The 288358-nt window shown below is 40.5% G+C and overlaps 3 protein-coding genes and 3 long non-coding RNA genes across 23 annotated transcripts; 2 read left to right on the forward strand and 4 right to left on the reverse strand.

The window, feature by feature from the left end:
* Positions 1–12619: 12619 nt before the first annotated feature.
* LOC131836480 (uncharacterized) lies at positions 12620–24661 on the forward strand. The gene is made up of 2 exons (XR_009355636.1): positions 12620–13155; positions 23155–24661. It is a non-coding gene; the product is annotated as an uncharacterized LOC131836480 (long non-coding RNA).
* On the reverse strand, positions 24130–44753 carry MBIP (MAP3K12 binding inhibitory protein 1). Of its 11 annotated transcripts, none has more exons than XM_059181929.1 (9): positions 44546–44748; positions 40698–40817; positions 38693–38917; positions 38515–38611; positions 35954–36019; positions 35572–35724; positions 31446–31543; positions 26460–26498; positions 24130–24737 (listed from the first exon to the last, which is right to left on the reverse strand). In XM_059181929.1, the coding sequence occupies exons 1-9, from the start codon at positions 44672–44674 to the stop codon at positions 24630–24632; spliced, it is 1035 nt and encodes a 344-aa protein (XP_059037912.1). In that variant the 5' UTR covers positions 44675–44748; the 3' UTR covers positions 24130–24629. The 11 variants fall into 11 exon arrangements, with proteins under 11 accessions (XP_059037912.1, XP_059037909.1, XP_059037908.1 ...); XM_059181926.1 differs by having other exon boundaries at positions 24428–24734; positions 38693–38938; positions 44522–44751; XM_059181925.1 differs by having other exon boundaries at positions 24428–24737; positions 38693–38938; positions 44522–44750.
* LOC131836478 (uncharacterized) lies at positions 44731–179431 on the forward strand. 5 transcript variants are annotated; one of them, XR_009355632.1, is made up of 8 exons: positions 44745–44870; positions 46209–46297; positions 59930–60088; positions 63317–63487; positions 64563–64611; positions 97247–97352; positions 116370–116496; positions 179296–179431. It is a non-coding gene; the product is annotated as an uncharacterized LOC131836478 (long non-coding RNA). The 5 variants fall into 5 exon arrangements; XR_009355630.1 differs by lacking the exon at positions 46209–46297 and having other exon boundaries at positions 44731–44870; XR_009355631.1 differs by lacking the exons at positions 46209–46297; positions 97247–97352 and having other exon boundaries at positions 44731–44870.
* LOC131836479 (uncharacterized) lies at positions 165176–203959 on the reverse strand. Its single transcript, XR_009355635.1, has 3 exons — positions 197828–203959; positions 179339–191427; positions 165176–165464 (listed from the first exon to the last, which is right to left on the reverse strand). It is a non-coding gene; the product is annotated as an uncharacterized LOC131836479 (long non-coding RNA).
* A 13073-nt stretch (positions 203960–217032) lies between these two features.
* Positions 217033–220906, reverse strand: NKX2-1 (NK2 homeobox 1). 4 transcript variants are annotated; one of them, XM_059181937.1, is made up of 5 exons: positions 220565–220900; positions 220050–220188; positions 219464–219608; positions 218981–219366; positions 217033–218031 (listed from the first exon to the last, which is right to left on the reverse strand). In XM_059181937.1, the coding sequence occupies exons 1-5, from the start codon at positions 220586–220588 to the stop codon at positions 217289–217291; spliced, it is 1437 nt and encodes a 478-aa protein (XP_059037920.1). In that variant the 5' UTR covers positions 220589–220900; the 3' UTR covers positions 217033–217288. The 4 variants fall into 4 exon arrangements, with proteins under 4 accessions (XP_059037920.1, XP_059037921.1, XP_059037922.1 ...); XM_059181938.1 differs by lacking the exon at positions 219464–219608 and having other exon boundaries at positions 220565–220906; XM_059181939.1 differs by lacking the exons at positions 219464–219608; positions 220050–220188 and having other exon boundaries at positions 220554–220900.
* Positions 220907–279599: 58693 nt separating this feature from the next.
* NKX2-8 (NK2 homeobox 8) lies at positions 279600–281706 on the reverse strand. The gene is made up of 2 exons (XM_059179686.1): positions 281125–281706; positions 279600–280452 (listed from the first exon to the last, which is right to left on the reverse strand). Exons 1-2 carry the CDS (start codon positions 281279–281281, stop codon positions 279893–279895), a joined length of 717 nt encoding a protein of 238 aa, XP_059035669.1. The 5' UTR covers positions 281282–281706; the 3' UTR covers positions 279600–279892.
* Between the last annotated feature and the right edge of the window lie 6652 nt (positions 281707–288358).

Consider the following 288358-nt stretch of genomic DNA (forward strand, 5'->3'; position numbering starts at 1 on the left):
GTTACTTGGCACTAGCAATTTTCTTCACAGAAATTGATGTTTGTGTCATTTTTTTCAGAAGCTGATAAAGAATTTGCAAATAAGTGACTTATAGAATATTTTGGTGCAGAGGGGGTTTCTAAGGTTCTGTCCTCAACCAATATCAATTGGTTAATATGATAGCCCAAAGAAATGGTAAATTGTAAAGAAACGACATAGAATTTTCTGGATGTAGAATATGAGCTTAAAACGCTTATTCCTTCTAAGTATTGCATGTATGCATGTGCTTACATAGTGTGTGTGTGTGTGTGTGTGTGTTCACATAAATCGAAGGTAAGAGTTTGCAAGAGAGTTTGCTCCCAAAAGTAGTTTTCTGCTATGGCAATTAAGAAAAAAAATAGTGAAAGGAGGAAAGTGAGTTTTGAAATACAAAAATGCTTTTGTTAAATGGCAGGTTTAATCAGTAAGAAAGTATAAGTCAGCTTTTAGATGGTGTGTCTCAGAGAACTTGATTGGATTCAGGCTGGTAAGTTCCAGCTGTGAATTCTGCATAAGTTGAAGGATGTGCAAAAACTGCAGCATCAACAGTTCATTTCAGAACTGTTCTAGGAAAAAAAAAAACAAACAAACAAAAAACAAAACAAACCTGCAGTAACATTTCAGCATTAATAGATGGGGTTGCCATGGGCACCAGAGAGAAGCTCAGGATCAGGACTGCTGTCTGAGGTTACTTGTGGGGGATGGGTACAAGCAGGAGGCACAGTATATGGGGTCTGGCTTCATCAGCTGAACAGAGGTTTGTTCATTCCATGGGGCCTCAACGAATCCTGTGTACTGTTGGTCAATGGAAGAGAATGGCTCGATATGCTTGTAATATGCTTCTGAAGTGAGAAAAAACTGGTGCCCTTGAAGTTATAAAGAGAGATACTGAGGTTCCTTGCCCAGGTAATGGGACAATCACTTGGTGATCTGATTCAGTTGCCTCGGTCTTGGTTCTGCGCCCAAATGTGGTAAGCTTAGGGAAGTGGCTGGCCAGATGTCCTTCCTGATTGCAGGTTAGCTCAGGGTAGAATTAGCCCCCAGCTATAAATATGGACAGAATTCCATAAGCTTCCTCACGCTGGGCCAAAACCAGCAAAAAAGGGAAAGATTTAGATTGTTCCAGAGTCAAATCTGGAATTTGACTTTATTCAAGAAGAGGTTTAGGGGGCCTGAATAAATCACCCCTCCTGATTGTTGGGTCTTCCTGCCGCAGCCTTGATTGACCCCAAATGGCCAGAAATAAATATATCCTCCGATTAGAACCACAACCCTTGGGTTGAAAAGAGCAGTTCAACTTACTGTATTCGATTACATAAACATACAGAAGGAGTTTTCTTGATTAATGGTAAATTCATAAGAGTCTTTTAGTATTAGCATCAGAAGGAGAGGGTCTTAAAGACAATAAAAATGGTGGTGGTTCTGTGTGCAGCAGAGAAAATGAGCAAATTTGGAAGTTGATGACTAAGACATTCCCATCTTTCCAAAACTTGGGTCAAAAGAAACTAATCAAGGATCTGATTTTTATTCCTTTCTTTTAGCCAATAAGGAGATTTTTTTTTTAAAGATGATGAAACCCATGGAATAAACCAGAAATGTGCCTTTAGACAGACAAAGGGAATGCAAAATTAAATTCTTGATGTGAAAGGGAAGGCACAATGAAGCCTTCTAGATGAGATACCTTTGGAGAAAATTTCAATTTCACTGTTTCTTTTCTTGCTTGCTTGCTTTATTTTTTTCACAGACATGCTCTGTGGAACACCTGAAAGCCTTTTTATTATTTCTTATTTTCTTTTTCTATTACTATGTGGTATACATTTTTTTTTTATCTCCTTTCCAGTGTTGAGGCAGTTCCCATTTTTCTAGTTTTGTTTCTGACACCTAGCTGTGACCAACAATACCTTCCATTGAATCTTTTCTTTCACCTGCTCAGTTTTTCTTATTTCCCTCATCTCTCCTTTCTCTTCACCTCCTCGTTACCTCTTATTAACTCTTGGAGTTCCAGGCATAGTGTGACTCTAGTAAAGATATACTTCTCTCCCCTCCTCCCCCCGGCCTCCACACCTAACCTGTTTTTCTCCATACACCCAAATTTCTATCCATGATTCTAATTAACTAGATTCATGGACTCAAGTCTTTTTAGCAAACAGGGAATTCTATTAATTTATTATATATTACATAGTTTTGTATTTTGTTTTGAGGGTGTTTGTAAAATACTGTTTTCCTTAGAAGAATAGAGCATATTGTAGCCTGGGCATAGAACAGCTCCACAAAATATTGTATAACCTTGCTAAGACACTGACTTCCAATAATATTGAATTCTTATAATACTGGATTATGGTATGATTTGAAATTGACATGACGGCCTCTGTCATTTTTTTCATATGGTTTTTCTTATGGGAAGGTGATGACTATACCATTGAATGTCACTTATATCAGGATAACAGATCTTTAGGAAGCTAAACTTACGAGAGATGAACTAAAATTTTAAATCTGCCAGATAATTTTCATATCTTAAGATTTTCTTCCAGACACATAAATGGCCATGCTATTTGGGTGCATTTATAATTTCTCACCATTAAAATCTCAAATTTATAAAGGAGAGTTATCTCATTTACAGTACCTTCCCTATTTGTGGATATTTGCTTTTTTATTGTATTCTTCCATGAGTTCATATTTTGATGTTTATTTTTCTGTACAACGCTCTGAAACATAAGGAAAAAAATAGTGTTCTTAAAAACTAGGGAGTATGTTTACTTGTGGATATAAAAGTCATAATTTTTAAAATAATAACAGTCAGAAAAAATTTTAAAATAAATAAAGTCAGAGAAGATGTAAAATCCCAGTGTGATTGTTTATCAAAAAAATGTTTTCCTTTAAGTCTACCCAGAGAGGATTTTTAAAAAAATCTATACTTAGACTAAATATTCAGAGTTTGTATAACACAAGAATCTCTGCAAGTTGAGGAGTTTATTGAAGCATTGATGAATGGAGCAATATATTTTGTATCAATCAACAACGAAATTTTTTACACACTTAGCTTGGATATTTCTTTTTGGTGGTCTTTTCCACTTAGAAGTAAGGCTTAAGGCGAGCACTTTTATTTTTTTTCTCTTCCAAGGCAAGACTTGCTTTTAGTACAACATAGGAGTGAATCTTTATTTTTTTTAAACATTTATAGAGGTAAAGCTTTCAGTGAATGGAAACTTTGAAAAACTTAGGGAAAAACTTTCTGGGTGTATCTCAGTGACAAAGGAATGTTATTTTTGTAACAATACAGTCATTAATTCCACCCAACTTACTTTAGGTCATTAAGTAGAGCAAATTTAACAGAAATGAAGTAATTGATCTTGAGGAAAAGATGATAATCAGAATTGAATTGAAATGTGAAATATTTATGAAATCGTAGAGATTTTATGTAGTATTTTAAAAAACATTTTGAAAGTTATGTTTTTCAAATTCAGGAAATGCATATACTCTGCAGGCTCATGTACCCCTAAAAATCATAGAACTCAAAACTGATCTCCACCACACAATTTTAAAGTACTTATAAAGCCAAAAATAGAGTCATGCATCCAGAATCTTTTTGCATCTCATATGATTTTTTTGATCCAAGTGGCATATTTAACGTCAACATATATATTTTTAAAAAGTTAGTAGAAAGTTATGGCAAATTATCTCTTTGTCTTAGAAACAGTTTCATTTTTCATTTTAGTATTCTCTTCCTGTATTTTCTTAGTTGTCAGTTACAGCGTCAACTTTCATTTTCATCAATTGACCCTAAACAATAATATTTTTATTTCCACCATGTTCCAGGAGGGATTTTTAGCATAAATGAATTGCAAAGCTTGAGTTTGGGACATGGCTTTTCTTTTATTCATGAATTCGGAGGTATTGTTCCAGGAAAATATGCTTTCAGGATTGCTGAAGATATCATATTCTCTTAATAGGCAACAGTAATTTTCTCCATCTACATTATGTCTCTCTGTGTCAGTCTAATAATTATATGCTATCAGTTTTGTGTCATTTCCTCCGGGATTCCCTGTCTACTGTGCACCACTTTTGACTGTTTCACTTCATTCAGCATACTCTCTAATTGCCATATCAAAGGTTTACTTGAACTCATTTTTAAGTATAATGCATTTGACCATAAAATCATGCTTTTGCAGTTGAGTATGCATTTATATCAAACTTATAGCTTAAATTTCACTTAGGAGAAAAGCCTCATATTTTAATGCGGGTTTTGAATGCAGATTTACTATAAAATAAGTGAATAATAATGCCAGGTTATTTTGGAAAGTGTTCTTTTATGCAATTGCTGCATTTAATACAGTCACAAAATGGCTGCCCAACAGGTGGTCTTTTCAGAATGTTAAGCCACAACAATCAGAACAAAAAGGACACCAGAATCTAATGTTCTTCAGAATTTAAAAAGCTGTTCACTTTCTTTTGTTAATTTTCAGATTTAGCCATGTTCATTATTGTTGAGCCCCAAATGCAGGACATTCTTTTTTGACATTTTGCCCTAAATAGACACTGACCGAGGCTGACTCTCCAACTAGCTGTTTTGTCACAAGCAAGCGGAAACTAGTCGTGAACAATGAGTGTGCATTCTTGGTACTTAAATGGCTAAGGAAAGGACCAGTTTTGACATGCTGCAAATCTGGCAAAGTCTGGGTTAACAAAAGTGTGTTTGACAAAAGATAAAGTTTCTTTTCCTATATTTTCCCCAGAAGTAAGTATTTAATTATGTCCTAACACATTTTCCTCTTCTTTGCCGGGAGGATTATATGCCTTAGTGACAAGCTCATTCACCCTCTGAGGTGATCGGCTGGCTTTATGGACCATACCATTCAAAAACCTTCTTAGGAAGAAACTATTCTTTAACTAATCATTATTCATGTAAGGGAAAAGGATTACAAATACATAATTTCATTGTGGAGTTAGCATTACGCTGTGGTTTTAGCATTTTATAAGGAACTTCACATTTTATTGGAACTTCACATAAAATTGATGAATACTGCGATCTATTTTTCTAAGCATAAGCAAAAGATGAAGCTGTATTAAATACGAGAAGAAAAACATTCTAAGGATTTTGCATTTATAAATACTCAAGTGAATAAAAGAAAATAATTTTTATACTTAAATGCTAGACTTAAAGTACACCTTAGAGGAAGTTGTTGAACATCTTATCTTTCCTGTAAAACCTGTAGCCTTTCAAAGTGAGGTTTTAAATATTAATATGTACAGAACATGGCATTGTTTATATTGCCATAAAGCTAAATAATCCTCCTTCACTTAGAGAAAGAGGCTAGTTACAGGTGTTCACAAGAAGGACATAAATATAGATCTTAGGATATGAATAAATTGAATTAATATATATTTAATTTCCATTCATCTGCAGTAACTAGTAGGAAAGTTAAAATAACCAAAGTGTTTTTGTCTGGGTACTGTCACGGAAAGGAAGAAGCAATAAAAAAAAAATCTTCTTGCTTTTCAGGGTTTTGTTTAAAAATACAACATAAATGTCATGGGCTGCTCTGGATTCAGCCAAGTCACCCTTACCTTCTGCATCAGTTGTACTATTTAAAGAACGTACTATTTAAAGAACACTGATGTGCAGAATGGTGAACAGCATTTAGAATTCTGACTTGTCTGCACAGTCATCAAAAAAAGATTGCATTACATCTGGTAGAGTTTTTATTTTATTTTTTTATTTTTATTTTTTAAAGATTTTATTTATTTGACAGAGAGAAATCACAAGTAGATGGAGAGGCAGGCAGAGAGAGAGAGAGGGAAGCAGGCTCCCTGCTGAGCAGAGAGCCCGATGCGGGACTCGATCCCAGGACCCTGAGATCATGACCTGAGCCAAAGGCAGCGGCTTAACCCACTGAGCCACCCAGGCACCCTCTGGTAGAGTTTTTAAAAACCTCTTTATTGTATTGTATCTTAATCCTTGACACTCTATAATGCATGATAAGTAGAACTTTCAGTTTTTACGATACACGGTCTTTAAAAAAATGGGAGTTTATTGTGATGCTCATAGCTTTTATTAGACTGACCTAAACAACTTTAATTCTTTAAGGATTCCAAAGCTTTCTGGTTTTGAGAATATCAGCCTAAGATTCTGTCTGGTTTTTAAAGTAGACTTATGTTTCCCCATGCTTATTTGGATTGACCTCAGAGAAAATCTGGTAAGAAGAGGGTTATGCCAGAACAGAAAATGGCTCACATCATGTCCATGCCTTATATGACTTCTATCCACCCCCATTTCCTTACCCAGAACTCATTTGCTTGATCCCTGTCTAACTGCGTGGAGTCTGAAAAATGTAGTCTTCCCTCATGCCCAGAGAAATAAAATGATATTGGCAAATCTCTGACAGATCTCAGCCACAGGGATCTTTAGCAAAAGATCAGGATCCTTTGCTTTTCCTCTTCATCACTTAGGGATACACATTTCACATTTCCAAACTTGGCCTTTTTGTGCACACATCTTAAGTGTCTTGACATCTCTGATCTGTCTCGTAGACTGAGTTGATTATTACCACTAGAGGAGAAAAAATTTAAAAACCCAGTTTTTCCAAAGCATCTTTAACTGCTCTGGATTTTAGGGAAACCCCTTTAATTAGCATGGAGTGGCATAAAGAAAAAAATGTCCTGCTATTTATGTAATAAACACTGACTCTTAAACTTATTTAGATTTATCCAAATACCAAGTCTAAACACGGGGGGGTGGGGAATACACACACGCGCGCGTGCGTGTGTGTGTGTGTTTAGGAAAAAACAGTGAAATGTTCCAAATATTGTAGTATTTCAGTGGTACTAATTGTAACTCAAAGCAAGACTTTAAAGGTGTGAGGTTCAACATTACTAAAGTAGGTAAAAATCTGTTCATTGAAAAAAATTAGAATCATTGCTATCTGTGAAGTATTCTAGTAGATTATGGCTTTCTGGATTATCAAGTGTATATCTCTTTACTTATTTTAAACAGATGATTATAATTTTTTATCCTCTGGTTCGAAAGTGTGAGAAGTGTAAGTCTTCAGTGTGAAATTTAATATCACGTAGCATTGGAGATGACCTTTTATTATGCTCTTGCAAAGTTTGCAGTCTATTGTAGAACTAGAACGCTGTGCCATAATTAATTTTGGTAGCTAGTCCAGGCGCACAGACAGAAGTAATTCACTTGCACTTATGAAACTGATTGGTAGAGGGAATCTATTTTACTGCTGAGACCAAATAGATTTTTCATGATATTGTTATGCTAAGTTGAACATCACACCTTTTATGTTCTCTCCATTTGGCCTTGAATAAACATCAGTACAAAATTAATCTAAATGGTTTGCAAGTGGTCATAAGCAGTTGCCCATCTGCTTTGGACAGAATTATACAAATCAATTACATGGACATAAAAGCCAAACAACTGTAGGGGAATCAACAACAAAAATAAAATGGATGAACTCTTAAGTTTTGTTCATCATATATAACCCCTTTAGTAACCAAAGATGGGTAAATTATACTCATTAACCTTGAAAAATTAGGTGATTTGTACATAATAGGTTTGAAACAATACCCTTCTATTCCCGATTATGATGAGTATTTTGTCTGTGACACAACATAGTTTAATAGGAGGTCTGCAAAGGGAATTGTTCTGATATGGTTTGTTCCTTCCCAGAGAGACTGTTCCATAAAACTAGCTTGTTACTTGTTTTTCCCTTTAGAACCCAAGCTTAAAACTTCAGTTGCCTAGATGAAAATGGACATTGGCTATCTAGAGTGAAGTTCATATTTAGTGTAAAGAAATCAGCTCTGGGGCGGCTGGGTGGCTCAGTTGGTTAAGCGTCTGACTTCCTGATTTTGGCTCAGGTCGTGATCTCAGTTTTGTGAGGTAAAGCCCTACATCCAGTGCCATGCTGGGTGTGGAGCCTGCTTAAATTCTCTTGCTCTCTTTTACTGTACCTCCACCCCTTTCTCTCTATAAAAAGAAATTAAAGAAGAAGGAAGGAGGGAGGGTGGGAGAGAAGAAAGAGAGAGAAAAGGAAGAGAGAGAGGGAAGGGAAAAAAGAAATCACTGAACGTGCAGGCAGGGGCTTACCTTGAAAGAAGTCAAAGGAAACACTGTTTAAGCTTTCAACTGGGTTTTGTCAAGAAAGTCTTAAAGTGTTTATCACTGCTATGAAAAACCTATCAATGAAGAAAACTTGCAAGATGGTATGAAGTTAGGCAAAATCTGAAACATTTAGTTTTTCTGAGACCGATCTTCTTCCATAAAAGTAAAATTTACTGAGATTACTTTTCTAGCCATGAGACTGTTGAAATCATTACTAGAGAGCCCTGAAGGACAGATTCTGAGTCCTGGTTCTCTCTTTTAAGATGAGACATTTCAGTATCACTGCATGTTGGTTGTCCCCTCCCCTGTCAGGGAAGTCTCCAGTTTACGGGATCTGGACTGAAAATTCCAGAGGCCATCTTCTCAGAATGCCTTTGGAGGAAGCAATTGGCTATAAGTTCTCCCAACTGAGAAAAGCCTGTGCATTTAAAAAAAAAAAAAAAAAAAAAAAACCCACAAAAAAACAGGGCTATATTACAGAAAGAGAGTATTATGTTGACATAGGAAGAATGATTTTATTGCTTGACTAATTAAACGGAAATAGGCTCTGTAAGTCGATAGTAATACTGTGATGGTTAGTTCTGTGTCAACTTGACTGGGCCAAGGCATACCCAGATAGCTGGTAAAATGTTTTTAGGTATATCTGTGAGGCTTTTTCTTAAAGAGATGAACATTTAAATTGGTAGACAGTAAAGATCATCTTTACTATTGTTCAGTGGCATCATCCATTCTATTGAAGAGTTAAAAGATAGGGGAAGGGCAAGTTTGTTTCCTGTTGAGTTGGTAAATCCATCTTCTCCTGCCTTTGGACATCAGTACTTCGGGTTCTCAGTCTTTTGGATTGGAAGAAGAACTACACCACACACTTTTCTAAGCCTCGAGCTTGCAGAGGTCAGATCATTGGACCTCAGAGATACTCATCAGATGTTACCGACTTGAACAAAAAAAATGCCTTTCTGCCCTGCACTTCTACTTAAAATGACGATGGAAAAATTATTCTGTTTCCATCTCCATCTTTTGTCACTATTTTTTATTTGTTTCATGCTAACTTGTTTTGAGTATTTATTCTAGAAACTTTGCATCTTTCATATGCTTCATACCCTCCTGCCTCCCACACTTTCTTCTAAAGTGAGATGTGATATAAATCTAGCATATTCGAAGACTTAAACTTTTAGTGTGTTCTGACATTATGTCTGGGCAATCTTTCTCATTTCCATTTGCCATCTTTCTGCATTTTTATTTTATCGGCATCTGCACACATCTTGATTTCTTAATCACCCTGGGTTATTGCTTACCATTGTTATGTTTTCAGAGCTCTTCATGCATCAGGAATAATCCAGAGGACTTAAACTTGGCACTGGGGGAGTTAAAACACTTGAGGAGTAGTGTACATTCTTAATTAATACAGAAAGAAGAATCACTTATAATTTATTAAAAAATATCCAGTGCTGATCCAAATACTATTTTGGAGTAAATGGGTATGTAGTGAACAGTCTTCCAAGGTTCCTCATTCACTGATTCTTCCTGCTGGTGTGAGGGCTGTTCAAAATAGCACTTCACTTTTTGGTTTATTTATTAAGATCCTGCACTCAACTCTAAGAAATTAGCCTCCTAGAGGTGAATCACTTCCTACACAGCCAAGGAGAAATCTGTTCCTATAGCAAAGAAGAAAATCCTGCATGCATTCCCGAAACAGACAATAAAGAAAAGATCAAATAGATTTATTGTATAGCCTGTTCCAAATGTGAAATACGGCAGCCTGATGTTTAAATAATGCGGACAGTAGCATCTGAAAGGGTGATCTCGTTACTACCCATTAGATAAGGGGTATGTCCGAAATAGGAACATGATGGGTTTTTTGGTGAACTTTTAAACTCAAAGCTCTGTAATAATTGAAAAATGGAATAGCTCAAGGAAAAGTGTTTTTCCCCACATAGGATATTCTGAAAGCTAATAGCATAACTGCACTGGAAGAGACATTGAGAGAGCTCTAGTCAAGCCCCGTGTCAGGTGTGTTCAAATCATCCTGCTGCGAGTCAGTCTTGGCTTTAATTATCTGCAAAATGCTCTGGCAGTGGGAACATTTCTCTTCCCTCCTGTTCTCATCCAGGTTACTGGCTGTTGGTTTATTGAATCAGAATTTTCAAAGACTTCCCACTTCCCTTTCCAGTAGCTAATCCCAGTTAGATTCTGAGTTTCTCAGAAAAAAAAATGTATTCCTCAGTAAAGTCCACCTCGGGGACAAAGGTGTACTGATTTGCCCTTGACTTGCCTGCTTAAGTGGTTCTGTCCCCAAGCCCAAAGAGGCCAGACAGGGGCTTAGAGAATTACTAAATTTTGTCTTGCCTCTCTTCCCCTCCTCCTCTACCATCTTATTTTCTTTGCTTCTTTGTCCATTATAATAGAAGGATACAAAAACATCTACCCATATTTAGAAGAGTATTAAAAAATTTAAATGAATAAATGTGAACATCTAATTGGGTTTATTGAATGATTCATGAATCGGGCAGCGTCTGATCTGGCAAGGAGAAAGGTGCTCTGAGGAGCTATACAAAATGGATAGCTTTTATAGGTAGAAGAGGGGGAAAGAATGGATTGTCTCAGGAAAGATCATTTTGTTTTAGGGGATGAAAAGGGCCTATCAAGCAGATACCTCTTCGTGCTGACCAAGAAATTCCAGACTGACCCGTTAAGGTTATGTTCTTGGGAGGGACTGATGTTGTAATTAGGTTAGGTATTACTAAGTCTTGTGGAGCTGATGTGGAGCTCAGCACAAGTGACTCCATTTTATTTTGGACCCGTTGTTTCTTTTTAACAACAACAAAAGAAAAAAGTGCTCAACATAGCTCACACCATGCCCCATGGAAAGGGGCATTTATATATACACATATATATAAAACTTACACTACATCCTCACTTTGTTTGACTAAGCAGTTTTCTGCCTGTTTAGATATAGGCAGTAGAAAAGGTATTAGTGTGAGGGCTCTCCCCTCATCCCTACTTCTCATAACACTTCAACAATTATTCAAGAAACACGGAGGGACACCTGTGTGGCTCAGTGGGTTAAAGCCTCTGCCTTTGGCTCAGGTCATGATCTCAAGGTCCTGGGATCAAGCCCCACATCGGGCTCTCTGCTCAGCAGGGAGCCTGCTTCCCCTCACCCCCCATTCTCCTAGTCGGCCTCTCTGCCTTCTTGTGATCTCTCTTTCTGTGTCAAATAAATAAATAAAATCTTTAAAAAAAAAAAAAAAAAAGGAAAGAAAAGAAACACTGAGCAGTGACTGTGGACAGAGTATTCCATGGTATGTTGAATGCACAGACCGTCTTCTTTACCTCAATAGATTCACCTGCCTCCTGGCTAGCTAACCTTCTCTTTGAGATATATTGCCCTGCACCAGCATTCTTCCCTTGCACCCTCCCTGTCAGAGTGCACCAAATCTCTGTTCCTTCCATTTCCCATTGTTTTTGGTAGGTGATTGGCCAGTTAATGAATTAAGTGGGTACCGACACAACCATGCATGTTAATCCAAGATCTATACCAAGTAGAGATTTCAGGAAGGAGTCATTGCCTGTGTTCCTCAAATCTTAGTATGTGAGTGACCATTGGCTGCCTAACTGGCCCCGGATTACACTGGGTCTTTGAAAGGACACGAAGTCATGCTACAGAGTGACTAGATCTCTCTCCGAAAACAGTTGCTGTCTTAGAATGTTTGACACAAACCTGGATGAAAGTTTCTTTTGGTGACAAGAGACTCCTCTGTTCCTTGTACCAAGGAGTGTTACTTTGCCAGGCAACCGGATCTATGACAAGTAGCTGGCTTTCAGGGGTCTGTGTGCTGATCAAGCTTTCTTGGCCAAAAGCAAATACCAGGCTAGATGAGAGGGGTTGTATTAAATAAGTTAATAAGTGGATTTCTTTTCTATAGCATTTCATCTTTAACATGAGCACCTCAGCAAGAAGGCCACCTCTTGAATTCTGTAGTTCAGAAGAAAGTATGTTTGTGGTTGTACTTGTGGTATTCCAAAAATTACAAAGTTGATATTTTCATAGCTTTCTATCTCTCCATTTGAGAAGCAAAATAGCCTTTTTTTGTTCTTATCAAAAGGACAATTACTCAATTTTATTTTTCCAGTTTATTTTTTGCCTTTGCTCTAGCTGGCCATTTTCACTCTTTATTCTATTTTTATTCAAGGTTACCTCAGCCTTTCCCCTACCCAGCTGCTGTCTAACTTGGCCCTACTGTTAATATGTTTGCAGCTTTTTGTAGAGGCAAGAACATGGGCCTGAGAGAGCAACCCTCTCTCAGGTTAACCAACCCTGCCTTATATGGAGGGCAGGACTCACTTTTCTGAGTCTCAAATCCCTTATCTGCAAAGAGGAATAATAATACAATAACCTCTCATCTTATTATAAAAATTAAATGAAATAATGCATGAGAAAGCCTTTATCCTTTGTGTGATTTGAGGAAGTACTCACAGTTGTTAGTTCATGCCAGCTTTTCCTTTTTCTTCTTTCATTAGTAGAAATTCACAGGATTGAATGAAAATGCAAGATGCAAGATGTTTGTTATACAGATAGTAACTTTAAAAAGTGCATTTAAATAGACCATGATAAGATAGACCATGATAAGATATTTTAAACAGATCTACTGTGGTTTCTTCAAAGGGGTCCTTTTCTGAAATTTTTACTTTGAGGCCCAGAGGTGAAGGTTATGACCCTGTTTATAACAATAACTTCTTAATCAAGTGTAATGTACCTAAGCATAGTAATCTCTTCTCCACACTGTAGCCAGAAGCTAGAGTAATTTTTTCTAACCTGCAGGTCTGATGGGGCCCGTCCCTCTACTCCTCCCACGGGCTCTTTAAACTGATTTACCAGGCCCTTTGGACGTGAGCTCTTCTTCCCTTTCAAGGATATCTCTCCTACCCTCCCCTCCCCAAGTGCCTGACAGTGCTCTGCACAAGGTGGTTACACAAGGACAGCGTGTTGACTGAATAAGTAAACGAATGAATCAACAAAAAACAAGGTGGGTGGTTACTTTTTCTAGAGCGCTTACTGAACTATAGAATCCAGCAGATGGCCTTTTTGCTGCTGCAGAAAAAAGTTTGTTAAAAAAAATTATATATATTTGGGGCATCTGGGTAGCTCAACTGGTTAAGCAACTGCCTTCTGCTCAGATCATGATCCTGGGGTCCTGGGATCGAGCCTCGTGTCAGGCTCTTTACTCAGCGGGGAGCCGGTTTCTCCCTCTCGCTCTGCCTGCCACTCTGCCTGCTTGTGCTCGCTCGCTCTCTCTGTCAAATAAATAAATAAAATTAAAAATAGATATATATGCATATATATGTTTGATTGCTTTCAAAGAAAGGATCTAATTGGGAAACACCACAGTGTTTGAATTTTTTTTAAGGTAGTTTTCCCTCCATGGGAATTTTCTATCTTGACAGTTATGTGTTTGGTGCATTTTCTGGAGGACAGACTTCTACAGTTTCTAGCGAAGGGTTAGCTTTAAATGGGAATCAGTCACATTAACATATGTATACATATGTATACATATATAACATATATACATTAGATACGGAAGAATAGTCAGAGCGAAGAGATAGACATGCCTAGTTTCCCCAAGAGTTTTCATGAAAAACTTCCAACTGTTTCAACTCTTCAAAACAGTGGAAAAGAAATATGCCAAAAAATAAAATTCTTTGACCACAAATTCAATCTTACTTTTGTCTTGGAACATGATTTTCCACAGACAGGAAATCTGATATTTAAGTAAATTATGTAGTTGGTTAGAAGAAACTGAGTGTTATGAGAAAAGAAAAATAGAGCAGGTGAGAGGAATCTGGAGTCTGGGGGGAGAGGGAAGACATGATATACTTGGATGGGGGTGGAACCCATTGTAGGGTTGCTAGATTCAGAAAAAAGCAAAACACAGGATTTCTAGTTAAATGTAAATTTCAGATAAACAATGAAAAATTTTTTAAATATACGGTTTTTTCCATGCAGTATTTGGGACACACTTAAGCTGAGATGCTATTCATTGCTTATCCGAAATTCTGAAATTCAAATGTTACCCGCGCCTTGTCGGTTTGCTGGCCCAACTGACCTCCTCCCCACATGAAGAGTGAGATTTGAGCACAGATATGAAGGGGCTCTGGGACACAGTCTAGCGGAAGAATGTTTCATGCTAATTGGCAGGAGTATGGCAGATGCATTCCGGGCAGCAAGGTGCTGAGGAATACTGAGGAGATGAGAAAGAATGGAGTGGGCAGATCAGGGGACCTTACAGGCCTTTGGAGAGATTTTGCTGTCTCTCTTGAATGAACTAAATAAAAATCCATGGTAGGGTTTTCAGCAAAGATGTGATGTGAACTGAATTTTTATTTTAAAGGATCACTCTGGCTGCTGTAAATATAGAACAGAGGGGCAAGGGCCAGAAGCAGGGGGACCCCTGGAGGACTTGGATGTAATCTAGGAGAGAATGGTGTGGGGTGTCTCATACTGAGGTGATAGTGATGTGGGAATGTTGGAGTTCAGAGCACATGGTCAAGAAAGAATTCCTGAAGTGACTTCCATGCAAAAGGTGGTTTCGTTAAAGCACAGGAACAGGACCTGTGGGCAGGAAGAGCTGCACAGGTAGGGGGGACAGGTGACTGATTATATACTTTCAAGTTGGGAGGAGGTTCAGGATAGCTAAGTCTCTATGGAATTTTGGAAGCAAGGTTTCCGGGACCTTGAGGAGGCTAGCTGTTGTTAGGAAAACATAATTTCCTATCACCTATCCATCACTTTTCAAAGATTTGAGGTAAGGGGTGATAGATTTAAAACATTTCTTCATTTTTTTAATCCTCCTGAAATCCAGGAAAGTAGGAAGAGTAGCTTTCCCTACACAAGGTCCTGTCTAGTGAGATTTTTCTCAAATTTGTCATTGAGGGTCTTATTATATATAATCCTTTTTTTCCCCCCTCTTTTCTTCTTTTTATTTCTTTTTCTTTCTATCTTTCTTTTTTGTAATCCTGTTCTTTTTTTAGATTTGACTTTGGCTCTTTCAGAATCGGGACATAAATAGAATTTAAAGTCACAAGTGTCTAGGCCAAGGCCTGCTGGATTCTGAGTTTATATGAAATATAAAGCAGTTTCTAATAGGAGAGGTAATAGGACCATTTTTTAAACTTTATTTTTTATTTATTTATTTTTTTGATAGGACCATTTGAAAAAAAGGAACACTTTGAACCTAATATATCTAAGGCCCTGAGATTTCAGGGACCTAACAACTACGTCTAAGTTGAAAAAGATAAGATCTAAAAGATGTTATATTTTTATTTATTCACAAGAGGGATTCCAACTTTTTTTTTTTTTTACAGTTTTTTTTTTTTTTTTTAAGATTTTATTTATTTATTTGACAGAGAGAGATCACAAGTAGGCATAGAGGCAGGCAGAGAGAGAGAGGGGGGGGGGAAGCAGGCTCCCTGCTGAGCAGAGAGCCCGATGCGGGACTCGATCCCAGGACCCTGAGATCATGACCCGAGCCGAAGGCAGCGGCTTAACCCACTGAGCCACCCAGGCGCCCTTTTTTACAGTTTTTAAACTAGGTTTTTAACAGTATCAAATAATTTTGAGTTACATGAAAGTTTGTTAAATAGCTCCAAAAGCATTGAATTAGGACTGAAGTAATTTGACTTTAATCCTGATTATTTAACTACTTAGCTGTAAAGTCTTTGGGCAGATCTTTTAACTTTTGACATGTCCCAGTTCTCACATTTAAAAAATGAGGAATTAATTTTGCAGCTGTTTACCCCTTCCTAGACTAAGAATGAGATATAATTCAGATTAACATATGAGAAAGCACTTTGAAAGCATAAAGTACTCTACAAATTCAAGGGATTATTTCCCTATTGTCAGCTGTATTATTTAATCCAAGAAGAATTCCTTCTAATCATCCACATAAAACGTAAAATTTGGCTATTTGCAAAATATAAAACAGTCAGGGATGTACTTGTATTTCTTGAAAGAAGAAAGTGTTCTTTTGGTAATGGTGTTTCATTGATGAAATGAGTAGGAGTTTAAATATTGAGTGATGGCTAATTTCTGTTACATTTCCCATTTGGAATTTTAGATTTGTAGTTATTTTGCTGAGAGCAAGAAATTATCAGTAAGACTTTATTGGGGAATAGACACCTCCCAACGTTGATCTTGTTTCCCAGTAGCAGATAGCTAGTGTAGTCTGCTGGGAACACTAAAAACAAATTAGTCGATCAGTTTATTAACACAGAGATTTAAATTTTGCATCTATATCACTGTATGCATATTCCTGAGCTTTACCTAATACTTGGCCTTTGGTTTGTTCGTATTTGTCTTTTCAGTTAAAAATAAGAGAACATTTGGCATGTGTGTGCTCAGTATTTTTTTTTTTAACGATTTTATTTATTTGACAGAGAGACACACGCAGAGAGAGGTAACAGAAGTGGGGGTAGTGGGAGAGGGAGAAGCAGGCTTCTGGCCAAGCGGGGAGCCCAACATGGGCACAATCCCAGGAGCCTGGGATCATGATTGGAGCTGAAGGCAGACGCTTAACGACTGAGCCACCCAGGCGCCCCTGTGCTCGATATTTTTAATTCCCCTTGCCAGTGATTGGTTTAGGAAGGCATGGGTGATACATTTCTGGCCAATGAAATGTAAGAGAGCATCTCATAAGAAAAGAGACACCTGAAAAGAATTGCTGCCATTGTCCCACAATGCTTCTTCTGCTGTCCTGCTGCAGATGTGACACCTGGAAGTGTGGCAGCCATGCTGCCACTATGAAGACTTGAGGTGACAGCAGGGAGATGGGAAGAATCTAGGTCTTCAGTAACAATTACTGAACTAGTGAATTAATTTTTTTCATTGTGTGTAATAATAAACCCTCATTGTTTAAGCCATTTGAGTAGACGTTTTCTGTAATTTTTATAAAAAGATTCTCTTGATTATGTTAGTTATTCTTCTTGAACATTTCCAGATACCCCTAGTTTTCTTGAAAAGGAGCAACTGGGGCTGTTGTCAGTGCTGTGGATAAGGGCATACATTGATTAAAGCTTGAGGGCAGAGATTCCATCAGTTTTATGTATCTGTGTATATGCAGCCCCATTGTAGTGCTTCTTTTTCAATAAATGTTCAGTGAATACATTTTCCATAATTCATTTTTTGTTATTTTTCCATCTTTGTACACTGGACTGACAGCTTCAGATGACAGGCTAAGGTTAACAGAATGCCCTTTCAATTCTCTTTTCCCAACTTTACCTTATAAAGGCAAATAAAGGTCAGAGGCCAGGACTTTTCAAGCATCAGTCATATTTTTTTTTCTCCATATTTGTTCATTGGCATGAGAGTTCATCTGTGCTTGTCTTTGTATTGAGATCAGGATTCCAACAGCAAGAAGAAGAAAAAAGGCAGTGAATAGCAGCTATTTAATAGGCTGCTACATGAAGGCTAAAGTTCTTTAGCAACAGTGAATTTCAAAGCACACTTCCCATGCTATTAAGCCCTAAAGGTTAAAATCAGCTGAGACAGTACAGGAAAGAAACAGAATTGTCACAGTTAAACATGAACATACATTTTATGTTTCGTTATACTTTCCTGTCACCTGCTAGGTTTGTCCAGTTCTATCTGTAATATTTTTATTTAGAAATAATTTGCATCCCTTTTTAAAAATAACATTCAAGTAAATCTCTAGGGTAGCTCGTTTTCCAAGGTAGGAAGCTATGTGAATGAAATGCTACCACTCCAGAAGCTGCATTGCAAAGTTCGGGGTACTGTCCAAGAACTAAAAAGAGAAGAAACAATTTTGGTGTCCCTCATGAGGTCTCCCAAATGAAGGACACAATCTAGTTTACATATCTATTTGCAGTGTTAAATAGTAGTTAAAATAGGCAAGCTATAGTTACAAAAATCAATGTGGTTAAAACTCAAAAACAGGGGGCACCTGGGTGGCTTAGTGGGTTAAAGCCTCTGCCTTCGGCTCAGGTCATGATCCCATGATCCCATGAGTCCCACATTGGGCTCCTTGCTAGACCGGGAGCCTGCTTCTCCCTCTGCCTGCCTCTCCCTCTGCTTGGTGTGCGCTGGCGCACTGTCTCTCTCTCTGACAAATAAATAAATAATCTTAAAAAATATATATATATATAAATATATATAAACTTGATATATATAATGCAAGTGTTACATCTGTTAAAACTGGGTGGTGGTTTGATATTTATTACTGCCTATACTCTTCTGTATGTTTGAAATAGTTCATACTTTTTTTAAAAAAGAGCTAATTCCACAATTCTAGAGTAGCAAAATCTATTAATAACCCTTCTGTTTGATAATCTAAACTTATATCAATATTCATGCTTTTAAGATAACTTGGGGGGGTGGCTCAGTGGATTAAAGCCTCTGCCTTCAGCTCAGGTCATGATTCCAAGGTCCTGGGATGGAGCCCCGCATCAGGCTCTCTGCTCAGGGGGGAGCCTGCTTCTCTTTCTCTCTCTCTCTCTTTCTCTCTCTTGCCTGCCTCTCTGCCTACTTGTGGTCTCTGTCAAATAAATAAAATCTTAAAAAAAAATGACTTGGAAAAAAATTATTTTCTAGTGATTTATAGCAGTGTAAAGGACATCCTAGAAAGGCCATTTAAAGACACGAAAATAGTACTCACAGTAATAAATTCCTCTGACAGTTCTGTGCTTACCAAGAGCTGCAAGTTATAAGAGGTAAGTAAGAACATTTGAAGCATTTTGTCCTATAAGGATGGGTTGTTTTTGGAATGATCCCAACTTTTTACACAGGGAAAGCAGTGTGCTAGCTACTTAAATTACTTTTTTAAAAAGCAGAAGCATGCGATCCTCTTGCAGTAAGGCTTCTCACAGTTTTATTCATTCCTTTTAACTAAAGTTTCCTAGAAGTGTGTGAGGAAGTGATCTCATAGGTCTTAAATTTCTTGGAACCATTTTTTAAAATTAAATCTTTGAAAGTAATTTTAGCTAGCCCCTTGCCTATGTATATGATTTTTTTTTTTTTTTTTTACTTTGGTATCATTATAAGAAATTGTTAGGCATATATGAATTTTACAAAGATCTTCAGATTTTAAAAATGCAGCTTAACTTTCAATATACCAGGAAAAATAGTCATTGGCATTTATCATCTGGGTCCAGTGAATCTTCAAATAAAAATAAATATATATATATTTAATTCATTTAATGAATAATTTACCAAGTATAAGGGGGTAGTTCAGTTAGAAACTTGAATAAGAATTTAAGCTGTAAACACAATTTTTATTTCATATATTTTGGCTTTGAAGATTATATACACACACACACACACACACACATATATTTTAGAGGTGTATGTATATGTGAAATATATATATATATATATATATATATATATATATATATATATATATGCAATGTCAGTTGAATGTGACCAACCACTCATCACTTGCCATGTGTGAACCTGAAACATATCCGGCTTATAAATAGTAACTCCAGATTTCAAATACATTTTTATTAGGTTCAAGCTTATTTATACTGCTGGTTCTTCTTATACCTGCATCATGAAAATGCAGAACTGATGACATGATTTTGTTGGAAGAAGGATGGCAATTATTGAAAAAACATTTTAATTTTTAGATTGATAAGCAATAACACTGACCAGTCCAGTAATATTTTCATTTCCACATCACTTGTTTCCTTTCAGTCACCTTTGTATACATAGCTGTCTTCAGCATTTTTCTTTCTTTTTTTTTTTTTAAGATTTTATTTATTTATTTGACAGAGAGAGATCACAAGTAGGCAGAGAGGCAGGCAGAGAGAGAGAGAGGAGGAAGCAGGCTCCCTGCTGAGCACAGAGCCCGACGCGGGACTCGATCCCAGGACCCTGAGATCATGACCTGAGCCGAAGGCAGCGGCTAAACCCACTGAGCCACCCAGGCACCCAGCATTTTTCAACTTAAGAATTGTATCAAGTAAATTTTGGTGCATAAACATCATAAAAAGTGAAAGAATATAGCCACACTGCCCATTTAGCAAAATTAGATGGTCCAGGTCCTTGTAAAATTTGCATGATGAAGCCCATCCTGTTGAGTAAGTGGATGAGAATACCAGATTTTCTAACTGTCCTTAGAAATATATGGTTCACTCATCCATTAGTAAGTTTGAGAAAACAGATTTAGAATATACAGTCTATGAATATACTAAAAATAGGATAAAAATAATTTAAAAAAAAATAGAGTATACAACCTAGACTTCATAGTCTGAGATTTTGCTTGCATGCCAATCTCATCAGCAATATTAGGGTGTCAAGTACTGCCCTCTCTCTGCATTTACTTTTTGATTCCTTTAATAACTGTAGAAATTCTGTTAATTTCCTTCTACTTGCCACTGTATCAAAACAAAGAATTCTAAAGTATTAACTATAATCAACCAGAAGCCTTAAAAAAAAAAAAACCCAAACAATAAATTCTAAAGATCGTGTCTCTCCAAATTTTTGTATCTTCTTGAAATATAATGCAATACTTTGGGCAATGCTATATGAAAACTGAAGGATGATCATTTATTTTACTATTACATACTATGACATTCTTCTTCTAGGGTATTCCATCATTTTTCCATTTCCTTACTATTTTAGTTTTTTAAAGTCTAGTTGGAAATAATTGATTAGTAATGATTGAATAATTCCTGGGATGATGAAATAAAATATTTGAAAATATGTAGGAAGAATTAAATCACTGAGATCCCATAATGTATCTTAGAGTTATAAAAGGGTCCAGTGGACCTATATGGGAATTAAAGGATATTTTATTCTGTTTTTAAAAGCACATTTTCTCTTTATTCATTGGAGAATATTAAGACTAAAAGTCATGAAATACCAATCTTTATAAAGTTAAAACTGCTCAAAAAAAGAAACCTAGAGCTAAAATTTTGTTCAGTGGACCCATGTAGTATCTCAGATAAAGTCATGGCGATAGGGGAGTATTTCTTAGAGAACTAAAAACTTTATAAAGCCCTAGATCACAGGACTTTTCATCAGCCTGGATCACAGGGGCAGAGTTTTGGCCCATGCTTTCTTTGCTGGAAGTTCCCCTCATTCCTCAAAGGACTGGGTGCATGTGCCTCTTTTTGTTCTTAGATATCCTAACACTCAGGCCACAGGTAATTGGTGCAGGGGTAGACAGTTTTGAATATAAATTCCTCTTTTTTTCAGATTTTGAATCATAATAAACAAATACGGGGCACCAGAGCCAAAGAGCTAGATCAGAGATAGCAGCACCACAGACCTCAAAGTCTTACGCAAAACTAGATTGCAAAACAGCAGAAAAGAAGACATTTTCAGAGAGGTCAAGCAAAATGAAAAGGATATTCAGAATCCAGACAACATGACCCAGTGAGGGGGAGATGGTGACAAAATCTGGCTGAACTTCCTACAACTTTAATTACTCATATTCTTTATAAAACCCCTTTACTTAAGTTAGAGTTGGGTTTCTGTTTCTTGAAAACAACAAATTCCTAAAACAGAAATTAGTGCTAGCAATGGGATTGCAAGTAACAGATTCTGAGTGAAAAGGAAGAACTAGCTGTGGAGTCAAGGCAGAGGGATGGGGCAAAGACAGGAGTGGCAGAAAGGATTCCCTACTCATGGAAAACTGGTAGAAAGGAGGTAACAGACAGCACAGTAGCTAAGCAATTGTCCCAAAACTCTTGGGACCCCAAACCACGTCAGTAAAGACAAAGCTTCAGATTTAAAAGTTGTCAAATGTCGAAATGTAGGAGTGGGTTAATTCCCTGTGGGTGTGATTAAAATGCAGTGGTGAAAAGTCTTCTATACCAGGTTGTGTGGCTAAAAGCAGATAGAGAAAGACAGGGCTTATGTATCTGTTTCATAAAGGGAAGTCTTTTCTACTAAGACTGTTGAAGGTGAGGTTCAGATACTCCTCATGAATTTGGAGCAGCTCAGGGCTCAGGAGCCTAGCAATTGAAGATATCTAGCAGTAACTACAAAAGCCTGTGAAACCTAGCCCTTTTCTGCAGGATAAACATGTTGATTACTATCACCTATGCTAACTCCTGACCCCTAGTAAATCACTTCCTTAGATTGGAATGTAATCTGTGGAGGGAAGGGATTTTTAGGGCTAGACTATGGAAGAAGTGCTTCCTGTTCTGCAGCCTTTTTCCACTTTGCCTCCTTTATTCTCTTGAGGACAAAGCCATTAAGAACGATGGGTCTAAGAAGAGCCAAAATAACAAAAATCCTGAGGGAATGGTCATTAAGGTAGCCTGGTAATCAAGGAAGCAGGCTTAACCCCAGAAATTCCTGGCATTGCCTTTTAGTCAAGGATGTACTACTCAAGAAAGTCAATGGCTGAAAGCTCACTAAAATTCTGGGGCAGTTATCAGAAGAACAAGGCACCTATACCAACTCAAAGCAGTATGGTGTTGGTCCTAGTCTCTTCTGGAGGTTCTGACTCAAGTAGAAAGGATGCTGGTCCAAGACAATACTTACTGAAGTGGAGACATGTCAACTCTAATGCCTTTCAGAAGGCCTGAAGGATGATGGGAAAAGGAAATCCTTCTAATGGACAGATCCTGGGACCATCAGGCATGATTTAGTAATTTATTCTACTGCCAAGAGGGTCAAGAAACAGACTCGGGACATTTATTTAAGGGCAGACTAGTGACCACTATTTGATCCTTTTTTCTAGATTTTTTTCCCACCTCTGTCAACCTTTTTCTCTAATTGATCGTTTTTATGACGTCTTTCCTATTGTATCTTTGGCGTGGTGGTAGTAAAATGTGCTGATACCCCCAAGAGGAGGCCATTCAGGCAGGATGGTGATTACGACAACCAGATGGAGACTTGAGGAGCAGCTGCTTGTAGCTCACCTCTAAAACTGGATCACATCAGGCGAGACTGTGTCTTGAAGGATGAGTTGTTCTGCAGAGAATAAAGATGTTCAGGGAATATACCTAGTCCACATCCACTTCTTGGGAATGATTCAAAAACCCCCATTTTCTACCAGGTGACTCCACTGTCAAGGCTTCTGCAAATGCTTACGTGAGGTTGCATGCATACTGCCTATTTTTGTGAGAAGGTCCTGCCCCGTCATCCTGGCCACAACTGCCTGAGACCCCTATCACGCTGAGTGAGCTTCAGTCTCAGGAGCTGAGCTAAGAGATACCAAGAGGTAAGTGGGTCAGTGGAGTTGTGAGGTTCTACAGAGCTGAGTTTGCACCATGGCAACTCAAAGGCATGAATGCCAAGGCTATGGAGATAAGGCTAGCATGTTGCCCTGTGTGGAGAAGCAATGATGTAGAGGCCTTCAGAGGAATGAGTCCACATAGAATAAACCAGATGCATAGATGCTTGGGTGTAAGAGAAAAAGAACAAAGGAGAGAGAGAGGGGGAAAGAGACACAGGAAGAGGGCGAGCAGAAAAGAAGGAAGGTAGGAGACAGAGACAGAACTAGACATAGAAACAGCCAGAGGCCACTGCAGACACAGAGAAAGAGATGAACTATTGATGACCTCCTAGACACCACAATGTCCGGCTATACTTCTTGCAGTTAAATTCTGGATTTCTGATTCTTTTTAACAACTTCCTATTTACAGGCTATTTTAGGTAGATTTCTGATCTCTTGCAGCCAAACAATTCTTGATCTAAATATCTGCTCCTTGACTGTAGCTGTATCTTATTAAATGTTTAATTTGCAACTATGGAAATACATACACTGACATAACTAAAAACACTAAAAAAAGTAAGGCTCTTGAGAGAGGGACGTTTATGACAGCTAAAGACTTTCCAAGACAGACTTGGTTTTATACAGTAGTAACAGCTAACATTTACTGAGCACTTCCCATGGGCCAGTTTCAAAAGCTGTGCATGCATGATCTCACCTGTTCATGACAACTCTTGGTTTTATTATTACTCCTGTTTTGTAGATATGGAAATTAAGGCAGAAAGAGATTAACTTGCTCAAGGACACACAGGAAGGAAATAAAGGTGGGATCTACTGTTTATTTACATTAAAACTGACATTTAAAAAAAGTGTATGCATTCATTTAATATTCAGTTGATAAATTTTTGTGAATGCCTCTTATGTACAAAATTGGATTTAAACTAATTAACTGGTTAATGCTGATGTTACAAATATAAAGTCCTTTTAAATATTATTATTCAAAATAAATCTTGCTTTCTGTGGTACACACACACACACACACACACACACACAGATGTGCTTTCACTTTAAGTTTCTCAATTTCCAGAATACCTCCTTTAAAACAGAAGGGAACACATACTGACAATGCTGTTTTTAATGCCTAACCATTTCAAAATCCACTGGAATATCTGAAGATAACGTGCTGCACGCTGGACTCACATGAAAAGAAACACTGCCTCCCGAGGGAAGCTACACTAATGACCACATAGCCATTGAATTAACTGCAGGGTAAGTTACACGTATATAAAAAGTCAAGTGACAAGAATGAGAAGAGTTTTTCAGGGAAGGTGGTGAGTAGCCAGGGATTCTGCTTCTCTTGATTTTCTGAGCAGGGCTTGTTTGAGGGCACTAATTTTTTCATCAAGTTCAGCCAGTGAGTAGTTCTGCTGTAAACAACAAGAATACAGATTGCTAAATATGACTCTGAAGTATCTTAATGCAGATAAAGTGCTAAATGAACTATATCTAAGATATGGTAAATGTCTTTTTTTTCCTTCATGAGACTAATTTTTAAACTGAACTATATATGTTGACTATATCATAAACTTAAAGGAATAAAAAACTAAGGTTATTAAGTTATTGATTTTAATAACTTAATATTTCTTTCTCTTTTCTAATGACAAAGATCTGGACCTCTCTACTCTCTGAAAGAACTGTAAAAACTTTTTCTTTAACCAACTATTCTCATAATCAGCAATAAAAAAATTAAACTTTAGGATTAGCTTAACTGCTAGAAATTCTCTTTTGATGGATCAACTGCAAATCAACTAACTCTCCTGGAAAAAATGGATGCTCTCAAAAATATACTCAAAATTCTACAATTAAAAAAATAAGTAGTATGCTACTCTTAAAAAATAAATCAAAGGCGGGGCACCTAGGTGGCTAAGTGGGTTAGGTCTCTGCCTTCGGCTTGGGTCATGATCTCAGGGTCCTGGGATGGAGCCCCACATCAGGCTCTCTGCTCAGGAGGGAGCTGTCTTCCCCGCTCCCTCTGTGTGCCTCTCTGCCTACTTGTGATCTCTGTCAAATAAATAAATAAAATCTTTAAAAAAAATAATCAAAGGGGCGTCTGGGTGGCTCAGTGGGTTAAACATCTGCCTTCGGCTCTGGTCCGAGGATGGAGTCCTGCATCGCATCGGGCTCCTTGCTCAGCGGGGAGCCCGCTTGTCCCTCTCCCCAGGCCTGCTGCTCCCCCTGCTTGTATTCTCACTCTCTGTCAAATACATAAGTAAAATCTTTCAAGGAAAAAATAAATAAATAAATAAAAATTTCAAAGTGTTCTCCAACTTTAATTTCACACTACTGCCGTTTATAGCTACCAGAACCTCACTATTTGAGATTCAACTAATTAATATAGTAGTTCTATGGACAGTGGTGGGCTGAAGTCAACATCGCCCAAACATCCTTTTTTTATTTAGATGCTAATTGCTAGTGTCAGCAAAGCAGGGAGGGGGACAGGATGCCTGGCTGGCTCAGTAGATAGAGAATGCAGCTCTTGATCCTGGGGTCCTGAGTCTGACTGCCAAACGGGGTGTAGAGATTACTTAAAAGGGTGGGGGGGTTGTGCAGCAGGGTGCTGGGGCATCTATCAATTAAATGTCAGACTCTTGGTTTTAGCTCATGTGATTTCAGGGTCATAAGATCAAACTTCACGGACACAGGGCTCTGGACTCTGCTCTCAGCAGTGGGGGTTGGGGGATGTCTGCTTGATATTCTCTCTCCCTCCTCTTCTGCCCCTCCTTCTTGTGCTCTCTTTCCTCCTTCTTGTGCTCTCTTTCTATCTTAAATAAATAAATAAATCTTTTTTTAAAAGGGGGGGAGTAAATCACCTGAGCATTTACTGTTTTTCAGCATTTTGTAACTGATAACCTTTTGTTCTGAGGTTATATCTGGACACTTTCATATCTGGCCCCTCTGAATCATTCCATGCCCCTCAAATAAAATTATTTCTTTAATTCAAGTTCATAAATTTATGCTGCCCCCCTTTTCCCCAGTCCTAAATGCCAGGTATGATCTAAAAGCAACCAGAGTAAGAACTTTTATTAATAAGGGAGGTATAAAACTAATCAAACTGCTTCAGAAGCCACAAAGAGAATTCAGTAACTTACCTGAGGTGGTTGAACTTTTCTTCTTTTTCCAGAAAAGCTCTAGATTAAGAGTGAAAAAAAGTAAGCAATCAATGCTTAAAAAATCTACACAATTTTCATTTACAGACTACTGAACAAAACACAGAGAACTCTGGCAGAAACAAAGCCCGTAAGTCTCAGCAAGCGCTAGCTGCCACTGACATCTGCCTTCTTGTATCTTGGAAGGTACCCTCCAAACAGTGATATTAAAAGTACATAGTATTAACACTGAAGCACTGTTTAAGTCACTTTGAATAAAAATGTCTGTAACTTAAGCGGACAACATTCTTGCTGACATGCTGCTGAACCTTTTAAACCCTGACCAAGTGAATCTTTTTAGATTTTGTCCTTTGTCTCACAGAACCACAAAATTCAGAATAGCAAATTAGCATATTGGTATATTTGACAAAGAAACTGCCAATGTAGGCGGCAAAATGTTCTCATGAACATTTCTGACCACTGGGATTTAGAAGGGAAGGTAAAAATTCACATTTCCTTTTGTGTCAAAAAGTGTTTCAAAGAATTTCAAGATATGCCTCTTATCAGTAGTTACAGTAAGTGGGAAATCATTAAGTGTTGGAATTATTAAATATGGGGGGAAAGGTGCTTATATAAACAGGTTCCTTCCTTTGCCAAACTGATCTGGCTACCTGTGATGGGGCCCACAGGCAGGTTAAGGGCTTAATGTTTAATTTTGGTCAGAAGGCTTCTCAGTCTTCTAGCTTTCCAAGAGGTGCCTTTTTACACACCTGATTAAAATATACTTCCCCTTGTTTGCCTAAGAGTTTATAAGATATTGATAGTTTCCATGTCACTGAGCAATCAGATTATTATCATATCACAAAACCAAACTGAGAAGTATCAGAATGAGGAGAATAAGGACATCAATGATTCAGTCCCTTGAAAACAGTAAAACGTGGTCTCTGGGGCTTATTTTAGGTGTAGTGTCTTAAATAGTTTCTCCCTGTGAGTCCCATCCCACCACCCTGATTCAGATCTTCATTTCTCCCCAGTGTGGAAAATGGTATTTCCTAAATTCTAATCTCCAACTCAGAGTTCGTAATGCCACCATACAGGAACCTAAATTACAGGTTTCTTTTTCTCAGAAACTTAATTGTGCACTAGTGACACTGGCTAGTGTGCCCTTCAAGGCCCTCCAAAATCTGTTTGCAATTTAATTTTCCACCCAGATCCAGCTCTCACCTCGTGTTTCAGGCCCACCATGTACTTGGACACGTGGGCCTGTGCACATGCAGCTGATTCTCCCCTCCCTCATTATAGACTAGAGCTAAGAGTCTACCTAGTCAGTGCTTTAGAAGAAAGTTAACTGATCTTCACAAGTCCAACAGTGAATTATCAGCCAAATGCTATTCATTTGTATATTTATTCAATGCCTACTATGGTCTATGTGTTCAAAGACGAACACATAGTTGCCCTTCGGAGGTTCAAAATATAGTGTGAAAAACAGATGTGTAAACATCTGTGATAAATGCTACAAAATGAACAAAGTACTATAAAAATGTACTTGTGAACATGTTATATTTACTGTTTCAAGGGTCATAATTTAAAATCAGTAAGTAATTCTTTGGAAATAACTCATAAGGATTGTATGTTTTAAATGGTTTATTAAGTCAGGCCCTTAAAAATGTTTAAACATTACCACATTCAAGTCTTTCCATGTTAAATGTGAAGAGTAAAGTTCCTTAAAATGATTACATTAAAAGGTGCAACAAAACACTAATCTTTGTTATAATTCCTGTTTATATACATTTTTTTGGTTTTATGTCTGTTTCATAACTGAAAAGAAATTCATATAGTCAGTCTGCTTTTTTCCTGTTAGCTTTTCCCTTTTCATATGCTGTGCTTTATTTAATGTTACCCATAACGAATCTCTATTCAACTATGAGTCTTCCCTGTGTTTAGAGTTCACCTACATTTCAATCTGAATTAAACACATTTCATTTAAAATCTTTTTAGAGTTCAGAATTCAGTTTCTACAAAAATTCAATCCTTAAGAAATTCAATGGGCTCAAATTTTCCTTACTAACTTTAGAAGCTAGAAGACTGTACAGCCTATATAGTCTTTTCTGCACACCTTTAAAAGATATGTAAAAATATGTAATTGCCACACATGTACTCCCAGCATGAGGATAGTAAGAGTGATAAATTACATGTTACATCCTCTGCAGGGTATGTGTATAACTCCTCTCATGCGCACGGACATTCCTAGCGCTGGATCTACTGCAAGCAAGGAGTGCAGCTTCTAAAGATAGCACATTTGTTCTATTATGGATGGGTGACTATGAGATCTTCCTTCCCTTTGGGCCTGTGCCATATTTATTCAGAGGCCTTGAGGACAGAGTTAATCTGAATGCTTAAAGCTTTTCAGTGTTTTGTGCTTACTTGCAGCTCACTATTGACTTGACATGTCATTTCCAATACTAATCCAAAAGTGATCCTTCTAATAAAATATATATTGTTTAATAGAATTAACTATTTTTTTAAAGTGCCAGTTTTATTACAGGTATGGTAACCCAACACATCCAGGACAATTCTGTTTTTTTTTGTAATGCTAATTTGTAATGCTGCCAGCTGCTGAAGTTACACTGTCACTGAGTTGCAGACTTCAGGCCTCTGATAGTTTTAGTGCTCTTACCTATTCTGTGTTTTAACCATCACCTCTACAGACTCTCCCAATTATACAAGTCCTACTCTTGAAAAGCTTACCTGATATTTCTATCTGCATATCCTGATAGAACTTTAAATTCACATTTCCTCCCCAAGTATCTCCTCCAGATTTTATTTCTGTCAATGATGGTATATAATTTTTCCAATCAGAAAGTGGATTCACCCTTGCTCTATGTCTATTTCCACAGCCAATCAATTATCAGTATTTGTCAACTTTATTTCCTACTATCTCCTGCATTAATCTTTTCTATTCTCACTCTCTTGTCCTTAGTTCGGGATCTCACTTCACATCTAAGCTAGTATAATACTGTCTCCTTAATCTTAGTCTCTTCCTTCTCATCTACCTTCCAGAACAGTATTAGATAAATCTTCCAAATAATGTGCTCAAGTTACCTTCCTGCTCAAATGCTTTCAACAGCATTTAAACTTTAAATATTTTAAACTTCTGGGTATAGCAGTTAAGGTCCTCTATAAGCTGACTATTTTACCTCCAACCAAATACTCTAAACATTTTATGCTGTGTATAAGAGATCCCCCAAAAACAAGATAATGATTTGAAGGGCTGTTTTTTCGCTAACCAAGTTCAATAACAGGTAGATGTTAAGCTTTGTAAGTCAAAATCAAAGACACTAATGAAGAAGCAAGATCTCTCTGGGGGCATCTAATACTGTGATACTTTCTTGTAAGATCAATTCTACGTTAACAAGGACTACATTAACAAAGTATGAAATTGAACTAGAAAAGTAACCTGCCTAGGGATTATTTAAGGCAGCTTGAATGGGAACAATGTTTAGTAGACTGTTATAAGAAAAAGCATACTTCACCAAGTTTTATAGGAAGATACATTCAAAGAATAATCCTAAAATTGGAAAGATCTTTGTAATTATTTAGTACAACCAAGAAATCTAAATTAGACAACTGAGAGCCAGAGGAACTATAAGATCTATCTACATTTATACAGCTACTTCATATGTGGTTTCTGAAACTAAATAAATATTAATGGTTACTGAGGTTTTACCATGTGCTAGGCAGTGTGCTAAGTGCTTGACTGGTATTATCTCATTTAATCCTTGCTTCAGCCCTTAGAACTCTAGTAAACCTCATTTGAGGGGAATAAATCACTGAAACTCTTTCTCTAAATTTTTCATCTTTGGGTTTCACTGCTCACATTTGCTATATTACCTGCCTTCTTCATCTGGAAATACTTCTTTTCTGTACCTTACTCTAATACCCAGTTTGCCACTTTGGAAAAACTGCTGGTACACCTAAAATAATTTTAATTTTATTTTTACCAGTGACTTATAATGATTCATGCTAATGAGTTACTTTACATAGTTTCTCAGATAGGAGTTTTAGTAAAATTTTCACTAAAAACTTAGTAAATTAAAACATTTTGTTCCCTTTTACATGATTTAGTTTTTTAACATAGTGCTGCTTAAAAAAAGAAAACCAAAAATAAAGAAATAAAATTTAAAAATAACCAAAAAAAAAAAAAAGAAGAAGAAAGAAAGAAAGAAAACTAATCCTCAGAAAAGGCAGGTGTTATGTATAATCACCCCAAAAGACTGAGGAAAATAACACAATCAGCTCAGGATCGCTTGTCTAAAACCTGCTGATGCGACAAAGAGAGACTTATCAGCACAACATTGTTTCTTAATGTCCCTGGAAAAGAGAATAAGAATGAATGAATAAATAAGTGCTATAATGAGGAATTAGACAAATATTGACTAGTCTTTCAAAAAGTTTGGTGGTTAAGGTAAAGAAAAAGATAGGGTGGCAGATTCAGGTGTTTGTCTAGTATGGAGAAGCAAACATGTGTGAGCTGAGGGAAGGAGTCTGTGGACAGGGAGGGATTAAAGAGAGAAGGGTAACTGACAGAGAAGGGTCCCAAAGGAAGCCTTTGTTCTACAAGACAGCATGTTCATAGTGACAGGATTGACAACTACCTAGGTTGATTTATTATGCTATGGAAATGGCTCCAGTTTGAGAATCTGGGTAACAGATAATAAATATGTTTATTTATATTAAATATGTTATATTTTAAAAAATACAATTAAAAAAAAAAGGTGAGTCTACAAATAATACAATGTTTAGAATCACATTTTTAAAAACTATTTTTTAAAAAACTAGGTAACTCCCCACATAGGACTATGTTCATTGTTGAATTATTAAAATGGCATTTCACCTGTAAGCAGATAAATGAACATGATGAAGCATCGTGAAATAAACTCTCTCTATATAAATAGATACAGATTTTTTTTAAAGGATACTTATACTTACTACAGATTGGAAATATTCAGGAGAGATTCCTTCCAGTTCCAGGATTTTATCCTCAAGTTTTTTAATTCTCTGATAAATGTCTCTTGGCACTGGACCACCTAAGTACATTTAAAAAAATTCTGAAATACTATTGAATAATTCTTCTTACAAATTCTGTTCTTAAAATTCCATGCAGGAGCACTGGATGCCTCAGTCAGTTAAGCAGCCAACTCCTGATTTTGGCTCAGGTCATGATCTCAGGGTCTTGGAATGGAGCCCTGTGTCGGGCTCCCTGCTCAGTGGGGAATCTGCTTCAGGATTCTCTCCCCCTCTGCTCCTCCCACTGCTCTCTCTCTCTCTCCAAAACAAAAAAACAAAAAACAAAACAAACAAACATGCAAAGAAGATACTTATGCAGAGGAATGGGAAATATTTAAGCTTGAGAAGATAATGAACAAGAGTAAAATAAAACGAAATCTTTAGTTCACACTTTCAATATTATACACCGTGGGGTATAGTATTCTTTTGCACCTCTCCTCCAGCCCCATTTATGCTTCCTATTTTGCCAGTTTTACTTGTAAATTCATTACAAGCTACTGAAGAGTTCCTGTATAGAACAGTGTGTACTTCTGATAGATTTGGATAGTTACTTGAGAGGAAAATGCATAGGGACACCTAATTCAGTCCAATTCAGTGACTGCTGTATGTATTTATCACTTTCTTTCATTTCTGTTTCTCCTTACATGCCCCATTTCCTCCTTTAACCTAAAATAATATTAAAGAGGAGCTTTATCATAATTCTTACCTAACAACCTTTCTGTGGAGGGGAAAGATGAATTAAGATTACTCAAATTTCAGTTTATGGTTATATTCCAAATCCTCTTATTTCTCACACCACAACATGACCATTCTGTCTAGACTTCCACCATCTCCAAATTGGTCTCCATGTTTCTACCTTGCTCTCATAGCCTATTCTCAATACAGCAGTGACCCTTTTTAAAACGTAGAAGTCAGAGAGTGTCATTTCTCTGCTCAAAACCTTCTAGTACTTTTGCATATCACTCAGATTAAAAACCAGGGCCTTTACAGTAGTATCCAAGGTCCTCCACAATTTGGACATTCTCTCCACACCCTTATCATTCTAGCCACTTGATTCCTTTTTTCTGTTATTCAAGTAGGCCAAGTACTCTCACACCTGTGATTCCTCTACCTCCATATTCACAAGGCTTGCTCTCACCAACTTCAGGTCTGGACTCAAAAGTTACCTTACCAGCAAGAACTTCTCTGACCACCCTTTAAAAAGTACTAATGATACCACCTATCCCACCCCACTGTAATCCCTATCCTTTCTCTTATTTTTTTTCAAACCATTACTATTACCTGACAGCCCTATATTTTTTTAATTTATTGCCCATTTCTCCACTTTAATATAAGTTCCAGGAGGGCATAATTTTGTTTTGTTCATTAGGTATGGCTGTGCAGCTTGTGCACTGCACAAATCTAGGAACCATCAGTTCACAAACTACACAGGTGCTCGATATTTACTGACAATACATAATTAGATAACCATTACGCAATTAAAACATATGGGCAAATTTCATATCAAAAGTATCAACTTGTTAAGTATGAAAACTCTAGAAATAGATTTCTTTTTTGAGAATGTTTATTTCAGAATCTGGGTCATTCTTACTCTTGAGTAAGGTAAAATGAGTAATGTATTTAATTGACTTTGCTCTTGCTGCCCCTTTACCTAGAATGCTCTATGGCTCATCTCTGTATCTTTCAAGAGCCAGTTCAAGCTTCATTGAGTCAGTGGAGCATTGCCTAAAATGCCTTCACATGGAGGCTCCTTGTGCCCCACCATATATGCTTCCTTCATAGCACCATAACATTCTACTTCAATATTATTCTTTCTTCCAGATAACAAGGTTCTTGAAGCTAGGAACTACAACTATATCATTTCAGTATCCCTTGTGTCTGAAACAGAATTGGCGCACAGCAGGCATTCAAAAGATTTTTCATAATTAACTACTTGATACTATTAGACTTTTAAAAATACATATATAGAGAATGAGAGAGCCCGTGCAAGCGGCAAGGGGGGTAGGGTGGGGGGGAGTGGCAGAAAGAAAGAGAGGTGGCTGGGGAGTTGGGGCGCAGAATCCCAAGCAGGCTCCACGCCCAGTGTGCAGAACCCAATGGTGCTCAATCTCATGACCCTGAGATCATGACCTGAGCCAAAACTTGAGTCGGACGCTTAACTGACTGAGTCACCGTGCCCTGATACTATTAGACTTAATAAGCTAGTCCATTCTTTTACACAGTTCTTTTGTTAAAAATGCGTTTTGTTATTGGAGAGAGGATTAATTTTTAATGCTAACCTCTTATTACCCTTGAAGTTTTACTCAGTCTTATCTTCTTCTACTTCCACTCGGGAAATACTCCAGCGAGACTGGACTCAGAAATTCCTTAATTTATGTGCCTCAGTGCTTTTTGCAGATGTTGTTCCCTCTTTTTGGAATAATTTGCTCCTGCCTGCTGACATATTCCCAACTAATCCTTTAAGAGTGCAAATGTCACTTTACCAGGGGTACCATCTCTTGACTTCCCCTGAGAGAGCTAAACACTAACTTTTTGTACCCACTGTACTTTGCGTATCATGTGAAAAGGTGAGATGAACAATTGTTCATTTAAAAACTCATGAGTACCTGTTTTGTACCAGAAACTGCACAAGCACAAAGTTAATGAACATGACTGTCTGCTCTCGCAGACCGTACTCTCTAGCAAAGGAAACAGATATTAAACACACGCAACTGTGATACCTGTTATAAAGGATGACAGGAAGTACCAAGTGCTATTGAGACTACATGAAAGGGGAGTCCGTATCATCTGGGATCAAGAGGGGAAAGTGTAGGCAGGAGAGAAAGCCTGGGTCAGGGCCCTAGGACAGCCAAATGAGTGGAAGTGAGGAAGCCCAGAGATGGGGCTGGAACTATAGATGTAGATCATGCTACTTAAAATTATAATCCCCTCATCCCAAGATCCCTTCTCTTCACTTTATCAAGCTGCTTTATCTGTAGCTCTTCTTGTGTAGCATATAATCTATATACTAGAATTTTTGTTCACATGTATTCCCGGTGCCTAGAATAGCACCTGGCTTATTTTTGTGGAATGAATGAATAAATACTAAGTTTGGTATGCATATAAGGGTAACAGGAAACTATGAAAGAATTTTTAGCTGGGGAGTGGCAAGATCAGTAAATCAGAACTTCAGGAAAAGCAATTTGGCTACTGGTATAGAATTTGTCTTGAGGAAGAAGTCTAGTGGCAGAGCAACCAACTGATAACCTTTTATCAGTCTGAGGTAGAGAACACAGTGACTTCAACTAGAGTAGTAGCCGTGGAAGTAGAGTTGGGTAGATCTGAGCGATATTTAGAAGATAGAATCAACAGGATCTGGTGACTAAATGGGGAGGGAGACTCAGGCTTTGCAGCCAGTTATGACTGAGGTTTGATTCCTACTTGTCATTACTACCTTGGGCATGGTGCTTGAGGTCTCTGAACTCATTTTTATTATCTGACAATAATGGCACCAACAACGCACAAGGGTACTGTTAAATATTAAGTGAGTTGACATGACTAATACTCTGAGAGTAACTGGCACTTAGTATTAATTCAATAAATGTTAGTTCACTTCCCCTAAGGCATTTACTGATCTATATGCTTATCCTGACTGAAAGATCCTTGAGGACTAGGATCACACTTAGTAATACTAGCACAGTGAGTGATAAGAATAAGACACAGTCATTAAGTTAAGAAATTGGTGGCAGGAAAAAGATTATATTAATTTTCAGCTGTGACTTAATAAACTGAGAATGTCAGGATCTACTTGGAATCTATTCCCATTCTACTAACAGTCTCAAGTTGGTTAGAAGTGTAAGAGTAAACATAAACACATGAACTGTAGATTCCTTGAGAGTATGGGCTATGCTTATTCATTTTTGTACCAACCAGAACAATGTTTTGTACATGGCAGATGCTCAGTGGAAACTCTGTAACTAAATAAACTGAGTTTAACTATTTGCAAAGGTACATTTATGGGGCACCACCCAGCACTCTGCTCTGGGGCACCACCCAGCACTCTGCTTACCTGTCTGCAATCGCAAGTGAGCCTCAATATTTTGTAGTCGTTCTTCAACAGCCTGATTGCCACAATCTCGGAGCAAGCTGTTAGGTTTATGACCTGACCCCTGAATTCCTTCAGGTCTGGTCTGTGGTCCATATGTATTCACAACTCTAGAAACTATATTAAGAAACTTTTGAAATATAATTTAATAGGCTTAAAAGTCAGAAATTCTAACAGTATTTCATATTCTTTTCATAAAATCCATCTGACCATCAACCCAAGTAAGAAGGCAAGACTTTGTTTTAAAATATACAAAATTTAGATAGGAAGTGATATCTATATTTCATTTTGCTTATAATTTAGAACAAGCTTCTGTCAATGATGAAGATACATAGTGGGTTCTTACCTTTTACATGACTTTTAAATCCCGGGTAAGGAGTAAAAACAGCATCAGTTCTTGCACAACTGTTTTCTAAGGAGAATTTAGATGAGTATAAGTATATTCTTAACTTCAAATGTATGAGATTTTGATAAACTTCTAATAATTCATATTAACATACTACTAGTAAGAGAATTATCATTTTAAATAATAGTAATTAAATCACCATCTCATACAGGATAAAATACAGTGAACTTCCGCCTCTAAAATTTATAATCTTTAATCTTACCTAATCTTCAGATTTGCATACAGAAAAGTCCTTCGCACTCAATGGCACAATTTAATTTTTAATAAACCAATATTCCCCCAAACCATCTGGGTCTTTAGAGAAAATATTTTATTTTATAGAGAGCACTTAATTCTCTATATGCCAAAGAGACATTATTCCATTTATTTCATCACAGAAATAAATTGAACTCATTACTTTTACTGAAAAACCTTAAAAAAAATTCAGCATTTTAATATTATTTACTGATCAAATTAAGGATCATCTAATAAAGATTAATTATACATTTAACACATTTTTATTTCAGAACTCCACACAAAAAAGATCTTAAAACCTCAAGAATAACACATACTTTTCCACTTTACTTGGGTTTCCAATGCTGATTTTAAAAAATCTCTACCAAAAGTTAGCTATCTCTTTCCAGACCACTCTTTTCAAAAAATGCAATTTTAGGAAAAATAAGTTGTAAAAATTTGTTCCAATTTTTTTTAAGTTGAAAAGTGTATTTTTTTTTTTCAAATTAGGTATCAACAGATAAATTACAAACCCAGGGGGAAAACTGGAAAAATGTTAACATAATATAAAAATGTTTCATAATATTTAAAATGACATTAAGTAAAACCATGCACTGCAGTAAATTTCCTGAAAAATTCCCTTGATTTTTAATAAAAAAATAGATGGCAAAAGAGATACTGAAAGAAAATTTTTTCCCTATGGAATTAAAAAAAAAATCTATTGTTTATACTTAGGTCAGATTGACAGGTATCAAAAGAATACACTAACACATGACAATACATTCATGTGTTTTTTTTTTTTTTTCAGTCTGAGTTTCCTAAATAGGTCTGCTGACAAATGAATTGTGTGAATATAATTCTAAATTCATCTTTTATATATAGGTACTAAAGAGAATCATTTTCTTCTTCTTTCCTTTTTCTTTTGAGACACCTCAATATACGTTTAAAGGGCCATCACTTCTCCATTCTTTCTCCCATTTCATGGGGCTAAGGGTTAAAAAAAGAAGCTATCATCCATTCCAGAGTTATATTCCAAGTATATAGATTAACTGACCCATCAGTGAGAAATTCAGCATGGTGTGAAGATAGTGAATGTGTGAGTGCTAGTCACTCTCCACAGCAATTCTTGCTAGCACTGTTTTGAGCCAGCAAGGGATTGAATGGGCCAAGGAATCCTGCTGAGCATTTCAATTCTTGTCAATTTCTATCCCCTGGTGGTTTATAATAATAGAGTTAGCAGGGAGAGCAGAGGAATAACATTAGTGACACATGTGCTTGCTCCCTCAACAAACCCTTTCTCATGGGTTGCCTGCAGTTGGATGGACTGTAGTACCTGAGATTGTGCCACTACTGTACCTATTCTGAAAAGCTAACAGGAAAATAATACTAAGTCTACGCATGTATAATGTTAATAGCAGAAAAGGCTGAATTTAGGACCCACTTGAGCCTGTATTATTTCATTATTAAGAGAATCAGTGTACCAATGTAAGAGTCAATTCTAGGTTCATTTGACAATTCTGTATTCATAATAATTAGCTAAGAGATGTCAGAGGCAACAAGAAAAATGTTCATTCCAATTAGGAACTCTTTTCCATAATTTTTTCTAAGAACTACTTGTTCTGATTATTACTATGATGCCTGAGAAAGATCTATGCCAGTGCTTTGCAGTATTTTGTATTCTACAGCATACCTACAGATCTGTAACTACACTATAGCATCAAGTAGAGAGGAAAAGGAGAATCTTATGAAAAATAGCAAATGTATACACTATGAGAGAAAGGAAAAAAGCATAGACACCATAGTCTTGACAGATTGCTTTTATCATGACAAAACATTTCAGAAAGCTCAGGAGTAGTGAGAAAACTGCTCCCTCTTGAGGAGTATTAACTTTACTAAGTTTACTTATATATTAACATAATTTCAAAAATATATTTACAGCTCAAAATTTATATAGCTTAGTTCCTTCTTATTAGTGAGACTGAAAAATGCTGCCACCCACACTTCATCTCCATTTCCCAAAGGAACTTTAAAAAAGAATCTTCACCTGTGGTAAACATTAGCCCTTTTATGTCCACATTTATTTGATTTTGGCATAACCAAAACGAAACTCATTTTTGCAATGTAGTCTTATTAAACAGAAAGAATTTCCACTGCCTTAGTTTCTAAATAAACCTGTGAAATAAATTGTAACTTAATGTTATTCATTTTTAAAAACAAATGAAAAATCAGAGCAACTCTAAAAACTGTGCTTAAAAGCCTATGAAAATTAACTTCTTCCAGGTAGTTACCTTGATTACAATCAATAACATTGCAAAATTCCCTGACGTTGTTTTCATTGATTTCGGCTTGCTTTCTTTCAATAAATGCAGATATTCGTCTGTCAATCTATAAACAATAAGTATGCATGTTTTAACAGTTTGAGCATAAGATTTAAAATAATACCCCCCCCAAATAAAACCTTCTTACTTCTGCTTTTCCAGCCTTTATTTGAACTACTTCTGGATCATAATGGATCTGTGTCTTTTTCACATCTCCTAAATCACAATCTTTGTGCTTTTCTTCCTCTTGTAGGTCACTAATGGGAAATTTGGCATTTACTTCATTCTTGTTCCCCGTTTCTGTTTTTTCTATCTCTCCAACAACAGTTGTATTCTCCTCTTTAATCAGAGGCTGCAGCTTTGCTAAAAAAGGCTGAGAAGAACAGAATTCCATCTGCAGAGGTTCAAACTAATCAAAATCAATTATACATTTAACATTTATATAAATTTCTGTTAAGTAAATGCAATATTTAATATCAATTACATATAAAAAGTTAGCATGTCAGTATACATAGATCTGATCACATGTAAGTGTTTGCTGTTCTCTGCTATTGTGACCATTATCATTTGGTATAAATTTGTTTAAAAAAGATAGAAAGAAAGAAAACCTGAGGAAATTTAAAATTTTCTTTGAGGGAATCATTCTGTCACTCATCTTTTATTTTGTGCCAAATCAAAGCCTCAGCCTCTGGCACCAATGCCACTTAATTAACATGTCATTCAAATGCCTCCTCAGAACACTAAGGCTTAGTATTTTTCCTCCTTAACATGAGAGCCAGTGCTCTCACTCAGCAAAGCCCTGCATTATCACTGTATCACTGGAGATTCTCCACTTGAAACTGCAGTTGGCCAAAGTGAAGGAGAGAGCATAGACATGAAATATATAGGTGTTATGCTGAGTGAATACTCAGGCTTTTCCTGACATGGCAAGATATCTTCTTGGGTCATGAAATTAAATTTTTAAAAAAGAAAATGAACAAGGAAAAAAAAAAAACTATCAAGATCCACAGCTGGGAAGAGATATATGCCTATCACTATAGTAGAGTGGGTTAAAAAAACAACAAAAAAACAACCCAATTGTATAATGTAAATTATACTACTCAAAACCACCCCCCTCTTAATCAGGCCTCAATTGAGTTCTATCGCTCATTACTTCTGTCCATTAATATCAGGGTTAACTATTTCAATATGAAACAGAGTTAAAATTTCCCATAAAGTCACTAAACAGAGGGCTTAAAATTAATGTTTATTCCATTAATCAAAACACATCCATAATTGTCAATGTTCCAGTTATTTTTTCATACCTATAATTTTGCTTCTGTTGTTTACTCTACCAAGGACTCTTCTGGAACCTTAGAACATCTTAATAGCAGTAAAATGACCAATCCAACAGTTCTTCCACTTACCTTTTGACACTTCATATTTTACACTTTGGTTACAGATAAACTGCAAACTTAACAACAATTATAATTGCAGAGATGTTCAACTGCAAACCAGCAAGGTCATAATACTGTTCAGTTATTGAACAGAAATATTAAAAAATATAACAGTACTATTATAAATAACTCAATGTTCATTTCTAATATAGAGGATGAATTATTTCAAACTGCTAAGAAAAAGAAAAGATAAAATAGTGACTGGCTACTTACTAAAATGAGACATTAATGTCACAGAAATTACTTTCTTTTTTAAAAACTATGCTGAAACTGTTTAATTGCAATAGACACTCCAGGATGTGTCATGCTGGGATAATGCCACTTCTTGAACCACTGAAAGCACTCCATGAGCCTCCAAACTCACCCAAGGCATGGAATCATTATCATAGCATGACACACACCTGCCGTGTCTTATTGCTTAATTATAACCCACCATAGATGCAACTGTATTGAATTTTCAGTGCAAGTCTAGAATTGAATAGAACTGCATTCATTCAGTCTTCACAGCCACATCGGCCTATTGGACTATATTCCTGAGGCTGTCCAGATCACTATATAAATTAACAGATTTGGATCTAATCTGGCTGAAGTAACCATTTATTGATAACACTGTTAATACAGTGGTAAGACAGAACTGACAAATACTCTAGTTTATAATTTAACTACAATTAATTTCTATTCTCAATACTGACTTAATGTTTTTAACAAGAAATTTACCTGTAAATATAAAACATGTTGCTCAAGTGCACTAAAGAGCAAAGCGGGCTGGAATGCCGAGAGGCTCTGGAGCTTGTTCCAATCGATTGTAATTTTCACCACATCATCTCTGAGGTTAAGCTTCAAAGGGGCAAACCAGCAACATCACAAAAATTACATGATTAAGCTGTGTATATGGGATGTCACAAAAATAATACTTTAGAGTAACATGTCTATTTAGCTCAAAGTTACCAGATTTTTAATGATACATTAAAATGCTCTCATTACCATTTTAAAAGGCCAAGAAAGGTGTAATCTTCATTAAAAAACCAATGACCTCTCATTCTAATTCTGTTCTTGGGTCTGTGTAATGGGACCATCTTGCAGGTGAAACCATCCACAAACGATGGAAAGATGAGGCTTTTTTGATACTTCATTTTCTAAAACCTTTGGATGAGAGCCAAGATAGGCTTGCCCTATTCAGTACTTCTAGCTCAGACCATTAAACAGAAGGGGAGGCACATTTATGGAACTTCTGATATAAACATTCCTTTTTGTTAAATATGTACACAAAGACATAACTGACATATATCACTACTCTGATATTTTCTGAATCACATTTTTATTTTCAACTTTAAACAATTTTAAAGTAATTTAAAAATCAACATTATTCATACATATTATAAAGTCTAGGGATAAATGGCAACATGTTTATCTACTTCAAATAAAAATCTACAATCTACCTGTGGAAATCTTAAAGTGAAAAACAAATACTCTTCCACAATAGTGAAATAAATGGTCAGAGACTGAATAGAATGGCCAGATCTTTCACTAAAAGTATTTTCTAATACTGTGTGAGAGCTTGTCATAGAAAACTTCTTATAAGTTGGCTATGTGTGACCTATTAGAATAAAATTATATATAGAAAACTACCAAGAACCTACATATAAAATTAATATCAAAATCATTGGATATTTTAGAGGAAAAGCCTCCATCTCCAGGCTTTCAAGCAAATAAAAGTGAACCTCCAGAAAAAAAAAAAGGTGAACTCCAAAAACTTTTCTAGGGATATGCATTTATAGCATACTATAAAGATACACTGCATGGTAGGATTAAGTTTATTGTTTTTTCAGAAATCTTTTATTAAAAGTCATGTTTTCTAAAACAAAATAAAGGCAAATTGTACATTAGTTCAAATATAGATGTTATGAGTTGTGATTATAAAACAAAAATATGAATCACTGTACAAAGAACGGGAGATCCAAAGTTACCAAAAAAGGTACTGTACTGAATAAATACTATATGACAAAAATTTACCACCCTTTGCATAAGACAAGACAAGAAACATTTAAAGTACATATCAGATAAGTATAAAGAAATAGGAAGTTTCGGATAGGCTGTACTGGCAAAGATTAGTTTATAATCACTACGGTTTTACATTAGATTACTGCATTAATCTTAATTTCTATTAATGCTCATAAAAATTTCATTAGACAACAACTTACATATGGAAGTAAACTATTACTGCATTTCTACAGTCCTCTAAGACTATTAAAATCAGTTGGTAACAAATTTATGAATAGAGTTTAGGGATAACACAAACAAATCCTTAACCAAAATAAAGCATCAAATTTTCTAGAGAAAATAATAACTTACAGAAAATAAATCGTAATGTTGGGATCCTACTTTCCTTTCAATTTAACATAATTATGTAAGCCTTTTAAACACAAAGATACTTGGTTTTTTAAGAAAACCACATAATAATGATACAGATTAACTTTAAAATTGTCCCAGTATATCCAACTATTTATTCAACAAATTCCCTATTAGTAATGAGTTCTCTGCACTTCTACCTTTTGTACTTGTAATTGTAAATCATTCACTCAAAAATGTATTAGTCTCACATTAATATGGACTACTTAAGTATGCATTTTCAGTAAAAACTTAAAATTAGTATGAAACTCCAAGCTAACAATAAAAAATGCTTCCAACTTGATAAAATGAGCCATGCAGAGGCAAGCAATAATGTTAAAATCCATAAATTTGAAATATGGAATACTTTTAAACATTCAGTTTTAGGCTTCCTATATAATGATAGTATATAGGAGAGCCAACAATATAATGATAGTATGCAGAATGAAATTTAGGCATATTGAAACTTTTTTTTTTTTTTTAAACATCCTGTAAACTTGTTGCAAAAGTAAATAGTGATTTCCTCCAGGGGCAATTTTACTAGTATTGTGGCTTTCATTCTTATTTTTAAACAATACATCTCAAAATACAGAGAATATAAAAATGGTTAGTATTAATGAGAATGATTTAATTTCTTGACATTTGTACAGATGGTTCCTTTACTGTGTCACGTAAACTTTCCAAATATTTACTCTAAACATTTTTGGCAGGTGACATAAGTGAACTTAAATCATGAAATATATATATATAAAGATTTGTAAATGAGATCTCAAAATTCAGTATTTAATTTTCAAAAGAAATGTTTAAATTGTTTCTTAATGTTACATGTTACTTTAAAAAAATATCTCACCACTGAAAATAAAACTTCCGTAAATTATAGGTGAGCATAAACTTTTTTCATCCTGATATTAAAACACAAATATACCTTAACATTCTAATGTCCAGCACATAAAACGTTCTTAAACTATGAAACTATTACAGGTCTTGGGTGATAAAACTAAAATATTAATGTCCCAGGTCTTTAAAAAATTTTAGTAAGTCCGTGGCAAACTGAGTTCAAAAGTTAGAACTTTTAGCAGATCTATTAATAATTGTTGTTACACCAAACAAAATTTTAACTTAGAGTAATGACAAACATATTAGGATTTTTAAAAATATTGAAGTAACGTTTTAAAAAATGTGTTCTCCATCCACCCACGGCTTTAAATTTTTTTTTTTTTTTTTTTTTTTTACAAATCAGACAAATGTTCTGCCTTCATAAAGGAAGTTAACACTGTGCCTCCTACGGGCACTAGTACCAACCCCGTAACAAACTTTTTGAACTGGAAAATATTCCAGGATACAAGAGAAAAGATTTCCTTTTTAAAAGCAAGCAAACTTATTTTCAAGTTGTTTTTCATTTATAGTATGCTTTCCATTTTACTTCATGAAACAAATAGTGACTTGATCGGAATAGAGTGTAAGGAGTACTTTTATTTAAATCCAATTTATTATGACATTTCTGCAGAAGCTATTTAATCAGCCAGTTAAATTAGTTAATACTTAAATGACGATTAAACAACAGTTCTGATACAAACTGTTATCAACCATGGATAACTCATCCAACTTTATGCAAGAAGTATATACATTAATTCCTTTTATTTTCTTCCCTCTATGAAAGGATAAAAGATGCACAAAACATCCAGAAGGAAAAAAAGAAATAAACCAAGGGACTCCTAAAAGCAAGTCATCAGAAAAAAAAAAAAAAAAAAAAAAAAAAAAAGGCGGAGAGACCTTTTCCAAAACTCTCAGATCGTACGAACCTATCAATTTCTATAATGAATTCACTGAAGGAAAGGGGATCGCGAGCGCCGGGCACCTTCCAAAACCCACAAAGCTTTTTACACATTCCTTCTCTCAAAGCCTGTTCTTCTCGGAGCCAGGTTTTTCACTTACACTATACTCTCTCACTTTTGGGGAGAAGAGTTGCAAGGAAATCTGATCTGCAACCCATCCTGAACTAAGCCCGTATGGCGATCCTCACTCCGATTGCAGACGGCTGGGCTCGGGCTCCTCCTCCGGCCTCAGACACTGTCCCGGTCCCCGGCAGCCCTCCGCAGCCCCCCGCCTCAGCTAGAGGAAAAAAGGGGGGAGGGGCCGGATAATTTCCATACCGCTACTCCCAGATCACCACTCACTTGTCCCACCAGGCTATGCAGAGAGCGAAAGATTTCGCAGAGCACCTCTTGGGAGAGATTGGGGCTGCAGCTCCGCTCCAGACTCCTGTCACCACTGCTCGAGAGACTAAGCTCAACGGCAGCAGCCATGACACCTTCGCAAGCTACCCCCGCCACCACCAACTTGTGCTCCCAAGCCCCCCTCCTGCTTTCGTCGCCGGCAGATGACGTAAAAACACAGCGTCTAATTTAGAACGGGCCTTTGAGGACCCACCTCTCGTTATGACTGACAAGCCGATGCACCAATCAGGTGCGACTATATCGTCATGCCAAAGACTTGGAGCAGGTAATTGCTGATCCGAGCGAAGCTGGCGTGTAGTATTTGGGCTGGTGGTTGTAGTGGTGGTCTAGTGAGGGTTAGCATCTGAAGCCTAAATCTTGATTTTTAGATCTTCCTTATGAGCGTTGGTAAGAGGAAACTTAAAGTTAAATGTTAGAATTTTAGGAGTTAAAATTTTGAATTATAAAAGTTAAAATTTTAACATGGCGCTGTGGAGTTGTCTGAGGAAAGACTGCTGCTGGGGGATGCAGCAGTACCCACACCTGCTTCTAAACTTGGAAAACTCTTTCACATAGAATGGTCATACTTAGAACATTTTCACCTCTACAGGGTTGTTTAAAACTTACGTAAATTAATGTCACTAATTTTTCATGTGAGAGAGCGGAGAACATGAAAAAACAATAAAACGCCCTACGTTTCCTCGTGTACTATCAAGAGAATGGCATTAATTACTTTAAAATACGTTAGGTTTTAAAACATCCATCAGTTGCTACTCTCTGGGTGATACTGTAGAGACACTTACCCTAAAGCTTTCAAAGAAGTGAGACACATCAGTAGGTTCTAACAGTTTAACCCAAGTAAGTCATTGCATGCAACACAATCTTTGAAACCAGAAGGAAGACAAATCTGAAGTGAAATTTGGCAACGTATTCATCAGATTTATTAAAAGGTATTTGAAGGACTTTTATGGTATATAGTCAGACTCTAACATTAAAAAGTTTTGTTGTCCAACTGAAAAAAAAATTTTTGGAAGAATTTTAAACGCTAAGCTCTATTCAGAAATAAAACCCATCAGCTTATAGATAAGGGAGGAGGTATTTAAAATTCTTAACTCTAATAGTCTGAGGCATTTACAGTAGAGGCAGCAAAGGTGGAAACTGAATAATATGTATTCTTCAATTTTAGAGAGGCTGAATGAAAGGAGCAGAATAGGCGTCAAGGAACTGGAATAGGGGCAGTAGGGATAAAAGAACTCCTTTGACCTGTCCCTAGGGAGCCTCTTAATTAGGCTTTCATTTCCAAAGATCACCAGGCTTGACAGGATCTTGAGAAATCTTGTCTGTTCCCTTGCTCACAGCAAGATATACAATTTATAATCCACCTATGTCTAGAAACATCCAGAAAAAGATTTCACAATATGTAATCCAAAATCGAGCAACCTTCTCATTCAAGGCGCTCATCTCCATATCTAACTAAAATTCATGATTCTTTGCAGTGCAAGCATATTTTCTTTCCTCTGGTTCTCTTTTTGGAGAATAATTATAACAGGGTAACTAGATTTTTTTTTTTTTTTTTTTTTGTAACAAGTTAGCAACTGGTTTCAGATCATTTGTTTTCATCTAGGTGTGAAGGTTTTTTTTGTACCAGTATTCAGGACACTGCTAGGAAACAGTTGGGGACATGCTTTGTATAAGAATACCATCTTGAATAAGGTACTGCTCATTCCTGTCTATGCCATCACTGATTTTGAAATTTCAAGTTTTACTTGTTTCCTTGAACTTCTATTATAGAAGCGATGGCCATTTGACTTTTATATGTTATCTCTGTAATTCTGTGTTTTGATACCCAGACTTCCACTTATATTTTAGTATTGCTTACTGAGATAATACTTGGAATTTAACTCTTTTATGCATTATTTCTACTTTCCAGGGATCTTTCTGACTCCTTCCTGATGCTTACTACCTTCATTTTGGAAAATTTCTCATTTTCTTCTATTTATTTTAAATAGAAGAGTTTGTAGGCTGAAAAAATGTGGATTTCTTTGGGCTAATTTTAAATAGAGATATGTAGATAGTAATGTACAACAAAAATATGAAAGCTATGACATTTAGAAAGGGAATAAAGGAAATAATTTTCCCCCTATAGAAGACTAAGTTTAGTTTATAAAGTGGGTTCCTGAAAAATCTGCTGCCTGGCAGAAATGATTCAAAGTGTTGGTCTTAGCATTACCAACAGAATTAGAAATACTGTCCTGCAAGTTTATGATAAGATCAATTGAAAGGATAGAAAATATAAATGAAATCTGGCCTGTCTTAACAACAGAAATGTCCTTTATGAAGTGCCTTTAAGGTACAACCCCATGAAATAATCCAGTGCACAGTAAAATGCATGCAGTATTAATAGTGCTCAAGAGATGTTTGTTCCATGTATATAGTACACATTTTAACCAATGCAGGAAAGGAAAAATCTCTGGCTCTGCATAACCTGATTGATAAGTTTAAGTTCCTTAGAATGGCATCTTAGGCTCTTCTCATGATTTGGCCTTTGCCTAAATTTCCAGCCTCATTTTCTGCCACAAAGCACCTGGTGCTTAATGCTCCTTGAAACTGTTCTTAGTTCTTCAAAATTTGACTATTTTTTGCCTCCATGTTTTTGTTTTTGTTTTTAATTTATGCCCTTGCCTCTGGTCAGCTTAAAGAACTCCTATTTCTCCTTCAAACTCCAGCTCAGAAATCTCTGGGATGTCTTCCTTAATTCTTCTCATAAAGAGTTTATCATTTCTGCTAAACAACTCCTACAACTTGTATATACTTTCCATTATTGTACTTATCATATTGATAGTAAAATTTCCCTGACTCTGAGTCTGTCTCCCCACTGAACTATGAGCATTTATACATATCATGTTTGTATATTTAAGGTTTGCTATAGTACCTGGCATACAGCAATTACTCAATATATTCTTAATGAGCTGAATTATTTGCCTGTCTAGGGTGAACAAAAATGTAAAATGGGACAAAAACAAGTTTCTACTCTTGAGGGGAAATTGTACCACATGGGAAGAATGTTATACAAATTCATTTCAAATAACAAACATGTCTGTTTATCCTCTTCTGGAATAATACCAAATTCAAAGTGCTCAAATTTTTCTTAATACATATAGCTAGCCTCTGTAACCATTCTCATGAATGATAGCCATACCAATTAATTGTACCTTGTATATGCCAGACACTCTGATCATCATGACATATATAAAGAGGAATCAGACAAGGACTCTCTCAAAGAGCCAAATTTAGTAGGAATCAGACAAGGACTCTCCCAAAGAGCCAAATTTAGTAGGCGAGGCATATATGTAAACAAACAACTATGATATAATGTGAGAATGATCATTTTAGAAGTATGTATAAGGCAATACAACCAGTTAATTCCTGTGGGGAGGTGTTTGGGTTCAGCGTCAGGAAAATCTCGAAACACTTGATGTATAACATAGATTGAGGATCAAATGAAGAGTACATTTCTTAATTTAGATAAAGCATGAGCATCAACTTGAACATGCTTAATGTGTTTAGGGAGGATTCACTGAATAGAGAAGTATGGCTAAGCCAGCATTTCTCAAAGTTTTTTCTGCTGAACACTAGTCCTGTGAGATGCTTCTTTTAACAAAAGTTTCCATGGCCAAGTAAGTGGGAGTAATACTGACTAATTGTGTTACCATGTCATGAAATGGATCACAACATTCCACTTTCTATTAGCAAGGAGCTTACACTATAATCAAGTCCAACAACACAACTCAACAAGTCCCAGAATCCCGTTTTCGAGGATTTGTTTACTGAGACTCTCCATACCAGTTTCTGAGTCAGTCAGGGTTTAGTTAGAAAACAGAAACCAGGGGCGCTTGGGTGGCTCAGTGGGTTAAGCCGCTGCCTTCGGCTCAGGTCATGATCTCAGGGTCCTAGGATCGAGTCTCGCATGGGGCTCTCTGCTCAGCAGGGAGCCTGCTTCTCTCTCTCTCTCTCTCTCTCTCTCTCTCTGCCTCTCCATCTACTTGTGATCTCTGTTAAAAAAATAAAATCTTAAAAAAAAAAAAAAAAAAAGAAAACAGAAACCATACCTGCTATTTGAACAGATAAAATGTTAATAAAAATTGTTATTAGGGTAAATTGTTAAGAGATAATAAGAAAACAATACTAGATCACAAAGATAGCAAATTCAGGAAGCAGCTAGCCCCTCTAGGGATGGGGGAACAAAGGGAAGAATTTGGAATTATTAAAATTTAGGAGCTAAGAGGCACATCCCTGTGGAGTCCCTCAGAGAAGGGAGTGGTGCTTACCTGGGATTGATGTCTTAAGAGGTGAGGGGACGTGATGAGGCTGATTTGGCAAGTGTTTAAAACTGCAAAGAAAGCATCCAAGCACTGCAGAACAACACCATGCAGACTAACATACATGCAACTGAGATCCCTGAAGGAGAATAGAGAGAGATGGGAGCAGAAGAAACATTTCAAAAAATGATGGCTGAGAAATTTCCAAAAATAATGAAAGCATCAAATGACAGATCCAAGAAACCCAGAGAACTCCAGTATTAGTTGTATACTGCTGTGTAACAAATTCTCCCAAATGTAGTGGCTTAAAACAACAAAAATTTCTTGCCTCCTAGTTTCCGTGGGTTAGATATTTAGGAGTGGCTTTGCTTGGTGGTTCTGTCACCCACTGTGGAGAAAGCCAGCAAGGCAGAAGCCATGGTGCCTTTTAACACCCAGTCTTTTAAGTCACACGTGGTCACTTCCATCTGATTCTGTTTGTCAGTAGCAAATTATAGTGGTTGGCCCATACTCAAGAGGAGGGAAATTATGCTCCACACCTCCATTTCAAATATCAAGGAGAAATGAATATTTTTAATGTAAACAAAACGAAGATACTTGATTATTAGCAGACTGCACTTTTAGAAATGTGAAAGGAAGTCTTTCAGGCAAAAGGACCATGATACTAGCAAGAAATTTGTATCTAGAGGCGCCTGGGTGGCTCAGTGGGTTAAGCCTCTGCCTTCAGCTCAGGTCATGATCTCAGGGTCCTGGGATCAAGCCCCACATTGGGCTCTCTGCTCGGCAGGGAGCCTGCTTCCCCCTTTCTCTCTGCCTGCCTCTCTGCCTATTTGTGATCTCTCTCTGTCAAATAAGTAAATAAAATTAAAAAACCAGAAATTTGTATCTATACAATGAAATAAAGATCTTAAGAAGAAATTAAACTAAAATGACATATAAAAGACATTTCTTTCCAGAGTGACTGGGTGGCTATGTCAGTTTCATGTCCCACTCTTGATTTCAGCTTAGGTCTTGATCTCAGGGTCATGAGTTTGGGCCCCAAGTTGGGCTCCACACTGGGTGTGGAGCCTACTTAAAAAAAAAAAAAAAAGGATAATTTTTTCCTCATTTTTACTTGTTCTAAGGATAGTTAACAGTCTAAGACAATAATAGTTGCAAATTTATTGTGGATTTATAGCATATATAAAAAGTGTGTGACAACAATAACAAAAATTGGGAAGGAGGAATTTTATGTGTACACTTGTAAGTTTTCTAGCTTGTACATGGAACAATCTAATATTTGAAATAGACTGTGCTAAAGATGTAAATTATAAGCCCTAAGATAACCACTAAAATATTTTCATAGAAATATAGTTAATAAGCTAATGAAATATGAAGGAATCATAAAAACAATTCAAAAAAGAGAAGAAGAAAGAAAAAAGACATGGGGCAAATAGAAAATAACTAATAAGGTAGTAGACTTTAATCCAACCATATTAATAATTACATTATATTTTTAATATCAGAAAATGTAGGTATCATAAGAACAGTATGTAAGGTTAAAAAGGTCAGTTCACCAAGAAGACTTGTTTGTGTACCAACAACAATTCTTCCAAAATACTTAATACTTCCAGAAAAACTGATAGAATTGAAAGGAGAAAGATACAAATCCACAATTATATTTAGAGACTTCAACACCCTTCTCTGAATAATTGGTAAAAAATATAGAAAAACAGTATATAGGCTGCTAATTTTAGTAGAAGATACACCAACTTAAACAAAATGGCTTATTCAAGGGAAGAAAGGTACATTTTGCATTTCTTCTTTTATTTTATTATAAAATAATATAATAATATAAATGTCATATACATCGTTATGAGAATATTATTGCTATGAAATAATAAGCCATATATGAATGTTGTATACAAATATTATTGCTATGAAATAGTAAGCCATATATGAATGTTGTATACAACATTCATAAAGTTGTATACAACATTCATATATGGCTTATTATTTCATAGCAATAATATTCTCATAACGATGTATATGACATTTATACGTACTGGTAGGATGTTTTTGACTCAAAAGTTTAAACAAAAATACTGGAGAGGTAGTTTTGCCAATGCAAGGTGATTAAAAAGAAGGCCTTACCTTGCTTTTTTTCCTTAAACATCTGTAACCATTTCCCTTTGTTCTGATTAATTTATTAATTAATCATCTTATTTATTTTTATAAATGCTTACCTTATATTAAAAATGTTTTTCCTTGAAAATCATGTAAATCAAGCTTTACAAATTCAGTTCCACTTTTCCCCTTTGACCTGTAATTTAACTTCAGAAACAGTCTTCATTTCTAATTCATTTTCACAAGTCAGTAGTTCTTAATATTTAAGATTTAAGTTTCTCGATAAATGTACAAAATCTATATGAAGAAAACTGCAAAATGCTTCTGAGAAACACAAAGTAGACAAGTAGACTTGAAAAAATTAAAAGATCTATATTCTTGGCTAAGAACTAAGTATCATGAGGCTGACAGTTCTTTTCATATGAATGTATAAAGTTCATACAATTCCAATAAAATATCAAAAATATTTTTTTTCTGGATCTGGAAAGTTCATTTTAAAGTTAATATGGAAAAATAAAAAGAGAAGAATAGTCAGAAAAATCTACATGTTATGCTACCACAAAAATTATTCTTAAACCTTGCACTGTCATTTATCCTTTAAAGAACACAAAAAATATATATTTTATATTAACCCCCATATCCATCTTCTGCTGCTCTTCATTCCTTTGTGTGGATCCAGATGTTCATCTCGTATCATTTCCACTTGCTTGAAAAGCTTCTTTTAACTTTTCCTGAGTGAAGATCTGTTGGTAATGACTTCTCTTCAGTTTTTCTTCTCTTCTATCCAACAAAATTATTTTGTTTTCAATTTTTCATATATTTGCTGGACAAAGAAATGAGTTTTTTTTTTCTTTCAGTACTTTAAAAATGTGTCTCCATTATTTTTTTGGTTTGCATCACTTATTGAGAAGTCTGATGTATATGTTCCTTTTTTCCTTTGGCTGCTTTTAACATTTTTCTTTTTGCAGCTGGTTTTCAGCAATTTTGTTAATATTGTGCCTTGATATAGTTTTCTTTATTTTTATTTCTACTGGATCTGTGGGTTTATAGTTTTTATCAATTTTAGAAATTTTAAACTTTTATTCCTCAAATATATATTTTTTTCAAATATTTTTTTCTATCACCTCCTGTCTCTATTTTCCTTTTGGAACTCCAGTTATATATCTGTTAGTCCACCTGTTATTATCCCAGAAGTCTATTCATTTCTTTTCTAGCCTTTTTCTCTTGGTGCTGTATTTTGGATAATTTCTGTTGCTGTCTTCAAGTTCACTGGTATTATCTTCTGAAGTGTTTCATTTGTTTTAAATCCCATTCAGTGTACTTTCGTTTTTTATATTGTATTTCTCTACAGGTTTCATTTGAATTGTTTTTATATCTTTGATATCTCTTCTCATCATGGTCATGTTTGCTCATATGTTCTTGAACATACAGAGTATATTTATATTAATTATTTTAAATATCTTTGTTATTTACATCATCTCTTATTTCTGTATCTGTTTCTACTGATTTATTTTCTTATGGTTGTTGGTCATATTTTCCTGATTTTTTTGATTGCCAGACATAGATTTTACATTGTTGCTTTATGGATTTTGAAGCATTTGTTTAAATAGGATTTCATTTTGATACACAGTTAAGTTACATGTAATCGGTTAGATCTTTTGAGGCTTGGTTTTAAGCTTTGTCTTGGCCCGTACAGTAGCCTTAGGGCAGGGCTAAATTAGCCCCACAATGAAGGTGATACCCATTCTGAGTGTTCTAGTTAATGTTCTTATATTGCGAGAGCGTTTCACTCTTGTTGGTGAAAACAAAATATACTTATCCCTTTCCCTCAGTGAACAGTGGGAACTGTTTTGCCTATTAATTTCCAGTCTTGATTACTTTCCTCTCACATATACCTGAATCAATACTCAACCAAAGACACAAGGAGACCCCTCTGCAGATCTCCAGAACTCTCTTTGCAGAACTTCCTTTTCTTTAGTACTCTGTTCCACCGACTCTCACTGCCATGACTCCTCAAACTCTGTTTGCTATCTCCTCAACCCAGTGAGACAACCAGACTTTATTTGCATTCTACCTCCCGGACCGGCAGCCTGGAAACTGTCTGTATACAGTAAATTGGTACAATTATTGGACTCAACTTGTTCGTTTCCTTTCTCTCCAGGATCACGGGCCTATACTTCCTATTATCCAATATCTAAAACCAGTTTTGTTTTTTTTGTTTGTTTGTTTGTTTTAGCTATTTTTTCCCCTAGATTTTTAAGTGGAAGAATAAATCTGCACCTAATTACTCCATTTTGGTCAGACGTAGAGGTCTGTCACTGCTTTTATTAGGCCTTTTGATTCCCTCATGGGTCATGCAGTGGTTGTGACACTCGGCACAGGTAATACCCTTCAGATGAGAAAGCCATATTTGTGCTAAGCCATTAGTACCAGCAAGGCTACGTTTACATGTAGGGAGTAGGTGTTGGACAAAGCACAGATGATGCCCAGATGTCCCTGACAATGGCACGGCCTCTCATTTTCTACTGTTCTTAAAAGTTCACTCTCTGACTGATTTCATACCCCTTAACGAGTGGTTCTGTTTGTTTCAAGAACTACAGTTACAAGTCTCCTTCTCCAAACCTTTTAAAGGGAAGATGTGTGGGTGTTAAACTTTCTGTATTCTCATGTGTCTGAAAAATCTTTATTTTGTCATTCTACTTGAGTGATAATTTGACTTGCCAAAGGTTTCTAGGTTCAAAGATGTTTTTTTTTCTCAGTATCTTGAAAGTATTTTTCTGGGTTTTGTTTTTTTCCTATTATTGATTTTACTGATGAGAAATATAATGACAACGTTTCCTCATTTTTTCCAGTGTTAAGTATTTTCTCTTTGGAAGCTTGACAATATATTTTACTTTCCACAAGTTTCACCATGAACTTAGATATAAGTTTTTTAAGCTTACTTTTGACCAGCATTTGATAACTATTTTATTTTATTTTTTATAAAGATTTTATTTCCTCAGAGAACGAGAGAGAGCACAAGCAAGGGGAGGGGCAGGCAGAGGGAGAAGCAGGTTCCCCGCAAGGGGCTCAATGCAGGACTTGATCCCAGAACCCTAAGATCACGACCTCAGGCAAAGGCATACACTTAAACTGAGCCACCCAGATGTCCCTTGATAAATATTTGAAATCTGTACACATGGGTCTCTTAAAAAGAATTATGCCAAATTGTTATTTTATTTTAAACATTGCCCACCTACCGTTCTTTCTACTTTCCCTCCTGAAAATATGTAATCTAGTGTCATTTCTCATATATATATATTACATTTTTCTTTTATCTTTGTGCTGGGAGCTTTCCTCATTTACATCTTACTACTCATTAATTTACTTTTCATCTGCATTTTCTCTGCCATTTAGCTCATTCTCTGAGTTTTTAAAATATAAAATACAGTTTTTATTTCTGAGCTGTTTGGTTATTTTTCTTAACTATTAGGTTTCTTAACTATTAGGTTATTTGTGTGTCTCATCACCTATTTTTATTTGTTGATTTCTTCTTTTATCTCTTTGAAAATATTAAGTGTATTCATTTAATATTTAATTCATTTAATATTTCTAACCCAGATTTCTATATTCTGTTAAGCATTTGCTGATCAATTTCTTGCTTGGATTGTGTGGGGATAATCCCACTGACTTCATACAGTTGGATGAAATTAGATAATATAGAAAATTCACAGTACAGTCGTAGCACAAACAATAAACCTACTTTTTTTTTATCACTTTTCTCATCATTTGACTATGTTCTGTTCTTTGATTCTCACTGATATTCGCATTTTTACCCCTTCTTTTTTCAGCCCTTAATTTCAGAAATTAAAAGTGCACATGTCATTCATTCCTTCTCCCAATTGTTTTCTTTTTCCATTTTTGATGTTCCCTAATTGGAGATTCTATAATATCCCTCAAGATCATAAAGTTTCTCTTGGTGTATCTCCTGGTTGACTAACAGCAGTCTTTCTTATATTCTACATTTATTTAAGGGAAGCCTATACCTACTTCCTGTGTTGATAAATTGGCTCACTAAACCTAGTTGTTGAAGTGAATACTCATTTCTTTTCTCAATTGAGTAATTATCTTTATTAAATTAATACATGTAAAATGCTAGCACACATGCACATAGTGAGTTCTCAGTAAAGTTAGTGATCATTATTTTAACTTCTTTATCTTTTTGGAAAGAGAATAATTTAAAATTGATATTTTAAAAATATGTTATTATACTAAGATAGCAACTAACTGTTTTCTTTATTCACTAGAGAACATAACGAGAAGAGAAAACAAAAACTGATTTGAGGGTTTCTGTCTTATTTAAGGGAGATGCAAGTAAAACTTTTTATAGGTTTTTAAGGATTATAAAAATAATATTGTCCTCAAAGGCAATAACATTGACTACATAAAATCAAATTCCTTCTGATCCTTTCCCTGCTTCTAGTATTTGGTAAATGTAATCTTGTCATTTATTCTAAGAAATTATTCTAAAACACAAAGTTTTTTGTTGTTGTTTTTTAAAGATTTTATTTATTTATTTATTTGACAGAAAAAGATTACAAAGAAGCAGACAGAGAGAGAGAGGAGGAAGCAGACTCCCTGCTGAGCAGAGGGCCCGATGTGGGGCTTGATCCCAGGACCCTGGGACCATGACCGGAGCCAAAGGCAGAGGCTTAACACACTGAGCCACCCAGGTGCCCCAAAACACAGAGTTTTGAGCATAAGAATATCCAAAATACCTTTCTTTCTTTCTTTCTTTCTTTCTTTTTTTTTAATACCTTTCTATTTATACGTGTTTAAAAACTAGAAGTATCCAGGCGCCTGGGTGGCTCAGTGGGTTAAGCCTCTGCCTTCAGCTCAGGTCATGATCTTAGGGTCCTGGAATCAAGCCCTGCATCGGGCTCTCTGCTCAGCAGGAACCCTGCTTCCCTCTCTCTCTTTCTCTGCCTGTCTCTCTTCCTATATGTGATCTCTCTCTCTGTCAAATAAATAAATAAAATCTTAAAAAAATAATAAAAATAAAAACTAGAAGTATCTTGTGAATTTATTCAGATGATACTTAAAAACTCAAACAAAACGGGAACATGCTTATAATGTCAGAAGAAAAACGTAGGATAATAAATTGTAAAGATTGTTAACTCAAATATTGGAATAATGCACAGAAAAAAGACTGAAAGGAAATTCACCAGAATATTAACCATGATTGGCTTAGAGTGATCTTTTTCTGTATACTTTCCTGACATTTTTTTCTATAATTTTCTACAATGAATGAATTGCTTTAAAAATCAAGGAAATAGGAAAAAAAAAATCAATGGTTTGGTATTAGCTGCATGACTTAACTTACAAGTTGTTCAAATCAATTGAGATAGAGTATGTGAAAGCATGTTGTAAACTATAAACTGAAGTAGTAAGCTAAATTATTGTTATTATCAATAACTGAAGAGTAATATAATTCATCTTTTGAACTCTTCATATGGAGAGCTCTCTTTTCGACCAATTTCGTCTAATTTATTTTTGTCAATACAAATGGGGTTCCAAAACACTTGGAAAATCTCCCTAAGGATAATAAACTGTTTTATCTTTTTTGTTATTGGTTTGAACTATTACTGTGATAATAATAAACAAAACCCTTTAAGCTTATTTTGCCTCCTGCTTTTTACCGAGGCAGCAGCAATATCTCCCTTTAAAAAAAAAAAAAGAAAGAAAGATAAAACTATTGACATTTAAAACCTACAACTTCCTCTAAAAGGTGATTTAGTTAAGTCATGGACAGAGAAAATACCAAATTTACAAGAACAAATGTATGCTTATTAAGCAACAATTAACTGCTAGTGATTTCATATGTAGATTATCTATAATTTGAATGCAATTTTCTAAATTTTTTTAACAAGAGTAGTTTCAAAAGTCCTTTGGTGTTTAATAACATGTGCTATTATTAAGAAGACAGTTGTTGGGGCGCCTGGGTGGCTCAGTGGGTTAAGCCGCTGCCTTCGGCTCAGGTCATGATCTCAGGGTCCTGGGATCGAGTCCCATATCGGGCTCTCTGCTCAGCGGGGAGCCTGCTTCCCTCTCTCTCTCTCTCTCTCTCTCTCTGCCTGCCTCTTTGTCTACTTGTAATCTCTCTCTGTCAAATAAATAAATAAAAATCTAAAAAAAAAAAAAAATTTAAAAAAAAAAAAAAAAAAAAAAAAAAAAAAAAAAGAAGACAGTTGTTAAAATGCAGATGTTTTGTTCAGTGCCTGACCCTTTCAAGATACTGCCTAGGAGAATGTTATTACTTGCGATTGAACTATTTTGGTGCCTCCCAGCTTCTTTCCTCCTTAATACCAGTTTTGTGACTGATGCTTTGGTAGACAATGGAGATTCTGCTGTGAACAGGCCAGATACAGATCCATCCTTGGGTTGTATGGAGTCTAGTCACACAAGTATTTGAGTGTCTAGTGTGCACCTAGCCCTATCCTGAGAATTTTAGGGTTCCCAAAGGAAAAGATACTCTGTATATGCTGAAGAGCTTTTGAGTTCTTATCCTGTAGCATGGTATTTTCCTGACTGCTACATACTAGCTTATTTTGACTTTACCTGAGTTCTGAAAGAGAAGAATTGAGAATAACAAGTCAGTCAGCTTCTTTTCATCTAAGACTAGGAACCCATCTAAACTGAGGAAAATCCAAGTGTCAGAAGATTCGTTTAAAATGAAAGATACTAAATCTGCCATAGAGTTTTAGAATTGTGATGTAGTCAATCATATCACTTTTGAATAAACTAATGCTGTTGTGCCATATTTTCTTATGGTCATTCCAGATATGCAGATATATGGGATATATAAATTCTGACTAGCTAATGAGCATCACAAATGAACATGGTAATAGCTAAATTGGTAGAGGCTATTCTTTAATTTGTATAAATTTAATGTCATCTGAAAAGATCTCCCATTTATTTTTTTAAAAATAATTTATAAGGCTTATAATATGGGACTTTCCACATACAAAATCTCACAATGGAAAAGCAAATGTTATTTATTTAATGTCAATTTTATAACATCTTGCATTTAATATTTGTATAGTTTTATGAAAATTAGGACAGGAGTTTATCATAAGAATACACTTCTGTGGACTTCTGTGGACTGCTTGATATAAATAAAACAATTCTAAAACAGGTTTACTAATCATACAACTATTTCAGAAGTCGTGTTAGAATGTGATGTTTAGAATATAATTCTAATTCATTTTTTATGGTTTAAGAATATGAGAGGAGTGTCATGTAACACCACATTATTTGGAGGAGAGAAGGTTTGCTTTTAGGGAAGTGAGAAACTCCATTTTGCAATTATTAAACCCCTTTCTTTTCGTCGTGCCAACCCTGACCTTTAGTCACCAGCCTACCCCTATATGTTTCACTCATCCTTATCCTGTTCTGTAGAGAATTTTGTTCAAATAGTATTCTTGGAGAAAGTCATATCTGTTCCTCTGGCCCAATGGAAAATCAATCTAGCCTACTCCAACTGGGTTCTCATTGCTTCTTCACAATCTTGATATTGATCTCCCATTTATTCCCCAGCACACTTCCCTCAGCAGGTGCTTCAGATCTTTCTGCACACACATCTAATTCACTGCTTACGCTTCCCATTCTCACCAGATAATATCCATCCTACTTTACTGAGAAATTTATAGATACCTAGTGCTCTTTCATTTTGCCTTTTCTCTACTTTAAAGCAGCAAACTTTGAGTATCAACCATGTGGCAGGCTCTTGTGTTTATTTCTGGCACATAGTAGGTGCTCAGTAAATGTTATGAATGTATGTGTTGATGAAACGATAGGTTTAGAGACTGAAAACAGGCTCCTTAAGAAGAGGAGAAGGAAAGAAAGGAAGTGTGCATTAGATATTATGACCTTGGATGTTCTTTCTTAGTAAAGTAGGATGGTTTCCCCTCTCAAAAGGAAGAGGTGTTTTTTATTTTCAGGGCTAGACTCTTCATACCATTCCTTTTTTTCTTCCTCTCTGAAAGTGATTCAACTCCCTCAAAGGAGGACAACTTCGCTACATTAAAACACCGCTCCCCCCACTGAAACCCATCACCATCATCAACAACTAAAATTCTGACCCTGCTGACTATAACTATCCCGTTTTCATACTTCCCTTTTGCTCAAGTGCTCTGCAGTTTCTACAGTATACTCATTTCCTTGTGACTTGTATTGTCCTCTTCATTCACTTTTATCTGTTTTATTCTCACCTATACCAACTAAAATCTCACCCCCTCCCTTTTTTAAATCTCACCTATTTTTTAAGACTCACCTCTCACACTAAGCTTCCCTGGCCCCTGTATCTAGAAGGTTTCTCAAGGGGCCAGCATTGTCTGTGCTGCTCCTATGACATATATCCTAACCTGCCTTCTATTTCTATGCAATGCCATGGGCTTCATTTCCCTAACATAGTCAGGGTTCAGTAGATATTGGTTGAAAGAGCAAAGGTAAGTTGAACACCTTAAGTGGGCATGGCAAAAGAAAAAAATGGTTAATCTTTTTACAAAATAAACTTTTTTCTTTGATCACTCTAATAATTCATTTTAAGTACTGTTTCCATCTGTGTCTTGCCACTCCAGTGAATGAAATTGTCAGGAATTTGGTTAGTTTCAGTTTTTAGTTAGCAGGCTGTTACTAGAAATGGTGATGGTGGTATAGCCTTGGTTCCCTGCCTTTATTGAGGGAGGAAACTAATACTGCCTTATATCGTAGGTATTACTAAAGTCTAGATTTCTCCAATGAAACTTAAAGGGAATTCTGAGACACCTCCGAAAGACTGGTTTCTGAACTGATTACAAGGAGGATTTTTAAGACTACAAATGGGAATTTCTGGTTTGCTTTCAAATGGTTCTGATATTCTTCATTTTGTCATGTTTTTCAGCTGGTATTGGTTAGCACTGCACTTTATCAAATAGCATCCCCATTTCAATTGAGAATGAAGAGGTTCTTGGATAAAGAACTTGTAAAAATCAGGTACAATAATAAAGTCATGGATGATTCTTGGAATTTGCTAAAATGAAATGCTGCATCTAAGTGCGATGTAAGTGCAACATCTTAGCCATATAAGATCATTATCATAAAGTAATCATCATGATTAAAAAAACTCTAATTGAATCATTATTCTTTCCAAAAGATCTGAATTCTAAGAATACTTCTCAGAAGCTCTCAAACTTAATATGGAGCAGGAATATTGCAATGAGTCCTCAAGAGTGAGAAATAAAAAAACAGTTGTGCTATTCTTTCATTGTGCTTTTTAAATTTCATTATTCATAACTATATAGTACTTATGTGTGGTGAAGAATGTAGTCATAGGGGAATGCATCTGTCAGCATATTAGTATATAAAAAAGAATAAAAGTAAAAACAAAACAAGCATACTCAGTAGGTTCTCATATTTCATATTTGATATATACAGCTTTAGCTGTATATTCCTTTTTAAAACAAATATAAGAAAACAATAAATAATTTTTTTAAAGTTTATTTATTTATTAGACACACACACACACACACACAGAGGACAAGCAGGGGGAAGGGCAGAGCGAGAGAGCGAGAGGGAAAAACAGTCTCCCTGCTGAGCTGGGAGCCCAATGTGGGGCTTGATCCTAGGCCCTGGAGATCACAGTCTGAGCCTAAGGCAGACGCTTGACCATCTGAGCCACCCGCCAACAATAAATAAAATTTTAAAAGTGTATATTTGTGACATAACTAGGTTAAAGAAACTTTTATGTAGTTGAATAAAGCTAGATCCGTGATTTCTTATTTTGACTGCATGGATGATACCAATAGCAAAATATTGCCCAAAATATGCATATCATCTTATAGCTATAGCTACAAGGACACAAATGATATTTTAACATTCAATCAGAAATATTACATATATAAAGTTTAAAGAAATCTAACACTAAATTTTGTGATGGTTAAGACTTTTAGTGGAGTCTATGGTCAGTATAAAATTTCAAAATTTCAAAATAATGTTCAGAGATTGAAAGTACAATGGATGTCAAAGAAGAGAAAGAAAAGAGATTATAAACAACTTAGTAAGATGTTCAAAGGATCTTTTGAGCTTGATTCTTCACCTACCACATTAAAAAATGAAACGCCTAATCCTATATATTTACAGATTCTATATTAAAGTCTTTTAATTTAGTCATTCTGTTTTTCAGTCTTCTTGTATCTTGGCATTCTGAATCCCATACTGACCTAAGAAAGTTCTTATATCAGGGAGCATAGGCTATACTACACTCTGCTGTACATTATCCTCATTTAGAGACCCAGGCTGAGGAAGGAGGTCCACTCTTTCACAATTACTGCAGGAAGGAAAAAGTAAAATGGAAAACAGCACAAAATATTAAAGCTTCTCCCTAAAAGTGGTATGTGTTACTTCTGATCACATTTATTGACTAACGCCACGGATACGGCCATGCTTACTTCAAATGGGGTCAAGAATGATAATCCCCTCATGTTCTCAGAAGGAGAAAAGCCAGAAATATTTTGTGCACTACTGAGTTCCGCATCTACCTAAAAAAGATTAAAAATGGCAATTGTTTTAACTCATTCTCTGTTCAAGTGAGATTTGAGTGTTGCTTCCTTTTCTAGCTGCAGAACTAGAAGAATATCAATGGATGATAACTTTCTTCAAGGATTAAATATAAGAGAATGTTATATGGAACATTAGAGTGAACTGTTTTATTCTTCTCTCATTTGTTTATGGACTCATGGTCTTCCTTTTCCCCCGGGGGGCCTATAATTTGGCGGGAAACATAAATCTTAGCTCCATGAAACAACTGGAGGATGAGACAGACTATCATATCATTCCAGTGAATGGTGATAAGCCACATAATAAAATCAAAAGGGCAGATGAAATTAAGTAAAAGACCAGTGTTGAGTGAGTTAAAATTTCCTTGAAGAAAGAATACCTACCATTAGATGGACATGAAATATTAGGTTTAGGTTGATAGAAAGAAGAGAAACATAGCAACTAGGAAGTCAGAAATGAGAATGAGCAGGGAAGAAGCAGAGATGAGATTTGCTCAGCTGGAGTAAAGCATAAAATTAAAAGTTGAAGTGGCACATTAGGGTTAGTTTTTTGTGAACTTGAACACCAAGCTAAAACATTTATATTTGACCTGATGGGAAATAGTAAGAAACTGTGGATTCAACCAAAGCCAGAATAAAAGAGTGTTTTAAGTTATAGGAATTTTTAGAGCACACCTAGAGAAGAAACTCCTAAGAGGTTATGTTTTGTTACAAAAAATTTTTTGAGAAAGCTGAAGACTTGGTTCCTTTTTGACCTTAAGGAGTTTCAGTTTGGTTGGTGAGATAGACCATGCCTTTGAGATAAAAGTAGTCTTTGGTTAAAATTTTCAGGTATAAGTTTGGTCACTGATGGAAATACTTTCTCTAGAAATAGTTAAGAAAAATAAACTCAAATTCAATTATTCAAAAAAGTTTTGGTTATCCTTCATTGAGGTAAGAGGTTGATTTAATTTATGTTACAGTAGTTAAGAAACCCACACTTATTACCATATTTTGTTTTCAAATCATGAAAAAATAAAAATTCATTTTGTCCTATTAAAACATGAACCATGGTTTCATAGGGAAAGCATGGTCTTTGGAAGGAGACATATCCAAAGTCTGCAATTTGATAGAGAAGTAGAGAAGGTTAAACTACTCTACCTTCTAGAACCTCAATTTCCTCAACAACAAAATGGCAATGATAGGGATACCTAGGTGGCTTAGTTGGTAGACCATGCTATTCTTGATTTTAGGCTGTGAGTTCAAGCCCCATGTGTAGGTAGAGTTTAATTTAAAAGAAATTTTTTAAAAAGATTTTATTTATTTATTTGTCAGAGAGAGAGAGCATAAGCAGGGGGAGAGGCAGGCAGAGAGAGAAGCAGGCTCCCTGCTGAGCCAGGACCCCGATGTGGGACTCAATCCTGGGACCCCAAGATCATGACCTGAGCCAAAGGCAGACGCTTAACTGACTGAACCACCCAGGAATCCATAAAAAAATTTTAATAAATAAAATAGCAACAATAATTGTATCTATCTCATAGTTGTCATTAATAATGAAACATATAAAGTGCCTAGCACGTAATAGGTATGATAGTAATGTCAGTGATTATATATAAGCAAACACTAAATATTATTGAATTGAAATTTAAGGAAAATTTTCTATCTTCATATATTTGTAAAAATTATAAAATTAATAAATTGTAACTTAATGATTTATTAACTAAACTCTACCTCATAATATTATTTTATTCTAGAAATAAGTAAAAAGAAGAAATAAGGAAAAAAAACATTTTAGATCAGAGAATGCAAGGTTATATTTCAAAAGTGTTTCTGATCCTTGATTGGTTTGTTCCAGTTAGCCGATGTTCTCTCTTCCTTCACCAAACTCAGCAACTTTCATGGGTGACTACTCACAAAACTTTGTGGTAAGCAGTGCACTCCTATTTGATGAGGAAGCTATATAAAATAAGTAGCACTCAAGAAGTTAGCTGAAAAAGTAGTAGTTTAATTCATGGCATTTGGTTTATATCACTACGTTGACTTTGTGGCTCCCCAGTAGCTTTACCGTACCTTGCCTTTCAGAGGAAAATATAGTTAAGAGTGTGTCTGATCTTCAAACTGTATCGCAAGGACCACATTTAGTCAATCTAAGGTCCCTGAGGATTTAATCACTTCCCAAAATTGTACTCCTGGTTCTTTCCCATATCTGTACCATACACTGAGTATAGGAGATCTGAGAGTATGATAATAAATAAAATGAAAATGAAGAAATAAAATAGAAATTCATATTTAACAGCCTTAAGGTGCTGATTATGAAATTTTAATCTGAAATTGTCTTATTAAATTTTAATTTGAAAATGCCCTATATGTAGACTGATGAGGCCTTTGGCTTAATGGAGTATTAAGATCTGATACTCTCTCTAACTGGGTAGATAAGAGCAGTGGGATACTAATGTTCTCAATCTAAGCAGTTATAAAGAAATGAACAATGGTAATCAATTTCCTGAATATTTATTTTGGTGGTTCATCAAGAGATAGTCCAGAGTTTGTGCTTTACTGGACGATCATCTACCCCATTACCACTTTGGCATCACTGGTCACAGATCTTAAAATGGAGAGAGTGTGTGTGTGTGTGTGTGTGTGTAGAAAAAAAAAAATCACTTAAGGTGACAAAGTAAATTCTCTGTTACTCAATTAGACCAGGTAAGTATTTCAGCTTGCATGTGAAGGGACGTTTGGACAAATGCATTTGACAAACCACTGAAGAAAACAGACCTTTGCTATTAGACATGAGTGCTCTATGCCATACAAACAAACAAACAAACAAACACATCCACTCCTCCTAAAAAAAAAAAAATAATAATAATAATAATAAAGAGAAAAGAAAGGGGGGAAAACAGCACAGCTTAAATGATGGGTTTTGTAAATGTTCTGCTATTTTACAGTTTTTCAATTGAAGGCACAGTTTCCTTTTTCTTCTTTCTACTTTTATACACACAGCCTGGAAGATGGACATTTGGCAAGCCATAATAGACTGCTCCTTTCCCAGGTATCTCCTGCTTGGTTCCTTTATCTGTGAATAGGAAATGGCTTAAAGGCACCTGTGTGATGAAGGTCCCAGGGGCAGCTGCCGGACTAGTGAATGCCTGATTATGTGTTAACATGCTTTGTCAGATATTGGCAGAATCTGTTCTCTTCTTTTGCCTTTTCAGCAAGGGTACCATTGACAGCCTGGCTACCCATTTATAGAAATGTTGTCCATCAAACTGTGAGGAAGGACAATAGTGTTTTTCTGTGGCCAGTGACTGTGGGAAACTTTTCTTTGGCTATTCACGCAATTTTTGTAGCTTGCTCTGAAGAGGAGAGACTGATGAGTGCAAAAAGTACAATTAAGCAAAGCCAGACTTCAATTGAAGGCTCTAGTGTAGTCTGCTGTTCTCATTTTTTTTTTTTTTTTTAGAGGGGGGGAAAACCCTATGGGTTTTCACGTTGCTGTGTGGCATTCAGCAGGGGGCTATTACAATCCTAAATTTTTTTTCTAGACCACCTAATTCTAAGTTAAAATTAAATGTAATGAGAGCCACTTGGAGTTCTGAATATTTTAAAGCATAATTCCCACAGAAGGGATTCGACCTAAACTGCAGTGAGCATCAGTTGGCTAATTATAGCTGCATTTTATATTACAGCAGGTGTCAGATGCAGTCATCTCAATAAAGTCCACATAATACTCTGGGAAATAACAAAGACTTTTCTTTGAATGTGGGTACTAATTTCTGCTAGGTGTCATATGAGCCTTGATACTTCTTATTGGCATTAACAAGAGCACTGCAGCACTCAGAAATGCTTTTTGCTTGGGATGAATTGATACTGTAAAGCACTTACCAGTCAGACTTGGCAGATGTCAGTAGTTAATACTAATGTTGCAGAGGTCGGAATATAATGCAAAGAGTCTTATGTAAATACTCTTAGATGATGGGCTGGTTTTGAGAAAGCGCCTGAGCACTGCACCAACTCACTTAATGAAAGTTAAATAGATAGCAGTGGGGTATCTGCTTTTACTTTGGCTCCTGCTTTATTGCAAGTCCTTCAGAAGTGAAGGGCAGATGGTAAGGCAGTAAACTAGGTGAACAAAATACACTGGACTTGGGTAAGGACTTGTTATGTTTGTGGTACTTTCCTTGAACTTGGGTGGGTGATTCAAATCACTAAAGTGATAGGGCAAAAGCATGCCAGAAGATAAGGGCTCCTGTGCATTTCCCGTGGATGAAAAATAAATTTTAGAAAATATGTCTGCAGCTGAAATACAATTAGACAATGGGCTAGGCAAGAGGGATGTCACTTAGACATCATGATAATTGTTCTGCATGCGCCTTTCTTTTAGGAGTTTTACAGTTTGTCCAACCTATTGTAGTCACATTGGATCACAGCAAATGAGATAAAAATGGAAGACCTATTAAAATCTTGTTATAAAATACCAAATAAGCTAATAGAAATATGAACTCTTTACACACATTCCATTCTGGGATCAACACTTTTTTTTTTTAAATTTTTTTATTTTTTATAAACATATATTTTTATCCCCAGGGGTACAGGTCTGTGAATCACCAGGTTTACACACTTCACAGCACTCACCAAATCACATGCCCTCCCCAATGTCCATAATCCCAACCCCTTCTCCCAAACCCCCTCCCCCCGGCAACCCTCAGTTTGTTTTGTGAGATTAAGAGTCACTTATGGTTTGTCTCCCTCCCAATCCCATCTTGTTTCATTTATTCTTCTTCTACCCACTTAAGCCTCCATGTTGCATCACCACTTCCTCATATCAGGGAGATCATATGATAGTTGTCTTTCTCTGCTTGACTTATTTCGCTAAGCATGATACGCTCTAGTTCCATCCATGTTGTTGCAAATGGCAAGATTTCATTTCTTTTGATGGCTGCATAGTATTCCATTGTGTATATATACCACATCTTCTTGATCCATTCATCTGTTGATGGACATCTAGGTTCTTTCCATAGTTTGGCTATTGTGGACATTGCTGCTATAAACATTCGGGTGCATGTGCCCCTTTGGATCACTACATTTGTATCTTTAGGGTAAATACCCAATAGTGCAATTGCTGGGTCATAGAGCAGTTCTATTTTCAACATTTTGAGGAACCTCCATGCTGTTTTCCAGAGTGGCTGCACCAGCTTGCATTCCCACCAACAGTGTAGGAGGGTTCCCCTTTCTCCGCATCCTCGCCAGCATCTGTCATTTCCTGACTTGTTGATTTTAGCCATTCTGACTGGTGTGAGGTGATATCGCATTGTGGTTTTGATTTGTATTTCCCTGATGCCGAGTGATATGGAGCACTTTTTCATGTGTCTGTTGGCCATCTGGATGTCTTCTTTGCAGAAATGTCTGTTCATGTCCTCTGCCCATTTCTTGATTGGATTATTTGTTCTTTGGGTGTTGAGTTTGCTAAGTTCTTTATAGATTCTGGACACTAGTCCTTTATCTGATATGTCGTTTGCAAATATCTTCTCCCATTCTGTCAGTTGTCTTTTGATTTTGTTAACTGTTTCCTTTGCTGTGCAAAAGCTTTTGATCTTGATGAAATCCCAGTAGTTCATTTTTTCCCTTGCTTCCCTTGCCTTTTGCGTTGTTCCTAGGAAGATGTTGCTGCGGCAGAGGTCGAAGAGGTTGCTGCCCGTGTTCTCCTCAAGGATTTTGATGGATTCCTTTCGTACATTGAGGTCCTTCATCCATTTTGAGTCTATTTTTGTGTGTGGTGTAAGGGAATGGTCCAATTTCATTTTTCTGCATGTGGCTGTCCAATTTTCCCAGCACCATTTATTGAAAAGGCTGTCTTTTTTCCATTGGACATTCTTTCCTGCTTTGTCGAAGATTAGTTGACCATAGATTTGAGGGTCTATTTCTGGGCTCTCTATTCTGTTCCATTGATCTATGTGTCTGTTTTTGTGCCAGTACCATGCTGTCTTGATGATGACAGCTTTGTAATAGAGCCTGAAGTCCGGAATTCTGATGCCACCAACGTTGGCTTTCTTTTTCAATATCCCTTTGGCTATTCGAGGTCTTTTCTGGTTCCATATAAATTTTAGCATTATTTGTTCCATTTCTTTGAAAAAGATGGATGGTACTTTGATAGGAATTGCATTAAATGTGTAGATTGCTTTAGGTAGCATAGACATTTTCACAATATTTATTTTTCCAATCCAGGAGCATGGAACATTTTTCCATTTCTTTGTGTCTTCCTCAATTTCTTTCATGAGTACTTTATAGTTTTCTGAGTATAGATTCTGTGTCTCTTTGGTTAGGTTTATTCCTAGGTATCTTATGGTTTTGGATGCAATTGTAAATGGGATTGACTCCTTAATATCTCTTTCTTCTGTCTTGCTGTTGGTGTAGAGAAATGCAACTGATTTCTGTGCATTGATTTTATATCCTGACACTTTACTGAATTCCTGTATAAGTTCTAGCAGTTTTGGAGTGGAGTCTTTTGGGTTTTCCACATATAGTATCATATCATCTGCGAAGAGTGATAATTTGACTTCTTCTTTGCCGATTTGGATGCCTTTAATTTCCTTTTGTTGTCTGATTGCTGAGGCTAGGACCTCTAGTACGATGTTGAATAGCAGTGGTGATAATGGACATCCCTGCCGTGTTCCTGACCTTAGCGGAAAAGCTTTCAGTTTTTCTCCATTGAGAATGATATTTGCGGTGGGTTTTTCATAGATGGCTTTGATGATATTGAGGTATGTGCCCTCTATCCCTACACTTTGAAGAGTTTTGATCAGGAAGGGATGTTGTACTTTGTCAAATGCTTTTTCAGCATCTATTGAGAGTATCATATGGTTCTTGTTCTTTCTTTTATTGATGTGTTGTATCACATTGACTGATTTGCGGATGTTGAACCAACCTTGCAGCCCTGGAATAAATCCCACTTGGTCGTGGTGAATAATCTTTTTAATGTACTGTTGAATCCTATTGGCTAGTATTTTGTTGAGTATTTTCGCATCTGTGTTCATCAAGGATATCGGTCTATAGCTCTCTTTTTTGGTGGGATCCTTGTCTGGTTTTGGGATCAAGGTGATGCTGGCTTCATAAAATGAGTTTGGAAGTTTTCCTTCCATTTCTATTTTTTGGAACAGTTTCAGGAGAATAGGAATTAGTTCTTCTTTAAATGTTTGGTAGAATTCCCCCGGGAAGCCGTCTGGCCCTGGGCTTTTGTTTGTTTGGAGATTTTTAATGACTGTTTCAATCTCCTTACTGGTTATGGGTCTGTTCAGGCTTTCTATTTCTTCCTGGTTCAGTTGTGGTAGTTTATATGTTTCTAGGAATGCATCCATTTCTTCCAGATTGTCAAATTTATTGCCATAGAGTTGCTCATAGTATGTTCTTATAATAGTTTGTATTTCTTTGGTGTTAGTTGTGATCTCTCCTCTTTCATTCATGATTTTATTTATTTGGGTCCTTTCTCTTTTCTTTTTGATAAGTCGGGCCAGGGTTTTATCAATTTTATTAATTCTTTCAAAGAACCAGCTCCTAGTTTCGTTGATTTGTTCTATTGTTTTTTTGGTTTCTATTTCATTGATTTCTGCTCTGATCTTTATGATTTCTCTTCTCCTGCTGGGCTTAGGGTTTCTTTCTTGTTCTTTCTCCAGCTCCTTTAGGTGTAGGGTTAGGTTGTGTACCTGAGACCTTTCTTGTTTCTTGAGAAAGGCTTGTACCGCTATATATTTTCCTCTCAGGACTGCCTTTGTTGTGTCCCACAGATTTTGAACCGTTGTATTTTCATTATCATTTGTTTCCATGATTTTTTTCAATTCTTCTTTAATTTCCCGGTTGACCCATTCATTCTTTAGAAGGATACTGTTTAGTCTCCATGTATTTGGGTTCTTTCCAAACTTCCTTTTGTGGTTGAGTTCTAGCTTTAGAGCATTGTGGTCTGAAAATATGCAGGGAATGATCCCAATCTTTTGATACCGGTTGAGTCCTGATTTAGGACCGAGGATGTGATCTATTCTGGAGAATGTTCCATGTGCACTAGAGAAGAATGTGTATTCTGTTGCTTTGGGATGAAATGCTCTGAATATATCTGTGATGTCCATCTGGTCCAGTGTGTCGTTTAAGGCCTTTATTTCCTTGCTGATCTTTTGCTTGGATGACCTGTCTATTTCAGTGAGGGGAGTGTTAAAGTCCCCTACTATTATTGTATTATTGTTGATGTGTTTCTTTGATTTTGTTATTAATTGGTTTATATAGTTGGCTGCTCCCACATTGGGGGCATAGATATTTAAAATTGTTAAATCTTCTTGTTGGACAGACCCTTTGAGTATGATATAGTGTCCTTCCTCATCTCTTATTATAGTCTTTGGCTTAAAATCTAATTGATCTGATATAAGGATTGCCACTCCTGCTTTCTTCTGATGTCCATTAGCATGGTAAATTCTTTTCCACCCCCTCACTTTAAATCTGGAGGTGTCTTCGGGCTTAAAATGTGTTTCTTGGAGGCAACATATAGATGGGTTTTGTTTTTTAATCCATTCTGATACCCTGTGTCTTTTGACAGGGGCATTTAGCCCATTCACATTCAGGGTAAGTATTGAGAGATATGAATTTAGTGCCATTGTATTGCCTGTAAGGTGACTGTTACTGTATATGGTCTCTGTTCCTTTCTGATCTACCACTTGTAGGCTCTCTCTTTGCTTAGAGGACCCCTTTCAATATTTCCTGTAGAGCTGGTTTGGTATTTGCAAATTCTTTCAGTTGTTGTTTGTCCTGGAAGCTTTTAATCTCTCCTTCTATTTTCAATGATAGCCTAGCTGGATATAGTATTCTTGGCTGCATGTTTTTCTCGTTTAGTGCTCTGAAAATATCATGCCAGCTCTTTCTGGCCTGCCAGGTCTCTGTGGATAAGTCAGCTGCCAATCTAATATTTTTACCATTGTATGTTACAGACTTCTTTTCCCGGGCTGCTTTCAGGATTTTCTCTTTGTCATTGAGACTTGTAAATTTTACTATTAGGTGACGGGGTGTGGGCCTATTCTTATTGATTTTGAGGGGCGTTCTCTGAACCTCCTGAATTTTGATGCTCGTTCCCTTTGCCACATTGGGGAAATTCTCCCCAATAATTCTCTCCAGTATACCTTCTGCTCCCCTCTCTCTTTCTTCTTCTTCTGGAATCCCAATTATTCTAATGTTGTTTCGTCTTATGGTGTCACTTATCTCTCGAATTCTCCCCTCGTGGTCCAGTAGCTGTTTGTCCCTCTTTTGCTCAGCTTCTTTATTCTCTGTCATTTGGTCTTCTATATCACTAATTCTTTCTTCTGCCTCATTTATCCTAGCAGTTAGAGCCTCCATTTTTGATTGCACCTCATTAATAGCTTTTTTGATTTCACCTTGGTTAGATTTTAGTTCTTTTATTTCTCCAGAAAGGGCTTTTATATCTCTCGAGAGGGTTTCTCTAATATCTTCCATGCCTTTTTCGAGCCCGGCTAGAACCTTGAGAATTGTCATTCTGAACTCTAGATCTGACATATTACCGATGTCTGTATTGATTAGGTCCCTAGCCTTCGGTACTGCCTCTTGTTCTTTTTTTTGTGTTGAATTTTTATGTCTTGTCATTTTGTCCAGATAAGAGTAAATGAAGGGGCAAGTAAAATACTAAAAGGGTGGCAACAACCCCAGGAAAATATGCTTTAACCAAATTAGAAGAGATCTAAAATCGTGAGTGGGGAGAAAGGGGATAAAAAGAGGTTCAAAAAGGAAGAAAGAAAAAAAAAAAACAAAAAGAAAAGAAAAAAAAAAAAGAAAAGAAAAGAAAAGAATTTTTAAAAAAAGAAAACACCTAAGAAAAATGTAAAAAAGAAAAAATATATATATTAGATTATATATATATTAGATAAAAAATCGTTAAAAAAGAAAAAGGTAACAATTAAGAAAAAAAATTTTACCCGAAGGCGAGAAAAAAAAAAAAATGAAAAAGAAAAAATTAAATTAACTGCAAGACTAAAAAAAATCACAGGAAAAAAGCCATGAGTTCCGTGTTTGGCTTTCTCCTCCTCTGGAATTCTGCTGCTCTCCTTGGTATTGAAACCGCACTCCTTGGTAGGTGAACTTGGTCTCGGCTGGATTTCTTGTTGATCTTCTGGGGGAGGGGCCTGGTGTAGTGATTCTCAAGTGTCTTTGCCCCAGGCGGAATTACACCGCCCTTACCCGGGGCCGGGGTGAGTAATCCGCTCGGGTTTGCTTTCAGGAGCTTTTGTTACCTGAGCGCTTTCCGTAGAGTTCCGGAGGACGGGAATACAAATGGCGGCCTCCTGGTCTCCGGCCCGGAGGAGCCGAGAGCCCAGGGCCCCACTCCTCAGTGCGCCCTCAGAGAACAGCGCCCAGTTACTCCCGTCTGCCTGACCTCCGGCCGCGCTCCGAGCTCACCGAGCCTGGGACCGGTTCAAGGTAACACGGAGCTGCGAGCTTACTGTCGGCTCTGTCTCTGTAGCCGGCTTTCCCGTTCCAATACCCGCAAGCTCTGCGACACTCAGACACCCCCGATCCTTCTGTGACCCTGCGGGACCTGAGGCCACGCTGACCCCGCGTGGGCTTCGCCCCGGTTTAGCCTCTGGAGCGATGTCCCTCAGCGGAACAGACTTTTAAAAGTCCTGATTTTGTGCACGGTTGCTCCGCTGCTTGCCGGGAGCCGGCCCCTCCCCCCGGGGTCTATCTTCCCGTCGCTTTGGATTCACTTCTCCGCCGGTCCTACCTTTCAGAAAGTGGTTGTTTTTCTGTTTCCAGAATTGCTGTTCTTCTTCTCTTCGATCTGCCGATGGATTTTCAGGTGTTTGCAATCTTTAGATAAGCTATCTAGCTGATCTCCGGCTAGCTGAAGCAGTCTCAGCCTGCTACTTCTCTGCCATCTTGACTCCTCCCCTCTGGGATCAACACTTTATTTTAAACCTAATTCAGAGCTAAACCTATATATTTTTTTAAACCTAATTCAGAGCTAAAAAGTGAAGGCAGTTGTCCTTAATTATATCTCCCAAATCAACTTTGGGGTCTCATTTTGGCAGGTTACAGTTTATATACATCTCACAGCAAATTCTGTAGGGTGCTGTCATCAATTAGAGAGGACTTCAGGAGTTTAAAATTCATTTAACATTGGTTCAGTCAATGAATGAACACTGGCAGGAGCACAGGATTGGTTCAGTCAATGAATGAACACTGGCAGGAGCACAGCACTGTTAAGCCCAGCAGTAAGATCTAAGATAAGAAAGAGGACACATTGGGGCACCTGTGTGACTCAGGTCATAATCTCAGGATCCTGGGATCAAGTTCTACATCAGTCTCCCTACTCAGCAGGGAGTCTGTTTCTCCCTCCTGCTCATACTCTTTCTTACTCAATTAAATAAATAAAATCTTTAAAAAAAGAAAGGAAGAAAGAAAGAAAGAAAGTGAACACTTTGTCCCCAGAGTGCTAATCATCAGTTCACAAAAGCAATATCCCTCATAGCTGTTTCGAAGATCGTATATCTTCATGGGTTTTGATAAAGTTCAGGACCAAATTGTGAAATAGTATGAAGCATGGCAGAGAAGTCACTACAGAAGAACAAGTAATCTACTAATGGCAATTGTTTCCTTACAATTCTCAATAATGTTCAAGTGTTTTTAATACTTAATACTTTAATACTTAAGCCTCTGTATTCACTTAAGTGAATAATAATTTTATTGATTTTTTTCTTACATAAATTATTTATTATAAAAATTTAGAAAACATATAAGATACAGACAAGAATTTACATATGTATAAAATACATATGTACATTTTAAATAATACAATTTTAAATAATGGGATTTAAATATTTTATAACTATCTTTTTAAACAAAGCATGTGATATACTAGAGTGCTTATATTATTGCATATTCTTTCATAACATAATTTTTTCTGATCATATAATATTCTAGTACATGGATATGCCATACTTTCTTTTTAAATTTGTGATTATTGTATATTTAGATTATTTCCCATCTTAGTTTTAAAGTCTGTTTTGTCAAATATAAGTATCATTACCCCAGCTTTCTTTTTACTTCTGTTTGCATGAAAAATGCTTCTCCATCTGGTCACTTCAATCTGCATGTGTATTTAGGTCTGAAATAAATCTCTTGTAGACAGTGTACAGATGGGTCTTGTTTTTTATCCAGTTCATCACCCTATGTCTTTTGATTGGAGCATTTAGTCTATTTATATTCAAGGTAATTATTATTGATAAGTATGCATTTATTGCCATGTTATTTCTTGTTTTATAGTTGTTTTTGTATTTCTTCTCCATTCCTTCCTTCTCTTGATATTTCATGATTAGTTGGCTTTCTTTAGCAATATACTTGGATTACTTTCTCTTTATTTTTTCGCATCTCTACTACTGATTTTTGATCTGTGGTTACCCTTCAGTTAGTATATAAGATCTTCTGTACAGCAGTCAGCATTAAGTTGATGATTGCTTAAGCTTGAACTCATTCTTTACTCCTCCCCGTGTTTTGGGTATATGGTGTCACACTTCATATCCTTTTATTTTTTTGAGTCCCCTGATTGATTTTTTACACATATACTTATTTTTTTAAGTTTTATTTATTTATTTTTTATTTGACAGAGAGAGTGATCACAAGGAGGCAGAGAGGCAGGCAGAGAGAGAGGGAGAAGCAGGCTCCCTGCTGAGCAGAGAGCCCGATGTGGGGCTCGATCCCAGGACCCTGAGATCATGACCTGAGCCGAAGGCAGTGGCTTAACCCACTGAGCCACCCAGGTGCCCCCACATATACTTATTTTTACTGCTTTTGTGCTTTCTACTTTTCTTACCCTTACTTATGGTCTTTCCTTTCCACTCAAAGAGCTCCCTTCAGCATTTCTTGTAGGGCTGATTTAGCGGTCATGAATTCCTCTAACTTTTGTTTGTCTGGGAAACTCTTCATTTCTCTCTATTCTGAATGATAGACTTGCTGGATAAAATGTTCTTGCCTGCAGATTTTTTTCCATTCAGCCCTTTGAATGTATCATGCCACTCTCTTCTGGCCTACAAAATTTCTGTTGAAAAATCAGCTGATCACCTTTTAGGGTTTCCCCTTCTCTGTAAATGCTTTCTTTTCTTTTGCTAATTTAAAGTTCTTTCTTTATCACTAATTCTTGCCATCTAAATTACATTGCTGTGGACATTCTTGGGCTGATTTTGGTGGTGGGGGGGAGTATCTCTATAGAGATAGAGATCTCTATAGATCTCTATTTCCTTCCCCAGATTAGGGAAAATTTCAGCTATTAATTCTTCAAATAAATTTTGTGCCCCTTTTCTTTCTCTCCTCCATCTGGGATCCCTAATATACCATGAATGTTATTATACTTGATGGTATTGCTGACTTCTCTATCTTCTCAGCATGTCCTCATTTTCCATAATTATTTTTTTCTCTCAGCTGCTCAACTTGATGACTTTCCATTACTGTCTTCCAGGTCACTGATTTGTTCTTCTGCTGCTTCTGGTCTACCATTTATTTTATCTAGTGAATTTTTAATTTCATTTTTATGTTCTTCATCTCTTGTTCTTTTTTTACCTCATTGTTAGGGGTCTCACTGATGTACTCCACTCTTTTCTCAAGCCCAGTGAGAACTTTATGATCATTACTTTAAATTCTCTGTCAAGTGTGTTACTTATCTCCATTTTGCTAAGGTCTCTTGCTATGATTTAGTCTTGTTCTTTCATTTGGGACATATGCCCCTGTCTCTTTAGGTCTGTTTCTGTGTGTTAGGAAAGACAGCTACATCTCCTGTATTTGAAAGTAATGGCCGTGTGAAGAAGAGGTCTTATAGGGTCCTGCCATGCAGTGTTCCCTGTTCATCAGAACCTGGCACTTCAGGGATATCTCCTACATGTGATGTGCATGCCCTGCTGTTGTAGCTGAGCTGCTTTTTCCTTCAGTCCAGTTGTCTACAATGGATCTTTTTGCCTGTTGTGGGCAGTGTTTGGTTATTGTGGTGTTAGTGAGCCAGTCTATGGATGCCTTGGGCTTGGGTTCACTGTGGCTTAGAAATCTTTTGGTACATCAGTTCTTATCGTGCTTCACATAATAATTATACTGAGCCTTCCTCACCCTCCTCCAGGCTAATCTGGTAAGATTCACAAAAATCAGAGAGAGATTTAAGGCACTAATTTCTATGTTTTGCATTTGTTTTGCATTGATAATAAAACAAAGTACATTTTGCTTTAATAGAAAATTAGAGATAGTAAGTGATCTTGGAAGTCTTTGGGCTTTACCTTTTTCTAGGTAGAGTACCATTACTGTAATCATTGAACCTAAAAGAAGTAGGAGAGGTTAGCTGATTACATTAATACTGCATGTAACCCTCATAGAGAGCTAAGATATTCATGTTCTGGGATATTTTCAGTTAAGTATTTAGGTCCTACCTTAGTAATGTATTCCATAATTTAATATTCTGGAATTTAATACAATCCCTTAAATTATTTGATATATTAGACACAAACTGAGGTAGTTCCCTGATATTTGGCATTCCTAAAGTCTGTCTGGGCAACATGGTTTTGGGGGAACCACTTTTTCACCTCTAGAAGCTAGTGGGTTTTAACAGCTGGGTGTGGTCATGGAAAGAGTAACTATAGGCATACCCTGAGATAAAAAATCAGACACTGGGAGAATAAAGAATTCACCAAAGTAATCCTAACATCTGAATAAACAAGCAAATAACAATAGCAAACCCTGAAATCAGGTGACCAGTGCCTGTTTTATATAATACTTTTCTCTAGGGATGGACACAATACCTAAAGAGGGCCTGAGAAAGCCTTCCATGGCATCTTTTATAATGGGAGATGTTGGGTAAGATTTCTCTCCTCTCTCAGAGGATCTGAGGATATGTGTTTAGGACTGCTGGCAGCCATGTCATCTTCCTACACAGAAACTGCCTGCAGTGGGAGAGAATAAAGTCAACATGGAAGAGAGAAACAGAACAAGAGGCAAAGTGAGGAGAGAAACCAAGAGAGAGAATACCTCCAGAAACAGCTGGGCAGACAGACTGACCCATCTGATTCTAGGCATCCCAAAGGCCAGTGTCTGGACTTCTCTCTGTATTATGGCTATATGAGCCACCTGCATCTCCTTTTCTTCTTTTACATGAACTACTTAGAATTGGAGTTCTCTTACTTTCATATAGAGTCCTGGCTAACATTCTAAATTTATTTGTGTATCCAGTAAAATCTCTAGAATTTACAGTTAAAACTTAGAAATGGGTTCCTCTTCTCAGAGTTTTTACTAAGGAACCAAAGAGAAATACTGAGAGTTCACACTAGAGAGTTGGTACATGATAGTCCATGAAACCTTCTAATTTTTATTTAAGTGACTATGTAGGAAGGATTTTAATTTCAGTTCTTAGATTAATTAAACCTGTCATTCATTCTAGAATAATTTATTGATTTCTTTTATATGCAAGGGATAGTAGTTCTACAGAGGAGTAAATAAAATAGCTCCCTTACCTTGAAGAGGCTGCCAACTTGGTAATGATCATAATAGCAAACACTTACATATCTGGGCATTGTCTAAGTGCTTGATATTTAATCCTTACCACGACCCTATAAAACAGGGAGTTAGTATTGCCTCCATTTTATGGATGAAGAGACTGAACCACAGAGGCTGTAAGTAGCTTGTTCACTGTCCCACAGCTACTAAGTGATGGAGCTGAGGTTTGCACCTGAGCCGTTTGGTCCCAGAGCCTAAGCTCTTAACCTCTACTCTACTGCCACTTCTGGTAATAAAGGCTAACACTTCATAACAAGAAGTCTTTACATAAAAAAATAAGATGAAATCGAAGAGGGAGACAAACCATAAGAGACTCTTAACTATGGGAAACAAACTGAGGGTTGCTGGAGCAGAGGTGGGTGGAGGGAAGGGGTAACTCGGTGATGGGCCTTAAGGAGGGCATACGATGTAGTTAGCACTGGGTGTTATATGCCCATGAATCACTAAATCACTGAACTCTACCTCTGAAACTAATAATACACTATATGTTAATTATGAATTTAAATAAAATTTTTTAACAAAGGTGAAGTAGAGACATCCATTTGTATTATTTATATAGTATGTTTCAGAAGTAGTAGATCTTTACTGTACCTGTGTAGAATGAATCTATAAATTATTAAAGTATTTACATATCTAAAAACATCTGTATTATCCCTTACACTTAGAAAAACACAACATGGAGATAAATAGGTTTAGTTACATGTTTAGCAATTAAAGCTTCTCCTTATGAACACAAACTTCTTTAGTGTTTTCCAACATTTAACCAACTTTTTTGCTGATTCCAAAAATGATACATTTATTTTGAATATATAGAAAATATAGAAGATTTTAAATAATCCATAATTGTACTACTTATATATACCCATTGATAATATTTATTATTTAATTTAGGGTATAATCATACAATTTTTATTTCTGTTAAGTTGGACTTTAGTATCACTAAGTCCTATTTTTCCATTTCACTAGGTATGGAAATGTTGATTTTAATACATCTTCTTAAGTTTCCATTCCAGTTTAGCTGTATGGGGATGCTTTTCATGGGGTTTTTGATTATTTATACTGAGATTGGTCAATAAAACACCCAACTGCATTAACATGATTCCTAGAAACTAAGAGTGTGTAACTAACTATACATTTCACAGCTGTTATACCTCATTTAATTTAGTGAATGTTGCTGGATACTCGTAAACAGGGCAGATAAACCACTCCTTGTTTGAGAAGCACCAATCAAATTTCTTTTTTTGGAGAAATAATTCTCTCTATGGGGCGCCTGGGTGGCTCAGTGGGTTGGGCCTCTGCCTTCGGCTCAGGTCATGATCCCAGGGACCTGGGATCGAGTCCCGCATGGGGCTCTCTGCTCAGCAGGGAGCCTGCTTCTCCTCATCTCTCTCTCTGTCTGTCTCTCTGCCTATTTGTGATCTCTCTCTCTGTCAAATAAACAAATAAAATCTTTAAAAATAATAATAATAATTCTGTCCTGCTGGAAATATTACCTAAAAAAAACTCAAAGGTATTTGATTTTTAAGATTTCATCATTAAAATGTGAATATTATGGAATCTTAATCCTAACTAGTATCAGCCAATGTCTTTTTAACATGTTAGCTGGAATTAGCTGAATTAGTGCTCTGGAAAGGAAACCAGTATCTGGGAGTGAGGAGAATGAGACTGAATGGAAGTTTAATCTAATAGTCATGTGGCATGGGTTCAAATCCTACCTTTACCATGGCCTCATTTTGTTCATTCTCTGTACCTCAGTTTCCATGTCTGGAGAGTAGGAAGCATTATTATTAGCTATCAGTTACTATCACAATTTACAATCATCAGTCTACATTAGATGAGTTAATACATGTAAGATGTTAAGAAATTCTTTTAACAACTTTCTTTTCTTTAGTGCCTACTATGTGCAGAACACTTTAAGGTGCTACGGATTCAGGAGTGAACAAAAGAAATTTAAGAATAAAGTCTCTGGGGGTGCCTGGGTGGCTCAGTTGGTTAAGCATCTGACTCTTGATTTTGGCTTAGGTCATGATCTCAGGGTTGTGAGATTGAGCCCTGAGACAGGCTTTTTTTTTTTTCTTCCTCTTTGCCCCTTTCTCTCTTTTCTCTCTCTTTCTGTCCCTCCCTCTCTAGTATATATAATAATTTATATATATATATATAATATATATATATAATATATATTTATATATATTTTTCTTTTTTGGTCACAGACTTTATTTAAAAATATATATTTTTAAAAATATATATATTAATTTAAAATATATATATATATATTTTTAAATAAAGTCTGTGACCAAAAAAGAAAAAAAATTTGCAAAAGGGGATAAGTATGCCAGTTTTGGCAGGGAGGAATTCAGTGTTAAATAGGATGGTGAAAGAAAACCTTGCTAAAAAGATGATTCTCAAACAATTATCTGAAGGAAGAGAGGGAGTAAACCTTGCAAATATCTGAAGAAAGGGAGTTCTAGGCAGAGAACACACAATGCAGTGGTCTGGCAAAAGTTGCCGTTACAGATAATATAAAAGAACTCTGATGTGTAGAAACTCTGAAATATATATGGGCTGTGGGTCATGCCTATACAAAAACAACATAGTTAAATTAAAAATTTAGTTTAAAATTTTTAAAATGCTGTACAATTAATTGCTGGCATGACAACATGAGTTCTTCTGATTTGCTCCGCAGTGAAACTGGTCCAAAAAAAATTTTTTTAAAGATTTTGTTTGTTTGACAGACAGAGATCACAAGTAGGCAGAGAGGCAGGCAGAGAGAGGGGGAAGCAGGCTCCCTGCTGAGCAGAGCCTGCTCTGTGGGGCTCGATCCAGGATCAAAATTACAAACAACAGGCAAACAAAAATAGATCTTTCAAAACTTCTGGAAATGATCCTAAGGCAAATGGCAAATGAAAAGAAAAAATTAACTGAAGAAAATTTAGGTTAAAAAAAAGAAAAACAACTAGGTATGAAAGGCAAGTGTATGGTATTTGAACTACTCCCTCTTTTTCCCCTCCCAAATCATGCAGGCAGATTCTCCACCCTCACCCTCCTAGCTCCCAGCTAGAGGGCTTTCTTCCTAAGACTAGCAGGACCCTAGCATTTCTCACCTTGCCCCCAACTGCCTGTTGCCCAGGCTAATTCCTGAGTGAGTGCAGCAAGAGGTAAGAAATCCCATCTGCCCAATCCCAGCTTGTTGTCCAGAGGCTCTACTTTTGGAGTAGCATGTAGAAGTACTGAGGTCCTGGTAACCCCTCAGCTCCTGACATGGTAGTTCCACATCAGAAGAAGCAAGTTAAGAGGACCTGTTATCCCTACTCTCAGCTCCTAAGCCCTGACTCAGAGAGTTTATCTTAAAAGAGGCAGGCCATGAACCATATACCTCCTAATCTCTTCCCAAAGTAACTGTCTTCATTTGCAATAGCCAAGTAGAAAAATTTAAGCCTAAGGATGCTCTTAAAAATAGTAGATGTGTAATAAAAGGCATTTGGGAAGGAATTTGATTTATGAATCTAATGAAGATACAGCCAAGACTGAGGCTGGTTAGTGTGCAGGAAAGAAAGGAGAATAAGACAGCTGGGAGGAACCCTCTTGGGGTTAGAACAAGTATTAAATGATGACATCAAAAACTGTTCCTTCAGTGGGGCACCTGGGTGGCTCAGTGGGTTGACCTCTGCCTTCGGCTCAGGTTATAATATCAGGGTCCTGGGATCAAGCTCCACCGGGGAGCCTGCTTCTGCCTCTCTGCCTACTTGTGATCTCTCTCTGTCAAATAAATAAATAAAATCTTAAAAAAAAAAAAAAGAAAGAAACCACAACAAAATTTTCCTTCAAAAGAGCCACAATTTGATTAGATTTGTTTGTACAGGAATGGTATTATGAAAACAATAGAACAATCAGCCTGCAACTAGTGGAGGTTAACAGCTGGATGTGGTCTGAGAGAGAGCAGATATGAGCATTCCCAAAGTTGTGCTTCCTTGAGGAACAACATTAGCAGTGTAATAATGTGGGAGAAAGATAGACTTCACTAAAATAATCCAGCCTATCAGTAAACAAGTAATGAAATAATGAGCTCACTATGGGAGAGGGGATGGGGTAGCAGTACCCAGAGCTGCTACAATATATTATCCAAAATGTTCAGTTTCCAATAAAAAATTATAAGGTATACAAAAAAATAAGACAATATGATTCATACATCAGGGAAAAAGCAATCACTATAAACGACCTATGAGAGCAACCATATTTCAAATTAATAAAAAACATTGACATTTTTACAGAAATCAGTGGCTTTCTTCTACACTAACAGTGAAAATACAGAAAGGGAAATTAGAGAATCAATTCCATTTACTATAGCACCAAGAACCATAAGATACCTGGGAATAAACCTAACCAAAGAGGTAAAGGATCTGTACTCGAAAAGATGGAAGACCATCCCATGCTCTTGAATCGGAAGAGTAAACATTGTTAAAATGTCTATACTGCCTAGAGCAATCTATACTTTTAATGCCATTCTGATAAAAATTCCACCGTTATTTTTCAAAGAGCTGGAGCAAATAATCCTAAAATTTGTATGGAATCAGAAGAGACCCCGAATCGCTAAGGAAATGTTGAAAAACAAAAATAAAACTGGCAGCATCACATTACCTGATTTCAAGCTTTACTACAAAGCTGTGATCACCAAGACAGCATGGTATTAGCATAAAAACAGACACATAGACCAGTGGAACAGACTAGAGAGTCCAGATATGGATCCTCAACTCTATGGTCAAATAATCTTCGACAAAGCTGGAAAAAATATACAGTGGAAAAAAGAGTCTCTTCAATAAATGGTGCTGGGGAAACTGGACAACTGTATGTAGAAGAATGAAACTCGACCATTCTCTTACAGCGTACACAAAGATAAACTCGAAATGGATAAAAGACCTCAATGTGAGACAGGAATCCATCAGAATCCTAGAGGAGAACATAGGCAGTAACCTCTTCGATATCAGCCACAGCAACTTCTTTCAAGATATGTCTCCAAAGGCAAAGGAAATAAAAGCGAAAATGAACTTTTGGGACTTCATCAAGATCAAAATCTTCTGCACAGCAAAGCAAAGGAAACAGTCAACAAAACAAAGAGGCAACCCACAGAATGGGAGAAGATATTTGCAAATTACAGTACAGACAAAAGGTTGATATCCAGGACTTCTCAAACTTGAGAACTTCTCAAACTCAACACACACAAAACTGGTAATCATATAAAAAAATGGACAGAAGATATGAACAGACACTTCTCCAATGAAGACATACAAATGGCTATCAGGCACATGAAAAAATATTCATCATCACTAGCCATTTGGGAGATTCAAATTAAAACCACATTGAGATACCACCTTACACCAGTTAGAATGGCCAAAATTAGCAAGACAGGAAGTGTTGGAGAGGATGTGGAGAAAGGGGAACCCTCTTACACTGTTGGTGGGAATGCAAGTTGGTGCAGCCACTTTGGAGAACAGTGTGGAGATTCCTCAAGAAATTAAAAATAGAGCTTCCCTATGACCCTGCAATTGCACTACTGGGTATTTACCCCAAAGACACAGATGTAGTGAAAAGAAGGGTCATCTGTAGCCCAATGTTTATAGCAGCAATGGCCACGGTCACCAAACTGGAGAGAACCAAGATGCCCTTCAACGGACGAAAGAAAGATGTGGTCCATATACACTATAGAGTATCATGCCTTCATCAGGAAGGATGAATACCCAACTTTTGTAGCAACATCGACGGGACTGGAAGAGATTATGCTGAGTGAAATAAGTCAAACAGAGAGAGCCAATTATCATAGGTTTCACTTATTTGTGGAGCATAACAAATAACATGGAGTACATGGGGAGATGGAGAGGAGAAGGGAGTTGAGGGAAATTGGAAGGGGAGGTGAACCATAAGAGACTGTAGACACTGAAAAACAACCTGAGGGTTTTGAAGGGGCGGGGGGTGGGAGGTTGGGGGAACCAGATGGTGGGTATTGGGGAGGGCACATATTGCATGGAGCACTGGATGTGGTGCAAAAACAATAAATACTGTTACACTTAAAAGAAATTTTAAAAATTGACATTAAAAAATATTTTTTATAAATATTAATAGAAGAATTTTTCAGAGTAGCCTTTATATATATGTGTGTGCATGATGACAGTGTCACATCAGATAGGAAATATCAATAAAGAGGAATTATAAAAATGAACTAAATGGAAATTCTGAAGTTGAAAAGTACAATAACTAAAGTAAAATACTCACTAGAGGGTCTCAACAGCTTTGAATTAGCAAAAGAAAGAATTAATGAACTTGAAGATAGGTTGATAGGGATCATACAAGCTGAAGAACAGAGAAAGAAAAGAATGAAGAAAAATGAACAGAGCCTCAGAGATATGGGACACCATTAGATACACCAACATACAAGTAATGGAAGTATCAGAAGGAAAAGAGAATAGGAAGAAAAAATAGTCAAAGAAGTAATGGCCCAAAACTTCTCAAATATACTGAAAAACAATAACCTACATATCCAGAAAGCTTAACAAAATTCAAATAAGATAAACTCAAAGAAAACCACAGACACAACATAGTAAAAATGATGAAAGTCAAAGACGAGAAATCTTGAAAGCAGCAAGATAAAAGAAATTAGTCAGTTATAGAGGCTCTCAAGAACATCATAAGCAGACTTTTCAGCGATGAAATGAAGGCCAGAAGGCAGTGGGTTAAAATATTTAAAGTACTCAAAGATTAAAAAAAAAAAAAGTTCAACCTAGAATTCTATATCCAGCAATGCTATCTTTCAAAAAATGAAGGCAAAATAAAGACTCCCAAATAAACAAAAATGGAGAGAATTTGTTGCCCGCAGACCCATCTTATAAGAAATACTAAAGGAAGTTCCTCAGGCTTCCTCAGTTCCTCAGAGAGCAAGTGATCCCAGACAGTAATTTGAATCTGCATGAAGAGCACTGGTAAAGGGCTTCTCGGAGTAATGGCTGCTATCACCACTGGAGCAAGGAAAGTGCATGAGCCTGGATATCTTATTATGTCAGAAAGTAAGAAAGTACTCTAAAAGAATGATAGTGTCATATTAAAATAACACGTAAGCCAACTTGAAGGAATTTCCACTGGCTAAATCTGGGACAAATGGGCACCAAAATAAATAATTTTAGTAACTATAGCTCATTGCATCAAACAGTAAACCATAAGCACTTACTGGTTAAATATGTAACAAGTTTTTAAAATTTAGTTATTAAATATCTAAACTGATTGAAAGTAAGGAGGAAGGGTATAGTTACATAGTTTTAAAGCATCTTTCCACAAAACAATTACTAATTACATGAGGGAAAAGAGTAACTTTATAGTGAGGATGCATGGCAGATATCACTTAATTCAAATTATCAATATGAATATCAATAATAGGACAAATTGAAATCATGAGACACCAAACAATGTGAAGAGTTCAATATCTCTGTGATATTCTAGAAAAATACTCTTTACCTAATCATGATGGAATCATAAGGAAGCATCAAGCAAATATAAACTGAAGAACATCTTATAAAAACCCAAAATGAGGAATATTCTACAAAGTAATTTTCAGAAGTGCCAAGGTCACTTTGGTGGACAGAACCTATGACCACCCCACACATACAAAAATCCCCGTCCTTTGGTGTTCACACTTGTGTGTAATGTACTCCTCTTCAGTTTGAACAGGACTTGTGACTTGCTTTTAACCAATACAATATGGCAGAGGTGATAGGATGTCACTCCATAATTATATGTGATGTATATAAGACTCCATCTTATTAGCAAAAGTGCTAGAGACACTCCCATTTACTATCCTTGAGGCCATGTTGGAGAAGCTTACATGGCAGGAAACTGTGCATAGCTTCTAGGAGCTAAAGGTGGTTTCCATTAAGAAACTAAAGCTTAGTCCCGAAGCAGAAAGAAAATGAATTCTGCTAACAACCTGAGGGAGCTCGGAAGCAGATATTTGCCCCGTATGCCCTCTGATGAGACTGCAACATTGAGATTCCCAAGCATAGAACCTAGCTAAGCCAGGCCTGGATTCCTGAACCACAGGAACTTTCAAATCATAAATGTATATTGGTTTAAACTGCTAATTTTGTAACAATTGTTATATGATGTATAAAACTAGAACAGTTATGAAAGTCAATTAAAGACTAAGAAACTTTCAGACTAAAGCATATTAATGTGTTACACAACTAAATACATGATTTTTTAAATTTTATTTTTAAATTTTATTTTTCTAATTAATCTCTACACCCAATGTGGAGCTTGAACTCACAACCTGAGATCAAGAATCACATGTTTCATTGACTGAGCCAGCCAAGCACCTCTGCATTGCATGATCCTGAACTGGATCCTTTAGACAATTCTTTGGAAAACTTGAACAGGATCTGAGAATTAGGCAGTCGCAGTGTGTCAGTGTTATCTTCCTGATTTTGATGATTATTTTGCAGTTAAGTAGGAGGAAATGTGGTAGGAGATAAACATTAAAAATCCAAGGATGAAATAAAAATTAGTTCATGAAGGTGTTTTTTTCTTCACTTTGCCTAACAAGATTGATTATTTTTCTACTTAATTAAAGAAAGGGAGGATTGCTTCCTTCTGCTTTTCCCCTAATGGGTAGGGGTAATGGGAAGGGGATAAAGTATGTGGGCAGAAGCAATGTGAATCAGAGATTAATTGTGCTTATGTGAATTGGTTTCTTTCTTACACTTCTGCTGTTCACCACGAAAAGAACCTGCCTTCCCAGCTCCTGTTCTGAAAAGAACAAGGAAAAACATAAAGTAGATCTGAACCTAATTCAAACCTGGAGCCAGTCCAAGTCAATCTTGACTAGACAGAATCACAATCTCCCCAAAGACTTGGTTATTGTCAGAAGTCCCTGAAATTTGGGGGTTCCTTATATAACATTGCAGCGATAGCTGACTCAAATTCATCCACTTACTTAATTGCTTTGCCCGATTCTAAAACTTATACTCTGTTTTTTTATTATACTACCACAATTCAACTATATTCACAAGGAAGAAAAAAAAAAAAAAACCCTAGCGTTATTTGGAATCTTTTCAAATGTGTTGGTAAATTTATTTTTGCTTCCTACATCATAAATTTATATTTTTAAACTACCATCTCTTAATAGTGTCCTCAGGCATTTATCATAAAATCTAATAAACAATATATCTAAACTGGTAACTTCAGTTCTGAGATATCTTGGTGTAGGCTATATTGGTCACACTTTGTAAGTCAGTAGTCTTTAAAAGATTAGGATCTGTGGTATTAAGATAGGATATTATGATTAGGGTCTATATTTTGATTGTTTAGGATTTTTTGTAAAGATTTTCTTTGAGAGAGAGCGTGCACACAAGTGGGGGGGGGGGCAGTGGGAGAGGAAGAAACAGATTCCCTGCTGAGCACAGAGCCTCATGGAGGACTCAGTCCAAGGACCCCGGGATCATGACCTGAAGTCAGAAGCTTAACTGACTGAGCCACCCAGGCACCCCTACGATTTCTTAGGATGTCCCAGAGTTACAATCCGAAGAATGCACCAGGAATGCACCAGTTTCACACAGCGATCTTGAAAAGCTCCTCATCTCAAACCCAGTTTTTTGGCACCTGCTTCTCTTTGTTTTTATTGTGGGACTATACCGCTGTGACTCCTTGCAGCAGGAAAAAGGAATGACCGCTAGTGCTCAATTCCTCTCTCTCTAACTCACTGGGTAACTTGGGGCCTGCCACTATGCCCCAGTTGCCATATCTGAAAGGAAAATCGGGTAAGTAGAAGTCTTTATAGATTGTGAAACACCTTAATATTAGAGCCAGCGTAGTATATTCATTAAGAGTTTCAGTTGAGCCCAGCTTATTTCTTCTGTAACCTCAGGCAAATTACTCTTTATACCTCAGTTTCTTCATCCCTTAATAGGGGTAATGATAATTCCTTCTTCAGAGAGTTCTTGAGAAGACAGAATGATGTAACACGTGTGAAGTATTTAAATAGCACTTAAAACATAGGAGTGGCCACCCACTGGGTGGCTCAGTGGGCTAAAGCCTCTGCCTTCGGCTCAGGTCATGATCCCAGAGTCCTGGCATCGAGGCCCACATCGCACTCTCTGCTCAACAGGGAGTCTGCTTTCCTTCCTCTCTCTCTGCCTTCCTGTCTGCCTACTTGTGATCACTCTTTGTCAAATAAATTAAAAAAAAACAAAGTTAAATAATACTACTACTAAATATTTGTATAATTAAACAAATTATTGAGTGCATAAAATAAGCAAAGCTCTGTACAGAAAACAATATGGTATTGTAATATAATCAGCTAACTTTTAAGTTTTTATTTAAGTTGCAGTTCACGTACTTGTAATATTAGTTTCAGGTGTACAATTTAGTGATTCAGCACTTCCGTAGAACACCTGGTCCTCATCACAAGTGCCCTCCTTAATCCCTACTATCTATTTAACCCACCGCCTTACCCACCCCCCTTCTGGTAACCCTCAGTTCTCTGTAGTTGAGTCTGTTTCATGGTTCTCTCTTTTCTTCCCTATACTCATTTTGTTTCTTAAATTCCACATGAGCGAAATCATATATATTTGTCTTTCTCCTGATTAACTTACTTCATTCAGCATTATACTCACTAGCTCCATCCATGTCATTGCAAATGGTAAGATTTCATACTTTTTAAAAAAATATATTTTTTATTTTATTTATTTGACAGAGATCACAAGTAGGCAGAGAGGTAGGCAGAGAGGCAGACAGAGAGTGAGAGGGGGAAGCAGGCTCCCCACCGAGCAGAGAGCCCTACCTGGGGCTCCATCCCAGGACCCTGAGATCATGACCTGAGTTTAAGGCAGAGACTTTAACCCACTGAGCCACTCAGGTGCTGCTGATTTCATTATTTTTTATGTCTGAGTAATATTCCTGTGTGTGTGTGTGTGTGTGTGTGTGTGTACACACCACATTTTCTTTATCCATTCATCAGTCAATGGACATTTGGGCTGCTTCCATAATTAGGCTATCATAAATAATAGCAGCTAATGTTACTTACCCTGAGGATATAGCCATGTACTTAGATATGTGTAGAACCAAGCCGTGTGCACAGAATGTTGGGGAGAGGTTTGGAGTTGAGCTGGGCAGGCACTGAAGGATGGTTTCTATTTTGATACATGAAAATGAGGATGAAGTGAGAGATGCATAAGCAAAGCCACAGTCATAGGAGTGTTGTGGGATTTAAGACTAGACAAGTGTGTTCGGTCCAGGTTGCGAGGAGTCCAGAACGGCAGTCCGTGGAGTCTGGATTCTCTTTAGACATCAGGAAAGAGCCTCTCGTGGACTTTAAGCAGTGATGTTAACAGAGCACTGTATTAGGAAAGTTAGTCTGATAGTGGTTTGTGTAAAAGCACAGAAGAGTGAAGCATAGATACCAAGAGATCATCTGGAAGAAATGATCTAGTTCTCTAGTAGTGAAGGGATAAGAGCCTGAACCAAGGTATAGCCATAGAACCAGAAAAGTCAAGACAGATGTGAGAGGCATTTTGTCGAACAAATCAAGAAGATGGTATGTTCTGTACCCTTTACTGATGAGAAAGAGCTTACCTGACTGGTTCGCCTCAACATGGCATCCAGTACACAGCCAGTGATCTGCTCACAGTTCTACAGTGCACTCATCCTTATGGAACACTTCTGTAGGGTTTGTCAAAGTAACCTTTCTGTTCTAGGCTTATACTTTATCACTCTGAAGTGTTGTGGAAGGTGACTGTGGAAATCTAAACAATGCATTAATAATAGGCAGTGGCAAGGGTATACATTCCTTGACAAGTAACTATTGCTTCTAAACTATCCATGAAGTTGGGTTGACCCTGCAAATCATTATTGTAGAATGGCCTGTAAGAACCACTATTATCCCTATTTTACAGATGAGAACTTTGAGGGACAAAAAGAATTTTATAAGCTCTCTTTACAAATTTCTCTCATCCTTCTAGTCTTAGCTCTAATGTCTTCTCCTCTTGAGGACTTTTCAGAGCCTTGAGGAAATCTGAGCTCCTTGAACGCTTGTTTATAGTTTTTCATGAAATTTACAGTTTAAATTAGAGTCATTTTTCTTCATTTTACCTCACTTATTCAAGCACAAGTTTCTTTAAGGGAGAGGCTATTGTATTCATCTTTATGTTCCCCATAGAGCATAGTCCTGGCGCCTTACACATAGTAGGGGCTCAATAAATGTTTGTTGAACTGATTGAACTATGTACACTAATAAGCCCTAGTCTGTTATGGGTATAGTTTATTTGAATGTGTAATTGGTAGTTTCCCCATGAATCCCTTGAAGAGTGTGTTGATACCTTAGTAGCTCTTTGAAGTTTGATGCATTTAATTAATTGTGCAATCTTTTCAGAGTTCTTGTATCAAGAAGGTAGACTGCATTTAATAATGTGTTCATTGCTTATTTTTTTAAGACCTTTTCATCTATTCCAGTTAAGACAACAAAGAAAAGAAATACCTGGGTTCAAAATATTAACCAATTCTATTCTCCCTAAAATTAAATATTTGAAGATCTTCTCTGTTCTTTTTCATTATTCCTTTTTCCCTTCTTTTGGTCAGAAAGGATCCATTCCCAGGTAATTCCACCTGGTCCTATTTTTCTTGTGTTTTTACTCCATGTAAGCATTTATAAAGAATACTGATTTCTCTGAACTGCAGTGTGTAAGAGGACTGGTTTTGAGCCAGGGAGAGTGTGCTTCCATGGGACAGAGCCAGAAGATGTGTCTTATAGGCAAATATATGGCTACAGCCTCATAGACTAATACTGCTGTGGGGGCTCTAGGCTTTCAGCCTCTTTAAGCGTAGATATCCTGTACCTCCCATCACACAGCCTTCCAGCTTCCAGCACTCTCTAGGGTTTGGAATATGGTAAACCTGGCATTAGAACGCTGTTTCTCAAACAAGGCTGATCATAAAACTGAGTCATGGTGTTTGTAAAAGAATTTTAGTCTTGGGCCCTGTCCTAGAATCTACTTCCTAAAAACTTCAGAGGAGGGGATAGAATATGTTTTTATACCACACCCCTGATTAAAACTTATGATCAGGTAAACTGGGACACTTTTGTATAGTAGTTTAAAATAACTATTTCTAGTACCTTTCACTTACAGGCTGTGTGAATCTTAATTTAGTTTCCTCAAATGTAAAATGAAGATTATTACATATTACAACTATTAGAATTTTAGAGAGGATTAAAGTAAATGATAATGTATGTTAAATGCTTAGCATAGTATCTGAGACATAGCCCTCAATAAACATCAGCTATATTGTGAATGATTTTCCCCTTTTACTTATATCCGTGTTGCCTTGTAGAGGATGTTGTACATCTCTAGGTCACTTTTTCCAGGCAATCTTTGCTAATTAGAAGAGAGTCTCTGAAGTCCTGTTCTTACTAAACCTGCAGTATCTCTTCTAGGAAATCACAACATTTTAGATTTGCAAAGGACTTAAGGGTTTATAGTCCAATACCCTAATGTCATTCTCCTATTTTTGTTCTCTATCTTGTTCATTTTCAGTTAGCTCCCTATTCATGTATAATTGTGTGTTACCCTTCTGGGATCATCTCCCTCCTACTTTCTTTTTGGATTGGGCAAACTAGATGACTTCCCAGATGGTTCCAGGATCCCTCTCACACCCAGAAAATGTCCTGGTGTGCTTATTCCTTTTACAGTTATAAGATTTACCCATCCACCAAACAGCTTTCTATGGTAGCTGTCCCTCTGCTGCCCAAAGAAAAACTATGAATGCTTGTCCTGGATTTTAAAAACCAACATGTTTTCCTCACTACTAGCAATCTAAGAGTCAACCTTACTAAATTTTCAATTTATGTTTTTCTAGTTTTTTGTCTACTTATCTGAATCAGTCTCGTCTCTTAGACTGTATATTCCTGAAAGGGGTTTTCATGTTTTCCCACTGTCTTAGGAAAAATTCTGCACAACTACGTAATAAATGCCAAAACAATACAATGCTGATGTTGTAGTAAATACAATGGAGTCGAGTTAGACTGTTATAGTGTCCTTGTTCCAGTAAAATTCTTTTGGTCCTAAGGTATATTTGCCTGATTTCTTTTCACTTTAAAAACAATTTAATGAACCATCAATCTTGTCTCTGCATTTCTCCAATTTTAAGAGACCACTTCTTTGTGCTGATTTGTCAAGCAAAACTTTAATAAACAACTCCTGGAAATTTAGAACACAAAATTTTGAAGCATTCATTTGCTTTTCTTGGCATTTACTTCCTTAAAGAAGTCAAGAAATTATCGAAGCATGACTTTTTCATTCCGGAGACTGCATTGGCTACCTTTAATCAAGCTGTGCTTTTCTCAGTGTTCCCCATTTAATCTCCTAAAATACTTCCTAAGACTTTGCCCCCCACAATGGAATCAAAACTAAATGGTCTGTAATTTCCTCAAGTGTTCCCAGATCCTGTTGTAAATAATGACATTGTGCTGGCCACTTTCCAGTCTGAATGAAGTGACCTTGTAAAAATGTCTGCTCACTCTTCTATAATGTCTTTTTCTACTTTCTGTAGGGCTCTTGGATACAGCTTGGCAAACAATACCTATTCCAAGAAACACCATTCTTCACCTCAGTATGTTATTTCCTTCATATAGGCAGTACTGTATCCAGAGCTAAAAGACTTATGTCTAAAAGTTAATTAATATTTTAAAATAAGGAATTATAGGTGCACTATGACAGAAGGCCAGACTGGATGACCTATGAATATCTGAATTGACAGAAAGAAAATCTATTGTGGTTTTGCAAACTCTTTAAGAAAATGTTGAATTTTCTTTTAGTCATTAGATAGCTTTTATTGTAATCATGTTCAATGCCCTTTTTTTTCTTAGAAAAGAAACCATTCCAACTCTATAACACAAAAACACTTAAAATTAGTTATTCCAGTCTGGCAGTTAGAAAGGAATATTTCACAATATCAGTAAAGATAGATGTTCTTTCTGAGCAATTATGTTGCATTCAAATGAGACATATGTGATGTTTTGGTTGTCCCAATGGTCGTCCTCCCCCTACCCCTATTTAAAAAAAAAAAAAAAAAAAAAAAAAGAATCAGGACATCTGGCAAGGCCTAGGGAAAAGCAGCTAAACTCACTGAAGGGACAGGGTACTTCTCCCATGAAGACAGACTAAAAATACAAAAACCTATTAGTGTGAAATAACAAAGGCTGAAAGGGGAGAAGTAACTGGGACTTCTGAATCCCCAGCCATGTGGGACCACCAGCTAGACAAGCTAATTAAAATTAGCAACCCATTTTTGTTTATGGCCTCCATGAGCATACAAGTTTTATAAATTAGATACAAGTGCTGCAACTAAGAGTAATTAAAGAGAGGGAGATAGTGGTAGTTTTCAACAGATGGCAGGCAGTGATTTTATTATTTTCTTTAAGAAAATCCAAAGGGTAACCAACTTGTGAGAGCATTTTGAACTTCAGAAATCAAATCAAGATTTAAAGGCATTTTGGAAGTTGTAAAGCTAGGAAATAAGCCAACAAAGTTTTTTCCCTCATAAAATAGAGGCAAAATAACAATATTTAAAATTTGGTTGTTTGGTTCTTACTTTGAGTAGAGCAACTGCTTTTGCTCATGCTTTCATAACTATAAACATCACATGCATTAGTGGGGTCAGCATGTATTCATTTACCTTCCCTCGGCTTTGTTCAGCTCTGTCAAACACCTGTAACACAGTATGCTCCATTGTAGGAGACTGGCAGCAAGGTCCTATTTAATTAACTAATTAGATGACTCATCCTACACATAAATTAGCATTATTAGGTCTTTTATAATGATTGTTGAAGCACTGTAAATTAATTTTCTTACTGGCTATGACCATCATTTGCTGCTATCACAGTATTAAGAGATAATGCCATGCACAGTAGGAAATCTCTATCAGCAGAAAATGAACATGGTCATCCTTGGATCACCAATTAGAAAACCTATTGTGTAACAAAAACATCATTTCTATGCTGTAATATGATCAACTAACCATTAATTACCTTCGCTAGTGAGAATTACCCTCTTTGTTGGAGGAGTATTACATTCCATATTATAGTTCAAAAATGTCAGGAGAAACCAGCAACAAAAACATCAATTTCTAAAAAGGATACATATAATCCAAATTATATTAACCTAACATGCTACATGTCAGGTAAAATTAGCATAAGCTTTGTTACTGAGTCTGAATAATATAGCTTACCTCTTAGCCTTTAGATGTATTGATTAAATAGGTCATCCTCACCTGCCCATAAATACAAATATAATCAAACTGCACTGTTCTCTAGGGAACTGAATGGAAAAAAACCTTGGTAAGTATCCAATCCGGATTCATGATAATTAAGAGCCTGTTTCCTTGCCTAATGCAAGGATGACAGAATGAAGATAAGCAGATCCCTGGAGGCTGTGCTTACATTTACAGCTGGTACATGGTTGTGTGTGTGTGTGTGTGTGTGTGTGTGTGTACGTGCATGCCCACATAAACATGTGTTTGTGTGTCTGTGTGTAAAAATGCATGCTTCCTATGACCAGTGCTCTGGAACTTTCTTTCATGAGATTCTCAAGGGGGATCTGTGACACCCACCTACCCTCCAAGGGGCACTGCCTTAGAAAGCTCATGTGGAAGCAGCCAGTGGGCATGAAGGTTCAGCCATGAATGAATGGGAATGCCAATTTGAGGTCTCTGTCTTGCTCAGCATGGCCTGTTACACCTTCACTGGGCAGGGATATGGGGTGATGGTCAGGAGATGAAACCCTGGTTTAGGTAGCCAGGATTTGGTCCCGACTCCCACCCTTTAGAAGTTATGTCCTCTTGGGCAAGGTACCCCAACTTCTTCGTTGGCATGGTTTTATTCATCTTAAAATAGTCACCTCAGAAGTCTGTTGTGACTTTGTAGATTCTTAGGGAGTTTCTGGTGATCTAAATAGCAGAATTACAGAATGAAAGACTAGTAAGTTTGACTACATAAAAATTAAAGTCATTGCAGGACTATAATTATCATAGATAAAAAATAATATAAAATGGTACATTTATTTTAAAATAATCCAGCAGGGCAGAAGAAGAGAGGTGATAGAGGCATGGTGATAAATGAATTGAGAGTGTGTGTATTTTTATAATGCTGGGTATTTAGTCCATACCAATTTATTAACCTATTCTCTTTATTTTTGTATGTGTTTGAAATTTTCTGAAATTAAAAAAAAAAAATACCATGGACAGTATCAAAAGAATAAGGACAAATTAAGGGAAAAAATATTTGTAAGCATATCATGTTAAGGGGCCAATTTCCCCTAATACATAAAGAGGCCATACAAGTCAATAAAAGAGACCAACAAACCAACATTTCAAAAAAATAAAATGAACACAATTAAGAAAAAAGGAAAAATATATCAAGTAATGACTATTTTTATAAAATATTACATATACTTAAACTTTATATTACATTCTAATTTATTTAAAGAAATATTAAAATTTAATATGTATTTAATATATGTAAATAAATATTTAAATTTATATTTACTTTATAAGTTTTATATTTTTACAGAATAAGATCATTATATTTAAAATATATCAAGTAATGCTCATTTTATTCATAGTAGGAGAAAATACAAATTAGAAACAATAGTGAAAAATCCATTTTTTGATCTAGCAAATTGGCAAAGATCAAAAAGTTTGATAAGACATTGAGGGTAAGAGTATAAGATAATATAACTTCTTTGGAGAGCAATTTTATAGTATCTGTGCAAATTTAAAATGTACCTTCTTTTTAACCCATCAAGCGTTTGCCTACAAATATATTCACACATGAGTTCAAAACAAACCATATAAGGATATTTGATGTAGTTGATTGTAATAGCAAAAGATTTGCAACATCTACATGTCTGTTAGGAAGGAATTGGTTAAATAAATTATAGTACGTCCACAGAATGGAATATTAAGAGGTAGTTAAAAAGAATGAGGCAGCTCCGTAATTTGAGTTGATCTCTAATGCATTCAATATGGAAGAAAAAAGGGGGGGAGTAGAAAAGTAGAAGAATATGTGCCTGTGTAAAAAAATATATCCATATGTTTCCATATGCACAGAATAAGAATCTGTAGAAGGACATAGAAAAACCCACTTACAGTGGTGCCTCTCCCAGGAGAGGGGAGATGAGGTGGACGAAGATACAGGCAGAGGAGGGAGTCTTACTCTTGACTGTACATTCAGTTTCTCTAAACTTTTTTTTTTTTTTTACTGTGAGCATGTATTAGCTAGTCACAATGTATTTTTTACATATAAATGCTTAGAATTGTGTTGGCCTATATTAAATGCTCAATTTTATCTACTCATATTGTGACTATTTTTACTCCAACCTTATCTTCCACTATGCCACTGCACATACCTTTTTGCAACCCAGAGCGAATCATAACCAGTCCCCAAATGTGCTCTGTGTTTTGCTGTTTCCATACTTATATTCATGTGCTTACCTCCTCTTAAAAGTTCCCTCTTCCATCTTTACCCGTTGTAATTCTACCTACCCTTCAAGGCCCAATTCAATTCAAATACCACCTCTTCTTATATTATATATTTGCTAGGTTATCTTGAGAAATTTATGTATTTGCCTCAGCCTTGGTTTTCATGTCTGTTAAATGGGTGGTAATAATAGAAGTTGTAGGGATGCCTGGGTGGCTCAGTTGGTTAAGCGGCTGCCTTTGGCTCGGGTCATGATCCCCGCGTCCTGGGATCGAGTCCCGCATCAGGCTCCTTACTCCGCCAGAAGCCTGCTTCTCCCTCTGCCTCTGCCTGCCACTCTGCTTGCCTGTATTTTCTCGTGTCTCTCTGACAAATAAATAAATAAAATCTTAAAAAATAATAATAATAGAAGTTGTAAGGATTAAATGTGATAAGGTAAGTAAATCTATTCACAAATTTATGTAGTTCTTGGGTTACCTATTTTCTACAGACACAGTGATATGCACTAGGGCTAGAACCATGAAAAAACTGACAGTATCCCTTCCCTCATGCAGCTCACTGTCTAGAAAGGAAATTTCCATTCTGTTGCTAAATACTATGGCAACTGGGATTACGGGCTGTGGAAGTGCAGAGAAGGGGCACCCACCCAAAAGAGACAAACCCTCAGGGAAGAAGTGGTTGAGTTGGAAATCAGAAACAAAATATGATTTTAACTGTGAGTAACCCCAAAGAAATTGTAGGCAGGGAGAAGCAGAAAATTGAGAAAGATTAGTCTTGGCACTTCTCATGCTTGTGACCATCTTGAGTCATTGGTCTCCATGTTTCTGATAATGAAAGGCAACCCACAGAAAAGAAACAGTGTTCCTCCTGCTCTTTAGCCCAGAAAGCTTTCAAGGGTGTAGTTTTTCTGTTGCCCCAGTCTTGTCAACCTTTGTGAAACCAAGCCCTTCCTGCTATAATCCAGAAAAACGAAGTTCTTTACTGAAGAGTTAGGCAGTTCTCTAAATAGTATTGTAGGGAGAAATAAAAATTTAATTTAGATGTTCCCTTATACTGACCAAAGGCCACAGCCTTCCAGAATTAGGGGTGCCAAAGGATAGTGCCTCTCCAGCCTGCTAAACTGTTCACTTCTGCCACAGGTGTCCTCCCAATCTAGTTCCCTCTCCCTGGCCTCATCTCCCTACCCCAGCCCCCATCTCAAAACTTTCTTCAAGACTCCCGGTTAGGTGATCCCCGCTGTTCTCTCTGGGAGCAACTATCGCTCACCCCTCAGGAGGAAGCTGCTTCTGGCACTTCTAGCACTTCTAACCTGAAGCAAAGCCTCAGGTTTGATCTAGATATGAGCGGAAGTTCTGAACTCAGTCTATAGCATCCAGAGAAATATTTTCATTCCCTAAAGAGAATGTAATGAGAGTATAGTCCTCCCCACTGGTGAAAAATATGTCACTGGTAAAGTAAATGCAAAGTGTAACAATAATCATTTACTTTATGAGACTAATTATCCACAAAGGAAAGAATATTTCTCCTATTAGCTTGGTTTGGTCTTGACCTTTAGGCACCACTGCTACCATCAACCCCAACTATCATTGTGCTGAGAAACATTTTCCTCTTACAGCTGAAACCTGACAGCTTTACAAGAGCAACCACTGGAGCTAGCTGGAAGAATAAATTATAATAATACTTAATAAGATCTCTTGGACTCAGATATCCTTCTGGTGGAGGTAAGGAAAAAGTTTGCCAGTTTATATAGCCACTATATAAATTGAATTTCTCTTTCAAGAATTTGTGTGGTTTACCTTTTTCAGGACGAAGCTCTCCCCATCCACACACACACCGCCCAGAAACAAAAACAGAGAGAAAACAAAGAACTCTGAGTCAAAAATGAAATTCCGTGATTCTTCAGAGAATTGTAGGGTAAACTCAAGTGTCTCGCCATGGCCTCTGCAACCATGCCCAGTTGAAACAGTAGGCAAGAGAAGCTATCATTAGTTTTGATCAAGTAGCCATGAACTGGAAATGTGACTGGGTTCAACAGCACAAAGAATCACCTGGCGACCCAGTGGCACCTACTAGACAACCCCAGGACCTAGTTTCCCTCTAGAGGAGGTTCAAGTCCAGAGCCTCTCTGAGCATGTGCATGGCAAAAGATTTATGCTGCCCTCTGCTGGTGAGCAGCTCTCCTCTAAATTTTTTACAAGGGGAAGGGGGGACCTGGGTAGGTTGACTACTACCCCATTTCCAGCCCCATTTCTGGCAGCCTCAAAGAGAAGTAATCAACTAAATTTAGAAGTTGAGGGGGGGTGGGGCTGAAGTGAGAGTGGAGTAGGGGGAGAATATAGGACAGAAAAGCAGAAAGACCACACACCAGTGATATGTCACTATTAGAATCTAATATAGCCCACTGGGTTCATCTGTGTATTTGCTTTGTGAAGGGAAATTTTCATTCGGACTCTTATTTGACATTTGAGTTACTTAGTACTGAATGCATTCAGAAAATGCATTTCACTAATGCTTCCCTAATTCATAGGGGCTGCTGTTTTACCAGTCACCATGATCCTTAATCAGTGTAGTTGTATAGCATGTAGATAGTCTATAAAAGTGCTTAATAAAAATCATTTAATTCTAAATTACATGAGTGCACTTAACCCTAAAGATATTAAAACTGATTGTTTGATGTATTGCCATGAGTAGGCAGAGATTCAAAAATAAAAGCTTCCTGCACCTAAATCAAAGAGCACCGAGCTCATAGCCACTCAGTACAAGCACATGCATCAGTGTCATGAAGCTGGGCTATGATAAACTCACCCATTTTAGGCTTTTAAACTATAAATATGAAGTACTTGAATTTGATCAGCGACGAGATACATAAGTGAGTTTTTCCAAGCAAAGTACTGTATGTGACCTGATAGCCTGTTAGAAGCCTGTGGAGATCACCTGTCGCTTATTTGCTGACTTGGTGAGTGCACCAGTGGGGCCAGCCGCTGGCATGATATGCTATCTATGCTAGTCTAGACTCTAGCCTAGGGGAGGTCTGGGGTGAGCAAATAGGAAAGAGTGATTTTCACTGACTGCATTTTTACCCTTGGATTTTCCTTGTAACAATATTTGAACTTGCCTCACCCATATAGTACCTCCCTCAGCACAATACCATGTCTGTGAGGAAACTTTAATCAGTCTTGACCATGGATCAGAATGAATTTTGGAGGGATAGATCTGTCAAAAGTAGAACCACCACTAGTACTTCCCAAGGCCTCACAGGCAGGAAAGGGCGTTAGTAATGGAGGGCACTCAGAGCGAAAGACTCAACAATGAAATCAGTTGTGGCTGGACATTCAGCAACAGAAGTAACTGACCTGAAATGTGAGGGGGTGGCCATGCTGTTAGGCCCGTAATGTCTCCAGTTGTGCCACCAAAGCTATACTACCCATAAGCCCATTGTACCAGCACTGGGATAATAGAGATTAACTGATTTCATTGTTGAAAAGGTTGCTATCTGCAAGCCGAAAGGAGAGTTCTCACCAGAAACCACTCTGGATCAATGCTGGCACCCTGAACTTGGTCTTCCAGCCTCCAGAACTATAAGAATGTGAGTTTCTATTGTGTGAGCCCCCAGTCTATGGTATTTTGTCATGGCAGCCCAAGCTAAGAAGCATGCCCTCCCATAGTTCATCCAAGTGTTTTTTCCCAGATCTCTTTATCCCAAATCTTAAAAATCTTAAAAAGCTTTCTTTTTAGGCTCTTGACCAACGAGGCAAGCCATTTGCTACTACCCATGACTCTATTAATATTCTTATATTAAGCCACTTCTCTTTCCACACACAGTAGAGGCCCAAAGTTCTGTATATTGCGAGGATTTCCCCTGAGCATTCTCTTCTAGGATGGTATGTAAGTAGGACTCTCTAGTAACCATCATTTTTTGGCTTGTACCAATATACTAGGTGATACATCCATGAACCAAGATTGTCCTTTTGTTCCTCTTTTATGACTTGGTCATAAGGGAGCCCTTCCATGAACTGAGGGAGAAGTTCTGGTGCAACATTGGTGAATGACCTGGGTTCTGGGTTAACTGCTAGTATGAGCTTACTTATGTACTCCAGCCCTGCTCATACCCAGTCTCAGATATACCACTTCCATCTTATAATAGAGCTCTCTTTGGGGTCCTTGTGATGTGGTACTTCTGACAAAACCCAGTTTAACTCTTGCCATGGGGTCAGTTTATAGCCCATGGTTTTCATCTCCACCAGGACCTAGTTGCACACCAGGAGCTGGTTTTATTTTATTTAAAAAAATTTTTAATTTATTTATTTGTCAGAGAGAGAGAGAGCACAGGCAGACAGAGTGGCAGGCAGAGGCAGAGGGAGAAGCAGGCTCCCTGCCAAGCAAGGAGCTCGATGTGGGACTCGATCCCAGGACGCTGGGATCATAACCTGAGCCCAAGGCAGCCGCTTAACCAACTGAGCCATCCAGAAGTCCCTAGGAGCTGGTTTTAAATGGTATGGAGTTCTGTGCAATAGCTGGCATGTCCTTGCTCTATAATCCTAGAGATCTACATTACAAATCTTTATTGGTGGTTGCCATGAACTCCACATGGTGTCTTTCCCAACTATAAATACCATAGTGTCTGGTGTGTTGTTTGGCCCAAATGGAAGAATTGCTTGCATCTCAACCCAGACCTGCTTTAGAGCCTTTACTCCTCTGGCCTCACTCAAAACTGGCAACCTTCTATGTCATCCAGTACATGACTGTTGCCGTATTCCCACATTATGCAATATCCTGACTCCAGAACCCTAAGAAGCCTATCAAATGTTTTGCTTATTTTTTAGTAATAGAAGGTACAAGATGCTATGATTGTCCTTTACTTTTGGAAGAGATATAATGGCATACTCCAGACTATTGGGTCCCTAAAGACATCACTAATTGGATGGGCCCCTGAATTTTCAGAGTATATTTCTCACCCTCTGGGTTGCATTTGTCTTAACTAATTCTACAATTATTTGCTCCTTTTTTTTTTTTTTTTTTTTTTTGCTACTTTTTACTCAAATGGTCTTGTTAATAGGATGTCATTAACATAGTGAAACATTATTATGTTCTGTGGAATATCCTGGTTTTCCAGGTACTTTCAGATTATCAGAGAGGGCAGGAGGGTTAACATAACTCTGGGCCTAGATGGAAATGTACACCATTATTTGTCCCACAAGAATGCACACTATGTTGATCCCTGTAGCCAAATCTCTGGCTTCATAGCATGTACCCAAAGCTGTGTTTGTCTCTCTGAGCAAAAACACCATATCTGACATAGTAGCTGCACTTGAGACTGCTGTTCGGTTGAGTTTGCCATAGTCCACTGTCATCTTCTAGAAATCATCTATCTATCTATCTATCTATCTATCTATCTTGAGCCAGACTCAGGGATATGATGGGGATCACTGCCCCTGCATCCTTTATGTCTTTAAGGGTGACACTAATCTCTGCCATTCCCCCTCCCCCAGGATGTGATAATACAGTTGATTAATAGCTTGGCAGTTAGGGAAGCAGGTTAGAGGTTTCCGCTTGGCCTTTCCAACTATGATGGATCTTACTCCACTAAAGAATGAACCAAAGTCAAGTTTCTTCCAAATGCCAAATATGTTCATTTCAAATAAACATTCAGTGACCCACAAAATGACTGCTGGCTAGATCTTGCTCTGTTGGTCCAGGATTCTATTCTTTTTTCTGGGCTTAATACATTCCCCACTAATAAGAAGGTTTTTTGAACACTTCAAGTCTCCAGGTATCGGTGTCAACTCAAATCCTGTATCCAGCTGTCACTGAAATATCTCTGTATTCCTCATCCTCCACTCTACAGTTACCCTAGTAAATGGTCATAGGTCTCACTGGGGAAGGACTAGGGGAATCATTGAACCTACCAGCTGTGACGATGCAGGGTCATCATCTCTCATTCAGTGAATGGATTTAGGGTCTGGAAACTGGCTCAGGTCCAGAAACTAGGCAGAGGATTGTGGTTTGGTTTTGTTTTATGGGGACGACTGCTGACATTCATTCTTTATTTCCTTTGAGTATATAAATTAAGTAAGGCCCTTGTCAGCTGACATCTATCCTGCCCTTGGGAACACCATGTTCTTTTTTTTTTTTTTTTAAAGATTTTATTTATTTATTTGACAAAGAGAGTTCACAAGTAGGTAGAGAGGCAGACAGAGAGAGAGAGGAGGAAGCAGGCTCCCTGCTGAGCAGAGAGCCCGATGCGGGGCTCGATCCCAGAACCCTGGGATCATGACCTGAGCTGAAGGCAGAGGCTTAACCCACTGAGCCACCCAGCTGCCCCATGGGAACACCATGTTCCATACTTTTCTGAGTGTCACTCTCTGCCAGCTGCTGCTCTGATGTGACTGCTCATTACCTTTGTGTTCACCGTACTTTTAACAGTTAAGTGCCACCATCTACCCTCTCTATTTTCAGAATACAATTAGCCCCATTCTACTATCACCAGTGTTGTAATAAATTTCTTACGGTGAGCTATGGCCTACAGAGGACAACCATCACTGGGCTTCTCAACAATGCTGGTAGTCTCCTCATGAGCACATTCCTTGTCACTTTGGCAAACACAGTGTCCCCCAGGCCCTGTCTGTCAGTGCTGATTTCCAGTCTTATATAGTACATCTGTTCTGACATACCTATTTCTCTGTGACTTTTTATTCTATCTGTGATGGACTTCTTTCCTCTAATATGGGATATTGCTTTCTCTAGGCTTCCTACACGCCTATTAGCACTGACTTCTGGGTTGTTGCCCAATTAAAACCTGTGTCCCAGCAAGTATTCTTATAAACTCTTAAACTCTTCTTTATCTAACTTTACATTTCACCTCCTTTCATCCAGAATCTTTAGGATCCAGTCCCATAACACTGTCCTGGCTTCTGCCAATACATTTGTGGGTCAATCCACAAATTCCTTCATCATATAATCCCTTTTCTCCCTTACAGTCCCAGTACTTTCATGGCTGAGTGGTGTTGTGACTTGATCCTAGCTGTTGGGCTGGTAGCCAGGAGGGAGGTAGGCATCGATCCTGAGGAGGACTTATATGATTTACCAAGCAGAGACCTTGGCATCATCCTCAGGTGAGGGGCAAGACACTAGTGGCCCTTGTCAGGGAAGAGTGGTTCCCTTCTGAAGATCTAGAGAATTCAGACTCACCTGTGATTTTAAAGTTCTTGGGTGCAGTGGTATAGGTGTCAAATCCCAGGATTCCACTCCCCAGTCAGGGAGACTTGCTAGGGTTAAGAAATCAACCCTTTCTGTGACTCTTCTGTTTAGATGAAGTCCTGGTTTGACCCTCAGCATTTTCGTCCCCTAGCTGTAATAAATGAGAAACTAAATAGAGCCATGAAGGCCCTGTGACTTTCATACTTTGCCTTAAATTGGTGATTAGCTATCCTTTTGCCTCTCATTGTTTTTGTCAAATATATAGTAGTAATACCCAGCAGCAGTCAATCAATTCCATAGTCCTTAGGAGTACTTTTCTTGGTCCTCTCAAACACCTGTGGTATTGTCCCTGTCAGTACATGCCCTTCTGCTGGTATCTCGTCTGGTTCACTACCTGTAAGAGTACTAATAACTGCACTAACGTGATGTGTCAGCGTCTATCAGTTCTCCCCTTACCACCAGTTGTGGGGGCCACCGGTTGGACAGTACAGAAGCCAGCCTCACAGTCCCATCTTACAGTCCATTTTCTAGGATCATTCTTATGCCACCTGTCCTAGGTCGGTCCCTGAGAACCAAACGGGGACACAAATTTGCTTGCAAGATGTTTACTGGGGAAATTTATTGAAATAGCATGTAAAAAGTGCAGGAAGCAGAAACAGGCAGAAGGACAAATGGAACTGCAATGAATGTAGTTGCAGTACAGACTTCAAGCAATCCCATAAAAAGTGCTGTTGCTGGGGTGGTCCTTCAGAGTGATCCCAAATTGAGGCAAAAGGACCAGGTTTTCATACCACTGCACTTGGGAGGGGGTGTCACATTGGGCAAGACAGCTTCTTCTGGCTAAGTCAGGATTTCTCCACAGTGGTTCTGTTGCTGTTTTGGACTGGATAATTCCTTGGGAGAGAGGCTGTCCTGCATTTTAGGATGTTCAGCAGCATCCCTGGCCTATTAAATTTCAGTAGCACTCTCCTCCTCACCTGCTTCCCCCTTCAGGATGCCTCCCAGTATTACCAAATATCTCCTGGGGACATAATTATCCCCAGTTGAGAGCCACTGAGCTGAGGGCATTTCACACAAAGAATGTAGTTGTGAGCCATTAGCAGTCAAAACCTCTGAAAGCAGAGGTACCAGGGCCTGGACCCTGAAGGTGGAATCCAGGCAAGAGGCCACAGCATTGAACACATGTCCTCTGTGATGTCAACTACTAAATAAAGGCAGGAGGAAAATATATATACTTTAAATAATGCAAGCTTTCAATACTTTTATACTCGAATCTTTGATCTATTTGACATTTATTTTAGGGATGATATAAAGTAGGGCTTTCATTTTGTGTTTTCAAAAGTTACAGTTAATTATCTAGTATTTTTAATTGAATAGGCCACCATTTCCTTGCTAACTTGAAACGTCTCTCGTCATACTGTAATTTCCAGTATACCAGTATACACATGGGTCTGTTGTTGTTTTTAAGACATTTATTTGGGAGAGAGAAAGAAAGAGAGCAAGCAAGCAAGAAGAGCAGAAGGAGAGGGAGAGGGACAAAGGTGCTCAGTGCGGGGCTCAGTGCAGGGCTCAATGAGGGGCTCAGTGCAGGGCTTGACCCCAGGATCATGATCTGAGCCAAACTCAGACGCTTAACCAACTGAGCCACCCAAGCGCCCCCACAAGGATCTGTTTTTCGACTTCTCATTAGGTTCTGAAGATCCACATGTTCATTTTGGTATCAATACCCTGCTATTTTAAAATTATGAAGTTATTTTTCCTTTTCAGTGTAGGTATTGTTCTTCCTCAGAACTACTGGATGATAATCACCCATTTATTCTTCCAGATAAAACTTAAAGTGAACCTGTAAATCCCCTGATCTTCAAAAATGATGATTTGAATGTTTACTAAAATTGCACTAAATTTATAGGATAATTTAGAGAATGGTGGTAACTTTACAACATGAAGTTCTCCCCTCTAGGAACTTGGTATTTCTGTCTGGTAACCCAAATTTTCATTTTATATACTTCAGTAACATTCTATAGAATAGAACATTCTATAGAATGTTACTGAAAAATATGTTTTTATTATTTATCTGTTATTTTTAATGAATTTTATTTATTTATAGAGAGGGTGGTGGGACGGAGCAGAGGGAGAGAGAGAGAGAAACTTAAGCTGACCCCATGCTTAGTGTGGAGCAGATGCAAGGCTAGATCTTATGACCCCGAGATGACTTGAGCCAAAATCAAGATACTTACTGACTGAGCCACTGAGGCACACCAGAAGAGTGCCTTTTAAAAAGAAGGTCTCTGATATTTTTTACCATTAAGTTTGATGTTTATGGTTCTTTTCAGATAAATGCTTTTTATTGTTTTATAAACTTCTTCCCTTCTTCTTCTTCTTCTTGTGAGCTCTACACCCAGTGTGGGGCTTGAACTCATGACCCTGACATCAAGAGTCGCATACTCTGCAGACTGAGCCAGCCAGGGCTTATCCTATAAATATAACTGCTTTTCCTATAAATATAGCTTCTGTTTCTAGCTTCTTAAAGATTTATTAGTTTATTAGGGTTTTTAATAAGAATGGATATTGAATTTCATCAATTGCCTCTGAGATATTAATTAATTAATTAATTATTGACTAAAAGGTAGCTGGCAGAATGTCAGTCATCTGAGGGTAGAAAAATACTGAGCATTACTTTGGAACATTAATTACCTTTCTGTCTTTCTCAGATCCCTACTAGGTAGAAACTCCCCAGTATGAAAGTACATGCTCTCCAACCTGAATACTAGCAAGAACACATGCTCGGGAAGGATAGAGAAATCCACTATGTTCCTGCTTGAGGGCAAAGAAACTCCAAGAGATGCAGATAGGAATAGCCTCAGCCAGAGATACAGAAAAAGAGCCTAGTCGCAAGTATACTGGGTCCGTAGGCCAGAAAAGAGTCACCAGACGTAGTGGACCTGAATGTGTTTAATCAGGGCATTAAATAATGCATCACGTATGCAGACACATGTAGTTTAACTCCCCAAATAAGTAAACTTCAAATCTCCAGTTCCTCTCCTAATTCTTAGAGCCCATTGCTTGGAGAAAATGAACTATCTTAGAAATTGAGTTTAAAGACAGCCCTCTCAAGGAAATAATGAATTAAAAAGTAGACTTTCAGGTAAACAAAGTAGATAAGATCTATGTGGGTATCACTAACCCATCTGGTAGTTGAAAGCCACATTTGTTTTCTTTGTTCGTTCCTTTGAAACTCAGGTCTTTATTGTCTTGATAACAGTCCACTTGGCTTTTATATTGCATGCCGGTACTTAATAACCTTGTCTTTTTCTATGATTGGGTTATACAGAGTTTCCAAAACAAACAAACAAACAAACAAACAAACATTAAAAGCAGTTATATTTATAGGATAAGCAAGTGTCTTTATTCTCTCTTGTATTAAAAATGCAAGCCAGCCGGGGTGCCTGTGTGGCTCAGTGGCCTTCGGCTCAGGTCATGATCTCAGGTTTCTGGGATTGAGCCCCGCATGGGGCTCTCTGCTCAGCAGGGAGTCTGCTTCCTCCTCTCTCTCTCTCTGCCTGCCTCTCTGCCTACTTGTGATCTCTCTCTCTGTCAAATAAATAAATAAAATCTTTAAAAAAAAAAAATGCAAGCCAGCCAGGTCTTTTTTTCACTCAGTAAGGAATTGAGGCAGTCAAGAAGCTCTGGGAAGTGGGGACACCCTCAATCTGGTTCTATCCATTTCATGCAACTGTGATCAGGAATGCCAGGGGAACTTAGAAAAGATGTCAGGGGAAGATTTACTTTAGATACCCTAAAAATGCCTCTATAATAGGAAAGCCCTTCTCAGAAACTGAATCCTGTATCAACTTTGCTCTGGAAAGTCTCACTAAGAAGGTTTTGTGTTCTAAAATGTTTGGGGAAAATAAACAAGAGAAATCAGTACTCCAGTGTGATACAGGGGATAGCAGTGAGGGTATAAGTGAGGACCAAATTAGTCAATAAGACCTGACAATTTGATTAAGTGTCTCTGGCAGTCCTCTCCCATTCATTTGAATTGACATTGCCCTATCCTTGTCACTTTTCACCTAGATAATTGAAGCAGGTCCAGGAGAACTTTCCCCACCCACCGGCCTTCTGTTCTCAGAGTATCTTCCTTTAGTGCAGGTATAATCACGTCACTGCTTACCTCAACCCCACTTACCTGCAGTAGCATTTTCCAAAGTGCAATCTGAATTAGAATTATCTGGAATGCTGATTTTAAAATGCTAATTCTGAGGCCTACCTCATCAAGATCCAAGTCTCTGGATGTGCGGAATTTTAAAAAGCTCTGCGGGGGATTCTTTGGCACATTACGGTTGGACAGCTGCTGATCCCCTGTCAGGGCAAACTCCTAGTGCCGTGAGAAATCGTTTAGGTCCTGGGACCTCGGCCTTGTCTCCCCCTGTCACTCCCCATGTGTCCTAAAAGCTGCACCTAGAAGAATGACTTGTGTTGTGTTGAAACATGCCAGGCATGTCGCGTATCTATGCGCCTTGATACATCATTCCCATTTTCTCCTCTGACTGCTAAAACCCCTGTCTATCCTAAAACTCACCTCCTCCTTGAAGCCTTCCCTGATGATGCTCTCCATAAGAGTGTCTTTCTTTACTTGGGGTTCCCACAGTATGGTGCATGGTATTTGGTTCCAGCACTCACCCCAAGCTATTGCTCTATAAATAGCTGCCCTTCTCCCCTGTGGGAGCTGCTGAGAACAGAGCCTGGGTCTTATTTATTTCAGCACATTAGAGTGCTCAGTAAGCACTGACAGAGGGACTGAATGAGTGTTATGGTACTCACTCTGACCAGCACTGTCCAATCAAAATATGATATGAGCATTAGGTAATTTGAATTTTTCTAGTAAGCACAGTAAAAAGAGTAACAAGAAACAAGTAAATGAATTCTATTTTTATTTAACCCAGTGTATCCAAAATATTGTCATGTCAACATATAATCGACATCAAAAACTATTGAGGTGGTTTACGTTCTTTTCTCATACTAAGTCTCCAAAATTCCAGTGTGTATTTTACACTTAACACATCACAAACCAGACTAGCGTATCTCAAGTGGTCCATAGCCACGTGTGCCTAGTTGTTACTATACTGGACAGCATGATTCAAGACGAGAGAGGATGCTGTCGAGGTGTATGTGAGAACTTCAGCCCATGACAAAAGATGCAGTCTAGGTCAGGGTTCATCCTTGGTGGTTACATGGCACTGGAATGGTTTTCGCCAGGACTGTTAACCTTGGCCTCGTTTGCTGCGCAGAGCTGTGAGTGCAGGTCTGACCTGAAGGTCCTGCATACCAGCTGTCCTCTCAGAAGCTAATGAGCCTCCTTCTCTCCCAGGCATTTGGAGCTGAAATGTCCAGATACACCACCTCTCTAGGGAACATTAAAGGCATTAAATAAGAAGGCTGCATTCTTTCATGTGCAAAGCCACACCCTCTAATGTCATCATTACCGAGGCTCTAGTCACCAAAAGAAAAAGCCACAGAAATGTAAATAGAGTTCACTTGTAGGTGCCTTGGTAGAGGTAAGCTCCAGGTATCCACACCCTGTAGGGACATCATTCCATCTGAGGGAGGAGTCTTAAAAAATGTCTTAAGCAGGAAGCTTAGAACACTTCCAAGACCTGGACTGTTTGTCTTGCTCAGGCCTGTCTCCTGACTCCCTCAGCTCAACCTCAGTGAGTGCTGGGCTCAACCTTTACTCAGCCTCTCAGGTCAGCACTAAACAAGGAAAATGAATCTCCACCTCTTGGCCCCACACTCTGGGGACCTCCGTTAAGAAGCTTGGTGCCCGCTGGCAAAAGTGTGGAGTGGAGCCAGCCCTCGACTTGGCACTCCCTGCCTGGTCCCCTCTTGCTAGGCGGGAACCTAAAGCAGTCTTTCCCTCGGCTCCCTCCTTGCCCCCAAACTCATTTTCAATTAAACAGTCAGGTACCCAAATTAGCATCGGAACCAAAATGGTTTCCTCGGAAACTCATGATAAAAACCACAGTTTTAAAACATTTTCTTTGCAACCTAGAGAGCAAAGCCATGCCTTTTACAAGGACAGAAGCCCTGAGCCAAAGGACTCCCATCTCCTGTCAAAAAGTGTCATTGACCAAAGATTCTGGAATAGATGGAAAGTGCTATTTGAGGATCTCAGAGCATGCTTTATGTATTTTCCTATATCTTACTCCCCTATAATCCTTGCCCTCCATTTACTCTTGCCTGTTTTTACAGAAGTGCAACATTTCGTTGGTAGTTAGTTTTCACTGCAGTCCTCCTTCCTGCAAGGAGTTGAACTCTCAAACACAAGCAGCTAGAGGTTGGATCAGGAATTCTTGACATTGTCCATATTATATCTCCATCCATAAAAGTATCCCCCCTGGAAATTATCTGAGAAAAAAACTATATTCCAATAATGCAATAATAATAATAATGTGCATTTTGTATAATGGTTCATAGTTTACAAAATACCTTCACACATATTTCCTCAACTTAACCTCATAATAGCTAGAGTAGGAACAACAGGTTCAGTATTCATATGACTATTCTTAGTATTCAGTATTCATGTGAATCTCTCTAGAAGCATTCCTTCAATTGGCGAAAGTACTGAGACCCTGTGTGTGTCTGGCCTTGCGGAATGCACTGGGAGCCGAGCTATCAAAACACAGTTCTTTCTGGGAGGAGCTGAATCTTGTGGGAATGAAAACAGACAATTAAAATCTATATAAAGTCTCTTGCAGAGGCATACAGCGTGCTGAAGGAGCCCGTAAGAGGGACCTTAGTGCAGAATTTTATTATCAGAGAATTCCTTAATCTGAAGAAATGAAACTTCTTAATAATGGAATTTCTGCTATCCTAACAAGCTAATAAGAGAGCTGTTGCAGGGGGTTCTTTCCAGGGACCCCTAAGTCACATACCACTGGCTGTGTCCTGCCTGGAAGGAATAACTATAGTATGTCTGTAATATGTATAGATTGCATATATAGGTACAGTATGAAACCAGAGTTCATGGAGTAGTCATAACATTTAGAGTCAGAACATTGGTTCTGGCTCTAAATTGACAGCCTGATACTTTCACAATATACCAGGATCCATATGCTCTCCAAAGGAGCATTAGACTCCCAGATGACACTAACTGCTTCTGAATGTAACCCCTGCCTAAAACATTTTTTTTAATTTTTTTTTAAAGATTTTTATTTATTTATTTGACAGACAGAGATCACAAGTAGGCAGACAGGCAGGCAGAGAGAGAGGAAGGGAAGCAGGCTCCCTGCTGAGCAGAGAGCCTGATGCAGGGCTTGATCCCAGCACCCTGGGATCATGACCTGAGCCAAAGGCAGAGGCCTTAACCCACTAAGCCACCCAGGTGCCCCTGCCTAAAACATTTTATAATCCCCTTCTATTGGCAAGAATGCAGAGGTAGTATTTCCCCCCTCTCTTTTTCAAAAATTTCATTTATTTATTTGACATAGAGAGACAGTGCATGTTCACAAGCAGGGGCCAGGAGCAGAGGGAGGGGAGAGGCAGCCTCCCCACTGAGCAGGAAGCCTGAGACAGGGTTCTTTCCCAGGACCCTGAGATCATGACCTGAGCAGAAGGTAGACGCTTAACCAACTGAGCCACCCAAGCACCCCTCTCTTGTTTTCTAATTACAAAAGTAATACATGTACATACTCGTGCTAAACAGTTCAGTAATACACAAATATACAATTTAAAAAATGAAAGTCTCCCACTATCATCTCCCTCACCCCACCAAATACTGTTACTGGTTTAGGGTGTATCTTTCCAGGTTTTTGTTTTTGTTTTTGTTTTTCTTAAAGATTTTATTTATTTATTTGAGAGACAGAGAGAGCACGAGTGGAGGGGAGGGACAGAGGGAGAGGAAGAAACAGGCTCCCCACTGAGCAAGGAGCCTGAGGCGGCGCTCGATCCCAGGACCCCAGGATCATGACCTGAGCCAAAGGTAGACACTTAACCAATTAAGTCACCCAAGTGCCCCAATATGTCCCATTTCTGCTGAAAAATATGTAAACACATATATTTTTAAAACCCTGAAAAGGGTTTTACTCATATGATTTGCTCATTAGCACTGGGTTTTCCTTTTGTTCTCAAGTCTTTCTTGGTGCCCCTCTTATGTGCTCTCATAGCCTCTGCATACCACTGCCACATCCCTTGTCTCACTGTTTCTCATCTTTCCTCATTATACTGAGAGTTTCTTGATAACAAAGACCATTGCTCTATTATCTATTGTGCCCTGGGTTCAGAGCACAGCACACAGCACGTGATCAGTGCTCAGTAAATATTTGTTGCTTGAATGAATATTTTCAGGAGCATTATTTCCCCTAAAACTTCAGTCAAAGAAGCAAACTTCTGAGGTGGCCTGATTTAAGTAATAGATATGTAGTTTCAACATCAAGTCAGGAAATTTGTTGGCAGCTTTCTCCAAGTGCAGTCTCTGTTTTCATCCTTCACCCATATTAACACAGAGCTCAGCACTTGACGTTCCACCAGAAAAGATCCATTCCCAGAATAAGCATTAGTGAACAATGTTGATTTCATGGAAGATTGTGTAGGGTATTAGGGAAGGGTAAACTTACTTAAAAGCCTTGATCAGGGGCGCCTGAGTGGCTCAGTGGGTTAAGCCGCTGCCTTCGGCTCAGGTCATGATCTCAGGGTCCTGGGATTGAGTCCCGCATCAGGCTTTCTGCTCGGTGGGGAGCCTGCTTCCCTCTCTCTCTCTGCCTGCCTCTCTTTCTACGGTGATCTCTGTCTGTCAAATAAACAAATAAAATCTTTAAAAAAAAAAAAAAAAGCCTTGATCAGACTCATTTGTTTCCTGAGGTCCCTTCTTCCCCATTGTGCCTCAACCTCATAAAATTCCTCCCTCAGGTACACAGAACGGTTTGGTCTTCCCCCAGCTTCTTTCTCCAGACTTCCATGCCCACACCTATAAAATCCCAGAGCAGACACCTGCCTCTCAGAGATAGTGAAGGTGTGTTAAAAATAGCCTTTTTCAGGGCACCTGGGTGGCTCAGTGGGTTAAGCCGCTGCCTTTGGCTCGGGTCGTGATCTCGGAGTCCTGGGATCGAGTCCCGCATCGGGCTCTCTGCTCAGCAGAGAGCCTGCTTTCCTCTCTCTCTCTGCCTGCCTCTCCATCTACTTGTGATTTCTCTCTGTCAAATAAATAAATAAAATCTTTAAAAAAAAAAAAAAGAAAAAAGAAAAATAGCCTTTTCCCCTACCTATTACATCAGTATCTAGAACTATTAGTACATAAATTAGGATTTCAGGCAGTTTTAAGCAATCTAACCTAAGCAAAGAATCTTGCTTCTCCCAGGCATCCTATTTTTTTGTTATTTTTTGTAAAGATTTTATTTATTTATTCGACAGAGAGATCACAAGTAGAGAGGTAGATGGAGAGAGAGGAGGAAGCAGTCCCCCTGCTGAGCAAAGATTCCTGATGCAGGGCTCCATCTCAGGATCCTGAGACCATGAGACCATGAGATCATGACCTGAGCCAAAGGCAGAGGCTTTAACCCACTGAGCCACGCAGGTGCCCCCAGGCATCCCATTTTTAAAGTTACACATCTAGCCCTCCAGTCCAAGCGAGTCCTGGTCATCTCTTGTTGGGATCTCCATCTCAGGGGTCAAGTATGATCCTGTGCGCTTTGCCCTCAGGCTGTGCTCACTCTATCACCTTTTGATGCCTCATGGTTTTTAGCCCTTGAAGAAGGGGTCTCTTCACCCAAGGACCTGATGTCAGCACAGCATCTGAGGTAGAAATGTTTTTCACCTGACGGTTGGCATCTCCTCTCTGGCCTCTAGGAAATATTCTTCTCCCTTATTCACTGTAACACTTACAATACAAATGCAAATTTACTGATCCATTACTGTGAGCCAGACACTGTGCTAAGGACTTTTTATACATCCCCCTGTTTATTTAAGTTTTTTAAAGGTATCCATCCATAAATTACTTTTATTTCTTATTAAATGAACACAGAGTCATTAGCATATTAATAACAGGTTTATTATTACATATCCATCAGTGTGGCTTTCCATGCCACTTGAAACATGCATGCCATCCTAGAGATGACGCTAGTTCCCCAGTGCTTCTTTTTGATACACATTACTACAAAGCCATTATAAATTACCGAGGAGATATTTGGTTAAAAAAATAAACAATAAATCATACCGCCCATATGAATCAACTCATGCTATTGCACAAGAGTTTAGCAGTGTTTACCTGGTAATTCCTGTGTTAGCTGGAAAATATCACAGATGCATTGCCATGATTTTCTTTAAAGTTGATGTAACCTTCATATTTTGCAGAGTTTTATAAAGTCATTCATTATTGTAGCAGGTGGTTTAATGCAAACATTGTACTCAATTTACGAAAGTCAACAAACCTCGAACAACAAACCAGTTATCAATGAAAAACCCACTGACTCATAATTTTTAAAAAATATGTTCTTTTGGGGGCACCTGGGTGGCTTAGTCAGTTGAATGTCCCAAGGTTGTGAGATCAAGCCCCAAGTCAGGCTCCATGATCAGCGGGAAGTCTGTTTGAGATTCATTCTCATTCATTCTCTCTCTCTCTCTCTCTCAAATAAATAAGTTAAAAATATATATATATGTTCTTTCCAAGTTTATCTGTGTGCTTTGATCCCACCCTCTCTGAATATAGATCCAGGATTACCTCCTTGCATCTGTGGCAATCTGAACATTCCCTTCTTCCTTTCTAGCTAGAACATTCCCTTCTAGCTCATCTTGGGCTAGAGGCCTTGACCTTACCTTTGCCCTGTAGGCCAACTAGGCCCTGATCAACTATCTTGCTCTTAACCCAAACTATGTGGCTTCCATACTAGCCATGGGAGCATTTGGCTCTGGATCCCTCTTTTCCTGTTTGTTTTTTGTTTGTTTTCCCCCATACTGTGTCCTTGGCTGATTTGCTGTTACGTTTTTTCTTCCTTTTCAGTATTCCTACTAAATCTCTACTGAGAAAAGTAAGATACCATACTCCATCTGCCTCCAACCCAACCCCAAGAAACTTCCTAATTTTTACTTATTATGCCATCTTTGAAAGGTCCTAACAATTCCTAAAGATCCCTCAGTATATATTCTTATTATTATGTTCTTAAAGAACATAATTTTTTATCAAATGTTCAGTAATCAGAAAAGACCTCTGTGTTGTATTATTCGATGAAAAAGCCAAAGTGCTGAGAAATGGATATGATATGTTACAATGTCAAAAGGCTAGAAAAACTAACTTGTTCTGGTAGCTTTGGGGTGAAATGAAGATTTTGACTGGGCAGGTGAGAAATAGGGGCAGGAGGAGATTTTACTATATATTTTTTGTTATTTTTGATGTTTGGACCATAGTACTTTATTACCAATTTTAAAAATAGATGAGTGATTTTTTAAAAAAAATACGAGTAACCTTCCTGATGGGCAGGAGAGGTTGTTTTGCAACAACAGTTGGTAAACAATCATTAAAAATAATAAATGAATAAAATAGTTTTGAGAAAGAACAGAAAGACAAAGAACCTATTCCAGAGGAATGTTCAGGTCAATGAGTATTTCACATAAATCTGATAATGCCAAACACTCAGCATTACAGGCAGTTTGGGCAATGGTCTGAAAATAATCAGTTGCAGCGGAAAGTACTGATAGAGCTTTATGTGTCCTGTTTCACACACTACACATATCTAGGGGTCAGGGGCTTTCTCTCTCATACAACTAGAACTCAAATAGAACTCAATACAAATAAACTCAATAGTTTAGTAGTAATAGGAAAAGATTGCCGCACAGAGTCCCTTTAACTCTAAGAGGAGCAAGAAGCCATTACAGTGTGATTTGTTGAGTCCTAAAAAGACAACAGAAACTTTTGGGGTCACAGTTTAGCTGACATCAACTCCAATCTCTACTTAATAGCATAAAATAGAGGGCAGTTAAGTAAGCATCTGTGCTCTCATTCACATTTCTAACCCAAGTCTTAGAGAATGGATAACCTGCCTTAGCCTACTCCCACATAGTTCATAATACAAGTGTCTTGAGGAAGCTAGGATCAGTTCTCAGGGAATCTGAGAACTTAGCTGACCTTAATTTGTTACTTTCCAAATATTCCTGAGCACATCCTAAGGTAGAATAAACCCCCAAGACCATCCCTAGAAGTGACTGGCTTTTTCAGTTTTCTTTGGCTTTGAGATGACCAAGGGTTGGCACCTCTGACCCCTCACCCCAAGATGGGAAAGGATTGGACATGACATTAGGCCTTCTCTATGTTCAGATCCATCTCCCTAGCATCCTGGAAGCAGGATAAACGGAAGCTTGGTTTCTGTCATATCACACTTGTAGCAGATGTGATTTCATCCTGAAAGTATTTTAAGATTTAAGGGAATGAGGGGGGCAGGATGGGACAAAAGGAGAGGCTGAATTTAATTCAGTCACAACAGAGACTTCAGTTGATCTCTTGGGGAGCACTGAACCTAGGATGGCTCTTCGGAGCTTTACAGAATTGAAATAAAGGAGCAGATCTTATATTCCTGCATAGACCCATCTTTGGATTTGGGCTACCCAGGAAGGGGGTGCAGCCTATGTGGGACAACTCCCTTGGGCTAAAGGCAATTCCCGGGAAGGGACTCCGTTATGGATCTTCAGCAGAAAACACTCTTGGTAGCTGGTACTCTGATTTACAAAGGGTATCTGGGTATCACACAATAGCATCTACTACATAATCAAAATACCTAAATGAATACCAACAAATGCATCATAGTTCTGAAAGTAGCATACAGGTAGCCCAGAGAATATAGTAGTATGAAATCTGATGGAGCTGTGCTCTGGTTGAATATGTTAGGAAAGTTCTTGAAGCCATAATTGTCTATATATGATTACCTATGACTCTGAAATTGCCAGTTCAGTAAGTGAAAGGAGCTGATTAAAAGCCATATCTATTCTCCAACTCTCAGAGGCAGGGCCTCTCAGGGCTAATTCAAAAAAGAGAATTCTTGCTACAGATTCTTCCACATTTTTTTTCCCCATTTCTGTATGTTCCACAAGGAGGTGGCCACCACCTGCAGCTGATAATTACAGGCTTTAGGCATGCCATACTATGAAAGGAACTTGTGTGTGGTGCCTGGGCTGATAGGGAAGTATGCCGCATGGGTTTGACCCTGTAAAGGAGGAAATATCCTTTTGTCGTGGGCCCTAGGGTTTTCAAGGCCACTATCCATGGCAAATGTTCACCATGCTGAAAGGCTAAGGGCCAAGCATACAACCTTTTAAGAGCTTGTCAGCACAAAGTCCATTCACTGAAAGCCTTGGCTCTCCCGTGCAGGAAGCAGGTAATCAGAGCCATATTGTGGTCCCCTCTTTGTAATAAGGTAAAAGTTCTACAGCTTTACACTACTGAAAATATTGAATATCACATGTTTAATTTTCAATGGTGATGCTGATAGAGAAAATGCTGCCAAAGACTTTGCAGATAAAAATGGATGTTTTGAACTTTGGTAAAACATTTTCTCTTCCAGGACGGAGCAAGGCAGCCATTTTGACAATACCCAAGAAAATGACATAGTAGTTCTGGACAGGAATATTACAAAAGCTCAATGGAAATTAAATAAGAAGAATTGAAACAAAGAACTGGCCCCAACCTGGGTACGTATACTCTCCCCTCTCATTCTACTCCCAATTCACATCGGCTGATAGCTGCCAAACAGATGTTTATTTGATTATTATGGATATTGAAAAATGTTCTATCATTATATTATTCTTATTAGAATTTTTAATTCAATATTAATAGTCAATTAGATAATTTATAATAAGATGTTTCTAAGCTAAATTAGGTCACAAAGTGATGATAGGAAAAGTGGAGTGTCTTCCATTGTGACAACAATAATTTTGTTCTGATTTCTGAAACAATTACTTGAGAATACGCTAAAAAAAAATCACACATTATTTGTTTAATCATATGAATATTTTGGAGTTAGAGATAAAACTGTGATATTTTAAAGTTAGAGGTTATTTTTGAAGTTACTGGGTATAAGTCCAACTTTTATAAATGAAGCAGTCCCAGAGAACTGGAATTGCCCATGATATTACACTTGGGACAAGGATCCAGGTCTCCTGATTTCCTGGCAGTCTTCTTTCCACTAGAAGAAACACAGGTTCTGGTTATTAATATTGTCCATATATGTTGGTGACACATTTTTTTGACTAAAAGAAAAGGAAAGTCTAGATACCTTTTGACTAGACCATGCCCAGGATTATTTCTTATGTCCCAGAGAAAACCAGATTTCTTACGTCCCAGAGAAAACCAAGCTCCAACGTAATTTGAGTCTGAGGCACAGCTGATTACCTAACCTGGACTCCGATGAAGCTGGTCAGTGTGTGACTGCGCAGGCTGGGAGTTTCAGCAGTGCTGGCTTTCCCGTCACTGTGCTCAGAATCCTTACAGACCTTAGAAAGTGGCTATGACAGCAGCACCTAGTGAGACTTCTTTCTTTCTTTTTTCTTTTTTCTTTTTTTTTAAGATTGTATTTACTTATTTGAGAGAGAAAGCAGGGGAGAGTGCGAACACCAGCGAGGGGAGCAGCAGAGGGAGAGGGAAAAGCAGACTGTCTGCTGAGCAGGGAGCCTGATGCGGGGCTCGATTCCAGGACCCTTTTCATCTAAACTATGGATGGGGCAATAAAATACAAGGGCTAGGAACCATGGGCTCTGAAGCCAGACTCTCAGCTCTGAAACTTCCTAGATGTGGGACCTGGACAAGTTGCTTCAATTTCATGTTCCTGTTTCTTCATCCGTAAACCCACCTTCTCAAAGAATTGTTAAGATGATAAAATGAAACAATTCATATGTAGCAGTTAGAACTATGCCTGGCACAGAGTAAACACTAGTTAGCGGACATGATTATTTATTGCTGGCCCAGCACTGATTCTTGGAGAGGCAGGCAAGACAAGGGTGATGGGTGAAGTGGCAGGGTGAGGAGAGGCCCCAAGGATGAGCAAGGAAGGAAGCAGTTCTCTGTAGGGCAGGCATCAACAGTGGGGAGCGAGAGGAAGCCCAAACTCGGAAATGAAGGAATCAATGAGAAGGTAGCAAAAGCTCAGGCACCATGTGAGCAGCAGACCCTTAGAATGAGACAAAGAATCCAGGGAAACAGTTCAGGGGCTTCTTGACTACTCTCTCCCTGCAAGAAGAGTGATCTCGGAGTACGGGCAAGCTTGAGCGTCAGCAAGCACTCATGGAGGTAGGCCAGTAGTACAAGGAGTGTGGGTGTGTGCATGCATGCACCTGCACACGTGTGCACGCCTAGAAGTCACAGGGTGTTTTTTGCTCCATTGCCCTTTTACCTAAAGTACTATTCTATGTTAGATACTTAGTTTAAGAAGACCTTGGGGACCGTCCTCATCATCGTCCTTCAAGCCTTCCCTCCCTCGTCTCAATCTCAAACCCACATCTTTCATCTAGAACAGCTGCCACCCTGGGCTCCTGCTGCCAGGAGAAGTGCTCTCTGCTTGCAAAACTCTCTGTTTGGTTGTCACTGTTTGGCTGTTACCCCACTGCAAAAGAACAACTCAACAAATGAGTTTAAACTATTCACTTTTCAAATATTAGGTTAAGGCTATCTGACGTTTGATCAAGATATGGTGGATAAGAAATCACTGCCCCTCCTAAAAATTTAGGTTATGATTCAAGTGCTCTTTTAAGAAGCATTTCAGAATGTTGACTGTATGCATTATCCCAGTGCCCAGCAACCGTGGCATAGCTACATTCATCAGTCTTTTGTGATGAGAGATGTATATAAGTGAAGCATTTGGTCATTCAAAAAAGCATCAACCTTCTCCTGACCCTGCTGTTCCCTTAAGGTACCACCCTATCTCTCCCTTTCCCTCTACTCCCCAAATTGTCCAGAAGCAAGTCTGTACTTGTGCTCATTGCCTCACCACTCGCAGTCACATTGGGTTATATAATCCTTACTCTTTGCTTCCTTACCGTGCCGCTAAAGTTGTTCTTTGGGAGTTGCCGTTGCATTGCATCACCAAATCCAAGGCTGCACAGCAGTCTTTGACATTCCTGACTTCTCTGGAGTGATGGAAACATTAAAAAGCCTCTCCTCTCCAGGCCTCCAGGACCTTGCAGGTCTCTAGGCTTCCTGTCTCCCTGATGGGAACTCCTCTTGATCCTTCCTTCTTTAGCTGTTTTTCCTTCTTCTCCCCAAATGCAGACATCCCCAAAGTGTGTGTCCTCTTGCTCTTCTCCTCCTTCCTTATACCCTCTCCCTGTCTAGCTAATTGGATAAGACGGTGTGTTGTGGGAAACACAGACTGTCCGAGGCCAGGTATGTTTAGCTATGAGACTCTGTGGAATGTCCTACCAGAAAATCAGAGCCCAAGCACCCAAGCAGGAGGAACCAACATAGCAATGCTCTGGCATTAAAAATAAATTTTTAAGATTTACTTTTATTTATTTGAGAGATAAAGAGAAAGCAGGGTGGGGCAGAGGGAGAGAGAGTCTTAAGCAGACTTTGTGCTGAGTGTGGAGCCCAAAACAGGGCTCAATCCCATAACCCTGAGATCACGACCTGAGGGAAAACCAAAAGTCGACCGCTAAACCGACTGCACTGCCCAGATACTCCTCTCCACAGGGTTTGGATATCCCTTTGTACTTCCTCATCAAGTCCTTATTACCCTGGATATGGTGTAGTGTATATTTGCTAGGCTATATTTGCTAGTCTATATTTAACTCTCGACTATAAGATCTGGAGAGTAAAGACCATATATCTCTTTTTTGCCATTTAATTTTCAACACCAAGACCAGGGCTTGTCCCATAGAAGAGGCTAAGGAAATGTTAGTTGAAAGAATTAATGAACCAGGTTTTTAAATTTGGAAAGCAAGTAAGTGGAAAGTAATCATAGGAGAAAGGAATCATATGTAAACCAAGGTGAAATTTGTACCAAGTGCCTACCATACAGTGATGTATCTCTGTAGAGGGGGGCTACAGATTGCATCATGAACTTCTTAGCAGTCAAAGCAAAGAAAAAGAATCAGTTATAAGATTTATAGTGCCTATTGAATTTAAAAAAGAAAAGTTGCTTGGTAAAACATAGCTTATTCCTGTGTTGACTTAAAGAAATGTCTCCATGGATTCTCGCAAAGAATTACTGTCTGGGTTATCAACAGTGTGTTCCAGGGTATCGCTCTATTAGATATAATAGTGAATGCTGTAGGGCTATTGTTTATAATATCCTTTAATATAGCTTAACAACATACCTTAAATTTAAAGTAATTCTATGACAGGGAAACCAGGGTAATGTAACTGAGTGCCCAGAATTCTGATGACTTGGCTTGATCCAAGGAAAAAATTTAGAGTATCTAAAACAAGATGCATTCTGAGGAACATGATTATTCCCTATTATATGACCTAAAACAAAGATTTCTGTGGGCAAGTGTATTGGGGAACCTGCTGCATATCCATATCAGATTTGTCTTTTGGAATATTTGCATGCATGTTGATATATATTAAATGCTCTAAGAAGTCCTTCAGTAAAGAAACTTCATCTAACCCAGAGTTTACCAAAATAATTCAATCCTCTTATAGTATCTGTTTACATTTCAGGGAAATTTAAGCTAGCACTTTAGGAAACAGTCATCTAGGGAAATTATGGACTGCGTATCTTCGGCAACCCTATGTGAATATTGTTTCTAAGAACCAAGTTCTTGATAAGATTCTGTCCATAAAGTGTTCCATTCTGTTCCCTCTGGCAAGAGCTGGGGAGTGCAGCTCCTCTGTGCTGTCAGTTACAAATGGACTCTTTACTGTGACAGTCAATTGAAAAACAGGTCATCTAAGGAAAGTAAAAGCTCCTAATTAGTCTTGTGCCCACACCTTCTCCAGGGAGGACCCAAAGACAGGCCAAATATTGTCCTAGGAAAGTCATAACTCCAGTCTAATTAAACCCAGTGATACAATCTGTATCGATTCTGTGGAAATCAACCTGAAAATCTAAGTCAGTCGGAACTACAGTAATGGATTTCTTCTCAAGAATTTCTAAGTGCTTCTAAAAATGGTGAGAATCACATTGCTATTGTTATTGAAAATAACATCAATCGATTATCTTAACCAATGACTCTATCCTTTATAGGTTAATGTGTCAATAATTCAGACCTCTTGATTCTCTCCAGTGGAACCTAAGATTTAAATCACTAGATCACACAAAAAAATGATACATTGCACCCGCTTCTATCTGAGCAGCCATGTTCCAGACTAACAATAGTGGGGAAGTACAATCTCCATGGCAAGAGGAAGGAGAAGTGAAGTTTGTGTCTTGGTGCATTCACAACTTCTAAACAAGTAGAGACTTCTCTCTGTAGTTATGTCAGAAGACCATCAGCTAAATGAGGGACCAGAGACACTGACAGTGCAAATCACCCAGCAAAATGAAAGAGAGCCCTAAGAAGGAAGAGCAACAGCTCACTTCTGTTTTGTTTTGTTTCCTTCTGTTCCTAATCTCCTTGAAATTTCTAAAGTGTTTCCTGCCCTAACTTACTAGGTTTTGTAGAATCAAGAAAGATAAAGCATCATTTAAACATATCAGATAAGTGAGCTAAAATCAATTTTACATTTCATTCTAGAGTTCATTATACTTTTGGCAGCAAATTTATCTTCCTAATTATGTTTTACTTAGGTTGAAATTAATTTTAATTGGTATTTCCTGTGAACACACTGAATAAGAAGCAGAAAAATCTGCCTGAAATTAAAAATTGACCTTGAACAATCCAAAATTCACACGTCTCAGGAATGAACTCATCTGTGCCCATGACTTCACCTACCCCTGATGCTCTGAGGACTTCCAAGTCAATATTTCTCCTCCAGCCTCTTTCCCGAGCTACGCAGTACATCTCAACTGAGTCTATATGTGACATATGCAGGGTGAGAATTCATGTCTCCCATCATGTTTCACATCTGCCCCCCTGTCCCCACCATCCCAACCTCAATTGTTGGAATCACCTCCCATCCAACTGCTCAACCTCAAATCTGGAAGACGCTTAGACTTCTTACTCTCACCACTAACTTTCCTGCAACTAAAATCTAAATTCTTTGGCATGGCTTTGAAGGGCCTTCCAAGTCTGGCCTTGTGTTTCCCAGTAGAAGCCTGTTGACATCCGGGGCACAACAGTTTTCTCCTCTGTGCAGAATTGCCCTTCTTCTTCATAGTCCCAACCACTAAAAGCCTGTAGCAATCCCTGATCACCTGACAACCAAAAACCAAAAAGACCCTTCACATTTCCTAATGCTCCTGGTGGAGTCATACCACCTTTTAGTGGAGAATCACAAGTCCAGCCTTCCCTTCCTTTCCAGCCCCATTTCCCACCACGCACCTCCACAGACTCGGCATTCCAACCATACAGAATGATTTGCTCGCCCTGTGCATGCTGCGCTCTCCCAAGCCAGACCTCTGCCTTTGCATAGAAAGCCTCCCAAACACCAGGGTGATGGATCTTGCTTTTTTGCACTGCGCTGACTCACAGAGGAAAGAGCAGGCTGAAGGGCAAAGCTATATCCTAGCTCTGCTTCCACTGCTCACCATCCCGGTAGCCTCAGGTAAGTGTTTCTGGATCACTTGTTGTCCTTGTAAAATGTTTTAGCATCTGCCCTGCCTGTGGTCCTACAGAGTGATTCATGAACTCTATGACATTATGCAAGCCATTTGATCTCTATGAACCTAGGTCCCCAATTTTAAAATAGGGTCATTACACAAACCCATTACACAAACTACTCTGAAGAGGACGCAGTAGTCAGAATAGATAGTGTATGGAGTAAGTGGTTTCTAAACTGATTCTTACCATATACCTGTATAAAGCTATTATTGTTATTTCCTTTTCCAAGACTTGAAAAAAGACGACTTTTTAAAAATTAATCAATTTATTTTAGAAAGAGAGTGCATATATGTGAGGGGAGGAAGGACAGAGGGAGAGGGAGAATCCCAAGCAGGCTCCATGCCCAGCACAGAGCCTGACACAGGGCTCCATCACACAACCCTGAGATCACGACCTGAGCTGAAACCGAGAGCCCCCCGCTCAACCAACTGCATCACCCAGACACCCCGCACAGAGACATTTTTATTGGTATTTATAGTTATATGCATAGACATATCATATTCATTAGTATTATTCTAAAACTTGACTCAATTCAACTGATATAGTATTACTTAAATCATAAACCTACTTTCACACTTTTTTGTAACTGAAGATTATCATTTAAGTTCAACAATCTTAGTCACTAAGGGATTGCTATACTTTTAAAAGCCATTTATCACTTGCTTTTTATCACAACACTGTGAAATCTTTCTGCAGGCTATAAATCAATGCTTTTTCCCTGCATACTACCTGCTATTTTAGTTTGGCTATAAATAATAGCTTTAAAACCTTTACATAGCTGTGGAACATTTTTTCTGAGGTTGTTTATTATATAATTTCCATTAGTAAACATTGATTTTTTTTTTTAATCCTTTTGGACACCTAGAATTCTTGAGAGTCCCTGAAACCTGGGCATCATTCTTAATCTTTTTGTTCTGAACTATCCAATCAATTGTTGACTTGTTTTGTCATTCCAAAAATATTGCTAGAGTTAGTCCTAGCCATTATCCTGGTCCAGACCCGCGGTCTCTCTTACCTGAATGCTTACAGCAGCTCCTTGACTGATCTCCCTACACTCCGCTTCCCAGGCGGGTGCTGTGGTTACTGCAGTGAGTAACACGGGCGAGGTATAATATTCCAGTGATGTGGAATTTTTAAATTAGTGGGATAAAGTCTAAAAAAAAAATCCTCAAGATAACCCCAATTTGCAAATTGTGATGAGTGCTTTATAGAGAAGTAAGCAAAAACCTAAACTAGAGAATAGAACAGGAGGAGCTTTGTAAGCATAAGACGTTGTCAGGGAGGTTCCATCTGAGGAGGTGAGCACCAAGCTAAGACTGCAAGGGTAAGAAGGAGTCACACTCAGGCCTCTACCCACGTCTCCTGTTCCCACTGTTCTTCTCATCCTGCACTGACCTTTTGTAGTTCCTTGAATACATTATGCTTTTTTGTGTCCAAGACTTCCCTCTCTATCCTGGTAACTAGAATATCCATTCCCTTCCCATTACCCAGTCAGTCCTTTCTCCCCTTTGAAGCCTCTGCTTAAACATCAGTTCCTCTGATGAAGCCTCTCGAAGCCTGTGTCTGAGAACTTCTCCATCATTCACAGTGCCCCTTAGCTGCTGTGTGCCTAATTCCAGTCAGTGCTCTCACTTCAGACCTCTAGGAAGGCAGTTCAGGGTGCCTTTGATGACTACTGTTGGTGTGGTCATCATATCCATCAACTACTTTTTGGCTGAGGGTCTCAAACTGTCCTACAATAGACTCATCTTTTAAAACTCTTTTTACATGCATGAATAGAGTACTCTGTACCTTGCCTTTACAACATTCAGAATGATCGCTCTGTCTAGGTTCTTATTCAAAGTGGTTATGGACATATGAGAACACCATCTTCCCTAAGTAAACTCCCAAGACAGAGTAATAGTAGCACTAGCATGTCTTAACATTACTGAAGTCTATTTGGAGTTTGCAAGCAGTGTAAGGAAGAGAAATGAATCCAGCTTCCTAAGATCCCATTCCCAAGCTAAGCACAGAGAAAAAAAAAAAAATGATGACACTCACCTTTGATAGCAGCTTTTAACAGACAGAATCCAAAGGTGAGGAAATAGATCTAAGGTGCTTAATACCCTGCTACAGTGAAATGCTTTCTATCAACTTCCTTCCACTAAAATTTGTATGTAACCAGGCCCCTCCTAAAGCAACCAGTTTGCAGCAACATGACAACATATTTGTATACCCATATCTGGTTTTTTTTTTTTTAACTCATATGCCTATAGATTTCTTGGGACCAAACCTTAAAATAATAATAAATGTTTATGGTTCTGAGCAGAAATGCCATTTGATTAATCAAATGCAAATTAGAAATTTATTTGTCCACAAGTACCTCATGCCTGACACTTCGGTATTTAGCACATGCAGAAAAGACCAAAGAAGAGTGTAATATAGTAGCTGCCTTAGGTTACTCACATGATCTGAGAAGCCTGCTTCTTTTCACTGAGGTGGGAAACCACTTCATATTAAATTCCACAGGGGCTTGTAAGAGACAGTCCTACTGAAATATACTTAAAGCTTCCAGGAAAGTCATCAGCCTTCTGGGCTCTATTTATTTCATGTACACCCTGCTTGTTACAAGAAAGAAATTGAGGTGATATATGTATGTAATGCAATCAGATCAAAAGTGAGATAGAGAAGTAGAGGGAAAGGGGTAACAAAGGGTAGAAAAGTAAAGCTGAAGCTGGGAGTGAGAGGTTACATTGTTTCCAAAGTCTTCTGTTTTGGTGCAGTTTGCAAAGGCAATTTTTATGTGTATCAGAGAGACTTGTTACTATCTCCATACCATGTGTACAGTCATTTAAAAAGAAAACAAAACTTTTTCTAGAACTTCCACATATTTTTCCCTAATCTTGTTTATCAGCTCCTAAAAGTGAACCCTCAGTGATTCTACTAGCATTTGGTCCACTGAAGGTAAATACCCTTTAAATTTTCCTATATTTAATAAATATAATCAGTAAATGTCAAATTAATACTGTCCCCAATGACCTGAATGATATTCCCTTGGAAGAGTGAAAGTAATGTGATACTGTCAGAGTTGGATTCTCCCAACTAAACTCTTCCAGCTCACAATTCCTGACAAGTGGGCGTTGGCCATCTACAGAAGAACCGTCTCTGTGCCGCCCACAGTATAGCTTCACCGGCTGCATTTCTCGGCCAGCGCGGGTTCAAAATTGTGGCCAAGTTTAAAACACCATAATGGCAATATCCTAGGAAGTCACTAGTAAAAGTGTTTTTTTCCTTAATTCACGGTACCTTTGTTCTCTCAGCCTAAGCCATCCCCTCCAGTGTACTAGAGCTTTAAATTAAGTGTTTGTTCTGATTTTTTGTCACTGCATCTTCCAGATATGCTTGTTGTTGTTTTCTCTTACACAGAGACTTGTTTGAAAGGGCACATTGGCACATTCTCACCAGTTACCCCGAAAACGCAAACGTATCTGAGATGAGAAGGGGTCATTACACAGATCTCTCTCTCCTGTGCTGGAACCGTGATCAGAAGAGTGAGGAGGGTCAGGAGGGTCATGTGGGGTAAAGACTAGCACCCAGTCTGTGTGTGACCTGGGAAGGTGGAGTCCTCATGGCCATGGAACTAGGAAGCAGTATCTCAGAAACCAGGGAAAATTGCATGCAGATATTAACAGTGTGTTTGAGAATGGTGTCTGATGTGAATAGTATTACCTAGGAATATGAAGATAGAACAAGGGGAAGTCATGAAGGTAGTTATTCTTCAGTATTGGGAAGGTGAAAAGAAAGATGTTGCTCTCTCTTATGTCCCTTCCCAACCAACATTAAGAGCCATGAGGCAGCAATCAGGTCTCAGGGGAACCATCTTGGATTGCACAGTGTTGTTCAGTGAGCTAAGGGGGCCTTAGGAGGCTCCGTGGACTTCATTTGGAGGTGTCCAACACACAGCCTATGGAAGCCTTGTCTGAGTGGCTCAGAAGACAGGGATTTTCCCCACGTCCTGCTCTGTATCCTTACTTTTTTACACCAACAGTGGTCAGCCTACACGTTTAAAAAGAGGAATGAAAAGGGAGCATTAGAGAAAGGATAACAAGGTTGCGCAGTGTTCACATCAAAGATTTTTGCAACTTACTGAAAAATGTTGATGCTTTCCTTAAAAATTCACAGCCTCCCAATTTACCTGATTGAATTGGAAGTTCAGAAAAGTGGACCTTGTTTGTTAAAAGAGGTTTTTTTTTTTTTAAGTCAAGTCACAAAAATAGAACACATTCCTCCTATTTTTTAGCATGTGATGAGTGGAGTGCATCTAGTAGGGAATTTGAATATTCGTTTGAGATGATTTCACAGAATAATTTGGTATTAAAATCAAGCCTGAGATGTAGAAGGCACTAGAGACAAAAGGCATATTATTATTCGCCCCTCTGGCCCCGAAAAGTGTCCTGATGCTTATTCACTGCTCCCTCTCCCTTCAGTAAAATGGGGGAATCACATACCCACTTCCGCAGTACCATGCAGGTTTATTGCATCTGGAATACTTGTAAATAGCAGCCTGTGCAGGTTCTTTGGGGGAAGAGTAGTCTTATCATTCCTAAGACCCCAGAGTCCTGCAGGCACAGCATGAAGGGTTGGGATAGGAAGCAATATACGTCTCTCTTCGGAGAAGGCAGTAGAGAGGATTAAAAACTGTGGCTGGGGTAAGCAGGATCCCCAGGCCAACCCTAGTAGGTTTTCAGCTGGGGCTTATCGAGAAGTCTGATCCTGTGAACAGCTGCTCTGAAACTCATGCTGATTGAGAGAAGCCTGAGGACTGTCAAATTCAGGAGTGCGACAAGTCATATGATCTGAGACCCCAAGTCGAGTCAAGCTCAAAGCTCTCTTTGTTTGTATGCCCCTATGGGGGGAAAATCCAATCTCCTTTCTTTCTCTTTCCAAATATGGGAAGTAGATTCGGTTAAGTAACAGGAAGAGGCTGCAAGGAAGTCAGGAAGGGGAAGAGTGGATGGAGCCTCCCTGGAGTGAGGCCCAGGGAGGGGAGAGCCGAAGCCCTCACTACGGGAGGCCCTACCACCACTACTGGCACAGGCGTCAGAACCGGGTGCCTTCTCGTTCTCCACTTCATCTCAGAGAGGGCCAGGGCAACTTTCCTGCAGCTCCCGAGAGCATCCAGAAGCTGACAGAAAGCATCCAAGTAAGCCCTGCCTACTCAGGGCTTGTGGGCCACTTCCCTCACAAGAACGTTAGGTGTTCTGGCTTCTTTTCATCAAACTTCAGAGGGATCTGGAAGTAACAAAACAAAATGCTTGCTCTGTGGGAGAGACAATCCAGTTAGTGATGTGGAGGAGAGGACAGATCACCATCTCGGGCCGTGTCAAATTAATGCCAACAGTGCAGGAAGGCTCGTGCATACGTGCAAATGTGAAATGAAGTTAATCCTAGGGATGTTTCCTCAAAGGTAGGAGTTGTGAGCCATGATTTAGAGGAAGACTCAGATGGGGGCGGGGGACTTCTTGGGGTCAAAATGGACATTGCCAAGGTCCGACTGGGAAGAGGTGGGAGTGGGGGTTCATCCTCTCATGTCACAGAACAGCTATTTCTGGGGTGACATCGAAATGGACTCTGGAAATCCGCTCCACAGATACACTGCCTGCCACAGCCACCCAAGTTCAAGGCAGAAATGGAAAGGGTGTCAAGGCCCAGGCAATGGGGTATTGGCCCTTGCCTGGCAAGTATTGCCCAACATTAAGCATGAATAAGAGTTCTCCAGCTCTTCTTGTCCGGGTGAAGAACAGAAGAGGTCTGCGCTGAGCAGCAATAAACACACGGCAGGCCCTGAGGGCTTAGAAGTCTGGCCTGGCTAGATGAGTTGAGATCTGACTTGATTGACCCCAAGAAACCCCTGAAAGTTCTTGAGAGAGAAGTGACATCGTACAAAGGGGTTTCAAGAAACCTATTCTGATAACTGTGCCCCAAGATTTGAGGAGGAAGGACTATGTGTTTATGGCAGAGCACCAGTTTAGGACTTCTATCTGTAGCCCAGAAGCTTTGTTGTCTGACCCGAAAATGAGTCTGCTGATTTAGGACTACACTACAGGATTAAGCCTCATGGACTGTTATAGTAGGCATTACCTTGTCAAGTTTAAAAAAAAAAAAAAAAAAATTGATGCCATCTGTTGATCACTTGCCTCAAAATACAGTTCATGATTGGGGTGCCTGGGTGGTTTAGTCAGTTAAGCATCTTCCTCAAATCATGATCCCAGGGCCTTGGGATGGAGTCCTGCATCGGGCTCCCTGCTCAGTGGGGAGTCTGCTTCTTCCTCTCCCTCCCCTCAAATCCCCCCACCACCCCACTCATGCTCTCTTTCTCCCTCTCTCTCAAACAAATAAAAGCTTTAAAAAATAGTTCATGATTAAAAAAAAAAGACAAAAAAAAAAAGACAAAACACTGTGGCTTCTCAGTGTCCTCCATTATGTCGAATAAAATGTTTTTATAGGGCCTGAAGTTTGCTAAAGATGACTGCTAGTAGTCTGTGACCTTGCTAAAGCAGGTCCTTTAGCAAGGGACCTTTATACAGAGGGGATAAGCGACCTCACAAGAGAGATCAGTTGCATTAATTAAGAAAGCGTTCCACCTTTGCTGGAGTTAGCAGTGTGTTAGCCCCAAATAACATTATTTTAGGAACAAACCCTAAGCAGTGAATTTACAGATCCAAGGAAGGGATAACCATATTCTGTATATGCATCGATCTGACACCTGGTCGCTACCGTGTGGCACGGGGCTGACACTCAGCAGGGCCCCAAACCATGCGGATATTATGATGATGGCCTCCAGCACCTGTTCTTGCTTAGACTAGTGATTCTGAGCACGGCCGGGCATCTTAATCTCCGGGGGAGCTTCTCAAAGATAGGGCTACCAGGGCTTTCACTGGACTCTGAATCCTGAAGAATGCAGCCTAAATTTATCTATGCCTAAGGCACCTTTTTTTTTTTTTTATAAGGTTCCCCAGATGCTTTGGCACGTAGCTGGAGCTGTGAGCCACTGGCTTAGATGGGAAAGCTGAAATGATCTCTCACAAAACAGGTGTACACACACAAACGTGTGCGGCGTACGTGCATACACATACACACACGTGTGCACACACACATTTCTGTAATAGCCAGTGAAGGTTGCCCATTTTTTTCTTATGGACAGTAGTGTTCACAGATATTCTGGGATTATCAGGCTCTTAGAATCCCTAAATTCTTTAATCTATAATAAGGTAAATCTCCTGGGTTTTCTTAAAGCTGAGTACTAATGCAATAGTATTAATGCTTTAGTATAATACAATATATAATTAGTATAATTAATACTAATAAACTACTACTACTACTAATAATAATAATAATAATGCAATATAATTAGTATAATGCAATGAATAACAGCTTTCCCAAATACCATGGCATTCTTAAAAAGCACTTTTCCTAAACAAAGATGAGCCCTCCTCACTCATTGCCTTGTAGCGTAACAGGAAACTTTTTCTTGCAGTCATTTTAAATCCAGCTCTTCATTTGCATTCTGTCCTCCCCAAAGCACTATTTGCTGAAATCCACATTCTTTGTTGATCCCTTCAAAAAAAAAAAATAATAATAAATGGGAGTGGTTGGGGGTGGGGGGGGGGTGGTGATAGTTTCTGGAGCCATTGGGGAAGAATTAGCCTCCAAGGAACAAAGTCACAGAGGAACTGCTGAATTCCCTGAGGTAATCTCCATTGAATCAAAACACAAAGAGAGAGGCTAATTCAATTAGCAAGTGATGCCTTTTAGAATAAACTTCTGGGACTAGTAGGGGTGGGGGGGACCTCCAAGGACTGGTGCCTGGACTACAAACAGAAAAAATATTGGCAACGCTTGGAGTCTGCCACCCAAAGATCAGGGTTGTTCATTTTATCATCATTATTACTGAAAAATTAGCAACCTGTTAGGCTCAAGAAATGCATCTTGAGAGTGCACTCAGCTTAAAGCCAGGAGTTCTCAGAAGACAGTTTGAGGGGGGAAAGGGAAGTTGTTTATTCAACATCCAGCCCGGTGTTTCGCATGTCATAGAACCAGAGAATGTGAATTGAACTAAATGTTATTTCAGTACAGATGGCGGTATTTTTCACTCTTTATAATTGGAAAAAGATACTCAGAACAGCCGAGCTGAAAAGGATCTTGATATTGTCTTCCATCTTCTTTCTACAGAGTCTCACTGCTTCCTCTGTTTAGATGGGATGAGCGTCTCATGAAGGGTGCGGTTCGAAATGCCGTGGCCTTCCCTCTGCAGTGGCCCCTAAATGATCTCAAAGAAATGCAAGGGCTTGGGGGAGCATGGTCGGGAAGCCTCCTGTCTAGCACCTCTGTTTTTATGGGTGAGGAAACTAAAATTCAAAGGGTGTGGCAGACAGAGCCAAGGTGCTCTTTCTGCATAGCAAGGCCAAGTTCTGCTAGAGGTGTTCTTGTCCATGTATCCCCTGTGGGTGTTCTATCTTGGACCTGTGAGATACAGTGCCCAGAGCGTGGGCTTGGGGTCAGACAAACCTGGATCTGAATGCAGCTGTGTACTTTTTTGCCTTCTATTCCTGAACAATGATTTAGCCTCACCAAACCCCCACTTTACTGAATGGTGATAAAATGTACATTTTAGATCTTAGCACTACACGGAAAGTGCTTGGCACGTGGGTTGAGCTCAGTATATTTTAGTGATCTGTCTTTGCGGGCAATTGAATATTTGAACATAGAGATAAGAGAGGCAGAGGGCACTGTCATAGTAATAGTAAGAATAATAATTGCACACGGCACTTACATGGTATGTTCTATGCTTGGCACATCACATATGTTAACTCATTTCATCTTCAGAACGACCCCATGTGGTAGGTACTGTGTTTTTTGTCTCCATCTTACGTGGAAGGAATTTGAGGTCAAGATTGTTGAAATAACTTGGCCAAGGTTCACAGAGCTGAGTAGGGAAGTTGGGAGGTAAATGCCAATTTATTTGATCGAGAATCAGTGCTTTGAATCAACATACCGTTTCTGCAAAAGTGTCGGATAAGAGGCAAGGGAGGACCAAAGTGGGAGATATGGTAGGGTGAGGCTTAGTCGGTTTGGGTGAAAGGAACATGAGACCTGGCATTAAAGGGCATGTTCAGATGATCAGACATTTCAGGGTTCTAGAGCAGAGAAATCTGAGATATTCTCTCTCTCTCTCTCTCTCTCTCTATATATATATATATATATATATATACCATAAACCCCAAACTATCATATGTTGAGCACTTACTGACTTACCGTATGTTGGTACTTTCCAGGCATTATTGTATTTTATCTTCACAGCAGAATCCTATGAGAAAGGGTTGTTATCCTGAACCTTAGAAGTTAAGGAAGTTGCTCATAACCACATGCTTAATAAATGGTGGTGCAAGTATTTGAAACAGCTGACGGTCTTTACTGCTGCATGGGTCACCAAGTGTTTTTTCCTGTACTAGGTATAAAACTACTCTTCATAACCCTTTTTCACCCCCAAATTATTTTTACCCAGCGACACTAAAGTCATCTGCGGATGTCAGTGGTCATGTAATTCTTTACTCGTGGCCTCTCAGCCCTTTTTCCTTAGTTCACAAAGGACATCTTGATATTTTTCTTTCCTAGGGAGAGCCTCCCCTCGTGGGCCACAGTCACAGCCCTCTTTAGATGTATGACCTTTGCCCCATCGTCACTCTCTCATTTGGCACACAGTGGTTCAAATCATCTCCCCTGTCCATAAACAACTGCACTCGTGGAGCAGAAATGACTATTAAAAAGAGTGGTAGAGACTCCCTGTTGGGACCTCTAATAGGCTCAGCCAAAGACCAAGGAACATTACTATCACGTCCATATGTGTCCTCTTACGGGGTCAGCCTCACGGAAACAGGCACAATAATAGCTCCAGACAAAAGCCGGCGTTAATATTGAACTCGCTTTCCCGGGAGGAACCTTTCTCAGAGGCCCCCACATTCTTGATGAGGGGAAGCAAGCCCTTCCTCCAAGAGGAGGAATGGATTTGAATTTTTTTTTTTTTTTTTTTTTTCTATTTCAAAGCTAGTGGCATTAATTTGTATATGCTCCCCTGGGCTTTTTTTTTTTTTAAATTGGGCCTTCAGTTTGCAGATTCAAAGTGGAGGATCATCATGACACACCAAGCCTGTCCCTTTCACTGCAGACCAGTGCAGAAAGTATGTTATTGCTCCCTATTATCTAAACAAGGCAGACGAGCTAAAAGCCTGGCCGCACAAGGCACATCACTCGCCTTCACTCCTCATATCGTTACCATTGTGTGTTTTTGAGTTGGTTGATCAGATGCCAGGTTTCCAAAAAGTTTTTAAAGATAAAGCAAGTTTTTTTGCACCTGGGTTAAAAAAGACCCTTAGTTTCAAGTTAGAGCATTAATGATGAAAAATAGAAACCCTGGTGACATCTCCATTTCTATGGAACACACGAAGCAGCTCTGCAAGGGCATTTTCTGTGTGGATCCAGTTTTCTTTTCTGTTGCAATGAATGTAATTTTAGTTGTCATGTGTCAAAGTTTATACTCCTACTCTAAAGCATCTCTTCAACTTTAACAGCATAAGTGAAATCACCCAAGTGTATGGCCTCACTGGTAATATGGCTTTTAAAATATAAGCTCTTCTCCTTTATACCCCTTGTCATTAACTGGTAAATTACTAATTTATTTCCTATTAGAATTTATATAGTTTGCAGCAATTAAGAAGAAAGGCATAATTGCTGACAAACCCAGGGCACTATTTAAATCACTTCCTTGTTGACAACATATTTCTCTTTCCTCAAACTGAATGTCACTGAAATCTGATTTGTGCAGAACCCTTGTGGACGAGCACGCTGCACCTGTCACCTGGGCGCTAGCATTTTGCTAAGGATCAATTTACATAACCTCATTTAATGGTTCATAAATCATACCCATTAAGCCCAGCTAACAGGAACCAAGGGTTCTAATTTATGCTGCCTTTCATAGCAGAAAATTGGGAGGCTGGAGCCTGTGGATAAAGAACCCAGGTCTTGCCTTTGATTGTTGATTGTGATGGTAAATGTATGGATGATGAGAACAGATTTTCACTTTATTGATTTCCTGCCAAAGCACAGCATGCTTTATTGTGAAAAGGCGCCTTTTGGCAGCGATGCTGAAAGTGGCAGTTGTTTGGGAGCCCTTTGCCAAGATGAGGTCTAAGACAATACAGAGTGGTAAATACTAAAATAATATCAAGCTGAAATGTTATTCTTTAAAGGAAAAAATGAATCTTTAACCTTTTGGAAATCAGTGACCTTTTCTCCTCCGCAGCACGTCCCCGCCCCCACCCCAAAGCATGTGAAGCCAAGAGTGGGAGACAAGATGGTTTTAAGAAATTGAAAAAAACAATGCTTTCCAACCCCTGCCCTAAGTCACTTGCTGAGGGAGGCTCATGCAAAATAATGCAGATGTCTAGAATCCTTCAGATAATGACATTTCAGCCAGCATGCTCTCTGGGGCCAAGTTTGCAGCCCCTGCTCCCTCTCTCTTCTGCTATGCACTGCTTTTTGGTTGAAAACCCGGAAACACCGTTTTTCTCTCTATTTCATTTTTCCCCCTTAGGTCAAGATATTGTATCCAACTATATATAGTTCTCGGCAAAATGCAATATATAAAAGGTCATCTTCTCACAAGTGCTTGGGCTGGATTTCAAAATAGCAAAAGTGGTCCTAAGATCATTTTCCAGATGAAAAACATCTCTTAAGCATTGCTGAGGCATATTGATTCCCTTCTCTCATCTCAGTTCTGCCCTATAATGGACATTGTATATTCTCATTTTAGCCTGTTCTCAAAATCTTTGTTAAACATGATGATTTTTCCTGATAAAATGGAGTGCCTTTCCCCACCATCTCTCTCCTCAAGGCAAGTTTTTTCTGAAACACTTCACTTTGATTCCAGGTTGTAGATGTTGCTATGGAGGCTTATTTGATGTGGAGTGCAAACACTGTGGCCGTCTCCCTACCCCCATCTTTAACGTCTAAACGTGCCATGCAGAAAACCGGTTGGAGCCAGGCAAGAGAACCAAAGCAAGTTTGGCAATAGCTTCTCTCTGCTTTCCCATCCAATGGGAAATGTCTCATGATTTATAAGGAAAAATCAATAGTGTCTGTGGCTTTTTAAAGGAAGTCCTCTTTATAAGGGAAAATCAATGGTATCCATCTTTTCTATTATCTGGGAGGATTTCCCTAGAATTAGTTACCTAGAGCTCCTAATAGAATGTAAGTGGACATGGAGAGTTTAATCATGTTTGGGACACATTACGTCCACTCTCCTGGTCACAGAACCCTTCTAGCCCAGGGAAACCCATTCCAGCTGATGAAGATAGGGTTGACCCTACTTTCAGCTTCATCCAGAGGGATAGGCCCATAACCCAGGCCTGGCCTGTAAGAGGATAGCCATGTCCCTGGTCCAGTGATCAGTTCAGGAATGGGTACCAGACATGACCCTAGAGTTGTCTGGAATCGCTGTTGGGGAAGACCATGTTTCCTCTCTGGAGTTATTAATCTGGTAGTAGATAGAGTCTCCCCAAGAAATGGAGAGTAAATAACAGAGCTTCAAAGATGTCATTGGAGCCCCTGGATTCAGCCACGTCTGAAGTTAGATATACCTCTGGGCTTGCTAGTGTCATGAATTCATAAATCTATGCTTTAAAACAAATATAAAGCTAGATTGAGCTAATTTCTGTCACTTGCAGTACTAGTAGTTCCACTTAATACACGGAGGAGCTTAATATTAAAAAAATGTGGTGGAAAAAATATATATATATATATTTTTTTACTAGATTCTAGATTCCATTCCTGACATTGTCACTGAATCTCTAGGCTTTAGTTTTCTTGTTTAAACAACAAAAACAACAAGAACAATAACAACAAAACTCTATTGGAGGATATGTAAGACCCTTTCCAAATCTATATTTAATTCACCCATTTATCTAATTATTCATTCATTCATTTAACAAATATTTAGTGAGAGACTATTGACTGGCACTTACTAGGCAGTGGAGATACAAAGTGAACAAAGTAGAAAAAGATAAAAAACAAACCCTGCCTTCATACAGACTACATTCTAGTTAATAGAGGCAGACATATAAATAAAAGTACCTGGGAAGATATTAAAATCTTAAGTAGTACTTCACTTATTTAATACTATATAACAAACCCCTCCCAGCCAAACTTAGAGACTTAAAACAAGAAGCATTTGTTATTTTTCACAATTCAGTGGGTCAACCATTAGGTCTGAGCTCAGCTGGGAAGTTCTTCTGCTGATCTTGCCTTTGCCTGGGGTCACTCATGTGATAGCAGTTACCTGGCAGCTTAACTGGGGTTAGAATGTCTAAGATTGTCTCACTCATGTGTCTGGGCTGTGATTCAGGCTGCCTGTCAGCCCTCTCCCTTGACGTGGGCTTTCATCCTTCAACTGTTTAGCCCAGGCTTCTATACATGGCCGTGGAGGTATCCCAAGACAGAGAAGGCAGACCTAGGTTCTGAAACTGACTGACATCAGTTCCACCACATTCTCTTGGTCCAAGTGGTCCAGGCTAGTCACAAGGCCAACTCGGATTGAAGGTGTGGGGAAACAGAGTGCAGTTCTTGAGAGTGGAACTGCAAAATACTCTGGCTTTACTTTTTTCAATCTACTATAAGTAGGGTGGCCAAAGAAAGCCTCACTGAAAAGATGTCATTGATGTAAAGCCCTGAGGGGCTGAGGGAGCAAGCCATGTGTATCTCTGGGGGAAGAACCACCCAAACAGAAGGAATACTTCTAAAGATCCTGGGGTGGAAGAAGCCAGAAATCCAGGCAGCAGGAGGGAGGAGCCTAGCACGGCTAACGGGAATGAGCAACGTGGAGAGTAGAAGCAGCTAAGCTCAAAGTGGTAATGGGGAGCTGTGCCTTGGAGAGGGTTTTAAGGGCTTTGGCTTTTACTCTAAGTCAAAGGAGAGGGCCACTGGTGGGTATTGAACAGAAGAGTGGTAGTTTAACTTACATATCCACTAAGGAGCTCTCTAACCACTGTGCTTTGAGTAGACCAACCAGATCAAGATCGAGAGTAGAAGAGAAGAGAGCAAGACATGGGCTCAGAAGATAGTGCGGAGCCTGTTTGTAAAAGATCTAGATTGCCAAGCTGTGGGTTGGTATAGTAGTGGGTTCCTCCAAATTGAGATCCAGAATTTCTTATCATCCACAGTGGAAGTAAAGGAGGACAGGGAGTGGGGGCTAGTTTCAGTCTATGAGCTATATTCACTATTTCAGAAATTATAAAATATTAAGCTTCCTTGTCTTGGTAGGTATTACGTAGCACTTTTTCCTTTTGGAAACCTTGATTAGATCAGATGGATAAGAAGGTTGGCTTGATTGTCACTGGCAGCATAGGCATTTCTGGGATGTGATTGGGCATCTATTAACAGACCTACAGGCTGGGCAGTCACTGCAGAGAGAGCATTTCACAGGGACCTGTGATTATGCAGCAAACACAATTACAGATACCTGTAACGAACAATGCTTAAGTTTACTTGCTTAACTTTGTTGCTTTTTCACACTGTAGATTATTATTTATATTATTATGCAACCCTGATAACCGCTGGCTATTGATGAAAACTTAATTTTCAAGTGGTAATTGTGCCAACACTTACTAAATGCTATTTGTCTGGTATATAGGCACTTTCAAAACATGGTATCCTGCATACCACGGAACTAGAGGGTATTCTGCTAAGCAAAGTAAGTTAATCAGAGAAAGACAATTATCACATGTGGAATTTAAGAAACAAAACAGAGGATCATAGGGGAAGGGGAAGAAAAATAAAACAAGATGAAACCAGAGAGGGAGACAAACGATAAGAGACTCTTAATCGTAGGAAACAAACTGAGGGTTGCTAGAGGGGTGAGGTGTGGGGGGATGGGGTAATTGGGTGACGGACATTAAGGAGGCCATGTGTCGTCATGAGCACTGAGTGTTATATAAAACTGATGAATCACTGACCTCTACTTCCAAAATTAATAATATACTATATGTTAATTAATTGAGTTTAAATTAAAAAAAGAAGAGAAGAAGTGAAAACGGGTAAAAAGCTCCATGGTACCCATAGGCAGAGTGTACGTTGATTTCTTTTACTTTAAAAGTAATAATAGAAGATATAGGTCATAATATTAAATAATTCTTTCTGGACCAGGATGGGGCATAAGTTATAAATAATACTATCTTATAGCTCTTATATTTTTAGTTACATATTTTTTGGTATCACCAGGCAGAAAAGGGGGAGGAAACAGTTTTCCTCTTTTTAATTTTGAACTTTTTGGTAACTTATTTCTTAGATTCATTAACTTGATATTTTTTTCAAGCTACTGAAACTTTCAAAAGTCATAAATGTCTAACAATCAGAGATAAGTCTATATGTTATGGAACATGTAAATGAGTACTTTGTAGTCATTGAAGATACTGTAAAATGTTTATTGAATGAATAAATTTAAATTGTAAAATCACAGACATGACATGGTTACATTTTTTAAAATGCATGTGTGCACACATGTGTGTGTCAGTGTGTATACATATGTGCTTAGAAAAAAAACAAGAATAACAGAAATTTTTAAAATAGTTATTTCTAGATTTAAATATAGGGTTTTGGGGGCACCTGGGTGGCTCAGTGGGTTAAGCCTCTGCCTTCAGCTCAGGTCATGATCTCAGAGTCCTGGGATTGAGTCCTAGTAGGGAGCCTGCTTCCCTCTCTCTCTCTGCCTGCCTCTGTGCCTACTTGTGATCTATCTCTGTGAAATAAAGACATAAAATCTTAAAAAAAATAAATACAGGGTTTTTATTCTAAAGATGTACCTGTATTTTCTATTTGTGTGTATTTAACGTGTATTGTTTGTATAGTTTTTACTACTTGACACATGAATTAAAGGAGACAAATATATGGCAAAGTTACTTTTTATGCCAGATGGTTACATCCTAACTTTGGTTCAGGTGAGATGGGTTTAAGCAAACGGCAGCCTGAGACCCTTCCAAGTCATTCATTCAGCTACTACATCTGTCAGGGGTTTGAGGGATGCCAGTTTGCCCATCCTGGGTCTCACATTGAGCCCTTTCTCATGGAAACCAGTTAACATCATAAAGGACTGGTGTTCCAAAAAATCTACACGTTTTCAAAATTACAAATCACAGCCGTTATTAAGAGGATTCTAGAAAGTGCTTTTTCATGACAACTGATTAAATACATTGGAGTAGGCAGGGAAGGACAGACAGGTGAAGGTGAAGAATATTTAATGGAAATTACAAGTGAGCAACTTGTGAGTAGAAACCCATTTCTCTTTTGTTCTTGTATCTTGCAAACCGGTGTAACTTACTAATAAAAGATTTGGTTGCATCTGCTAGATTGAACTCTTAACATTTTGTTTAAGAGGACTTGTACTAATAAAAATTCTCTTCCCCTACCTTTGCAATAGAAGCCCATTTTTGGATTTCTATTCATGACCTTGTTCTCTTGCTATCTGCCAAATCTGGAAAGCATCTTTATGGGTTCCTCTGAGTCAAGAGGCTAAAGAAGCACCTGTATGTCTCGGGAGTTGAGTCGCATCTCAGGAACAATGCAGAAATAAGTTTCAAATGCTTCATCCTTACTCTTGTGGCTTTCACTTATGTCATTAGCACTGTGTTTGATATTATCAAATAAATAACATCTAGATCAGTACAGATATTATTTAGTTAATGTTGACTTTCCTTTATTTTGAAAAAAATGCATTCTTTCTCTTTAGGGAAGCATTTTTGGTCAGCTGATCTTGTGAGAATATAGAAGATTGAGAACAGTGAGCTGTCTCTGTTTCTTCTTTTAAATCAAAGTCGCCCTGGTATCATTTAGCAATTGGATTATGTGAAAAATCCCAACACAGCATAGCTCTTCTATTGAAATTGGATTGATTTCTTTGGAGACCATCTGATCTCAACAGCAGTCTGTAAAATATCCTCTGGACCTTGAAAGAAACTAAAATTAATGGATTTTTAAAGAAATCTAAGCTCTCAGTTTTTTGAGCATGGAAAGATCCCTTCTTCCAGCAATTTACATCTAAAAACAAAAGTGAAAATGTGCGTGTCCGTACATATAAAAAAACCTAATAATACTTCACTCTTGTGCTGAACTTTCTGATTTCTCTATTTACTAAAGAGAATTACTATGTTTTCAAATATGCTAAAATTTTCTTTGAAATATCTTATCAACCCATTAAACCCAAAGTTCTTCAAACTGTATAAACTTTGAGAAACAGTACATCATTTTTTAAAAAGGGATATAATGTGCCTCATGGGCTTTTGATGTGCAGAAACTCATTAATCCCTCCAACCCTATGTTAGGGTTCTCAACTGGAATATGTATGTCCTTCTCTTGAAGCAACTTGAAGCCAAAACATAAGATTTTGTGACATTTACGATTAAGTGCGATTATATTCTGGTGATGACCCAAGTTACACAAAGATTAATCATATAAGCCTTTTAAATTAATTACCTTCTCTGAAAGTTTTAAAGCAATTTAACTTGAGAATATTTTGTACTTTCAGTAAGAAATATACTGTGTGTGTATATGTAAATATGTAATATATGTAATATGTAAATATGTAATATATTGCATATATATGTAAATATGTAATAACTATATTCATTCCTATTGACTCCTTTTCTCTGGAGAACCCTAATACAATCTCTTTCCCTTTTTTTAAAATGTCACATGAGTCTTCTTGTTTGCATGTGGAGACTGTGAATAAGCCTTGTCCCCCACCTTCCAGCTACATTAAGGGCTGCAATTCAGTCTACAGTCTTGTAGGCTGAAGGAGTTCTTGCTCTAAAGGACCATATTTTCTAGCATTCCCAGAGTGGGTCTGCATACCTCCAGCAGCTCTCCCCACCTGCAGTTTCTCAATGCCCAGGATAAGGATTCCCACTCACTTGGATAAGTGTCTCACTTTCTTATGGTGACTTTGGGTCTCTGAGTTGTAAGATAGAACACTTGAGTGGCCTGCTTTTTCCAGTGTCTGTAACTACCTTATATTTCTTTTAAAATAGATCTGAACTAACTTGGCGATACGTGTCAAAAGCCTTAAAAATACACGTGTCCTTTACCTGGCGATTCTACTTCTAAGTCTCTGCTCCAGGAAATGATCAGAGACTTGGACAAAGATTAGTCTACAAGGATGTTGATTCTAGTGTTGTTTATAATAATGAACATAAGGAATATGAAATGCAATCTAAACTACAGGAGATTGATTAAAGTTTTATACATACTTGTCATGGAATATTAGGAAGATATTTAAGAAATCAAATTACAGGACTTGCAAAAATGTTCATGACATAGGTAAGTGGAAAAGGCTATGAGGTTATACAGGAACACTGTACTTTCCACTTATTTTGCTATAAACCTACAGCTGCTCTAAGAAATAAAGTCTATTTTTAAAAAATCTATATGAACTATAAACAAACATTACAAAGCCATGTTTTTTATAATCCCTCTTTATAAAACCAAAAGACTATATACCAAAATATTCATAGCAGTTTTTTCTTTCAGAAATATAGGTGATGCTAATATCCCTCTTTATACATTTCTATGTTCTCCAAATTTCCAAGTGACAAGTATTTAGTAATTTTTAAATCCAAAGAAGAAAATTAAACAAGGAGTATTGTTTAAAAAAATAACTAGAGGGGGATTAGGTTTAGAGAAACTAAAGCCCCAAGTAGCTCAGAAGAGTCCAGGATATAGGAACCCGATAGAGAAAATTCAAGACTGGGGGAGCCCAGCCCCTGAATCTAGTGGCATTTTTTGAGGAAAAAAGACCTTCAGAAGAACAGGTTATCATTGCCAGAGGAAATCCTCAGAATGTCAGTCTACTTTAAAGACCTGGACTCCTCCCCATGCTTTCTGTGGTACCTTGACCTCCACGATCCTCTCCTTTAGTGACATTTCAGAAGGTCCTGTGGTCTCTTAAAAGAGAGAAGGCAGATGAAGAGCTAGGGGCCCAGAAACAGGAGAGAGCGTCTCAAAGGCTTAAGGGCTTGCGCGCTTGTCCTGGGCTTAAGGGAGAGATTCCAGCTTCCCTTTGCCATGCTCCACGCAGTTCACTGAGAAAGGCAGAATTCCTAACAGGAGCCCTATTGAGAAATAAAAGATTTTATCTTTGATGCTGAAGTCCCTGTACTGATTTGGAAATACTTCCCGTGTATGTTGTTAAGGAAGAAAAGCAACGGCAGGTTAAGCAAGGGAGGAAAAAATAAAACTAGAAATATATTTGCTTGCGTTTTCCTCAAGTAACATGGGAAGGATATACATGAAACTAGTAAAAGAATTGACTAAAAGGGAGATGGGAAACAGGGCGGACAGAGACAGGGCTATAAGCAGGTCTTCTCAGTGAATCTATTTTTATGTCATTTTGATTTTTGAACTATGTGATTATATTGTCTACTCAAAACAGGTAAAATCCAGCCAGAGGTTAAGGAAAAGTAAGAAGATTCTCTCTTTGAGGGGATGGGGATAGGGGACAGGAGGACTTGGCAGGTAGGTTAGTGTCAGTCTTTTTTTTATTTTTAAGATTTTATTTATTTATTCAACAGAGAGAGAGAGAGAGAGAGAACACAAGTAGGCAGAGAGGCAGACAGAGAGAGGGGGGGGAAGCAGGCTCTCTGCTGAACAGAGAGGCCAATGTGGGGCTCGATCCCAGGACCCTGAGATCATGCCCTGAGCCAAAGGCAGAGGCTTACCCCACTGAGCCACCCAGGCGCCCCAGAGTCGGTCATTTTCATCACAAGGTAGAGGAGTTATCAGACAACTCTTTTCGACAATGTGATGTGGCCACTTAGGGTGTGGAGGTCAACCTCAGAGTTTGATGAGAACCCATGTAGTATCTTACCATGTTGTTACCCTTGCTCCCAGCCAGGTGTTTGGGTCCAGAGCTACTCCATCACTGGTGGGACACAACGAGGCATTTAATACCTGGGATACAGGCTACCAACCTGCAGCTCTGGGATGCTTAGGACCTGAGGTCTGTTTAAAACAGAACACCGAGAGCTGGGCCCAGGAAACAGGCCAGTTCTAGATCATGTGGCTCAGCCTTCTATCTTCCCCTGCTAATTCAATAGCCTATGGAGGAACTACCACTGCTAATGTGCTTTATGTGGCAATGTGGTTATAGGCATGAAAGGACTGGAAAATGTGACTCCTATATCTGTAGGCATTTGTGTTATGTTAATATGGATACACTCAGTTCTTGGTTTTCCACAAATAGAATTGTCCAGCTGGCAAGGACAGAGTCAGTCAAAAGAGGGTTGGGACTGGGTACAGAAAATTTGAATACATGCATGGAAAGAATAAAAAAAGTGAGTGTTTCGAGGAAGAAGGAAACGGGGAGAGGGATTTAACTCCATGCCAAAAACCATAGAAAGGGTTCTGCCTCTTTCACTAACCTGAATATGGGGTAGTCAGATCAGAGGCTGTAAAATTTTAGGGATCCAGGAGGACATTAGAAATAAATTGGTGGAACTGCTTCAATTTACAAACAGGGAAACTGAATATAAAACATTTGTACGGTAGATGGAAGAAGGTGCACATACGCACCCAGATGTGACACGTACGTGTTGTCTACTCATCCAGAGATAGACCTTGGAATGTTTTCCCATCCTCAGGCAACTTAATTTACACTCAGTTTCCTTTAAAATATTACCACCAACTCGTTCTCACTGCTAAAATGAGTCATGAACACCAGGCTTCTCTGTCCATTTATTATTTTGTAGCTACCGCCAAATGCTGTGGAAATGGTTTCATTTACCTCCAAAATTTGCCAAAAAAAAATCCAATGGTGACTGAAACCAGTAATGACTATTTTCTATTTTCTTTTCCCTGAGTAATTGACCATTAATTATAATATCAATAGGCAGTGGGTAAGGAAAGCAGACCCACGTTAGGGGCTACATTTCATTTATAACTGTTTTGTCTATATCATAAATCTCCAATATTGGGCTATTGTCGCCCATGATGAATTATTGTAAGCATGTCAGCGCATGGTGGAAGTCAAGTACATTCAAATACTACTCAGTCAGAATTGAATTTGGCGTGATAGTCTCATAAAAGGGGGCTCAATTGAGAGTTTCCACTTGCCTGCTCTAAACTTGTCACTTGTAGGTGCTAAAGAGCTTGTTGTGTTGGTTTAATTAGTCAACAAATCGGTCCTTACTTGATTGCGTGGTCGTATCACATATGTTAACACTTCAGTGTTTGATGGAGATATTAACAAGTGACAAGAGTCTCTTGGTCTGTGGACTTTGAAGAAGAGAAGCTCTTCTATATTATTTCATTTGGCCCTGCCAATATTTATTAGATCATGCAGCCTGCAGGCTGCCAGTTAAAGAAAGACAACACAAACATTTTTCAGGGTTATGCTCATCTGTATCCCAAAGAAGGGTCACTGAACAATCGATGGGAGAAGAGCATAAGTAAGATAAGTGTTTTCTTCCACCGCTTACAAATTCATTATTGGATACAGTTTGCTACAGACCTCCTTTGAGCTTTTTTCACTTAAAGATAATTTATGACAAGAACAGAGAGGTTCTTGAAAATGCTATAGCAACTGAAGCTGAATGATACCACACTGGTGGGAGACGCCCAGTCACCCGAGGCTGGTAAAGAGGAAGTTTGCATTTGTATGAAGAACCGTATTAGTTAACATTCTTCCATAGTGGATAGAATTCTCATATTCATAGTCAATATGAGATTCAAGGGAGAAAAAAAAAAACCCTCCACACCAAAATGAGTATTCCCAGGAGCAGGGGTAGGGGATAAAAAGTACTGGTATACCCTGAAAGTTTGCAAAAGATCCGTCTATTCATTTTTTTTCTATAGCAGAACGAACAAAAGGGCCGAGCTCACTTTGAAGGGCTGGCTTCATTTGTTCCATCTCCATCCCGTTATGGCTTTACTCTGTGCATCAGCCGAGACTCAGGTCTCCATGCCACGTGCAGAAATGATGTAAAGCCTATGAACCAGAACCATCAGATAGTTCATTTTGGTCGGACGTTTCTTTGAAAAAACAAAACGAAACAAAATAAACAAATAAACAAAAACATTTAAATGACTACGAACAATTCAGAAATTGCCAGCAGTGACTTACCCAGGGAATATGGCAGGATAAAATTAAGACTGAAGGGGCTTTCTGTCAAGACTCTCTAGTGGGAACTTTTAAAATCCGATTTCTTTTTATCTGCCTTCAGAAACTGTCTGAAAACTCAAAAGTTCCTTGCCTCTGCACCTCTCCAGGATAAAATTTGCCATTCCTGTCCTTAGAAGTGCTCACACAGATTTATTCAGCATTTAATTGTGCCCTGGTCACCCTGTTGTTGGTCAGAGACCAACGCTTATCTCTTTCTGAACTACCGCCAGGTGAACCACCGCCCCCCCCAACGCCCTGGGGGCTGGCCTAAGTGCTCCTCTACTGGTTGGCTGGTAATTGTCTTGGAGCCATGGGAAAGCACCAGGAGGGGGTGCACGTGGAATAGCCAAGACGATGTTGTCTTTACATTCTCTGCACACACATTCGGAGAACATAAATACCCATGGGCTAAGGAAGGTTTTATCTACGTCATAATAAATACTCTTCAGATACTCAGCTGTGGGACTGAGGCAGCCTTTCCACTCTAAGGTTAGCGTGTAGAGAGAGCTGAAAGGAGGAATGCACTTTCTTGCCTACTTTCATCTCAGCTTTTTCTTTGTCTGAGCACCAAACTAAGTCACCTTTAGGAGGCGAGTCAACGTCTCAACGTCCTCTTCCCATCCCCCACCATCACACAAGCTTTTCGCTGGAGTTGTGACTCGACCCCCAGACCCAGCCAACCAGGTTTTACTGGGAAGCAGGCCTTCAGTGAATGCTCCTTGAGTCATTGCTTGATTATGGTAAAGGAGGACTTTTTATCTAAGCGAGAAAAACAAAAAATAATCTGAGCGAGTTACTAGTGAAAGGGTAAAGGAAGCAAGATGAAGTGTGCTGTGGGGTAGCACAGATTTATGTTAAGAATGTGAAAGCTCTGGCAGAGTAATTTTCTTTGGAGGAGAAAGAGATGGGAAATGGGTTGGTTGGCCTGCAAAAGATACCGGTGTCCTCAAGGCAAGAACTTTCCTGCACTGAGCTCTAAAGAAAAAAAGAAGAAAGGCAAAGGATGCAGAGAATGAAAAGCCATTTGATGTGAGGTGAAGAGGGAGGATTAGGGGGAGGGGAAGGGAGTAAAAGCGGTTAAAAGGGAAGCAAAGGAAGGAAGAAGGGAAGCAGGAACATGTGTGACTTAATTTAAGGCTCAATCTCCTGGAGCTTCCCATTTTTTGCTATTACCACCAGGCTATTAAAGAACATCCTTATTCACATAGCTTTGGGTCCTTTTAAAAATTATTGGGGAAAAGGGAAATATAAGGGCCTTTCTTGCAACTTTTTGGAATTCTGTAATGTTGAAATTTCATATAATTAAGCTGGATTGATTTTATAGTCAGAAAAAAATAATGAAGCAACATTAAACTAAGAAACAACTTTTGGAGCCGTGAGTACTTCTGAATAGAAAAAATAGAAATAGCAGCCTCTGAGGTTAGCGATTCAATAGTAAGTTGTGACTGTTAAAATCTTTTCAGTTCATTTAGGAATATTTACCTCAGCTCCCAGAAATGCTTTGATCTCTTTAAACATACCTACTTTCAAAAAAGTTTGTAATCTTCTCTCTCAGTTCTAAGAGATTGTCGCTTGCCGCCTCAAACAGGAACAAAACCATTTTCCCGGAACTGGCTAGAAAAATCTTATTTCAGTAATTTTTCCAGTCCTTCCATGGGATGGGAAACTGTTCTTAAAAGCGAAATGGGCTGACAGCAGATCTGCATTGCCTGGGGCCAGGGAGGGGGGAGGGGACCAACTGGAAAGGGATACCTGGGAACTTGTTGGGGTGATAGGAATGTACCTCCGCTGAGGTGGTGGTTACACGCCTGTATTCATTTGTCCAGATTCATCAGTGGACACTTAAAACGGGTGACTTTTATTGTATGTGCCTCAGTAGAGCTATTTTTTCCGTGGTTTTAAATGTAAACTAAACTACGACTTTTTGGGTACATGTACATGAATATTCTAAATTTTATAACAATCAGGAGGATTCTCTCTTCAGAAGTCCTCAAACTAGTTATCAAGCGATGTGTTAGACTGAAACGCGAAAAGGACTTTGCCTACTTAAATGCCATTTGTATCTGTTTGAAGCTAGCATAAAAAGAAGAAAAGAAATACATGTTTTTAATTACAGATTTTTATTCTATGATTCCTGCAGTTCTCTTCTCTTTGAATTTCCCTGGGGAGGGTGACATCTTCATTCTGGTATTGATATTTTGATTACACCACAGATCCATGTATTCATTAAAAGTTTCTCGCCTATAAAGGAATTCAAAAAAAATTTTTTTTTGATTGGTGCTAGACTCACAGACAGACAGAAATAAGCTGCCATTCTTCTATTTGATAGCCAGACGCTGCCAGTTGTAGCCAGGGCAGTCCTGCTGTTAAATTAGGTCTAATGAAGGAGTAATTGCTTTAGATATAGTGAACCATTTCAAAGAAAACAAGGATTCTAATTGATTTGCAATTTGTTTGGCACGTTGCATTGTTCACAGCTATTGATTAGTCTTCTGGATTTCACACTGCATGTGTTTCCCTTTATTAAGGGAATAACAGGTTACTGATTACTTTCTTTCTGGGTTTAATGTAGCGGTTAATGTCTACTTTGTTCTTGTGTCATGTCACAGGCGAGGAAGGAATAATAGGCAAGTGGGTGGCCCTTTGCTAAGCAACTTCCCTGCTGTTCTGAGCTGTGTGCTCTGAGACAGGCTGAAAAGCAGATCAAGAGAAAGGGTTAGAATAGCAGGACTCACAAGTTAGGGCCTGAGTCAGGCTAGACCCGGCTCGAAACTTGGCTTTCCCCTCCCAGTCAAAGCATAGCATGGGACGAAGCAGCTGGTGGTAGATTTGTTCTTGTATCATTCGATTATTTGGAGACAGGATATGAATCTGTGCCCATTGTTTTGTTTAATAGGTATGCATACTAAATGGGCGCAGAAAAAGAATATTTGAGGTCAAGGCCTTTTGGTTCATTTAACCCTTTGGAAAGTGACATTTTGTTGGCACCTGGGAAGCACTTGTTGCTGAGGTGTCGATATGATCATCAAAATGGCTCTTATGTTTATACCAACTGCAGGGGAGGGAGAAAAAGTTCTCAGGGTTGCAGTCATTTCATTGCCCTCAAAGCACAGCAGGAATTATTAGCTTACCCTGGCGTGCCCCTTTGTTTTCCTAGGGCTTTGCTCCTCCAGCAGATACTCATTTAAGGCGAATCCACTGCTTTCTGAAATGTGTTTTGCAATGGTGCAGGGAACCGGCACTCACTTAGCGGATCTAATCCTTTCACGGCTCAGCTTGTTAATGTAGCCAACTGCTGAAAATGGGAAATGGATTCTTTAATGAGACAGGTCCCTTCGTGGCTTTATTGTCCCAGTCCAACCCCCAGGCATTCATTCAAGTCCCCCTTGCCTCCAAGCCAGGATCAGGCACCCCCACTTCCCACCCAGCAAGCAACCCATTTTCCAGCACACAGTTCCCCATCTCTAGGCCCCTTGCCTGCCCACCTTCCCAGAGCTCTAGGAAGCTCACAAATAACAAAGGGGTATGGGCAATAAAAGGTCCCCCTTTCTCTGCATCAGTTACCGCCTTCCTAAGCCAGAGCCCCTCTTTTCCTGAGCTCCCAACATTACCAACAAGGTTATAGAGAGGAGTCACATCCAGAGTGACTCCTGGATGCCCAGGGATTGCCTCCAAACTTTTTACATAGGCACAGTTTTGCCACACTACCCAAGACATGTCTAGATTTAATATTTTTATTTAATACAGTTTTTGTGTGTAATGGATTTTATAGTGATTCTGATTGCAAGGGTTTGAAATGGAGCCAAGCAGATAAACTTGGGCTCTGGTTCTTAATTCTTGTTCTCTTACCATTTTTACTCCTATGAGTCTTCCTGAAGCCTGTGTCTTTCTCCTCCAGAAATCTCCCTGTCCCCCACCAAATTTTGAAGCAGATAAAATTCAGGTTAAAAGGAATATTAAAGGCAACTTGGAAGTCATGACAGGGTAGCCTGCCGTTTGAAGTATGCATTTAGAAGAGAAAATGTGGATAGTTCTGCGTGTTTTGCTTTGAAGACAGTTGATTTGGGGAAGTAAATTATATATGTGTGAGTTCAGATCTTCCTTTAATCTGAGTTCTTGATTTTTCTCGTGTGTGCTGTGGAATCCTGGAATCCTTTGGATGAAGCTTGTGGACCTCTTCTCAGAATGATTCTCTAGGGGTGCCTGTAGTTAAGCATCCGATTCTTGATTTTGGCTCGGGCCATGATCTCAGCCTTGGGAGATCAAGCCCCGTGGCGGGCTCTGTGCTGGGCATGGAGCCTGCTTGGTATTCTCTCTCTCCCACTCCATCTGTCTCCCCCACCCCAACTCGAGGTGCGCTCTCTCTCTCTCTCTTTCTCTAAAACAAACAAACAAAAAAACCTTTAAGTTCATAAAATAAAATTCCCAGGATGACAAAAAAAGCTAATTATACTGAAATAAAGTTATCAAAATATTTAGAAAAACCAAATTTATACATCACAGTTCCTATATTATTATTTATTGTTAATTAATTAATTGCTTTAAATAATAAGATCTATGGCTAGTTCTAGCCATTCCTGTAATTTTGAAGTATTAGTGAGAATTAAATTTTGAATATCTATAATAATTTGAATATGTCATTTAAAAAAAAAATCTGTAATTTCTCTTAGTGACACAATCACAGGTACTGATAGTTATTGGGTTTTGTTCCCTGAACCTATAATTGAAAGAGACTATAAAAGTAAAGATTTGGGGGGCACCTGGGTGGCTCAATCGATTAAGTGTCTGCCTTTGGCTCAGGTGGTGATGCCGGGGTCCTGGGATTGAGCCCCACTTTGGGCTCCCTGCTCAGCGGGGAGGCTGCTTCTCCCTTTCCCTCTGCCTGCTGCTCCCCTTGTTTGTGCTCTCTTGCTTGCTCTCTCTCTTTCAAATAAATAAATAAAATCTTTATTTTTAAAGATACATATTTTTTTCCATACAAACTCTTCCAATGTCCGATCAGGTGCCCAACAGCCCGTCGCTACAGTTCTAGAAAGAGGAAAGAGGGAAGAAATGAGCCCTGGAGAGCTCCAACTTGTGGTGCCTCGAAACTGAGCCCTCCACCATGTGAGGATACAGGACTTCATGGAGCGTAAATGTCCTCCATGCCTTCTTAGACTTTTGCTCCTCCCAGTGTCCCCCATCTATAAAACTCGGGTCTGTTGAAGTCAAGACCATACACCATGGACACATGGAGAGAGGAGAACCTGGCAAGAGCAAAACAGAACAAGCAAACGAATTGTGCATCTTTTCAATATGAGTCTAATGACAAGACATACAAATTGATAAGACATACAGTTAAGAAATAAAATCTTTCTGGGGATTGGTGAAAGAAACGAAGTAAAGATAATATCAAAGAGAACTCAGCTCACGTTTAGTTAACTGGGGTTGGCAGATTTAGCAAATAAAAATACGAATATTTCATGGAACAGACTTCTACTAAAGATTATTTCTCGTTTATCTGGAATTCGGATTTAAGTGGCTGTTCTGTATCTGATCTGAACATCCTAAATTAACGTATTGGATTGGGCAAGGAAATCTAAGTGTAAATTATAATTAAGTGATGTGAGAGGACTTTTGTTTCACTGGCCAAATAATTTGAACTGAACTCAGAAGCAGCAAGTTTTTGGTTATTTGTTTTAACATCAAAAAGGGTGAAGGGAAGCAGAGAGACCAGCAGGAACTAAGAGGTGAGGAGGAGGAAGGAGATGTGTCAGAAGGCAGGAGGGAGGAGCGCTAGACTCAAGCCAGAAAGTTATCCTGCTTGAGAATCCACGGCAAGTCAGTTTCTGGGGGGACCTACGAAGGGACCTCCTCCTCTGTCTGGGCCAGCACTCTGCTGTGAGTCTTTTGAAACCAAGAAATCCAATGTTGCTCAGGCTTCTGCTTCATCCTCAAATGTCATAGAGGAACCAAAGCTCAGGGAAGTTGAGCAACTTACTGTAAGCCCCAAAGACTTCACACCTGGCCACCATACCTCCCTACGTCTCCAGCAATGACTACCCAGGATGTTCTTCTCCCGACTCCTTCCGTTCCCTCCTCTCCTGCCTACTGAAGAGGACTGAAACTGCCAGGGCCAGTAAGTTTGTGTTGTATGTCAAAAACTGTGAAAGCCCCCTCTCCAGAGGCCTTAACATTGTCCAAGGAAGAGCAATTAAATTAATCAGCTGGAAAGCTCACTTCCTGAGCAGGAAAAAGCAAGCTCAATCGAGTTACTTCCGAACAACAATGACAACAACAGTGCGAAGTCCCAACAAGACAGCATATCCCAGCCTTTCTTTTCTTCCTGGGTCCTGGAAATGCAGATTTGGAGTTTTAAAACCAAAGAGGGAAGATTCAGATGTCAGTAGCGGCCTAAGTGCTCTGAAATGGCCCATGTCACCCATCATGATGCTCCATCCTAGGAATGTTTGGGGAACCACGTTCTAGAGTCCCCAAGATGAAGAGCCCTTACGGCAAGGAAGACCGTTAGTCTAATTCTTCTTGTGCCCCAGGGCCCAAGGGCAAGGGCAACCCCCAGCGAACTTAAGACCCTCTCTTTGGAAGTCCAGACTTGCTAGAAGTCACCTCTGATGCTCATGCTTATGTCAGCTCAGCCAGGGCCAGCAGGGCCTTCTCTCCGGGAGGCATGCCTGTGCTTTAAGCTGCTCCGAGGGAAAGCCTCCCTGAATGGAGTCTCGACCATGAGACCTCCTCTTAACCCGGGATCCCATCAGCCCATGTTGATATTCAGATATTTCCCCCCTTTGTAGAGGCATTTTCTCTTGCTTTATCACAAGTGGTATCAATAGGTTATTTATATTTTGAACTCTATTGAAAAGAGGATTATACCAGGACATTTAATTTTAGTTAAGAAAATATAGAAATTGCTCCCATGTATGAAAAGCAGTGCTTTAAAATGAAAGAAAATAGTTCAGTCCTCGCTGTCACAGCAGTGGCACTGCTAAGTACTTCTAAATTGCTCCACTTTGCTATTGTCTGAGGTCCTTGATAAGCATTCTGCATTTTAAGCTTTATCTATTTCTCATCATTAAAAAGCTCATTAGTTAGTCAGCGTACTGGTACTTTCTTTACAGTTCGTAAATTCAGATTATAACCTTGTGTCCTATAAATGGTGCCACTCATTAAATCATCCAAAACACTAGTATGGAGACATTTAATGGTAAGATTTAAAATTAGATTTCTACATTTAGAAGTGTCATTAAAACACCCTGACAGCCTAAAGTTTTTAAAGGGAGACATGAAATCAGTAGGATTTTACTGAGTGACAGGACTGTGTTTCTCATCAAGCTACTGCAAGGCCAAGGTTACGTAGCCTGGGATCAGTGCCTCCTATGTAGTACCTGAATGACGACGTATGGAATTAGTGTAGCCAAGCTTAAATTCTTTATCACAGGATCTCATTGAAATAGTATTTCCTGTTTCCACAGTAGTCAAATTTTGCGGTGATCTTCCATCTAATATGGCTTTATTGTGAAGCTAATGTATCTTCATTTGAACACATGATGCTTGAACTCTATTTGGACAGTCGATGTACCAGAGAAAGTCCATCAGTCACAGACAGACAAACCATGGGCCAGAGAGGAAACCAATGAGCTCACTGAGCTTGGTTCCACACCTGCATCTCAGGATGCAGAAAACCTTCCTAAGAATACAGCACAGTGCTGGATAGCATGTTCTGACAGTAGTCATTAGGAGGAAAAGAAAAAAGTGGCAAAGAACACATTGGAAAAGTAGAATCCATAGACAAGACATTGTTCTGTCATCCTTAAACCAAGGAACACCTGCAACTTTACGAATCTAAGTTCTAAATGGAAGCAGAGGAAACCAAGCTCTCATAAAAAGGGGGAATTGACACCACATAAGAAAGAATCAAGAGAACAAGCATTTTCTGAGGGTCCCAGAAACACACACACACACACACACACACAGCCTTTATCCTCTATGTTCTTGTTCTTTCTATTTGGTATTTTGCCCTGGACTGGATACCATTGATCTCAGTGGACCCATAATACATTTATACTGCCATCTTTTCCTAAAGTGACCTAGCCAACTTCTAGTGCCACTCTTGTCTTCTAATAGTGAACTATCTTCTGGTTTAGAGGGTGAGCTATCAAGGCTAAAGGATGACAGCAGAGCATCTTGGAAGTGAGGGGCAAAGGTGGGAATGGTTCTAGTTACATTCCTGTGAGGCATGGCATTCCCCAACAAAATGCTCTAGGCTGGGCCTAGAGTTTCTTATTCTGAAGAACTTTAGGAATATTCTTTCTGTCCCGTGCTGCACTTGACGAGTAGGCTGATTAAGTAATTTTAACATGAATAAATTGGACTCTTTATTGCCCCACTTACAAAAACTGTGTAGAATGAGGAGAATCATCCCTTCCCTGGCTGCTTAGCTCCCTATCCTTCCATTTCCTTTATAATGACTTTAGACAGTATCCCTTTCATCAGCCACTCCTGATCACAAGATAGCTTTTGGTTTAATAATTTTTATTCATTGAAGCCTGTCTTTGAGAATTGTCCACGATGCTCAAGACCTGAGTTGCATGGTCCCCTGCCCTGTAAGGAGCATATATGATTTACTGTTTCCTAACAGATGCCTCTTTCTCTCCCCAGTCCCTCCCCAGGGTCCCCTCTGCCACCTTCCTTAAACACCCCCCCTCCAAATTCCTTATTTTACTCCTACCCCATGTTGTGAACATGCAGCCCAAAGAGACGGACATCAGAGCACAGTCAGGTGTTCTAGGCTCTATTCTCAACTCCACCAGGCCTGCCTCTGAGAAAACAAACTACTTTCTGACACACTGCATCTTGGCATCTGTAAATTAAAAAAAAAAAAAAAAAAGGCCTGAATGCTGAATTCTGGTGAGGAGCCAGCAGTGAAGAAAGAGTGGCAGGTTGTGGATAATGAAGGCTATCTGCATGCCCTAAGCCAACAGAGTTCCTCTCCATAAGCCACAGTTGTTCTTATGTGAACTAAGGAAAGTCCTCTGGTGGTACGTCTCCTTATTGGAACACATTTTTCCTTACGCGTACTGCCCGACTTTATTACCTTCCTTCTAACGATCTGGTCTTAAGCCCCTGGGGACGTTCAGTCTTTCCCAAACTTCAACTCCACGTCTTGGCCAGCTTCTTGATTTAGGTCAACACCTTGAGATCTTAGCAAAGTATTTTTAAGTTTTGGGTCCATGTTTCCCAAAAGTTTTCTTGGTCTTCTGTTTTTTCAAGAGCTTCAGCTTGAGGGGATGGCTCACTTTATACAACAGATAGGCTGTCGGGGAAGGACAGTACATTTTTTTGGTGACTAGAATTCCATTTTAAACACATAAGAGGAGCTCACTATATCTACAATCTCTTTGATGAATTATTTTGTAAAGCAAAAGTCCAACAGGGACGCCTGGGTGGCTCAGTTGGTTAAGCAGCTGCCTTCGGCTCAGGTCATGATCCCAGCGTCCTGGGATCGAGTCCCACATCGGGCTCCTTGCTCCACAGGGAGCCTGCTTCTTCCTCTGACTCTGCCTTCCACTCTGTCTGCCTGTGCTCGCTCTCGCTTGCTCTCTCTCTGACAAATAAATAAATAAAATCTTTAAAAAAAAAAAAAGTCCAACACATTTCTATGTAAAGAGTCAATTTTCTTAAGACAAGTCACACCTCAATAACCTATCTCTTCTTGCCTCTTGCCAAGGGGCCTCTGAGACTACGCAAAATCAACCCTAGTTGAACTCAGTGGTGATTAGTTCTCTGGGTGTTTGACTCCTGCCTGCCTAACTATTCTGGGTAGACTCTGTTCATCCCATTCCCTCTCACTTAAACAAACAGAATATGTTGCTGTATGTACTGTCAGAAGCCTGGCCCCAACCGCTGCCACAGGTCACATCCATGACTGCTGCTGCGAAGGCAGACAGGCCCTCCTCAGCCTCGTAGCCTGCAGCTGCTCAGCTGGTCCAGCTGGGTCCTAGGGCCCAGCTTCCTGTGCAGACTCTCATGGCTGCCACAGCCCTTCTGAGCCCCGACGTTCAGCTCAAACTGATAGGAGGTCTCAGCACCTCTCAGGAATCCAACGTTCTGCATCCCCCATCACTGCATTTTAGAAATCAGGGCTGCAGTGCACGATTCAGCAGTGTGGTTTCTTTGCGTGGTTCAGAGTTTCTGTGGATCGCCATCTGTGTTCACACAATAAACAGAACGAGAACACTTGTCCACACCGTAAGCAGCATCCCTCAGGCCAGCACGGTAAAAAGGCACAGTCCACATGGCCAAAGCTGTTAGCCGGGCTAAGCCTGCACTCCAGAAAGCAGCACTCTCATCAAGAGGGTGGAAAGGCCCCCCAAACTCAGAAGCCTGAGAGGGACAGGACAAAGGATGGCCTACATTGGCACCTTGGGGCGAGTTAAAAAACCTAGCAGGGGGAGCGGGGAGAGCTGTAAGGCATCATCGTCTGTGGAAGCCACAGAAGTCCATTACCCCCGTCCTGGCCCCCACGACTCCTAAAGAATCTAATTTCCTGGCATTACATGTGCAAGGACTCCATCACAACTGTAGAAACACATTTACTGTATGTGCCTTTTTCATTGGTTTGTCTGACAGGTAGAATGATGGTCTTCCAAAGATGTCCACACCCTAGTCCCTGGAACCTGTGAATACGTTACCTTCCATGGCAAAAGAGCTGTAAGTAAGGGCCTTGAGACACAATCCTGGATTATCCGGGTGGGCCCGATGTATTAATGTTAGTCCTTACGGAGGGAGAGTCTTTCCCAACTTCAATCAGAGGGAGATATGAAGTACAGAACAGCAGTGACAACCATGTTGCTGGTTTTGAAGGGACCACCAGCCAAGGACTGTGGACAGCCCCTAGAAGCTGGAAAAGGCAAGGACCCAGACCCTCCGGGAAAGGAAGGCAGCTCTGGAAACTCCTGGATTCTAGCCCTGTGTGCCCTATTTTGGATTTCGACCCTCCAGAACTGTAAGATCATAAACATGTATTGTTTACGCCTCCACGTCTGTGGTACCTTGTCCGCTGCTGTAGGAAACCAATACAGTCTAGAAGAGCAGTTTGTTAAATTTGTTGCTATAGTTTAACTTACTTGAATGCTTTAAGAGCTCTCATCAACATCTCCCTCTCCCAGAGGTTTTCTGGAAACAAATGACTCCTTTGCCTTTTAATTTTTTTTTCCCCCTCCGGTTGCATGTAGGCTGAGTCTTATTCAGGCTTCTGTCACTGAGAGGCTCTGGCAATATTATCTCAGCATATAGCTCCAGACAAGAACATTCCCCACAGGATGCTACATTTTCTCCTGCGGCAAGGCGGGCAGGGTGGAGGGCCTTGTGCGGGGGGCAGCGAATGCATTAGCCAAAGACACGCTCCAGGGAAGAAGAGTGAAAAGAAGATGTTTTGACCAGCGTGACTGGAGCACTTCATCGCTGGAGTTGTTCCCTTGGGTCTAAATTGCCGCTGACTGGGCAGTTTTCCTTCTAAAAGCTTTGGGATGACCGAGTGTGCTGCCCCGGGGAAGAAAAGACAATAGCTGGGAAAGACGCTGTGATCCCACCCCCACCACTACACTCCCCAGTGACAGGGAAGTTAAGAAAACAACCAAATGTGTGCCTCGGAAAAATGCCTAGTCAGGTAGTTGTTTCACCCCTGCCTGTTGAACATTTGGGTCGCCCGATGCAAGTGTTAAAGCTGTGTTCAAACCAGAAAAAATAAAAATAATAAGCTGTCAGAATAATTACTAAGAACATGCAAGGATTATACAAAGTAAACTGCAGCCTGCAAAAAAGAGAATTGCATGTTAGCTAATTGTTAATTTTAGCAATCGCAGTGGCTAATTACCACGGCACACATTGACTATTAGCTTGATGCCCCGGCACCTGCTTTCTCCAATGAACAGATTTCTTCATCGCTAGCACAGGAGCAAAATGTGTAATTATTGGCCATCATTGGGGCGATTTTTCAGTGATTCTTTTGTGCGATGTGAATAAAGCATAATGACATATTTTATTAGAGGGCAAATAGCTGTTTGTTAATGGAAATGATTTGAAATCCAAAAAACGAGAAGCTAGGAGCATGTTTTCGGTATCAGCGTGAATTCAAATGTATTTTCTTTTAACTCTTTATAAAAGGAGCATAGAAATCAAATCTAAACTGAGTATAATATATTTAATGATATGTACAAACACAGCATTGATTAATTACCTCAAATGCTTTCAGTGGTACACCATTTATTTTGTTTCAGTCATGTATTAAATTTTAGTATTTCATATTTAAATTCTTATTTCTTGGTCCGAGAGTCTTGGTGAAGCTGGCCTGCGTCACACCTCATTTCCTGGAGAACTCTCTTTTTATTGGTATACGTGGCACTTGCAAAGAGTGCTCGAAAAAATCTAGGCTTCGTTGCTTTGAGAGCTGGGCACACCAGTGTCTCCCTGATGAGCATGAATTAGGTTATCAACACCCAACTGTCAGCCACCGGCTGGATTGTACATTGTAAATACGTTGCCCTGAAGACAAGACTGGAACTCTTTCAGACTTGGAAATGACATACTTTCCATTTCATGGCACAATTAATAGATCTACTCCAGGAGCCTATCAAAGAATAAAAGCAATGTCTGTCTTCCTCTACGACATATGAATGATCATATATGGGTAGGGGTGTGTGTGTGTGTGTGTGTGTGTGTGTGTGTGTGTGTTTACTGGAAAACATTACTTCTACTGGCAATGATGCAACCCAAGAAATAGGGTCTTTTCTTTCTACTTTCTTTGTGACAAAGTTCTCAAACCTCTCTCTGCCTCCATTCCCCCCACACAGACACCCTACAAACCAACACAATCTTTGTATTTTTGTAATGGGTTAAAAGTTCTAAATATGGTACTATGGAGCTTGAGTCTAAAGTTCCCTGGAACCCTTAAATGAAAAAACAGCATTTATTTGAGAATGGATCCATGAAGAATGAATATTCACATAATCCCCATATCCCTGTCGTCTTGGTGAAGCTCAGGGGGGAAAAAGCAAGTTTGAAGAGAGCATTTCATTCCACCACGTGTTTACACCTTATTTGTCTTTCTAACTCTGAACACTCTGTGCTGAATTCTTCCTAAACCATGACATGGGAAAATGTGCCTCTTGTTCTCAACAGGAAAGATGAAAGGGCCGCACTGGGGCTCTGTGTTTGTCGAGGTTTCGTCACTCCGTCCCACTCTTGGACTCAGTTATGAAAGTTGTGTATTTGCAGAGGTCACTGGAAGGCAGCACACCTCTGTTTTCCTGAGCGAGGAGAACTTGCCCCTCATCGCCAGGCTTATTGTTTTATTACCACTGTTTACCAACAGGGAGAAACCCCCTTGTATGGGCACTTCCTTTCTTACCACAGGCTTCCCCACTATTTTAAGATGTAGATAAGTTCAGTATTCAGGTTCACTGTTTGACCCATTAAACTGGTATTGAGGTATAATTTGTGTGTTTTCCCAGTACCGTTGCACATAGAATGGGGTTCATTTCCACACGTTTGAATAAATTTATCCAGTTCAGTGAACCTGTTGTGAAGCTCAGCAGAACTCAGTAGGTGGCTTTAAAGTCCTGTAATTAGCCCATTACAGAAAATCTGTACTTTGGATTTTTGCACATTGGTTAATAAGCATAACATGCTTCATATATAAATAACATTACCTTAAATGATGCAGTATAAAGGAATTAAAGGCCAATGGAGTTAAACAAAATACTTGAAAGAGACCTCAAATTAGCATGTTTAATTCCAACTCACTGCACAGGAAAAGCCTCTAGCTCTTACTGTACTGGGTCCACACGAGCTTAGAGTAACACTCAGGGCGCCCAAGGTGCCCGGCTCTCCAGTCACACATTCTACCTTCCTCTCGTCAACTCTGGGAAGCTTGGGCTAAGTTTACCTTTACCTCATTTCCTTTCATTTTTGATAACGGACAAGGAGACGAGGTGAAGGGGGAAGAAAAAGAGACCAGCCCAGGTCTGACTTCCTGGGATGGTATTTGCATGGTCACTTCCTCCTTGATTCCGCAGAGGAGAGTGGGCCTGGCTCTGTCTCCCTCTCGGCTGTTTTCTCTCGCGTCTGTTTGACAACCTCTTCAGGGCGGAGTACGGTGCGAATGCCACATAGACCTGAGCTTACCGTCAGAGTGTTCGTCTATTAGAAACTGCCCCCCTTGAAGGGCTCTGTGCCATATTGCTCGACTCTGGCCTATTTGACAATGCTTTTTCACCTGTCTGGGGAGTGAAGTTATATTTCCACACATAGGGTAACAGTAAAGGAACCCCATTTCTATGAATTTAAGAGCAAGTGCACACGTAGATGGAGTCGCACTCCAGCTGTGTAACCAGTCATTGAAAAAATGTTGAATGTAAGCTCCATGAAGCCAGGAGCCCCGATGGCTCGTTCCCGTTTCAGTTCCCCTCACCCAGCACGAGTGCATTCATTCATTTATTCATCAGCTACTTCCTTAGTACCTTTTGCATGCCAGGCACCGCAATAGGTTTTGAAGATACAGTGGTAAATAAAAGAAAGCCCAAATAAAAGAAACTGGACAGTTGGCCAAAAATCAAACCTGTGAAATGAACTTATCAAATAATCCATTTATTGAGTCACTGATTTGTCAAATTTACCAAGTATGTGTTTCTTTTAACTGTGCAATTTACAACGGTTTGTTAATAGGGTCCTTGTTGATCAATTTCCTTTGGCTTTTTTATAGCAGCATACTGAGACATTATAGTTTGTCAAAAGCTAAAGGTAGTTTACTTCTTTTATAGATATGTTTTAAATCCATAAAATATTTCATATTCTGCCCAAAACTTTAGTTATTTTCCTTGGAAATGTTCAGCTTTCTACAGATCTCTTTTTTCAAGTGATTTAAGTTTTGCAACTAGTTAACATCCATAGGATTTTTTTTAAAAATATATTTATTTGAGAGAGAGAGAGAGATCACAAGCAGGCAAAGAGGCAGGCAGAGAGGGGGAGGGAAGCAGGCTCCCTGCTGAGCAGAGAGCCCGAGGTAGGGCTCTATCCCAGGACCCTGAGATCATGACCTAGGCCGAAGGCAGAGGCTTACCCCACTGAGCCACCCAGGCGCACCACTTTTGGTCTATTTTCTAAGAGAAATATTGGCCTCAGTCTATAACATTGTTACTTCATTATTTCCTAGTTCATTTTCTTTTGTAGCTGTTAGCATTTTTAGAATTTTTAGCCTACCTTTTAAATCCTTTTTTGCAAATTTAGTTTTCTGATAATATATAAATCAGATTTGAAACTTTATCATTCAGTTAATTATGCCAGTCCCTTCTGAGCCTCCTCACTTCCCTTATGGGTCTTTGAACATGTTTGCCCTCTCATTTCAAATCCTCTACCCACATACAACCAGGTAAAAAGAGCTCAGTTTCTCCTTGCTATGAAATAAAAATTGAGCATTTCCCCTGCACTTACTTGTGGTTTCTGTAATTTTCTAATTTTTTTTCAAATTATAAACATAATTAGTGTTCTTTCTACAATTGCTTGATGGGATAGTGGACTTAATTTTTGTTTCTAGCAATTTTTAAATTTCCACATTACACATGGGATGAGATTGTTTCAGTTGATGTAGTTTCTCCCCGTCTTTCTTCATGTCATTTAGAATTTCTTTATAAGCATTATTTCCATCTTTTACCAATGCCTCTAATGGCTTATCATCCTTGATTTTCTATGACTAGCGATTAATGTCTAAAATCTCAGCATGTCATGTTGACTTAGCTGCTCCGAATCCTTCTTTAGCAATTTCGTACTTGAAGGAATGAATGTACTAATCTTAACTAAAGTTGCATTACTGATTATTAAAGACCTTTTTCTGGATATTAAATATATACTCTAAGGGTGGCTCAGTCGTTAGGCATCTGCTTTGGCTCAGGTCATGATCCCGGAGTCCCCAGATCAAGTTCCACATCAGGCTCCCTGCTCAACGGGGAGTCTGCTTCTCTCTCTAATCCTCACCCAACATGTGCTCTCTCTCTCTCTCTCAAATAAATAAATAAATAAATAAAATCTTTAAAAAATAATAATCAAGATAATCATTGTGTTTTAAAAACATATGTGTATATATACTGTAAAAGGTTAAGCCATACTGTGTTCTTTAACTGTTATCAATTGGACATTCCTTAAAATGTTATTTTGAGGACAAAATTAAAGCTTCATAGAAATCATCCAAAGCTGTTAAAACATTCTATCTAATACAGCTTGCTGTATAATTTAAAAATAGAAAAATAATCCACTCTTTTAACTGGTACATTGCTAAATGTGGCAAAGTGTCATTCAGAAAACTGAATTTCAGGAAATTATTTTTATAAGTGACTCAGTGCTAAAACAAAAACGAAAAACCCAAAACACAGTTCCTGCTTTCATGGAGCGCACAAGTGAGGGCGATAGGCATTAATCCAGGAAATCCATTTCGTAGGTTAATGATGCCATGAGGGTGTTTCTGGGGGAACTGAATTCATTAGGGAGGCCGGTGTTGAAGAGTAAAGTTAACTAAGTGAAGGTAGGGGATAGTGGCCTTCCAGAAAGTGAGAAAAGTCTGTGCATGGCCCAGGGCCTAAAGCAGATACACCAGGCCTCTACAACTGTTGAATGAATGAATGATCTGTTGTAAGAGCCTTCAGATACTCTCTCTCTCAAAAGATGGCCCTCCTTGAAGCCTAGGGGTCCTTCTACCTGCCTTTCTCAAAGTGTGCCTGGAAGGCCTGTTCAGCTAAGACCAGTAGGGAGCACAGCATATTCTCACACACATACAGAGAAAGCTTTGCCCCTCATTCCACCTTCAGTCCTGTCTTTTCCCTAGAAGCAGGTGTTGAAGGAGTATAGGCAGATTTTAGGCATTAGCTGCAGACATTGTCAGCCATCACCAGGTCTCCAAAGATGAACATTCCTGGGTGAGCTTCGTCCTAAACAACCTCCTAGGATGTCAGCTCTCTGAGCCCTTGCCTAACTCCAGGCTTGTTTTCTCAGAGCTTATTTCTCTGATCAGGGACATGAGAATCTCTTTGGGTGTTGTCTAAAATACAGAGTCCAGAAACTGACCCCAAAACTACAGCATCAGAAGTGTAGGAGAGGAGATCCAGGTATATCCAGGTATAGGCGTTTTATTTATTTATTTATTTATTTAACTAATTAATTAATTTAGTAAACTCTGCTTCCAACATGGGGCTCAAACTCATGACTCCAAGATCAAGAGTCACATGCTGGTCCAGCTGAACCAGCGAGATGCCCTTGGGTATACACATTTTTGTGTATACCCAAGGGCATTATTGGGTATACACAATTATTTCACAGCCTGAATTTGAGAACTCCTAATACAAATGCCGAATAGATAAAACTTGAAGAGAATATGGTGGTGGGTTTATCAGTTGGGGTTTTACCTGCTTCTTTAAGTAAATTGTCTGTCTTACTCTCTTCCATATATCGGAACATGTATGTCAGGTGAGAGACATCACTGTTCTTTCTCTCCTAACACAAGGTGGAAGGCTTCTCCAAGATCTGGGTTCCAGGTTCCGCGTATCAGCATGGATTCACCTCGCACACCCTGGGGCTTGGGGTGTTTGGGGCTTCGGGTCCAGAGCCACAACTCCCAGGTGGGCTGGGGCATCCTTTCTTTGACCCCTCAGTCCACCTCCCTGGTGTAAGCCCATTTTGTTGCTTAGCTATGTGGGAGCGCCCTCCGTCAGAAGTGAAGAGAAACATTTGTGCCTTCAGTCAGGCTCTTTTCCTCCCTATCACTGCTCTCCCACACAACCCACACTACATAAAATTAGGTAGAAACGTGATCTCAGTCAGTTAGTTCTGGTTGAAAACGGTGGGTTTTGTGGACACCTGTGCATCATGGCCCATAGCCCCTTGAGTTTGGTTTGCTCCTTGGTAAGCAGCTCCCATAAAGGGTTTTAACCACTTTGGTGCCATGGGAAGTTCACCAAGGAAACTGTGAAGCTAGAAAAAAGGAATAGGATTAAGAGCTCAGCTTGTGGATCTAAACACTCCTGAGTCCTCATTTCGCTCTTTCCCAGAACTGTAATGTAATTTGGGAAAACCCCCTAACATTCTAAGGGGGCAGATCCCTCTGCTCAGTACCTTCCTAGTCATGTGTGGGTAATAATGGTTTCTCCCTCGTGTGGTGTTGTAAGGATCCAGCAAGATGATGTTTGCAAAATCTTTGGCATGGTTCCCGGCACAGAACTCTCCAAAAAACTGTTAGTTACCTTTTATTGTGTGAGGTTTTTAAAATATATTTTTTAAAAATTTTTAATTTTTAAATTAACATATAAAATTATTAGCCCAGGGGTACAGGTCTGTGAATCACCAGGTTTACACTTCACAGCACTCACAATAGCACATACCCTCCCCAATGTCTGTAACCCAGCCACCCTTTCCCTACCCCCAAAATGTGTTTAATACTGCCAGATAAGAGAAAGGCAAATAAACATTCCTGCAAGAAGCCGTGCTCTGTTGGAGCTGATCTACCTTTAACCAGACATGAGATGAAGTAAGAAATCCCATGATGGCATCCCGTATTGCTCACCAACTCTTTCGCCATGGGAGGAAGGGCACCGTCGGAACCTGCCCAGTTCTCCAGGCACAACGAGGCATAGCGAAAGCACAATGAACTTCATGTGAACTTTTACGTTTTGAGACTCTGAACAAATGTGAAACATCAAGCTCAATACATAAGTATCAAGAAAGAACTGGGGGGGGGGGTGTTAAATTTATACTGCGGTTACTCAATAGAAAGGAATTTTTTTTTAAATGTTTAAAATGTTGAAGGAAGGGAAAATGATTTCAAAGTCTACGACACTGACCCAAGTGGAGAGACCACCTGACAAGTCTCTGCTGCATGTGTTCACAGCCTTCATTATTAATATGTCCCAAAAGCTTGTCGTATCTTTCCAGGAGTCCTATACCAGGGAAATGTCCGGAATGCCATAAATAAGAGAATTATTATTGTCCCCTTGGGACAAGGATGACGCAAGCCTCATCCATTCAGGGTATGATGCAGCTTTTCTTTTTACCTCTCAAAGATTCACAGCCCTTAGTACATTTAAAAAATACTTTTAGGGGCACCTGGATGGCAGGGGCAGTTAAGTGACCAACCCTTGGTTTCTGCTCAGGGCGTGGTCTCAGGTCATGAGACGGAGCCCTGCATGGGCCCTGCGCTCAGCAGACAGGCAGTCTACTTCAGGCTCTCTCCTCCTCTCCCTCTCTCCTGCCCACTACACTCTCTCTCTAAAATAAATAAAACTTCTAAAACATACTTCAGTCACACTAATGTATACTCAATACAGGAGAAATGGGTGTTTATCAATGACACTGTATTTCAATAATCCATGGTTAAGACAGAGTAAGCCGTATTTCCTAAGTATGTGGCTGAACTCTCACTTTGGTGGATACCCCTGTGGGTGGATACAGCTTCTTTTTTTTTTTTTTTTTTTTTTAAGATTTTATTTATTTATTTGACAGAAAGAGAGAGATCACAAGTAGGCCGAGAGGCAGGCAGAGAGAGAGGGGGAAACAGGCTCCCCGCTAAGCAGAGAGCCCGATGCGGGACTCAATCCCAGGACCCTGGAATCATGACCTGAGCTGAAGGCAAAGGCTTAACCCACTGAGCCACCCAGGCACCCCTGGATACAGCTTCTGATGCAGTACCTCAGCCTATCAGCTCTTGGGTGTGTTGAGAAGAAACAAGTAGCTAATACTCTCATGGCTCTCATGGTTCTGAAGAGGAAGGGCTTCCTTCTAAGGAGGACAGCAGAGAAAACTTCATAGAGGAGAGCATGTTTGACCTAGGCCTTGAAAGAGGAGAGGGAATTGGACAACCAGAAGTGGGAGTGGGGAGAATATCCCGAAGGAAGAGGCTCTTCCCCAGTGAAGACGGGATATAAGAGAGCAAGAATAGATACGGGAAATGGGCAGCCATCCAAGGTGAGCCCTCTGCATTGATGTCGCCCAAGGAAACTCTAGGAGTTTCCTTGGAACTTCCTTGGGTAACAGGAAAAGAAAGGTTCTTTCTTGGTGTGGACACTCAAAACAGGGAGTAGCCCCTCTATTTCACTTTGGGAAGAGAAAGGTTGCACCTTGGTAAATGTCCCAGGTGAAAATATTGTTATTCTATGTTATGGCAGAGATATAATAAAACGTCCAATGGTGCTGAGACTAACAGTTCAATATATGGCAGATTTTCACTATATGTGTCAACTTTTTTTATTTTTTTTACCTCTGGGGAAATAGTGAAGATTTGTTAGAGGATCATAATGACATGAAATACCTTATGAAAAGAATTATCCAGGTGATCACCATGGCCAGGGCATTATTCTTTAATAACAGCAATAAGAAAACACAGATGACATTTGTCTCTCTGTTTTAACATACCATTGCCTTTATTCACGTAGTTATATATATGACACTTGCATATAGCCCACAAAGATGTGAATTAAATTTTACCCTTAGTCCGCTACATTCTTCTTCTTTGGAACACTTCAGGACGGAGCCCCTAGGTGGCTCAGATGGCTAAGCATCTGCCTGTGGCTCAGGTCATGGTCCCAGGGTCCTGGGATTGAGTCCCACATTGGGTTCCCTCCTCAGCGGGGAGTCTGCTTCTCGCTCTCCCTCTGCTGCTCTCCTTGTTTGTACACTCTTGCTCTTGCTCTCTCTGTCAAATAAATAAGATCTTTTTTTAAAAAAAGAAGTTTCAAAAGGAACATTTCAAGAAAGGAATAATTAGAAAAATATTATAACTTGCATTCTTTCATTTCATATGTATAATTTTTAAAATTAGATTTTTCCTTGTAGGCAGCTAGTTGGGTTTACTATAAATCATTTAAAATGTTAAAACTATGATCATGACTTGTTATTTGCCCCAGGGGAGAAAAAAATCACAAGGAGTTAAAATAGGACAGAAATTGTACAAGTCTCTCGGGCCGGTGGCTATGCAATTTGTTAAAGATCTTGAGCATGACCGTCAGGCAAAGACAGTAATATAATCACCTAGCACTCTCCCTAGGGCTTGTTGTGAAGGAGGATTGCTGACACAACTTGTCTGTAGAGTGATGGATTTGTAGCTGCTTACTGTATGAGAACGTCATTTTACCCAGAGAGGAACAATAACTAATCCAGCCTATTTCCAATTTTGTAGTATCACGGGTTGGCGCTAACAGATGAGTTATGTCATTTGATAATGGCTTGCCTTCATTATAGCATTGGCAGAAGAATTTTTGGCATCACTCAATGATAGAAAGAAAATTAGCTTGAGTAAAAAGTTGTATGTGCTTAGGTCTTAGGTAAAATAAAAATTGGGGTAGACTGTCCCTTCATTTAGCTAAACAATAATTCAAATATACAATTTTAAAGACAACTTCTCTTGAACTAGAAAAGTTGCCTAGGGAAAAATAAAACAAAATTCTTGAAATTTAAGATATTTTGTAGACTATGTATGATTGTCCAAACAAAGTGTGTGAAGCACTGGAATTAGAAGAAAGGACTTAAAAATGTGGAAGGAGAACATGTAAGAAATTGGTTAAAGTAATAGTATCTGGCACTTGGGTGGCTCAGTCGGCTAGGCGTCTGCCTTGGGTTCAGGTCATAATCCCAGTGTCTGGGATTGAGCCCCATGTCAGGCTCCTTGCTCAGCAGGGAGCCTGCTTCTCCCTCTCCCCCCTGCTCATTCTCTCTCTCTGTCTCAAATAAATAAAATCTTTTTTTAAAAAAGTGATAGTATCTTGATGGTGGTTGGTGAGTGAAAGGAACTGTTTGAATCGTTAAACTTTACATGACTATATATTCTCTTGAATTTTTTTTAATATTTTATTTATTTGACAGAGATCACAAGCAGGCAGAGAGGCAGGCAGAGGGAGAGAGAGAAGCAGGCTCCCCGCTGAGTGGAGAGCCCGATGCGGGGCTCGATCCCAGGACCCTGGGATCATGACCTGAGCCAAAGGCAGAGGCTTTAACCCACTGAGCCACCCAGGTGCCCCATATTCTCTTTAATTTTTTTAAATTAAAAATAATTTCCAAGACATTAGTCAGGTGTTCTTGGTATTTGTATATATATATATATATATATATATATATATATATATATATATATTTCGCTATGTGCTTGCCTCAAACCAGTTTTTTGAAATTGTTGGATGACAAGTGATAAGTGAATAAGACACAAGACTCTGTGAGAAGGCAGTTGGGGGGGCAGTAGGCTGAGGGGGATTAAAACAAAGTATTTCATTGCTCTGACTTTTACTCATTTCTCTTTTGTATTCTACATTCTGAACCTCATAGACTCTCTCTGCAGATTTCATAATTTCAGTTTTTACCCAACTCATCCACCTTATAATTATGAATATATGGACATAATTAACTGAATCACTTTGAGAGAGGAAAAAATACCCTACTTAAGGCTAATTAGATGAATCATGAATGCCTGAAAGAATGCATTTCAATAAGGTGAAAAACTTTGGATAAACATTTAATGAAGTTTCCAATTGCATTTGACTGCAGAGAATATTGACAAACGTTCATTCCATGCAGATTATTAAATTGTATCGATTTAGGATCCCAAAGCCTAAATACCACCATTGCCTCCAGAGGGGACCTGATTGCACTCACATGTCACATTCATAAAAAACATAGTGCACTAATTGGGAGTCTCCCGCCATCTGCACACTTGCTTCCAGGCGCACATAAAATGATCAATGGGAAAGCAGGGTCAATCCAGGCAGACTGCGAGTGAAATTAAAATAATAAAATGTCTAAACATTTAACTGCAAATAGGAAATCTTTATACCCACCCACACCCTATTCTGTAGCATAAAGCTAAGGCACAATTATTCATATACCTCAAGTAATTTGCAGGCTCCATACAAAATCTCATTTAAAATAAGAAATTGCTATTTCTGCACATTTATTCCACCAAATGCCAGCTAATTGCTGCAATGGCCATTATAAAGAATAATTTTCGCTTAGTGAAAAAAAAAGGAATGAAGAGAACATTTTCTGGTTTTGTTCCACTGCGAAGGCTCTATTCAGTGAATACTGAATGCACAGCGTTTCACTGCTACATTTATTATGCTGAGAGGTCAAGTATTACACAGCATCTTGTATTACGCTTTGCATGCTAAGTATTTCACTTCACAAATTGACCCTCCGGTGTACTTGCTACATAATGCTTTAAAAACCCAGCTAAAACGCAGGACAATTAGCAATACTTTTACTCCCAGTTAACAATGGGAACACCAATGTAGGTGATTGCATTTACAGTAGCTTTCTTCACAAAACATTTTTGACACATTAAGGTACTTCGGAATTGTGCAGTACCAGTCCTCTCTTGTGAATGGCTTTCCAGCATTTGCAGAGAGAAACAGTTACTGTACGTTAGAGCTTAATTGAAAAGAATTCAACCACGGCCTATGAAGCACCAATTAGGGTGATATTATATCATAAAAAGCTGTAATATCCATGTTCAGACTTGCGCATGAGCCAATACAAAGTAGGACACAATTAAAAAGATATACAGTTTAAACTCTTGAAACTGTTAAATTTAATTAGGAGTTCAGTATGCGGGGAGGTGGGGGGATGCTTTGTGGGATGGGGTGGCGGCGGGGGCTGGGGGGTTTGCAGGAAAAAGGAAGTTCCCTGCAGGACTGGAGACCCCGGGCACTAGCTGTCCAGGACGGCCAGGTCAGTTGGTCCTTTCCATCTAAACAACCTCTAGTTAATGTAAGTGTGGGGTGTTTGCTTTGCCCCAGAGATGAGTTGCTGAGATGACATGAATATTCATGCTCAGTCAGGAGGTGCTGCCCTCCAGTATTTCTGGTGTGTCCGCTGGCCTCCAAGAGGGAGAGAAGGCAGAACCGGCTTGCTTGGACCATGGAAGGGGGAGTGTGCTCTGAGCGTGCTCTGGCCCACACAGATCAAACACAATTAAAAGAGAGTTAACTGCATTGCTTTTCATGAAGAAAGACACAGATAATTGTGAAATAAAATGGACGTGGCCAGATCAGCCTAAGTATCTTGGCAGGCTTGGCTCTGAATGTAATATTTAAATACTGGAACCTGCATGAAATCCCACTTTGAGGTGACAGCCGGCAGGTAATTATCAGTAAAACAACATTATCAAAGTTCTCCTGCATAGCATGTTTGACTGACTGGAGTGCTTCTCCTTACAAATCCCGCTAATATCCATTTCAATCTGCTTTAATATGTTCACAAGTTGGGGCTTATTTTGAATTCCACTGGGTAAATGAGGACAGCACACTTGGAATTTGCAGACTATACACATTCCTTTCATTTATGAAGGGTTTCCAGAGTAGTTTTTAAAGGAAACTACGATCATCCAGAATCCAGAAAAACTTTTTCACTATAACTAGAATGAAGATAGGAAGCAACTTATTTCTCCGCTGTATTTATTTCATCCGAAGCTATACAACAGGTCTATGAAAATCATCCTTATTTTGTTTGAAGAAGAAAAGGTATTTTTAAATGTCTCAGGGTTTAAATAAATAGAAAAATAAAATTCATCGGTGTTAATGCAGTTTTCTAAGGCACTCAAGTTATTGAAATTAAAAGTTAAAATAATTTTTTAAAAAGTTTGTGTTTGAAATATGCAGATGGAAAAGTTCTTGTCTCCGATTTGAGAAGGTCTCTCGCTCTTCAATCCACAAGTTTACTTCAGGTGTTTTTAAATTTCCACCTCTTTCCTGTCCAACCAAAAAGCAGGACTGAAGGGGCACTTTATTGATGAGATAAATTGGAATTTTGGATGCTCTAAAATCAGATATTCCATGTTCCTTCCTTCCTCAATGAGCTCTTCATGACCTTTAAAATTTCGTGAAACAGGGCACCTGGGTAGCTCAGTTGGTTAAGTGTCTGTCTTTGGCTCAGGTTGTGATCCCAGTGTCCTGGGATTGAGTCCCACATCTGGCTCCTTGTGCAGCAGGGAACCTGCTTCTACCCTACCTGCCACTTCCCCTGCTTATGCTTGTTCTCTCTCTCTCTCTCTCTCTCTAATAAATAAAATCTTTGAAAAAAGAAATCGTCAAACAGACAGAAGTATCTCATTGAAGATCCAAAGGAGGCCCCACTCTCAAACCCACTGTGTATTCCCGATAATTCAGAAGACACAGTCATTACTTTAGACCAATATCTGATCTCACCTTGGTTTCTAATACATTGAATTAAGTTAGAACATTAATAAAATAGTTACTGATAGCATGGAAATCTACACAGTTACATTAAATGTACAGGCTATGGGGATAAAAATACATTATATGTTTATAAAAAATTTAAAAAAATAAATTGTACAGGCTATTTTGGGGGCACTTGGGTGGTGCAGTCATTTAAGCGTCAGCTCTTGGTTTCAGCTCAGGTCACGGTCTTGAGGTCAAGCCCCGTGTTGGGCTTCAGGCTCTGTGCTCTATGCAGAGCCTGCTTAAGATTCTCTTTCCCTCTCCTCCACCCCTCCTACCTCGAATAAGTAAATCTTTTAAAAATTATATAGGCTGTTTTTGTTTTATTGGTTGCATGTGTAACAAGAGGCATAGTTTTACTAGGAAATTCTGCCTTTGAAAACTAGGCCAGTTAACAGATTGCAAGGTGGTAGTGGTAAGATGTTTTCTCTTTTAATGAAAGTGAAGCCAAAATGACGAATGCAATTACCATTAGAGGTATTTTAAGGGACATGAATGCAAAGGAGTTAAGATAATGCTGAAACAATTGCATAGGAATTATACACTGAACAATCTGGATTCTAGACTTTTCTGTCCAATCTTTTTTGTGTGTTAGAAACTCCTTCTCAAATGAACAAGATGGAACAGGTTTAGTTAGAGGGTTTTATTGATCATTCATTATCTTGTTGTATTAAGATTCTTCTGAAGAGACAAGATTTTGCAAACGTTTCCCTAAATTCATTTTCTGACTCATGGTATTTCTGAAATTCTAACTCTATGAGGGGGCTGAGAGAATTAATTATCCCATGTGGTCTGGAACAGAGTGGAAAATAAAAACCTATTTTTATTCTTTTCTGCAGAAAGAAAAATGTCTCTTCTTCCACAAACCAGTTTTATCAAAAAGATACCAAAGGGCTTAGGCATCAATACCTCACTTTTCCTTCCTTCATAGTGTATCTAGACCTCACTGTACCCTACTACTCGAGAACTAATCAGATTTTCATTCTCTGCAGTCAGGGGTCCCACCTTCCTACACAACCCTGGGCAAGTAGGAAATGTACATGGGCGAAGTGGACTGGGTATAAGGGAACAAAGTTGGGGCGGGAGCCCTGGGGAACTAGAAAATGCCAGAAATGCCATTACTCAGCTCTGGAGATTTGGGTCATGCAGAAGTATAATCTTACAGTGGCAAGATCTTCCAGTTTTCCCACGAGAGGTAGTGTGTGTGTATTTCTCTGATTTTAAAACATTGTGATCAAAGTAAACCTAGGCCTAGGTTTGGAGCAATGGGCCATTGGTTTGCAATCACTGATGTAACTCATCATCTTCAAATGTGTTCTAAGTTTCCTTCTTTATAGTAATGGACTATCATCTTATCATTGTGAAATGGTTTGCATTTTTATAGGCATTAAACTTTTAACCACAGTATTTAGCAAGCAAGTCAGATATTTCTTCTGGTACATGTATCTTCTCAATCACCTGAAGCTAAACCCTATGGCCAGAAAGCCTCATCTCAAGACTTGGAAGCAGCTTCAGTCTCGTTGCTATTTGCTAGTGGTTTTAATTATATTGCCTAACATGTATCGATCTGTAACAGGGTTCCAAGTTATTTTAGAAATGTGTTTGTACACTTGTTAGCTGATCCAAGCCTCCCAATGGTCTCATAAGTTAGAACAAGCTAGGTAATGTGCAGTAACAACTCCACAGTTTCTGTGATTTAACATAACCAAACTTTATTTCTCACTGATTCTACTTGTCCAACATGGGTCATGAGGATGACTCTGCTCACCATATTGTCACCTAGGAACCCAGGCTGAAGGAACTTTCATCTCAGTCAGTGCTTCTGCCATCACCGAGATAGGAAAAGAAGATGAGGCACATCATATTCTGATTTTTAAAGGTTCTGTCCAGGAAACACAACTTTTCCTTGCACTTATTGGCCTTGAAGTTTACTTAAAGGGACAAATGCCTGAAAAACATAACTGAATTTTTTTAAAATTTTAATTCTAGTATAGTTAACATACAGTGTTATATAGGTTTCAGGTGTACAATATAGTTATTCAGCAATTCTACACATACTGAGTGCTCATCATGATAAGTGAAATCTTAATCTCCAGCACCTGTTTCACCCATCCCCCACCCACCTCCCCTCTGGTAACCATCTGTTTGTTCTTGGTTTGCTTCTCTCTCTGTCTGTCTCTTTCTCTCCTTTTTTTCCTTTGCTCATTTGTTTTGTTTCTCAATTTCCACATAGGACGAAAATTATATGATTTTTGTCTTTCTCTGACTGATTCCTTTCACTTGGCATTATAGTCTCTCGATCCATCCATGTTGTTACAAATGGAAATATTTAATTCTTTTTATGACTGAGGACTATTCCAGTGTGTGTGTACCACATCTTCTTTAGCCATTCATCTACCGGGACCCGTGGGCTATTTCCATGATTTGGCTATTGTAAATAATGCTGCAATAAACATAGGGGTACACATACCTTTTTGAATTAGTGTTTTTGTATTCTTTGGATGAATCCCCAGCAGTGGACTTACTGGACCCTATGGCAGTTCTATTTTTTACTTTTTGAGGAAACTCCATACTGTTTTCCAGTGGCTGCATTCATTTGCATTCCCACCAACAGTGCACAAGACAGCCCAGTCATATTTTATTTTATTTTATTTTTAAAGATTTTATTTATTTACTTGACAGAGAGAGATCACAAGTAGGCAGAGAGGCAGGCAGAGAGAGAGAGGAGGAAGCAGGCTCCCTGCCGAGCAGAGATCCCGATGCGGGACTAGATCCCAGGACCCTGAGATCATGACCTGAGCCAAAGGCAGAGGCTTAACTCACTGAGCCACCCAGGCACCCAGCCCAGTCATATTTTAAATGGAAGGAAGAGAAGAACAGCCAGGAATAACATACATTATCAAATGTCAGGAGATCTCATAAAGGGCCTAAAAACAAAGTATTTGCATACGAATCGATAAATCAGTAGAACAGAACACAGAATCCAGAAATAGACCTTGATATATATGAGAATTTAATATATGATGGAGATGTTAGACCAATTCAGTGGGAGAAGGGCGGGTTATTTTCAGATGGCATAGAAAATTATACAAAAATGATTTTAGATGGGTTAAAAGCTTAAACAAAACAAAAGAATAAAGATGTTTCAACAATGTCCATGTTTTGGGACATTTTCATAACTAAGATAGTAAACCTAGAAGCTGTAAAAGAAAATATATACAATTTAAGGTATATTAAAATATGTATTTCAAATGATAACAAAAATGGGCAAATTAGAAATTTAGAAAAAAATTTGCAAAATGAAAAATATAATATCATTATACAATGAGCTCTTCAAACATAAAACTGAAAATAAAAAAAAAATAGCCAACTTGTGGAGGAGCAAAACCAGGTAGTGTACAGCTTTGTGAAAGATTGAAATCACCAGTAGTTAGGGAAATGAAAAATAAAGTAACAGCAAGGTTTAAACCCATTAGTCTGGCAAAAATAAGAAAGAATAATAACATACATTCTGATATGGATGCAGGGAGAAATGATGCTGTCATTATTCCTGATGGAAATGGGAATTGTTATAATACTTATTTGGAAAATAATCTGATAACATTTATTAAAATTAAATAGCTACATCTTCTGGCTCAGAATTCTCACTTCTGGAAAGCCCTCCTTTAAAAATGAGAGCCCTGGTATACAGGACAAATGTACAAGGGAGTTAATCACCACATTGTTCAATATAGCAGAAAACTGAAAACAAGGTAAGTCATGGTACATGGTATACCAGAGAAGTGGTAGGAAATGAAGTGGAGCTATGTCAGTTGACTTGGAGATAGTCTCCTGAGGTGCTTCCTAGTGAGAAAGACAAATGCAGGACAAGGATATATAGTATGATGTCGAAAGGGTATATAATATGATTTCTAAAAAATGGTGCCCAAAACCCACATATGGGACTATATATGCTTTTGTGTACATATATATGCCTACATAAGATTATATAAGCATGAATAAAAAATATGCAAAAATAGAACATCTGGTTGGCTACATCGTTAAGTAGCCAACTCTTGATTTGGGCTCAGGTCATGGTCTCAGGGTCCTAAGAGCCTAAGTCAGGCTCCTTACTCTGGGGGGGGGGTCTACCTGAGATTCTCCCTCTCCCTCTGCCCCTTTCCCTGCTCATACTCTCTTCACCCCCCCCAAATGAATAAATCTTTAAAAAAGACAAAATAAAAATTTGCAAAAATACAAGCTAGTTTGATGACATGGGTTGGGGTGGGGGTTCAGGACAGCAGGAAAACAGAAGAGAAGGGAGGAGCTTTGCAAAAAGAAAAGAAAAAAAATTAGTCTGTACCCCCCAAAAAACCAACATATATGCTATAATCCCATTTATTCATTAATGCAAAGATTTTATACATAGCATATATGTGCAAACAATTTCTGAATATAATAAAAAGATATAAAAACAAACAAAACATTTCAACAGAATTGCATTTGACTATGATTGAGGCTGTAGATTGAGGAAAGTCAGTCACTTATCCCATCAAACACTAGAAAGAACTTAAGCTGTACCATCCGATGGCCGGTGCTTCCCCAAGGTAGACAGCATCCAGGCAGGCAGGCAAAGCTCCTCAGTGTTCTCAAAAGGAGGCTTTTTGGCTGTGTGCTTGTTGGATCTCCAAAGTATATGGATTTGCCATCAATTATCCTATCCCTACTCTTCGGGTTTTTTCAAGAGAAAATAACCTCAAACTCTGCTATCTCTATGGGCTACTATCCATATTCCAACTTCTTTGGTTTCCAAAGAGGAGAATGGATTCATTTTGGTTGCTGTTAGCTAATAATTTTAATAATGATGCTTTTAGGAGTGCCTGGATGGCTCAGTGGGTTTAGCCTCTGCCTTCAGGTCAGATTATGATCTCAGGGTCCTGGGATCGAGCCCTACATCGGGCTTTCTGCTCAGGAGGGAGCCTGCTTCCCCCCTCTCTCTGCCTACTTCTCTGCCTATTTGTGATCTCTGTCAAATAAATAAATAAAATCTTTTTTTTTAATGATGCTTTTACTTGCATTTTCTTCTAATGGATAGGTCTGGTAAACTTATCTGGGCAGAAGTTTATAATGGAGGGGTGTCTGGCTGGCTCAGCCGAAAGAGCTATGATTCTTGTTCTTAGGGTTATGGGTTCAAGGCCCATATTGGGTGTAGAGATTACTTAATAGTAAAGTCTTTTTTTTTTTTTTAAGTCTGTAATGGGAATTAGTGTACATTTTGACCGAACCTTCTAAAGGAACAAAACTTTGTGGTTTCACAACAAAGTAGACTCAAAGAAGCTGTTGAACGTGGTTGCAGCCTGGAAGTTTTAATGATTAAATGATTTCTTTGGCCATTAAGGAATTTCTTTTCTTTAATCACGGACATTGTTACCTCTGCCAACCTCTAGTCAACCCCACTGTAAGCAGAGAGATCTTAACCAAAGAAGAAAACGATTTTCAAAAATTTGAAACATCCATTCTTGGTGCCAATATTTAGGGGTCTCTCAAGGCTGCCCAGCATTCCAAAATAGTGGAGAAGCCAGGAAAGGAGCTCACGGATTTGGGATTTCCATCACTCAGCCTAAACTTTCACTGCCAAGTTGGTGAGACAGAGAACACATGATTGGGTCTAGTGTCAGCTCTCTGATGCCCTGCGCAATGACTTGACATAAGTCCTTTTCACCATCTAAAGCCTACTGTTCTCATGTCTTCTCTGACACATGTTCTCAGAGAACCCTGCTCTTTTACTTAATAGCACTCATAAAAATATGTGATTGTATGCTTATGTGTATGATTATGGGTTTAACTGCTCTCTCTTCCACTAAAACATCATTTCTATATGGATAGGAGCAATATACTATAACCTCAACACATAACGTAGTGGCTGACACACACTCAGATTCAATAAAAACTTATTAATTTAATGGATAAATGAGTATATAATGTGAGAGAAAGGATCTCAGAGTATCCCACTGACTCTTGTATCAGATTCTCTAAATGCAAGAATACTTTTGATTTTTTAAATTAAGCCACAATTCTGTCACTTTGCCTACACATCATCTAGTAGATGAAATGCGTAAGAGAGGATAGGTCTGTTCTGTGTAGTTAATTTGCAAAAAACTAAACCTTTTAGTCATAATCCCATATCTCTATAGGGGTCTGTAAGATACCATTTCACCCACAGCTTTTAGGAGAACTATAGTTCATGTAAGATAGATACTTGTTATGGATTTTAAAATATTTTCGGTCTCCCTTGCTATTTTGTTCCCGGATCTTGGAATCCCAACAGTAATTAGAAAAATTACTAGAAGGAAGAAATTCACAGAAGTAAAAGGACTTAGAATTGTCCAGTCCACTGATTTTCAAACTCTATTTTAGCAGTAGAATCCTGTTTTTCAAAAAGAAATCTTATGCAGAAACTTGATATTTCTGTGTTAATTCATATCTATATACATAGGTATAGATTTGGGGAGGGAGGAAAAAAGGAAGGAAGGAAGCCGAAGAGAGAGAGGAAGACAGAAAAAACAGAAGGAAGAGAAAGAAAAAAAGAAAGAAGGGAGGGAAGGAAGCTATAGAGGAAGGAAGGAAGGAGGGAGGGAAAGGAAAGGAAGGAAAGAGGAAGAGAAGGAGTTGGGGGGAGGGAAAGAAAAGATCTGTCCTGATTGAAGTGAGAAAGGGAACTAGAGCCCTCCCCCAACCCCCAAGCTTGGCCTTGACCTCCACATTGGGCTCCTGCTCCATCACCCTCTCTGTCTCCTCCTGCCCTGTCTGGTCCATAATTCCCTCTAATATACCACTGAGACCAGTTTGATAGTCACCAGTTTGAATGAGTATCTCCTTCCAACAAAAAAGGAAACTAAGAGTTGATGACAGTCTTCAGTATTCCAAACCCTTCCCTCTAAAAGTAGACCCATTTTATTTTTATTAATAGATGATTCTTTACAGTCTTTGCCAAATAATTTTATATGAATCTAGATTATCGTTGCTCAGCATGTTCTTCTTATAGTTAAGTCACCATAATTTAGTTCTACCCAACATTTTTTCAACAAAACAATTTTGAAAATACTAAAATTCTGAAAAGTATTCCTTTTTTTGCAAATATAAAATTTACTTAAAAAAATTTTTTAAGGGGCGCCTGAGTGGCTCAGTGGGTTAAAGCCTCTGCTTTCAGCTCAGGTCATGATCCCGGGGTCCTGGGATCAAGCCCCACATTGGGCTCTCTGCTCAGCAGGGAGCCTACTTCTCTCTCTCTCTCTCTCTCTCTCTCTCTCTGCCTACTTGTGATCTCTGTCAAATAAATAAATAAAATCTTTTAAAAAAAATTTTTTTTTAATTTTATTTATTTATTTGACAGAGGGAGAGAGATCACAAGTAGGCAGAGAGAGGCAAAGAGAGGAAGGGAAGCAGGATCCCTGCCTAGCAGAGAGCCCAATGTGGGGCTCGATCCCAGGACCCTGGGATCACGACCCGACCTGAGGGCAGAGGCTTTAACCCACTGAGCCACCCAGGTGCCCCTACTTAAAATATTTTTTAAATGACCCTTATAATCACAAATCTAATTTTGGTTGTATTTATTATGAAGACACAGAGGTGACCTAAAAAAACATATTATTGGGACTCCTGGGTGGCTTAGTTAGTTAAGCAACTGTCTTCGCCTCAGGTCATGATCCCAAGGTTCTGGGATGGAGTCCCACATCCGGCTCCCTGCTCTGTGAGGAGCTTGCTTCTCCCTCTGCCTGCCACTCCCCCTGCTTGTGCTCTCTTATATATATCTGACAAATAAATAAATAAAATCTGGGGATAAAAAAAGAAGATATTATTTAACATCATGAAATGAAACAGAGTTTACCCAAATGGAGAGGAAGTTGATGTGGTTCTTTCATATAAAGCAAAAGCCGCATCTGCGGAAGAGCAGACATGCGGTTATTGATCTGGAATTGGCACAATGACAAACTACTCTGCAAATCTTCCTCTTCCCAATTAAGGTGTCTCTCTTGAGCTGATTGAAAGCCGTTTGATAAGTATACTTTTTTCAAGATGGTGTGCTCAGTTGGGGGTCTTTTTATTAAACTGAAATTCCATCATTAGCTTTGCCTAGCACCAGCTGCTTTATAAATTCTGTGTTGATGTAGGCCTCCACTGGTATTCCAAATATTGCAGGTGAATCTCTGACTCCAAAATCCTCAATCATGCAGGATGAATAATTAACATCTGATAAATGCAGAATAGGAAGAACTCTCATTAGAAGACACAGTAGTGGGGTCATAATCCTATCTCAGCTTCTCAGAACCCTGAAACAAATAGTTGTTTAAAAATAAAAAAAGCAATTCTAAATCTCCCTGCTTTCTAATTTTTCTCTATACCGGATCAGAAGTGGGAAAGTTAGGATACAAGATGACGTTCTTTTGTTTGGCAGCAAATTTAAAGACAGAATCCAAGATCCAGCACATTCTAATGTTTGTGTGGCTATTTTTTTTTAAAGATTTTATTTATTTATTTGACAGAGACAGCGAGAGAGGGAACACAGGCAGGGAATGTGGGAGTGGGAGAAGCAAGCTTCCCGCTGAGCAGAGAGCCCAATGTGGAGCTTGATCTTAGGATCCTAGGATCCCAGGATCATGACCTGAGCAGATGCTTAACAACTGAGCCACCCAGGCGCCCCTACTTGGCTGTTCTAATTCTAGGTCAGTTCCCAGGAATATAGGGTTCATATCAACCATAATCATTCTCCCTCCTAAATAGTTTACAGTCTATCACTGCTTTACCACAAAAGAGAAACTTTCTTATTCTTGAATCTAATAATTTTTCTGTGAGATACATGGTAAAAACATAGCACTAAAGAGTAATAGGAAAGTTCCCTGTAATGTTGAATTTATAAAAACGTTTACTTTGTGTACTAGGTGTGCCAAGTAGAGCTTGTCCTTAATATAGTCTGTGTGATCAGGAGATAAGTTTTTAAGCCTTGAATTTATGAAATAATACCATAAACTTGAATTTATGAAACTTGAATTTATAAAATAATACCATACATTACAATGAAATATGCCATAGGAGTTCAGTTGTTGACAGCAGACTGTTCTGGAGTTCAATTCCTGAGCCTCGCTGTCTTCATCTATAAAATGGGAATATTATTAGTGTGATTAGGCCCATGAGGTTACTTTAGGCACTAAGTGAGAGATGCCTGTATGGTACTTAGCATGGCGCAGTGTATTCATTTTCTATTGCTGCACAACAAATTACTGTGCACATAGTAGCTCAAAACTATACCCATTTATTATCTCACAGTTTCTTCAGGTCAGGGCCTGGCTTAGACGGCCCCTCTACTTACAGTGTTACAAAACTGCAATCAAGGTGTCATCTGGACTGTGCTCCCTCCTGGAGGCTCAAACGGGGAAGCAACCTCTTCCACGCTCACTCACGTTCTTGGCAGAATTCACTTCCTTGCTGCTCTAAGACCAAGGATTCCAGCTTCTTCCTGGCTGTTGGCTGGAGGTTGCCCAAAGCCCCTCACCACGTGGGCTTCTCCAGCACGGCTGCTTTACTTCATCAAGCTGCAAAGTCCGTCTCGAGGTCGAATGTTCCAGCAACACAGTCTTTGTTATGTAACACAATCACAGGAGGGACACTGCGTCACCTCTACTATATTCTGCTATTAGAGGCAAGTCATACATATAGGTCCTGCCCACCCTCACGGGTGAACACCAGAAAGCAGGGCTCACTGGGGGCTACATGTGAGTCTGTTGCTACATACAACAAATGTCTGAATGCATACATGTATGAATGAGTAAATAAGTGAGTGGGTGAATGGGTGAATGCGGACACCAACTTAGGTCTGAACGGAGTAAGCCGTGACCCTCTCAGATATCAGCAAACATAAGAAATAGTTCTAAATCCAGGCTAAACAGGTAAACAATGGACTCTGCAGGTACCTGCTCTGTTGAAGTCCTAACACGAGTGCTCAACCTTTGTGAAAAAAATGTACTGAAGGGTTAGGGGGCCTGGGCTCTAAGGCCCAGAGAATGTCAGTGTAAGATCTGAAGGATGGTTGGGAATGGAATCCTAAGGGAAAATTAGGGGTTTTAATCCCACTTTAGGTGATAATTTTCTTATCATTGGAGCAAGAGAAGAAATTAGAAGTGAAATGAAATGGTCAGACACAGTTACAAAAGATTTTTAACTTCTAAACAATAAAAATGACTAATGATAAAAAAAAAGGAAGACTATTCACCACAAAATGGAACATAGTTACCATCTGTAAACATATGAAAATTTATTCAGACGTATTTATGAATATTACCAACATCTCAGTGGGTAGATGGCTAAAGGACATAACCGTGTAATTCATGCACAAGAAATATAATTAATAAATTAAATTTGAAAAACGTTTAAACTTAACATGGATGGGACAGAAGACTTACAAACAAAAATATTTTAAAGACTTCATTTATTTATTTGAGAGAGAAAGAGAGAGTGAGTGAGTGTAGGCACAGGGAGAAGCAGAAGGAGAGGGGGAGGGAAAGAATCCCAAGCAGACTCCACGCTCAGCCTAGAGCCCAACACAGGGCTCCAGCGCACGACCCTGAGATCCTAACTCCAGCCGAAACCAAGAGTCAGTCCCTTAACCTACTGAGCCACCCAGGCACCCCACAGACAAAAATGTTTAAAGAACTAGTCCATAGTCCTTCCTCTACTAGCTGATTCCTCTGACACAAGAGAGTAAACTGTAAAATAAATTGCTTTAGTATTATTCACCAAACAAATTACTCACCTGCCATAACCTGTTACTCCTCCTGGGCGGATGGATATTTGATGACAGTTAACTCTCAGTCAGTGGTGTGAGAGCTAGTGTGGATGACCAGATCATCAAAACACTTATTTTCATATTAGAATTGAAGCCATTTTAGGGGAGGGCGGGCTATTTAAAATTTTAATTTATTTCTACTACCCTCAGAGCTGAAACACAACAAAACAGCTACAGATCAGACTCAAGAACAAGAATATTAGTCAAAGGGACTAGGCACCCCGCGGACTGTCAATCTTTCCAAGAATGAAGCCAGTGCCTTTATTGAAATGACTGCTCCTAAGACCATACCTTGACTTCTGATGACCTCCTCCTTTGTTTCTTGTTCTCAGATGTCACAGGACAAAAACACCATTCCTGGACTTGGCACAGAAGCAGTGAGACAGTGAGACAGGTAGGTTTTTCTACCTCTCCCTCTCCCACAGGCTTGTCTGGGTCCACAGGGGTTATTAGTTTTGATGCAGTGATAACCCATGTGTCCTCAGATCTTTCCAGGAGTCGGTTCTGGCATGTGTCTTGTCATGGCCCAGAATGGAAGGGCCCATGATTAAATGTAAGGAAGTGAGTAAGCACTCACTAAATAGATGTTGTTGCCATTATTTAAAAAAAATAATGTAGGCTCCTAAGTGTGAGCTGCTAAAAAACTGTTGTCATGTTATGTATGGATGGAAAAGCTATAAATGGGAAAAAAAAAAAAAACACAAATCTAAGCAGATTCTACTCTAAGATAGATTTGTAGGTACCTAAGTTCTTGTCCTAAGTTAAAGAAATTTAGGCTGAAAAAATATATATATATTTGAGGGGGGGTGTGGTTTATGCCAGAAAGATGCCTTGGGGCTTCAGTTATGGGCACATCCTTAAAGAGTCCTTAGCTATACACCAAAATAGTGGTAAAATAATGTCCATTTATATAATGTTTTATTGAGGACAATTTTACATAACATACAATTAACCATCTTTAAAGTGTACAGCTCAGTGGCGTTTAGTGCATTCATGGTGTTGTACAACCACCGCATTTCTCTAGTCTCAAACCTCATCACCCTAGAATACCCTGTACCCTTTAAGTAATCATTCCTTTCCCTCCCCTCGTCTATTCCCTGGCAACTTCTAATCTGTTTCTATTGAAATAAAACATTTAAAACATGTAGATGACATTTTTTTTTTAATGGTTCTCTACTTGATTGATTTGTTGGTCGCTCTGTTACCTATTGGTCTAATTCCAGCTGGAGAGGCGGGCTATCCTTACGACTCTGGTTTGTTTGTTTGTTTGTTTTGCTTATTTCGCCGTCTGTCTCCCACCCACCAGCACGGAGTGTTTTCCAGGCAGGGTGGTGTTTGGGGTGGTGTTCAAGCTGCTCATCCGTGGGCCTGTGGCCCCTGGGACGAAGTCTGGCATCCAATGTGCTCCACTAGTTCACATTACCAAGAAGTTAATTAATCTGTCCAAGGACATATAGCTGGTAAGTGATGAATCACAATTTCAGCCTAAGTCTCTTGCACCGCCCACAAGGTAGCAGCGAATGGGGCCTGACTGGGAGACAAATTTAGATAGCAGTCATACTAGAGTTGATACTGAGGAAGGCTGACTATGTACCCAGGACTGTTACAAGCCCTTTTCAAGTCTTATATTGTTTAATGCCCCTAACAGCCATACAAGATAAGTAGTACTATTAGCCCGGAAATTCTGGAATGGGAAGGGGTGGTTCCTGAATCCAATCCAGGTATTATAGGCTTTGAGGAAGGATTTGGGTCTATGAGTAGCTTAGTCAAATATCAGAAGAGACCATCACTTTATCTTTTTTATTTTTTTAAGAATTTTTTAATTTGATCGAGAGACACAGTGAGAGAGAACACAAGCAGGGGGAGTAGGAGAGGGAGAAGCAGGCTTCCTGCCAAGCAAGGAACCCGATGTGGGACTTGATCCCAGGACCCAAGTGGAAGGCAGATGCTTACCGACTGAGCCACCTATGCGCCCCTCATTATATCACTTTAATAAGAACTTCTGGGACTGGTTTTAGGGAAGAGGAACTAGGTGTGATGGCTGACATGAAGTCTGTTCTAGAGTTTGCCACACACTCACACGTACACATACACACACATATTGTGTCTCGTGTGCGCTTGGTTATAATTCTTGTGGAAAATGCCATGTTTTAGGCTTTTATGCCCTGTGGGGTAGCACTGCGTTCTGCAGGTACAACCGTCTCTACTCTATATAAAGTCAAATCCTGCTGCCTCCGGCTCCCGCTCCACTGCGGGGCTCCACCACGCCTGCCCCGCTCTGCGAAACACTGCCTTCCGCACAGTCCCCAAGGCACCCACCCCTCTCCTGGACACCACCCCTGCAGATAGTGCTGGGTGCTCGCAACAAAACCCCAGAGCACCAAATGGGCCACAGCTGCTCCGGGATCTGTGGCACTGTGGGCGAGGATACCTCTCCATTTTCTCTCTGCATCAGATGTTACCAAAGCAGGATTGGCAAGCTCTCCGAAGTCTTTGGAGGTTTTGGTAAAGTTGGTCTTCTGGTTTCTAGTCACGGTCCTCTCTCTCTTCTAGGACCCAGAATGAGTCCATGAAAATCTGGGCCTGGGGCCAATGGGACTGACCCTGGGGTACTTGAGCAACTACTCCGTTCCAGCAGTGAGGTTTGTAACTGAGCTGGGCTCGTCCCACTTGACCTTCCTCCTCTCATTCTCTCAGGCAAGGTCAGATGATTCCGACTTCTAACTGGGGGGACATTTGTAGTCTGGAGCTGGGATTCCATCTCATTTAGACTCAGGACCAAGTGTAGAAATAAGTGACAGAAAAACAATGTGAGACCCTGTAAGAAATGGAGCTCAGGACCTGGTGAACTCTTGATCTCAAAGACTTTTGCCACTAACTTATATTCTGAGTCTCTGTGGGAAAGTTCTGTATTTTGTTAAGAGCTTTAGGGAGTTCTATAAAGGGAAGTAAAGAAAGTATGAGAAGTGCGATTTTAAAATCGAGTGACTTAATTTCTATCTGGCCCCGTCATTATAGGAATATGAGTGGGATTATGCTATACCATGTTTTTTTTTAATTTATTTCAGAGAGAGAGTGCATGAGCAGGAGGGCATGGAGCAGACTCCCTGTTGAGCGCGGGGTTCCATGTGGGCTCGACAGAGTGGGGAGTGTTGGGGGGGCTCCTCTGAGGGCTCAACACTGGGCTTGATCTCCTGATGGGGACATCATGACCTGAGCTGAAACCAAGAGCTGGACATTTAACAGGCTGAGCCTCCCAGGCATCCCTGCTATGCCACTTTAAAGCCTTGGCTGAAATGCATTTGTTAAGGAATCCAGCCATGCAGAACACATCAAGGGCTTCTTTGTGGGGTTCAGACAAAGTAGGATAAATTTTGATCCCTCATGGTACTCCTTGCATATAGGGGGACACAGAGCAATGCAAAGGAGTATTCCAAATTTCTGGAGGCTAGACTTAGGGGTGATGGTTATGGTCACCTTTTTGCTTATCCACATTCTCTTATTTTCTGTGACACACATGTATTGGTTGTGCGGTTAAAAGGGAGGTAAAATGGAACAAGGATGGATACTCTTCAGTCAGAATTGACATCCTGTGCCCTGATAGCTCTGTCCTCCTGTGGCCTCCACCCCTCTCTTGGAGCAGAGGATGGAAGGTCTAAAAGGGAGTCAGAGGACCTCTGGGAAGATCTTCTTCTTTTGCTTCCTCTCCTTTATCACTGAGCAAATGGACTTGGGGCCTCATGAGAGCCTCCTCTGTGCATTGAACACTCCTAGCTATTATGTTAAGTAATAATAATAATAATAATAATAGTAATAATAACAAATGTGTCTGAGGCTTTTACAAACTAAATAGGCTGGTCGTTGAATGAGCATTGACCCGAAATAGAACTAAAAGGCTCTAAACCAATGTTTCTCAGTGTGCCTTTCTATTACTCATTTTTCAGTGTGATCTTAAATAAAATATTCTACTCTAAACATCCATTTTTAGACTCAAATCTTTGAGTAAGCTTTCTTCTAAAAATATATGGAATTGGATTAGCTTTTCGTGTCTTTTCTTTTTTCCAACCCAAGAGAACAATACTCTTACGTATATAATTTCTTGTGAATGGAGTAGGAAGTAAACATTTTTAGGATCTGAATTAAAGTATCTCTTTAATAACTGACTTTCTGTAATGCCTTTCTACCTGTTGGCGACCATTTTATTTATTTATTTATTTATTTAGAGGATGATAGCATGAGTGTAATATGGGGGAAGGGCAGAGGGAGAGGGAGAGAGAGAAAATCCTAGACAGCCTCGATGCTCAGTGTAGAGCCCAACATGGAGCGCGATTTTATGACCCTGAGATCATGACCTGAGCCAAAACCGAGAGTCTGATGCTTAACCAACAGAGCCACCCAGGTGCCCCTTGGCCACCATTTTTACCATCATTGTCATCACCCCTGCAAACATCTAGATTGAACTCAAGTTTCCAAATCGTTCCTACACACAGTATCTCTCGTCATAGTTGCCCTATGATCTCGATTTTATTGAGACCAATACTGATACTTCTGGAGGCTGAATGACTTTCCTAGGATCTCACAGCTAAGTCAGGTACAGAGCCAGGCCTCAATCCCAGATCTTCCAGCTCCACATTTTTTATTCTTTATTCTCCCACATGGCTCTTCCATTTCCTTAGTTGCTGGATTTTAGTAATGGTGGCATTTGGCTTGACTTAGAAAATTTCAAATTAAACCTTTGAGTAGCTACCTTTACCACAACCCCGAGAGAACAAGCCAGGGGTACAAGCTCAGCCAGAAAGGAGCCCTCCTGTCTTATTCCACATCTGTCTCACCATTTGAATCTAACATCAAATCCTAAGGACATGCTTTGAAAAATCAAAATTGGTGGGGTGGGGTTGGGGGGTAAGAAATAAAGTGGATTTTCAAATTTTCTCTAAAATTCTATTATAATTATTCCAGGCAGCTAACCTTTCATTACTAATGTTTAAAAATTTATTTGAAAATATACAGTATGAGTAAAATGCCCTATTAAGAGGAAGCAAGCCTAAACAATAGATGGTGAGACAGTATCCACTAAGAGAATCAAACTATGAAGCTAGATTGGAATTCAGGATTTGGGGATTTCAAACCCGTGAGGCACCTTGCCTCAGAGACAGAGCGCAGAAGAGCTGGGCGTATGTCTGCCTGTTTCTACTATAAACTATTCTTTGTGGATCTGAGATTAAATGTAATTAGGCATCCTGTATTTTCTGAGATAACCCTACCCTGGAGGTTAATTCACAGGGCAGCCTTGGACCTAGTGCAGATAATGTTTGCTTGGGGACATTCCTGAGAAGCCAGGAGTGAGACGTAGGCTGATCTGACCAAGTCTGAATTAAGTCCTATAAGATGGAGATATTTGTCATGTGTCTCACCATCGTCTTTGATTGTAAGTCTCTATAATCTGTGCCTAAATACTATAGCGTTAATCCAAGACCCCTGAAGTATTTTCACATCATAGGTAATAAATGCCCCAATACTTAGTAGTTTAAAATAAGCACTACTCACTGCAATATTTAGTTAAAACTGCAAAAAGAGTACAAATAAAGCCATTGTTTTTGTTAAGGTATATAAGTCTTATTTAACTTCCCCATGTTCTTACATGTATGTCTCTTAGGTCAAGACTTCCACTGATAACGTATTTCATTTAGCTGCCCAAAGAATTACATTGAAAGAATTACAACTGATGTCCATTTGGGCTAAACAACTACCATCATTATTGTCTCTCACTTGAATGCCTTTTACTGATGTGACGTCACAAGTGGCCCTGATCCTGGCAGTAGCTCCCTTAACACGTTCTTGTGTTCGAAATCTAAATCTAAATTTTTCAGACCCTTCCCACAGGACTGATTTGAAACCAGCTGAGCGAGTAAATATGGGCAGGGTGGGGGTGGATAGGAGAACGCAATTAAAGAAACTGATGAAAGGAAGGTGGTGAGTCACCTGCCTTCAATGCTCTCTCACCTCTGTGTTTCCACCCAGTTAACCACCAGCTTCCTGGGGAACCAGAGCTTATCGCTTGGGTGTCGTCTTATGGACAAACATGGCCGCAATGAGCTGAAAAGGCAGGGGCAGTAACGGTGGTAGTAGTGATGGTGAGGAGAATCAGGTATACCACAAGGTATAGGAAAGTCAAGTTCCTCCTCAGCACCAGTGGCCTTTTCTGTCTCTGGGTGGCTTGGGTGATGATTGTGTCACTCGTCCACAAACTTCTGACATGGTCTTTTATACTCATGAAATTATTTTTCTCTCAAGTTATTTATTCTCTACCTCATAGTCTCAGTTTACAGAAAGTGACCAGAGAATTCTCAAAATCTAATTCTATCCCACTGTCTTTCTCCAAATTACCTGAATGTGGTGTTCTGGCGAATTTACAGAGCCACGTCCTCGTCAAAGAAAAGTAGCATTTCTCTGGCAAGACGGCTGGTCTCTCTTATTGTAACTCAGCTTAAGACCTTTATTTAAAGCTTAAAGAAGAAAACATTCACATTGCTCAATTTCATGACTTAAGCAGACCAACCGAAGGTATGGGCAAATCATGCCTCTCCTATAAAGCTCTCCTGAGAAACCAGAGGAGGCCACCCTCAGCCTTTTCTGGAGGAGGTTTAAAGAATGAAATCTACTTTTAAAATTGTTCCCATGTCTGGCATATGTCCTGTTTATATTCCAACTCTGAGAACTTTTTAGAGAATGGTATTCTTTCTCCTAGCTCTGCTCCAAATCGTTTTCATGAGAGACGGTGTAATATTGTGGTAAGAAAAATCCAGTAGTTTCTAAGAAGGCTTCTTTCTCCTGTTCAGAGTCTCCTTGCCCAGTCCCATGTTACATTCTGGATCCAGTGTAAATGTAGCTAAGCGTGCGCAAATACCTCAGAGAATGCAAAGCACTGTGGGGGGGGGGGGCAGGCAGGGACTTTATAACTTAAATTTATTTAATATAATTTTTTAAAGATTTGTATTTATTCATTTGACAGGGAGAGAGAGATCACAAGGAGGCAGAGAGGCAGGCGGGCGGGGGGTGGGGGGAAGCAGACTCCCTGCTGAGCAGAGAGCCTGACGTGGGGTTCGATCCCAGGACTCCGAGATCATGACCTGAGCCGAAAGCAGAGGCTTAACCCACTGAGCCACCCAGACGCCCCTATTTAATATAATTTAAAAATAATTCATTCACATGGTTCAAAATTGAAAATGACATATAAAGGTATACATTGAGAATCTGTTTCACCCTCTTTTCTCATCCACCCCACTAATCTCTGACGCCCACCCCCACCCCAAAGATTAGCACTTGTTGTTTCTTAAGAAGTCTTCCGATGTTTTATGCATAGACCAGCAAACACTAACACAGTCTTATTTTTCTATATTTTTTATGTGGAAGGCAACATATACTACACATGTTCCACAGCTTGCTTTTTTCCATATAAAAACATATCCTGCAGATTACTCCATATCAGTACATAGAGAGCATTTATTAAGCCACATAGAGTGTCCTTGTTGATAGACACTCAGAATGTTATTTAAGTCTTACCATCACAAACAATACTGTGAGGAACACCTCTGGTCTCTGTGTCCTTTTGTGCATGCACAAATCTATCTGTAGGCTATATTTCCAGAAGTGGGACATCATAGAATTTTGATCAAATACCTCTGTTTTAACACTTAACCAATCAGGGGCCTGTATTTTAGTTAGTGCCATCTGTCTCGTCATTATTTTATGAGCTTCTAGAATGCAGAATTATATCTCATTCATCTTTGCATCCACAGCCCCTACATAGTACCTAGCATGTTCATGCTGAATACAAAATAAAATTCCTGTGTAACTATAACCTTGAGAACATTAAAGTAACCCCTCAATTTAAAAGGCTGAGATCTAGGGTATAGATCAAGAGGCACTTCTAAGTTTCTATTTAAGGATGAAAATAGGACTTCTAAAATGCCAGGCCAAATGAAAACATTGAATGAGGAGTAGAGGTTTCAAGGATGAGGATGTCTCTTCAAATCCAGGAACTAGGATGGTGTCATGTGTATTTTCTGGGTTATTCACACGCAGAGACACTGAATGGTAAAACAGGCTAGCAAAGAGACATGGCGAAGACTGGACCATTCCTAAACCGATGGCAGCCATACTTCCCGGCTCTTCTCCTCTGCATCTCGGTGCTTTCCCCTCCCCAGCCCTCCCTGCTGTCCCAGCACAGATGTCACGGGAACACTCGCTCTCCACTAGGTCACCACCAACCATCCCAGCTGCAACCCAACTATGTTTCGGCAAACTGGAAGAGATGGACTGGCACGCAGATATGTAACACACAGAACTCAGTGAAGCCCTTTTTCAAAATCCCTGCCTCTCAAAAACTTTCAGCGAAAGGTAAATTGATGCAATTTGGTTGTGTCATTAAGGTGGCAATATCATTCAAAACTTGTAAATGTGTTTTTATATAGCAATTTTACTTTGGGCAATTAATTCTACAAATACACTTATAAAAGTGCACAAAAATATGCATATGTTTGCTGAAGTATTATTTGAAAAAACAAGACTAAAAAATAACTTAAGTATCCATCAATATGGGAATGTTATATCCATAATAGCGTATTATTTGCTATCTGCGCAGCTGCTAGAAGAATGAAGTAGACCCATGTGTAGGGAATGGAATGATAGCCAACGTACAAGGCTAAGTGAATTCAAGCAAATTCAGTATAGTAAATACATTGTATGATTTTATTTGTGACTTAAGATATGCTTGCCTATGAATTTTAAAAGTCTATTCATGGGATGCCTGGGTGGCTCAGTGGGTTAAGCAGCTGCCTTCAGTTCAGGTCTTGATCCCAGGGCCCTGGGAACCAGCCCCACATCAGGCTCCCCACTCAGCAGGAAGCTTGCTTCTCCCTCTACCTACTTCTCCCTCTGCCTGTTGCTCCTCTGCTTGTGTTCTATCTCTCTGACAAATAAATACATCTAAAAAAAAGTCTACTCATTAGGGCACCTGGCAGCTCAGTCGGTAAAGCATACAACTGTTGATCTCGGGGTTGTGAGTTCAAGCTCCTCTGTTAGGTATCAAGATTACTTTAAAAAAAGAAAAGGAAAAAATTGTAAGTCTATTAAAATATATATGAAACTGGGACGCCTGGGTGGCTCAGTCAGTTGCATGTCTGCCTTCAGCTTAGGTCCTGATCTCAGGGTCCTGGGATCAGGCCCCGCATTAGGCTCCCTGCTCAGTGGGGAGTCTGCTGCTGCTGCTTCTGACCCTCCCTCTCACTCTCCGCCTGCTTGTGCTCACTCTCTCTCTCTTTCTCTCTAGCTCTTTCTGTCCCTCAAATAAATAAATACAATCTTTAAAAAATACATATGAAAAATTATTTTTAATGGTTACTCATGGATAATGGGATTGTGGGGGCTAGGAGAAAAGAAAGTCAATTTTTTTCACTTTATATGCTATTTAATTAATTTTGTAATTAAAACATTCACATGCAGTCAGTCTACTATTTCTTGGGTTCCTGTGGTGTGTAGATGTTGGGGTTTAGTGATCATTTTTGACTCAGAGTAAGCATTACTTTAAAAATTCTCCAGCTCTCCCTTGGCACTGCCCATGGAGGTGGCTGCCATCTCCTCCTCGGCAGCATCACAGCTGCTCTCAGACCTCAGTGAAGGCCAAGATTATTAAAGAGAGGACCACGGAGTGCATCCAGCACTGCTCAGACCGATAGGTCAAGTGAAGTGCAAAATGGCAGAAACCCAGAGGCACTGACAATGGGTGCAATGGAAGATTCTTGGGCTAGATCTTGATGCCCAAACGCAGCTTCCAGGAGCAGCAAGAAAACAAAGCGCATGCTGCCCAGGGGCTTCTGGAAGTTCCTAGTGCATGGCATCAAGGGGCTTGAGGTGCCACCGATGTGCCGCAAATCTCACCATGCAGAGACTGCTCACCATGTCGCCTCTGAGAACCCCAAAGCCAGGGTAGAAAGAGCAGCCCCTCTGGCCATCAGAGCCACCAGTCCCAATGCCAGCAAAGAAGGCGAATAGACAGCTTAGTTGCATGTCGTACTTGTGTTAATAAAACCATAAAACTACAAGTAAACATACAAATCTTCCAAAGAGTTCTTTAGGGCGGATTCAAGAGCTATGGTTGACCTTAATTGAGGTTCACAGAACCGACTTCAGCTTTGTGGACATAAACTCAAAATTCAACACATTTAGAAAACTGGGTAAAATTTCCTGGGATTAACAAAAATCAGTGTGTTTAGCCTTGAGACTCTCGATGAGGTTGGTCTTGACCGCCCACAATCGTCCACTTGACACCTACTTACGCACATCTTTTAAGGAAGGCATTTTAATCATCGTGTATCTCCAGCAAGATTTCCCATGTGCGGGACTTAAAAGCCATGAAAAACTTTGTATCATATTTTACAAGGTCAGGGCCAAGGGAAGAAGAAAAGATGCTCCCGTGTTGTGCAAATGTCCTGTTGCTAAAGAAGAGAGCGCTCAGGGCAGACACACACACAGTGGCAGATTCTGATATTGGGTTTTCAAATCCTGGTAACTGCAGCCATTCGGTCAGTCTCTGCCCGATCCTGCAGAAACAGAACCTGAGACAAGAAGCAAGAAGATGAGAAAACACCAAGAAAAGAAAACAAATTGGTGGACACAACTGGCAATAGACTTCAACGGGTTTTCTTGCGGCAAGGCTTTAAGCAAAGAATCTTGAATGTACCAAAATTTCACTTGGAACATGAATTTCCAGGCCACCTACCTTTTCCAGGACTTCCTGTTGCTAAGATGATGATGTCTTAGGTTACTAATCTAACAAAGTCTTGCAGGTCCAAAAAGTTTTAGCAATTTGGCTCTCTTTCTACACTGCAGGAGGAAAAAAAGTTGTGGGGTGTGCAGTGTTAATTTAAATGCCTTGTGTGATTGCCCTTCATTCTGGAATAGTATTTTGTGTTCACAGATGTAGGGAAAACTACATTTTCTTGGTAGTAAGATGGTAGGTCTTTACTGGAAGCCAATAGAAATACAAAGCAAATGGATAACTCATCTTGCTGTGACTATAACCAGGTCTAGTGTAGGGAAATAATCCAAACTCGAAATTCATAAATAATTTTAAGAGATCTTCAGAACCAGAGCATGTATTTGAGGTTAGTGCCCACACCTCTCAGAACTTCCATTTACAACTAAATGCTAAGGCAGAATAACCATTAAAAAGATCAGCAGATGAGTCAAAAATAACAGAGATTAAGAGAAAAATAAAGTAGTAATATAGCAATAATCATACCTTTGTTTGCCCTACTCACTTATTGCTGAGCAATTCATCTTCAGTTATAAGATTGTAACTTTCTAAGGAAAGTTTGCTTTCACCAAGCAAATACATTCTAAGCATGTTTGATAATTTAATTTCACATATATGTGTCATGGTAATTGGGGGTTTTCAGGCACTAGCTTCCAATATTTAGATCCAGGTATCCATAAATAAATTACCTTGATAACTAGCTTGAAGTCCAAGTGCACTTTGGCCCCAATTATTGGAATGGTATGGGTAAAAGTGTATTTTTGAACTCAATTCTCCAAGTAACTTGCACATAAATACCCATCGAAAGTCCACAGGGTTGGGATACCTCTTCAGATTCATTTTGGTGTAGAATATTATCTCCTTTGAACTACTAATCAATGTTATTATGTGCAGTTTCTACAATACAGGTCTATTTGCCCCAATGTCTTAGCATCCTAGTACCCTCTCATCAGAATATTGGTTAGATTCCCTGGTGTGAATCACTTATCCAGTTGCTCGCCTGATTTATTCACGTTTTTGAGATTTGTGAAATGTGGCAGATAAACAGGTTTATGCTGTGTGCAGCTTGGAGGGCAGCCAATGTCTGTCTGCCTATACAGTATATTTACTCTCCTTCCTCAAATCTCTCTCCCATACAAAGAAGCTGTACTTTACGACTCAAATCAGTGTAGAATGCATCTAGTAATGTCACTGCAGAAAACAGCAGGTGCCCTTCCACTCATTTGCGGTGATTCTTGTAGGGAAGAAAGTGAATCAATGATTCACCCAGTGGACAAAGAAACGTCACAGCGACTATTTGGAAAAGTCAAATGCGGGAAAGGAACATTCTCATCTAAAGGTGTGCTCTGATTTTAGAAAGGAAAACCCCCCACGAGAAAATCGGGAATTTTGTTGAAGTGCTCTGGTTGAACCCACAGTAAGCGATGGCATGTTCCCTCTCTCCCTGCTTCTTCTGTTTTATTGCTTTTGTGTTGTACTTCTAAAATAAATATCAATAAATCATTGCAGTTAGATACTCTAATATAGACAGAAATGTACTTGACTCCCTACAGTCATTACAATTGGAGGGGACTCTGATTAGGATGCTTTACTTAATTAAGTGATATCGTCTAAAGAGAGTTCTTCCCTCCATTTTCTGTTTAACAGTCTTATAAAACACCAACAGAGGAAATTCATTCTGTTGTTTGCTTTCCTTATTGTAAATGGTTTATTCTCATTCAGAGTTTACAGAAGATGTTGTGTTAATGAAATGCCTAATAAGCCAAAGACTGGTTCAGCTACACACAGAGCCTTGTTCAAATCAGCCCAAGCTATCCCAGACTTGAGAACATTTTCTCCTGCAGTCCCAGAAATATATTAAAAAAAAAAATTTTTTTTACAACATCTATACCTTAAAATTAAGGTGATCCAAAAGAAAAAAATTTTTTTGCTGAGAAATCATGCTTCATCTTGTTTATGTATGGTTCAGCAGAGACCTTAAAAATCTGTTTCTTTGAAAAAAATAGAAAAAATGGGCAAAGAATAAGCAATCCTTATGCATAAGATGTTATTTGTGAGGCACTTTAATTTTACTGAAAGAAGTCATTAAATTTGGATTGCCAATACAAATATGATTATATATGTTTTCTAAATAAAATATTATGTTTCAACTGAACTCATCCATTTATTGTTTGTTTACCTAATGCTCAAACGCATGTTTTATTCATAGATGTCTGGGAGAAAAAAATTTTGCTTGATAATCACACCAAGCATATTTAACAAAAGCAATTCTCCTTTTATTAGTGAACAAGTTTAAGCAGAATGATTTCATTTTTTTCCATGTAGTTAATTCAGACTTGCAGAACCCCCAGTATACAGCTTTTGTTTCTCTCCTTGCTGCCTTTTATGTCTTTAATATATGCATGCCTATCCACTGATGGGAAAATATCATTTCCTGCAACTCTTCCTTTTTCCTTCTTGAGTATTCTCTCAGTTGATTTCTGGTTTTGGTTAGTTTTCACTAGTCAGTTCTGTCAGATCATGTAAAAGACAGACATATTGAAGCCAAGTAAATAGTTCACTATCCTGCTGAAGATTTTAAACTCTCTTTCATTACAGTGAATTTGAATTCAAAACATATTTACTCATTCCATTAAAAATAAATAAATTTGTATTTTTAAAGAAATCAAAAATTGGCAGAAAGTAGTAAAAAAGTGAAGATGTATTAATATTTATAAAATTGTTTTCATTACTAAATAAGACATTTTAACAAAATGCTTGCAATTTTAGCAAAAAAAAAAAAAACCCAAAAAACAAAAAACAATGACCTAGTAAATATAACAACTTTATGTCTATTTATTAAAAAGAAATGTAAATGTAAACTCTGTTTACAATAAAACTCGGTTTACAATAGTTTTTTTTTTTTTTTTTTTTTAACTTTAACACACTATGTAGCTAAAAGCATTTAATGATCTGGAAATTTTAAATACATGTAAGCCTCAAAATATAAAAATGAATATTAAGGAATCACATGCAAGGGGGTTTTTATTAATTCCTAAACTAGTAAAATAACACTTTATAAAATTGCTAAGACCTGAATTGTTTTAATTCCTGACCAATATAGCTTGGTCATTTTTCAAGTAAAATAATAATCATAATAATAACAATCCATCATTGCTAAATGAGTTTATTAACATTGTATAACTATAAGGTTTTGGTTTTTGTTTTTAACTGAATAACATTAGTCCTGCATAAAACCATTAGCTGGAAACACTCTGAAGTTACATAACTTTTCTTAACTTCCAAGTTAAATCAGCTCTACCATAGAAAAACGGTAAAACAATGACCCCCCTAGACATGTTACCCAAAGTGAATTCCAGAAGTTGCCCATAATTGCTTTTTTTAAAAAAGAAACTCTTCATTAAAGGCTAGCCTTACATCAGATCTAAAGTGCATTAAATGTTAGTTATTTTCTTGATTTGTAATCTAGATAATTTTTACATCCAAAAGCTTAGTTAGCCTGTTTTCTATTAAACTTCTTTATCGATTTTCTTTAAGCCCTTCATTTAAAAAGGTGCCTTTGTCCTGAAACTAAGCATATGACATTTCTGTCCCTTAAGGAAATTTTTCAAGATGTGAATAACAGCAAGTAAATTCTATTACAGATTTGATTCTAGTTTCCTGTATTGGTTCACCTCTTTAAAAATAATTTTTAAAAATACAGGATGTGGATTTTTTTCTTAAGGCTTTAAGATGAATGAGGATTGTGTGTAATGAAGTACCAGTGAAGGAAGAGTAGCTGCTGAATCATTATCTTGCAGAAGAATGTGAGTACTATTTTGCCCGAATCAATTATTTTATCAAATGACTTTTCTGTCTAAATTGTTTGCTTTAAGAAATAAGGATGCTAGAGATAAGCAAAATTATTTTAATATGCATTTTTAGACCATTATTATTCCAATTCCTATAAGCCAAACTAAATGCAACATAGCCAATTTCAGGCTGTTGTTTACTAAAACTGCTTTTCATTAGAGCAGTGAATGTTTGTAGCTAATGCTTCAATCTTGACAGGCAAAAATATCAGAGTTTAAAAATTTAAACACCAATAGTACTCTGCATTTAATAGACTCCTGAGAAGAAAAAATATTTACCTCCTAACATAGCCTCTTTCTGGACTTGTGAGATGTGTGTTCCGAAGTATTTATCATCAAAGCTATTTGTCTCTGTAAAGCAGCAGAAAGCGTAAATTTCCTAGAGAGAACCTAGCTAAAGGACACCCTCCCGCAATGAAGTAGGTCAGATCTGTGCAAAGAGTACAAAAAGCAATAGTTCGGTGCCAAAGAGAAGAAAGTTCTTGAAAGTATTTTTTTTTTTTTAATTATTCTACAGATATACGTAATGCATGTTCAAGAAAGAACATACTTAGCAAAAAGCTTTTTGGGGGAGCGGGAGAGAGAAAAAACCAGCCTGTGTGATGTGAGAGAAGACATAAGACCAAAACAAAACAAACAATAAACAAAAATAGCCTAAATCAACCCAATTTGTTTTCTCCTACAGCCTGTTTTCTTTCAGCAAGAGATGCCCACCGTGTGAGGAGTAAATTCCTCTGATGAGCAAGTTGTACTTTATAAACACAGGAGAGCGAATCATTGACTTGTTTAGAAGACAATTCTCTTACTCATAGCCGCAGTGTCACCGCTGTCTGTGCCTCCGAAAAGGGGACCCCCTAGACTTTCACAGATTTGCTTTTTGAGGGAGAAAAAGTTGTAAACTATTGTCAAAGTGTATATAGTTCTGATTCATGTTCAACGTTTTTCACAGACCACCTTGCGGATGTGTTTTTGAAGCACCTCAGTGGCCCAGGGGGAGCTCTACCTTTAATGTGAGAAGACAACGTAACAAAGAATCAATCAATCTCTCTCTCTCTCTCTCTCTCTGTCTCTCTCTGTCTCTGTCTCTCTCTCTCTCACACACACACACTCACCCCAAATTTTTTTTAAAAGTTTGTGGTGAGGGGAAGGGAGAGAAGGAAAACAAATGTTATCTCTCATGAGCAAACTTTAAATTTCACAAAGATACAACGAAGCAGTATTTTTGCCCTAGCAGAACAGTTTCTGACTTAGAATAAGCGAAACTAAAATAAAACTTCTGAGTCGAACCAAGCAGCGAACGAACTGTAGAAAAATAATAGTGTTAAGTATTGTACATTCTTTTAAGACTTGTATGATACAGTTAATATAGTTGCCTTAGTTCGGTGTTCTGTTAATATGAAAAGAGCTGTAACGTAGTACTTCATTATTTGTGATATAGTAACTGATCATTCAAATAATATGTGGCTCAATGGCCCAGGAAAAGCCCAGCTATCTTTCATAAGTACAATAGCCACACACAAATCATATAAAAACTCAAATTTTTATTTTCACCAAAAATTGATTTTTTTCTCATATTCAAATGTATATAAATTAAAACAAAACATGTAACTAAGATTATCCCCTAAAATACAAATAGAATAACCTTTGTGGATTTTCAAGATCTTATTTTCATAACCATAATTAGTAAAAATAATTATTGGCAAGAGCAACTGAAATCATATATTTTAATAACTCAAATATTTATTTCTACTCCTTTTTGCATCAAGACTGTGGGAAATTTTTATTATAACAATCAGATGGTGCACTGATGTGAGAAATGTTGCAAAGCATCCTGTTGATTGCTTCTAATTAACTGCAATGCTCTTGTGTTCTCAGTTTTAGCCGGCACACACTGCACAATGCCTTTTATTTTGCTTTGAATGGATTTTTACTTAAAAACAGCTGATCTCAATATCCACAGCATTTTGGCTTTATTTTTTAATCTCTTAACATTTTCCTGGAATATTTTCTTTTCAATTTTAAAAGATAAATTTGAAAACATTTCTAAAACATAAAGTATAATCAGTTAAATTAACAGCACTCGTATGGTCTTTCACATGTATTTTGCATGTTCTATAGTACGTGATTACATTCTCAAACCACATTTCAATTCCTCTTTAAAAGTTATACATCTGAGTGATGGTTTAAGAAGGAAATTCTGAAAAGCAATTTAGAACATGCAGCCAATTTTTTTTTTTTAATTTTTGTTAGCAGACTATTAAATAGCATGGAGCTGAAACACAGGACCCAAGTAAGGGGATAGAAAGGATTTCAGAATTAAAAGTATTAAATAAAATTCTTTGCACTCACCTTTCTCTGATGATTTAAGCTCAAGCAGCCCTGACAGAGAGAAGTCATGAATTTTCATCAACTTCACACATGTCATACATTTAAAAACATTTTGATTTGCCCTGGGACCCCTGCATGTCTTTGAAAGCACGGTCACAGTGCTGTGCTGTTTTGTAGGTACGAACCCTCTGAACTCCCAGAGCTCTAGGAGATATATTACTAATGTAAACAGCCTCTTAAGTGAAGGAAAAAAAAAAAAAGAGCATTAAATAACAGGAAGTTTCCAAGGAAATGCAGAATTTAAAATAGAGTATTATTAGAAGCAGTACAATTTCTATAATTTTGAGTGCCACCATTTTATCCATACACCAGCTTTCTGAGAACATATAATTATCTGACCTAAGAAACAATCCTTTTGGAAGGGAAAATGTATAACTTAAAAAGTAGAGGTAAGTTATTAATTTAGACTGGTAGATGTTGAAAGTGATTAAATAGTCCTCCTTTTGTGCTCATGAGGATAGAATGTGACTCAGGCAAGCAGAAACGCCACAGTTTCAAAACAGCTACCAACATCCTAATATTTCCAGTAGGAAAGCTAAGTATATTAAGTGCAATAAAGACAGAATTCTGTCCTAAATAACATGTCCTGGGACACGTTATTCTCCAAATACTTCTGTCTCTCTTAAAATTGTGAGAAAGCATAAAGACAAGGTAAGAAATAAACATTAGGAGAGATTAATAAGGGCAAACTCACAAATCATACAACAATATAAATAAAGTAATGTTACAAATAACTTACACTGTGCCCTCAACTTAACAACTGAGGAAGAGAAAGCCCAGAGAGGTAAAGTGACTTCCCTAAGGTCTTTCAAAGACAGAGACATAAAGCTCAACTAGAGACACGTCTCTTGACTTTTGGTAGCACTCTTTCTACAACACCACACAGTCTTTGAATGCAGTAACCGAAGTGTCATTTCAGGTGGATGTCAATCATACAGTAAAATAAAACAATGAGCAATGCCCTCTTGACCCTAAAAGCTATCCATGGGGCATACGAAATTAATCTGTGGTCTTTACCAATGTGCATAATTATCTTCCTCAAAAAGATGCCTCTTTGGAAAATATTTTTATGCCTTCCTTTTTGCTTAGGGTTTGAGAATTTGTACCTATTTAATAAAGTGTCACTCATTAACACACTTATACCAAGGAGGGGAGGTAAAAACAACCACCAGTAAGGCTCACTGTCACTAGTTCGCCCCCCACTTTTAATCCATGCTCCAGTCCATGGACTGCGTGGTCTTTCTAAAATACACATCTGATTATGTTTGAATTTTTTCAATGACTTTCCATCTGATGTAAGATAAATCTACACTTCTTAGTCTGGCATTTGAGGATCTTCAAAGTGCTTAGCCCATAGCACCCCTTCAGTTGTACTCCCATCGGTCTCCTCAAACTTCCTATTCTGGCAATATAATCTAGGTATGATCTCCTGAACAGAATATGCTTTTCACTGCCTCAGGGCCTTTGCACACACTTTTTCCTCCACCTGGACCTCTATTTCTCCTTCAAGAGTGAATTCAAGTGTTACCTTTTCTCCTTCTGCCACATACAGATGCTTCTTCCCTTAGAATTCCACTGCATTTTGCACAGACCTCACATTACTCTACTCATTGCATCAAACTGTACTCGTCTATTTTCATGGCTGTCTCTCCAAACACGTCTTTGAGGTCAGAGACATATCTTTTTCTCCATGCATAGAACTTTGCCTGGTGTAAGCACTCATGAATGTTTACTGACTGAACAAATAAATCAATGAATAGGCCATCTATTTTTCTTTCATAAAACCTTTATGTCTTAGGGTGATACCACCCAGTTCTTCCATATAATGGTTAAACTGGATATGTATCGATAGCAGGATATTTCTATCAACCTCTGCTTTTGGTTTCTATTTAAAAAGTATAATGTTATAAATACTCCTTTACTATAATGAATTGACATTGGCATGAACCTGGTGACAAAATACCAACTCTTATCTACTTGTGAATAAAAAAAGAGGATTCTTGGGGAAACGGTAGGTCATCATTGTACCAGACATTGGTAAGGAACATTTCCTTTTAGGGATCCATTTCTTGTTAGGTACACAAGTGGAAGGATGACCTATTACAATGCTAAGAGTATAAATGTATATTTGGATATACAGGAAACAATACCCATATCTTCACACCAAGGGACTGCTTTAAAAGAGGATGTTTAGTCATAAATGGAATTTAGATTTGAGATTTATCTTATGTAGGGTCTTTTGCTGTTTGGCTCCTTCCAGTTTTCCTCATCTTCCTGAGAAAATGCTAGGGAGATGGCAAATCATCTCCTAGGGAGCCTGCCCAGGTGAAGCCAAGGACGTCCTTGGTATATAAGCACACATTTTCCACTGGAAGTAATACCCTCATACTCATTGATGAAAGGCTTCACATTCAAAATGGAACAGGATCTGCCAGTCTGCCTTTTTTTAAAACATGTACATGATCTTGAGCCAGGCCCCAAATCAGCTGTTTTTGGACCAATATAAGGTAGAGGACCGCCCAACTCTGAAGCTACTTCCAATCTTTTGATTCCCCCTACCTCCATTCCATTGGTTCCATGGTGCCCCAAAGCTGCAGCCCCCTACTCAAATGTGAGGGGTGCTCACTAAGGGCTAAGAGTTGGGAACACAGTAAGAGCAGCCATTGCTCTTGAAGAACAGATTCCTCTTGGCCTCTGTACCACCTTCCCTAGATAGAGCAGCCCTGTGTGGCATCATCATTAACAATCGACACTAGTTCTTAAATTCTTTTCTAGTAGATGAGACCACACTGGCCTGTTCTCAACCCCGCCCCCCAAAAAAAGAACAATAGGATTTGTGACCTTCTGTTCCCCTCACCCCTTCGGAAGATGGCTACCCTTTAGCATTTTTAAAGGTCTTGAAATGTGAGTGTGCCATAGAAAATTGAAGTCTGGAATGTAAAAAGAGATTAACTCTAAGGATTTTTCAAGTCATTAATTTGTAAAGTTCATTCTGTGCTTGGGGGGGGAGGTTGTTTGTTTTAAACATTGCAGTATTACCTCAAACAGTTTTCATTTGAATAGGCAGGGAAATGTCAGAGATTCCTCCCTTACTAACTAGCATAGAATGGGGCTTCTTTTCTGGCATTTTGAGTCAAACTCACCTAGAATTTTAACAATATTTTGTTCACATAAAAAGAGACAAATGTTAATACCCCCTTTTTCTTTTCATTTTTGCACATCAGAGAAGATTACAAGGTAAATAGTAAAAATGTTTCACAAATTCATTTCTTCAGCAAACTTATTGAACAACTATTATGTGCAAGGAACTATACAAGATATTAACCAAGAGACACAAAATTTTAAAATGGCTATTTATAGCTCCAAATTTCAGGATGTAAAATGCGACCACTATCAAATCACACAGGCTTAGAATTTCCTTCTGTCCACTTGTTATTTGTTTTCTTGAAAAGAAAACTTCTCTAGCAGGAGGTATTAGTCAAGGTGGAAAATGTTCATCAGCATAAATTCTAAGTTTGTAACTTAATAAGCAGGAAATATATATATCTATGTCTTCAAATTGGGCACAGCCATTTGAAAGTTCCTCCCAAACTTATAAAAGGACATAGGCTTTGGTTTTCTTGAGGGTCTGAAATGAATCCATTACATTAAAATGGCTCTTAGTAGCAAGAGCAAGTAATTATTTGCATTATAAGGTAATAAAATGGAGGGTGAGGCATATTTGTACAGATCTTTTTTTTATTTGTACAAGATTTGTATTTGTACAAGATCTTTTTAAATTCACTTTTATAGGGATTCTCTCCCATTCCTGCTTAAATGAACTTGGAAGATTGTTCATCATTCAGTATTGTTGAAATTACAAGGCACATAGCTGTCATCTGGTTTTTAAATATTCTTCCCCTTTACTACTGTAGATGAGTAATGTCCACCTTCATTCTTTAAGAACACACTAATGTAATGATAGTCTAATTTTGACAAAAATTAGGTTTTTTATATCTCACATCTAGAGACCTCCTGACATATTAGAAAATACAATATTATTCTAAAAATACACTTTGCTAGCCTTCCTGAACATTCATACTTCAGTGAATTGTACCTTTCTGCTTAAAAAGTGCAACAAGGCCTCTTACAAAGGCAATCCCCTGGAGAAAACGTCATTGATGAAGTCAGTCTACTTACTTTTTTTTCATGGTACCTACTAGCAAAAGTTATGACTTCATCCTCAATCCTGATAGTTCATTCTAGACCCCAAAGCTGTTTCCAACATAAGAGTATGAAAAAAGGGCCTAGCCTGCCAACAAAGGAGACCCAGGAAGTGTCGTTTCACCCTATGGTTCTTTTATGTTAGAATTCTAGATTTTACATCCTCAAGGAAAAAATGCTAATGTTAGAGTCAGATGTATTTTGCTTTTACAATGTCCCTGTATGCCAAATACCTACTTGTTTCACTTTGAGGTAAGAAAAAGCTATTTTTATATAATCTCAAATTTATATAATTTCTCTGAAAGTGGAGTGCCTAAATCTTATTAAGTTAGCAATAATTTATCTATGAAAGCAAATGGGAACAGGCAGAAGTTTGTTCTATTGACAAGAAATTATAATCCTCCAAATTTTATTAAAAGCTCTTGATTTTTTTCCCCCTACTGCTGCTAAGGGACGCCTTTCCTGATTTTTGCTCCTGTTAGTAACGAGAATCCTATTTCTATTTATGGCCATTTTCAAAATTGGGACTATCAAGTAATGCACTCACAACTTACTTTTCAAGGAAACTGCTTGAGAGCCCCTGTGTCATTTCCCTCCCTGCGCTTCCCACTAGTGAATTCCCCCAGAGGGATTTATTACAGATACAAAGTGGAGAATTTAGAAACAGGGCTGATTGGTGGACCCTCCTGCTGCCACTGAAGTTTTCCTGATACCTTCTAGATGCTACTGTAGGATTACATGACTGATTCACTCTTCTCCTTGTCTGCTGGCAGCTAAATGGGAATACTGGCGAGCTGCCAGAAGGGTAGGTAGCCAACCTGCTTGCCCTTGATTGTGCCTGCCAGCTTTTAAATAACAGAAGTAGGGTCAAGTAAGTGAAATCATGAACTGAGGAGAGTATTCGGAGAATGCAAAGGCGGTTAATGTCCTTCCAAGCCTCAGATGGCTGGCAACCCTTGGCAGAGTAATCTATGATTTGTGGCACCTGACCCTTCCACTGTGACTGTTATCTGTGTATTCACTAGAAACATATTTACAGAATCTCTCCATTAGCAAAGATGCCTTGTGTGTGATTACCCAATTGTCATGGTCACACTAGGGTTTTGATACAGTTCCTATTCACAGATGAAAAACTGCCCTAAACTGTACACAGGATTGATTTAAAGCAGGGATCCTCAATCTATAGATCAAGATTTCTTTGGGTAGATCTCAAAGAGATTATCACAGTCTTGCTCCCCGTTCCTCTTTACCCCAAGACCACATTCCCGCCTCCCCCCCATCCACGGCAAGACAGAATCTCCTTTATGCACTTGAAACCTTACAAATTCTTAATAAAGTTAAGAATAATTAGCAATTAGAATTATCCAAAAAGATGAGTCTATTTAAAAGACTCCATCCCAGAAAATACTGGAAGAGAGCACTACTTGCTTAAACTAGTTGGCATTGCTCACATTTATATAGTACTTAGCGTCAGAAAAGTACTTTCTCCTCATTGAAAATGTCTTAGTTACAAAGGCAGACAGAGGTTGTAGGCTGGCTTTCATTCTTACGGAATCAAATACAAAGAACATTAATTTTTTTTTCCTCTGACACGTGACAATGAGAACACACTTGCTATTAAAAAGTTTATTGGGAAGTTTAAAAGGTGGAGTCTCCCTTTCCCCCCTCAAGTAAATGGCACTGAGGTCCTCCCGTGCCAGAAAATTTCTCCAGTTTACACCCTATGTTGGCTTCCACCTTTGTATTAACTGATAAGGGCGAAGCGGTATTTTAGGGAACCGAATCAAACTCGCTAGGACCAAATAAATAGTTACGAATCAAAATAGAAAAACAATAACCCAGGCTCAAAAAGTAACAAAGTCGCACCAGATAAATAAATGAAGGCGATAAACTCACCACAGATCAAGCAATACTACTAAATGACCTGACTTGACAGTAACCGCAGGCGACCCTTAGGAACTGCATCGGGGTTAAATGCCCTGAGAACTGCCGAGAACCGGAGGCCCCCGGCCACTGACCCTCCGCTGTCCGTCAGACGGCGGCGCCCGCCCAGAGGCCAGCGCTCTAGGCCGCTGGGGCCCGGCCAGAGGAAGCTAGAGGCGGGCCGCGGGCGCTCCCGGCCCGGAGGACCGCCAGAATCAGGCGGCCCGAGGCCGGCCGGCGGGCCACCCGCGCAGAGGAAGCCCGGGTAGAGGAGCGGTCACCTCCCCCCACCTCCCGGGGCCGACTGTGCGCGCAGCAAGCAGGCCGCAGGGCGGGAGCTAAGCCCAAGCGGAGGCCGCAGGGAATCCTAGGGGCCTCTCCAGGACCGACGCGGCGCTCGGGCTGACCACGCCGTCTGGGCAGTCACCCTCCCGCGCTGCGGGCGCCAGGAGCCTTAGAAGCCACTCCACCGCAGGAAGCCAGACGCCGGGCCCGCGCCCACTGCCGGGAGCCCACGCACGCTGCGTGGCCAGCGAGTGTGGCAAAGCTTGTCCCGAGAGAGGGACGTAGGCGCTCTGTCGGGGACAGGGGGACTCCCGGAGCTTGGGCGCCCCTTGCAGCTGGGAGTCATCTCCGCGCATTTCTTTCCCAAGGCGACCTGAATTCAACCCCTATGAAGATGCTCCAGGCATTAGCGAGTAACAGGGGAAGAAGAAGCGGGGGGAAAGGAGTTATTTAAATGGGGGAGGGGCGGGCGGGAGGAGTAGGAGGAAACCGTACAGAAAAGAAATCCCCATTACCACCAAAACCGTTTCTGAGAAGTCCTGAGGTTTTACTCCTGGAGATTTCACTTTAAAGGCTGAAAAAAATATATTCCACTGCTTTTAATTGAAGTAAACAAAGTGCAACAAATCCTAACTCAAATATGATTGCAGTGAGATTAGGGTATAATTGCTTAGGGTTCAGGTGGAATCTGCGGGCTAAATCCTACAGGGCCAATCTGAATTTCACAATCATTCTGTCAAAAGGAGAGCGATGAGAGCCCACACGCTTCCTAACAAGTCATTTTTAACAGTTACAAGCTTCGCACAAAGACCACACAGGGCGCCTAAGAGATGCAAATCTAATCCCTGGTCGTTCTACCGGCCTTCAACAAAGATGTGCTAAACCCTAATAGAAAAGAAATCAGTTCTCTGTCACCAGCCCCTAGTAAAATCTATTAGAGAATGGACAGAGCCTCATCTACAGCAGTTGCTGCAAAGGTTAAGGACAAGTACAAATAAGAGGGACCCAGTTTTGTTTTCCGTGTGAAATATCGGGAGAAGCTAACCCCAAATGAGTGACGGGATTCGATCCGTGGCTTCGCATTCATTTGAACGCTAGAAAAAAATAAACACACACATTAAGACTTTTGAAGGATCCGTTTCTGAATTTAGGAGAGATGAAACAAATTCCCCCAAAGTTGAAATCTTTGCCTCCGAAATTATCGAAGAATATAAAGGGGAAAGAGAGGCGAACGCGCGGGTCCAAGAGGGAGGTCCCGGGCTTCTGGAACCGGCCGGGCTGACTTCGCGCGGCAGCACCTAGTCCTTCCCAAGAAAACCCCGACGGCAGAGCCGCCGCCCGGTGCGGACTCGGGTGGCGCGCGGCCCCTTGCGGCTGGGACCGAGAGGCGGCGGCCTTCCCTCCCCGACTAGCCGGCGTTCGGCCCGGGTCCCTCTCCCCGACCTCACCCTAGAGCCCCAGAGCCCACGGGGAGCCGGCCTGTGCTTCACAGGTTGGGGACGCGCCTCAGATGTGCCCTTCTGAGGTCACCAACCAAATCAGACACAAACTAACACCTGTGTCATGCTGGAGTATTAAGAGGGTTAAGGTGTTGCAGCTAAAATGTATCACGGTGCGTACGACACTCTTAAGAAAGTAAGGGCCCCGCGGCTCCAGGCCCCTCGGAGAAGCCCCAGGCGGGCTGGGTCCCGGGCGGCGTCGGGGTAGGTGGAGGGAAATGACCCGTCCTAGAAGGTCGTGTGCCTTGGAGGGGGTGGCGGGTGGTTTCCCTTCTCTCCAGGGAACAGAACCCCGGCGGCCGGGCAAGGCCGGTCTCCTCCCGCGCCGCCGCAGTCGCGGGGCCGGGAGGCTGAGAGTGCCCCGCCGAGCCCGACCCGCCCGGAGAGCCGGCGGGGGCGGGGGTGGGGGTGGGGCGGGGAGCGAGCCCGGCCCCGCGGAGGGATCTCGAGGGCAGACACGGCCCCTCCCGCTGCGCGCCGCCGGGAGGATGGGGCCCGACTGGTAGCCGGGAACCGGTCGCCTTCCCAGGACCCGCCTTCCATCGTGGGAAGAGGCTCAGGGCCCGAAGATGAGAGCTCGGGGGCGGATTCGCCTTTGAGTCCCAGAGGAATCGCCCTGCCATTTTCCCAGGCAGCTGGGGCTCTCTCCACGTGGTACCTTCGAGGCCGCGCAGGCGGGGACAAAAGAGGGCGCTGTCCAACAGCCTGGGTGGGGAGAGACCGGGAGTCTCCCCTTGATCCTAAGTTCCTTCTCCAACTGCACGGAGGCAGGGTGGGGCACTTGTGCGAAAGAAAGGATTTTTGTCTGTTTTCCCGGAAGTTTCCAGAAACCTCTATTTCTACTGCCACTGGTTTCGCCCTCTGGCCCCAGGCTCCTCAGAATTTTTTCCCTCTCCGAGGTGTAGTGTCCGAGTGGCCCGGCTGGAGTTTGGGAAGCGAACAAAGTTCCTGCCCCTCAGCTCCCTAGCCCTTCGATTTGCCCTGGCAGAAAGTCTCTATTCTTAAGGTCTAGCGGGAGGAAAGGAAGAGGTTGCCAGATTTACCTCTCAGCTTGCAGTCAGACCAGCGTACACACAGTATACACATCTGCTTCCTCCTCATCCCTTTCTGTGTCTGTCCGTGCCAGACGTATGCATTAGGTCGGGGCTGTATTCCTTCCTTCACATCTATTGACATTAATTCAATTTCTCTGCGCTGCTGCTTCTCTTTGCTTCTGTCATTTTTCTCGCTAGTCCTCTGATAGGCTGGCCTTGGTGGTTCACTGGTCCTTTTACTACCCCCCTCCAACGGGCCTCTCATATGGGCTTTACTGGCTTTTACTCTATATGGCTTAGCACATCCACTTTGTTTTTCCTTTTAGTATCGACATTAGGAAAATGATACTGAGTTGCCTGAGAAGTGTGACTGCAGCTGTGAGGCTAGAATTGGGTAAGCAAGCCAGGAAAACATAGGTATTGAAATGAAGAAATAAAAAACAAGTAGGATGAACTAACAAATAAAAAGTAGATGATAGAGTCACATCAGACTATATATACAAGAATATGATGCTCCTGCAGGTGATCTTTGGGTCCTAATGAAGGGGTCCCACATCTGTCTTGGCAGACTGGGTGGGAGCTCCCTAAGGAAGACTGGCTAAGTTTCTTCTCCCTCATTGGAATTACTCCTGAAGCAATCCCCGGCCTGTGTGCCCTTGGTCCCTAGGAAGGCCCTGGAGGGTGGGAAGGAATCACTACACACCATCTACCACTGCTAGAAATGGCCACATGGTCGCCATGTGTCTATGGAGCTATCAGGTGGCTGGAACGGTCTGCTCTGGGAACTTACTCTGGCTCTCTGCTGTTCTGGGATACATTGCTGTGCACCCGGTCTCGGTCTACCTAGCCAAGGCTAGGCTGGGCTCCCTCCTTGCTTGAGTGAGCTGGCTCACGTTCACTCTAGTGGACTGGGTCCTACTGGTCCCAGCCTCACTCTCCCCTCCTGTCAGTTGTAGGAGTTTTGTCCTCCTGATTTGCAAAAATAGGGAGCCTAAAGACTCCCTGTTGTAGGAGGCCTGCCTGACCTTCCCACCTCCACTCAGGATGGATTAATGCCTCAGGACCACTCACTCTTGCTTAACCACACAGAATGAATTCTAGAGAGGAAAAAAAAATCTAGTGAGTCTACAGCTGTGGTGTGTGTGTGTGCGCGCGCGCATGAAGGGTGTCTTTAGATCTTTGTGGTCTCTATAACTTGACATCTGCTAAAGAGAACACTGGGGCTTTTAGGAAGAGTTTTGTAGAAAATTGAGCAAGCCGGCAGGAGCTGTGCAGAATTCCCCCTAACCCTCCCTCCTGTCTATTGGTTCTCCTTAGATCATCCCAAAGGTGAAAATGCTTTGCTAAAACGTTTAAAAACACAGCGCCTGCCTAAGAGGCACTAACTTGAGGAGGTTAATAAATTATCCCCTTTTGTAATAAAAATGGAATAGGCGTTAAGCACATACTATTATTAGACTGAGTTTCTTCCTACCAGAAAGTTCGTTAGATGTTCGTGTCTGGGCGGATTCTTTCTTTGCCGTAGGAAAACTTACCAGAGAAACAGCAGCAGTTCGCTGGCTTTGTTTTTGTTTATTTGTCTAAAGAAAGATCGTGTTTTCAGATCGCTTAAAAGAAAAAAAAAGTCTCTTCAGGTTAGGGTTTGGATCATCATCCTGACCCAGTGAACTTATTATCAACACATTCTGGGGTCACACTTAACGGGAAATTTCGACTCCTCCTCACCGCAGACTTAGTGTGGTCTCCAGAAGGGGCTGGCGGCGGTCCGCAGACAGCTCAGAGCTGAGGTTGTTGGGGCGCTAACTGAGACCCGGCTGGAGAGTCACCTGCTAGCCTCGGGTTGGGGGTGGGGGAATGGAGGGCGGGGATGGGGGGCGCGTCGCGAGGCTGAGTGGGATGACGGAGTGATGCAGTGGGCTGCACGCGAGTTGGAAGACCTCGGGTGGGCGGGGTGAGGCCTTGGACTGGGATAAGCGAGAAGCGGGGAGGGGGGCGCGAAGAGGGGGAGACCGCGGGCGAAGGCGGGAAGTCGCGTACATCTGCTTCTCTTGGTTCTAGAACTGAAACTTTCTATAACGAGAGACCATAAAATAGCTCGAGATTTTAAGTGTCCACACTTCTGAGTTCCCTGACTACAAATTTGAAGCCGCGGGGCCGCTAGGGGCCCTTGGGTCTTTGGCGGTGCCACTGGGAGACCGAGGAGCCACCCCTAGGGCTTTGGTCACCACCGCACGATCGGGCCCCCTCAGACGCTCTGCTGGCCCCGGAACACCCCGGCAGGGCTTCCTCACTCCAACCCGTGAAATTTTGGCTCCGAGCAACCTCTTCTGGCGGCCCTTCCTTTAAAAACAAGTTTCAATTTTATCTCAAATCTTTTACCCGTGTACTCCTCCCTAAATGACTATTAACCAGCACGGAGGAGAAACACAAACATGGTTTCTCTCTCACCTTTCTTGCTGTTTCTCTCCCTCCCCAACCATGGAGTCTCAATTTTCTAAGCAATTAAGCCATGTATACACCAGGAATATTCGATTTCAAATACACCAGGACTAAAGATTGATGCATGCGGTCTGAGACTAGAAGAAAATATTTAGTGCTTGCCTGTAGATTCTGTCACCCATCATCTGCTCGGAAAGCGCTCTGTATCTTTCAGCCTGTCCGGCTCTTATGATTGCAAATGGCCCTGTTTTCAAATGGAAATAAGACTTGCAAACTGATTATGTGTATTGAATCGGAATCACTCCCTAGGTCCTCTTGTTTAAAATGTATTGAAAAAAGGATGATGGCTGCAGACCTCTGTAGCCGGCTCCCTCTCTTTTCAGGGAGGTCGATCTATTTTGCAACTTTTTGCCATTTGGGCTTGTTTCAGCTAGATAATTACGTTCCCATTGTGTTACCGACCCAAAGCAGAGGTGGTACCACACTGCCTTTCAGCCGGTTCCCCTGCTCTCCACTAGCATCAAACCCGAAAAATCACATACACCACATACTTATCCATTGCGCCAATACTTGGACCCAAAGACCAGCTATAACCAGCACGACTTAGCTGTCACAAACACCAGTAGAACTCCACACACTCTCCCCAGGCAGTTGTTCTCTCCCCTCCCCTCCTTTCCAATCCCCTCTCCTTTCCTCTCTTCTCTTTTGTGCAGAACCACACACCTACAGCCCTCCAGCTTCCACAGACACCCAACCAACAGAATCGAAGTATTTGGCCATGTGGAGAATTTTCAACAACTAATTTTGCTTTGGCGTGGCATTATAGTGTTTAGAAAACAGTTCATATAGGAAGGTTAATGCCATCTCTTGGGGATGCATGAAGCTCCTTGTATGCTACCATAGGTCTTAAAGATGTTCTCTTTACCCTCATCCAGTGCTAGATTATGGCTGTGGGTGGTTGGCTTTTTGTGGAGTATTTCCGAAGACTTTCCCATTTGATTTCAGCAGGAAGCCAATGTGAACTACATAGAACTATCTGGGCTTTCCCGGCTATATGAGTCATAGATATGATACCCAGTAGTACTTCCAAAGTTTACTACACCCAGGCCTCAGCCGTCCAGCCAGTAAACAGTAACCAACATCTTAGTTCATAGTGCAAGTTGGTGAGTAGTAATGAACTAGCTACAACTTCTGTCTGCCCTGGCTAGGGGCGGGGATGTATGCTCTGTACACGCCTTTGGTGAAAGGGTTGCAATTCTTTCTGAAGCACCCTCAGAAGTGGGGGGGGGGGGGGAGAAGCCGTCACTGCCTAGCTCAGCGCCCTCCCCCCACTTAGTCCCCACCCAGAAAACGCGCCTTGCAGACCTCAAGGCACCATCGAGTGGCCAGGCGGGGAGAGAGGTTTAATCCTCTTTGGCTTCAGAGTCCCCCTCTGAAAAAGCCTGTCGCTCCAAATCTGTTTAGAAACCCAGTGCTCTGGGGGCACCTTGCAGGGACCCTAACCGTGCGGAGTTTGCTGTATACACCGGCGTAGCCAGATCTGTTAAACCATTGACCTGTTCTCTTAGGTTAGAACCGAGGGAGCAGCCAGACTAGAGGAACCAGCTCTCAGTCCTCTTCGTGTCATTACGGTAATTCCCAGGTTTACATCTGCGCGCGCGCACTCAGCTGTGTGTGTGCCGGGGAAATCAGGTAAATCGGTAGCGCGCGCACGGACCAAATAAACCCTTGTTTTCCTAGAGCTTTGAATACCTACTAGCAGCAGTATTGAGAGGGAGAATGCTAGATAAGGCGGAGGCCCTACCCTTCTGGGTGATCTTCCACAGCATGGCTCCAGTGCATAGCGAGTGGGGAAGGGTATCCAAGGACACTTTTCATTGCCTAACATCTCTGATTTTGTAAAAATGAAATTATCAGAAATCACGGAAAACCTGAGAAATGAAACCTTTAACCCTTTACCAACAGCCTGGTGTTATTGACAATTTCATCTAGCAATCAAAGAGAGGATTCCTGGAAATGTAGGAAATAGGGAGAGAGGAGAAAAGTTTGTCTTTTTCTCTTTTTGTCAGACTACACTCAGACCTGCCTTTTTATTTCCACTACTCTGTGAAGACCAGAATAGGAGGGACGTTTGCTACAAATGAGGGGTTGAAACATTTCCGTTTGATTTTGTTAGCGGACCCATAGTGCTCATATGAACGATATCTGTTAACGGACAATGTAGGTGTGGGAAGTGACAATTTGCTATAGATTGCTTCAGAAAGTCTCAGCCCCAGCTGTGTGTCTCAGACAACAAGTCCATTTTCTTTAAGAACAAAATTTAATATTCCCCCAATCATAATTAGTTCCCCAGAATTTTACGGGAAAATAAATTAATATTCCAATTCAAAATAGACAAAACTAAAGAAAGTTTTTCTTGATTTTTAAAGGGACACTCAGTTTCATATGGCATCTTAATTGAGGAATGAATGCCTTCAACTTTCTTACACGTAACAGGTTCAGTAAGATCCTCTACGAAGAGAACCCTACATTAATTTTTTCTTTTTAAATATCATATAAAATAGATATGTGAGATAGATACATATGTGTATACTTCTGTAATACACACAGAGACAGGTGACTGTATACATCCACTTATGCCCACGGAAGGAGTGGGCAGAATCAGATGTGAATATTGTATTAGAGGAAAGTGTTCTCTTTATTGTCTTCAATTAAAAAAATGTTTATTTTCATTTCAAGCAGAACAATAACAATAATCAATTTATAGTGTAATGTCCTACAAATAACTAAAAAATAAATAAACCAAGAAAACGGATTTAAGTCTCATCCTTTCCAAAACTTCATCACAACTCATAATAACAAAGACAATAAATGTTTAGGAAGCAGAGGCCAAATGGGAAACATCAAATGAGAAGCCTGGGGCTGTGCCTAGATGCCCTCCAAGTAGGGCATTAGGTCACTATCAGAGAGAAACCCAGTCTGCCACTTCAGCAGTAGCTTCAGATGAGGCAGAAACTGTGCTGTCAAGTCACTGAGCCCGCTCCTCCTCTGCTCCTTCCAGAATCATCAAGTTGAGAAACACAGCTACATGGGAAGAGGGAGCATGCAGACCCTAGGCCTCCCTTGCAATAAAACACATTTTCTCCACTACTCTTACCCATCCACAATGCCTCCAGGCACAGAGAGAGGGTGACGGGATGAGACACTCCTTCCAGAAGCTACTGCCTGAAGGAGCACAAGAAAATTTCCTCAGCTCCAAGTTGAGGTAGGAGCCAGGCCCCACAGAGGGTAGCCTGGAGCTAAAAAGAATGCAACTGCACAACCACAAACACACAGTCAGGAAGTCAGGGAGGGCCGGACGAACCTGGTGTCCAGCATCCCTTAAGAGGAACCTGGCTGAGCAAGGAAAACCTACAGCATCATCCCTCCCAATACTCCTCATGTCTGTCACTTCCATTCTAAAAGAAAGACGCATTTGAAACAAACAAGCCAGCAAACCATGCCTAAGAGCCGAATCTCAGATTCACATTTCCCAACAGGATTTCTAGTTCTTCACAAAGAATATCCCCGCTCGCTCTGCTCCCCGCTCTAATAATTGGGGGAGGGAGTGAGCGATGTCTAGAGAGACTGAAGACATTCGATCAGAATTCAAGGCAGCCTCTCACAACTCTCTTGTTTATAGAAAATGAATGTCTGCCTGGCTTGCTTTTAGTTCTGGAAAGGGGTCAGTCTTTATCAGCACGGTTCACACAGATCCTGAATTTTTTTTTCCCTTATCTTAAATTGACCCGCTTTTAAGATAAAGACATAATAGAGAAAGCATTGACCTTACCTGGTCCCTAATGAGTTGGAAGTCAGAAAACCCCGCTCTCATTTCCTCTTATCTCGAGTCGCCTGAGAAGAGACTCGCGCTACCTTTTGTGCACTCGCGCCTGGAGATAGCCCCTCACGGATGCCTCCTTACGCCCGGGGGCGCGCTCGCAGAGTGTGCGGCCTCAAGAGTCGGAGAATTCCTCCCTGGGGTCTCAAATCGGAGACCTGGATGCCAGCCCCAGGCCTAACCCTGCCCCCAGGAGGATTTAAGATCCCTTGGAAGGTTCCCGAGCGAGCCTTCCCTTTTGAAAGGCCAAGTCGTAAGCAGTGGGAAGAAGCCCTGCCTCCTGCGAGGCCCGTGGACTGGAGCGCGCGGGGCCTCCTCCGCCTCCAGGAGTAAGTGTTCGAGCGTTTCTCGCGCCGTTGGCTCCGGCCTGGGTCTGATTTCACTAGCGGGCCCTAAGCTACCTCCCTCAGGGCCAGCCCCTATCCCAGAGCCGCTGCCCCGGCTGCTGAGGCACTCCCTGCCCCCACCCGCCTCCCGGCCTTGAGGACTCCAGCTGTACCCACAAGTGTCTCTGTTGGGGGCGGCGGCGGCCCGGACTCCCTTCTCCCCGGCTCAGCGCATCTCTGTCCCGCTCTTCTCGCCTTCCCTGAGCCCAGCCCAGTCCCCGGCCAGGCCGACTGAGAGGGAGGCCGTCCTCCCTCTCCGACCCAAAGCTCCAGGTTCCCAGGCTGGGGCGAGGGTGGTGTGCGGCTTTGGGATGCTAAACATCAAACAAGGCAAGCCTGGGGTTTCAGGCCCCGAAGCCACTAGAGCCGCTCTCCAGGGCTCTCGAGAAAGTCCCCGTGTTTACTTGGCAGGGTGGGGGTGGGGGAGAGGAGGAAGAGGGGATGCTGTCTGCGAAATCTCCCCTACTCTCCGCAGCCGTCGGGGTTTGGGGGATGAGTGAGGGTGCTTAGGCAAGGGTGCTCAGCTTCTCTTCGATCTTGGAGCGAACTGCGCTGCCCCTCTACGTGGGGAAGCTTCTGGCTCTTAGAGCACGTCAGCGCCAGAGATATCCCCAAAAGGCTGATTTCTCCAGGCTGGAAACTGGGACGGAGATGCTGGAGACCTAGGAGAGGTCCAATCCAGGGGAAGACGACAATCGGCTACGCAGGGGGTCACCGGGATGTCGGGTGGGGAATGTCCCCAGGCTGAGGTCTTTTGCTGTACCCAGCGCGCAGGTACTTCTTTATCAAAAAGCTTCAGCTCGCGTTCCAGGGCCGCTTCCTGAAGCTATTAGAATCTGCCCGCCAAGGACCTGGAGCTGGTGGACCCCTGGTGATGGATGGAGAGAAGCGGCCAAGTCTCTGTTAGTTTCTGTCCCATCCGGAGATACGGCTCAACTCACTTTCCTCCCTCCTCTCCGTCCCCAACAAGTAAACAGACTTCAGACTAAGCCGGCTTGAGGTGGCAGGGAGAAGAATGTATTTTATAAAACTCCTTCCAATACAAAGGGTACTAAGGCCGAGGTTACTACAACCTACAAAAATTGTGACACTCAGGTGCCCGCTTTGGGCCAGGGTGGGGGAGGGAGCAGCCGCCTTTGCTGCTGTGGGGCACCGCGCTCCCTGCGGGGCCCCAGACCAGACTTGTGCTGGTTTAAAAAAAAAAAAAAAAAAAAGAAGAAGAAGGAGTTAAGCGGAAGCTCCCATCCCCTTGGGATTGGGATGTTAGAGCAAACATCTTCCCAGTCAAAGCCCCCGATGGAGCTGTGATTTGACCACCTATACACCCTGTCCCAAGACCACAGCTGCTCATTTCAACACAAGTGTTCAAACTTCTCTGATTTTTGCTTGTTTTCCAAAATGTGAGGCCTCCTGAGATTTTCCCCAACAAGCACACTCTGCAGACCCAAGCAACCATCCTCAGGTTCTCTGGGTTTCTTCTGGATATTGGAAACCATATCTCAGCATCCTGACCCGGAATGACCCCTACATCTAAGGCACCAGGGGGAGAGGAGCCTCTAGGAAATCAACAAAGAGGGACTGCTAGTCTGGAGCAAGGCCTTGGCCTAGGCAATTTCCCTCACAATTTCCTAAGGGTGGGATAAGTTGGAAGTTGGATGAAAAGAGACATCAGAGACAGAATAAGAGGAGAAGAGAGGAAGAAAAGATGAAGAGAACCAGAAAGGAAAAAGAAACATGAAATTCTAAGCATGAAATGAGTACAAGAAAGGAAAAAGAAACATGAAATTCTAAGCATGAAATGAGTACAAATACAAATTAATCAACCCCCCACAAACACTTTCAGGCTAAGAGGGACCCACTTGGTCACTTTTGCTAGGTAGGTTTATCAAGGGTGACACAGAAGGGGCAATAGCCCATCTAGGGACTATGATTTCTCTCTGTTCAGAACCACTTTTTCCTTCTCCAGGGCAACCCACAAAATTCCCCCCAAACCACATCTGGGCACCAAAGAGACCAGGAAATTCAAAGTAGAAAAAAAAAAATTGAAGAAGATGATGATGATGATGATGATTGCTGAGGTGTCAGGGATGGCTGGGGCAGCGAGAAGTAGAAAGTTGGGAACAGGAGAAAGATTCCTTACTACAAAGATATTTAGGAGCCCAAAGATGGAACCGGTGGAACAAAGAGGGAAAGCCCAGCTTCCCAAGTCCTGCTTTCAGTGTCCCCAGGCCAGTAGTTGAGTCAAGACCAGAAGGACTCCGAGAGGTTGGGGATCCATGTCCAGCCCTGCCTGGGGATAGCTGTTTTAGAGCAGAAACAAGACCGAGATAGACTTCCCCACTTTTGAAAACAGCCTCCCACCAAATTCTAATTTCAATAAAGCTCAGCAGCAGATTAGAAAGAAGGATTGGTGTTGAAATATACAGGGACCATCTGTTCAGTAAAAATGATCCCTCATTCAGGATTATTTAAAATGTATGTTATTTAAAACGCTTTAAAGTTTTAATCATAGACTTAGCTGTATAAGACCACAGTAGACACTTCTGAGGTTTCAAAAAACAGAAGCCTGGCTCTGAAAACTAGTCCTTTGGTTGCTTTCTCTTCTGTTCTCCCTTTCCCTCCTCATGGAAGTAGTTTAGCTTTTTTCCTCTCTATTGCCAAGTCCTAGGACTGTTAAAGGTTTGGTTCTACTCAATTTGGAGACGGAACAAAACTCCATTTCCCTATGGGACAAGGACTCTGTGCCCAGCTCCTTAGCTGGTGTAGAATCCCTTTTGCTCCCAAACAATTCCAATCCCGTCAGGCCAACGATGAGCTGCGACCCCCCCACCCACCCAAAAATGCCTTTCAAAGCCAAATCAAAACCAAACAAAAGGTGGACTTTTAATCAGAAAAAGAATCCTTTTAATTTGTATAATTTATTAGAAGCTTCTTAGGAACTATATTTAAGCCAGATATCTACATAAGTTACAACAGAAAAAGACTGACGCTGCAAATACCAAACTGCCAAATAATATACACAGATTTTTCAATGCCCATAAAAAATATGATGGGCTTGGGGGCAGGGAGTGGGTTTTTTTTTTTGTTGTTTTTGTTTTTACAATAAAATGTACAGATTACTAAAAACTAGGTGTGTGGTCCAACTTTTGACAGCGTTTTACAGCTACAAGTTCACATCAAACATAAAACAATTTTAGCCAGGGCTCTTCCCGGGAGGGGGGCATTTCCTTTGTGTCATTGACATGTGGGTCCTGTCGTAGAGTCTGTCCTCTCCCCAGCCCCCATCTCCCCTTCAAAAGAAATCCTGGCATTTACAAGCGAGTCCACCTTGCTGGCACAGGGTACCCAGAGTGAAGTTTGCCATCTTTAGAGTCCAGAGCCGCGTCACAGTAGAGCCCCCTCCAAACTGCACCCTGCCTGAGTGAGGGAAACCCATTTCGATCACCTAAAAGACATCCCAAAAGCTGTTTCTTTTTGTTATGTCCTTCTCTGTTTAAAGACTCCTTAAAGAATTGGATTCACTTGGTTGTTTTTATTTTCTTTTTTTAAAAAAATCCCACAAATTTTAGAAAAAAAAAAAGACGTCCAGCAGTTTGGCGTGTGTGTGTGTGTGTGTGTGTGTGTGTGTGTGTGTGTGTTTTCCCTTGGTCTGTATGGGACAGATTCTTAAGAAAAGTCGAAGCGCAGGGAGCGGCGGGCAGATGGTGATGTGTGGCCGGCAGGAGGGAAAGCGATGAGGCAGCGCGCTGGGCCCGGCCCGGCCCGGTGTCCTCTCACCAGGTCCGACCATATAGCAAGGTGGAGCAGGACATGGTGCCATAGTCCGAGCCCGAAGAGTTCAGGTGGGAGAGGCTGGAGACCTGGCCCTGAAGCGCCGCGGGGCTGGCGGCGTGGTGCGCCAGGTCCGGAGACTGGCCCGCGCTGCCCGGCTGGTGGCCCGGGTGCGCACCCAGGCCAGGGCCCCCGCTGCCCACTGAGATAGCGGCCGCGGCCGCCTGAGCAGCCTGCGCCTGCTGCTGCGCTTGCTGTTGCGCGTGGCCCTGAAGGCTGCCCGCACCGGGCGCCGGGGCGCCTGCCTGGCAGGGTTTGCCGTCTTTCACCAGGACAGGCACGGCCACGCGGCGCGGCGACTGCTGCTGCGCTTGCTGCTGCTGCGGGCACCCGGCGCCCCCGCCGCCGCCGCCGCCGCCACTGTCCTGCTGCAGTTGCTGCTGGGCCGCCTTGTCCTTGGCTTGGCGCTTCATCTTGTAGCGGTGGTTCTGGAACCAGATCTTGACCTGAGTGGGCGTCAGGTGGATCATGCTGGCCAGGTGCTCCCGCTCGGGCGCCGACAGGTACTTCTGTTGCTTGAAGCGTCGCTCCAGCTCGTACACCTGAGCCTGGGAGAAGAGCACCCGGCGCTTCCGGCGTGGTGCGCTTGGCAGTGGGGCCATGTTCTTGCTCACATCCCCCAGCGAGCCCAGGCCGCCCATGCCGCTCATGTTCATGCCGCTCGCCGGGCCCATGAAGCGGGAGACTGTAAGCGACAAACGCACAGCGTCGGCGGGGGCCGGGCCGGGCCAGGCCACCTCTGCCTTCCGTGCCCTTGGCCGGCCCGACCCACCCCGACGGCGCCCTCCTCACCTAGGCCGCCTCCGCCCTGAGAGGCCTAATCGCCGACAGTTAGCGCCTGCCCCAGGCCGTGCCGTCGAGGGATTTACTGGAAAGCTCCCCACCTCAACCCGGGTTGCCTCCCTCAGTCTCAGTGCTCCCGCCCCAAAACAAAGTGGAGAAAGGCCGCTTCTGTCCCTTTCTTGCCCAACCCCGGCCAGAGTCGTTGGGTTAGCGGGCCACAGGCGGCGAACTGGGCCCAGACCAGGACCTGGGGTCCCACCGTAGACCCCAGCTTTGGGAGTTTGGGAGAGTGGGGTGTTCACTTTCGAAAGCTAAAGTCCCAGACGCTTTGCCTCCTGGCCGCTCTCTCCTGTGAGCCCCAGTGAGGGCACCCGCTCGCACGACTTAGAGCCCCCTCTGACGCCGCGCGCCCTTCCACCTGCCTAGACACGAGAGTCGGCCGGGCCGGTCCCCTGAGCGCGTCGCAGTAGGGCAGCCTCCCGCCCGGCCAGGCCGCGCCTCTCTGCTCCCTGCTTGCCCCCAGCTCCCTTAATTTTTCGGGGGGCCGGAGGGCGATCCTGGGCACTCCGAGGTCTCCTGAGCGGAGCAGAGCTGCCAGTCGGCCGCATCTGGGAGATGCCAAAGGCTAGCATCTGCCGCAAGTCCCCAGCGTTATCAAGTGTCCCTTCTGGGACCCCTCAGTCCGGCAGGGGGAAGGATCCCCGGCCCCCGTACCCTGCTCCCTGGCGCGGCTTCCGGGCCGCCCACCCTGACGCCCAGTGCGCAGCCGGCAGGCGCTGCGCCTGCGGGACTGCTCTCCCCGCTCCTGCCGTACTCAGCCCGCGGCCCGGCAGTGGGGCGGCCTCACTTACTGGCGGGGAAGCGCGGGTCTGGGTTGGCGCCGTACCATCCGGGGCCCGAGGCGCTGTTCCGCATGGTGTCCTGGTACGGCGGCAGCTCGCTCATGTTGCCCAGGTTGCCGTTGCAGTAGCCCCCCACGGCGGAGTGCGAGAGCTGGGGCACCCCCGCCGCCGTCATGTGGTAGGCGGCCGTGACCGCGCCGTGGTGCCCCACGGCGTGCTGCTGCATGGCCGCGGCCGGCGGAGCCGCCTGGCCCTGCCTGTAAGCCGCCAGCGGAGCCCCGAGGCCGCCGCCCTCCATGCCCACTTTCTTGTAGCTTTCCTCCAGGGGACTCAAGATGTCAGACACTGAGAACGGAGTCGTGTGCTTTGGACTCATCGACATGATTCGGCGGCGGCTGGAGGAGGAAGGAAGAGGAGGAAAAAAAAGGGAGAGGGGGAAGGCGAAGCCTCGCTGCTTTTTTTTTCTCCCTTTGCCAAATATTCTGGTGTTACCTTAACGCCGATCTTGTTGGATGTACACGTAACCGAGTGGACCGAGTCCGCCTTAATTGGCTTGAGTGGAGGCTCGGGGGCTGCCTCGCGTTTGTTTTAGCCCGGCGCCAGGTTTTAGGCAGCCACCAGAGGCGGGGCGTAAGCGCTAAAGCAACAAGACAATAGAAGCCTACATCTTGCCCGAGATAATTAGCTTACATGCTGATGACAAGGTAAACACCTTTAAGTTTCACTTGTCAGGATTTTTTAGGTCTCAAAGAGGGAAAGAGAGAGAGAGGCAGAGACGCGACCCAAAGCATTTCTTTCCCCCTCCCCGGACACCCCCACCCCATTTTTTGTGGGGTGCGGGCGGCGCGCGGGGGGGAGACGGGGGAGGGAAAGGAGGAGGGAACCGAGAGAGGGGAGGGCAAGAGGTGGGGTGAGGAGTAGCCGAGGAGGAGGGATGGTGGGGAGGAAGGAAGGTGAATGCTGCTTTGCAACCAACTTTCGGAGTTACAAAGTGAACCACTTTCCAATACAGTCGGGGTTCCCGGGAGGGGACAAGTCTTTAGAGGGAGGGGGCCAAGGGACAGGGTAGGGGTTTCACCTGAGCCTGCTGGGGCTGCTCCTCCCTCCCGCCGCGGCCTCCCAGCCCCGCGCCTTCCCACTGCCTCCGGACCACATCGGGCGTCGCGGCGCCGAGCCCCAGTCGCCACCAAACGAGCTCGCGAGTCTGGGGACGAACCCTGGGACCGCACTGTTGGTCTGCGTGTCTGTCCGTCTGTCTGCCTCTTCTGCCGCCGTCAGAGGGACACCTCTGCTCCCCGCCCCCTTTCCCCCTACCCGAGAGAGAATCCCAGCGGGCGGAGGGGACGCTGAGCAAGGGATCGGCTGCCTCCGAGAGGCTGTCCCAGATCCCCGCGTCCCCCTCCCACCACCTCGGGGTCTTCTCAGCAGTCCAGGGCCCCCTCCATCACGCACCCCCCCCACAACCCACACGCGGAACCCTCTCCCCACCCCCATTCCCGGCCAAGGCAAGCACACTACTGGCCGCCAGTGCTGGGAAGCTGGGGGGCACTAACCCCAAGGGCCATTGCTGAAGTTGCCCCACCTCGAACAAACCTGGTGTCCCCGACCCTCGCCCATCGCCCGGACACGCGGGGTTCTGGGGCTGGAGCTGACTTTCCGAGAACATCACAGCCCCAGCACCCGAGCCCAGGGCCACGCTGTTTTCCCCTCTGATGCTTCAGGGAGGGCGCGGGCTGGGAGCGTCGTGAGTACCCGCCCGCCTGTTGCCGGGCGGAACTGAGCCTGAACCCGGCGGGACCAGCTGGCCGGGAGGGGGCGAATCCCAAGGCGCGAGCAACCCAGCAGGCGGGAGGCTGGGCTGAGGCTCGCCTCCGCCCGGAGCTCAGCCATGCAAAAGTGCACTTGCTTCCCCGGGAATAACCAAATATCTTTGTTTAAAGTGGCGGCGTAAATGGCCAGTCGCTTTGTGGCCACGCTGGATATTAGTAGATGAGGATCATTCTGCTTCAATTGGGCGCCTCTCATCCGGCGAGCAAGAAACTGCTTAGGAGGAAGTGGGTTTCCTGTCTGCGCGTTCCCAGGCTTCAAGTGTGAGCCCCGCGCCTTGAGGGTCCTTGGGCGCCTGGAGAGGGGGAGCTGTGGGCTTTCGCTCCCCAGCCCGGCCAGAGGCACCGCCGTGCTGCTCCGGCCAGGCCCGGGCCTCCAGTCCAGTGGACTGCAGTGTCGCACGCAGATCCCGAGACCCACTCCGACTTTCCCCTCCTGGATTCTAACCGTTTTGTTGTTGGTTTGCTTTGCTTTTTCTTCGGCTCTTTGAGGCTCCTCTCTGGGCTAGGGGCTGGGAGGGTGGAGCACTCCCTGGCCAGGCTGGGGCTTCCAAGACACTGCGGGGGCCGGTTAAGGAGGCTTCTCGGATTTGTTTTTTGTTTTCAAATTTTCCTTCCCCTCCTTGTAGAGAAGGAGCTCCCAGTAATGAACAGGCACTCTTGAACGATTTAATTCAGCAGGTTAGGCGCCTTTTCCATTAACAGCAGTTGTAGTAAGGAAAGTTGTTTTGTTTATTGGCTTGTTATTTTAGCATTTCAGTTCTCTCCTTGAGAAGTGCTCTGTATTCCCTCAATACAAAGGCAACTTCTATACTGACATTCGCTTTCCCCACCACCTATATCGCTTATGAGAGGAGAGGAAGCCCAAGGCACCCCCTTCCTCCCTCATGGGCCAACATTCTCACGCATGGCCCTTGGGCTTTGGGGCAGACAACTCTGCATTTGGACACGGAGAGAGCTGCTTGTCCGTTGTGCCACGAAGGGCAAGCACCAAGCCGGCTCCTTGCCCTTTAATCAAAGGGCTTCTCTGGGGGGCACTCTCAGGAAGACTCAGACTCCAACTGAGCTTTGGTCGATGTGATGTCTAAGCCCAGGGAGCAAGGAGAGAAGACCACGCGGGGCTCAAGTGAACCGTCGGGGAGATCTGACAAAACTGAATACAGATCTTGCCTGCAGGCGCCCCTAGCCCCTGGGCTTGTGTTTGGACTGGGGTCTTCATGACAAGGCAGGGTGGGTTTCCCATTCCCCTGTCTTCTTTCTCTTTCTCCCTCTCCATTATTTCATATTATTGGTAAATATAAGAAACGCCAGGTATAGAATGTTGTAGCCTCTCCGCTCTCAATGCCATTTAGAAAAGGAGGTGATTCTTCACAAGGTTTCTCTGAAATTCAAATAATATCGGGCACATAAAAGCGCTTTGAAAGCTTTGGAAAATTTCTAATTTCATTGCCAGAGCTCGAGATTTCTGTATTGTCATTAGTACACTTCCCACTCTGCCCTGCCTTTAAGGCCTTGAATCTGAGTGAAGGGGAGAGTTAGGCGCACCTTGCGCGGTCCCTGAGCCTCGGCCTTCGTCCCTCGGCAGCTTTCCAGCCCAGCAGCAGGCTCGGCGGCGCACGTGGCTAGTAGCCCCCACCTCCCCCTCGCCCAAGGCCTGCGGACCAGACAGTGACCCCCAACCAAGCAGCAGGGGTTGAGACACCGCGGGAGCTGAAGCCTAACAGGGGTTGGGAGGTGGGGGCGGCGCGGGGCTACGGCAGCTCCTCCACGCAACCCCTCCTCCGCAACCAAGATCCCGCTGCTACCTTGTCCCACCCCCACCTCCTCCAGCAGGCGCGCGCACCCACACCAGCCGTAGACTCGACTTTACCTGGGCCTTTGCACCTTGCGGCCCCCCGCCACCTCTTCTACCTTTCTCTCTTTCTCTCTCTCTCTCTCTCTCTCTCACACACACACACACACACACACACACCGCCCCACACTCTTTGCCAGATGTGCTGCACTGCCAAGACTAAGACGTCTAGTCTAGCCTGAGGTGGTAGGGGGAAGACTGGTATCTCGATCTCGGAATTGATCAAGCAGAGACTTTGAGAGTCCCTCCCCTGGCCCCACACCTCTTCCTAACCCAGGAGTGTCCTTTTTTTTTTAGCTGCCTCCTAGAGTCATCTTAAGTAGGGCGACCCTAGTTAAACTGGTAATTTCTTCATGGTTGCAGGAAATACTTGGGAACCCTGAGTTCCCCCCCTCGCCCCCCCCCCCCCCCCCCCCGCCCTTAGGACCCCTGTGACTTCAGTAACTCTCCTGGGCAGAGTGGGCGCAGTGGGGGCCCAGTTCTGGCTTCTCGGGGAGCTTTCCCTGGTGGGGCCCGGGGAGCCTACCTCAGTCCCTGACACACTGCTTTGCTCTCTGCAGCTTGGCCTGAAATCTAAGGAGCCCCAGAGACTCAGGCTCAGGCCCAGGGTGGGAGGACAGAATTGCCATCAACCTTTACTCACCACCTGTGTGGTGAAGGGAAACCCTTTTCTGTCCCAACAGAGTCACTTCTTTGAGAATTTAGAACAGAGGACTCTTCCGGAAGGCTGTATGACTCAGGGTCTGTAGCTTGGACAGCCAGAGGAATGAAAAGTCCTCCCTGGTTTCTCACCACATTTTTCTAATTCTCTTCATGGTCCTTCACACCTCTTCTAGATCCGTGAGAGACCATGTGCCCTGGTGGTGTTATTTTGCTTCAAGTTTTATCGCAATTCGTAATTTATTCAACAAATATTTATTGAGTGCTGGCTCTGTGCCAGGTTCTGTGCTGGGCCTAAAAAATCAGCTTTAGGGCGCCTGGGTGGCTCAGTGGGTTAAGCCGCTGCCTTCGGCTCAGGTCATGATCTCAGGGTCCTAGGATCGAGTCCCACATCGGGCTCTCTGCTCAGCAGGGAGCCTGCTTCCTTCTCTCTCTCTCTGCCTGCCTCTCAGTGTACTTGTAATTTCTCTCTGTCAAATAAATAAATAAAATCTTTAAAAAAAATCAGCTTTAAACAAGCTAGATGTGGCTCCTACCCTCACAGAGCTTATAAATTAACAATAAATCATCCAAATGATATGCATGTAGTCCCTTTGTGACAATGTTACTCTGGGATCCAACTGAGATAGAAGGGGTTTTGATGAAGGGGTGTGTGTGTGTGTGTGTGTGTGTGTGTGTGTAGCAGGGATGGGGTAGGTTCTTCACATTTCTGATCTTAAAGTGCTTAGGGGTGGTAGGCAGGGCACTTGAGTAGAAGTCAGAATCCCTGGGGCTCAAGCCCTGGTGTGGCCACCTTTCAGCTCTGTGGTATAGCTCTCCCAGACTCCCACCATACCCGGGGAGCTGTTCCCATCATGGCCAGAGTAAACTATGGCAGTGTTTACTGCCTCCCTCCCTTATAGTGAAACCTTGTTTTTATTTATCCTTGGATCTTCCAGTGCCTCAAGAAATTAAGGAATTAAGGAAACAAAGCCTCTTAGCACCTGATTCCTGAGAAGCCCCTCCCCCCGCCCCCACACACAAAAGGTGTCTTAATCTCTGTTTGTGTACCTCCCAGGTTGTACTAGGGATCCAAGTTTTTATTTATTTATTTATTTATTTATTTTTAAAGATTTTATTTATTTATTTGACAGATGGAGATCACAAGTAGGCAGAGAGGAAGGCAGAGAGAGAGAGAGAGAGAGAGAGAGAGAGAGGAGGAAGCAGGCTCCCTGCTGAGCAGAGAGCCCGATGCTGGGCTCGGTCCCATCTTGACCTGAGCCTAAGGCAGAGGCTTTAACCCACTCAGCCACCCAGGCGCCCCTTGGGATCCAAGTATTTAAGGATGAGATCGTGTGCGTGAGTTTGTAAAGCACAAAAATCGCTAGCAGATGGAAGGAGTTATTACTTGCGGTTCTATATCTTGAGTTTATAGAAACTGAATCCAGGCCTCTAACTCAGCATGAATCTCTCTGGGCCCTTGGCTGTTCCTGCGCCCAGGCCGGCGGTAGACTAGCCTTCCTCAGCCGGGGGCAGCGCCCCTCCTCCCGGGCCTGGCTGAGTCGGGCTCCCAGGTGCGGTTGAGGCAACTCCCCCCCGAGCCAGTAAAGGAAAGCAGGAACGCATCGAGGCCCAGGGAGAGGAGGATGTGGCTGCTCCGCGATCTCGAGATCCAAGGAACAGAATACGGCGCCCCCTCTGGAAGGCGTCTCTCTTTCTCTGAAGGACCTCCCTGCGCCTTTTTTCCAGGCACCAGACTTGAGAGCCTCTGGAAATTCTGCGCGAAGCCCGGGGGCCTACAGGAGGGCGGCTTTCCCCAGGGAAGCTTTCGCAGGCGCTGGTCCAGGAACCGATCCGGAGCTATGGCGCGCTCCCTCTACTGCCCCCCGTCCTGGTTTGAGCGTCTAGGGTGTTTGGCGGCCAGTTTCCCTTTGCGGACGCTCTCCTCAAACCATGGCCTTTGGGCAGGCCCTGGGGGTAGGGGTGGGGGTGGGAAGCGACCCTAGGACGTCTGAGAGTAGTACTCCAGTGCCGCTCTCTCCCTGCACTGGCGCGCTCTGCGGTTGGAGTGGCAGATGAGGTCGTGCGCGTGAAGGCCAGAGTCCGCCCAGAGAGGAGAGTCCACTCTCCGGCTTTTGCTGTCGAAGAGGTTGACACCTGTGGTCTCGGAACTTGCTTATTTTCATGTCGCACATTTCAACCTAGATTCTACTTGTCCCAAGTTACAGTCAGAGCCCCTATGGTCAGGGCGCCCCCTGGCGGGAAGGGATCTAGGGTAGCCGCAAGTTGGGGGACTGGACTACAAAGTAGTGAGAAAAGGGGGGGACTCAGAGCTAGCAGCACCTTTGAAATGCGGAGAAGCCAAGACAGGGGTGGGACGTGGGGGGAGGCTGGCCTGCAACTGCTGGGAGACCCGGCGAGGCCGATGCGAGGAGCCCCGGAAGACCGAGGCACCAGTAGAGCCTATAGAGAATTGGGGGGTTTCCTCCCAGTTCTTCGTTTCTGTTTAAATTAAGAGCCTGCAAGTGGGCAACAGAGCGGACGGTGGTGAGTCCGCCTTGCTTTGGACGGACGGGAAACCCCCCATCTTAAGGAATGCGAACATCCCCAGGAGGCGCGTGCAGTTAGCGGGAAAGTTTTGGAGCCACGGATGAAGCCGAAATGCCAGATTCAGGAAGGATCCTCGTGGCGGCGCGGCTGTTTCGCCCTAGGACCTGTGCAGCTGCAAACAACTTGAGATGGCTGAAACCTACAGCTCTTCCTCCCTTTCATCTTCCATCAAACCGAAGCCCCAGCAGTGGGCGCCCATGGGCCTATACAGTAGTTGCGTTTTCCTCTGAGTCGCCAGCAGCGCTCTGGGGTTTATTTTTCCGCTCCTTTCCCCTCTCCAATCTCCCACCCTTCCCCCAACCTCCAACACTGGGCCCGGGCAAAGTTTCAAGGAGCTGCATTACCACCCTCACCTCCACCCCCGCCCCCAGCCCCCGGCTCTCTCCCGGAGATTTCCGCGGCTTTGGGGTTTCTGGGACTTGACCTAGGCGGCTTCCCCACCCTTCACCTCCCAGACTCGGGGTCTGTCTTGGACAGTTACGGACCGATGCGATCCGCAGCGCCCTCTTCCAACCATCAGGAGAACTGCATCTTCAGGGCCGTCCCGGGAGAGAAAGCTTTGTTCCCAGGTCCGCCAGACAACACTGGTAGTGTTCAGACCCTCACAGTAGTTCATCCTCTACGGATTTGCTCATCTAACTATTTATCATACTGTCTACCCGACCGCATGCCTGGCCCATGTCAATCGGCCCACCCAAAGCCACTGCAATAGAGGTGTTATGAGAGTCTCTTGGGATCATCCAGCCTCCTGCACCTGCTATTTGGAAAAGCTCCTGTGTAGATCAGGGCCATGGAAACTGCTGTGATAACTAATTTTTCCTTTAACCATACTTTCCCTTGAAATATATATATATATAATTTCCCCCATCATATCTGACGGCAATTGGGCACATGTTTGATGGCCAGTGTAGTAGCTTGCATTTTCTGTATGCTCGGCTGCAGAAAGCAGTGGCCCTACTGGCTCGACACAAGGGGGCTCTGCTTGCTATTGCATAAGTAGGTGGATAACACCTAGAAAATACAGAGGATCAAGAATACTTCTGGAACTAGTTACACTATGACGGGTGCCCTTTAGACCTCTAATCTCTGGCACAATCTCACCCGGCCAGGATTTCTTCCCAATTATTCCCCCTCGTTGGACCCTTGCCAAGACTGCCTGTTCTCTCTACCCCCTTCCTCACGTGCCTAAATTATTCTGCTTTTAATCTTTTTCACTTAGCCAGAACATCATTTCCACCCCCATAAATAAGCCATACTCTTATTTTTAAAAAGTCCAATCGCCTCTTCCAAAAATTAAATGTCTGACACACAGTAGGAACTCAATATGTCTGCAGAATGAATGGATGAATCTGTATTGCACTTGTCTATTACATTAATAAGACCGTTTGCTCTAATTGAATGATTTTCTTATTGTTTCATATGTTCATTCTCCTTTCAGCTAGACTGTTGGGTCGCTGATTTCAAGGGCTACGCCAGACACTTAGACATGTCCCCCGAAATGGGCTCAGAGCATTGCAGCATTTGAAAATGTTAATCATCTCTTTTCAAAATTTTCTTCTTGGCTTCAAAGTCACCACTCGGTTATGGTTCTCTGCCTCTGTCTCTGGCCATTTCTTCTTCACTGTTGTACTTTCCTCCTCCCCTGCATACCCATCTCCATGGCTTCAATTGCCACATATGGCTGATGGTTCCCGAATATGTACTTCCGGCCAACCTCTCTCCAGAGCTTCAGCCCTATATTTTCAGTTGTTTACCTCTCATATGAATGTCCACCAAACTTAATGTATCCCAACCTGAACTCAAACACTGCCCCAGCTGGCTTCTTGTTCCGTGTTCTTGATCTAGGCGAATGGCATGAGTATCTCCTCCTCCCCACAATCCCAATCCCCCATTGGCTCTTGTATTGGTCTGCTTGGTCTTCCATAACAAAACACCAGAGACTAGGGGACTTAAACAAAGGAAATTTATTTTCTCACAGTTCTAGAAGCTGGAAAGTCCAAGACCAAGGTCTGGCAGGTTTAGTTTCAAGTGAAATTCTTCCTGGCTTGTGTCCAGCACCTTCTCACTGTGTATGTATGATGGAGAAAGAGCTCTCTCTCTTCCTCTTCTTACAAGGCTGGAGTCCTACTAGATTAGGGCCCCACTCTTATGACCTCATTTAACATATTTAATATTAATTACCTCCTAAATTCCCTATTTCCAGGAACAGTTACATAGAGGGTTAAGTCTTTGACATACGAATCTGGGGGACAAATTCAGTCTACACCAACCCCCAAGACATACACCTGACAGCTCCCAAGACATATGACCTTTTCCTCTTCCTCATCCAGCTAGTGATAAAGTCATATCAATTTCACATCTTAGATGTCTCCAGGTCCAGCCTCACTTCTTCATAATCAGTTCTTCTCTCCCTGTACTACCTTCACCATCTATTGCCTAATCATGTGGCTCTTGTTTCTTCCTTTAGGCTCTCTCCAGTCTAGTCTATGGTCCTTGTCCACAGGACAGAATCCAGCATATCTCTCCAAATCAATTTCTCCCTGCCTCACTACCTACCCCTTCACACCCTCCTCTCCAGCTACCCTAAGTTGCTGTTGAAGGAGGTCATTGATGGGATGTGACCGCTGGCTGACCTGTGATCTGAAACTGGGTTGTCAAAGGTTCCTCACCCCCACCCCCGTCCTTGGAATGAATATTCCACTTGACTTCTCTGCCCACAGAAGCTGCCCCAAGCTTCTGCCCACAGAAGCTGCCCACAGAAGCCTTGAGACAGTGATGTGGGGTTGAGACTGTCTTGACAATATCCATGACTGAACCAAGTTAATGTCTCTGTATAGACACGTAGGATTTGACAAACCCGGGGAGGTGGGGGGGGGGAGGAACTGCTCCTCTTGTAGCCTTTGGGAGAAGCCTTGTAATTAAGTTCACTTGCTCATTAAACCTGCCACCTACTAATCTGTTGTGATCTGCCTCTTCCTGCAGTCTCTCCCTGCCCTCCTTTTTTTGGGGGCCTGTTTCAGATTATCCCTGGTAAGCTCCAGAGGTTGCAGACCAATGACTTCTCACATTTCTTTTCACTTTATACAGTTTTATTGAGGTATAACTGACATACAGTAACCTCCGTATTTACAGTATAAAACCTAAATGTATATATATATATATGTATATATATATATATATATCCATAAAATCATGACCATAGAAATAAACATATCTAACCTAACCCCACAAAAGTTTCTCCTGATCCTTAGTAAGCATTCTCTCTTCCCCTCCGTGTGACTCATCCTGGTCACTAAGCAATTACTGATCTACTTTCAGATACACAAATAAGTCATCATTTTCTAGAATTTTACACAAACACTATTTTTTTAAAAAATTTTATTTATTTATTTGACAGAGAGAGAGCACAAGTACAGAGAGCAAGGCAGAGAGAGAGGAAGAAGCAGGCTCTCCGCTGAGCAGGGAGCCCAACATGGGACTTGATCCCAGGACCCTGGGATCATGACATGAGCTGAAGGCAGATGCTTAACTGACTGAGCCACCCAGGCATCCCTACACAGACACTATTTTACATAAAAACTATTTTGCACTCTATTTTGTCTGGCTCTTTATGCTTAGTGTAATTATTTTGAGATTCATTAACGTTATGACATGTATCCATAGTTTGTTTTTTGTTTTTTGGTTTTTTTTTTAATTACAAGTAGTATTCAATTGAATGGATATACCAAAATGTGTTATCCTTTCAACTGTAGATGTACATTTGGTTTATTTCCAGTTCGGGGCTATTACAAATAAAGATTCTATAAACATTTATGTCAAGTCTTTATGAAGACATATGCTTTGATTTGTCTTGGGTAAATATCTAGGAGTGGAATAGCTTCCATGTGTGAGTGTCAAACATTCAATCTTTTGTCATTAAGGATGATGTCAGTCATAAGCTTTATGTAGATGCTCTTTATCAGTTTGAGAGAGTTCCCTTCTGTTTCTACGTGCTGAGGGTTTATGTCAGAAATGGATATAGATGGATATAGGTTTTGTCCGGCATTTTCTCGGCATCTTCTGAGATGAACCCATCATTTTACTATTTATTTATTTATTTATTTTTAAAGATTTTATTTGTCTATTTGACAGAGAGAGAGAGAGAGAGAGAGAGAACAAGTAGGCAGAGCAGCAAGCAGTGGGAGAGGGAGAAGCAGGCTCTCCACTGAGCAGGGAGCCTCATGTGGGGCTCGATTCCAGGACCCCAAGATCACAACCAGAGCTGAAGGCAGCAGCTTAACAACTGAGCCATCCAAGCGCCCTGAAACTATCATTTTTAAATTTAAATTTAAATTTTTTTCATTTTTTATTTTTAGTCTATTAATAAGGTGAGTTACACTGATTGATTTTTGAACATTAAACCAATCTCACCTTTCTGGGATAAATTCCACTTGGTCATTATTTGTTATCCATTTTAGATATTATTATAGTCAATGGGCTGAATATAAAAATAAAAATATAAAATATATATTATAAAATATTAAAAATCTTTTTTGAAATATTTTATTTATTATTTATTTAACAGAGAGAGACACAGTGAGAGAGGGAACACAGGCAGGGGGAGGAAGAGAGGAAGAAGCAGACTCCCCACTGAGCAGGGAGCCCAATGTGGGCCTCTCCATCGAAAGACCCTGGGATCATGACCTGAGCTGAAAGTGGATGCTTAACAACTGAGCTACCCAGGTTCCCCTGGCTGAAGGTTTCTTAAGAACTTTTTTATTTATGCTCTTAGCATGTTATTCTGGAATTTTCCTTTCTTAATAATGGTTTTGTCTATTTTGATGTCAGTGTAATGGTAGCTTCACAGGATGAGCTGAGAACTATTCCTACCCCTTCAATTTTTTGGAAGAGTTTCTGAGGAATGTGTAGCTCCCTCTTTCTTAAATGTTTGAATGTTTGGTAGACTTCCCCAATGAAGCTAGCTGGTCTGGCATTTCCTTCATGGATAAAATAATTAATATAATATAATACAATATAATATAAATGAGATATATAAGATTATATAAGATGGAATAAAATATAAAAATATATTCAGATTATCTATTTCTTCCTGAGTGATCTTTGATAGTTGTGTCTTTTAAGGAATTTGTCCATTCCATCTAAGTTGTTGAAATAATTATTCATGTAAGCTATTTCCTTATTACCTTTCAATACCTGTAGGTTCTATAGTTATGTCACCACTTCATTTATTACTGATTTTGGTAATTTGTGTCTTCTCTCTGTCTCTCATTTTTTGATAAATTTAGCTAGAGGTTTACCAGTTTTATTGATCTTCTCACAGAATCCCCTTTTGGTTTCATTGACTTTCTCTATTGTTTTTGTTTCTCATTTCAATAATTTTGGTTCATATCTTTATTATTTCTTTTATTCTGCTAGCATTGTGCTGAATTTCTCTTCTTTTTCTAGTTCCTTAACATGAAAACTGAGGGCATTGATTTGAAACTATATTAGTTTCCTGTGGTTGCTGTTAAAAAAATGACCACAAACTTGGAAGCTTAAAGGACAGAAATTTATTCCCTCCCCGTCTGGAAGCCAGACGTCTGAATTGTAGGTGTTAGCAGGGACCCTCTGCTCAGAGGCTCTGGGGGATTCTATTCCTTGACTCTTGTAGCTTTTGGTGGCTATCCACAGTCCTTAACTCGTGACTACATTACTCAAATCTCTCTCTATTTTCACTTTGTCTCCACTTCACAGAGGTCTTCTCCTCTGTGGTTCTCTTAGCTTCTCAAAATGCTTGGATGGCATGTAGAGCCCACCTGGATAAGCCCAGCCGATCTCCTCATCTCAAAATTCTTAACTTTATATCTGCAAAGACTCTTTTTCCAAATAAAGTAACATTCTCAGGTTCTGGGGATTAGAATGTGGACATATCTTATTGGAGGCCACAGGTTGACCTACTGCAAAGACCTTCTTCTCTAAATTGACATTTAAGTGCTATAAATTTCCCTATAAGCACTATTTTAGCCACATCCCATACACCGTGATAAGTTGTATTTTAACTTTTATTTTCAAATCAGTCAAAATACTTTCTAATTCCCATTTTTTTTCTTTTTTTGACTCGGGTTATACACATTTATGTTCTCTAATTTCCTAATGACTGGGTATTTCCCAGAGATCTTGCTGTTATATTGTGATTCTGTTATACTCCTGATTCTATTGTGATCAGAGTACTAATTTTGTATGACTCAAATCCTTTTAAATTTATTGAGGCTTACTTGATGGCCCAGTATATAGTCTATCTTGGTAATTCTATGCATACATTTGACAAGAATGTTTACTCAACTAATATAGAGTGTTCTATGAATGTCAATTAGGTCAACTTTTTTCATGTTATTGAAGTCTTCTGTGCTCTTTTTTTTTTTTAAGATTTTATTTATTTATTTGACAGAGAGATCACAAGCAGGCAGAGAGGCAGGCAGAGAGAGAGAAGGGGGAAGCAGGCTCCCCACTGAGCAGAGAGCCCGACGTGGGGCTCGATCCCAGGACCCCGAGATCATGACCAGAGCAGAAGGCAGAGGCTTTAACCCACTGAGCCACCCAGGCGCCCCATCTTCTGTGCTCTTATTGTTATTCCATTTACTTGTTCTATCAGTTAAGGCAAGAGAAGTACTAAAATCGTCAATTGTAATTGTGAATTTCTCTCTTCTCCTTACAGTTCTATCAGCTTTTGCTTCATGTATTTTGAGGCTCTGTTTTTAGAAACATTTAAGAATGTTGTATCTCTTGAATTCAACACTTTATCATTATTAAATGATCCTTTTCCTTCTGGTATTATTCCATGTTCTGAAGTCTTCTTTCTCCAATATTAATATAGCTTTATTTTGATTTGGATGGGGATCATATATCCATTTTTCTTCTTTTATTTTTAGCCCACATTTGTGTCTTTAGAGTTAATCTGGGTTCTTGGAAGCAGCATATACCTGGGACTTGCTTTTAATTCACTTAGACAATTTTTGCCTTTAATTAGGATATTTCGACTAGTTGCATTTATGATGTGATTATTGCTATTGCTGAGGCAAAATTGACCACCTTGTTGTTTGTAGTCTATTTGAGACTTCTTTGTCCCTCGCCCCTTTTTTGCCTTCTTTTAGATTAATCAATGCTCTGTGATTCCATTTTACCTCCTTCTCTTGGCTTATTAGCTATAATTTTCATTATGTTATTTCAGTAGTGGCTTTAAGATTTAGTTGAACTTATCACAGTTTATCTTCAAATGATATTATACCAACTAATTTGCTTTCTGGCCTTTGTGCCATTATTGTCATATATTTTACTTCTAAACATATAATAGACATCATAATAAATGTTACCATTGTTTCACATGGTCAATTATCTTTTAATGAGATTTAAATACTAAGGGAAAAAATCTTATATTTCACATATAGTTGTTATTTCTGGTGCTTTTCAGTAGATCCACATTTGTGTCTGGTACTATTTTCCTTCTGCCCGAAGAAATTCTTTAAAGCATCTCTTGTAGTTCTGGTGGTGATGAATTCTTTCAGCTTTCACCTATCTCAAATGTCTTTATCTTCATTTTTCAAAGATACTTTTTCATTAGGTATAGAATTACAGGTGGACAGTGTTGTTGTTTTCTTCTTGCAATATTTTTAAAATATTACTTATCTTCTGGCTTACACTCTTTCCAGGGACAGCACAAAAGTGAAGAGCATTGGGAAGGTTTCACCCCTCCTCCAATAATCTCTATAAACTCCCTCCAGACTCTGATATGGAAAGTTTGTTTTTATTACCTTGTGTGAGTAGTTTCATGATCCCGCCTCCATCTACCCAAAACACTTTTGTGTTTTGTGTTTTGTGGGTAGATAAAATTGTTACTTCTTACTGCATCCTATATGGAAATTGTGAAACTGCCACTGATTGCTTCAAAATCAGCAGCTGGTATATTTCTATGTGGAACTGTTAGAGTTAAACTTTCTATAATTGTTATTTTAAGACTTTTCCAGGATGGAATGATATTGTTATGGTTATTCTTCTCTTGCCTAAGTCTCCTATAAATTATCCATTAAGATGCATTCTTTTGGGAAAGTGAGGTGGAAACTACAATGTACGTTTTCAAAAGGTTACCTTGTGTCTCAGCTGAAGTTGTTCGTTAACACCTTTCCCCCTGCTTGGTGGGAAGTTGCTTCTCCCTCTCCCACTCTCCCTGCCTGTGTTCCCTCTCTTGCTATGTATCTCTCTGTCAAATAAATTTAAAAAAATCTTTTTAAAAATCACTAAAAAATGAAAACAAACAAACAAAACACCTTTCTCCCTTTAGAATCAAGGTAATAAAATATAGATTGACTCCAGACCGACTGTAAGAAATTCACTTGCCTGGACATTTTGAGAACAAAGTCTGAGGAACACTCTTAGGTAAAGGGAAAGTCCTGGACATATCCCAGGAAATGTTCCCGGCATTTTGACATTTGTATTACAAGAGAAAGGTAGTATTTTCCCAATTTTTATAGACAAAGAAATGAAGGCTCAAGTACATCCCTGAATTACATAACTAGTAAGTTGTAGAGCTAAGTTTTGATTGTCAGCATGCTATTTTCCAAAACACAAGAGAAGTAATAGTCTAGACAAACAGGGACTTTATTTTTTTTATTGTATTTATTCATTTGACACAGAGAGAGACATCACAAGTAGGCAGAGAGACCGGCAGAGAGAGGCGGGGAAGCAGGCTCCTGTGGAGCAGAGAGCCCCATATGGGGCTCGATCCCAGGACCCCAAGACTATGACATGGGCTGAAGACAGAAGCTCAAGCCTCTGAGCCACCTGGGTGCCCCCAAACAGGGACTTTAAAGAATTCTTTATCTATCCTCCATTCATATCTTCTAATTCTATTGTTATTATGACAGCAGGATAGTTTGAATGTCCATTTACCTGCTTAGAGAAATCTTTTGTATTTCCCCCTCTTGTCTAGCCCAGTAGTTCTCAAATTTTTTAAAAAGATTTTATTTATTTACTTGACAGACAGAGATCACAAGTAGGCAGAGGAAGCAGGCAGAGAGTAGGGGGAGCAGGCTTCCTGCTGAGCAGAGAGCCCGATTCAGGGCTAGATCCCAGAACCCTGGAATCATGACCTGAGCTGAAGGCAGAGGCTTTAACCCACTGAGCCACCCAGGCGCCCCAGTAGTTCTCAAATTTTAATGTGTATAAAAATTACTATATCAAATTATATACACAAAATTATGTCACCATTTTATAGGATTATCTAGAATTTTGATATTCTTACATTTTTACCTTAGACATGATCACATTTAAAACCTAACAACCGAGGACTTCTGGACTACACTCTACTCTTTCCCCTCTATGACAATGTTCCTGATTTCTAACCAAGAGGTTCCAGTCCTTTTAGGAAAATATGGTAAAAAGGAACACACTGTGGGGAAGAGTATAGTTATCCTGTTTCTAGGACTTTACTTTCACCATTAAAAGAGTGTGACTAATGTACTTAAAGAGTTTAAATTCTTTTTTGCTGTGAAGAAGATGACTTCTTAAAAGATAAAGTTAAGCGCAGAAGTTTTATCAAGACAGTAGCTCTCAAATTTTAGAGAGTGTAAGAATCACCTGAAAAGCTTGCTTTAGTGTATATACTTAAAAAAAAAAAAAAGATTTTATTTATTTATTTGACACAGAGAGAGAGACAGCAAGAGAGGGGAACACAAGCAGGGTGAGTTGGAGAGGGAGAAGCAGGCTTCCCGCTGAGCAGGGAGCCCAGTGTGGGACTCGATCCCAGGACCCTGGGATCATGACCTGAGACGAAGGCAGATACCCAAAGACTGAGCCACCCAGGCGCCCCTGTAGGTGTATATTTTGGTAATGGAAAGTAGCTTATGTCAGACTAAGCCTTCTCAGATAACAATAATGAACTCTGGGCAACACACACACAAACATACGCACAATTATTTGAAGGTACCAGAAAGTGAGCTAAAGCAGGCAGAAACAGAAACTGAAGGCAGTTCTAGTCTCTAACGGACTCACAGGGTGAGAATCGCGTTTACAAGGCTATTGCAATGAGGGCACTACTCAGACCACACAGCACAGGGCAGAGAGAAGACGGGCAGAAAAGCCCAGTGTTTGAGCTTGACGTATCAGAAGGTGGAGTCAGGGGCTGCAAGAATAGCTGGAAAATAAAGGTAGGGAATTCCCAGAACAGAGGAAACCATGTTGGAGGGTGAGAGTGGGAGTGCGGAAGGGAGACCCAAAATTGGGATTTAAATGCCTCTCAAATCATAGCCTAACTCCTGAAAGGCATATGTACAAGAGGTATTCCAAGGAGCTCAGCTGAAACAGCACGTGCAAGAATGTGAAAGCTGAGCAGGAGAGCTTGGAGTTTGATCTTACCAAGTTAAATGGATTTGGTGAACAATATTGAAAGAAAGCTTGCATTGGAAGAAAAGGCGATGTCACAGGACTAAAAGATTGGTCTCCAATGTGAGGGTCAAATAAATATATCTAGCAACGTGTAAAAACAATGCTCACAAGTTCAAGGGAAATCGGCTGGGAAATTTAAGTCCCTAGTAGAACAAAAGTCAATACTCTTCAAAGAATAACAGAATATAACAGAATCCAGAATCTAAAAACTCTAACATGTATTATTAACAATGGTCAATTATAATAAAAAATAACTAAGCGTGTAAAGACATAGGAGATAGTTCCTAATGTCAAAAGAGAAAGCAGTTAATTGAAACAGACTTGCAAATAATCAAGATGTTGGAATTAGCAGGAAAGTACATTTAAGGAGGCAAATACATACAATAAAATAGGTATACATTCAAATACAAACTATGGTATTAAAATAATAACTGAATAAATGGGAGAACATTATCAGGGCAATGGAAAACATTTTAAAAATCAAATGGAGATTTTAAAACTAAAGAGTCACAATATATGAAATGGGGAAAACAATCACTGGATGAGTTCTCTTCTCCAAGAGAAAATTGGAGACAGCAGAGCTTGAAAACAGATCAATAGAAATTATTCGATCTGAAAAGCAGAGAGAAAAATGATTAGAAACAAAAGCAGAGCTCAGTGACCTGGGAGACAGTATCAAGTGATCAAAAAACATAAAGCAAAGATTCATTTTCATGCCTTTTTCGATCATTAAACAAACAGAGGGGAATTTTTTGTTTTAAAAACATTTCTATCATTCAGTGAAGATTTTTATTGCTTCAAGCATGACCACCAGAATTTTTATTGCTGAGTAAAGGTATCTCTTGCTATTAGATTGGTTAAAGCATTCAAGAGGTCCAATTATTCCACCAACAGTGTAGCAAACACCTCACCAGTATGATCAATCCATTAAATTGTGGATGCCCTGATTAAGCTTCAGCAACAAAACTTGCACTACTGGGCAATGTGTCTCAGCAAAGCCTCTTCTACCTGCTTCACTATCCAACCAAAACATGGCTCACTATTGCTTGACTTAACTTCTCCTTTCAGCAAAAAATTCACCAGAACTTTTGATAAGTAGCTATAAAATATATATAATATGGCTGGGTGATGGACATCAGGGAGGGTATGTGCTATAGTGAGTGCTGTGAATTGTGTAAGGCTGATGAATCACAGACCTGTACCCCTGGAACAAATAATACATTATATGTTAATTTAAAAATACATAAAATAAAATTAAATATATATAATGCATTTATATTTTATATTCCTCTCTCTCTCTCTCTCTCTCTCTCTCTATATATATATATATATATATATATATATATATATCAGCTTTTCCCCCCCAGAGTATTGGGAAGAGTGTTTTATTTATTTTTTATTTTTTAATTTTTAAGGATTTTATTTATTTATTTGACAGACAGAGATCACAAGTAGGCAGAGAGGCAGGCAGAGAGAGAGAGAGAGGGAAGCAGGCTTCCTGCGGAGCAGAGAGCCCGATGCGGGGCTCGATCCCAGGACCCTGAGATCATGACCCGAGCCGAAGGCAGCAGCCCAAACCACTGAGCCACCCAGGCGCCCCGGGAAGAGTGTTTTAAAAGGAAAGCACATCATCTTTATTTACCATCTTCCTTTAGTTGAATCTCATATTTTTTTTAATTAATGAAATTTTTCTTTCACCCGTTTGTCTAGATTTACTTTTTTATCCTGAAATTGTGGCTGAAGATTTCTTTCCAGTACAATGGATATAGCCAGAACTCCCTAAGATTGGTATGTACTTCGGCTAGTTGATATTTTCCAACATGTCTTCAAGAAGGAGAAATAAGTTTCTCATATACACGATCATTTTGGATAGGTTGGTTGTTACGGTAGATACTTCCCAGATACAATGATACCATTGAATGCTTTGTGTAGGATCTGCCATACTTGGTCAGAGAACTCAGTGGCAGTTCTACTCAAAGACTTGTTGATTCGAGGCCTGTTTAACCAACATCTTTCATGCTATTGAGGCTGAAAAATATCCAACAGAAGTCTCCATGCTTAACTTCACAGGGTACTGGGCTGTGTCCTGTTTAAACTTCTGGGCCTTACATCCTGATGCGTGTAGCAGTAGAAAATACTTTTCAGACGTTTTATAGCCAAGCTCCTGGAACCTTCTCTTTTGATAATCACTGTGACTATTTGCAAGGGGTAAAGCCCGAGTCCAAGAAGCACAATACAGGCTCCACTTGATCTTGGTACTCTAGTCATCATCACATATTCTAGTTGGAAAAGAAGATCTGTGGCTGGACTTTGAAACAGCAGCAATGTGAACTTGACAATTCTGTAAAGATATTCTGATTTATCCCAGAGGGTTTAATGATCACATCTTGGAAGATTAATGCTTTTAAAAGGTTAATAAATAGAGAGAGACCTTAAGAAATTGGATGAAGAGGACATGACTGCATCAGGTGAACTTGCAATTTAAAATCATTAATTAGAATTATAAGCATCACAAACTAAACTTACTGCTTGGCCTAGATTCTCTCTGCTCCAGAGCCTTCCACCTTGCTTTGGCCATGAGCCCGGCCTTAAGCGGGGGCTCAGGCTGTGGCCTTGCCATTTGGTTCTTATTTACAGTTTCTATTTGTTCATTTACTACAAGCATATTTTCCTTTATGCCCTTGAACACAGTTACCATAGCTGCTTTAAAATCCTTATCTGCTAATTTCTTTTTTTTTTTTTTAAGATTTTATTTATTTATTTGACAGACAGAGATCACAAGTAGACAGAGAGGCAGGCAGAGAGAGAGAGAGAGAGGGAAGCAGGCTCCCTGCTGAGCAGAGAGCCCAATGCGGGCCTCGATCCCAGGACCCTGAGATCATGACCTGAGCCGAAGGCAGCGGCTTAACCCACTGAGCCACCCAGGCGCCCCAGCTTATCTGCTAATTTCAACATTGGGGTCATCCTAGCGTTGGTATCCCACAGATTATCTTTTGGGTATGGGTCTCATTTTCTTTTTTCTCCATAGTAATGTTGGATGGCACCCATCGTAATGATTCATCATAGAAACTGTGGATTTCCAACTAAGTTTTAGTTGTAACTGTGGCCTCTCTTAAAGAAAAACAACAACAACATAAAGGTCAGAAACTCCTCCCATTCCACTATTTATTACAACTCCCTCATCCAGTGTGAAATATGGCAACTCTTTAGTTGGCAACTCCATTTCCTACCTAGCCTTCTGGAATGTCATCCTATGTACGTGCTTCTTACATTCAGTCAAAAACTTAAGGATATGTTATGCATACTGCTGGAGCCCTTTTTTGTCATAGATCCTTCCTCTCTAGAACTGTGGCACACATTCCAGCTTCGTTATTGATAAGTCTTCAAACTTTTTTTTTCCCTCCTCAAACTTTGATCTCTGTCTCAGCTTAGCAAAAACAGTACATGCTGCTTGAGATCCCTTCTCCATGTCTTTGTCTAAGTCGTCCTTGCAGACAGAGAGCTGGGGTGATCAGAGGGCTCTCCTCATCTATCTCTTTCTCAGGATCGCAGTTCTGCACTAGTTGTGGTCCAGTGTCTGAAGATTTGTTTCACACGTCTGTTTACTTGCAGTTAGTCATGGCTAGAAGAGGGACCTGTGGTCTATTTTTTTTTAATTCCCCCAAATCTTCAAACCAAGTGCTAGAGTTAGTAGAGTGATATTTGTATGGACAAAGAACATAGAATTAGATTTAGGCTGATAATGTTTTTCCTCCCCGGAAGCAGCTATAGAAAATGGTTATGAAAGCCCCTGTGCCTAAATCTCTCATGGATCAATCCCTGCTTCTGGTTTACCAGGCGAAGAGAACATCATGAGCCCAAAAAGTGAGGGAGTTTCTGTTAAATAAGTGCCCATTCAGGGGCGCCTGGGTGGCTCAGTGGGTTAAGGCCTCTGCCTTTGGCTCCAGTCATGATCTCAGGGTCCTGGGATCAAGCCCCTCATCGGGCTCTCGACTCAGCACAGAGCCTGCTTCCTCATCTCTCTCTCTCTCTGCCTGCCTCTCTGCCTACTTTGATCTCTGACTGCCAAATAAGTAAATAAATCTTTTTTTTTAAATGCACATTCAACTGGAGAAAAGGAAGTTACTGACTGTTGAAGTGCAAGCCCCTTCCTAAGAACCAACAAAATAACCACAAAGCTAAACTGAAGAGACTTTAGGAGAAACCAATGAGGATTTCCAAACTTTGAAGTGAAATAACCGGAATTAACGTGGGTCATGGATCAGACGGGGAGATTTACTGGTCAAGATTCAATTAAAGAAGCAGAATCACTAGGAAATATAGATGGTAGGTAAGTAGGTAGGTAGATAGACAGATGGGATAAGGTAGATAGCTTAAGATAGTTATACTGAGATATGTTTCACACACACACACACACGCACACACACACACACAGTGTTTTGTTATAGGAATTTGACCTCAACTATAGGAGCTAATCCAGAAGTCTTTTAAGGCTGTGGACTTTTTTTTTTTTTTTAAGATTTTATTTATTTATTTGAGAGATAGATCACAAGTAGGCAGAGAAGCAGGCAGAGAGAGAGGAGGAAGCAGGCTCCTTGCTGAACAGAAAGCCCGACGCAGGCTCGATCCCAGGACCCTGGGATTATGATTTGAGCCAAAGGCAGAGGCTTTGGCTCTGAGCCACCCAGGCACCCCAAGGCTGTGGATTTTACCTGACAATAGAGTTTGGAGTTCACAGGGTAGGCATCTGGGAAGGGAAGATGGATCTAAAGCGCAGGGGAGAAAGGACAAACTGGACCCCAAATACATGACCTGAAACCCACAAGGATGAACTGAAAAAAGTGTCAGTTCTCACTGCCTCTGGTCTTGATGGAATGAGCATCCCGCAGGAGAAACTGGCACCTGGCTTAGGAGTTGGAAAAGCTGAAGGAGGATCCAGGGGGGAGATGGAGTTGTTGCAGACCAACAATGTGAGCTAGCAGGTAAGTGCAAATGTATGCAAACTATTTAAAAAAAAAAAAAAAAGGCCATGCTCATTTTTGCCCTTTAAATCTCATACATGAATGTCTCTAGTAGCTCACCCTAGCTGGAAACATACAGGAAAGAGAATTCTGGGAAATGTAGTTCAGCCCAGCCAGTTGATACATTAAAAAAAACACACAGGAGCACTGGGTTCCATTTCACCAGTGCAACTCAGCCATTATTAAGTGAAGTGACAATGGGAAACTACCAAGAGCAGAGCTAGTCAAGTGGCAGGAACTTGTGTCCATGTAGTTGGGTAAACCCTGTAAAATACTTCTACTTAATATGAATATCTGGCCAAATGGAAACAGAGTATTAGTGGTCTGAATACAGAAGTTTAGCTTCCAGTACAACAGCTTCAGTAGACAGAGTGGAGGGACACTAGAGAGAGGAAGTTCTTCTGCTTGGATTTTTCAGCGTTTCAATATTCTTCTCATGGGTCCTAGGATTCTGGTTTACCAAAATTTATATTAACCAGACTACAACTGAAAAGAGAAGGATAACAACAACCTGGGGACAATGAGGGAACCAAGCAGAATACACCTTCCCTGTTTATGGAGGAAAACCAGACCCGAGAGGACCTTTTCTCTTTAAGGACAATAAATAGAAAGAAACTGAACACAAGGCGATAGGAAAGGATTCTAAAAAATGAAAAATGGAGAAAACAGCTTTAAGATGGGTAAGAAGAACATATTTTAAAATAGATTTTCTGCCAGAACAGGACATCTGCTTAGTGTTCTCAAAAAAAAAAAAAAAAAAAACTTAACTCTATGAAATAAGATACAAAAGATGATATAGAATAGCAGACTGAGTTGGAAAGAAAGCTGATTTTGAGGAAGGCAGGAATGTATAAAGGAAGTGGATGGTTTAAGGACAAACATAATTAAACTGTGAAATGATGTGTATTAAATCTGTATTGGGGCGCTTGGGTGGCTCAGTGGGTTAAAGCCTCTGTCTTCAGCTCAGGTCAAGATCCCAGGGTCCTGGGATCCGGCCGTATCGGGCTTTCTGCTCAGCAGGGAGTCTGCTTCCCCCTCTCTCTGCCTACTTGTGATCTCTGTCTGTCAAATAAATAAAAATTTTTTTAAAATCTGTATTAAAAGCAGTAAAGTTCATATTTATTTTTACATTTTTGATACTTTATATTGTGGGATGTTTAAAATAGATGCAAAAGTGGAGACTAGTTGAATTTAAATAAAAAATAAGATAAAATAAATAAATAATATTTAATTTAATTTAAAAATAAATAAAATAAATAATTAAAAAAATAAATAAAATAAAAAATAAAATAAAACAAAAGCTTAAGCAATCCCCCTGCCAACACACCCCCAGCCAGAAAAACAAAAAGCATGATGTATCAATTTTCTTAAGGATTTTTCCTGGCAATTATCTCATTATTGTGAGGAAACAAAATAATTCACAGGATCATTTGAGCTCTAATATTCTTTCATTTTGTAAAAGAGCTTAAGAGTAACTAGAAATCTCATGATGCTTTACAATTTAAAACAATAGTTAACATTGGGAAAAAAGTGGAAGGATTGATATAATAATCACTATTTAATCATCATTCCATTTAGTTGCCAATATTTTATGAATCGTTTTAAACTGAGCCTGGGTGGCTCAACTGATTAAGCAACTGACTTGATTTCAGCTCATGTCGTGAGACTGAGCCCTTCATCAGGCTCTGTTCGGTGCGAAGCCTGCTTGGGATTCTCTCTCTGCCCCTCCCCTGCTCCCTCGTGTGTGTGTGTGTGTGTGTGTGTGTGTGTGCGCGCGCGCGCGCGCGCTCTCTCTCTCTCTAAAAAAAAAAAAAAAAAAGCTAAACAAAACCTCTTTCCCTCTTTTTTTTTACTAAAATATTTTAAATCAAATTCCAAAGCTAATATAATCTCACCTGTAAATACTTCAGTAAGTAACTCTCTCACATGAAGTCATTCTTTATTCTTTTTTTAAAAAAATGTAACCACAAGTCCATCATCACACTGAATAGGACTTATAATACTTAGTACATCTAATACCTGGATGATGTTCAGAATTTCCTCGACTGTCTCAACAATTATTTCTTCAAGTACTTGGTTTATTTAATCAGAAACCAAACCTGACCCACACATTACCTTTAAGTCATATAAAGAATTGAATTGACACCAAAGGAAACCAAAATAGTAATAGGGAGGAAATACCTAAGAAGCTTGCTGAAATTACAAAGGAAAGGATAAAGAGATGAAAATGACAAGCAAGAAGGTAGTGATAATGTAAAAGAGAATAGAGAACCTCCATACGGATGCTTGGTGTTACAAAGATAAATCATGAACACTTGAACAAGCAATAATCAAGGCTATAACAATGAATACTGATTTTAATAAGCTAAAGAAAGAACTGTATCTTTCATTAGATGGAAAGAGTTAACTGAAATTTAATGAAAATACACTAATATGTGAGCTAGCTATTCTCAACTTGAAGTTCTCCGTGGATGAGTTTCAGGGTATTAATAAAATCTTAAAGTCAGACCAAAAAAAAAGAAAAAGTTTGTGGCCATATTTAATCCTCCACATCTTGACATTAATATTTACTTTTTAAACAAATGACACATGGTTTTGTTACAATAGTTAACTACAGCTGTATAATGAAATGTCCAAAATTAAGCAGATTAAAACACAACAATTAATTCTCATGATTTTGTAGGTTGACTGGGAGTTTCCTCTGATGACTTTAAATCAGTAAAAGGGTCATCCCACTTTTATGTCAGACAGTTGGTTCAGACTTTGACAGGGGCATCTTGATTTTCCTCTGTGGGATCTCTTATACTGTAAATCAGGGGGCACAAACTATGGCCCACAGGCTAAAACCAGTCCTTTGCCTATTTCTATAGATCTCTGATTTATTGGAATATGGCCACATTCATTTATTTACATGTTATCTATGGCTGCTTTCACACTACAATTGCAGAAATGAACAGTTACAACAGAGACTACAAAGGGGTGCCTGGCTGGCTCAGTCAGTGGAGCCTGCAAACCTTGATCTTGGGGTTGTGAGTTCAAGCCCCACATTGGGTATAAAAGTTACCTGAGAATAAAATCTTTAAAACAAACAAATCAGAAATTCTACAGCCCAAAAGCCAAAAATATTTACATTAATATATAAATTTTAGATGTATTTTATTAAATAAAAATGGTTTATTTAAATATAATAAATATTATAAATAATAAGCATAATTTATGTCATTATAATTCATAATAATTATAATAAATAAGCTATTAATGAATTATTATAATAAATAATGGTTATAATAAATATAATTTATATTATAATTTATATTAATCATAAAATTATCATTTATAGTATTATAAAATTATAATTTATAATTATAAAACAATAACATGGTTTGTTTAATAAACTTTTATTAATAAAATTTAAATCTATTGATATTAATAAAATTATTGCATTAATATGGGGATTTTCACAGAAAAGAGTTTTGGACTCCTGTTTTAGTTCACTGATCTTTAGATCATCAGCTGGCATATGAGAGGAGTCTTATTCGTATCCAAATCAGATGAGATAATAAAATATTGGATCTCATGCTATAGTTGTATCAAATTTCTAGAGGTCTTGGGAGGGAACTAAGTGTCTAATGCATGATGGAGAAATGTCAGTAATTATGACCAGAGGATGGATGGGAGTAAATACAGCCACAGATTCTTGGAAGAATCTCCCATCTAGAACTGTAGTCTATTTCCCACCCACTCAGTCTGGGTGTGTCTTGTAGAGTGTGATGGAAGTGAACACTGTCACAAAAGGAGTCCAGTCTAACCTAATGGAGGGATGACAGGCTGCATGGAAGGAAACTGAGACACCACAGCTGACAGCTAGGAACAACCTCCAGACCTGTGAGTGAGTTCAATGTGTAACTCTCAGCCCAGCTGATCCTCCAACTGAATGCAGTTGTGCAAGGTGCGCATGAAATAAGCAGGGAGACTGCCTAGCTCACCCACAGAATCATGGCAAATAGTAAATCATTGCATCTTTAAGCCCCTATATTTTAGGGTGTTCTGCTAAATACAAAATATTTGCTGAATATAAAACATAAACAAAAAAATCCTAGAAGCATTTAGATAGAACTAAGTTGTCTCTGAAGAAATAAAAATAATGCTATCCTCAGATATATAATATTATTTATCAGATGATAATAGGGTAATATCTACAGAATTTAGAGGAAAATAGTTATTGGTAAAATGTAAAACATAAGGTTGCCTGGGTGGCTCAGTGGGCTAAGCCTCTGCCTTCAGCTCATGTCATGATCTCAGGATCCTGGGATCAAGTCCCACAACTGGCTCTCTGCTCAGCAGGGAGCCTGCTTCCCCTGCCCCCCAGCCTGCCTCTCTGCCGATTTGTGATCTCTGTCTGTCAAATAAATAAATAAATTTTTTTTTTTAAAAAAAGAATGTATCCTAGAATCAATGAGATACAGTAAGACTGGGAAAAGTAGGATCCAAATAGCTCTTAGAATATCAGAAGTAAACATTAAAGACCTATTCTTTGGGCTCTTACTATTTAATGAAAATATATTCTCATCATTTGAGAGGAACATACCTGCCCCTCTTAACTTAGGGACATATAAAGTAAAAAATAAACATGTATTCTTTAAGGATAATGAATAGCTTCAAAGTAGTATGGTACATGCCAGCAAGCTTGAAAGTTAAAGAAAAAGAGTTCCATTGTGACTATTTTTTCTTACATGCTTATACAGTACATAACATTCTAAAAGCTAATGATATTTTTATTTTTATTTTTTATTTTTTTTGCTAATGATATTTTTAAAAGACAGTAATAAAAACTTAGTTCTAATGGTTTTAATATTTTTCTTTTCTTTTGTGAACATTTAAGAATCTTTGTCTCAATTTACTTTTTTAAAATATTCTAACATAGGTGGATGATAACATAAAGAAATGATTAATATGAAAATTAATAAGATTTAAAACTTGTTTCAGCCAACATTAAAGGTTTATTTGAAAACCCACTGAGATTTTTCTTAAAGGAACATTGTATTAGAGGCATATAAAAATTTAATTAGCCTGATGGTTTTGTGATAAACAATTAATTTGACTAGCTTCCTACTTTGATGGAATTTTATTAAGGTAATTCTAGACAATTTATTTTTAGGCAGTCTCAAACACAGAGCTATATTTTTGTTTTGAACAATTTTATATCATATTACTATATAGCTCAGTGAGGATATTATTCTTAGCCTCTGAAAACATAAAAAACCAGCAAACATTATATACAACTAAAAAGGTATTATATCTGTCAGAACAGATTCTGCAGTGGCAACAACAACAAAAAATCTCAGTGGCTTAAAAGATGTCCATCGTGATTCAGCAGGGGGTTCTGCTCCCTATGACCTCCCCCAGAACTCCAGGTGTCAGAGGAGGCAATGCCTCTAACAGAGCCCAGCTCTGGGCCAGAGGACAAGTACTAGGCCTCAAAGTTCCACATTTCACTTTTGCTCACAATTCACAGAGCAGAACCAGACACATGGCCTCACTTAACCATGAAGGGGCCAGGATGGACATTCCTACATTGTTCCCGGAAGTGTGGAAATATTTGGTGAACAGCGTTACTGACCACAACAGACACTCCTGTCTGTAGGCTTTGGGACAGAACTTCAATTCAACAGAGCTGTTGTCCTTTCCTTCAAGATCAGTTCTACACCAGCTGGGGCCTGGAAATGAGACTATGGTAGTAACTACAAGACTGGCAGAACCCCAAGGGAGTATCTGGAAGATCGTAGTGAAAAAGCAACTTAGACATATACATTAAACACAGAGTCACAAACCTGAACATCAATTTTGGCTCCTACTTTTCTCCTGGAATGAGAAACTGGGATAATATTTCAGTCCATTGGGGATGAGCTTTTAAGACTCTGGCCTAACTGGGTGTGGTGCATAAACAATGAATCTTGGAACATGGTGGGGGAAAAAAAAAAAAAAAAGACTCTGGCCTGGTTGTTAATTCACCAGATTGCTTAATCTGAGAGCTCGTTTCTCTAGGGTAAGCAAACTTTGAAAACGTACATAATGATTGCACAAGACAAAGCAATTAGAGAGTCTCCTGGTGGCTCACTGTTCTATTCCATTGCCCTCACCCTTCTACTTCCTTAGGATTTTTTTTTTATCCTCTGCTTCTGCCCTCCTGACCTACCCATCATGCCTCCCCAGGCCCCGGAGAATTTCTCCCTCCCCCAGATATGGCAGCCCAAACTCGCATCCACGAAGCTGGAGGAAAGTGGGTTATAGTGGATAGGAGTGGCCTGTAGAGACAGGCACTGTGGTCACTTACGAGCAGCTGGGGAAGGGGCAGTCAGGGCCAGTGAAAGACTCAGGGTCCACTATTTGCCCGCGTAGCACTTGTGTGCAAATTAGACAAAGATGCTCCCTTCCTCCTCCAAAATAGATGTAGTTCCATTTTCTCCGTATAGAAAATTCTTGTGACTCTGCAGTGGGAAAGAAGGGTTACGACCATGTGTAAACAGTCCAGTGTCTCTGCTCAAAGAAGGTGAAATCCGATTAAGCATAGAGGTGCCTGAGTTCACTCTCAGAGGATGGATTAATCACTTCGAGCCTCCGTTTCCTTATGTGTAAAATGGGAATGATACGCTGTTGCAGTGATAAAATATGTGTAAGGCTTCTTCGCAGCTCCTTCAGGCCCCATAGTGGGAATTCCATAAAATAGTTTTCCTTTACTTCCTTTCTGTGACAGCAGCTGGAGCCCATTGTCTTCGGGAGAGCTGCAGGGAGGAGACCCCCTCCCCCCCAATGACTTCCCAGTCACTTCCTCCAGGCACTCTTCACCTTCCAAAGAGGTTATCTTTCAGGGTCATTCCTGTGGAAGCCATGACAGTCTCGTCATCCCCCCAAATTCCCTTCTGCAGTCAACCGTTCTCATCCTGAGCCCTGGGCCACCATAGATGGGGTTTCGGGCCCTATAATTTTACCTTTTCTAGAATTTCATATACATGGAATCACATAATCTTTAGCCTTCAGAGTGTGGCTTCTTTTACTTTCACTTTTCTTTCCTTTTTCATCATAGGTTTGAGATTTATCAATTTTGTTACATGTATCAGTAGGTCATTCCTTTTTACTGCTGAGGAGTAGTCTGCGGTGTGGACGTACCATAGCTTGTTTACTCATTCATTCGCCAGTTGAAGACCACATGGGTTGTTTCCAGGATTTTTGGGGTGTGTACGTGTGTGCCATTAGGAATAAAGCTCCCATGTAAATACCAGTTTATGTGTGTGTGTGGTTGGTCATTAGTGTTCATTTCTCTGAGGTACATCTCTAGGCATGGGATTGCATGCCGGGTCATATTATAGGTTTATGTCTGAGTTTATAAGAAACTGCCATGCTCTTTGCCATAGCAGCATACCACCACCTTGGATTCCCACGAGCAGGAAATGAGAATTTCATTTGCTCTGCAACCTCGCCAGCAACTCTTCAAACTCAATTCTTAATCTCCGCAACAGAAAGAATAAATAAAGGAATGTAGTGACATAAAAGTGAAGAATAGTGGTAAAATGCTTGGAAAATTATAAAAGCACTATACAACTACATATAGATGTATGGCAATGTCCTTAAGGTAAAACATTGGGTGAAACAGGTTTAAGGGATACTTAAATTCACAGAAAATATAATTCGGCCAAAAAAGCCTATAGCTTTTCTGAGGGGTTTGGTTTCCTATAATCATAACTATGTATGTATATTAATGAATCAAGATAGAGATTATAATTGCATCACTCAGACTCAACTATTGATGGCATTTGGGAGTAATCTTTTAAGTCTTTTATTCTTTTTTTTTTTTTTTAAAGATTTTATTTGACAGAGAGGGAGAGCACAAGCAGGAGGAGGAGCTGAGGGAGAGGGAGAAGCAGGGTCCCCGCTCAACAGAGAGCCAGGTGGGGCTCCATCCCCGGACCCTGGAATCATGACCTGAGTCGAAAGTAGACACTTAACCAACTGAGCCAAGCAGGTGTCCCTTAAATCTTTCATTCTTATAAATATTTTTACTTATTAATAGCTAATTTACAAAGAATTTTATATCTTTATCTTTTCACTTTACATTAAATCATAAGCACTTCACAATGTTATTCCATCATCTTAAAAGATGACTATAATATTCTATAAAGTAGATGAAACTGTTTATTTAATCATTCCTTTCTGGATATTATTTTATCATTCCCCTCAATTTTTTACTCTTATAAATAATATTGTAATAATCATAACCATGGGTTGCCTGGGTGGCTCAGTCATTAAGCATCTGCCTTCAGCTTAGGTCAGGATCCCCGGGTCCTGGGATGGAGCCCCGCATTGGGCTCCCTGCTCAGTGGGGAGCCTGCTTCTCCCTCTCCTGGTCCCCTCACTTGTGTTCCCTCTCTTGCTGTCTCTCTCTCTCTCTCTGTATCAAATAAATAAAATCTTCTAAAAAATTATTATATCCAGGCCTATAGTCTTTTTTGTTGGTTTTGGTTTTTTAATAATTATTTCCTTAGGATAGATTCTTTTTTTTTTTCAAGATTTTATTTATTTATTTGTCAGAGAGAAAGGGAGAGAGAGCGAGCACAGACAGACAAAGTGGCAGGCAGAGGCAGACGGAAAAGCAGGCTCCCTGCCGAGCAATGAGCCTGATGTGGGACTCAATCTCAGGACGCTGGGATCATGACCTGAGCAGAAGGCAGCTGCTTAACCAACTGAGCCACCCAGGCCTCCTTAGGATAGATTTTAAGCATGGGATTAAAAGGTTAAAAGGATTTGAATATTTTATTGGCTCTTAATGCATATTTAAAGATTGCTTTCCAAAACACTGTATCAGCTTATGTTTACTCCCAACAAGGCATGTCTCATCATTCCTTGGCAATTGCTTGATATTACCATTTTAAAATTCTGATAAGTAATTAAAATTGTACTTTTGAATTTTATTTTATTTTTCTGAGAGAGAGAGAAAGAGAGAGAGAGCACATGTTGGGCAGGTGGGCAGAGAGAGAATCTTAAGCAGGGGCTCTATCTCACGACCCTGAAGTCACAACCTGAGCCAAAGTTGGATGCTGAACCGACTGAGCCACCCAGGCACCCCAGTACTTTTAAATGGTAATTTGTGTTTTGCTGGTTATTAGTGAGGTTGGATATTGTGGGAGGCAGTCTATAAGATGGTCTCCAGGGATTTCTGCCTTGTATTATCCCCCCGTGTAAGTGCTGACTGGGCAAATCTAACTGGAGAAGCCAAGTCCTTTAAACTTTCAGCCACACCAGCACACGACGTTCTACCACACAGAGAGGTAATTTTGTGACATCATCCATGCCTACAACCCAGGTTCTGGACGTTGAAGCTCTTTCTGTCATAACACTGGCAAAAATCCCCCTATCAACACTACATCAGGTCCTACCTCCATCAGGTCCATGGAGCAAGTCTGGCTCTGGGGTACCCCACTCTCCCTGTCCCACTTTGTCTGTTTCCCCCAACTGACAGAGGGCACCTTAACGTGATCATAAATCAAGTCTTTTTCTGGACTCTCCGGGGGTATCTGTACATATATCAAAGTGCTTTTTAACTGAAAAATATTCAGCAAGCATGTAGTTTTGTGTTATACATACTTATTTTGATTCATTCCAGTTCTTGCTACTGATTTGAATAAATCTCTTCTTTGTACCTCAGTCCTTCTAGAAGGACTGGGAAAATCCTACTAGATTTTAATAAATATTATATGTACTTCTTAAAGAACCTTAAATCAACTAGATAATAAAGTGAAACTGGGCTATGAACATTACTCATTTTGAACTTAAAGTTTTGAATTTCTTGTACCGAAGGGTTTACTGCAATTGTTTCCTGTATAATCCCATCCAATGGCCCAGATTCTAATGACGTCATCACATCCCAGATTCAGCAGAATTAAGTGTTACTGAGTTTATTTTTGCAGCTACAAACCCTGCTAGTTTGAGTGAATGAGTCTTTCCTCAAATCATATCCCTAAGTTCAGAAGCTCATCTCATTCACTGATCTTTTTATTTTTTGTAACATTATTTAAATTTAACAAATTGCCGCGTGTGATTTATTTTGAATCTAATTACAGAGCCAAAATGCCACATATAATTATGGATGTAAGTAGCAGTCAATTCTTTACCCTGATGGCTTGAGAAAGGCTATAAAGTGTAGCATAGTCTTTCTACATAATCTCCTATGAGCCTCCTCTCCCTGCCATTGAATCAGTGCTGACAAAGTATCAGAATAGCAACTAATAAGAGGTCATGCTTTTGTGCAGAGCCGCCCCTGCCCCTCCCCGCGCTCCTCATTCATGCGGATGCTAATGGGATGCCGTTTAACACAGCTCAGGAAGATTCATAATATCAGCCTGCTTGGGAAGAACCTTTGATCAAAGATAGACAAATCACAGCTCTCCAGGGGTGGCTTTAAAATAAGTAGTAATATGATATATTTTCCTTTGTTGAGTTAAAGTTCTAAAGTACATTTTTATTCTCTGGGGGAAGAGACTCAGCAATCAGACCCAAAACAGGCCAGTGTGAAGAAAACAACGACTTCATCGAGTGATAACTCCAGCTATAATTCTATGCCCTACAACTAGTGGGTTCTCAAATGGAATTTTGGGTCCCCCCTATTTTCTGGGATTTAGGCTGTATGAGTAATTTTCTGGGGTCTTTCACTGAATGAGAGGTCTGATTACATATACAGAGATTAGCTGACCAGCTGTGAGGTCCCGGGTAGGTTATTTAACTTCTCTGAGTCTCCATTTTTCTATATGTATTTTAGAGATAATAATAGCCCATAGGAGCAATTGTTGCATGGAGTAACTGAATGTCTGTGAGGCACTCAGCACAGCGTCTGTGCATGACAATGGCCGTTGTTAGTAGTTGGCAGTTGTGGGTATGAACTTACATTTAGCTCTCCTCTACTGCTCATTCCCACTTCAGGTCCTGCAGCCACACAAATAGTATCTAGTTACAGGCTATTTAAGCAGCCAAAGGTTTTTTTTTTTTTAATTTTTTTAATTTTTAATTTTTAATAAACATATAATATATTTTTAACCACCGGGGTACAGGTATGTGAATTGCCAGGTTTACACACTTCACAGCACTCACCATAGCACATACCCTCCCTGAAGTCCATAACCCTACCCCCCTTCTCCTAACACCCCTACCCCCAGCAACCCTCAGTTTGTTTTGTGAGATTAAGAGTCACTTATGGATTGTCTCCCTCCCAATCCCATCTTGTTTCATTTATTCTTCTCCTACCCCCTTAACCCTCCATGTTGCATCTCCACTTCCTCATATCAGGGAGATCCGCTTGACTTATTTCGTTAAGCATGATACCCTCTAGTTCCATCCATGTTGTCGCAAATGGCAAGATTTCATTTCTTTTGATGGCTGCATAGTATTCCATTGTGTATATATACCACATCTTCTTGATCCATTCATCTGTTGATGGGCATCTAGGTTCTTTCCATAGTTTGGCTATTGTGGACATTGCTGCTATAAACATTTGGGTGCACGTGCCCCTTCGGATCACTACGTTTGTATCTTTAGGGTAAATATCCAGTAGTGCGATTGCTGGGTCATAGGGTAATTCTATTTTCAACATTTTGAGGAACCTCCATGCTGTTTTCCAGAGTGGTTGCACCAGCTTGCATTCCCACCAACAGTGTAGGAGAGTTCCCATTTCTCCACATCCTCGCCAGTATGTCATTTCCTGACTTGTTAATTTTAGCCATTCTGACTGGTGTGACGTGGTATCTCATTGTGGTTTTGATTTGTATTTCCCTGATGCTGAGTGATATGGAGCACTTTTTCATGTGTCTGTTGGCCATCTGGATGTCTTCTTTGCAGAAATGTCTGTTCATGTTCTCTGCCCATTTCTTGATTGGATTAATTTTGCTTTGGGTGTTGAGTTTGCTAAGTTCTTTATAGATTTTTGGACACTAGCCCTTTATCTGATATGTCGTTTGCAAATATCTTCTCCCATTCTGTCAGTTGTCTTTTGGTTTTGTTAACTGTTTCCTTTGCTGTGCAAAAGCTTTTGATCTTGATAAAATCCCAATAGTTCATTTTTGCCCTTGCTTCCCTTGCTTTTGGCGATGTTCCTAGGAAGATGTTGCTGCGGCTGAGGTCAAAGAGGTTGAAGCAGCCGAAGTTTTGATATTGGCAGCAACTTTACCTCAGTGCTGAGAACTCTGGGAGATTCAGAACCTGTCTTCTTCAAGCTACTCTAACAAACAGACCATAGACAGAGTGGCTTAAACAACAAACATTTCTCACCATTCTGGAGGCTAGGGAGTCCAAGATCAAGGTGCCCGCAGATCCGGTGCCTAGTGAGACCTGCTTCCTGGGTCACAGATGGCCATTTTCTCCGTGTATCCTAACATGTCAGAGAACAGAGAGAGAGAGGAAACAGGGACTCTTCCAAAGGGGCACAAATCCCACTCATGGGAACTCCACCCTCCTGACCTAATTACCTCTCAAAGCCCCCCTACCCTGCCCCTTTCCCTGCCAAATACCATCATGTTAAGGATTAGGCTTCAACATATAGATCTGGGGGGGATCACAAACATTCACTCCATAGAAGCAGCCCTATTTGGGGCCAACTCCCTTTTCCACCCCTGCCTGGATGTTTTTTCATAAAACGAGCAAATGTTCGTAAAAGCCTAAATAAACCTTTCACAGATACAGGTATATTTAAAATATATTTAGGCAAATTTTCCAACTTTTGGAAACTAGGAAAGATATCATAAGACAAATCATAATTTCATACTTTTGTGATTGTCTATATTCAGATTTTTCATGTATTTAATACACTTTTAAAAAGAAAACTTTGGATGTTCTTGGTTCAAAAGTGACAGGATGAGTTTTGGAAGGCTATTCTAGAAGGAACAAAAACAGAAAGTGACAAAAAGGAAAACAAAAGGAGAGGTGAAGAAGAGAAGGATCTGGAATTAGATGTTTAAGTCCAACAGAAGCTCATAGCTATTGATTTTATATTTTTATTTATCTATCTTTAAATATTTTATTTGTTTATTTGAGAGAGAGAGACTGAGTAGAGAAAAAGAGCATGAGGGCGCCTGGGTGGCTCAGTCAGTTAAGCATCTGCCTTCATCTCAGGTCATGGTCCCAGAGTCCTAGGCTCAAGCCCTGCATCAGACTCCCTGCTCAGTGGGGAATCTATTTCTCCCTCTCCCTCTGCCCTCGACTCGTGCTTTCTCTCTCAATTGCTCTCTTTCTCTCTCAATTAAATAAATTAAATCTTAAAAAAAGAGAGAGAGAGAGCATGAGTTGGGGGAAAAGGCATAGGTAAAGGGAGAAGCAGGTTCCCCACTGATCTGGAAACCGCATGCAGGGCTCGATCCCAGGACCCTTGAATCATGTCCTGAGCCAAAGGCAGACGCTTAACCCACTGAGACACCCAGGCACCTCCCATTGATTTTATTTTGTAAACACTTTATTGAGATATAATTTCTACACCATAAAAATTTCCATTGTGAATGCACAATTCAATGGTTTTAGTATATTTGCAGAGTTGTGTAGCTATTGATTTTCTTTTTCTTTATTTATTTTTATTATTTTAAAGATTTTATTTATTTGACAGACAGAGATCACAAGTAGGCAGAGAGGCAGGCAGAGAGAGAAGGAGGGGAAGCAGGCTCCCTGCTGAGCAGAAAGCCTGATGTGGGGCTCAATCCCAGAACCCCAGGATCATGACCTGAGCTGAAGGCAGAGGCTTTAACCCACTGAGCCACCCAGGCACCCTTTCTTAAAAAAAAAATTTTTAAGATTTTATTTATTTATTTGATAGAAAGAAACACAGTGAGAGAGGGAACACAAGCAGGGGGAGTGGGAGAGGGAGAAGCAGGCTTCCCCTTGAGCAGGGATCCTGATGTGAAGCTCCATCCCAGGACCCTGGGATCATGACCTGAGCTGAAGGCAGACGAGATGCTTAACCAACTGAGCCACCCAGGCGCCCCAGTACTAAAAATTCTTTAAGCCGATAATGATTTTCCACATTCAAAGCCTCCTCAAAGGTATGGCTCAATAGTTTCACCCTTTTCCCCCATCCCTGTTGTTATTATGGTTTGTCTTAGGTTATAAAAGAGAAGATATTCTGAAGGAAGATCAACTGTTAAGTTGCTCAGGACTGCGGGTTTTCTGGCGCTCAAGACTTAGGGTACTAAAACCAGAGCAGGAGGAAAATTTAAAACAGTAAGGGGCTGCATAATGGAGTACTGGAATTTTTAAAATCTGGGTCTCTAATGTCATTTTTTGTCTCTAATTATTTATGTTATTTAGAATAAGGCAATTTAATGTTTCCTCTAAAAAGTGAGACTATTAGCATCTATCTCACATCTATTTTTAAAATTTGGGTATAGTTGATACACGATGTTACATTAGTTTCAGGTACTTCTGTCTTTTTTAAAAAGATAAGATATAAGACATATATTATATGTTTTAAGGGAAATAGAAATTTCAATTAAAAATCATATACAAAAAATTTCCCTACCTATGACCTCTCTTAATTGATACACATTTTATAGTAAAAAGTGAAACACTGAAATTGGGGATCCCTAGTGATTTATTGAGAATTAATAAAAATAACCCTAAGCAGATTTTTAAAAATTTTTGTGGGGTACATAATGGAGATCTAACTGCATTTTCTTCTTTATGAGAGATGATTTTTGCTAGAACCATTTATTAAACTACTCTTTTCTTAGTGAATTGAAATGATCCATTTATCACATGAACTTGGATCTAAGGCTGAACTTTCTAAAGGGTTCAACTATCCTAGTTACGTGTCATTATCATAGTTTTGATCACAGTAGCTTTATAGAAGGTTTTATACCCGCTACACATTTTACTTTCTTCAAAAATCTTCCATTTTAATTACGATGCATTATTATTCCACATGTATATATGTTTGTATGTATATATATATACACATATATATGTGTGTGTGTGTGTACATCTATATCTATCTATATATATATATTTAGCTCTAAGAAAAGCCTACTGTTATCTTCCCATTCAGGACACAGTGTGCTTTTATATTTATTCCCGTCTTGTTCATGTCCTTTAATACAATGTTACAATTTTTCTCTATACATTCTTTCTATGTTTTAACTCACTGTCCTGTTCACTGACTTTATCTGAATGTAACTCTCCTGGGGCATATGCTAAATCTGTGCTGTCCAGTATAACGGCCACCAGCCAGCCACATGTGGCTATCTAAATTTAAATTAGTTAAGAGTAAATAAAATTTAAAATTCAGTTCCAGTTTTAGTTATTATTATGTTTTCTTTTTCTTTTCTTTTCTTTTTTTTTTTTTTTTAGGATTTATTTATTTGACAGAGAGAGAGAGAGCACAAGCAGGGGGGGTAGCAGCAGGGAGAGGGAGAAACAGGCTCCCCAGTGAGTGGGGACCCTGCTATGGGGCTTCATCCCAGGACCCTGAGATCATGACCTGAGCTGAAGGCAGAGGCTTAACTGACTGAACCACCCAGGTGCCCCTATTACTATGTTTTCTTTAAAAAATGTATATCTAGCCACTTTCCCAATTTAATTATTCTTATTATTTATGATATGATATGATATGATATTTATGACTTTCTAGGTATATTATCAAATTATCTGTAGGTATTTAAGAAGGTATTTGGACAACTTTGGGGGAGAACTGCTTATATAAATTAGAAAACATCAAAAGCCATAAGCAATGGGCCTGGATACATAGGATTTTAAAATTTCTACATATTCATAGCAGCTGGCATACACTGAGCACTGTTTGTAAGAAGTTTACATGGAGATGGGGGGCCTGGTTGGCTTAGTCCATTAAGCGTCCAACACTTGGTTTCCGCTCAGCTCATGATCTCAGGGTGGTGAGATGGAGCCCCCCATTGGATTCTACACTCACTGAGGAGCACTGCTTGAAGTTCTTTGCCTCTCCTCTATCTCTGCCCCTCCCCCCACTCTCTCTCAAACATATAAATAAAATCTTTACAAGAAGCTTATACATAGAAAATGCTCAGAATATGCTAGCTAAAACTTGGTTCTATTATTTTTAGCAACTATTAGGGTCAGCTAGCGGTCTTTGTCATAGGTACTTGGCAGTGTTTAGTTAAGAAAGCAGGAATCTTAGGATGGAAGCCAAGCAAAGATGGAATGTGAGAAGAGCTAACCCTGGCCAGGGGAAGGAAATGGAGCCCTCCATCCCCTGATGGTGACCATATAAAGACCATGGTTTGGGTGATTATGCATTTTGGTGGCTAAAGAGAAAAACAAACAGTATAGAAAGCAGTGGGATCAGAAATTAACCAAACAAAAAAAAATAAATAATAAAAATAAAAATAAAAGAAATTAACCAAACATATCAGTTAACTCCATTTTAAGGAGCACAGTTTAAGAGAGATAAAAGGCCAAAATCTCCCCTTTGTTAACCTGATACAAAGACACCAGGTTACTTTAACTTTATGGGGCAACTATGCGTGGCTGTGTGTCAGTAAGGAGGTAGAAAGAACATTGTCATTTCTTTTCCAGTTGAGTGATCAAAGAGCCATTATCTTGAATTTAGTGCAGACTTTGGCCAAGCTGTATCATCTCTTAATTGATATAATACAACTTGAGACTACCATCCATCCTGACGAATGCTTCTTGGCCTTCCTGGGGGCTTAGGACATTCCATTATTCACGACAGACACCCAAATGCAGTGTTTTAAACCAGTTTTCAGAAGGCACCTGGGTGGCTCTCCTGGTTAAACATCTACCTTCAGCTCAGGTCATGATCCCAGGGTTTAGGAATCGAGCTCCACATCAGGCTCCCTGGTCAGTAAGGAGTCTGCTTCTCCCTCTCCCTCTGCCCCTCCCCCTGCTCGTTCTCTCGCTCTTGCTCTCTCTCTCAAAAATTAAGAAAAATAAAATCTTAAAACAAACAAACACCCAAAAAACAGTTTCCACTATCTGCCAAGTGTCCTGCTAAAGCTAGTAACAGGAACTCGATATGACCATGGTGAAAATCAACCTATTTAATAATTGGCCCCTGAATTCCTCATTATTCCATCCTGTAATGCCTAGAGGATTTGGTACCTAGCATCAAAATATGTGAACAATCCCGAAATATCTGCATCTTAGGAAAAGAAAAAAAAAATCAACGACCTTCCTAGTAAGTTGTGTTGATGTCCTGCAGATAACAGTCCCCTCCACCAGAGGTCTCTAGCTCCCTGACATTATGTGAATTCAACTCTCCCAGGATAGACTAAATCAGTGCTAACACAATAAAAAAGCCACCAACCACAGGTGGCTACTTAATTTTGAATTAGTTCAGATTATATAAAATTTAAAATTCACTTCTTCAGTTGCACCAACCGAATTTTAAGTGCTCAATAGCCACGTGTGGCTAATGGTTCTCACAGCAGACAGTTCAAGTATCTAACATAGCAGAAAATTCTAGTGGACAGTGCTTGACTAAATCCTGTTAGTTTCAATCATCAAGGTAGAAATACTAGCTCAGATCACACTGCTAAAGGGCAAAGAGGCAGCACTTCTCTTGCTGGTCCCACCTAGGTCTTGAGTAGTGTGTTTGAGTCCTTTCTTTTGTCTAGGTGGTATCCCTGATAGGTGATGAAAACATTCTTTGTGATCACATTCAATCAACTGTCCTCTCAAAGACAGCATGCTATATCATTTTAATAATTCATAGCTGTCATTTCACCTTTTCTATTATTGAGAAAATCAGGGCCAGAAAATTTTAAGAAAGAGATGAGGCTTTAAAAAAAAAAAATCAAAAGAGCTTAAATTTATCCCCAATTCTACCCCTAACAAGTTGAGAGACCTAGACAGAATGGCTGAACTTCTCTGGGCCTGCACTTGCTCCCAGATAAAATGAATGAGGCCACCAGATGGATGTTGCGTAAGGCCAAGTGCAACAGGCCTATAATGTGTACTCCTGATAGGTAAAATGAATCTCTGACCCAGACAAGAGATTCCAATATGCCTAGAATGTGTGCGCAGCTTCTGCCTCATGTCACAGGTAAGCTCTCAAGTTGCAGAAGGGTGTGATTTCTGAACAGTTTTGGTAAATAGGAGTAATAATCATTCCGACTATATTAGAACATAATTGCTATTTTTAGTATAAATATCATTTTCCCTTTAAAGATGAGATTAGGACTTTAAGAGATGAAACTAAGTCCAATCTTTATTGCTAATGTGTTGCAACTAGTCTCATTTAAGAATATTCTCACTTGAGAATATTTCAAAATAATACTGTGGCTGTATTACAAGGATCTAGATGATAGACTTAATCTTATTTTGTGATCATTAAAACAAAAACAAAACCTCCCGAGGAGGCTCCCAGAATCATTCCTCTCTGTAAGATACAATTCCTTGACATGGTGATCACTCTTCTAACGGAAGCATAGACATGGGCTATATTCTCTGTTCCACACACTCACCTTCTGAATAAGTGGTTTAGAAAAAGGTGAACTTTTTTTCAGGGTTAATGTTCCCCACTTCTCTCAAACTCTAAATGAAAATACTGTTTGTACCTGGGATTTCACCCACAGGTAGCAATTGACCCTTCAGTGAGGGGCCAAATCCAGGCCCATTGGCAAGTAGTTCATTGTTTATCGTGTCTATAATCCCTAGTGGGCTGAATATGGGGAAAATAAATGAGAAGAAAAACCGGGTTTTAAGGAGAGAAAATTACAAGCAGGAGGAAGCAAATGATTAAAATGGAAATGGTGGTCAGGAGCCTCTGTTGTTTCCCCCAGGTGCTTTGTTGACAGGGAAAAAAAAAAAAAACTTTTCTATCAAACTCCACCTGAATTCTTTCAACTACAATGATGCAAAGAAAATGCACGCTAATTATGAGCAGGAACATTATCTATTAATATGTTAATGAAGCAGGTTTGCTAATGGTGAAAGACTTGAATTTTAATAAAATTTTAAGAGCTTCTTGATTACGTGTTTGTTAGTCGATATGATCATTTAAAATTATCTCTAGGTGGCTTTACATGGAATAAAACCTACATTAGATCTGTATTCTAAACAGGCCTTAATGAAGCAGGTGAGGATACCATCTGTGACATAAACACTGTCAGCCAGAAATTCACTTCAAAAGAAATGTAAACTAGTTAACAGGAAACATGTTATCATATCTGCCAGTAACAGCTTTCAATGTAGGTAATTTATTTATGCATTTACTTGCTAATTTTTTCAAACACATTTGCTTATGAAAATAATGTTCGATTGAATTAATGGATACTGCCTTTCAATATTGGGGGGATTTTTTTCATTTAAAGAAAAACAAAACCCCTCTGGTGTCCTGTTTTGACAACATCGCATGCATAGATGAAAACTGTTTTATCTGCCAAAGCCCACCCATTGTTTGACAAAAGATGGAAGAGTCATCCAAAACCCCAAAGTCAAAGCAGAATTAGCAGAGACGCTTCACTGGGAAGTTCCCATGAAAGGGAGAAATTGTGTTACCTGTTCTCCAAGATGATGTTGGCATCAAAGGAACTGGTAATCCTTATCTGCCTCTCTTGAAGGTGTGTGAAGGCGCTTGACTTCATCCTTCATTTTGTGTATTAGAAGCACAAGATCTTGATTAGTGTTTGAACCTGGATTACAAACTAGGGCTTCTGAAGACATGGCACCTGCCCAGGCGGCTGAGTGGAGCCCCAGGTGTAGAACAGGGTGGATTTGGTCTGGAGTCTCTGAGGGGTGTGTGCTTTGTTGTATCACTAGGGGCTTGTGGTCCGGGTGCGGTGGGGCCTGTGTCTTCTCCACCACGAGTGAAGCAGTGACAAAGGGGAGAGCAAAAGTGAATCCTAGAAACCAGGGAAGGGTGACTAAGAACCCAATGTCAAGTGTGCGAAGTGCCCTTATGTTTAATGGGTTGAGAAGGAAGGAAAGTGAAGGAGGCAGGTGGGTGGGATGAGGAAGAGCAGGGACGGCTGATTCTCGCCACGTCACTCTGAGCTTTGAAGAGAGGCTGTGGGAAGAGGCTGTGACAGGAAATCACTTGAGGAGAAACAACCCCATCTGAGAAAACAGGGGTGCTTCTTTTGCGCCGGATTCCCTCAGTAAAGGTGAGGATGATTCACGAGGTCTCTTAACTTCCCAGGAACTGAAATACTATTTATGTGCCAGTGTCAATAAAACATCCTTCTGTGGCAGTCATTAAAAATTGCTAATACTCTCTTTCATTCTTTAGTGTTTCTAATGAGATTTTTTAAGGTCTTTTTTAAAGGTTGTTAAGAAACAGTTCCAGAAGGTAATTGCCATTTAAATGGCTTCTAATTGGGCCCTGGGCGAGTTTCTTTGAGGGCATGCTGCCCTCTAGGGGTGGAAGCACATGCGGAGGGGAGGATTTCTGAGGGGCGAGGGCCCTGTGGGAGGGAAGGAAGAGCTTTCCTAGATGAGTTTGATTTTTCATAAAAATGATGCAGTGTTCTTGCATTTCAGTTGTAGAAAAAAATTTATTTCATAGAAAGCATCATCTATTCTAAAGGCCTTAAATAAAGCAGCATCAGATTCAATATATTCCTGGGGTTTTTCCTTTATATCTTTTTCTTTTTTTAAGATTCAGTATGATATTTTTAAGATTTAGTATTTGGGAGGGTTTTGGTGGGGACAAAGAGAAAATGTGTAGGCATTTTTATTTATTTATTTATTTATTTTTAAAGATTTTATTTATTTATTTGTTTGACACAGAGAGAGAGATCACAAGTAGGTGGAGAGGCAGGTGGAGAGAGAGAGAAGGAAGCAGGCTCCTCACTGAGCAGAAAGCCCGATGCGGGGCTCGATCCCAGGACCCTGGGCTCATGACCTGAGCTGAAGGCAGAGGCTTTAACCCACTGAGCCACCCAGGTGCCCCTGTGTAAGCATTTTTATACCGTAATCATTCCCCTACCCCTGATTATCCAGTGCAGAAGTCTTCTACCCTATATTGGTGACGACTTCCTGTGGGCCTTTCCACAGGTGAACACAGGTAACTCTCAATGTTACTGATCTGTTAGGACTCACAGTCAACAAACAGCAGAACCTCTCTTTGAACCCAACTTTTCTCATTCCAAGATCAGTGTGCTTTCTTTTTTGCCACCAGAAAAATACAACTGGCTATCACTTTGCATATATATATATATATATATATATATACACACACACATATATATATGTATATATATATATATATGATTTTATTTATTTATTTGAGAGAGAGAGAAAGCATGAGAGAGAGAAAGATAGAAAGCACGAGCAGGGGGAGGGCAAGAGGGAGAAGCAGGCTCCTCACTGAGCAGGGAGCGCAATGTGGGGCTTGATCCCAGGACACTGGGATCATGACCTGAGCCAAAGGCAGAGGATTAATCAACTGAACTCCCACATCACTTTGTTTTTAAACAACTTGCTAACTCTTTTCTTTTCACAAAAGGGTCATGGCTTTACTGTTGTTGTTGTTTAAATAAATGAAAGGACTGACATAAATATACCACAACCAAGCATTTTATCATTTGGTGACACATTTATCCCAAACCTCAATTTTCCCTAGAAAGAAAAACCTGTTATAAGAAATGAGTATCATAGTAGAGGCCAAGGGCCAGAGAGAGAAATTCAGGTCCTAAAGATTCAGGGAATGGCCAGAAAAACTTATAATAACAATAGAAAATAAAACTGCAGGGACCTAAGTGGCTCAGTGGGTTAAGCAGTTAAGCGTCTACCTTTAGCTCCGGTCATGATCTCAGGATCCTGGATTGAGTCCCGCCTCAAGCTCCCTGCTCATCAGGGAGCCTGCTTCTCCTTCTCCCTCTGCCGCTCCCCCTACTCGTGCTCTCTCGCTCTCTCTGTCAAATAAATGAATAACATCTTAAAAAAGAAAAGAAAACTGCATGTACAGGTAAACTACACCAAAAGGGCACAAAAGAGTTAAATGATAAAATTCTGGCATTCTGCATCTGGAGTGCTTCCTACATTACAGAAGCACAAATCAGAGAACTGTGGCCCCTTCTAGGTGGGATAAGTAAGAGCCCCCTCCATGAAGGTGCCCCCAGCTGGGACACTTCTCTTCTTTCTCCCCTGCTGCCTTGCCTCCCTCCTACTCTAAACAACATCAGCAACAAAAAGGTCAGGGCAGGCTATGAAACCCTTCTCCCAGGGGCAGATGCCGTGCTGGCGGAGTGAGGAGCTTGTGGAGTGGAAAGCCGAGGGCGGAGGCAGGGGTATTCTCCCAGGAGTGAACAGCCACCGGCGGCATTGTATACACAGTGTGCCCCACAGACACGCACAGAAATCATAGCATCACAGAATCTCAGGTTTGAAAAGGACATTTCCAATCGGTGTCCTAAACCAGCTGTCTAAAACGCACAAGTTCTCCTCTGAGCTTCCCTGGTCGAAAGCTCTAAGTTTTAGCAATTCCTTGCCTAAAGTACATTCACTTAAATCTGCCTTTATCTTGAAATCCATTAGTCTTCGCTCTGGCTGGTGCTGGTAGATTGAATAGCAAACATTTACAGTAAAATACATCTTTCTTAAAGCCTGGATCCCAATACATAATAGCAAGGAGAAACCCTGGGTCCTCCCCGCCCCTCTGGTCCTCTTGTCCGCCCCTCTTGTCCCAGCATCTCTGACAGGACAGAGGGCACAACATACCGGCCTGGGTACCAATGATGGTGATGATGTTATCAGTGATTGTCACCCTTTCTTCACAGTTTCTTAAAACATCTCTTAAAGTGCAAAACACACGGTTGACAAATCTCTAAACTAGAGCAATCCAGCTGTGTCTGGTCACCGTCTTTCTGCAAAAAGAACCACTAGAGGAAGAAGAAAAAGTCTCAGTTATTTAATGTTCGAAGTTGCCTTGGAAAGTGGTCTGACATACCCTCTTTTCTTTTTAAATCCGAGCTGCTTTTAAACAAAGTAGGTACAAATCGATCTGCGTGTGTGTGTATGTGTGTGTGTGTGTGTGTGTGTGTAAACAGAGAGTTGGGTCACTCACTTGTTCACTTTCCCTTCTGCTTAACCTTAATACATCCTGGTGCAATTTCAGGCTAGTTGCAGTCCAGACCACAGTCAAAATGGAAGACAGACATTGAACAGCTTCACACCCAGACACCGCCTTCATACCCTCCTCCCCTTCTCTTCTTCCTTTGTAGGAGTTTGAGGAACTTTCTTTTCCTATGGGAAGTTTCCCTTAGCCTTTGGAGATTTCATTCTCAAATCTTTTATAAACTGAACTATCTTTTTCTGGGAAATACGGTTTCAGGAAAATGGAGATGTAGTATTCATCGCCTTTATCTAATGATGAAATTAAAGAGGGAGATCCTGAAGTTTATATAGTGTTTGAATTTGTATTGTTTCTTTTTTTTTTTTTTGAAGATTTTATTTATTTGAGAGAGAGAGAATGAGAGAGAGAGAGAAAGAGCATGAGAAGGGGGAGGGTCAGAGGGAGAAGCAGACCCCTCTGCTGAGCAGGGAGCTTGATAGGAAACTTGATGTGGGGACTCCAGGATCATGACCTGAGCCAAAGGCAGACACTTAACCAACTGAGCCACCCAGGCATCGTAGAATTGTTATTGTTATCTTAACACTGGATTTCTCATGACTCATCGTCTTCCATCAGGTGTAATCCCTGTCCTGATCTGAAACCAGTATAAGATCAGAGCACTCACTCTTACTGATGAACACATTAACCTGTCTGGGCATAAAGAACTAAATGACCCAGAGTAAACTTACTGAGAAGAAATTTCCCAAGAACGTGCTAGATTTCCTCTTGCCTCTTCCCTGAAGATGGGTTTGGTTTTAATTCAGGGCCAGGAATGAAGGTTTATGAACTCCCCAAAACCAGGCCCAATCCCCGTCATCCCAGTGGAAAGAGTGTTAGACGTCTGACACTCAACTTTTCAAACCTGTGTCTCTGCTCAGGCCCCACTGGGAATGTTCAAACCCAGTGCACCCAGGCCTGGTCTTAGAGCACTGTTGCTTCACGCGTGCATACACGTTTCGCATAAATCTCCTGAGAGACTCATGTGTCGACCGCTGTACTAGGTACTGATAAGACAGAGGTGACCAATTTATATAGTCCCAGTCCTCACGACAGGTGAGAGAAGTAAATAGGTCACTGTGGAAATGCAGTTAGGTTACACTGCGGTGGGGAAGCAGAGCGTGCTATGCAAACGTTGAGCTGATCCTCTGAAGCTGAATTAGGTTGGGAGGACAGTCAGGAAAAATGTCTCTGAGGAGGGCATGTCTGAATCAAGGTCTGAAAGATCCTTGGAAGAGGGGAAATGTGGGAAGAACTAGAAAGAGTTCGATGTCTTTAAAGAACTGGGGGAGGCTCAGTGTCACTGACTATCCCCATGTGGAGGGGAGGGGCCGTGTGCTGAGCACAGGGCATTGAGAGGAAAGGGTGGTTCCAATCAAGAAATGAGTCAGGATAGTTTTATCCCACGTAAGGATAAGGGCACGGCTCCGTGAGCAGTGGGTAGCCACTGCTGGGTGTTAAGCAAATGAGCGATGTGATCAGACATGTATCATATAAACAGCACCGTGAGCGCTACCTGGAGAAGAAAAGTAAACACAGAAGCAAGGAGGAGACTGCAGTGACCCAGCCGCGAGAGGGCAGTAGCCTATGACTGGACCAGAATCTCTGGGAATCATTATGTCTTCCCTCTTTCATTCCCTGATGGACATAAATCTCTGGGGGGGCGGGTCAATTTGTTATCCGTGTATATTAATGTTTGCTGTTTTATGTATTTTATGATGCTTTGACATCTGGGGGCCTTGTGGACAGGGGAGGGGCTGCCCTTCCCAGGTTTTGCTAATTCCTAGTAATAGCAACTTGCCTCCATGCATACCTTTCAGAGGCAAACTAACCAATCCAGCCTCTGTTGTCCAAAACCACCTCCTTTATCTCACTTTGGACCCCTGGAGGCAATATTCCTTTGCCCTCATCACCCTAGGGCCAAGTACTGGACAACCAGGGACCACTCCTACTGCCCAGAGCCTACTGAAATTGGTCACGCTATCCAACCCCCGACCCCAACGGTTGATTTTCCTGCCTTATTCATTCGTGGTTTTTGCCCACATTTTTCCTTGCTACTCTTGCTCCTGCCTGACCCTGGCACTTCCCCCCATGGTCCTCTTCTCTTCAGACGAGGAAGTAACGAGCCACCTTTTCAATGGCAATTGCCTCCTGATTTTGTTGTCTTCATCTTTCCTGCATAAAAACAGGGCATGTTTTAAAACAAGTTGTATCTCACCTAGGTGAGCCTTGGGATAAGAAAGTCTTGAGAATGCATGACTGCTTTTCTTTAGACCTAAAGAAGGTCTTCGTTTACTGCTCTTATATGCTGTCCTACTGTGTTATGGACCATAGTTTTATCATTTCTGAAAGAAAGTTCACAGTCTTCTGTGAATCTTAAATACACGTAGTATAACAATTTGGAGGTCACTGGTGGCCTTGATGCAAAGAGTTTCAGTAGAATGCTAGAGCAAATGATGATTAGAGTAAGTTTAAAGGAGATGGGGGGTGCAGGGTGGGTAGCTCAGTTGGTGAAGCATTTGCCTTTGTCTCAGGTCATGATCCCAGGGTCCTGGGATGGAGCCCGGCATTGGGACCCCTGCTCAGTGGGGAGTCTGCTTCTCCCTCTGCCCTTCCCCCTCTTTGTGCACATGCACGCGTGCTCTCTCTCTCTCTCTCTGAAATAAATAAATCTTGGGGTGGCTGGGTGGCTCAGATGATTGAGTGTCTACCTTCAGCTCAGGTCATGGTCTCCAGTTCCTGGGATCAAGCGCATGGCCGGCTTCCAGCTCAGCAGGGAGCCTGCTTCTCCCTCTCTCTCTGCCTCTCTCCCTGCTCCTGCTCTTTCTGTCTCTCTCTCAAATGAACAAATAAAATCTTTAAAAATAAATAAATAAATCTTAAAAAAAAAAAAAAAGAAAAGAAAAGAAAAGAAAAAGGAGACTGGGAGAAGGGTATCTCCTTTGACCATGAAAGAATTAGCAGCTACAGGAATTACCCTTCAACTACAAACAACTATGTGCTTGATAAAATAGATGAAACAATGATTTTCAGACATCAGCCAAAAGGCAGCATGCGACTGTGATCACTTAGAGAAGGGAGACAAATGGGATGAGCTTTATGATCCCCCAGCTTACTGTTTAAAGCCAGTTTTCAGGGGCGCCTGGGTGGCTCAGTGGGTTAAGCCACTGCCTTCAGCTCAGGTCATGATCTCAGGGTCCTGGGATCGAGTCCCACATAGGGCTCTCTGCTCAGCAGGGAGCCTGCTTCTCTCTCTCTCTCTCTCTCTCTCTCTCTCTGCCAGCCTCTCTACCTACCTGTGATCTCTCTGTGTCAAATAAATAAATAAAATCTTAAAAAAAAAAAAGCCAGTTTTAAGACCATACTGTCAGGAAGAAGAACCCAAAGTAACGCACAATCCTACTGAATTGAAGAGATTAAGAGCAAAGTTTGAAGAGATCAGGATAGCTAGAATTTAGCTCTCGCCATGTGCACATGCGCGTGTTCACGTGGGCTCTGTCTCACTAATGAATTAATTTAAAAAAATTGAAGACAACTCTTAAGTGGTGCTCGCCACAATGACCCCACCATTGTTTCAAGTCCGGCCGACTGCCCTTCAGCAGAGTTTTCTCAAAAGACTTCTAGGATCAAGCAATTTCTGATAAAAAAACAAAAGCAGAATCATCCCAGCCCCTAATGGATATGGATGAAAACTGGTAATAAAATCAGGTACAACTCCAAGAGGAAACACTGGAGAAGAGCCAATCTGGGTCTCTGAGGAACAATACATGAGATGGCACACATATTTATGCTGTATTAAGATCACTCGTATCTTATCATACAAGCTAAAAACATTACCACTACCTGAACAGTTGGATATCTTTGTTTGTTTTTTTTAAAACAACTTTTTAAAAAGATTTTATTTATTTATTTGACAGAGATCACGAGTAGGCAGAGAGGCAGGCAGAGAGAGGAAGAAGCAGGCTCCCTGCTGAGCAGAGAGCCCGATGCGGGGCTCCATCCCAGGACCCTGGGATCATGACCTGAGCTGAAGGCAGAGGCTTTAACCTACTGAGCCACCCAGGCACCCCAGTTGGACATGTTTTATTCAGAAAATAATTTTTCTCTTTGTTCCTATGCTTCCCTACTAGTAGACTGGTTCAGTAATAATGATGTGAGACATTCTGTTTGAAAAAAAAAAAAAAAAGTTTTTTTAAGACTTATTTATTTATTTATTTGACAGAGAGAGAGAGAGAGAGCATAAACAGGGGAGCAGCAGAGGGGGAGGGAGAAGCAGGATTACCGAGCAGGGAGCCCAGTGCAGGATCCTGGGATCATGACCTGAGCTGAAGACAACCGCTTAACTGACTGAGCCACCCACGCGCCCCTGAAAAAAAATTTTAAGACCAACAAAAGTTGAGAAAGTTTATGGCAGGAGCCCTATGCAAAACGAAATAATAAAGGTTTCTTGGATCTACACAATGAAGAATGCCAGAAATGGTAAATATGTGCACAAATATAAACGTTTTTCTTATTTAGAAAAATCTTTTTTTAAGATTTCTTTATTTATTTTGAGAGAGAGAGAGAGAGAGAGGGAGAGAGCGAGCATGGATGGGGGTAGCAGCAGAGGGAAAGGGAGAAGCAGACTCCCTGATGAGCAGGGAGCCCCGTGCAGGGCTCGATCCTAGGAGTAGAGCTGAAGGCAGTTGCTTAACTGACTGAGCCACCCAGGTGCCCCTAAAGAACTCTTTAAAACATAATTCATCACTTAGAGCAAAACTAACAACAATGCATTACAGGATTTATGGCATACATAGAAGCAAAACATGAAAAAAACAGCACCAAAGAAGAAAAATTTGGAAATATATCACCGTAAGGTTCTTATATTATATGTGATATGGTATCATATTTTTCAAAAGTAAATTGTGATAAATTAAAGATATAGACTGCAATCCCTAGAATAGCAATTAATTTAAAAAAACTCACAAACCAATAGTGGAGATAAATTGGAATCATTTAAAAAGAAAAAAACCAGGGCGCCTGGTTGGCTCAGTGGGTTAAAGCCGCCTTCAGCTCAGGTCACGATCCCAGGGTCCTGGATTGAGCCCTGCATCGGGCTCACTGCTCAGCGGGGAACCTGCTTCCCCCTCTCTCTGCCTACCTCTCTGTCTACTTGTGATCTCTCTCTGTCAAATAAATAAGTAAAATCTTTGAAAAAAAAAAAAAAAACACCTTCATTTAACCCAAAGACAGCAGGATTAAAGGTATACGTGAACATTTGGGGGATGAGAGAAATGTTCTATGTTATAATTGTGATGATTGTTATATGACTATTTACATTTTTCAAAACTCAACAAATTGATTAATTTAATTGTAGATGAATTCTACCTCAATGAAGATGATAACAAGAGAGAATGGGAGGAGGAAATTGAAAACCGTGAGTATGGGCAAGTATTTAAAGAGTTTTGCCGAAAGGGGATGATTGTTGGCAAGGGAAAAGGGTCAAGAGAAAAAATATATATATATATTTTGTTATGTTCAGTTAGTCACTGTGTTGTACATTAGTTTTTGATATAGTGTTCAATGATTCATTAGTTGTACATAACATCCAGCGATTATCACAGCATATGCCCTCCTCAATACCCATCACCCTATTACCCCCTCCCCCCACGTTGCTCCCCTCTGAAACCCGCCCCCCCCCATTGTATCTCAGCATCCACAGTCTCTCACGGTTCATCTCCCTCTCTGATTTCTCCCCCTTTGGATTTCCCTCCCTTCCCCTGTGGTGCTCGGAGCTATTCCTTATGCTCCACATATGAGTGAAACCATATGATAATTGTCTTTCTCTGCTTGACTTACTTCACTTAACATAATCCCCTCCAGTTCCATCCATGTGGATGCAAATGGTGGGTATTCATTGTTTCTGATGGCCGAGTAATATTGCATTGTGTATTCTATTTTTAAAATGGGGAGGCAGCAGCATGTTTATGTGCTGGTGGAAACGATGCAGTTGAGAGAAAAAAATTGATAATGAGAAGCAAAAGAACAAAGTTGCTGGAGTGATGATGTCCTTCAAGTAGATTGGAGCAGAGACCATTCATCTCTGGTAACAGTTGGGAAGACAGAATATAAGAAAACACCTGCTGTTAAGGCAGTGTTGTAGAAATCTACGGGTTCTCTCTTTTCTGGCTATTTCAGTTTTCACAGTGAAATAGGAACCTGAGTGTAAGAATCAGGGTCGACGGAGAGATGGGAAGTTGACGAGAAACAACATGGTATGATACAGTCAAGGAGGATAATGGGAGACTGAATGGTCTAGAGTTATCTGGCATGATGGCCTAGAAACATCAAGGACTCATTTCAAGTCAGTGGCCATAAAGTGAGTTCGATCAATGTGGTTCTGTGTTTTTCTCCAGCCATATTTTGATGACTACAGATGCTGAGTAGGTGGAGAGTTGGGTTCGACAGGTGGTACAGTTTCTCCTTGAGTATAATGACATGAGAGGGGCCAGGAGGCTGAGGATTGTTCATATGAGTGATGATAATGCTTGTGGAGGAATTTAAGCTGGGTAAGGAAGAAAGTGAGGGCATCAAAGGACTGGAGGATAACGAAGGGTGGAAGGACCAATGGATTAGAATCAGAAGCCATAAAGATGCACATACCACTTCAGTCAACAATCTATATTTAGGAATTTATCCATTGGTCAATGCAATGGGCACCTGGGTGGCTCAGTGGGTTAAGCCCCTGCCTTCAGCTCAGGTCATGATCTCGGGATCCTGGGATCCAACCCTGCATTGGGTTCTCTGCTTGGCAGGAAGCCTGTCCCCACCACCCCCCCGCCCACCTCTCTGCCTACTTGTGATCTTCGTCTGTCAAATAAATAAATTAAATCTTAAAAAAAAAAAGAAATGTTGATGCAGATGTACAACAGCTGTTAAGAATGTTCATTTCAGTATTTTATCATACAGTAAAATTTATATTACATAGTACAATCATATAAATATTTATCAATTGAGAGTTGGTTAAATAAATCATGGGGCTAAATTAAAGATAGGTTTTGTGTGGTTGTGTGATTATCTGTCAGGCAATATACAAGGCTGTGCTGTGGCTGTAGCTGGAAGCTGGATTGATGAATTTATTCTCTGGCATTCCAAATTACTGTTTTTTGTCCTTCCATTGCTCTAACACCCCCATGATTATATAACTAGACTCCCTAGAATAATAAATAATAAAGTAAATGAGAATTCAATTAGTCCTTGCGGTCGTTTTTAATCACCTATAGATCAGCCACAGAAGAGAAGACTCCACAGAAATTGCGCTCAAATTTAGCAGGTAAACACAGTGCCCTTTCTCATTCCCGATGATCACTGCTCACTGGGGTGTTCTGGTGCCTTCCTGCCTGCCTGTGAAGGTGGTTGTTGACCACTCTCCCAAATTACATTCTAGAAATGTAAAGGAATAATATCTGTAAGCATGCATAATAATTGGTCATAAATTAGACATTTAAGAACACAAATGTGATAGATTGTATCATTATTCAAAATATCTGCTGCCCCTCGCTCCCTGTTGATAGGAAGCTTGAACGGGAGCCTGCTTTAGAGATTTAAATGTGAGAAGTGATATATGCCCATTGCAATCAGAAGCTTTAACAGCCATTGTATGATTCTGCCATGTTCTCTTTCTCCTCTAAAAGGTATCATATGAGGGAGTGTTCTTCTGCCCAGGTCTCAGAAGGAAAAGCCTTAAGTGCGTTCCGTAGAATGGAGCACGGACTGCATTTATTCAGTGCTAACTATCACATGCTACTCATGCATTTAATACTCATATTAACCATATGTGATACATGGTATTATCTGTAGATGAAGGTCGAAGGAACCAGGGCTAACAGTAATATCCACAATTAGCACGACAGCCAACATTCCCTTGATTCTTCCCAAATCAAAGACCAATCAATTTCCCAAGTCCACATTTGTTCCACTCTCTCACAGCGCCTTCCGAGTGAAGGAATCCTGAGTTTAGTTGCAGGTTTGGATAGGATAGTCCTGGGTGAATTCTTTATTTGTATCCCAACCAGTAAGTGAAAACTTTGTAGACAAGGTAAGGGTTCTACAACTGGAACCATCTGTAGAAAGAAAAAGAACTAACGACTTGTAGAGAAGGGCATTTCCTAGCAAAACGTAATCTAAAACCAAGTTCCAAGGCAGAAATGTGATGGGTGGATGTGAAGCCTAACAGATCGCTCTGAGGGGCTCTGAGGAGTCCAAGTTAGGGTCATGGGGAGGGAGGCAGTCTTGCTGAAGACCCTCTAGAAACAGATGAAGGAAAGTCCTGAACAAGAGTCATGAGGTTACGGGAAAATAGGACCTTGCTAACGCGACCATAGATAGCTATGTTCACAGAATTAAGGCTCAATTTAAAGAGAATTAATATAGTATTTTTTGGTAAATATTTTGGCCTTTGTCTTTCTTACATGCAATGATAACCTATTATCTTGTCTGTGCAGAACTATGGAGTCATCAGTTGCGAAGAAGTTAAAGTTCTCACCTTCTTTGGAACCGGAATCCCTATACTTAAGTTCCTCAGCCTCCCTCTCTTGTCTACAAATTAGCTGGCTGAGGCTTCACATAGTGACAACAACAGGAGAAAGTTCATGTTAAACGGTCTGCAGAGGTGTCTTTCCAGAGGGACTGAAAGCAATGAAACATTCTAAAATCAGTTTAGAATAAATCATTCCTCTGCCTTCTCAGGCTTCCCAAACATGGGTTTTAGTGGGTGAGATTTCACAAGTCCATGATTTACCACAAGCTGGTGAATGACCGCTTCCCTGGAAACATTACTGCCCTGTTTGAACTCATGCCAACTTTGAAACAAACAGTCAGCTTCTTCTATGTCCTTTTGTCCCGCTTCATAGTCTGGTCTTTACCTTGCTAACAGCAGAAGCGGTTGTGGGTCCCAATGCCTGACCCTCCTGACAAAAACTGAGGCTGCAAGGAGGAAACCGAGGGATAAATGGGACTTGTTCTTTCCAAATATAGATGATCTCTGTCATTTCTCTTTGTGGTTATAATTTGCCACAAACTATACAAATGGTACAAATGCGATTTACGCCCTGCACTTTTAATCATTTACTTGAGTTTCCTGCTCATTATACCACTGTATTAACAAGAGGTCAAGTGTCATATGAAAATAACTATATTTAAAAGCACAGCTTGTTTATATATTTCTGCATTTTCCCTATTATCTTATAAGGACAATACGTTGATTTTAGAATGAGAAAGCCAATATCCTTTCTACACGGGTCTGGCAAGTGAGATTATAAATTAGGTGTTTTCTTTCTCATAAAGAGAAAAGAACCAAACATTTCCCAAATGGGCTTCAAGCCCACTTATATATATGCATCACATGCATGTATAGAATATTTACCTATTTAAAATTTAAAGGTTAATAGGACAGTTGTGGAGTCGGGTTGATCAGTTGTTGGGCATACCTCAAGTATTAGAGTACACATTCGTGTTCCTCAATCAGTGACAAGTTAGGTGAAGAAAAGAGAACATTCTTATAATATTTCCAGGACGACACAATTCTGGGAGCTCTACTTTATTCATTTAGTCCCATCTGGTGCCCTCCACACCCAAACTGATAAAATGATTACCTTAAGGTAAAGTTTCCTCTATGAATACAGAAAATAAGGAAACCCTATGTTATCTCTATATCTTGACTTTATATGTAACATTCCTGCTGTGAATTAGGAGCACTGCTGGACAGCTGGTCGGACAAATGACTGAATCTGTCAGTATGATGAGGCAGTAAAAACAGCTTCCCAGGAAAAGCAGTTACTTCTTTACTAACCATACCAGATTTCTTTTGTCTTTTCCTGGCATGTTGTGTTTCTTGCTCTGTATTTCAATTTTATGGTAAAAACAAAACAAACAACCAACCAAAAAAACACCTTTCTTGTCATTATACTAATGCTTCTTTGACAATTTCAGACCCTGACATAGGATGATTCAGGTTGCCTCTAGATGAGAATTTACCTCCCAAGTTTAATGTCAGTGTAAGCTGATAACTTCTTTAACAGGAAGAGTTGCCTGCTCAGCACATATACTTCAATAAAGCTGGAGGAGGAAGGTGTAACAACATTTCAGGTGAGAGAGTCAAGGGCCATTTTAATGGACTGGTACTTTTTTCTCTAGTTTAATTTGCAAACAGCCTCCATTCCCCCTCTGAGTGAATTCTGCCAAGGATGCTATCCAGCCCCTAGGAAAGGGGGCGGGGGCAATTGGTATTGGAAGGAGAGAAAAGAGACAGTCCAATTCAGAGCTCTTAGCTAGGAAATCCATTTGAAAACCTGTTGACTCATAAAGGACCACCCAGTCAGAATGCAGAAGGAAATTAAGCATGACCAAGGTCCCCTCAAATGCTCTTCCTATAACATTCAACTCACAGAAGCTAGAGTGAAGCTAATAGCAGCTTCTGAAATCACATGATCTCAATAAGACCTCAAGACTTTTATTGGCCCGTAGGACAGGGCATTGAAGAGAAAATGTTCTTTTACCTGTATATGATGATGTTACTTTTCTGGATAAAGAATAAAAATTTTCTGTTGAACATGGTTGGAAAAAATTAAAAACCCCATGTTTTTTAAATTTGGGGGTATGTATGTGACTGTTTTAATAGTCTCCTCAATTATTCCTGGTTAAATCACCACTCTGTGGGGCAGCATTGAAGGGAATACTGTTTGTTTCTTTGGTGAGAACTGAGTAGCACAAACACTGGGTAAAAAGGAGAAAGAGGAATATCATATACCTTCAGTCATGAGTCTGGAGTTGGGGGTCGGAGATGAGTTAAAAGATACAAATTGGAATTCTAAAAGTAATTAAGAAACCATTTAGTAAGTCTCCTCCCACATATGGCTTGGAAAAATGACGAGTGAGCTTGGAAAAATGACGAGTGACCTGGAGCAATAAAACCTCTCCTGCAGGTCTTGAAGAGTAAGTGATGCAATCCCTTCCATACAAATGGTCATGCCTGGGGGCAGGAGACTACTTTCTGAGCATTCCAAAAGCTCCTCTGACTCTATTGTTCATGTCTACATATTACCTGCACAGAACAGATAAACTTGGTTAACAAACTATTTAACTATGCTAAGCCCCAAAGTATCCTGCCTGAACATTTTATTCCTAAGTCTAAAATGGTTTAAGGTTGTAAAGTGTGTGTGTGTGTGTGTGTGTGTGTGTGTGTGTGTGTGTGTGTAAGAGGCAAGTTAATTGTGTGTGTAAGAAGCAAGGGAACAAGAAACACCTAAACTCCACTGTTAGAAGGGAAGGTATAGGTTAACCTGGGCTCAAATAACTTCCCTCTAACCCATCAGTAACACATTATCTAAGATTCTAAAGTGCTAAATTGGTCAGATAAGAGACTTGCTAAGATGTACGATCCTCTGAACAATGAGGAAAGAAAATTGAAGTGAAAATTGCAATCTCCACCCACAAGAGACTTAAGTGAGATGAAGTGAAAAGTGTTTACAATGGAAGGAAAGAGGGAAAATGTGAAGAGGATGATATTTAATAATAAAGATAACACTGGAGACCCAGGAAGGAGGAAGATGGCTGGGGAAAGGGCCAGCAAAGCCAAAGTCATAAAGCTCCACGGGGGTCTGGGCCTGGGGGTTGGGAAAGCTTAGAGGAGCTTATCGGAGTCAGCAGCGACTCTGCCAAAAGCCCCGTGGACAATTGGTGTCAAGGCAGCCGCAGCAGATGTTTTTCTGGAAGAAGAATGGTGGAATGATAGTCACGGGAAAATACTGTGGCCTGCAACAAGAGCTGTGTTTCACTGACAGCTGGACAGGAAGGCACACAGAGCGGCAACACAGAGGCTGTGTGAGCAAGCTAGAAGTTCGGCAGACGAGGGGAGAAGGGAAAGGGAAGGAAAGAGAGGAGGGAGGAAGGGGAAAACGGAGAACATAGTCTCAGACCGGCATTTGTAAGGTAACCAGGACTACCAACTGGGAGAAATAAAACGTAAAGAATGGGAAATCGTTCCCACCATGTGGTGAAACATGTGGGATCCGGAGCTGTAACGCCTGTGTTCCTTGCTGGCTCTGTCAGCTCCTAGCTGTGTGACCCTGGACAGGTTACTCATAACCCCTTGGCCTTTAGTTTCCTCATCCGTGAAGTGGGACTAGCAGTACCACCTCATGGGGTCGTTGTGAAAACTGAACAAGTTTAATGAGTAAAAGAACTTAGAATATTGCCTGGTATCCAAGAAACATAAGTAAGTTTTAGAAACTGCTGTGATATCATGTGATCAGTTTCTGAGAGTGGCCCTGAAGTATCTGTAAGACTAGTTTATGGGGGCACCTGGGTGGATCAGTGGGTTAAGTGTCTGCCTTCAGCTCAGGTCATGATCTCAGATGGGGGGGGGCATTGCTGGGATGGAGCCCTACATGGGCTCTCTGCTCAGTGGGGAGTCTGCTTCTCCCTTTTCCTCTCTCTTTGGGCTCTCTCTCCCTCTCTTGCTCTCTCTCAAATAAATAAATAAAATCTTTAAATTAAAAAAGGACTATTTTATGATGGTTGGGTAGTATATACATTGTCACATCAAAATTACAATTGTCTTCCTTAAGGGCAGTTTGCAGGATGCCCAAATGTGGGTTAAACAAAGGATGATGATGACATTTTATGAGGTTTACAACTGCTATCGACAAGTCACTTACTCCCACTCATTGAGCCTCTGCTTCTATCTGTAAAATGGGCATATTACATATACAATATGTAAGGTTTCTGTGAGATGAACTGTGAAAGTGTCTAGAACAATACCTGGAACACAGAAAGTTTCAACACTGAGTGTGAATCCCATTTGTGATATGGGTGATGGGCAGCAGATTTAAAATACTCTCATCTAGGGAGCAAGATCCTAACTGTTCTCCCAGCTGCCTGGAAAGAAGCCTTGGGTTTAGCTTCTCTTGTCGGCACCTAGAAGAACTGCTCTTTTAGGTCACACAGAAAAACTGACATTTATCTTTCACAGCTGATCTCAGGTAAGAACAGAAGAAAAATGACAGCCTGAGTCTCTAAAATGGGTCAGTGGTGATGGGAATATATTTTTAACTCTTCCCTGTGGTTTTTCCTCTCTAAAAGGCCAGGCCTAAAGAAAAGGAGCAAGAGGAAGCAAGTAACAGTTTCTATACAATGGCTCTTAATGCTAATGTCATAGGAGAGTTCTGACCCCTTCCTGCCCAGGACATCAGCTGGCTTGCTGGTGGGCGTCCTGCTACGGCTTTGACCACTTCACTGGGAAGCTCGACTTTCAGATCAGAGTGGACCTCTAGATGAATTTCGCTGAGGATATGATTTCCCAAAGAACCTCCTGGGAAAAAGGTCTGTCTCTTCATGATTCAGACCCCTCAGTATGGACCTCATATTCAATAGGCTCTCACCACTTTGCACACCCACTTCCTCTGTAACTCCAGGAAAAGAAGAGGCAAGACACAATGAGTTTGCACTTTCTCCCAAATGTGCGGGTCTTTGCCACTGCCAAGAGCAGAAAGCAAAGTTACGGATCTTTACCTCCAGTCTTGGAGAAAACACTCCTTCTGGAGGAAGAGCACGGAAGAGCCAAGCACCCAGCCAGCTAAACACAGGGGCAAGTCCCAGCCAGGGCCTTCTTCAGGAATCTTTGCCCCCTTCTCTTTCTCATCTGCTCTGCCAGGGCTAACTGGGAGCCCCCATAGTGGTTTTCAATATATGTCTTAAAATGTCCAGGCTCCCTCCCCGGCAATCATTTATTAGAAAGAGGTTTTATGATACAAATTTGATAATCTCCCATGCACACTGGCACTGTTCTAATTGAAGTTGTAAGCCCATAAAATTCAAGTCCTTTGTCTTCCTGAAGGCCACAAGGTTTAAAAAGGTTTAAAAAGATACTATTGTCCTCTCTAACACCCACGACATTGTCACCAGGGACTGATTAAACAGAGTCCTGAATTGAAACAGTGCGGATTTTGTCTAGGTCCTTTTCAGGCCTGACAATGCCCTTTTCAGTTTCCAAGACAAAAGGAGGTTTAAGGATAGAGATTCTTCTGAGATAACCGCATCCATATGGAAGGCAAGGTGGCCAGCAGCTGAGACCAAAACACCCCACTCCCTTCCCCCTCTGTCTTCTATCTCCCCACCCCACAAAATTTCAGGTGATAACCCTGCCTCAGCTACCCTACCTCCTGGGGAGGGGGGAGAAAAAGGGGGTCTGGAACTGGCCCAGTGTCTGCCTCACAGACCTCACTGAGCCTTTGCTCCCTTCTCTGGATGGGATGCCTGAACCTACTCTCCTCAAGCACATGTCCTCGCAGTGGGCACCGAGGAGGCAGGCCCTAACTTCTCCCAGGGGTAAACACTTGCATAGGGACCTCTGCGGATCCGCATACTGAGCCCAAGGCGAGTTCCAAATTCCAAGGGTGGAACCCCAGATTCCGGAGCTTAGAGTGCATCGGGACCTCCGGTGAAATGAGACCCACCAGGAGATCCCACACAGATGTTGTCCCATCCGGGGTCTCCAAAGCCGTCTTCCCTCAGCTGGCAGCCCTGAGGAGGGTCATTTCCCCACCACTCTTTGATTTCTTCATCAAGCTACCCCATGCCACCTCAGCCAGGTGTAGAACTAAGGCGGGGGGGGGGTATCACAGATGCCAAGCGAGGCACTCGCAGGCTTAATTGGGATTTACGAATTCTCTGGGTGCTCGGGTGGGTGCTCCTTGGGTCCAGAAAAGGACAGCTTGCCACCAGGCCTGAGCTGCTCCAAAGCAGTACGCTCTACCCCCAGCTCACCTGGCACGTCTCCAGAGAGTCCTTGTGGGGAAGCTTATCATGTCCTACCCTGGCCAACTCGGTTGACTTTTGGTGTCTGAAACACCAGCAGATTCGGGAGTCCAGAGGGGCCTCCAACTGATCTCCCCGCCACCTCCCCGTTGTCAGGGATCTCAGGGTTCCCTTGGCTTCTTCCCCGCACCTGCCTCCCTCCACCCCTTCCCCCACTATCTTCCTAAAGCTGCATCGGGCCTGGGACCTGCCCTTCCATCCAACCCGGGGTGGGAAGAGTGGACTAGAGTCCTGGACTCGGGTCCGGAAAGCACAGCGCCGGCAGGCGCTCGGGGGACCCAACCCTCCACATTTTATTCTCGTACCACAAAGAGGAAAAATATTCTATTTCTTTAAAAATACGTTGCTTCCCATACAAATAGCTATTTTAAAATATACAAATAAGGTTTTAAGCAATAAAATCTAGCTCTGGGGTTGGCGTCGAAGAAAGAGGAAAGGGGGGGAATGCTGGCTGAAATTCCCTGCTCAGCGGCTGGGGAGGGCGGGGTTAGGGACCCCAGCGCCGAAGGAGGTGGGGCCCGCAGAGAGGTGGGGCCGGGAAAACTGTCCGGATCTCCGCTTCCAGCCGTGCTTCGGCCGCAGAGCTACTCCAAAGTCCGGGGTAGCCCCAGGTGCCCGCGCCCCGCAATGGCCTCACCAGTTCCAGGAGACCAGGGCTGGGGGCACTAAGTGCTGATAGGCCGGGAAGAGGCCGAGAGCCGAGCAAGGCCCGAAGGCGGCGTAGCCTGGCGACGGGCAGGCGGTTGGGGACGCGCCGCTCTTGTCCTGGGCGGAGGCCGTGCTCAGATCGCCGGTGCCGCAAGGCTGCCCGTCGCGCACCAGCACAGGGACCACCACGCGGCGCAGCAGGCCCGGTGCGGCGCGCAGCTCGGCGGCGGCTGCCAGGTCCGGCGACTCCGCCGCCCCTGGCCCTCCAGGGGCGCGCGCGCGCTTCAGCTTGTAGCGATGGTTCTGGAACCAGATTTTGACCTGTGTGGGCGTGAGGCGAAGCAGGCGCGCCAGCTGCTCGCGCTCGGGCGCAGACAGGTAGCGCTGCTGCCGAAAGCGTCGCTCCAACTCCAGCGTTTGCGCCTTGGAGAACAGCACCCGACGTTTCTTCCTCTTTTCAGCATCTGAGCCGGGAGACACCGGCCCAGTAGACGGCCGCTGCGACGAGTCGGGCGGGCTGGTCTCAGGGCTGCTCTCGTCCGAGACTGGGGACGGCAAGGGAGACACGGCCTGATGAGACGCTGGCCCCTCCGCGCGCCGGCTGCTTCGCGCGCGCGCGCGCGCGCGTGGAGCCACCGGCGGGAGGGCGCCGCCACTCGCCCGCGGCTTTAGGGCTGCGACCATTTCCTTCCCTGGGCCCACCACATCCGGACACCCACCTCTCCAAATTCAGGGACCTCATTTATACCATAACCGGAGACCGCGCCTCCTAAGAAGCTCACCAGGACCCTCTTAAAACAAGTCCACACTGGTCGCTTGCTAGCAGACGAATTTACCGCAAGCTGGGTCACCAACGCAGGCCACCTCCAGGTCTATTGCAATAGTTTGCCGAGGTTTGCAAAGGCTTGGAGAGCTAGGTTCGCCACTGCTGCCCATCCCTGACCGAGGCCTGGGAACGTAGCCGCATTTTCAGACATTTAAAGGCCATTTCTTTAATATTTAAATATTGTGACCTCTAGAAACAGAAACCCAGATCCCGGGCGTCAGTACCAGGCGCAAGGATCTGCTCTCAGGATGTGCTGAGTAGGTCACGAATGGCACAGGGGTTTTTGGTAGTCAGGGGCAAAGACTGTTTTCGACTTCCCAGTCCCGCATGGGTCGGGCGCGTGGTTCTGCTCCCCTCTCCCCGCTCCCGCAGTGGTCCTCGGCTTACTCACAGGGGTAGTGGCTGCGCTCGGATTCCAACCAGGTGGCGCAGGGGCCGGGCCCGGGAGCGCGTAGCTCCGGCTCCCGCCTTCTCAGGTGTTGTGCGTCCTGCTCGGGTAAATCCAGGAGGCTGCGCACGGTGAAGCTGAGGCGTCCAGAGGTGGCCATGGCCAAGGAGGGGATGGAGGCGGGGGCGGGGCAGGCTGGGAACTGAGGGGCGGCCGGGGACGCCGCTGCTACGGGTGGGAGCCAGAGGCGCACGCCATGCGCTGGCTGCCGGGATATTAGCGCGCTTACAGCGGAATCTCTGTTTATATAAACAACTCTTCCCACCCGGGATGCTTTGAAAGCCGAGGTCCGGGTATGCAGGGTGTTAAGTACCTGAATGAGTGCTGGACCAAAGACTGAGCGAGCCCGGAAGGTGCAACCTCCGCCTCCGCCCCCGCCCCGTCCCGTCCCCCGCCCCTCGGCGCCCCGTTACCTCCCAGAGGCGGCAGGAAGCAGCTCTACGGCATTAGCGATTCTGTCTGATTAGCCCAAAGTGGGGACAGATAATGGGGATTGTTACCAATGAATAACATCTTGGGTGGCGAGCGGTGGTCACCACCCGCCTGTCTCAGCCCCAGCTTCCTCCTCCTCCTGGGCTGACACGGGGCCTGGCCCCGCAGGAGCGCCGGCCAGGGTGGGGGCGGCATGGGTGGGTTTATGAGCACCCAGGAATTTATTCCCTGTTTGCTTTATTTCTCGAGCTTGTTTGCTAGAGTGTTCGTTTCCCGCAATTATCCGTAAAGTGATTTACAAGGCGGCGTTAAACTCCGGCGCGCTCTTTCTCTTTTTGGTTTGGGCCCCTCTAAGGATTCAGAGGCGAGAAATTGCAGGCGGGCACAGAGGAGTGGCCTGGTCCCGCCGGCCTCTGGGCCGAGGGTTATTGAAAGCCTGTAGGAACCACATCCCAAACGCCCCCCTCCCCCCACTTCAAGGGGTACTGGGGAAGGGCTGGCAGTAGCACAGGAGCCCCAGCTCTGCGCCCCTTTCCTCAGACTGGCAAAACGGAGGCAGAATCGGGCCAAGCTGTTCACGTCCTTCGTTCCACCCTCCTTAGCCCAGCCCCGCCCGGCTGCTGCGGGTCGTGGGCTCAGCCCCAGAGGCGGCGCTCCTCAGAGCCCAGCCCAGGCCGGTTCTGGGGCCCACGGGCGGCGGCGTCTCACCCGGAGCCCGTGAGGGCCTTGCGGCCTCCTTGGCGTCGCCAGACCCTCTGGCGCCACTTGTGAGCTTCAGCTATGTGGCCTCAACGTCAGGCCCAGTACCCGGGGATACGGCCTCTGCCCCAGGGCAGGCCTCTGGCCTGGGCTTCCCGCTCCAGGCAGCCGCTGGGACTGGTCCGGTACTGGACCGATTTGGAGAATTAGGACTGGCCCGCCCGGCAGAAAAGACAGCCTAGCCTGCCCGGGGTTTCTTTGCGATCTCGGATCTGGTTCCCACAGCCCCAGCCGGAGAGAATGATCAAGGTAGAAGGCGCAGGGAGCCAGACGGCGCGGATACATTTTGTTGGCCCATGGCTCCCCTCGTGGTCCCGCTTCGGTCTAGGACTCATTGGGGGCACTTTCAGAGGCCTCTCCTCTGAAGCCGTGGTTTGGGTATTTGCTTGCTAAATTCTAGTGAGGGACGCGGCTCTTGGGTGGCCGAACCCGAAATCCTAGCTCCACCTGAGCTTAATTGGGACCTGGCTCCTGTGCAAGGGGCCCGGGCCTCGCTGGTCCGGTGCACCCTCCCCATCAGCCTCCCTGTCAAGCGTGCCCAAGGCGCCCTGGGCTGCGCAGCGCGCTGGGTGGTCGGGCGGAGGCAACCCCAATACGGGCCAACTGCTAGGCCGCGGACAAAGGGGAAATGGAGCTCGACGCCCCGGACCTGTTGGAAGCATTTGTTCCAGTCAAGATTTTGCATTTGTTCAGTCCGAAATAATGGGTGATTGACGCCTGCTCACAAAGCTCTTTAGCACGCCGGGATAAATCCGAGCTTGTCCCGTGTTGTCATGGTTTTCAATGGGGTTCAATGGGATTGGGAGCACGATCGACTCTGCTGGCCGTCTCTCTGCCGCCCCGGCAATAGATTTATTAGTTATGTCTTTTTAAATAAGATTAAATTGAAATGACCTGGCTGTCCTCTCCGAGATGGGCGGCAGGGGGAGCCAGGAGTAGACAGGGCGTGGCAGGAACCCAAACTCCGTGCCCACTGCGCCCCAGCACCTAAACTCCAGAGTCCCAGAGATGGGGCAGGTCACAGACTAGCCCAGGGCTTTTTGGACTTCTCTCCAGATAGTCGGATGGCTGGCAACCCCTTGCTAGCCCATTTTCTCAGACAGGTGGAAGGAGGGCATGGCAAAGACCATCCTAAGGAAGCATTAGTATAGACTCTCACTTGGGGTCTGAGCTTCATGGCTGTGTCAGGGAGCAGGAGCTCTGGCCTGGGAGTCAGTTGGTATCCCAGCCCAGCTCTTAACTAGCTCTAATGGCCTCATCACTCTGAACACTACCCCCCCACACACACACCATATGAAACAGAAGACAATAGATATGGTAACTTCTAAGGACCCTGACAGTTTTATGATTGCATACCTCTGGAATTTTTCTAAAACTATCTTTGTTGAATTAACCAGCAACTTTGGTCCCCATCCACCCACACAAGTCCCCTTCCCCCCAACTTTCTGGCACTCATCCCCAGGACTCTTGACTCAGCATTCTCCAGAATGTTCTAGGAGAGGACATGCCATCTTCTGAGTTTCCAAAGGACCCGTCACAAGAGTAGGAGTGAGCTTGATAACAGTTTTGGAAAGAGAACCAGAGAACCAAGTCGGGAGATGCAGAAGAAGAGTCTTTCCCGGAGTGACTGACCTCTCTTAGCCTTTTAATCTATTTAACATCCTAAGCCCACACTGACATGTAGAAATAAGTAAATGGCACTCTTCAATTCTTAAGAGCTCTTCAGCATCAAATATTTGCTTTTACTCTTAGTATTTGGCTCCCAAAGAAGAGATATCCACCCCACCTCCCCCACACACACATCTAGCAGTGGTGCTCTGAGAAGGAGCTAGCACTGGGATTAGCTCCAAATATTACTTCTAGCCTTAGATTTCTTGGTCTGGCAACAGTGTTCCCGGGTCCCAGTCTGTGTTCTAAATATCCCAGGAGAACTCTGTACCTCCTGGTTCTAGAAAGCATTGCAAATTCCCTGTGTCATTGGTTCCTCAATGCCTCTGCAGGCTAGTCCAATCTTCCTCTCAACTGGGCTCTGGGACTTTATCTAAATTACCTCTAAGAACCAGAGCCTGGGGACTCCAGGAGTTTGTTCCATGCAAACTGTGCCTTCTGAAGTAATGGAGGAAAGGAGGTAAACAGCCAGAATTATTAGTGAAAGATGCTTTCTTTATCACCTCATCATATCAGACTCAAAGACGTGGAAGGAGAAAATTATTTTGAAATGGGGTCAATTGGAAAAACTAGGCAAAATGAGTTTTACACATATTGGAAATTTTTATATAAATTGCCTCCAATTCATAAGAGATTCTTAGTATCACAAGTAAACAATCTAACTGAATATCCTTTCTAGATTTTAAAATATTGTTTGGTATTCTGGACATTTGAACTAATTTTGCAACTCAACATGGCTTATGAATAGTATTATTTAATTAGGTAAGTATTTGTTTCCCTGTAATTAGATGTAGTGCATCTTAATCCTAATAAGAGTTTTTAATCGTTAGGCATCTGCGCTATAGTGAATGTATTTAAGCAGTCTGCATTAATCGCCTTTTCAAAAGTATTATCCAAGATGATCACCACTGCTGCGTGCTTAAGAATTTAAGACTAGAAAATTCTGAAATAAAACTAAAGTATCTTGATTTTTAAAAGAAATGATTGCATCTATATCTTGCATTCCGTTTTTAAATCCTTCCATTTTGGTTAAGTGTTTCACAAAATCCTGCAAATCTATACAGTATTGAAGAGAGGCAACATTGCAAATTCCCCTTGATAGATGGAGGGCCCTCAACTGCCAGGACATTTTTCTTTGCCTCACAGCAACTGCTCTCCCCTTTTTATCAGTATTCTGGTTAAAATAGCAAAAGGAAAAATAAAAATGGGCTTTTGATACCTCCAAGAAGTGAATGATCCTGATCAGACTTAGGATAGAAAGAAAAAGCAGCATTTAAAATCAGACCTCTCTGCCTTTCCTCCTGCAACCAAGTTGCCATGAATAAGTAAACATTTCCTTTTTAATGGCTAATAATCAATTGCTTGGCGGTGGTCCAGGCCTTGCTGCAACTCATTCTTGGCTGTACTGATGATATATACATACAGGACAAGGAAGGGCAATTACTTTCAGACTGAGGACTTAGGGCATCTTTGGAATGGGCTTCAGATTTTATTGCCCAATGTCAAACGACAAGATTTGAAAGATCCCATCTTCAGTTCCTTGAAATACTGACTTTCCAGGGACTTTTTGTTGTCATTGTTGATCTCCAGGAGAAAAGTTTTTCCTTCCGACTACGCTTATCTAGTTGTTGAAAAAAAAATATAGGGAGTAATAGAGTTCAATGAATTATAAAGATATTTAATGAAATATGTATAGTCTCCATTTCCTAAAGAGCCAACAAATAACTTAATAAAATTTTAAACTAGTTTGTTAAGTATTTCTGGTCTTTCCCATACTTTGCGATGCTCTCATATAATGCTAGCATGGAATGTAAGCTGTCAGAATAGACATAATAACACACACACCTTGGAGAGGGTGACGAATCTTAATTTGTTCAGAGCTGAACGTCTTCGTTTTTGTCTAATCCTTTTTGAAAGATGGTACTTTATACTCCTGTGCTTGACTGATACGGATATAATTTATATAAGACAGTATCCTAGTTGATGTTTACGCAATAAAGGTCCAGGCCCTACGTCACATGTAATGTCACATACAGACACCGGCAGAGTAGACTGACCCCAGGAACACATTTTGTGATTTTGCCCTAGTACCTCCCACAGGCCTCCCTTCAGTGCATGCTCTTACCACCATCACTGCATTTCAAATTAGGTACTTTTTCTCACCCAAGCGTTATAACAGGGTCTCTTTTTTATGTACCTTTACTTTGAGGTAACTTTGGCATTTTAAAAGGATTGCATTATTAAAATGAGATATTATTTCTGCCTTATTTGGCAGCAGTTTCAGCACTAAACCAACCATTAGGCTAGAGGAGTATTTGGTAATCTCTGTTGAAGACAGGGGCCATCGTCTGTCAGAGGTCTAAGGAATCAGATATTCCATTTTTTTACAGTGATGATGACAGCAGTAGTAATAAAATTTTACTTTACATTTTATACATTTGAGAATGTTACAATGTACACTCGCATTTGTTACTGCATCCTGAGTCAGGATAGATGACCCAGGAGAAGCAAAGCTTAAGGAGAGGCTTGAAGGCAGATAGACTGTGAGAGCCCTAGAATTGAAGAAATTGTGTGGAGGGGAGGGGGATGAAGAGGATGTAAAGAGGAGAAAGAAAGTCCATTGTAATAGAAGGTATTAGAAAAGAATGATTAAGAGGTGAAAGAAAAAGTGAGTGTGGGCTGGCTTAGAGCAATGGGTTCAATTTGATCTCATCGACTCAGACGAAAACAAAAATGTATGAATGAGAAATTTCCAGTCGACAGTGGCTTCTATGTGCTTTCCACAAGTATTTATATTTCTAAAAATGAATTACAATAGCTTCCAGTTATGAGATAAGTAAGTCCTGGGGATGTAATGCACAGCGTGGTGACTATTATTAACAACCCTGTATGATGTACTTAACATTTGCTAAGAGGGAAGACCTTAAAAGTTCTCATCACAAGAAAAAAAAATTGTACCTAAGTGTGGTGATGGATAATTACTAAACTTAAGCTGTAATCATTTTGCAGCATATACAATTATCTAATCATTATGTTGTACCCCTTAAATTAATACAATGTTATATATCCATCATATCTCAGTAAGAAAATTTAAAAAATACATACAATTCACCCTCTAAAGCATTCAAGTTTTTCTAGATTCTATTGAGTTTATTTTTAAAGATTTCTTTGGGAAAAAATCTTTTTGCCAAGAGAAGGCAAAAATGTATAACAAGAGCATGAAATGACAAGCTCCGGGAATTTCCTCACAGACACACACACAAAAGTAAAAGAGCTCTATGTTTACTGCAGTCTCTGGAAATCCCTTGCCAGCAAAGGTGGCTGTCTTTGTGTTCTTGATTAAATGGGTATTTGCACTGAAGTCACATACCACACAAAGGAAACAAAACAAAATAAAAATGTCCTTCGTGTTCTGTTTTTCAATTGTTTGTGTGAGGGAGGTTCTTGGCCTTTATCACTGTCAGTGAAAAGTTCTTCATTGGAAGGAGACATTCCACTCACCCTGCTTCTTGTGCACAGGGAACTTACCATGGAAACTACCTCTGGAGCCATCAGACAAATATATAAACGACAAAACTCAACACTGGGCATTTTGGGTTTAACTTTAACTCAACAACAGGGTATGAAGAAGGGTGTTTAGGATTTCTTGAGAAATTTATTGTTGTATTTGCCTTGCGCTGAATCCTAAAACCCCAAAATCGGACTTATTCAAGTTGGGAAACAACTAAGAAATGACTTTAAATAAATTCTGATGCTAGCACATATATGCTATGTATTTAACACCACGATGTACGATGAAGCTGTACTTTTTTAGGTGGCTTTTTAAATAATAGCTTGAGTATCTTCAAGATGAGAGGTTCACCTTTAATACATGTGTGTATTTTTTAACTGGTTAGGAACTTCAATTAAGTGACAGAAAAAAAAAATTCTCCTACTGAATGTTTCTTTTTTTAACAAGATCTATCCTAAACTGGTTTTTTTTCTTAGCCTTAAAATAGTTTGCTTTGTAATATGAGCCTGAAGAAATTTAAGACAGTGCTTCATAAAACCTGTATTGTCTTTTTCTTTATTTCACCTGCTTGTCAAGTTCTCATTTAACTTACAAACAACCCCAGGTCATTCCCCTCCATTTCCACCAACTCTGTTTGCAGCCTTCTGTCCATGGTCCACATGAACTAACTGTAAAGACTGTGTCTGACACGGCATGTGTCTATTGCTCATTTTCATTACCAGCTCCTCAAATCAAGACAATTTATAAAAAATTAGATTGATATATTTCTGGATGGTTATGACATCAGGATACATAGTCGAAACTTAG

The sequence above is a fragment of the Mustela lutreola genome, chromosome 7, assembly GCF_030435805.1.
Source record: "Mustela lutreola isolate mMusLut2 chromosome 7, mMusLut2.pri, whole genome shotgun sequence".
Lineage (NCBI taxonomy): Eukaryota > Metazoa > Chordata > Mammalia > Carnivora > Mustelidae > Mustela > Mustela lutreola.

What these genes read in the sequence shown, in the direction of transcription:
- MBIP (XM_059181925.1), bottom strand. Translation starts at nt 44,674, where the DNA reads ATGGCTGCTGCCGTTGAGCTTAGTCTCTCGAGCAGTGGTGACAGGAGT. An exon ending in ATTTAAAAGTCATGTAAAAG is followed by an intron (nt 35,725 to 35,953) that starts GTAAGAACCCAC and finishes TTCTTAATATAG; the next exon opens with TTTCTAGAGTTGTGAATACA. An exon ending in CTGAATATTTCCAATCTGTA is followed by an intron (nt 26,499 to 31,445) that starts GTAAGTATAAGT and finishes CTCTTAATCTAG; the next exon opens with AGCTTTTCTGGAAAAAGAAG.
- NKX2-1 (XM_059181937.1), bottom strand. Translation starts at nt 220,588, where the DNA reads ATGGGCGAGGGTCGGGGACACCAG. An exon ending in CCAACAAGATCGGCGTTAAG is followed by an intron (nt 219,367 to 219,463) that starts GTAACACCAGAA and finishes TTCCTCCTCCAG; the next exon opens with CCGCCGCCGAATCATGTCGA. An exon ending in AGACCCGCGCTTCCCCGCCA is followed by an intron (nt 218,032 to 218,980) that starts GTAAGTGAGGCC and finishes TGTCGCTTACAG; the next exon opens with TCTCCCGCTTCATGGGCCCG.
- NKX2-8 (XM_059179686.1), bottom strand. Translation starts at nt 281,281, where the DNA reads ATGGCCACCTCTGGACGCCTCAGCTTCACCGTGCGCAGCCTCCTGGAT. An exon ending in CGAGCGCAGCCACTACCCCT is followed by an intron (nt 280,453 to 281,124) that starts GTGAGTAAGCCG and finishes TGCCGTCCCCAG; the next exon opens with TCTCGGACGAGAGCAGCCCT.